At 34.1% G+C, this 288,358-nt stretch overlaps 4 protein-coding genes and 2 pseudogenes across 5 annotated transcripts in view; 2 read left to right on the top strand and 4 right to left on the bottom strand.

Moving 5' to 3' along the window:
- LOC145243957 (proton myo-inositol cotransporter-like) overlaps window positions 1–6,014 on the bottom strand; it is a 52,960-nt gene extending 46,946 nt beyond the window's left edge. Inside the window, exons 1-2 of the mRNA XM_080107084.1 lie at window positions 5,807–6,014; window positions 2,091–2,211 (exon numbers count right to left, since the gene is read on the bottom strand). Of these exons, the coding sequence (XP_079963210.1) occupies window positions 2,091–2,211; window positions 5,807–5,969 (284 nt within the window). The 5' untranslated portion in view covers window positions 5,970–6,014. The remainder of the gene's footprint in view (window positions 1–2,090; window positions 2,212–5,806) is intronic.
- A 2,633-nt stretch (window positions 6,015–8,647) lies between these two features.
- On the bottom strand, window positions 8,648–33,594 carry LOC145243695 (proton myo-inositol cotransporter-like). The gene is made up of 2 exons (XM_080106753.1): window positions 32,925–33,594; window positions 8,648–8,853 (listed from the first exon to the last, which is right to left on the bottom strand). The coding sequence occupies exons 1-2, from the start codon at window positions 33,295–33,297 to the stop codon at window positions 8,648–8,650; spliced, it is 579 nt and encodes a 192-aa protein (XP_079962879.1). The 5' UTR covers window positions 33,298–33,594.
- A 42,121-nt stretch (window positions 33,595–75,715) lies between these two features.
- Window positions 75,716–135,263, bottom strand: LOC145243694 (proton myo-inositol cotransporter-like). Its single transcript, XM_080106752.1, has 9 exons — window positions 134,894–135,263; window positions 127,608–127,767; window positions 122,752–122,963; window positions 118,567–118,687; window positions 107,031–107,194; window positions 96,607–96,718; window positions 90,111–90,355; window positions 81,813–81,965; window positions 75,716–76,979 (listed from the first exon to the last, which is right to left on the bottom strand). Exons 1-9 carry the CDS (start codon window positions 135,261–135,263, stop codon window positions 76,798–76,800), a joined length of 1,719 nt encoding a protein of 572 aa, XP_079962878.1. The 3' UTR covers window positions 75,716–76,797.
- A 9,637-nt stretch (window positions 135,264–144,900) lies between these two features.
- On the bottom strand, window positions 144,901–281,773 carry LOC145243955 (calpain-9-like). Of its 2 annotated transcripts, XM_080107082.1 has the most exons (20): window positions 281,504–281,773; window positions 251,673–251,739; window positions 236,901–237,005; window positions 232,699–232,852; window positions 229,699–229,876; window positions 220,380–220,460; window positions 216,197–216,282; window positions 215,166–215,243; window positions 211,903–211,996; window positions 207,301–207,385; window positions 198,411–198,550; window positions 188,761–188,969; window positions 184,856–184,886; window positions 181,168–181,291; window positions 178,699–178,760; window positions 175,563–175,631; window positions 168,115–168,193; window positions 159,689–159,805; window positions 148,668–148,717; window positions 144,901–145,013 (listed from the first exon to the last, which is right to left on the bottom strand). In XM_080107082.1, the coding sequence occupies exons 1-20, from the start codon at window positions 281,633–281,635 to the stop codon at window positions 144,987–144,989; spliced, it is 1,968 nt and encodes a 655-aa protein (XP_079963208.1). In that variant the 5' UTR covers window positions 281,636–281,773; the 3' UTR covers window positions 144,901–144,986. The 2 variants fall into 2 exon arrangements, with proteins under 2 accessions (XP_079963208.1, XP_079963209.1); XM_080107083.1 differs by lacking the exons at window positions 144,901–145,013; window positions 148,668–148,717; window positions 168,115–168,193 and having other exon boundaries at window positions 159,688–159,805.
- On the top strand, window positions 241,605–241,755 carry LOC145244072 (U2 spliceosomal RNA; annotated as a pseudogene).
- Window positions 257,304–257,419, top strand: LOC145244127 (U2 spliceosomal RNA; annotated as a pseudogene).
- Window positions 281,774–288,358: the final 6,585 nt, after the last annotated feature.

Raw genomic sequence — 288,358 nt, 5'->3', positions numbered from 1 at the left:
ATATATATATATATATATATATATATATATTTGTTTATTTACGTACTGCTGCCACATCTGGGCAGAAGCTGCTAGAAAGGCCATGTCCTGCCTTGATAGAATTCAAAATAGACTTCGTAGTCTCATAGGAGATATCCTTTTCTCTTCCCTGCAAACTTTATATCACAGAAGAGATTTTACGAGTTTGTCTCTGCTGTATCGTTATTTCCATGGAAAGTGTTCGACTGAGCTTCAGTCTATAGTCCTCGCCAAACTTTCACAAGAAAAATACGTCTAGCTGAAAACACTATTAATAATTCCTCTCACTCGGTATCTGTGCCCAAATCTAAACGTAGATTCCATGAACAAAGCTTCTTTCTTAGAATTGTCTTCCGTTTTCCTGCTTTCCAGCTGACTACAATATGGTTGTCTTCAAGTCTAACGTAAACAATTTCTTCATGAGCCGTACCACTTGTAAACAAATTTACCGAATTTCCATTACTAACGATTACTATATTGTCCAATTTCTACTGTACACTCTTTAACCCTTATGCTCGAGTAGCCTCTTGGCCTTGATAAGTGGTGATGCCTATGTATAAAAAAGTCCTAAAAATATAATGTTGATATTTAGGAAAACTAATTCCTTGATCCCCTGTAGGTAAGAGATGCTAATATGCGATGCGAATAAGAGATGCGAATATTTCATTATCGCTAAAAATTCAACAGCAACAAAATACACAGAAGTATAGATATTTTAATCGAACATTCTGAATACTATGTAATTAAAAATATTTTAGCTATATAACTAATAAATTACAGTAAAACGAACACATTTTGGTAAAAGACAGACATCTAAACTTCATTACAATTAGATTTTCACATCAAAATATAATGATCACGTGTGGCCAATGAGAAATTGCGGTCGGTCGACATGAAAATGAAATTATCACAAAAAATGATTAATAATAAAAAAATGTGTTTATTGTGTACTAAGGGCGGGGAGGAGGTATCGGCTTTACGTTACAGATGAGAACGGAGAAAAAAACTAAAGATATTTTAAGCTATTTAACACTGATTATTGATCTCTCTTTAACCCCACTCCACTTCTTCCTCGCTGTGACATCACCTCGTACAGGCTCAGTCATTTGCATACAGCTGCTAATCTGGTCATACGCGCATTCGTGCTCTGTTACACTTAGACCGAGAGGAAGTAGGATCTTACTTGACGTTACGGATGGAAATGGAAAAATCTAACGATATTTTAGGCTATTTAACAATGATTATTGATCGCTCTTTCCCCCCGCTCACTCCACTGATCAGTGATTCTTAAGAAAGATTAAAGCGAATTAACTGCCTCTGTCTTCAACAGTTTTGCCTTGACACTAGTTTTATCAAAGTATAAAATAGTAGCAACGGCTTTCCTTTCAGTCTGAAACGATTGCAGGAAAAGTACGTACAGAACCAAACAGTTTAGTTAGAATTAAGTTGAAGTTAGGATCTGTGCTCCCAGCCCTCTTGCAATTGATTAAGTTTGCTTTTCTTAAAACTCAGGAAAGAAAACTTGTTTCCCGTCGATCATCATTTGAATTCAGAAGTCGCAAATGAATAAATCGCAAATAGCATCCAGAAACAATGACGCTATCCACTCTACATATAAAAATACACAAGTTCCTCATGTGTACCAGTTTGAAATGGAAGTGCAGATTTTTAACTTAGACACAAATCAAGAACATTTTGTTTATGGTTATCTGTTTGATTTTACCGTTTCGTTGTGTTTTGTATACTCCTTGTACTTGTCCTTCAGCAAGGCAACACTGGCTCAAACTTCTCGACTAGACCAAGATATAATATTGATTAACCGATGAGGAAGTTTCGTTCCACGTTGTGTGGTATCAACCGTGATATCTTCCGACATCGAAATCACCAGCATCGAAACAAAAGAACATTGTTTGAACGTGAAGCAGATAATATTAGGTTACACTGTGCCACAAAATATTTACTCGACAAACGAGCTGAAAAAGATGTTTTTCTTTTAATTAGTGTGTAAGTAAAATGAAAGAAATTCTCTCAATGAAAATATATAGATTTAAAATAAATGAATGAAATCTTACATTACGGTATTTACACCGGAGAACTGGGCGAACATATGTAATCCACAACCGACCATAAGTGCTCGTCGTACGGTGCTTGTTTTAAACATTCTTATGAACAGCTTCACCCGTCCTCCTCCTCCTGGAAGATCCAAGTGAACGAAAATAAAATAAAATAAACATGCAATCGATATAAAAGAATTCAATAAAATTTGATAGCAATCGATAGCAAGCAATGCAAAGTAAAGTAATAAACAAGCGCCGATAATTCATTCATTTCTAAAGGTATTTAAGAGGCGGCGAAATGTAAATTAAAATAAATCATAGAATTTTTTTATAGTCGAAATATGTGGTTTGTTCCAAAGATTAAGTTTTGGTATTTATAATTTAAATAAACAATCGCCAATAATCCAATGCGTAATTTAGAAGTCCAATTTTCATAACTCTCCACATGAAAGCATGCTGAATTTCAGCAATAATGCGTTGATTGTTGTTTCCAAGTGTTCTATCGAATCTAGTTTATCAGTGTAGACATGGGACTTTACATATACCTAAAGAAAATAACCTAATGGGGTTAAATCGCAGGAATGAGGTGGCCAGTTGACAGCCCCATTTCGTGAAAGTATTTGTTGATCAAATGTTTCTCTTAGTAAATTGATGATATCGCGCGCTGTGTGCCGTGTACTTGTAGAAACATGATAACCTGTCAAACCATGCTGAACTCAAAATAATTGATAGTTTCCAAATCTGCAATTAAAGAAAATATAGTTGTCAATTGTAAGTTCGCCGCCTCTAAAAAGCACTCCATATGACTCAGCTTAATTTAGAAAAAAAAAAAAAGAAATACTACGAATAGTTCGGATGTTTAGTCGCGGTTCATTAATTTATACATTTGTAACTGTTGCGAACGCAACTATTTGCATTAGTTTTTAACGAATATGTTGCGAAGCATCTTATTAGTTTGGGATCAAATTAAATATATACAACTCTATGATGGTGGAAACATCTGACTGTAATAAAATTGATTTAAATAATACTAGTCTAACTTCCAAACTGCTACTGAAACTATCTTTTCTGTATTTATTAGTATTATTACAAAATGTCACATAGTGCGCGATACGATCGGTTTGCAGAGAGAGACATTTGATAAACATATAATTTCACGAAATGGACTTGTCAACTGGCTATCTCGTTCGTGAGATATAATCTCATTAGATTATTTTCTTTGAGATATGCAACGTCCCATGCCTACGCTGATAAACCAGCCACAATAGAACACTAGGAAGAAAATATTCGACGCATTATTACTGAAATATCACATAATTTAATACGTAGAGTTTGTGAAAATGTGACCTTAAGGTTACTTCATATACGCCCTAGCCGCCGAGGCCATATGCATGAAATTTTATTAAATTATAATTGCTGAAAATTAATCTTTTGAATAAACCACATATTTTTCTGTAATTTCTTTTAATCTAATGTCCACCGCCTCTAAAACGCCCTTTATATAGTTTTTATCCGTCCATCTTTAAAATATGTTTCCAAAATAGAAATTGATTTAAACGAATCCTTTCTTCCCCATTGACAAATTGTTCTCCCAGCCACTAAAATCCAAGAATAATTAAGTAAAATCTTATTTCATGAAAAGTAAAAATTAGATTAAAATATAGTAATTCGTGTATTCATTTTTTGCGGACTTTTATCCTCATCTTCATGGTTGGTGTTGTTTCACCACATTTCAACCAGGTAACCGCCTGAAGTAGGCTAGACGATGAGTTGGCCAAAACATGGTGAGAAATCAACTACTATGAAGATGAGGATAACAGTTCGCAAAAAATGAGTACTCAAATTATAAAGCCTCATCCCAGTCGATTAAAAAATTAATATAAAACAATATGTAATAGTAATATGGGTGTAAAAGAAAAGACCAAGAGTTTCTTAGTTTACTCTAATTTCAAGGCTCACGTCGAGACATAAGTCCTGCAAGTAATGACTAGCGCGGGTATCTTGTTCATTCACTTAAGAGAAAAAAGAAAAAAGGTTAAAATGGCGACGTCGCTTTTGTATTTGACGATCACGTGTGGGCAACACGAACTTAATGCAAATTAGTTTATGCAAGATGCATAAAAGAAGAGAAAAAAAAGGAACGACCTGGAAGTTGAATGAAAGCGTGTTATGCGAACAGACGTGATATCCATCATCAAAGTTGACATCTAGATGTGAAAGGAACTTTATATTTTCAGGTCGGTTGAATCGCAAGTGTGTAAAGAGACTGTTAAGTCCGTAGTGAAAGCATGTGAAACATATCGATCAATAAATCCGGTTCTTATAAATAAATCGATAAATCCGGTTCTTATAAATAAATCGATTCTTATAAATAAACGAATATTTACATAGCGTAACTAAGAGACATGTTTTCCGAACATCATCAAGTTCATTACACGCTTAAATTATTACAGTCGTATTTGTGCCTGTTTGTGTGTGTAAAGTAGGCTAAAATTATTTTAATTTTACATAAATAATTCGTAGATGTTAATAAAAATGGTATTTATGCACTCACGTTACCATGCTATTTACAAGTTATTACCGTTTTGTTTGTGTGTGTGCGATTGAGCGTGCGTGTATATGTGTAACAATTGTCTAAAATCATTTTATTTTTCATTAAATAAGTCGCTGATGCTAATAATAAAATAGTTTTTATGCACTTATGTTACCGCATTATTTTTAATATCGCATTTACAAGCTATTTCAGTCGTCTTTGTTTGTGTGTGCGCGTGTGCGCGTGTGCGTGTGTGTAAAAATAGGCTAAAATATTTATTTTTCATGTAATAATTCGTAGATATTAATAATAAAAATAGTACTATGCATTTACGTTACCGTGAGACTTTTAATATCATATTTACAAATTATTTTAGTTGTGTGTGTGTGTGCGTGTGTGTGTGTGTGTGTGTGTGTGTGTGTGTGTGCGTGTACGATACAAATCGCTAATGCTTTATTTAAAAAAATTGAACCACAGCAACGCGTGGTCGGGTACAGCTATTAATTTAATAAAAATAGAATTTATATTAAACTAGTCTGGGTGCCCGGCGTTGCCCAGATGATTGGAGGTCTGTGTTGAGCAAAAAAAAAAAAAGTGGCAGTAGGCAGGCAGGCTCGAACCCATTCTGCGAAAGAGAAAAAGAACGTGAACAAAAAAAGTGATATCTTTGCCGTAGCGTTCAACGCCAAACTCGAAGTGGCGAAGGTTTAAATTAAGGCTAGTCAATCGAAAAGAGAGGATGACTTTCGAAAATATCGGTGAAAAAAGAGACCTCTCCCTGTAGAAAAGTGCTCAGTAGAGGGTGAATAATTAATGATTTTAGCTAATTTTTCGATATTTGTCGCCCGAAGGGTCGAGCTTTAAAACGACACCAATCTCGTGAAAATCCGTTGCCTGTGTCGAAAATTTTCGGCATACATACATACATACACACATACATACATACATACATTTAAACAGACACGTTAGGTTTATATTATAGATAACGCCTAATCATATATAACGCCATCTTGATTTGTACGTTAATGTAAAAAGTGTTTCAAACTAGTTTAAGAAGCCATAACATTTTTCTAGGTTTGGTTTCTCTTATCTTATTCCGCGCTTTAAAACTAGCGGCGATAAACTATTTTACATCAATAGCCTCAGCTATTTTATTACAATATTGCATAAGTTTCAAGTATGAAAAATAGATATTCACCCGATTTTTCAATCGATTCCTGCACTTCTTTGAAATTATCTTCAATTTCTTTCAGTTCTTCTTCAATATTTTGACTATTTTGAATCCTCATCAATGATTCAGTGGCATCATTTCTCCTGGATTGTTGAATAAGCCAACGTGGAGACTCCGGAAGGAAAAGCATGGCAATGAATTGAATTAAAGCTGGCACAGCTCCTACACCCCAAGTGTACCTGACAATAAAGACATATAAACAGGATGCAACTGAATTAAACAATATAAATCTATTAATTGTATCATAAACATACCTAAGATGATAATTTAAAATTTTAGAATTTAGTCGGTTAACATTAAAAATTATAAACCATGTCTACGTTGATAAACCAGACACAATAGATAACTTGAAAGTAAACATTCGACGCTTTTCTACCGAAATACAGCTTAATTTTATGTGAAAATTTGACTGTCATATTACGTCATATGCTTGAAATTGTATTTAAATAAAAAATACCAACAATTATTCTTTAGAATAATTGTTGGTATTTTTATGATAAAATATAGTTTTTTATTTATCTAAATTCAAAGTTCGCTTCCTCTACAAACACACCGTTTACTATGATTTTATTACTTAAATGAAGGACGTAATAGAAGCGCGCAAAAATAGTTAGCACTTTTTATTATCTGTTAGCCTGCTTTTCTATCGCTATATAGATATATTTAGCGTGCAAATAAGTTAAATTATAAGTAAGTCTTTTCTCGGAAAGCTGATAAAACCATTTTACTGCAGATTATAAAACAAAGAATAGTATATATAGCTACTCACTTTTTCTTTTTCTGTGGATCGCTTATTTCAAGCGTAAAGGAAATATAATCTTACGGTAACATTACCCTGTCCAGATGTGGTTTCCAGTCGAATAAAGAATAAAGGTAATGGAATAAATATAATCTTTTTAGTATAATGTTAAACATACGTCAATGCGATTAAATGCCCAGTCTTCGCTATTGCCTACTTTCTGAGATATCTACTTACTCCCAATCTGCGTCACTAATTTCTACTTCGGCTCCTTTCCTCTAAGTTCAGCTACAATGCTTGCTTCTTATGCTTGCAGTCTGGCTTCTGCTTTTTAAGTACCTATCTACATGTTGTCCTTTCTAGTGTTTGTTGATGTCCTGCCTTCCCAGTCATAGTTGTTCTACAGTTACCTGTTTTAGCCCATCAAGTTCCTGGCCATATCTACATATCTTATTAAGACCGATCACTCATACGCCGATGTTAAACCATATCAAATAATATCGACTTCAACATAGTCTTAAAATTTTTCATTATAATTGATCAAATTTGATTGTTATTCTCGATTACTTAAATAACAGAATTGCAGAATGGTAACTTCCTGACGCACGTTTTTTGTCACATTATTAAAACAAAATTAAAGAAAATATAGGTTATTCTACTTAAAACAAAATAAGTTGGTAAGTCCATACTTGTTTTTTTCTTTATTCGGTCCAAATTTCGTAGCGTTTATAACAATTACAATTTAGCATTTTTCTATGTTGTATATTTTATAAACAAGTTATTTTACATATTTATAGTGAATTTTGATATTAATAAATTGTATTATTATGTCATAAGCCCTCGACGTAAATACCACCGACTACCCAGACAACCTTACACTGTTGAGATCTTTAGATGTCGGAAAGCCTTCTACTCGAATAGTCTGTACCCTCGAACCGCTCGATTATCGAATTTTTTCGTAGTTTCCTGTTTCTCTGACTGTACTAATCCGTTAAAGTTCAAGTGTTATGTGAACAAACATCTCGCTGCTCAACTCCTTATATAGTATTCCTGCAGGTTTGATCCCATACAGAAGCACTTTATATTTAACTAGCATTGTGCCTTCTTTGGGTAAATTGCAGTTACCAAAACTCGAGCCGTAAGTATAACCACTACTGAGACGTTTCTGCTTCATGTAGCAGTAGTTTCTTCAATGTGAGCCGGTAACGCCTTACTTACAGATAGTCAACTTGAACATAAGTAGTTTGCTCTGATTTTGTTTACCTAAATGAACCTAATTCTATTTAAAATATTAAAAACAATTTAATTGCTTTTGTAATCTACATTATTTACTTATATAAAATCTATAAAAGAAAGGCACGCTAACAGTGTTTATTTTTACTTGACCCTATCATGCTATATTATGATTTTTTCTTAATTTTAAACATCATAGACATTCCATTGTTCACCAGGGATTGGGGGTTGGTCTGGAAGACGCTGAAGCTTACAGCACGCTTATAGTTCCCAAATTCACCCTCTGGCATATGTTCTGGTAGTTGGCGGTTTTGCAACTATGCCTGTATTTGTTTCTAACAATATCAGTGATTTGATTGGCTAATGAATATATATTATTATCCAAAAGAAGTTACTGGTGAAAGAAGATACTGTTGAAGTGACTCTTACTGAAAAGATTACACAATAGAATATGTAGTCTATTAGGCCGATTTGAATTTTTTATGTAAAGAACGTCAACTTGAATGTCACGCAAATGATCTACTAGTCAGAATAGAATATCAATGTTTCAAATGCAATATATATATATATATATATATATATATATATATATATATATATATATATATATATATATATATATATCAGGGTTCAAATAGTCTTCTGGTTTAAACTATCATATCTACACGGAAGATTTTACAAGGATGAAACATATGTGTGTGGATAATAAATATATATTTATTATTAAATAATTATAATATATATATATGTGTGTGTGCGCGCGCGCGTGTGTGTGTTGTTGTTTATATAGTCCGTGGAGCGATATGTACAAATTACGTAATGCATAAATCATCTTTTTAAGAGTCCACTTTGAAAGAGTGCATACAGTTTTGTAATACTTGCCTCCATCCGTTGGTCCGATCATAACTAAAGAGAGCCGATATGACTATTCCAATTAAAATGCCAATGGTCATGAATGGCTGACTTACTCCAATCAGACGGCCACGTATATTACTAGGAGAACATTCAGCAACATACACAGCTGTATTAGCAGACGCACATCCTGTAAAGTAAAACAACAATATTTTGTATTCATAGCGGCAATCTGACATTCATATACACAAATACGAATATATATATATATATATATATATATATATATATATATATATATAGTATTACGGTCATACTCGGAAGAATTTAAAACTTTGATTTATCAAAATATAATCAAAATGTAATGTGGGTTTTGGGAGTGAGTGACGATATGTCCGATGAGTTGAGGGATGGCGGGTTGGTAGGAGAAAGAAACACACACAGCAATTCGGCGACTCACTTACTGTTACTGCTCGCCAAAACCCCAAAACAGCTCTTAACTCAATTCAGGCCACTGTCGTGTAATAGGCTGACTTTCGACATCTGAGATCTTTCTCGTATGACAATCGATTCTGAGCTCTTATCCGATCCAGCTGCACTTTTCATTGATTTATTAAAAATGGTCTTCCAAAATTTCTATTATTATTTTTGTTTGGCGTTCGATTATCGTCAGCTTCATTCGGCCTTATCTTATCCAAATGACCTTTTGAAATTTCAATTATTATTATTGTTTGACGTTGAATGATGTTCGCAGCATTTCTGGAATTTTCAGTACATACGACGTTAATTATTTGACGCACATATGTGAAAACAATAATAGAGATGACATATATTTATATAACATAAAGTAAAACATAGAATGAATACAACTAAACGGAAATACGTTCATACTACAAAGAAAATAGTACAAAATAAAAGACAAGTTGTGTATTCAGAATGAGATATTTTGTAAGACAAAATAAGTCGATGACGATCTCTGATAATCAGACTGGCTTTTCTTTATATATTAGACATATAATATCTATATAGTACACATATGTTTAATATATAGTACTAGCTATACTTAACTGGTGGAAGTCATTTAAATATTTTTGCTCTACATTATTTCGCCTGCCAATAATGGTTTTCATATGTTAAAAAAAAACAAATTTCATCACAATTCTAGAAAATAATTTACTGATCAATGATCTCTTTACAAAAGAGACGTTGATAGTTTTCTCCATTTTTAGGATTCATGTTATGTCAGATGTGAAATCCGATGAACGATGAAATACGTTATCTTTATGAAGTATGGATGAAAACACGTTTTTATGGGTATAACAGTTAGATATTGGCAAGCAATCCCGGGAAGAAAAAAACATTTGATGGGTTGCATATACGCAAATGGATTCGTTGTGAATAATGCGGATTTTCCACCAATGTGTAACGAAATGCAAAATTTGACTCACAAATATATTAGACGATATTGGTAAAAGTTGAAACAATAGACAAAGGAAATATTAAACATTCCAATAGGAAACTAATGTTTTTATAAATAAAACTGTCGCAATGAAAAAAATAAGTCAGTCGGTCAGAGAGAGAGAGAGAGAGAGAGAGAGAGGGAGGGAGAGAGAGAGAAAGAGACAGAGAGAAAGAGACAAAGGTTGAGTGACTATTTTCTTCACCGCCCAATAACCACCTAAATATGAACCTCCCTACGCGCCTTTCAGAAACGTTAAAACACCAGTAATGATTTATAATCAAAAGCTAATTTGTCGATGTGAAATAAAAGCAATATATTTTTTATAGATCAACCGTGTTGTGGTTTTATTCGCTGTCAGGGTATATATATCATGTACCAGCGACAGAAGTAGATGTTAACACTTATATAGATTGGACAAACGCATTTTGAACAATCAGCTACAGCAAATACATAGCACAACATCCTCCCCACTAAGTGAAAGAGAGATCTGCAATTTATTTGGCGCATTTTTGCACGGATTCACCACTAAAGAATTCAGATGATTTCTATCCTATTTTACAAAGTTTAATAAACTTTAAATCGGCAACTTTTCTTTAATTACAGATTCAGCAATTATAGTTTATTTGGAGTTCAGCTTAGTTTGGAAATGAATCATGAAAGGACTGACACCCGAGCAGCGGTTACAAATTGTCTAAATTTATTCAGAAAATCTCTTCCGAAAGATTTGATAACTAATCATTTCACCAAATGGACATGTTGATTAGGGCAGGTCGGTTTTGGAACCCAGGTGAGGCAATGGTGATGATAGTTGGGGTTTGACATAGAAAAGACCTACATGAAATATTTTTCTCAAAATCGTTATTTTTGCTTGAGGAAATGACTTTAAAATTTGAAAAATTGAAGTGATTAAAAGTTTTTCGGTGAATTGTTAAGAACGTCCCGTCATCAAAACAATCCGTACTGTTAAGAAAATGGAATCATTATTTAGAATATATTTTAAACTACATATTTAAATAAAATGAGTGAGGATAATGACTTAATAAAATAAATATTAAGTGTAATGGCATTTGAAGCGAACTTTGGTCGTTATTATTTTAAAAAAATAATAACGACCAAAGTTCGCTTTTTCATTTCAGGAACTTTTTTTGGGTGGAAACATTTTAGATTTCACCGTTGCAAAACACGCTCCTTATTGATATTGAAAATTAACGTTTGTTTATTATTAAATTTGAAAACATTACGATTTAGGTTTAATTATTTCGGAAGGAAAAACGAAAAAGGCTTCTTTAAAATATATATTATCAGAGAGGCGGTAGCACTCTCTATATAGGGATGGCCCGTACACGCCTATATACGCCTACAAAACAAAACTACTCAAATCTCAACTAAAATCAACTTATAAGTTTCAAAAAGCACATATTCTTACAGAAAAGCGTCTTACGAATCCAGCGAGTGTCAGAACGTCGGGTAAAATGTCAAAAGAGAGCAAAAAACAAAAAGGTACAAAAATGGGCAATTGTTCTTCTTTCTTCTTTCTTCTTTCTTCTTCTCTCTTCTTTCTTTTGGGACGATGTATCTCAGTGTACGAACGGTCTCTGACAACAGTTCAAGCATCAATCGACTGCTCTTTACACGGAGAAGTGCAGTGACCCATCGCTTTTTAGCTAACTCCATAATTAAATAAGATTACGTGTAATAACAAGTTTTAAACACTATATACCCAATGTAGACAGACCACTTCGAACACGGAACTTCTCTCAAAAGGAACAGCTCCAAATAATACACCGGATGCTCACAGACGTTCCAATTTGCCAGTGGCCTATATTTCTTGGACGCTGAATATTTGAGGTGAACGTTAAGGTTTTTTTCTTTAAACAGTAACCCACCAGCGTTAATGAAACCACGAAATCTTTATCTCAGTTGATCAAAATTGTTATAAGAGTAACCTATCAGCAAGTACGACGTCAAAAAACAATGTTATAAAAACAAATAATTCTTCAGATTTTGGACTGTAAAATATGTACAAAATGTCAATGCTGTGACCAGGATTCGAACCTAGGTTAGCACGGCCACAACGTGGGGGTCGTAACCTCTAGACGATCACGGCTAACACTGACGTCTGTCGCTCTTGGCAGAAAGACACATGACTACTGTCAAACTATTGAAAAATAAGGAGGAAACTTGAAATTCTCACGCATGCGCAAAAATACACTATAGCAACCATTGTTAAATGCATCTGAATCTCTTTGCTCGCTAAGAAAAGTAGATCAGACCAGTTCTTCTAAGAACTCACCAAACGCCAAAGGAAATAAGTTAAATTAACCGCAAAAGAAACTGCAAGAAAGTCATCTTCTAAGAACTCACTGGAAGCTGACCAAAAAGAATCAAAATCCAAGCCCTAGCCACAAAAATAACTAGATATTGTGGCTACTATACACAATCTACTAATAAAAACAAGTAAGTTTTCTAAAATAAACTACAATAAATAAACCAAGTAACCTCACACTGTCACTGATTAGGACTTCATATAAAGATAACAACTACACTATTGGTGTATATACCGTTCCACACTTTAACTATTGGTGACGGGGCAGTATCTCAATTCTACGAGAGTTGTCTTGCTATAAGATAAGTGATATTATAGTAAGATACACATAAGTGTTATATGTTTACATTTAATAAAAAATGCCAAAGTCAGCACGTAGTAAAAAAGCTCAGAGAAATATAGACTATGAAAAAAACAAAGTCAAGGTATTATCTGAGCAAAAAGAATATTATCAGAAAAATGCTGAAATAATAAAAATTAAGTATCATGCAAATCCTGAGGCAAAGAAGGCTGCCTCACGTGCTGACTCAAAAGCACGGTATAACAGGGATTCCGAGGGAAAAAGCTGCCTCACGTGCTCTTTATAACAAAGAACCAGTAAAAAAGAAGGCTGCCTCACGTGCTGACTCAAAAGCACGGTATAACAGGGATCCCAAGGGGAAAAAAGCTGCCTCATGCACAAACTATTATAAAAAGACCACAAACCCAGCAGGAAGCGACCTGCTACTAATGGAGGCGGCAATGAGCCGCCTCCTAAAAAAGACAATACTATCATGAATGTAAGTTTAAAAATAAGACTGTAAGTAAAAATACTAATTAACAAGAATAAAAAAGCATTGGAAATGCAAAAGGATATAGGGATGGTATGCCAAAAAGTATACACACAAGATAGCTATGAATGGCTAGGCACATGGAAATAGAATTGCATCCAAAGTATAGCCCTATAGCTTTTTACAACCGTAATGATGGCACGGAATGAAGATTGGAGAAAAGTTATAGGGCTATACTTTGGATGCAATTCTATTTCCATGTGCCTAGCCATTCATAGATATCTTGTTTGTATACTTTTTGGCATACCATCCCTATATCCTTTTGCATTTCCAATGCTTTTTTATTCTTGTTATATTTCAAGTGTCTGCAGTGAATTTAAACATATTTGTTTTATCTTTTTTTTAATTTGTTTTTCTATTAGGTTGGTGCAAAAATAATGGCATTTTTTACGTTCAAATGAACGTCAAAACATTATTTTTGCACCAACCAAATATTTCACATCAAATTCTATTTGAAATTTTTATTAAAATATGGTAATAATCAAGTTTTATATTAAAACAAAAGACAAAAAAATAGTCCATACAATTTTATTCTACACATTCTCTACGAAACATAACCACGTAAATTTTCAAGTTTTTCTACTTAACAAAAAACACTTTGCAGAAAATGTCAAATTAAAATTTATTGTATTTTTAGGGAGTAATTGTTTTTAAGCAGTGCTTTTCTCCTAAAATTATAGTTTTAAAATCAGATAACCCACAAAGATTAATACGAGTAAATAAGGGAACTCCTTTAAAGGTTTTTCGTTATTTGTACATCTATATTATTGTGCTAAAATAACATTGTTATTTAGAAAGCCATTCTTTATATGGGAAGGAGGTTGTATTGTAACTATTCTGTACTTTCATCTAAAAATTTAATAAACAAAAATTTCATAAAAATTAAATTTAACTTGAAAATACTATTTAAAATAGCATATTAACATAGATGCACAAGCACTGATTTTTCAAACTCTAAACACTAAACACTCGTTTAAAATGGCACATCTACAGCAAGAATAAATCCCTTTATAGGTAAATTCATGTTATCGAAGGAGGGGCTAAAATCTGCTAAAAATGTCTAAACTAAACACTACTATGCCTCTGACTTGGTTTGGTCCTCTCTCTTCAATACATCTAATTCAACTCTACAAAGTTTTTCATTATTTTTATAACTAGCACTTATTTTTTTACGTATGAACCTGGAAGATAGCCTAATATAGTTTCCTTCAGTTATGATCCATTTATTTATTTTACTTTTCAGATTAGAATGTCAGTAAAAGCACGACGTTCAGTTTTAACCCGTGGTTCACAAAATTTGCTGGGACTTGACCCATTTGGATAAAACAGCACGCCCAACTTCACGACAAGTCATCCAGTTTAATTATTTCCTCGAAAACAATTATCCCTACTTAAAAATAGTGAGATTTCTAAGTTAATTGCCAAGGAAATGATTAGTATTCAGCAAGCAGTCAGTCCACAATTGGCCTTGTTAAGGCAATGAAAGTGAAAAGAATGAAGGAACAGCTAGACAGACTATTCGATATATTTTCTTGTAGCTGTAAACTTTCTGTCTTGAGATGTGATGACTTTGCAGTAAAATGCAAGACAGAAAATTGTCAAACAAGGCACATAATCTGCACTTGTCCTCTTAACAAGGAGGTAAAATTAATTCTATAGATTTACCTGCAATTATGTTCCTTTTTTGTGGAAAATAAAATAATATATTGTATTTATTATGTAATATATCTCTATTATTAAACATGCACATTTTCCAATTTTCAGGTTCCACTAGAAGAACTGCCATTTACAGCAATTTTTAAATTAATTGATGGAACAACAAAAAGCCTAACAACATTTACTGGTCCTTTGGGAAAACTTTGTATCAATAATTATCAAGATTTGTCTTAAGTAGAATTCTAAAAAATTAGTGTCCCTCCCGATCATCATTATCTGACAGCAAAAGAAACAAATAATTTAAGTGTGAAGACCAGAAGCTACTTTTTGAGTATGCTGTTGGCATTTCTTGTGGAGAAGTTAACTTAGAAAATTGGGCCTATGAATCAAGGAATATGGCTAACATAAGCCACAAGATTAATGTCTTTATGGACACTATGATAAATTAAATATTTTGGTCAAATTTATCATCCAAGTGTATGCAGTTAGTTGGTTTGAGATCAAAACCGACAATATTTTTTATCCAACAACAGTAAATTTTAATATGATTCAGAGAACAAAACAGTTAACTGAAATCAAAATTACTATTTAAACTGTTCAAAATATAGTGCTTTTGCACTACTTCCGGATAATATAATATCGATTATAAACTGAGATGAATTGGATGTGAGAGAAAAGTGCATTCGAACGATTTTTTCCATTAGGTAAATAAATATTTATCCATTAAATTTTATTAGTTTTCTTAATTTACTTAAACAATAGTTAGTTTTATTCATATTACATTGCAAAAATATAAAAAAAGGGTTTTCAAATAATTGTTTTTTTATGCTGTTTTTTCCAGAAATAGTGAACAACTCAAAAAGAAAAATGAAAAAGATTACTGCTATCAATTTTGCAGCCACACACTGGTCAAATTTGATTGATTTTTCTCAAAAAGTTGTATATGGGCAGGAAGCAAGACATAGACACATTACTACAAAGTCATCGTGCCAGCGAATTAGACCTTCATTTTCCTCAAAAGGAAATTACACAGAACAATTTAGTTCTATTATAAGTTTGTATTATTGCCTCTAATAAAAAAATAAAATACATGGTTCTGTAACTTGTATCAAGTTGTTATATTGTGTAATACATCTCCACATATCTTTTTGAATTGTGAAATTTAAAAGACTTAGTTGTTAATTAGCTGTTTTAAAAAGGTTTTGTTTAATCAATGCAGTAAAAGTTGAGATATTTTGCTAGTTGTGATTCATAATTAAAATTATAATTCATGTATTTATTTTTCTTTCAATGTTTTTCATATAAATATATCAATTTTAATTGAATAATTTATAAAAATAGTGAAATTTCAAAGTCAGTGTTGCGTAAAATGCTATAAAAAGGAAGAATTTTTCTGCATTTTTCTACACGATTTTTAAAATTAAATGATCAATTTTCTGTTCAAGATGGGAATCTAATTTTTGGTATCTGTTCTTATCACATGAAATCCCAACTATCATCACCAGTGCCATGTTGATTTTCTGAAAAAAGTTGCAAATCGACCTGCCTTAATGTTGATTGGCCAGCTAAGTCGTGAAATTTAACCCCAGCTTAATTTAGTACTTACAGTTTGTGAAAAGTCATGTATCTTTATTTGTAAGATAAAATTTCTGGGTTTTTTTTTGCCTGATGAGTATCTGCACAAGAAGATTCTGTATTAACATAATAAGACGAGGGTTTCTCTATAACGAAACGGATTTGTAAAAAATGTACCGAAATTTTAATATGCTGAAAGAGCTGTTGGGTGAAGAAAATAAACATTTAGATCTTCGAATGTATATAACAATAGAGCATATATATATATATATATATATATATATATATATATATATATATATATATATATGGGACGGTTCCAAAATTTTTCCGATACAATTGCCGATCCGTTCTAAATTTCCAATTTAGATATGATTTCCGATTCTTTAAAAATTAATAAATATTTGATAAGAGATTTTTTGTTTTCTTGTAAATATTCAAATTTCCGCGTAATTTCCGATTTTTCTCAAATGTTTTCCTTGTAATTGATTGAAAATTATAAGAAAACAAAATATTTATTTTGATTTTAAAACATAGCCAGATTATTTCAGTTCGCAATTAGTGTAAAAGTTTTCTTAAACAATTGAAAATAGTCAACGATTGGTAACCAAAATGAGAAAATAATGTAAGAGCAAAATATTTAATAACACTCCTACCTTTGTTACGAACGAATTTCTAAATAATGTTACTATTTAGAAAACCATTTTTACATGGGAAGTGCGTGAGCTTTTTAAAAATCTTTCTATGCCTTCTCGCTGTGAATTAATTTGAAATTTTATTTGAATCATAAAAATTTCATTTGATTATTTAATAGATTTGCTTTGCTGTAAACAAATACAAAAATTATATGCAAATAATAATAATAATAATAATAATAATAATAATAATAATAATAATAATAATAATAATAATTGTTGTGTCGTAGAACAACAGCGAAAATAAGAACAATCAAGTCGAGGTTCGATTAAGGAATAAGTGTATTAACAATAATGTACAAAGATAGGAAACCGTGTATATCTGCTGGGCACTCGGCTAGCAGTTGAAGTGCAGTCGCATCTCTCCCACTGGTGTTGGAATTACTAGCGCTATTTATAGTGCTAATCGGTGTAAATTCTTCTGTTAAAGGAAGGCCGGTATAACCCCCCCCCCTTTGAAAAATTCCCGTCTGGGATTAATAACGTTTTTGTTTGAGTTCACCCTAATCAATTCTGTTAATTTCTGTTTTCTGTTTGATCTTCTCTTCTCCGGAGCTGTCTCTGGTATGGGCACCTGAAAAGTATCCACACTGTGTCCATGATGTCCTCCGCGGGCGATCTGGTCACCTTACTGTTAGAGTATCTTTTCCGAATTTGGTTAGTGTGACATTTGTGCACGAAGTCTGGTCTCTTAATCATGTAAACCATGTTGCCTATTTGTTTCTCAATAATGCCGGACTTCCAGAAAGTCTTATTATTTTTGTGAATATTGTAGAAGACTCTTTAGCCAACTTTATACCGTTTTTTTTATCGGTCTTTTGAGGTTTGGCCTATCCTGGTTTGGAAACAACTTGTGAAAAATCGATCTAACCATGCGTCTGAACATAACCTCAGCAGGTGTCTTCGACATTTCGATGTTTGCATTCGAAGTGACTCTGTAGACTTGTAAAAACTATTGGATTGACTTATCCGTCGGCGACCCACTAGCTTTTCTTCAGAGCTCTCTTGAATGTGTCAACGAATTTCTCTGCTTGTCCATTACTTCTTGGGTGATATGGCGGATTAGATGATTCTCGCAAAAATATTTAAATTCGGTACACGTAAATTGTGTTCCTTTGTCTGTAACAATGCAGTCTGCTACTCCAAACCTAGCGAATACTTCATACAGGAAGTTGATAGTTACCTCGGATGTGGGATTCTTACATTTTAATACTTCCGGCCATCTAGATAGGTTGTCTACAACAATGAGATAGTAGAACCCATCTAGCGGTCCTGCAAAATCTAAATGAATCCTAGACCAAGGTCGGTCCTGTTTTGCCCACGATCCGAATTGAGTCGGAGGAGCTTTCATAGCTAATGCACATCCTCTACACTCCCTGATTTTTCCTTCTATATCCTTATCCATGTTTGGCCAATAAACGAAAGAGCGCATAACCCTTTTCATTCTTGATGTCCTACATGGAATTCCTGTAATGTCGTAGGAATTACGACCCTGTCGCTATATAACAGGACGTTATCGCAAATTGAATAAATTTCTTCATCCAGTTCGTTATCGTTGATCCTTTCATTCGTGCGTATAATAAATTCGTCCACCTTTGCCTTACTTTTATTTAATCTCACCAAGCGTTACTGGAAGTTCTTCTATTGTGTCACATAACGTATTTTTTACTTCAACTTCCGCTTGAATGGTTGCTATTACCATATCCTCCAATGGTTCTGTCTGCTTAGGTATTAACCTCGATAACCCGTCTGCATGACCAAATATTTTAGATGGACTCCATTTGAAAATTGTAATTCAGAAGTATGGTACCTCATCTTTGGAGTCTATCCGCCGTATGTTGTGGTAGTCCCTTTTTCGTTCCTAAAATCATTAATAATGCTTTGTGGTCTGTTTGTGCAGGAAATGATGAAATTTCTTTACCGCGAATATAATGCTTAGCGCCTCAATTTGTGAGTAGTTCTTTTCGGCTGACAAAAGTGATCTGGATGAATGTGCTATGGGTTTCACTTTTCCATCATCCATTTTGTGTAAAATAAATGCTCCTATGCCATAGGAGCTGCATCGCTTGCAACTATAGTTTCACGGTTGGGATTATAATGTGCCAGAAACAAGTCTTTTTAATTTCCCGAAATGCTTCTTCGCACTCTTGCATCCAGACCCATTTTTGGTCTTTCCTTAACAGTTCATTTAAAGGCGACCTTAGTTTATGCTTATTTGGCACAAATACATTGTAGTAATTTGTCAAATCTAAGAAACTTTGTAAAGACGCAATATTTTCTGGAGCAGGCATATTCTTTATTGCACTCGATCTATCTGGATCCGGCCTTCTTCCATGTTTATCGATGATTTGCCCCAAGTATTTATTTCTACGTGAGAAATGTACATTTTTCCTGTTTTACTTTAAATCCATAATCCTGGACCCTTTTGAATACTTGGTTTACATGAGATTTGTGTTGTTCGTTGCTAGCGCTTTTCTTTAACATATCACCCAGGTATCCTACTGCGAAATCCACCCCATTTAACATAATGCCCATAATTTGCTGAAAAATAGCAGGGACGACTTTGACCTCAAAAGGAAGTCTGTTAAACTTGTACAATCTCTTATTGGTATTAATATATAGCAGCTTTGAACACTGGAACTTGTAAGTACGCGTCATTGAGGTCGATTTTAGAAAAATATTTCCCTCCACTCAGTTCCGCAAATATCTCTTCAGGGCTCGAAAGAGGATAATGGTGATCTTGTAATGCCCTGTTTAAGCCTGTCGCGAAGTCGGTGCAAACCCGAATCTCCTTACTCTTCTTTTAGATGTAAACCGTTGGTGCAGCCCACTCACTGTGATCAATTTTTCTGATGACACCCATGTTTTCGAGTCTTTCTAATTCACCATCTATCTGTTTTATAGTGGCGTATGGATCATTTCGTTTCTTTCTGAACACTGACTGTTCATTTACTTTTACGTCAAATTTGCTACGGCTTTGTACACCTTCCCAAACCGCTTGAAAATACGTCTGAGAAATTCTCTTTTAACTCCCTCTTAAGGTGGTCTGCCACCACATTCAAATCCTCAACCTTTTGGCAAAATGAGCTTAAAGGCAGATCCCATAGTTGAAACTTTTCGAACAGATCAGTTCCAAAGAGGTTGTTTAGTTTTCGCATAACTCAAATTCTTGCCTTTTCGGCCCTGTTCTGAAAAAAAATATTCGTCAATAATTCTTGTTCGAAGGTAATTTTTCGCCACTGACACTCCTCGCCGTTTTATGTGATTTAATCATAGTGGGTCTCCCAAGCCGCTTCCATGTCTGTACATTAATAATGGAAATGTTAGATCCACTATCAAGATGTAACCTTACTTGTTTTTTAAACATTTTGATCTGAATATATTTCCGGATATTTTGTTCCTCAGGTTTAATTTTCGTAAGTTTAATGGATGTCTTTCTACTATATTTTTTTCTACAATGCGATGCTTTATTCCTTTTCTGGTGGCACTTGTCACATTGTAATTTGTAGAGACACTCATTGTACCAATGTTATTTCCACACCTCCAACATGGTCCAGGTGGATCTTTTCCCTGCTTCTTTCTCTGGTTATTTTTTTAAGTCGAATTTTTCTTTTGATGGATATTTTTAATATGCGACACTCCGCTTTCCTCTATGTCACGAGTGTCTTGTTTCAACGCAATAAACCGTTCACAGTCTTCCGCTAAGTTTTGTAGTTTTAAATTCGATCCGTTTTCGAGTTTATTTAAAACACGACGCCTGATTTCAGCGTCTTTATTTAAGACCAGCCCTTGCACAAATATTAAACATTTAAAATTATCTGATGATAATTCCTCCAGTTTAAAATCGTCGCAATGCTTGTTCACTATACTTGCAAGTAGTGTAGTCGTCTTCCTCTCTTCTAGTAACATTCATACATTTATATCGCCTATGGAAGAGAGACGGTTTTGCAAAAAAACAGATCTGTAAGTAGCGTAACTGCTTCTTGGAAGTTCAACTCACTGGTCTTTTTTGGGAGAATAAAATTCACGAACTTTGTATGCTCGGCTGTTCCCAATTTCCTTAGCAAAAGCCTAACTTTTTTCGTGTTTGACCAGGTACTAAAATCCGATATAAAAATATTCTCATATCGTCTATAGGACTGGACGAAAGTGACATCGTCCTCTGGATTATAATTGAAATTTTCAATAGCGGCCCACACAGCTGTTTTAGAAAATGCTTTATGATTATCGTCCGCTTTATTAACTGTGTCGTCTCCAGAGTTTTTCTTTGTTCCTCCTGTGTTTTCATCAATATTTCCTAGAAGCGTTTCTGTTGTTGAAGCATTTTTTCTTGAAATGATTGTTTAAATCTGTCTTCTCTTTCTACCTCTTGTTGAATTTGCTGCTTTTGCAACGCGAGATTTTGCTCTGCCTTGAATTGGAACAATTCCAACAGTGAATCTTTGAATTTTGCATCCATCATACGAATTCAGTTTACAATTTACGCTTGTATTAAAGAAATATTCCTTAGTAAAAAAAAAAATCAACCAAGTTTTCTTTCCCAATTCTTTTGTTTGAAGATCAACAGTTTACCAGTCCTTTTGTAACTTAATTTGTTGAACGCTATATTTCTAGTCTTACTAGAAATAACCCAGCGAAATAACATTTGTTTAACATTTTTTTTATTTGCACACGTTTTTACGTAGCAAAAATAAAATTCGTATGGAAACTTTTTATTACCCCCTTTGGCTTTTGCAAAAAATGACCTGATTGTTTACGTGTTTGCTAAGCACAAATGACGTACGCGAATAATTATCTTTTTCTCTTGACAAAGTCAAGCGTGTTTTTTTTTCAAATCCCAGATGTTTTCGAAATAATGAAAAAGAAAAATTATTTCAAGAAAAAGAAAAAAGCAATGTAAATTAAGGATATAATTTGGAGAAAAGAAACTTATCTCAAGGACACAGGTGTATTAATTTGAAGAGAAAGTAATGTCGATTGGCAATTGCATCGATGCTGGGGCGGGGATGAACGAAACTTTATAAATAAAATTTCATTTTTAGAGCAACATCAAATTTTATTTAATTTCATTTAAAAAATGAGAAAGAAAACTTCTGCTTATGTTTGAATGATTGCTTTCGTGTCAACCTTTCATGTGTTGAAATAGTCTCGTAGCGGTGTTTTGATTGAAATAAGTGGAAGACAAAAATCTGACTATTTTGCCGGATTCGAACGTGAATACATGTTTTGTTTTTGTTTTTGTTATGAAAATCATATCTATGGAAAATTACTTATTCTACTGTAAGCGAATAATTGTCGAAGGTAACCAAGTGCATGTATTGTTATGATAAATGGAAAATATCTCGTGTTATTTAAAATATTTTTAATAACAATATAATAACAATTTAAAAATATTTAAAAAAAAAACAAAAAACAGAGGTCACTAAGATATTCATTAAAGGTTTTTCTATGACTCAATTTTTCGGGAAGATGAGAATAATAGTCCGAATAAAATATGAGAATTTTATCTGATTAGTTATTATTCTTTTTTTTTTTTTTTTAGAAATAAACCTGTATTTTGTGTTGGATTAATGTCCTGTGTGAGAAATCTCTATCAGAAAAAAACTAAAAATAGTAAAAACGCATGTATTCGGAAAAATTTGGGAGTTTCTGTTTGGTATCAATAGCTGTTCATCTAATCGATAAATGAATAATATATAGATAGATATGTTTCGTAAATGCCATGTAACATGTGAAAAAAAAGAAAAGAAAAAAAGAAGAAAAACGCAAGCATTCGAAACGTAAGAATTTTTAGTACTCTTGCATAATGGATTTATCAAAAAGTTGGTTTTAAAATCGAAAACATCAACTTCAGCGTCATTGCATGAGTTGGATTTTTTTCAGACGTAATTTATGGTAATTGGCTAGATAAATGTATAATGATTCTTGTAAAAATAAACTTTATTCATTTTTATTCATTAGAAAAAATATTTTTCCTTGAATGCCATACGGAGATTTATTAAAATAGTTAATTCTGTTTTAGAAGCAAATATATCGACTTCAGTTTCGTTGTTGGATTTTTCAAAATGATAAACCTGGTTTTTCATATGTACGTTAATGTCTATTCGCTACATAAAACTGTACAAATATTTATTTTCTCTAGAAATTTGTTTTTATGGCGGAATAAAATTTGGCACACTGGCGTACATTTTGGCAAACCAAAATGAGGAATCTCTACTTACTACTACTACTACTACTACTACTACTACTACTGCTACTATCACTTCTACTACTACTACTACTACTACTACTATTATAAATAATAATTTTGATTTCGTTTATGAACGTCTCTCTGGAAAGGGATGGGATTCATTTCCAGAGAATTTCCCTTAATCCCGGCTTCAAACCAGGAGCTTCAAAGACCAAGGGTTTTCCTAAGGATGTTGGTGGTACCTATAATTGCAAAGGTTTGAAGGCCGCCTAAAACATCGGGGATTTGTAGTTTTTTCAATTGTACTTCCAAACGACTTGATACTACTCCTAGTGTACCAACTATGATCGGGATTATTTGTGTTTTAACCCCGTATATACGCCTTGTCTCAAAGGCCAATGGAACATAATTGCTCCACTTCTCATTCTCCTTCTCTTTCACATTTCTATCCCAGGGCACTGAGAAGTCTACAATCTGCCAGTTTTTGTAGACCTTGTCAATGACGACCAATTCCGGACGATTATGTTCCAATTGCTTGGTCGTTATGACACTTTTGTCCCACCATACCTCTACCTTGCCATTCTAACTTGTTCTCACTTCATAAGGCACCTCCTCAAACCATTTTCCAGCACACTTCACCCCAACCCTCTTATACACCTCCTAATATATCCGGAGTCCCATGCGGTCGTGTCTTTTGCGGTACTCTCTCTGGGCCAGTCCACTACACCTTGCTGCAAGGTGCGCAATTGACTCTGAGGTCTTACCACAAATCCGTCATTCTGCAGCAACTTCCTCTCCTAGAACCACTTTTTTTTAATAATCGTGTTGCTAATGCCTGCTCTTGTGCTGCACAAACTAAAGCTTTAGTACTCTTAGCCAGATACCAAGCTCTAAGCCATTGCCATGATCTTTTATGAGCCACTTCTGCTATATCCTGGAAGAACATTCCATGCATTTTCTTCCTAGCCAGTTCCTCTAATAATAATAATAATAATAATAATAATAATAATAATAATAATAATAATAATACCATCAGCTAAATCACTTCCCCAAAATGCGATTTTTCATTTTTAAATGATTTTGTAGCGAAAAGAAAAAAAAACAGTTATTTTCATATTTCGCGTAGGAAACTGTTTTCATAAAATTAATTTAAAATGATACTCATTTCCGACCCATTTTTACTTAATCGTTCAAAAATCGAAAATTAAACAAAATACTCGTACACCATAACCTTTTCGATCGATTGTTAACATATATTTATGTGTTTTACCAGCGTTTGTTTAACTTTCAATTTTGTTATGCTGGGGTTATTGGGTTTACCATTTTTAAAATTCTAACTCAAAGAGTAGACACTAAGTTTGTTTTAAACTTAGTGTCACACTGTAGGATTAGTTTAAGTACAAATGAATTAATTCAGGTATGTAGAAGAGTATTTCTTTTGATTACATTTATTTCTTACATATTTATTTATCATTTCTTTTCTTTTTCTGTTAATCACAATAATAAATGTCCCAGAGTAATAAATGTTCTTCCTTTTAGGGAAGTTTAATGTAGATATAATTTTCTTTTTAATTAAGAAAATCTCAGAATCTTTTCTATTTATACACTTTACCCATGATTTTGATAGACACATCGAGAAATTTTCATCTATATTTTTCACCTGCGTCAAAAGAGAAGCGCCATAAAACTTTAATTATTTCAGAAGAAACCGATGAGAGACATTGTCAATGTAAAGCTGGCACCAACGAAATTTAAAACCCCGTCCAGAGCATTTAAAACCTTTTAATGATCAACTGAACTCCCTCGGATGGGGGATATAAACATTTAGAGCATGGATGCGAAAAGTTTAAAAATCAATAGGCAAGTTATCTCTCGATAAATGACCAATAAATAAAATGAATTAAACTCTAGGAGTCCATGTTTAATCTGTAAATCAGATTATAACCCATTATATGGGCCTTCTCAGTCTTATGTTGTAAATGAAAAACTTCTAATAAAAAATAATTTGTGCCTGTTTCATTTTCTATTGTAAAAAACAACAACAACAATTAAACGGATCGGTTTGGAATCGGAAATTAAACTTCCGATGCTGATTTCGATCCCGATTTATATATCCCAAAAGTTCCGATTTTCCGATTCCGGTTAATCGTCCTAACACTAATACACACACACACACACACACACACACACACACACACACACACACACACACACACACACACATATATATATATATATATATATATATATATATATATATAGTTAAATAGAATTGTAAGCTACATCCACCTTATATATATATATATATATATATATATATATATATATATATATATATATATATATATATTCCCTATTGTTATATTAAATTAACACTGAGTTTCTATGCAAAAATGAATGGTATACGCAATGAGTGAAATATAATTGAAAAAATATATTTTACCAAGAAAAATAGAATATATGTATGATCGCCCTAAATCCCTACAAAATAGACGGTGTTGATTTTTCTACATTTTCATGATTCATGGATAAAAATTAGTTTTGGTTACTCTAGTCCGGGGCTATACAAGGCAACAAAATAAAATGTTTATTTTAGAATAAAGCGTAGCATAATCTAATATATAAATCTCACTATATCTGTGTGTGTGTGTGTGTGTGTGTGTCTGTCTCCGTTTTTAACTTGTATATCCTCCCAGACGGATGGTCGTTTGACAGCGTGCAATAGCTCTAAAAGTGCAGAATTTTAATAGGGTTGTTTAATTGATTAAAACAATTTCTAAGGGATTCAAAAAAGAAAAGAAATGACAACTTAACAAGCATAGCGACAATGGCGTCGTTTGCGCATGCGCACGATCTGTAACAGAGATTTATTTATTTATTAAATTTATAAATGTATGAAAGCAGTTGTCTGCTTGGTGCTTTGCGTAGCATCATCGATTACTAACACCAGTGTTGCGGGTTCGTGCTCCACCCTTTCTTTCTTCGCTTTGTTTTTTTTTTGTTACATTCCGATATTCTGGACTTTTAAATGTTACGTAATAATTATAAAAGAACACTTTTATATAAACAATACGGAAAAATGTTTTTGCTGTATATAACGAAAATGTCATATTCCAAATATATAGGATATATTATATATTGGCTTATTTGTTACATTCCAATAATCACGTAAATAGATCCAGTAATGGAATTTTGCATTGAATTAATTCCTAAACTATTTAACCGATCATTATTAATTTTAATTATGTGTATATGTCTCTATATTTCTAAGTATTTGATTCGCTCCTAAATTAATTAACCGATCATTATTTATTTTAATGATGTGTATATGATTAAATATTTTTGTGCATTGGATCCACTCCTAAATTAATTAACCGATCATTATTAGTTTTATTCATGTATATATGTCTGTATACTTGTATGTATTGGATTCAGTCGTAAACTAATGAACAGATCATTATGACTTTTAAGGATGTGTATATGATTATGTATTTCTATTATTAGATTCACTCCAAAACTAATTAACCGATCACTATGGATTTTAATTATGTGTGTATGTTTATATATTTCTACGTATTAGATTCACTCCTGAACTAATTAACCGATCATTATGAATTGTAAAGATGCGTATATGTTTATATATATGTATTATTGGATTCACTCCTTAACTATTTAACCAATCATTATTAATTTTAATTATGAGTATATGATTATATCTTTTTGTGTCTTGGATCAACTCCAAAACTAATTAACTGATCATTATGAATTATATGTAATGTATATGTTTGTATAATTATATAGATGTCATATTCCAAATATCACATACAATGTTCACTTACTTTGTTAATGTATATATTTGTATAAGGAAGTCTATCCAACTAATGAGGAATTTTACAGTATATTACTCATATGAAAAACTTATGTAATATCATCGAGTAGTGTCATCTTTATATTAGAAATAAGATACTTGCACAGTATCTTACTCAAGAAATAAGTACTTGTGCAGTATAGTACCAACATGAAAAAACAAAGAATATCTTACCTGTGACGTACATAAGTTATTAAAACTGTAAATCCCCTTAAATATTCGATTAGTACAACTTACATCTAAAAAAATATGTACTTCTTCACTATAGCCCCCAGATAAAAAACAAATTCTTACCCCCTGATGTACAAAACATTTAGCACAACAGAAAATTTCATAAAGGTATTGAGTTCTTTTATTTATAAATTAGAAAAAGATACGTATACACTTCTTACACAAGAAATAAGGTACTTGTGTAGTATCCTACCCAAGAAATAAGGTATTTGTACATTAAAGTACCCATGTGAAAAACAAAGGAAATTTTACTTGTGACGTACATAAAAGTAATCAAAACCCAAAATCATGTGATATTTTCGAGTAGTATGACATTTATATAAAAAATAAGGTGCTTCGTTACTATAGCACTCTGATGTAAAAACAAACAAACTCTCACCTGTGACACACAGAAATGTTAGCACAACAGAAAAGTATGTAAAATTATCGAGTAGTTTCATCTATATCTTAGAAATTACGTACTTGTATATTATCCTACCCAAGAAATAAGGTACTTGTGCAGTATAGTACTCATATGAAAAAAACAAAGAAAATCCTACCTGTGACGTGCATAAAAGTTATTAAAACCAAAAATCATGTAATATATTCAGGTAGTATGACTTTTAAATGAGAAATAAGGTTCTTCTTCACTATAGCACTCTGATGTAAAAACAAAAACTCTTACCTGTGACATGCAGAAAAGTTTGCACAACAGAAAAGTATGTAAATTATTTTAAATATGTATTGTACATTACCCGCCCTAGGCAAGGACATTTTTCCATATATGTGCTGTAAATTTCCTGTTCAAGGGAACGTACAATTAGCTCATATAATACCCGTCCTAGGATAGATAAAATATTATTTTGTTCAAGATGGCAAATTATACATAAACATAAAAAAAATTCCTCTATCCTAAGAATAACAGGTGTGTTCAAAATTTTTCTTATACGGTCCCGAGCAACGCCGTGTGGCCTTTCTAGTATTGTATATATTATCCTAAATTTTTTAGACGCATGGCTAGAGATAGTACAGCGCATTGTATTACATACAGATATTTTATGAAGACGACAGACCATGATAGTTTTTAGATCGAATTTTCAGATTAAATTCAGTTCTTGTGGCATGATTTGTTTAATAAAATGTTAAAATGTTAGGTGAAAGTACATATAAAGGTAGTAAACTCCTTTTTATCCTATGAATATCTTGACATGTTTGTGTGTGTTTGCATACGTTACAGATTACGTAGGGAGTAGTCCATTTTTTATTTTTTTTAAATTTTACTTCAGTAAGTTTTAAGAGACCAAGGGGCTCCCCCTGGAACTAACACTTGATTCTGTTATGATTTAAATTTATATCCGAGGGCTCTTTTAAGAATAGATACTGTTCCCTCTATGGTTGCTATCTGTATTTCGTTACAGCTTGGTCTTCCAGGGAATGCTTCTAAGTATTTATGAAGATTTATTTTTTATTAAACCAGTTGTTCCTATCACAACCGGTATAATGTTTATTTCTTTCAGACACCATGCTGTTTTTAGATCATTTTTTTAAGTCCTGATATTTTGTTATCTTTTCCCGTTCAGCTCTGTATAGGATATTACGTATACTTTAAAAATAGATTAACGGCTAGCGTCTGAAAATCGTAACTTACTATAGAAATAAAAGTAGATTTTTAAAACTAAAAGATAAAACAAAATGTTAAAAACAAAGACCAGAGGGTTTACAAAAGTGACGTGATTTATATATGTAGCAATCGGTATTTCATGTATGTTTTTATGTAGTTAAGTAAACTTTTGAGAACGTGTATATGTGTGTGTTAAAGAGGGAAAAAAACATATTGAATAGACGTGTGTTTTTCAAGTTCAAAGTAACACAATTAAATTGTGTAAGAGAGAACCAAAGAAAAAACAAACAAATTACCTGATAATTAAAAAATAGAATGTAAAGGAGAAGAAAAATAAATGTTATCGCATTAGACGAAACAGAAACTTAGATGCTCAACCAAACACATGCATGCACGAATTTAAATTAAAAAACATGCGCAGTGAGAGAGTGACATAGAAAGGGAGAGTAATCCCATTACACACATTGTGGACCCCGTACACTGAAGGAACAGCAGTCCGATTGCTACAAACTCACTAATAGAGTGATCTGTATCTACGCAAGCCCGTCCGCACACACACACACACACACACACACACACACACACACACACACACACACACACGCATACACACACATACACATACACAAGCAAAACAAAGTTGTCGACAAAAAAGAAATGGAAAGGAGAGTATTTATTTGATAGTGTTTAAGGTTCCAGATGTGTTATGGCTCTGGATTAGTTATAACGGTGTAAGTCAAGACGTGTATCAATAAAAGACAAACAAAGGGTTACAGAATGAAAAGAGTAATTGCGTTCCATCGAGCATGCGACGTTAACTCCGGAACTAGAGCCTTACCTTGGATCGTTATATGAACGGTGGTTGAGTCCATTCAGAGGGTGGTTCCTCCACAAAAAACGTAAGCATACTGTTGAAATTTGCGAAAGAAAGTATGTAAACTGAAGTACTAAAACAAATAAGGTGAACGAAAAACCAGTTTGTGACAACGACGATAAAGGAAATCCTTATAGTGGATAGAGTGTGTTAAAGTTTGTAAAAGAACGCAAGTAAAATTTGTATAATAATATTCTCTCTCTTGTATATTTCGATCTTGCATGAATAAAATGATTTATGCATTAAATGAACTTGACAGCGGGCAAAATACAGTAGAACCCCGGGATAAGGTAGCCCTATAATATTTTTTTTTTCAGGTTAAGACGTGGAATACGAAGTTTTTTTCCGGCCCTGGTTACGGTATTTGTCCCGCCTTATGGTGTTATTTATAATGTAAGTTGATTATATACATGTGTATTATATAGTGTACTGTATTTTCTGACTAATTTTTAATACCGTATCTCGGAAATCTACTGTAATACGGCTCTTATTGACGCCATATCTTAATGTTATCAATGGTTCGTTTATAAAGTGAAGAATTTAATTTCGGAATATGAGAATGTTCATAGCTCACCCAATCAGAATGGACAGACTTTAGCCAGGGAGGCTTTTTTATTTATGGATCGAAAATTGAAAAGGTTATGTAAGGTCTATGTATATATGAGCCGATTATAGTCCATGTAATCACAGAATCTGTGGAGCGTGTAGTGGGACTAAGTATTAAAATAGAAAAATACGGGCTCCTCTCTCTAACGATATTGCGATTGTGATGGTGTTGCCCGTGGGATATAATGTAATATTTTATTATCGCGAACGAATATGTCCGTAATGATACTCGAAAGCTACATAATATAATGGCTATTTGTATGTGGGATCTGTGGTTGCAAACCTACAGTACTTTTGTCCAGCGGGATATTCCTGCGGCTATTTTATTAATATAGAGAATAGAGATTAATCAAATAGAACAAAATATAACTCAATAATAAACAAGTTTAACAAGTATTGTATTTATTAATTTATTATAATTTTTCTGTTTGATTATTTCAATAATTTCTGTGGCATTTTACCAGTTCTGCCAGACCTGGAAAATAAAACATTAAATATCTTCAAATTTAACTTATGATTTTATAACAGCAATGTCTTGTCCATGGTAGTGAAACTCGTCACTTAAAAATCAACCAAAAAAGAAATTAGATGCGTTAGATTCCAGTGCATAGGGATAAGATCAGATCAATCGTTGTCCGTTGGTCCTCACTGGGATTTTATATTGCAACTAGCAGGGGTGCCCGGCGTTGCTCGGGTGTTTGGAGGTGTATGCTGTGCAAAAAAAGCAAAAAAAAAAAAAAAAAAATGGTTAATTTTTTAAAACTTTGACCCCTATTATGACCCCTTAAAATTTATTGTTTCGGGCTCAAATCACTTTATTAAGTTAGATCCAGGTTCAAGGAACCTATATCTAAAATTTCAAGTGTCTAGACCCAAAATTGTCGGAGGAGTTTGGTAGAGTTCTTAAAGGTCAAATCGTTGAAATTTGACCCCTTAACAGCCAAATTTCTGGCTGACACCCGTCACATTGATTTTCCCAAATCTCAGTACCCGGTATTTCAAATTTCGAGTCTATAGACTAAAATTTAACAGAGTTATTGCGTAGGGAAATGTACACAGACAGACAGACACACAGACAGACAGACAGACACGTTCACTTTTATAGATATACTAGCATTTCAGCCCGGCTTTGCCCGGGTGTTTTGAGGTGTACGCTTAGCAAAACAAAAAAAAGTCATTTTTTTTTAAATTTGACCCCTATTATGACCCCTTAACATTTATAGTTTCGGGCTCAAATCACTTTATTAAGTTAGATCCAGGTTCAAGGAACCTATATCTAAAATTTCAAGTGTCTAGACCCAAAATTGTCGGAGGAGTTTGGTAGAGTTCTTAAAGGTCAAATCGTTGAAATTTGACCCCTTAACAGCCAAATTTCTGGCTGACACCCGTCACATCGATTTTCCCAAATCTCAGTACCTGGTATTTCAAATTTCGAGTCTATAGACTAAAATTTGACAGAGTTATTGCGTAGGGAAATGTACACAGACAGACAGACAGACAGACACGTTCACTTTTATAGATATATAGATAAGTCTCACCAAAATTCCAGTTTTCTCCGCACCTGTCAAGTGCAGTGTTTTCACTTCTCGGTCTTTCCATCCTCCTTGTACCGTGAACTAATTCAGGGTATTGACTACGATTCATTGGGGGGTATTATTATTATTATTATTATTATTATTATTATTATTATTATTATTATTATTATTATTATCATCATAGAATAAATTAAATACATAAAAAATTAATATTAATTGAAGCAGAATTAGAAAATTAATTTCATAAATACATTATAATAAAATTCATTTCAGCTGATATTTGACACGCGCTCTCTCTCTCTCTCTCTCTCTCAATTCTGTAATGGTTGTTAATATGGATTAATCATACTTTGTTTACAAGCGAATAGAGAATAAAGATCATAATTATCATAAATACAGAGTTTAATTTCTAACATTGTTCGACTGTAACATAACCCCTCATAACGTCGGTCAATCAGACGAACAGGAGACTAAAAGTCCGCAACAAATAGTGTCAGATGAAAAATTATTTTTTTTGTAAAAAAACCCTAAAGCAATCGACAAATATTTTGTAAAGTAATATGTTTTCATAATTCTAAAAACAAGTTCTAAACAGTAAAATTATAGCATTTTATTTATTATTTTATGCACAAAATAATTAAGTTTAATGCAAATATCTTTATCTTATATACTTTGCTGCGGACTTCGAGTCGCCTGTTATTCTGATTCACCACTTTCCTCATATTACTAGATTTATTTTTTAAAATGAATTAAGAATGCCCATTTTCTATGGATTAAATAAATTTTAAAAAATCAGTTTTATATCATACTTACCAATTCCACATCCGATAAGTAATCGTCCGATGAACAGCGTCTCTCTGTTGAAAGCCGAACCAATGACGATATATCCTAGCACAAAAAAACTTGCAGCTATCAGTAAACCTTTTTTACGTCCGTATTGATCACTCAAAAAGGCTCCGATTAAACTAAAGCCAGCCGCACCAACCATCGGTCCGGCCATGATAAGTTGCTTCCATATTTGCGTAAGGCGTAAATAATCTATATCTTTGGCAAGCAAAATGGCCCCTGAAGATGCTCCCATGTCATAACCTTGGTTAATTAACGAGAACTGCGAAAAAACTGTCAATGTATACATTAGCCATGGGCATTTGATACCATTTTCATTTTGTTGTACAGGATTTATCATATTTTTCTAAGTATTTCATACGCACAAGTACAGAACTGGCGAAACCAAGAAAAAAGATATAAATGACTAAATTCAAAACTTTAAATTACAAATTCATCGCATGATCGATTCCAATGAAACGAATATGTTTCGCTGGACATCTCTTTTTCTGTTTTGTTTTTCAGTTGAATAAAGAACCATTATGCCAACCAGGGTAAATAAAGCAGTATTGAATATATATGCGCCGTAATACGTGTCAAATTTCTTCCTATTTCTCACCGTTGGCAAATATGTCCCCCATCCCCTCCTGCTGCCATTGCTTACTCCTCTCTTCTAAAACATCATCAACCATGACGAAAAATGTCCTTAAAATATCTCAAACTTAAATCAGGTCATAAACACAAACGCATACAAATTATTCATATTTTCAATATTCAGATTATTTTTACATTTTAAAATGTAATTCTCTTGACACATCTCGGCAAATGTTGGTCGGAGTACAATTTCCTGCCTTGACAAGGAGATACTGTGGATAAGGTATTGGTTTATACACAAAATCCTAAGCGGAAAGCTAGGTATCAAGATATTTGTTTGTTTTACATTTAAATTTCTACAAATGTCTTTTTTTTTAGATTATATAACTAAAAGTTAAGTCTTTATTCCTTATATATCTCTATTTATACAAAGTTTGTTTATATGTTTATCTATTTTTATGTAGATAATTACATCCCAAACTAATTAACCGATCATTATGAATTTTTGAATCGCTAATAAGCGTAAATGTTGGTCATGTACGATATATTTAGTTTTATTTAGTTTCAGGAAAATGATATAATGGAACGCTGTTGTATTTTGAGAATATGAATTATGCATTAATTCATGAATATTCTGTAAATTCTGTTTATTTAGAGAGCATGTTAAAGAGTTTGTTTTTTTGTACAACTTTTTAGAAAATTCGAATGTATATAATTTTCATCAAATTTGATCCATAGTCATACGACAAAAATTAATCAAGATTTTCTGAATGTCAGTTTCTTCTGAATACCGCTTAAACATAAGTTTTAAATTTGAGAAATTTCTAGAAATATCCATAATTTACGTGAATCGAAGATGTATTTATGAGATTAAGTCGTATTTCAGTCACATGAATTACTTCGAACTGAAAGAACACACATTCGAGCTGTATTATTTTCTTCTCTTCACTCACGACAACAGCGCCTGCTCTTCGCATAAGCAGCAGCAGTCCTTCTTATTTTCACCAACAACAATACACACGCGAAAAACGTGGGCCGAAAAACAAAAGTTTCTCTAATAAAAAATCCGTCTCCTTTTCTGCAGTCATTTTGGATAATCGATCTCGCCCAGTACTCAAATAGTTCTTGGTTCGCCTATCACTGATTTATTACATGCTAACAATGACCACTTATTTCGATGTCTCTCCACACCATTACCAAATCTTCTGATCTTCTGATCACACAGGCGGTAGGTGTGTCAGAAATTTCGTGAAAATAGTGAATAATTCCACCCCATCTTTCCAAGCTTATAACTCCTCGAAAAATGCAATTCAAGCCCTAATTTTTTTTCAATTAAAGGAGCAAGGACCAAGGTTTCATTAAAAAAAAACAAAAAAACAACGTGTTTTTTTTTAAAAAGATTTTAAACTTCGGACTTTACAGGTAAATTTCTAAAAAACAGTACTTTTTTTTGTTTTAAATTTGAATATGTTATTTATTGACCTTTTCTCTTCAATTTGTGATATATAAGACTTTGGTACATAAATTAATTAGTTACTTATTAATAGACATTTCAAAATGGGAGGCGTGAATTATTCGACCCTCTGTCTTTCCATGCTTATAACTCCTCGAAAAATGTAATTCAAGCCCTATTTTTTTTTCAATTAAAGGAGCAAGGACCAAGGTTCCATTAAAAAAAGAAGAAAAAACAAATAACGTGGTTTAAAAAAAATGTTTTAAACTTCAAACTTTACAGGTAAAATTCTAAAAAAACACTACTTTTTTTTTAATTTGAATATATTATTTATTGGCCTTTTCTCTTCAATTTGTGGGTAAATTAATTATTTACTTTTCGGTGAGTAAATTAATTATTTACTTTTTAATAGACACTTGAAAATGGGGGGGGGCGAGAATTAAAAAAAAACGTTTGTCTAAAATATTATATTCGATTTATTGGAAAGAACATAAAATTTCACATTGACTCTGAAAATATCGTAAAAATAGAATCAATAGAAAAATTTTGATAGATTTTTAAAGTTTAAAAATTGAAAAATATTGAGTTCGGAAAATTCATTACTGTTTTTAAAAAAAAATATTTCTATTATTTTTAAAACAACTTTAATAGTTTATTTTGGAAGTATAATAACTAAAGAAAATGAACAACCCACTTTTAATAAAGAAATTACGAGATTCTTATATTTTATTTGCAGTTTCGTGTTAGGGGTGTCAAAAATTCCTACAACAATTCTGATACACCTACAGGCGACATCTCGGAGGCAACCTTTTTTTTTCACGAGTGATCCTTCGTAAAACATTGCTCCAGATAAGTGGACTTTGACTTCTGCCTCGGGTAAATTGTCTTTGTTTGCCTTCTAGTATTAAACTTGTTTTCTAAAGATATTGTGCTGAAAGAATATTATTTTGATGGATATTGAAGCAGTATAAAAATCCTTCACATGTCGAGGTATTCCATTCATTAGGACGGACCGTTGGCTTATATTTTTGTACCTCGATCCTTTCTCAAGTTGTGGTTCAATAGTTCTCGATCGCTTCCACCTAGGCACACTCTCTAACCTGGTAAGAACTGTGATCAATAAAACCCTTTTAACTGAACTTCATAACGGTAGACCGCACTAGCTGATGCAGTCAAATGGGAGTCCTTGTTTTTTAGGGGGGTAACGGTGTGCCAGTAGATAGTGTCTTGTATGATACAGCGCATCCATGCCTTAGTTGATTTTAACGGCACGGTGGTATTGTCCTGCTATGCCATTCCCGGCTGTGAAGGGCTGTGTCATTATCAGTAACTTAAACACGCTAGTAAGACCACGTGTAAATTACTAGTCACGCTTGTTGAGTTCCTCCGTGTTAACTGTCTCCACACAGAACATTTCAACGGGATATAATCTGTAAAAGTAAGGAAATGCTAATCACCGTAACGTGTAATATCCATCCTTAACTTTTACCAATTGCTGCTCACATCCAGTTTTCCCTTCTAGTGGATTGCAGCTGGATCTATTGATTAGCATCTACTTATGGCGGAGGCAACAGTTGCTTTCACCGTCGCTGTGCAAATTCTTCTATCAGAATAAATGGCATGTCGCACTCCAAGTTGTCGAAAGTTTTTTTTTGTGAATAATCAAGGTTTTGGTCGCGTCCAGCTCAGCTACGTGTACATTATCGATTCTCTACAGCTCCGGCTCCCTTTACTTCATTACGTCGAATCATCACTGTAGAACGTGTATCAATTGCTCAACTATGTTTCGAATTGATCCTACTTACGTCACGTCTACCGAAACTTCATACAATTTTAGCAGCTCATTGAATGTTCTCAATCGTCTCCTAATGATCGTTTCACTAGTTGTATTGGTGCGAACTCTCGCTTTTCTGGTGAGCGTGTTTAACACCCAATTGTACACATGGATTGTGTCTTTATATGCAATTTCTTGCCCTACCAATGGAGAGCCAAGTGAATGCTCTTCAACACAGCGTACAGTTCGACGATAAACGTCCTCCACTACTGTTCCTTATCTTTCCAACGTCACCCCGGTCGATCGTCCAAGCACAAGTTCCCACGAGCTGAATCACTTCGCCTTATTGCACTCAGTATCAGACAACATTTGGGAATCTTTCGCTTTTTTATTCCAGTCCTCGGCGATCGAATTCGATGTTCTCTTGATTACTCTGCATGCCAAATAGAGCCACACTGGCACTGGGAGGTGATCAATAGCCTTCAACACAATGAGAAATCGTGTGATGATACTGGGAACTTCTTGGATTACTGTTTTTCATTTCCAGGGCGAGGTACCATTTTCTCTAAAGACTACCAATCCCAGAACGTATATGCAGTCACTTAATCGTCCTGGATCCTTACATTCCAGTCCAAAGCGAGCCAAATGTTTTTAGCATGATACATGGACACGGCATCTCCATCCACAAAGATATCGTTGATGTAAGCCAATGCTGCGCGGGCCACGGTTTCTGTTTCCTCACCTAATTATATCACGCATCAAATAGTGTCTTCTAAGTAGTTTATTCTGTCTATTTAATCAGCGTAGGCATGATACTTTACATATTTCCAAAGAAGATAATGGAGTTGATGACGATGGTCTTCATGATAAGAGGAGCAATTTCCAATTCCAATCCCAGACGAGTCAGACAGTACGTCCATCGATCTTCACAGTTTAGTTAAACTTTAGCGTCTTGTAGATTCGTAAAGAAAGTTTCTCTCCTGATACACAGCATAGATTCTTTAGCGCTGTTCTGTCGCTATTCGCTCATCTTAGTAACGCAAACATCTGCGTTTGCAATGAATGGCTGTACATGATGATTAAGTTCGCGAAATCCCAGCATTAGGCGCACATTTTTCTATTTTTCTGCACCACGGTTATCGATGTAATTAATCCCTTAGAACGTCCACAACTTTCTTCATGTTATGGCCTTAACTAATCTTTTCTATTCATATCTGGAGCTCTTGATCATATACCGTTCCAATATCCGAATCACCTGATATTCGAACACCGCATTGCGCAGTCCTTACGGTACACGACTATCTACCCATTTCGACGTCCCGACACCTGCTCATCTTCGATAGTCGATGGTAGTGGTAAATCATGGTTCATTTATCAAGATGGCAGCTCACATAGAGACTTTCGCGTTGCCAATCCGATCTGCTCATGTGGGCTGAACAGTAATGTATTTCAACGTCTTTATCGCATCGATCCTCAATAACAAATCAAACCACAATGGTGTACCACGAACTACCAGAAGATTGATTCCAACAGTGTTGTTTTGTTCGTGGAAATGATAAAAACTCTCCTGTCGGGAATAAAGTGATTTCCATTTCTTTGTAATAAAATGAAAGTGTAAATTCAAGGTGTTTCCTCATAATATTTTTCAATACTCAACAGAAAAGTAAAGTACTTCCCTATGCTAGATCATAAGTAAGATTATAAGATCGAATTATATAACTTAATTATTTTCCATTATTCAACAGTAAATACAGTAAGATGTTCCAATTTGTTTCGTAATTAAATTTACGTGCAAGATCTAGAAATAAACACTTACCATATTCAATTACTTAACTGAAAATAAAGTGATATATCTTTATAAATTCTTAAATTTAAGTGCAAGGTCAAAGCATATAAACTTAATAATTTTTCATTATTCAACAGCAATAATACTGTCATTCCCTTCTCTTTATACGTTTTCATTATTCAACAGAAAAATTAAATGCCTCATCTTTGTAAATTCTTAAATTAGAATATGAGATCGACGTATTTACGCTTAATATAATAACGCGATTTCCATTTGTTATTTCTTAAATTAAATTCTAAGATCATGTTATTTTCACTTAATAGTTTCCCAATATTGAGTATAAGAAAAAGTAATTTGATTTTTATTGTAATTAAATTAAAATCATTAATAAAATAAATAATTAAATTGTTAGGTGAAAATACAGAATAGTTTTAAAAATACCTTCCTCTCCCCATATTAAGAATGGCTTTCTAAATAATAATGTGATTATTTCAGCACGGTCTGTATTCCTTATTGTCCACCCCCACCATCTTAAAAGTATATATATATATATATAAAGTAAATATCCGATCGTAAAAAAAAAGATATATAGGTGTGTCTTTGTGTTTACAAATTCAAAATCACAAGTAAAATTTACGTTTATTTTTAATACAAAGACATAAAAAATGAGTTGGTGTCATCAGCTAGAATTACATCAAAATATCTCGCATTTCAGCTTGATGTTGTTTTCTTTATTAAGTGTGCGCATAAACGCAAAAATGTCGAGTAGTGGTCAATGTACATTTTACATGCAAATTTGCAGTACTGTGCGCTGTTTCACAGCTCATCAGTGAGGCTAGACAAACAACTACCTCGGAAACAGACCGCCCAAATGACATTCGGAGCCTCTAACCGTTGCGCTATTCTGCTGCTGCTATGGGGGGTATTTTTTTTACATAGGCATCACCACATTATCAAGGCCAAGAGGCCACTCAAGGATAAGGGTTAAAGAGTGTATAGTAGAAATTGGACATTATAGTAATCATTAGTAATGAAAATTTGGTAAAGTTGATAACTTATATGGAACGGCTCATCAAGAACTTATTTATGTTAGACTTGAAGACAACCATATTGTAGTCAGCCGGAAAGCAGGAAAACGGAAGACAATTCCGCAGGCGTGCAGTTCTAAGAAAGAAAATTTGTTCATGGAATCTACGTTTAGGTTTAGGCACAGATAAAGAGTGGGGGAAATTATTGATAGTGTTTACAGCTAGACGAGTGTTTCTTGTGAAAGTTTGGCGAGGGGGGACCATAGATTGAAGCTCAGTCAACACTTTCCATGAAAATAACGATACATCAGAGACAAACTCGCAACATCTCTTCTGTGAGATAAAGGTTGCAAGGAAGAGAAAAGGACATCTCCTACGAGGCTACGAAGTCTATTTTGAACTCTATCAAGGCAGGCCAACTCCTTTCTAGCAGCTCCTGCCCAGATGTGGCAACAGTACTCCATCCTTGGACGTACCTGGCTCTTATATAGATAGAGAATAGCATCAGCAGTGAGATATCTACCGGATCGATAGAAAGATCCCACCATTTTTCCAGCGGCCTTGGCAACAGATTTGATGTACGTGTTCCATTTAAGATCAGGAGTAATGGTCAAGCCAAGAAGTTTGTCAAAACTTGAGGCCTCCTGAAGACGAGAGCCATTCATTTCAATTGATGCCAGATGTGGATCAGAATGTTGATGATGTAAAGAGAGAAGCTTGGTTTTAGATGGATTAAAAGTAACCAGCCACTCCTTACCCCATTGTACTACGTGCTCAAGATCAGAGGAGAGAGAATTGGAGAGAACTTGGTCGTTTACTGTTTTAGATGTGCTACCATAAATGGTAGTGTCGTCAGCATAGATGTTTACAAATGATGTAAGGATGTGATTTGGAAGATCATTAATGTAGATCAGGAAAAGAGTTGGGCCCGGGATGGACCCCTGAGGGACACCGGCATTAATACTGTGAGCTTCTGATTTTTGACCATCAACTACTACTCTTATGAACCTATCAGAAAGAAATGATTTAATAATTCAGAAGACATTTCCAGCAATACCATAGCTAGAGATCTTATGAAGTAAACCTTTATGCCATACCCTATCAAAGGCTTAGATATGTCAAGAGCAATTGCCCTAGAAAGGTTGCCTCCGTCGAGAGATTTGCTAATCCTATGAGATATAACTGTAAGCACATCTGCTGTAGATCTAGCAGAACGGAAACCATATTGAGTGTCTCTAAGAAGGTTATTTTTGTTGAGATGGTTGATTACTTCTGTATTTAACACAGATTCCAGCAACTTACTCATGACGCACAGGAGACTTATGTGCTTGTACTGAGAGGGGAGATGAGCGATCACCTGAATTCTTAAATACAGGGCATACTGATGAAATTTTCCAGGGAGATGGGAAACTATTCTCCTTAAAACAACGTTTTAACAGGTTTGTAAGTATGGGCGCTAGTTCAGGTTGAAGTTTTTTGAGTACTATAATTGGAATACCGTCAGGGCCAGTTGCTTTACTGGAATCAAGGTTTTTGATTAGCTTGGCAACATCACGTACAGATATACGTATATCACATAGCGTGTTTTCTGATACAGGAGGAAATATTGTGGTTCGCAGCCTTGATCGCAAAGGGTAGAATTAGCTGCAAAGTTCTTGACAAAGAGTTTGGCTTTGTCTGATGCTGACGAGATTACCTCAGGTCCATTGATAATAGTTGGGATGGAGCACACGCTTCTGTTCAGGATTCTGTTTGCTATTTGCCAAAACTGGTGGGAACCAAGCCGCTGCTCAGCTACTTTGGACAACAGATTGAGCATACTACTCTCTTGCATTCTTTATTACTTTCTTACAATGGTTGCTGGCAGTCCTGAAAGCGGCTTTAGTTTTCATACATCTATTACGTTGGAAACAGTGGAAAAAGTGATTTCTGTGCGCAATGGCAGCAGCACATTCTGGAGAGAACCATGGCTGGCTGTTAGGTTTTTGCTGAAACTTTTTTGGGGGTATGAAACGGTCAATACCTACAATAAACCATACCGTCAGGTCTAATACTATAGAGGACACATCCTTTTTAAACATGGAATGCAGAGGTAGATCAGATATAAATGTACGGAAGCTATCCCAGTCAGCCTTAGTGTATCGATATACTATACGATGGAGAGGTACGTCTAGGGACTTATTACATTTCATTTTTATCTTAATTGATACAACAGAGTGGTCGGAAGAGCCAAGAGGCGACAGAACAGAAACTGAACATAGTTCAGGGCAAGTTGTGAGAAAAAGGTCTAGTAGGCTAGCATACTGGCCATCATTGTCGGCCACACGGGTGGGTTCCTGAACAATCTTAGTGAGGTCATAGGCAATGGAGAAATCATGATAGAACCTTCCCTCATCATCGGTCTTGTTAGAGTGGGTCAACCATTCGACGTTGTGAACATTGAAGTCTCCACATACGTGAATGTTAGCTGAAGGATAAGCAGATAAGACTTGGTCAATTTTCTCAGATATGCTTTCAAAGATAGTAACTCCGCTGTCATGGGGGCGATAGGTAGTAAATATAAATGCCGTAGTGTGAGCTAAAGCAACCCGGAAGCACATATAGGGTAAGTTAGGATCTTCCCGGGAGATGTCCCTACCACATTGAAAGTTATCCCTAATATAGGCACATATTCCATGCCCATGGCGATCTTAGGGGTCAGATTTAGAAGTTAAGTTAGAGTATCTTTTAATTGCGAACTCTTCTAGGGAAATAGCCTCTCCAATGCCAGTTTCACTTAAAAATAAAAGGTCTGGTTTAGTCTCCTGTAATTGGGTTTCAACCTCTGGAAGGTTAGAACGTATACCTCTGATGTTGGAGAAGGAGACATGGTAGTAGGGGTCTACGTTGGAAGTTGGAGAACCGGTTTTAATCGTGTATTTTTTCTTGAAACTTGTCATGATGAATTTTTGGAATTTGTGGACTAGGTCGTCAGATTTACTTAGAGCAGGACAGGGAGGGGAAACTAAAAGAGAAAAAGAAATGAAGAATTTTTTTTTATTTGTAGCTAATGATAAGGTAAAGCCGTAACAATTACCCACTAGTATGGCATCGAGAGGTCCCACCAGAAGCTACTGCATGGTCCAGAATCCATTCACCAAATGGCAATACAGCAGCTCCAGTACTTTGCACCTGCTGATAGGACAGCTTCCTTGGTGGTTAATCCAAAGTTCGGGTCCCTGACTATCAGGCGGATAACGTCAGCCCAGACAAAACGTTACCTCCAGCACCCTTACTAGTGACATGGCTACAAGGATAGACATAGAAACAGAAAATTTCCGCCATCTCTGCCAACTGTTCGCGCAAAATACTGCCAACCTAAAAAACAGTTTTTTCTTCTCCCTTTGTCAGAAAAATCACTCATTAAAAAATGAGGACTGAGGGACAAATAAGAAGAAGCGAGAGTAACAGGAGCTGCCGATAACGCATCCACAATGCGTTTTCTACTCTCCATTAAAAAAAAAACTATTAAGTATTCTACTTAATAAAAGTCCAACGGACGTGTTTAAGGGAAAGTATGGTGATAGATTCCCCTCTCACGAACTAAGAATGAGTACAAATTCGTAATCTATGAATTAACACTGTGTTGACATTGTTCAAATACCTAAGTTCAATTTTTTTACACAAAGAGCATCGCTTAATACGCTAATTGTAATTTGAATATCACTTCCCAATATGCTCAACCCAAGATAGGGAGCATTAATTTCTGAGCTAATATTCTTGTACTAGGTTTTTATACATATCAACCAGTTCTTTTATTCTGTTCTAATGAGAAACAGTAAGCTTGAAAACATCATATTCTAAAGTGTTTTTCTCACTAGATGATAAAATAAAATTTATATGAACCGTATTCAAGTTTTTCTTATATTTATTTGCTGCACTCGTACGTGTAGAGTTTTTGTATTTTGAAAAGTTATTGTAAAAAATATACCTCATAGATATAACTTTAGATTTTCTATAAAACAGGAGCGCGTTCGAAATGAATGTTTCTTTTTAGAGAACAACTGAACCATGACACTTGACTTTCGAACGTTTACCTTTAATTCAAGTGATTATTTCAAAATAATTTCATAAAATCAAAAGTCGGTCCTTTGATAAGACAGAGGCGCGTTCGAAATAAATGTTTCTGATTTGAGAACTATAGAACATAATATTTAAGTTTTGTATTATAAACTTCAACTGCAGGCATAATTTACAGATAATTTTATCAAATGAACAGTAAAATCTCTACTGGGCAATGTAGACATCAATGTATTGTGAAATAAGCCACTGGAGAAAGGCATGTGAAGCTTTCCCCCCCCCGTACGCTGCGAGGGGGGAGGTCCATAACCAGAGCAAGTATTCAATCAATTTAATTTTTTTAAATGGGCGATTTCATCGATTTCGATGACAATAAAAATATGGGAGAGTGGAATATTTGTTGATTCTCATTCAATTCGAGCGAGCGCCTAGTTTCCATGCTAGTATATAGTATACATATATATATATATATATATATATGTATATATATATGTATGTATATATGTATATATATGTGTGTGTGTGTGTGTGTGTGTGTGCGTGTATATATATACACATATAGGAATTTACAAATGTATATTAATGAAAATATATCTTGTGCTTATTTTATTGAGCACCCTTAATAGTCTCATCAAATTCACCATTGATCACTCTTGAATAGATATAATCTGGTGTATATACGTATATATATACACATATATATACATATATATATATACATATATATACATATATATATAGGGAATAAGACCTGTAGTCTAAAGAGCAGAGTTTATTTTAATGTTCTAGTAACTGTATTAATACTATTAAAAGAAAATAGTGCTCATTGTATCGTAGATAAGCTCGATAGGTATAGATATCCTAGAGCTATTTTAACGTTTAGGAAAACGATTCATAATTTTGAATTAAAAATCAGTTTCAAAAAGAAAACCAACAAAATCCAACAGATTGTACGATCGTTTCAGAAACGATGTTCATTTTATTTAAATTGACAATGAATATTGACAATTATTTGACAAAAATGTTGTCCTTTAATAACAAAGTCTCTTCATCAAGCAAAGAATAGGTGGTGAACAGTTAAAGACAGTAAAATAAAACTAGCATTTTAGTCGTGTGTAAGGCAGATATTCCTTTTTTATCTCCATTCTAAAATTTGCTTCAATTTGAGTCAGTCTATCCCCTGGCATGTTTTTTGATGAGGAGACTTTGTTATTTTAGCTGATGATAATGTCAATATTTATTGTCAATTTTAATAAAATGAATATCATTTCTAAAACGATCGCACAATCTATTGGATTTTGTTTGTTTTCCTTTTGAAACTGATTTTTAATTCAAAATTATGAATAGTTTTAATCAATATATATATATATATATATATATATATATATATATATATATATATATATGTATATATGTCAGGTTGAAAATATTTAAAGGCACATATTTAAAGGTAGAGAAGTATCCAAAATAAAAAATAATTGAATTTTAACAAAGGTCGTTAGTAGTGCTCAATGAAGGAGAGCAAATTATATATTTTTATTATTCTTTATGTAAATACAGTGATATATTTCTACGATGTGCAGACGGTTTCGATCATAATAGATCTCATCAGTCAAGAAAAATTTTAAATTAAAAAATTAAAAATGGTTCAAGACCATCTTCAATTTTAGAAGAGATATACTTTGCCATGACTAGCGTGGAGCGAGTATAAAGATCTTATGGATTTAAAATTAATTAGAAAAATAAAATTTTATTTGAAGAAGAAGAAGAAGAAGAAGAAGAAGAGGCAAAAAGATGTTTTTTGGGAAGAATTAGAGAGGATGATAAGAGGGGAAGTGTAACATAAATATATAGAGGGGGTACGAATTCCCTAAGAGAAAGAAATGGAAAAGGAAGGAATGAGAATAGTTGACACGTAATAAACGAAGACGTCAGAGAACAATATTTACGATTTTATAAACAAAGAGATTAAACCTGTTTAGACTATGGAAAAGGGTGTTAACTGAATTGGGTCAAAAAGTCTATCTATTAAACATGGCGTTTTCCGTTTAATTATTTATATATTTATTATTATTTATGTCTTTTAATTTTAAATTACGACTGACTTTTTTCAATTATCAAATTGAATATTTATCTAATTTATATCTTAATAAGTTAAATTGTTAAGCTTATTGAATAGTTATTATGCTAGCTTTTATTTAGTTTCTTTTATACACACATACATGTGGACACAAAACACACACATATAGACACTTACACAAATATACATGTGTACAAACACATACAGATATACTCGCACAAACAAACACACACAGGCATATGTTCAAATATAAATTGTGTTTTAAGTTATTATTAATTTATATAAGTACTAGCAAAAGTACCCGTTGTTGACTGGGTTAAAAAACAGCCTACAGAAAATGGACTCTGATTTATGAAAGTATGATAGATTATGAAAAGGAAGGGTTGTAAAGAGATAGCTTCGAATTTGGGTGTATCAAAACCAAAGCAAAATATGATAAAATTAAAAATAAAATAGATAAACCCCATAATTTATTATATCATACCTGTTCACACTGAAACACTTATCACAATATTCTGTGGATCTATATTAAAAAAAACTTGTTAAACTTTGTTACATATTTCCATTCTATGGAGGTCAAGCGCGAACGAACACCCCATAATTTTATTATACCGTATTTCTTCAAACTGAAACATAATTATCAAAGTATACTTACGCAGATAGATATGAAAAGTCTTTATTAATATTTGTGCATATTTTCATTCTATGGAGGTCAGGCGCGAACGCAGATCCCACAATTTTATCATACCATCCCTATTTAAGTTAAAACATCTATATCAAAAACACTTGTAAACGTTATTTTTTTAATTTTTACATTTTATATTTCCATACTTTGTGGACCAGGCGCGAACGCAGACCCCACAATTTTAATGAACTACCGTTCTGCCAGATCAAACATACCCGTTCCTGTGTCTCGATACATCTTCTATCATTATATGTGATCAGTTATATAGGAGCCTATTCGTGACCACACACACACACACACACACACACACACACACACACACACACACACACATACACATTCAGCTTTATATTATAGATTAATGTATTTGTTTTTTATTATTTTTTATAATATTTGTAAATATTAATTTATTATTAAACAAAAAACTAATAATAATGATAAAAAGTAACCTGAACGTGTTCAGAAGTAGACAGTAGATGACATTATTCGGTTCCCTATTATTTCGTCACTTTGTCTGCAAATTCCACGAGCGATATTTCTTATAAAGGAGGAAGAATTACTGTTTTCTGACACGTCAAGTAACGCTATGCGCTGTCTGAAACGACTTATATTGAAAAGGTTAATAAAAAATACAATTTTAAATGATGAAACTATCATTTCTTAAGAACATTAAACTGATTTAGCTTCAAGGTATAAATGTGAACTTTAAAAATTGTCGTATTCGTTTAAAAGTATAACCAACAAAATAAGCAAGTGTTTAAAGCCTTCTTATGGTGCCAACATTTTAGATTTATAGGCGTTAAAATTCCCTTAAATAGCATGACAGTTGTTAGTGGCTCAGAGGTAATGTCTAAACAAATAGAGACAAAATAGATTTTGTAGCTGAATTCAAATCTCCCAACAAGTAGGAATGATCCCTTTCTGTACAGACTATTTCAGAAGATTAAAACACAAGAGTCTGCAGGTATAAAATATATCTTTATATATATATATATATATATATATATATATATATATATATATACAGGTACTGTTTCACTGTTTCACAGTTCATCACTGCGGCTAGACACGCAACAACCTCAAGTCAGGATCGAAAACTGTTATTGTTCTTTATTATAATTCATAATTTTTATTATTTACTTATTTACTACAACTTGGATGTCTTCAAGTCTAATGTTAACAAATTCCTAATGAACCGCCCCCTTAAGTAAACACTTCATCAAATCTCCACACTAACGTAATGTACTTGCAATAACCCTTATCCCTGAGTGGCTTCCGGGCCTTGATAAGTGGTGATCACTGTGTAAAAAAAAAAATTCGTTTCTTTTATTTTCTCTTGTTGAACTCATTAATTTATTTATTATTTAAGTTTGGATATATAAAGAGTGTATATAAATCTAAAATATCTTCAACGGGTTTCTCGAAAAATATTAAAATATTTTTATCTCTACATGTTAATCTCTACATTTTGATGGTTTTCTCTAAAAGATTATAGTGTATTTTTTAATTTTTTATTTGTGAACTTTAATAGTTAATATGAAAACTTCATTTCACATTAATGTATTATATATCTTTGAAAGTATGTACTTTAAACTATATCATTAGGATTCACTATTTAGGTAATTTTCAATATATGTTAGGGAATAAATATAGTTAACTCATTAAACCGATATTTTAAGTATTAATGTAGTACTCCATAAAGTGCATTGAAGAGATAAGGATTAAAATTTGGGTATTTATTTTATTGAGAGTGTTTTAGTAAGTAATGCTCGCCTAGTGTAAATATGGAAATTTAGTATTTTAGGCTTTACTATTTGTTAATGACAGATTAAAACAAGTGGGATACTTAATTATACGGGTGCATTAGGTATATTTTTACTAATATATGTATACACACGCAGCAAACACATACACATATACAATACAAATGCAGTACATATATAAACATATACATGCATATATACATATACTTTTCGAATAAAAAATTATAAAAGTCAGATGCCTTTTTGTTTTTCTTTTTAACACATTATAAAAGTTGTGTTCAACCAATTTATAAAAGTTACTCCTTTTTTCAACAGAATTATCACAATCTCAATAGTCTAATGCCCCTATTCTTTATTGGACTAGTCTACTTCCTTCTCACCTTGTCACGGTCGGAATTCTCCTTGCGGTTGACGCGCCAATTTTCTGCAAGGAAACAAAGAAAACAGAGAAGGACAAAAAAAAATCAAGGTCGCTCTCATTGAATCTTCATCTCGGTCCCCGAAAAGTTTCCGACACGCGTAGTGTTTTACTCCGATTGCTCGTCAGGAACTGGGTTTACCTCCGGTGGGGTCATCTTGATTGCAGGTGGGGTTAGGCCGGAGTTAACTCCGTCATCAGCGCAAAAAGCCTCGAGATGTTTCTCGCTGTCTTTCATCCTCACTCGCCCTCTTACACACCACACCACTGCCGCCAGCGTCATACTCATCATTACTAGCGTGCTTGTTCCCGCTCCAAAGATCGCTAATTTATGGGTTCTATTCCTCGACTATTTGTCCTCTAGACCTTCCAGCCGGGTCTGTAATTCTCTCAAATCGATGTGCCCCTACGAGCGTCAACATAGTGACCAAGAACCGGGGACGCTACCTCCGCATCTCAAGTGAATCACGACTGGGCCCTTTACCGAAAAACATTCAATGCATTGTGCTGCGGCGCGATCTGCCTCCCAGTTCACTCTGATGATTAACTTGCAGGTGACAAGAGAAAAAATAATTCTTAGATATAAGCCTCTCATATCGTCATTCCAAGCGCTTTCACATTCCGTTTTGATTTAATGCTCAATCTTGACGTAGAAATTAATAGATAGACTCTTTGGAATGAGTGAATTATTTTTTTCTTTTGCTTATTTTCTGTTTAAACCGTTCAGTACATAATTGAATTCTTATGGACAATTCTCATTCAAAATAAGGAGTTTCAATTCATTCTTGATAGAACTTAATAAATGGTACAGTAGAACACTGAGGTTGCACGCTCTGTAGGCGGTCATCTTGGTGGAAGTGGTAAGGTGCCTGTTTTCCCAGACTCTTTTAGTTAGTTTAGAGATAGTTGTGGATGCCTTTCCAATCCTTTTGTTTAGCTCCACGTCCAATGAGAGGGTGTCTGAAGCAGTGGAGCCTAGATATTGAAACTGACGTACGACCTCTAGTGGTGTGCCTTGGATTGTGATGCTGGGTGGGGAGGCGGTTGCTTGTCCCATGACTTGGGTTTTCTTCTGGCTGATGGTGAGACCGAACAGGCTGCAAGCATTAGCAAACCTGTCCATCAGTTTTTGAAGACCATCTTCCTGATGCGATGCTATAGCTGCATCATCGGCAAACAGCATGTCTCTTATCCGAACTGTCTTGGTCTTTGTCCTGGAGCGGAGTCTGGCGATGTTGAAGAGACCACCATCTGACCTGGAGTGCAAGCAGATACCATCCGTTGTGTTCTTGAAAGCATGCTTCAGGAGTAGGGAGAAGAAGATGCCGAAGAGTGTTGGGGCCAACACACAACCCTGTTTGACACCACTCCTCACCCCGAACTCAGCAGACATGCCACCGTTAAATTGCACAGTGCTCCTCATGCCATCATGAAAGGATCTTATGATGCTGAGGAGTTTAGGTGGGCACCCGATCAGTGGGAGAATTTTGGATAGTCCATTTCTGCTCACGAGATCGAATGCCTTGGTCAGGTCTATAAAGGCAACATACAGAGGCTGGTTTTGCTCTCTGCACTTCTCTTGCCGTAGGGAGAAGACCATATCGATTAGTGATCTCTCTGTACGAAAGCCGCATTGAGATTCTGGGTAGATTCGGTCGGCAAGAACGTGTAGTCACAGTAATACTATACGTGCGAATAGCTTGCCAACGAAACTCAACAGTGAGATACCGCGGTAGTTGTTGCAGTTACCGCGGTCCCCTTTGTGTTTGTAGAGAGTGATGATATTTGCATCTCTCATGCCCTGAGGCACTGAGCCTTCTCTCCAACACTATATCAGAAGACTATAGAGGGGCTCAAGTAGGCTAGCCTTTCCACTTTTTAAGACCTCAGCTGGAATATAGTCCTTTCCTGAGGCTTTTCCTGATGGCAGTCTGTCTATTGCCCAGGACAGTTCTTCTATGGAAGGCTCCTCATCGAGCTCATGCATCAGCGGTAGATGATCAATGGCATCCAGGGCGGACTGATGTACCATGTTTTTCCTGGAGTAAAGCTCGGAGTAGTGTTCAACCCATCTGTCTAGCTGTTTAACTTTGTCTAGTATGGGTTCACCCGATTTAGACTTCAGTGAAGCAGTTTTGTAAATTATGGGTCCTGTAGCTCTCCTAATTCCGTTATACATATTTTTTATATTTCCTGTATCAGCTGCATGCTGGATAGACTTGGAGAGCTCCATCCAGTAGTTGTTTGAAGCTTCTCTTACAGCCTTTTGAACTGCCCTTTTGGAAAGCCTCAGTGCAGCCAGCGATGTAGGAGATGGGTTGGCCTTGTATGAGAGCAAGGATAAACGCTTTGCCTCAATCAGAGGGTTGAGGGTATCAGAGTTGGCATCATACCAGTCATTGCGTTTGCTACCCGTCCTCCTTCCAAAGACTTTGAGAGCTGTAGAGTGGATGGCATTTTTCAGTGTTTCCCACTGTTCAGATGCAGTCCGGGTGTTATCTCCTTTGAAGGTGGAGGTTAACATCTCGTTGAATTTCGTATTGCGATCTGAATGTGTGGTCTTACTAACATTAATATGGGCAACACCCTCCTGTTAAGTGTGGTAGAAATCCTTTGGTTGAAGTTTGACTCTACTGCATATTAGAGAATGATGTGTATCACAATCAGCACTATGGTAGGCTCTAGACATCAGAAAATGTTTGAGGTACCTTCGTCTAGTAATGATTAGATCGAGCTGGTGCCAACGCCCTGATCTGGGATGTCTCCAGGACACTCTGTGATGCGGTCTGGCAGCAAAGAATGTGTTGGTAATGCAGAGGTCATGGTAGGCACAGAGTTCTAGAAGGCGCTGGCCTTTACCATTGCATTTGCCCACTCCAAAGTTACCAAGGCAGTTCAGCCATGCATCGTTGTCGCCACCCACACGTGCATTATAGTCCCCAAGTATAATCAGGTCTTCATTTTGTGGAAATGCCTTGATGGTGCTATCCAACTGTGTGTAGAAGTGCTCCTTGATGTCGTCAGGCGCTGCGAGTCTTGGCTTCCAGTACTTCCAATATTAAGTCATTACATTCTCATATGGGAATCTTAATCCATTCTAAGTAGCTTATTATTCAACTTACTTCAAAACCAATTCACTTTGCTCCTCCGCGGCCATTGGGTTCTCCCCATGTTGTCCTAAACCCCGACAAGGGATTCATTTTTTTTCAAGAATTAATTTAATCCTCAAAAAAAAATAATACTCTTAGTTACTCTCGGGTAAATTCAACTAGATCAAGTTGCAAAATCTTTTCTCGGTCAATGAATGAGAGATCTTTCAAGACTGAGGAAAATTTATTTTTGCTTCTCAAGAATTAATTTAATCTTCCAAAATACTACTCTTACTTACTCTCGGGTAAATTCCACTAGATCAAGGTGCAAAATCTGTTCTCGTTCAATGAAGGAGAGATCCTTCAAGACTGAGGAAAATTTATTTTTGCTTCTCAAAAATACTACTCTTACTCTCTTTCTACCTTTTTCAGTCTCTTTTTCCCTGTTTCTTTTTTTCAGTCTCTCTTTTTTCTTCTTTTCAAGTCTTTCCTCTCACACCCAAGGGTCAATATTCCTTTCAACGGCCACAACGTGTGACCGCTACTTATGGTGGTTGTTTAGTGATTAGACCCGATAACGTGTTTCCTGATAACTCAGGGTCTTTATACTAGTTAAAGGGCAACCAAAGTGAAGCGGTCCCATCACAAGGGACCCCTTTGCCGCGTAAGAGTCAATCCTCGATCACGGAACCAAAGTTTAGCCCCTCATTTTAGGTCAGTAAGGCGTCTTAGTTTGGCAGAACCCGTCAATCGATTTGGTTGGTCTTAATTTCGCCATTTACAAGCGTTCTCAAGCCCCAAAAGGTAATTCCCCGCGACCCATTACTCAAACTATAAACATCCTTAGTCTTGAACACTGAGTCATTCTATTTTCGGAGTACAATCTACAAAAAAAATGATATTGCCAACGATTTTCATAACAATGAAAATCACAATCCAATCTTTCTCTCAGCAAAAACTTTTGCCGTCATCCGGGCACAACAACGATAATTAAAGAAATAGAAAGAAATCATATCTGTCTGGTTGCTCCAGCATTTCGGGAGTCTTGACCTTCCCCACCCCCTTGGGGAGCCTAATCGTCCCCTGAAACGGTCACGCCACAGATGTGTTAGAATTGATTTTTCCATATTTACTTATTACGATCCAAGTTGACAGTGCTCAACTGCAAGACGAGCGCGTATTTATCCTTCAATTACTAAGGTACATATCAGGGAGGTCTTAGAATTTGCAACTCTTTAACCCGAATCCAAACAATCCAAAATCTATAATTTAACACATTCAAAATTCTATCAGTAAAAGAATAAGCAATGAATCCTTTAATGTAGATATATTTAATACTATGTCAAAACAAACTTGGGAAAAAAGTTCCTTAGCCTAATAAAACAACACTTCCCACCTAACAATATTCTCAATAAAATATTTAATAAAAATACGATAAAATTATTGCTGTAGTGAAAATTTACCCAAATAATAAAAAATCTTTTTTATTGCATTTTCACTCCGAACAAGGCACATTGCAACTTTGATGTAGGGGAGTACGATCAGGGACATAAGCTACAGGGGTATTCTGTAGGGAGTTGAGCAAGAAGATGTCAGTTCACGTTACATTTGAACTGCATGTCAGTAAAGTTGGGGAAGCAGCGACCCAAAAGGGAATTTCCAAGTCTAGCGGTTTTAGGGAAGAAACTACTGGAGTAAAAAGCTCTCTTTCATCTAAGGATATCTACTGTGTCGGAGGTATTTACGTCGAGGGGGTACAAGTGCTTGAAGTTCGTCAGAGTAATCATCGTTAAAGTATTTGTAGAACAGGCAGAGGGATGCAACATTTCGTCGATGGGACAGAGGCTGAAGCTTAGATGACAGTTCAGGACCTATCAGGTTAACGACTCTCTTTTAAACGTTGTCGAGGAGCGAGAGGCTAGTAACAGATGCACCAACCCAAATATGACAACAATACTCCATACATGGGCGAATGTTAGCCTTATAGAGATACAGGATACTTTCGGGCGTTAGTAGCTTTCTAGCACGGTAGAGAGAGAGCCTACCTTCTTTGCAGCGGTCCTGGCAATGCTCTCAATGTAATTGTTCCAACTCATGTTTCCTGCGAACGTTAGGCCGAGGAGTTTAAAATATGTACTTTCAGATGAAGAGTCTTTGGCCATTGCTATTCGTGGTAGAGAAGGTTTCTTGTAATTATTGAAGGAAACAAGTTTAGTCTTGGCAACATTGAATGTGGCCGTCCATTTTTGTCCCCATTCCACTACAGATCGGAAGCCATCCTCTAGTGTTTCTGCCATTTCTTTAGATATGTGTTCATTTGTTTTCCTGTCGTGTCTGTTATAGAGCGTGGTGTCATCAGCATATATACACATCTCACAGACATTTTTATCAGGGAGGTCATTTATGAATATTAGGAATAATAGAGGTCCAAGGATAGACCCCTGAGGCACTCCCGCATTGGACTTTTCTTTTATCTAAGAAGGATTTAATTATGTTAAGTATTTTTCCAGTGATACCGTATGATCTGATTTTCCCGAGAAGACCTATATGCCATACCCTGTCAACAGCCTTGATATATCTAGAACTACCGCTCTATCCACCCCTGCTCTGTCCAGTGAATGGTATATACGTTCAGAGATTATAGTTAGGATGTCTGCTGTGGAACGGGCTTGCCTAAATCCATAATGTTAGTCGGTCAGAACTTTAGCATCTGTAAGGTGTTGGACTAGAGCTTGGTTAATTATGGACTCAAATATTTTGGCAAAAAGTGGGAGGAGGCTAATGGGGCGATAATTTAATGGGTCAGTTCTTTCGCCAGAATTCTTGAATACTGATACCACTGGTACCACAGACCGAGAAGCAAGATTCATTACGGCATTTGTTTTTTTTGGGGTTTTTTTTACACAGTGATCACCACTTATCAAGGCCTGGAAGCCACTCAGGGATAAGGGGTATTGCAAGTACATTACGTTAGTGTGGAGATTTGATGAAGTGTTCACTTAAAGGGGCGGTTCATTAGGAATTTGTTAACGTTGGACTTGAAGCCATCCATGTTTTAGTCCGGTGGGAAGCAGGCAGACGGAACAGAGTTCCACAGGCGCGCAGTTCTAAGAAAGAAGCTTTGTTCATGGAATCCACGTTTTGATTTAGGCACAGATAAAGAGTGGGGGACATTTTTCACAGTGGATTCAGCTAGACGGGGGTTTTTCGTGAAAGATTGGCGAGGGGAGACCAGAGATTGGAGTTCAGACGAGCACCTGCCATGGAAATAACGATAAAACAAGGATAGGCTCGCAACGTCTCTTCTGTGGGAGAGAGGTTGCAGGGTAGAGAAAAGGGCATGCCCCACTAAGCCACGAAGTCTATTTTGTACTCTATCAAGGCAGGATAGGCTGTTTTTAGCAGCTCCTGCCCAGATATGGCAACAGTATTCCATCCTTGGACGTACTTGGCTTTTATATAGATAGAGAATTGCATCAGTAGTGAGATGTCTTCCGGAGCGGTAGAAGGATTCCACCATCTGTCCAGCGACCTTGGCAACAGACTTGATGTACGTGTTCCATTTCAGATCAGGAGTAAAGGTCAAACCCAGAAGCGTGTCAAAATACGGGGCCTCACCCAGACGGGAGCCATCCATCACAATTTATGCCAGATGGGGATCAGAGCGTTAATGATGTAAGAATAGGAGTTTGGTTTTGGATGCATTAAAGGAAACCAGCCACATCTTCCCCCACTGAACCACGGTCTCGAGATCAGAGGGGAGAGAATCAGAGAGAACTTTGTCATTTACAGCCTTTGATGTGTTGTCGTAGATGGTCGTGTCATCAGCATAGATGTCAACGAATGATTTAAGTATGTGTTTAGGGAGATCATTGATGTAGATCAGGAAGAGAGTTGGGCCCAGGATTGACCCCTGAGGGACTCCAGCATTTATATTGCAGGCCTCCGATTTTTGTCCATCTACCACTACTCTTATGAGCCTATCGGAGAGAAATGATTTTATGATTGAGAAAACATTTCCAGTTATACCGTAGCTGGAAATCTTGTGACGTAGAATCTTATGCCATACCTTGTCGAAGGCCTTTGATATGTCAAGAGCAATTTCCCTAGAAAGGAAGCCTTTGTCAAGAGATTCACTAATCCTGTGGGATATAACCGTCAGCACATCTGCGGTAGATCTTGCAGAGCGGAAACCATATTGTGTGTCACTAAGAAGGTTATTCCTGCTGAGGTTGTTGACTATTTCTCTATTTAATATGGATTCCAGCAACTTACTCATAACACACAGGAGACTTATTGGTCTGTACTGAGAGGGAGATGACTTATCACCTGAATTCTTAAATACAGGGCAAACTGATGAAGTCTTCAAGGGAGTCGGAAAGCACTTCTCCTTAAGGCAGCGCTTAAATAGTTTCGTAAGTATGGGAGCGAGTTCTGGTTGAAGCTTTTTTAACACTATAATTGGGATGCCATCAGGGCCAGTTGCTTTACTGGAATCTAGGTTCTTGATTAGCTTGGCGACCTCATGCACGGATATTTGTATGTTACCTAGCTTGTTCTGTGTTATAGGAGAAAATATGGGAGTTGATGACCTTCGTCGCATAGGGTAGAATAAGCTGCAAAGTTCTTTGCAAATAGTTTGGCCTTATCTGTACTGACGCTGACGAGATGACTTATGGTCCATTGATAATGGTTGGGATAGAACGCACATTTCTGTTAAGGATCCTATTTGTTATTTTCCAAAACTGGTGGGAACCAAGCCGCTGATCAGCTACTTTGGATTTAACAGACGACATATAGCTCTCTTGCATTTTTTATTACTCTTTTACAGTGGTTGTTGGCAGTTCTGAAAGCAGATTTAGTCTCAGTGCCTCTATTGCGTTGGTAGCTATGGAAAAACTGATTTCTGTTCGCGATGGCAGCAGCACATTCTGGGGAGAACCATGGCTGGCTGTTAGGTTTTTGTTGGAAATTTTTAGATAGTATGAATTTGTCTATGCCTACAAGTAACCATTCGGTCAGATCTGATACTATAGAGGACACTTACTTTTTAAACATGGAGTGCAGAGGTAAATCAGATATGAATGTACGGAAGCTATCCCAGTCAGCCATAGAGTATCGGTATACAGTACGGTGGAGGGGTACGTCTGGGGACTTATTACATTTCGTTTTTATCTTAACTGATACGACGGAGTGGTCGGAGGATCCTAAAGGAGAATGAACGGAACATGAACATAGCTCAGGGGAAGTTGGGAGAAAAAGGTCTAGGAGGCTTGCATATTGACCGGGTGTATCGGGCACACGGGTGGGTTCGCGAACAATCTGAATGAGGTCATAAGCAATGGGAAAATCATGACAAAACCTCCCCTCATCGTCTGTCTTATTTGAATGGGTCAGCCATTCCACGTTATGGACGTTGAAGTCACCACAGATGTGGATGTTAGCCGAGAGATGTGCAGACAGTATGTGGTCTATTTTCTCAGATATGCTCTTAAAGATAGTAACTCCACTGTTGTGGAGCCGATAGAGGGTAAATATAAGTGCAGTGGTGTTTAGCAAGTGCAACCCTGAAGCACATATAGGGTAAATTAGGATCTTCTGTAGAGATATCCCTGCCACACGGGAAGTCATCTTTAATGTAGGCACATATTCCATGCCCATGGCGATCTTGGGGGTCATATTTAGCTGTTAAATTTGAGTATCCGTTAATTATGAACTCATCTAGGGAAGTGGTCGGCCCTATTCCAGTTTCACTTAGAAATAATATGTTCGGTTTCGTCTCCTGTAATTGGGTTTCAACCTCTCGAAGGTTGGAACGTAGACCCCTGATGTTGGAGAAGGAGACCTGGTAGTAGGGGTCTACGTTGGAAGATGGGGTTCTAGGTTTAATCGAGTTTTTATTCTGGAGATATTTTATGTTGAGGTTTTGGGATTTGTGTAATAGGTCGGCATACTTGGTTAGAGCAGTACACAGAGGGAAAGTAAGAGAGAAAAAGACAGGAAAAATGTTTTTGTAGCACACGAAAAGGTAAAGCCGTTACAATTACCCACTAGTATGGCATCAAGAGGCCCCACCAGAGACTACTGCATGGTCTAGATCCACTCACCAAATGGCAATACAGCAGTCCCAGTACTTTGCGCCTGCTGATAGGACAGCCTCCTTAGTGGTTAATCCAAGGTTCGGGTCCCTGACTATCAGGCGGATAACGTCAGCCCAGACAAAACGTTTACCTCCAGCACCCTTACTAGTGACATGGCCACAAGGACAGACAGAGACAGAAAAATTTCCGACATCTCAGACTACTGGTCCCCACGTACTACTGACCTTTAAGCAGCTTTTTCTTCACCCTTTGTCACCCTTTGTCACCCTTTGTCAGAAAAATCACTCATTGACTGAGGGATAAAAAAGGAGAAGCGAGATTTACTGGAGCTGCCGATAACACACCCACTGTATTATCTACTCTCCATTTAAAAAAAAGGGGGAGGAGGGGAATGGGTACAAGTGACTTATTTATATCTAAGTAGTAAGCCCGGTGCTAAGTTAAAAATTCAGGACACTTTTGATGATAATCTCCCCTCCCATATTAATAGGGTGGAAGTTTGTCGTTATCTATCGAGTTTGAATCATTGGAGTTTCACCTTATAATTAATTAAAATCCAATAATTAACTTTTATCAATTTGTAAAGTCGGCGTAATATTAATTTACATTCGTGTTTAAATAATTATTCAAGGTTTTACTTTAGGGGGTTCGTTTTCATAGGTAGCATTTTCTTTGCTAATGGCACTGTATTATATTTCGAATGTAATTGAAAGTAAGTCTAACTATATAAGATGGTTCGATTGGCTAGCCAGAAAGCAAGCATTTTCAATATAGGACAAGCTTGCAATAATAGTATATATTAAGTATACTACTTAAATAAAGTCCTAAGTTTTTCTACTCTGATAGAGAATAATTTCCGGTATTTTTTTATCGTTAGTTCCGGCATTTTGTTTGTTTTTATCGTTTACTTTGTAGCATGGGGTGACGAATAAGACAGAAGAATAGAGACAAATACATAAATAAAACAAGAAAAACAATTTTAAAAACAAGGTAACATAAAAAAAACATGTAGGATGAGTTTTAAAAAAATGCTTCACGTGTTTGCCATAACGTTCCATCCGCCGTCTTTTTGGCAACTGGTAGCTGGCATGTCGTCGTGTCTTTCTAGAGCGTAAGAAGATTTCTATTTCCGGATAACTTGGACGAGTGCCTATCTATTTATAGAATAAAAGTCGTTACGTTCAGATGTGTAAAATATTTAACTTACATTTTTTTTATTGTTAAAAAAGTTCTAACTTTTTTTTGTAATGTTTGGAGAGAACTGGAGCTACTTCGGCTGAGCACATTTTTGATAGCACGCCCGGGATGAGACTAGGTCCTCATGCTTTTTAAGTGTCAAGATTTTTCATGATAGCGTGCACCTGATCAGGGGTGATTTTTAGATCGTCAAGTGTGGCGTCTGTCCACAAAGGAAAGTCGGAGAGGGGATGGTTAGCAAGGCCCAGTGTGAAGTTGAAGGCAAACCGACTGGCAAGCATCTTAGCCTTCTCGGTTGCTGAGCAAACAACCTCATGATCGTTGTATAGTGGGGGAATTGTTGATTGCCCATTATTTACTACACTGTTATAGATTTTCCAGAAGTCACGGGATCCTAATTTTTGTGCTTCGATGCGTTTTTTGGTGGTTTCAGTAAATTCTCTCTTAGCTGCTACTATTTCTTTCTTACAGTTACTTCTGGCTTCTATGTACTTCTGTCTGTTGTAACGGGACTTATGTCGGTTAAATCTGCGGTACGCATGTTGTCTTTGCGCAATGGCAGCTGCACAATTAGAAAGAAAACAATTGGGGAAAGTGGAGCTTGCTATAAAATTTCTGCGTGGGAACATGTGCCTCAATTGCTGTTTTGAACTATTCAGTGGTCTCATTTATGCACTGTTCAACAGGAAGTGAAAATATATTTCGCCATGGGGCATTTATAATTAGATCCCTGGTGGCTTCCCAGTCAGCCTTTTTATAATTCCTCGTTGTTTTGAGCAATGGCTCTTCAGTTTTGGCTATAGAGTTTAGAGCAATTTCAGTCATTACCATTGCATGATCTGCGTTCCCACGTGTGCTATGGACATTTGTTATAAAATCATTGGGAACTGTGGTCAGAAACAGATCTCGAAATGATGCGTGTTTTTCTTGCTGGTCTGGAAAACGGGTTGGAAACGTAACCATCTGTGATAGGGAATGAGATAAAGTGAAGTTATGTGTTGTGCTACAAGCTGCGTCTGTGTAAGTAGAAAATCTAAGCACGTTGCAGTGGTGGACATTGAAGTCACCAAATACATGTACTTGTGCGCTAGTGTCGAGGGAAAGTGATGTATTTATGCTGCCAGAGACTTTGTTTATTAGGGTACAGTTCTGGATCGAGGGAGCGTGGTAGAGAAAATAAAAGTAACTAATGTTATGCTGCATATTAAGTCTAAAGCACATAAAGGCTTGATCGTCCGATTCTAATTTTGTTTCTCTAGTCAAGGGGAGGGTGTTTCGAATATAGACTCCAAGCCCGTGCATATGTCTGTCTGAGTCCTTACGGCAGAGTGGGAGATATCCGGGCATGTTAAAGTAGTTAGACGGGATAGAGGAGTGTAGGTTAGTCTCACTTAGTGCTAAGATATCCAGGGTGTTTGTTAGGAGAAATGCTTCATCATCATTTAAATTAGTTCTAAGCCCACGGATATTTGTAAATTCAAGCTTCAAGAGGGGAGTCAATTTGGTTTCGTTTGAGTTTTGTCCTGGTTTAAGCATAATTTTAGATTGTACTGCCATTTTGTATTGTTAAGAGTTTTAGTTTAGGTAATGGGTGATGAACAAGTGGTTATGCAGAATACCAGACATGCAACACAAGTATACCATCAGTTGACTTTCTCTCTACTAGGATTGAGGCTTCCGGAAAGCCCACCGGGGATTGGTGCCAGGTTATTTTCCATGCGCGATATAGCACTACAAACATCCCGATATTGTTCAATTGTTGATGAAGAAACCGCTCTAAGCGCTACAAAAGAGTTAGGGCAACTGTACTACCAGTCGGGAACAGCAGCCAGGAACTGTCAATTCGGTACCATCAATCCATCAGACGATGGCCAACCCAATCTACTTGCATAGGAATTATGGCATTCAAGCACTCCTAAGTGCCCAGTTTAGAAAGATTGGGATGTGTCGAGAGGGAGGAAAACGGCGTTCATTGCCCTCGTCAGGAAACAAGATCGACCACTGAGTGTTTCTGTCGAATTCCTGTGATTCGACCTCTACGCCTGGCTAATAGACAAAGAAGGAGTATGGAAGCCGGGCGATAAACAGAGCCTATCTACACCTAAAGCTGTTTAGGTTTGCAGACCGGTAATTTGTTTGAGTTGCCAGCTCTAGGAAGGTTGTCATCCAAGACTGAAGAGGCCTCCCTCTCCTTAGGTTTATCTTCAAAGTTTTCCTTCTACTAGACGGATGACCTGGGAAGATCTACGGGTTCATTAGAACTAATAGGGGTTTCCCCGCGCCTGTGTCCTAATCCAGGTATTTCTGCGACCTCGCGTGGGTATTTAATGTTACTGGGTTAGTTTGTAAATGTTATATATCTACTAAAAAATTACACTCCTCAAAGTGATTAAGGGACATTACCATTTCATTGTTACTGGAGGAGGGCGTAAGTAAAAGTTCATGTAGTGGAAGCAGCTATATTTGCAACAGGTTTGTTAGAAGGAGTTAGTAGGTGGTTTAATATTTTTCCTTTAAAGTTTTTTTTAATTTTTATGTTGGCTTAGGAATAGGATAACGCGTTACATAATGGTTTGATATTAAGAATTAACTAAAATGTGTTGCCATGCTCTGGATATTTTAGATGGCAGGAGGATTAAGATGTATATTCAATGTTGATACAAGTAACATCATTTTTTATATGAAGTACAATACATATATAATTAGAAGTAAATTATAAGCTATGGCGTGTTCAATATGTATAATAAAGTAAATAGATATATGGGCAGATTTCCAGTAGATGCGAATATATGGAAGTTGTAGGTATTAAATATGTTTCCACTTCTAATGCAGAATTTGTAGGTATTAAGTATTACATTCTAATGAAGATATCTCCAACTTTCGTTTAAAAATAATGAAGATGTATTTTGCATTACAGAGTATCGGTTCAGTTTTTGTATTTAACATTGCAAAGCTAAGGAAGAGACAGTTATTGCTATGTAATGTAGATAGCTGTAAAACTAAATACAGACTATAGCTAGTAAGTATCTACCTGGTAAGAATAAACTAATGCATGCCTTGAGATAGAAATGTATATATGTTTAGTGATAATGACTTCCAATCAGTCAGCATGCGAAGGTTAAGGGCTGAAAGCTAAGAACCCCCCCTCCAAGCCGTGTATAATGTATGAATGTAAGTGGCAGCTTGGAGAGTAGAGCATACTGTTAGTTTTAGGAGAGGATTGAACTTACAGAATGCAGTATAATTATTTATTAGAATTTAGAGTGTCAAGTAAAGTTTAGTTAGAAATTTTTTTTTTTAATTTAGCATGCAAAACAGACAAAGGTCTTGGAGGTAAAGAATATATTGGATATACGTAGCAAGCCAGCAGGGATGTTTTTGTACCGTAATGAGAGAAACTATTAGTACATGGCGCGTCGGAATTCATAGTTAAAGACAGTCAGTTTGGTCCGGGACAAAGCATTGTGTATCTATTCAAAAATAGTCTTAGTGGCGCATCTAAGATCACTGTATATTTCAGGTACAAATATAATTGAAAGTAAGACAAACTATATTCAGATGTTTGACATAAATAGCAAGGAATCCACATTTCCAATAAAGGCGAGCTTTCGTCTATGAAATACATTACCTCAAAATGTCTTCTCTGCAAACTAACCCATGGAAATTTTCAAGTCGAATGTCCACAAATATTTGTCATAAAACATGTTTCCATCAGATACTGTTCAATTCATTCATTATTTTCAATCCTCTCACAATATTCTTAATCATTCAACTCGCATCTGGTTAACGTTTATCCTGGAGTGGTTGTTAGAGTAAAGACATGGATAAACAAGAGAAAAAAAGCTTTGCAAGGTACTCACCACTTATCCAGGCCTAAAGGCTACTTGAGGATATCTGTTAATGCTGTCATGTGGTCGGTGAACAACGTAAAAATGATCATTTATTGAGGAAATTGAGTAGAATTTGATCACTTAAAAGGACGGATCAACAAGAACGTGTTTTTTACATTGGACGTAAAAATATTTATTTATTGTAATTCTTTTCAATTGTTTACAGTATAGATTTTTAAATTGGCAACTATAGAAAATCTTCCATTTTCCCCCATCCTTAAACGTAGGAGCTATCATGAAGTTCATTAAAGTATTCAATCTGTTTGATATTTCGTGTTAAACTAGCCTGGGTACCCGGCGTTTCCCAGCTGTTCGGAAATGTGTGTTGAGCAAAAAAGAATAAATAAGTGGTAGTAGGCAGGTAGGCTCGAACCCGTACCGCGAAGGAGGAACAGAACATAAAAAAATGTGACGTTTTTGCTGCTGCACCCATCGTCTAACCGGAAGTGACGAATGCTTAAATTAAGGCTAGTCAATCCAAAAAAAAAAAGAGAGGAGTTTCGAAAACATTGGCGTAAAAAGCGTACTCTCGCTTTAGAAAGTGCTCAGATGAGGGTGAAGGAATTAATATTTTTGGCCAATTTTTCGATATTTGCGGTTCAAAGGGGATAGCTTCAAAACGATAGCGGTCTTTTGTTATTAATTTTCACGTTCGAGGGACGTTCCAAAGGTAATGCCTCCTATGTTTTTATTACACTCAAATTTATCAGATGGGATTGCCAATTGCATTGCTATGATGCTGAATTTATGCATTTATGATCTGTAAGTTTCATCGTTCTGTTGCAGATGTTAAAGATGTAAGACTCTTAGAAACGAACCCGTGCGTCAGAAGCAGAGATGCGTTATTGAATTCTTCCATACAGAAAACATTGAACTGATTAGCATTCACGGTGCCTGTTTAACTTTTACGAAATGGATGTATTTGATGTCAACACAGTTAAAAGATGGGTTCGTCGATTTCAGATTGGCCACAACAAAGATGTGAGTGGCAGAGCGCGCTTCGTACTTTTACGACCGAGGAATCAAAAGATGATGTCAAAAAGTGCAATGAGAATGGTGCTGACTATGTAAAATATTTCTGGAGCACAACAGGTCGCTTTTTTAGGGTACCTCTTCCGTCTTCGTAGCTCTTTAACTTTTATAGTTTTTTAATTAAAAATGGAATGCCTTACTTTTAGAATGACCACCGTACTTATTATTTTATGCTAAACAAAATGATGATTCACAGAAACAGAATTGTATTGAAAAAGAAATTTTTAGATATAGGTTCGGTATAGGAAGAAAACGAGAACTTCATCAATAAAACAGAATATGACTTTTAGTTACATTATTAACGATTACTATATTGTCCAATTGACTACTGTACACTTTTCAACCCTTCTCCTCGAGTGACCTCTGAGCCTTGATAAGTAGTAATGCCTATGTAACAATATATATATATATATATATATATATATGTATAAACCAATTTACCGAATTTCAATTACTAACGATTACTATATTGTCCAATTGACTACTGTGCACTTTTAACCCCTTATCCTCGAGTGACCTCTTGGTCTTGATAAGTGGTAATGCCTATGCAACAATATATATATATATATATATATAAACCAAATTTACCGAATTTCCATTTCTCCAATTGACTACTGTGAACTTTTCAACCCTTATCTTTGAGTGACCTATGGGTCTTGATAAGTGGTAATGCCTATGTAAAAAAAAATATATATATATGCATAACAAATTTACCGAATTTCCATTACTAACGATTACTATACTGTCCAATTGACTACTGTGTACTTTTCACCCCTTTATCCTCGAGTGACCTCTGGGCCTTGATAAGTGGTAATGCCTATGTGACAAAATATATATATATAACAAATTTACCGAATTTCCATTATTACTATATTGTCCAATTTACTACTGTACACTTTTAAACCCTTATCCTCGAGTGACCTCTGGGCCTTGATAAGTTGTAATGCCTATGTAACAAAATATATTCATATATATAACAAATTTACCAACTTTCTATTACTAACGATTACTATATTGTCCAATTGACTACTGTCCACTTTTCAACCCTTGTCCTCAAGTGACCTCTGGGCCTTGATTAGTGGTAATGCTTATGTAACAAAATATAAATATATATATATATATAGATATATATATATATATAACAAATTTACCGAATTTCCATTACTAACTATTAATATATTGTCCAATTAACTACAGTGCATTTTTCAGCACTTATCCTCGAGTGACCTCTTGGCCTTGAAAAGTGGTAATGCCTATGTAACTATATATATATATATATAAAATTTACCGAATTTCCATTATTAACGATTACTATATTGTCCAATTGACTACTGTGCCCTTTTCAACCCTCATCCTCGAGTGACATCTGGGCTTTGATAAGCGGTAATGCCTATGTAACAATATATATATATATGTATAAATAAATTTACCGAATTTCCATTACTAACGATTACTATATTGTCCAATTGACTACTGTGCACTTTTAACCCCTTATCCTCGAGTGACCTCTTGGTCTTGATAAGTGATAATGCCTATGCAACAATATATATATATATATATATATATAACAAATTTACTGAATTTCCATTTCTAACGACTACTATAGTGTCCAATTGACTACTGTGCACTTTTCAACCCTTATCGTCGAGTGACCTCTTGGCCTTGATAAGTGGTAATGCCTATGTAACAATATATATATATATTCCACAACTTTACCGAATTTCCATTACTAACGATTACTATATTGTCGAATTGATTACTGTGCAATTTCAACCCTCATCCTCGAGTGACCTCTGGGCCTTGATTAGTGGAAATGCTTATGTAACCAATTATATATATATATATATATATATATATAACAAATTTTCCGAATTTCCATTACTAACGATTACTATATTGTCCAATTGACTACTGTGCACTTTTCAAGCCTTATCCTCGAGTGACCTCTGGCCCTTGATAAGTGGTAATGCCTATGTAACTATACATATATATGATAAATTTACCGAATTTCCATTACAAACGATTACTGTATTGTCCAATTGACTACTGTGTACGTTTTACCCCTTATCCTCGAGTGATAAGTGGTAATGCCTATGTTACAAAATATATATATATATAACAAATTTACCGAATTTCCATTATTACTATATTGTCCAATTTACTACGGTACACTTTTAAACCCTTAACCTCGAGTGACCTCTGGGCCTTGATAAGTTGTTATGCCTATGTAACAAAATATATTTATATATATAACAAATTTAGCAAGTTTCAATTACTAACGATTACTATATTGTCCAATTGACTACTGTGAACTTTTCAACCCTTATCCTCGAGTCGCCTCTGGTCCTTGATTAGTGGTAATGCCTATGTAACAAAAAATATATATACAAAAACTTAATCGAATTTCCATTACTAACGATTACTATGTTGTTTAATTGACTACTGTGAACTTTTTAACCCTTATCCTCGAGTTACCTCTGGGCCTTGATAAGTGGTAATGCCTATGTAACAATATATATACATGTATATAGAAAAATATTTACCGAATATCCATTAGTAACTATTAATATATTGTCCAATTGACTACTGTGCATTTTTCAACACTCATCCTCGAGTGACGTCTTGGCCTTATAACGTGGTAATGCCTATGTAACTCTATATATATATATATATATATATAAAATTTACCGAATTTCCATTACTAACGATTACTATATTGTCCAATTGACTACTGTGCACTTTTCAACCCCCATCCTCGAGTGACATCTGGGCCTTGATAAGTGGTAAAACCCATGTACCAATATATATATATATATGTATAAACAAATTTACCGAATTTCCATTATTAACGATTACTATATTGTCCAATTGACTTCTGTGCAGTTTTAACCCCTTATCCTCGAGTGACCCCTTGGTCTTGATAAGTAGTAATGCCCATGTAACAAAATATATATGTATATATATAACAAATTTACCGAATTTCCATTACTAACGATTACTATATTGTCCAATTGATTAATGTACACTTTTAAACCCTTATCTTCGAGTGACATCTGTCCTTGATAAGTGGTAATGACTATGTAACAAAATATATATATAACAAATTTACCGAATATCCATTACTAACTATTAATATATTGTCCCATTGAGTACTGTGCACTTTTCAACTCTTATCCTCGAGTGACCTCCTGGCCTTGATAAGTGGTAAATCGTATGTAAATATATATATACAAACAAAATTACCGAATATCCATTACTAACGATTACTATATTGTCCAGTTGACTACTGTGCACTTTTCAATCCTTATCCTTGAGTGATATCTGGGCCTTGATAAGTGGTAATGCCTATGTAACAAAAAAATATATATATATTACAAATTTACAATATATTTATATATATATATATAACAAATTTACCGAATTTCCATTACTAACGATTACTATATTGTCAAATTGACTACTGTGCACTTTTCAACACATATCCTCGATTGACCTCTGGGCCTTTATAAGTGGTAATGCCCATGTAACTATAAATATATATGACAAATTTACCGAATTTCCATTACTAACGATAACTGTATTGTCCAATTGACTACTGTGACCTTTTCAACCCTTATCCTCGAGATACCTCTGGGCCTTGATAAGTGGTAATGCCTATGTAACAAAACATGTATATATATACAACAAATTTACCGAATTTCCATTACTAACGATTACTATATTGTCCAATGTACTACTGTACACATTTCAACTCTTATCCTCGAGTGACCTCTGGGTCTTGATAGGTGGTAATGCCTGTGTCAGAAACAATATATTTATATAATAAATTTACCGAATTTCCATTACTAACGATTACTATATTGTCCAATTGATACTGTGCACTTTTCAACCCGCATCCTCAAGTGACCTCTAGGCCTTGTTAAGTGGTAATGCCTATGCAACAAAATATATATATATATATATCTATAACAAATTTTCCGAATTTTCATTACTAACGATTACTATATTGTCCAACTGACTGCTGCTCACTTTTCAACCCTTATCCTCAAGTGACCTCTGGGCCTTGATTAGTGGTGATGCCCATGTAAGAATATATATATATATATATATATATATATATATATATATATATATATATATATATATATATATAACAAATTTACCGAATTCCCATTACTAACGATGACTATATTGTTCAATTGACAACTGTGCACTTTTCAACCCTCATTCTCGAGTGACCTCGGGGCCTTGATTAGTGGTAATGCTAATGTAAATATGTATATATATATATATATAACAAATTTACCGAATTTCCATTACTAACGATTACTATATTTCCAAAGGACTACTGTACACTTTTCAACCCTTATCCTCGAGTGACCTCTGGGCCTTTAAAAGTGGTAATGCCTACGTAACAAAAAATGTATATATATATAACAAACTTACCGAATTTCAATTACTTACGATTACTATATTCTCCAATTAACTACTGTGCACTTTCAACCCTCATCCTCGAGTCGCCTCTGTTCCTTGATAAGTGGTAATACCTATGTAACAAAATATATATATATAACAAATTTACCGAATTTCCATTACTAACGATTACTATATTGTCCAATTGGCTACTGTGCACTTTTCAACCCTTATCCTCGAGTGACTTTCGGGCCTGGATTAATGGTAATGCCCATGTAACAAAAAATACATATATGGAAAATTCACCGAATTTCTATTACTAACGATTACTATATTGTCCAATTTACTACTGTGCACTTTTCAACCATTATCCTGGAGTTACCATCTGGGCTTTGATAAGTGGCAATGCCTATGTAACAAAACATATATATATATATATAAAATTTACTCAATTTCCATTATTAACGTTTACTATATTGTCCAATTGACTACTGTGCACTTTTCAACCCTCATCCTCGAGTGACCTTTGGGCCTTGATTAGTCGTAATGCCTATGTAACAAAACATATATATATATATATATAACAAATTTACCGAATTTCCATTACTAACGATTACTATATTGTCCAATTGACTATTGTGCACTTTTAAATCCTTATCCTCGAGTGACCTCTGGGCCTTGATAAGTGCTAATGCCTATGCAACAAAAAAAAAAATATATATATATATATATATATAACAAATTTATCGAATTTCCATTACTAAGGATTACTATATTGTCCAACAGACTACTGCTCACTGTTCAACCCTAATCCTCGAGTGACCTCTGGGCCTTGATTAGTGGTAATGCCCATGTAACAATATATATATATATATAACAAATTTACCGAATTTCCATTACTAACGATTTCTATGTTGCCAATTGACTACTGTGCACTTTTCAACCCTTATCCCCGAGTGACCTCTGGGCCTTGATAAGTGGTAATATCTATACAACAATATATATATATATATATATATATAACAAATTTACCGAATTTCCATTACTAACGATTACTATATTGTCCAATTGACTACTGCGCACTTTTTAACTCTCATCCTCGAGTGATCTATGGGCCTTGATTAGTGGTAATGCCTATGTAACAAAACATATATATATAACAAATTTACCGAATTTCCATTACTAACTATTGTCTAATGGACTACTGTGCATGTTTTAACCCATATCCTCCAGTGACCTCTGGCCTTGATAAGTTGTAATGCCTATGTAACAAAACATATATATAGAACAAATTTACCGAATTTCCATTACTAACTATTACTATATTGTCCAATTGACTTCTGTGCACTTTTCAACCCTCATCCTGGAGTGACCTCTGGGCCTTGATAAGTGGTAATGCCTATATAACAAAACATATATATATTTGAGAATTATGAAAAATGATAAAATATGAGTTATTTGATTGGTGTGTTTATATAATGAAATAAACAGCTCAGATATTGTCTGAAATTTTTATTATTTTAGTAAAAGGGGGTCGATTATGCGGGTTAAATCTTAAACAAGGATTAACGAAATTTGTAACATATCATAGAATAATGAAAAATGATTAAATGTGAGTTATTTGATTGTTGTGTTCGTAATGAAATAGATAGGCTAGAAGTTGTATCAAGGTTGTTATTTTTGTAAGAGGAACGGGATCATGTCGGTTTATGAGGGGGCGATTGTTTGGGATACTTTATTAGCAATAATTCTCGAAATTAGTAACATATACAAGAATAATGAAAACTGGTAAAATTTGAGTAAATTGCTAGGTGTGTTTGTAATGAAATAAACAGCTTAGAAGTGTCTCATAGGTATTATTTTAGTAAGAGGAGATAAAAATGACGGTTGAAATTAGCAACATATCCAAAAATTATGAAAAATGATGAAATGTGAGTTATTTGATTGGTATATTCATAATGAAGTAGACATACCAGACAATTTATGAAAGTTATTATTTTAGCAAGAGGTGGCGATTATTTGGGTTACTTCATTAAAAACAATCGTCGAAATTAGTAACATTTCCAAGAATTATGAAAAATGATATAATGTGAGTTACTTTGTTGGTGGGTTTGTAATGAAATAACCAGCCATACAATGTCTAAAAGTTATTATTATAGTGATAGAAGGGGGCGATAACGTGGATTTACTCATGGAAAATGATAGCAGAAATTAGTAACATACTATAGCCTATGTATCAATATTTTTATTTTAGTAAGAGTGGAGGCGATAATGTAAGTTAAATCATGTGACATGGTTGTGTAAATTAGTAACACATCAAAAAATATGAAAAATGATTAAATGTGAGTTATTTTGATGATGTATTTGTAATGAAAAACCAGCCAAGACAATGTCTTAAAGTTATTATTTTAGACAGGTGCGCGATAATGTGGGTTAAATTGTGGAAATGTGTAACAATCCAAGAATAATTGGATTCAACGAGATACGTCAACATATATACTTACAGATTACCAGGAGTCACCCTGGATTCAATGAGATACATGCAAATGTATGCAAGCAGAATACATGGTCACCTGGGATGTAATGAGATAGATGCAAATATATACTAGCAGAATACTTGGCGCTGCCTTGGATTGAATTAGGTTGATTGAAATATATACTAACAGAATACCTTGCGTCGCCCAGTATTTCATGAGATTGATTGAGATATATACTAACAAAACACCCAGCGTTGCCCGGGATTGAATGAATTAGGTGAAAATATATATTAGCAAAATACCTGGCATCGCTTGGGATTTGATAAGATAAATTTGTTGCATATTACTTGTCCTTGCATATACATGCTGTAAATAACCTACCCTAGGTAAGATACAATTATTTCATATGTGTAATACCCGTCTTATGTAGGTAAAATATCATTTTGCTCGAAATAGCAAATGATACATAAACATACAAAATTCCTCTCTCATAAGAATAATCAATTTTTCATTATGTGTACGGTCCCGAGCAACGCCGCGTAGCTCCGCTAGTAAATATATAAAACATAAATCATTTAATATCTTATATCTAACTAGTCAAATAGAGTATTGCAAATGTAGCGGTTTTTACATTAAATATGGTTATGTTATTTGCAATCCCGCTGTTAAAATTTGAATCTAGTGGCTACGTTTTTCGTTTACCATTTACACAGTGTCAATTTCAGATTTTAACTTTCCGATTCTTTTCCTCTCTAGTTTGAATTTTTCGAAAATCGAGTCATGTATTATTATAACTATTTAGTTCATGGGAAAACATTTGTAATTTGTTTTTAAGACATTCGGTAGCATCCATCTTAATCCATAGAAGGAAACTTTGTACGTTTTTCTCTAATAAAAAAGCATACCAGGTGCCTAAAATAAGTTTCCAGATTTTTTTTTTTTTTATGTATAGTCAGTTTTCTTGATAGTAAACATATGAAACTCTTCTCCCCTTCGAAGAAATCTCTTCCGGTTTCAATGCATTGCTCTATAGTTACAACAATTTCTGGAAGGCCTCATGGAGGTCCTCTTGTGTGAGCATATCAATCTACCTCATCACAGCTTTTTATATTTTCATTTATCTCAATGACAGCCTCTAAGGTTTTCCTTGAGCCTTAGGAATACGCAAAAGTCACACGGAGCAAGGTCTTGACTATAGGGAGGATGAGTAACTGTCTTGATGCCCACTTGGTCAAATAGTATCTGACAAGGATGGAGTTGTAGACTTGTGCATTCGCGCAAATTTTCCGCATCTTCAGTTTCTCACAAATATATATGTGTACAGTTCTCACACTGACATCAAACTGTTTACTTATTTTTCTATAGAAACACGACGGTCATTATCAATGAAATTCTTTATTTGGCCAATCAACTCTGGTGTTCTGATTTTTTTACTACCCCACACTACTCATTATCACTCACAGACTCCCTGCCCCCCTTGAATCTCTTATACTACACAAAAACTGATGCTTGATTCATGCAAGATTGTCCAAAATCAGTCTGAACCAATCGATACGTTTTTGTGGATTTTCCCAAGTTTAAAACATAATTTTATTGCATGACGTTCTTCTTATCTTTCTTCACGTCCAGAGTGTATTTTTTTTATTCGCCGGCCGTGATAATCAGACTTTAGTAGGATTGCATTCCCATTCTTACTATAGTTATTTATTTGAACCTGAAATCATAAAAATTGGTCACTCATCTTATAAGACATAGATCAATAACTTACTGAATTTTCAGAATTCTACGACAATTTTAAATACCTGTACAAAATAAAGATTCGAAACTAATTGAATGCACTTCGCAATTCCAAAGTCGTATTTTATGATTCGGGTAATGCCATAAAAATTCGTAGTAAAACAATTAGGAAATTATGTTTTTATTAAATACAAAATATATACAGAATATTACTCGATGTTTCTCATTTTTTCTCAATGTTAACTTTCTGTAATAATGCTTTCAAAAGATGAGGACAAACTCCTATCATATAAAACTATTTTAAGCAAACTTCTATACGTGATATTTATAAATTACAAGTAATTTGATATTTACATGAAAATGACAACAATGATCGAATATTTTTCCGTTGAATAATCATTACAATGGCGTCTGTCATTCTTATCATTTTAAAGTTTTTTGTTTTTTTTACACGGTGGTCACAACTTATCAAGGCCCGGAAGCCACTCAGGGATAGGGGTTATTGCAAGTACAGTACGTTAGTTTGGAGATTTGATGCAGTGTTTACTTAAGGGGGCGGTTCATTAGGAATTTGTTAACGTTGGACTTGAAGACATCCAAGTTGCAGTCAGGTGGGAAGCAGGCAGACGGAACAGAGTTCCACAGGCGTGCAGTTCTAAGAAAGAAACTTTGTTCATGGAATCCACGTTTTGATTTAGGCACAGATAAAGAGTGGGGGACATTTTTCACAGTGGATTCAGCTAGACGGGTGTTTTTCGTGAAAGATTGGCGAGGGGGTCCAGAGATTGGAGTTCAGACGAGCACCTGCCATGGAAATAACGATAAAACAAGGATAGGCTCGCAACGTCTCTTCTGTGGGAGAGAAGTTGCAGGGTAGAGAAAAAGGCATCCCTCACTAAGCCACGAAGTCTATTTTGTACTCTGTCAAGGCAGGATAGGCTGTTTTCAGCAGCTCCTGCCCAGATATGGCAGCAGTATTCCATCCTTGGACGTACTTGGCTTTTATATAGATAGAGAATTGCATCAGTAGTGAGATATCTTCTGGAGCGGTAGAAGGATCCCATCATCTTTCCAGCGACCTTGGCAACAGACTTGATGTACATGTTCCATTTCAGATCAGGAGTAAAGGACAAACCCAGAAGCTTGTCAAAACATGGGGCTTCTCCCAGACGGGAGCCATCCATTTCAATTGATGCCAGATGGGGATCAGAGCGTTGATGATGTAAAGATAGGAGTTTGGTTTTAGATGCATTAAAAGTAACCAGCCACGACTTCCCCCATTGAACCACGCGTTCGAGATCAGAGGAGAGAGAATCAGAGAGACCTTTGTCATTTACAGCCTTTGATGTGTTGCCGTAGATGGTCGTGCCATCAGCATAGATGTCAACGAATTATTTAAGTATGTGTTTAGGGAGGTCATTGATGTAGATCAGGAAGAGAGTTGGGCCCAGGATTGACCCTTGAGAGAATCCAGCATTAATACTGCAGACCTCTGATTTTTGTCCATCGACAGAGAGAAATGATTTAATGATTGTGAAAACATTTCCAGTTATACCGTAGCTGGAAATCCTGTGAGGTAGGCCCTTATGCCATACCTTGTCGAAGGCCTTTGATATGTTTAAATAAAAACTAATAAACCCCATGTTTTCAAATAAAGCTATTGTTTTAAGAGTTTTTGCTTCGTAAGATTGTTTGATATATCTGTTTTATCTAACAATGGTTTATACAAGAAACTTTTGTTGAGAAACAATATACTATTAAAAGTCACTCAAATTGACAATCTAAATCACATATTTTACAGAAGGGAAACTGCTACTTAGTTTTGGAAATTGAAAGTAAAAAAACACGAAAACTCACAACGCATCGTTTTTTTACCTAAAAACGTTAGCATTCCCTCCTTCAAAATCTCTGTTGCCTATAATATCGCGACCTATAAAACCTGTATATTTTAAATACGACTCCACTAATTCTCCGCTTGACTTTGGTTCATGTTTGCGACTTCAACAAATACAAACTTTCCTTTCACCCCCATGCATTTAACGTGAGGCCGAATTTCTGTAAGACAGAGTTTTATTTAAAGTACTTCACGCCTGCGGAACACATTACCAATGGGACTGCTTCCCTCTGAATTACAAGTTTGTTTTATTCAACTCCAATAGAAACAAAGGGTCGTAATCTTGAAACAGGCCGTGCACTTTAAGCATAGCCCTTCTACATCAATAGGCACGACCATTCATATCAATAAGCACGACCATTCATATCATAAGCAGGACATCAAGCTTTTAGTAGGATACATTTTACAGTTTATTTATTTATTAAAAAAGCGATCTAATCCGGGAATCTTAAGTAGGAAGCCCACCCCCGGTATGCTTGCGGTTGTATGGTGAATGAGAACTCTAACTAAAGTTAGCATAGACCAACAAAAGGTGCAGTGATGAGGATGACCTTAGACCCTTCTCCCCAATTTTTGAGTAGCCTTTGTCTAATTTTTTGTTTTTCTATTTTGTTTTTGTACATTTCCGGAAAATACAAATATATATGATTCAAGCTTTAAGCAAGGCTAATCATCTCAATTAGAATTAAACATAGGAACTCATATGAAGAGCAGGGTCATAAAGGTTTAAGCAAGGCAACTTCCATCTATAAGAAGTACTGCAAGCTTCAAGTAGGGTCATTTACGTTAATAATTAGTGGCGTGAATTTGAAGCAGGGTCACTCGCATCAATAAGCAGGGGTGTGAGGTGTAAGCAGGGCTACATTTATCAAAACAATACTATGGGTTTCAAACAAGGCGACTTACACCAATAATCAAGTCTGTGAGGAGGCTTACACAGTGAAACCTCGCATTAATACACAGGACCCCGAGTTTTAAGCAATGTCACTCCCATCCATAAGTAGTGCCGCAAGCTACAAACAGGACTACTCACATCAATAAGCAAGGCTGTGATCTTCAAACCGAGTCAAACAAACATCAATATGCAGGGAGGCGAATTTCAAGCATACCCATTTACATCAATGCAGGGCTGTAAGCTTCAAGCACGGTTATTTATACCACGACAACTAGCATCAAGAAGTATGGCCGTAAGATTTAAGCTAAACCACTTATATCAATAAGCACGACAACTAATATCAATAAGCAGGGCCGTAAGCTTTAAGCAGGGCCAGTCATATCAGAGCTATGTGTTTTAAGCACGGTTCCCCTATATGAATAATCAAGGCTGGAAGATTCAAGCATGGCCACACATCAATAAACAGGGCTTAAGCCTTAAGCAGAGACATTCATATAGATAAGCAGGACCCCAACTTCAGGCAGGGCAGTTCACATCAATAAGCTAGGCTGTAAGTTTCAAGTAGGGGCACTCATATCAATAAGTAGAGATGTAAGCTTCAGATAAGGACAGTCACATCAATAATCAAGGCCACAGGCTTTAATCAGAGACACTCGCGTCAATAAGCAGGATTGTGAGCTTCAAGTAGCGTCACAAACATCAATAAGCATCAACCATAGCTCCAAACAAATTCTAGTGAAAATCAGAGGTTTGTGGTTCACGCAGGTTTATAGGCTTTAAATGAATTACATCAACAGTGTGATTTAAACGATCCAGTGCATGAATAACGTAAATTTAAATTGACGCTTTCATGCCATTTAAATATTGAACCATTGTCAAACTATTAACAACAAAATTTCAAATAAAATTTACAAAAAATAAATTCGAAACAAATAATTCTTATTAAAATAAATATAACATACTAGCAAATGTACCCGACGTTGTCCAGTATTGAGCATATTATTAAATTCCTGTAAAAATGATATAAAAGAAACGAAAAGAGATACTTGCATGCGAGTATTGTGTATTTTCTAAACAGTTCAATTCTTGTAAGTAAAAAAATATTCGATCTAAACACTAAACCAAAACCTAAAAATAGTGAGCCAAATATGATAACCATGAGGCCAGCTTGCCACAACATTAAATAGTGTATTCAGGCCTACTTATCCTTAATTAATGTATTTGTCATATGAACAACACGCGCATTCACAGTCATGAAACAGTTGACAACAGATAAAAATCCGATTACCCTGAAGTAACAATTTTTCAATTTTGAACGCTTAGCAGCCCTTTTTCGGGCGAAAGCAAATTAAAAAGTTTTCCACGTGTCTGAATACCTTATATACTAATTTCAAGTCTGTAGATAAAAATTCGTTGGGTATATAGGTTGAGAATTGTCATCACACAGATTATCACTTTGATAGATATATAGATATTTAATTGATTTCATTTTTAATTTATGTATAAAAATACTGAAAGAAAGATGAACCCTTGTTTAGAGATTGTTCGGATAGTGTTGTTTTCTTCGATAAAAATAATTCTTCGATTTCTTCTAAAGATTTGTTTTTTGTTTCGGGTAGAAAGAAGACACAAAACATCGAGCCAACCAGAGCCACGGATGCCATCACGTAAAAGACACCTGCAAAACAGGAAAAAGGCAGAAACAATTTTAGGAGAGAAATGCTATAAGATATACGAAGGTTGTTCGAAATGTAAAGCCTCCTATTTTTTAACTTAAAAAATTGAACAGCTACCAATCGGGAGTGATATTATTAAAACGAGCAAAAATAAAAAAAGTGCCCCAACATTTATTTTTATACATAGTCACAACTATTCTCAATACACTTTTGCCAACTATGAACGATGGCTGTGGGTAGACGTACAGAACCCGCTTTGTCATACGAAAGTCCTTCCAAAAGTAAAGTCTTTCATTTTTTTACTCACAAATTTAGAAAAACTTTTGTACTTCAAAATTTATTTTTTGTTGCAAAATCAAAACCTTTCTCAATGCACTTTTGTCAGAAATTCAATTACGCATCTCTGCTTCTGACGCACGTATATAACAGGGGTTGTTTTCTTAGTATCTCACACCATTAATATTTGTAACAACAAGATGAAACTTTCAGGTCAGGATTGCATAAGTGCAGTCACCTTAACAATGACATTGGCCCTCTTCTTCCTGCAAGATCTACTGCTGACGTACTGACTGTAGTAGCACGTAAGATCAGTGAATATTGAATCCTCCTTTGTGATACATTCACAGCAATAACTCGTCTTGTCACCTAAACTAAAATAAGTTTTCCTTTCTTTCAAAAGCAATAAAAAAAAAATTATTTTCATTTTTGTACAGGTAGAACATATGATTACGTGATTGCTTCCTGAATAATACAACATTGTCGTTTACAAGAAAAATGTCAACATGCTCGTCACAAACAGGCCTCATAAGTAATAAAATTTCGTTCATTTTATCATCATTTTCAATCACTTTACCATACGCATGTCGTTCCAAAAGTAAGGCATCCAATGTTTTACTTCAAAAACTAAAATGTTGAAGAGCTACTAAGACGGGAGTGGTACCATTAGCGTATAAAAATAAATTCTGGAGTACAAAACGTCGCCCGTTTTGAGTGAAATTTTGTGCCCCAGTAATTATAATTATACATAGTCAACACCATTCTCAATGCAATGTTGCCAACCCCTTTTGATGCCTTCGTTATAAAAGACTATGGCGCAGTTTGTCACTAATATCTCTGTCGTCACTCTGAAATCAACGAAACAATCGTTTAATCGTGCTGGCATCATCTTCATCGGATTCATAAAAGATCTTATATGTGGGGCTGGTATTTATTTGCTCCCCCACCAAGTTAATAAGGCACAAGGCCGATTTTTAATCTGATGAGTGAAGGGGAAATGGGGACCAGCTCCATGGGGAGTAGAGGAGCTGAATAGTTACAATTGGTAGGAAGGGTTCCCTACATTGACCAAGGTCTCCTATGTGGGGCTGGTATTTATTTGCTCCCCCACCAAGCAAATTAGGCACAACGCCGATTTTTAATGTGAGAAGTGAAGGGGAGATGGGGACCAACTGCCCCGGGAGAAGGGGAGATGGATAGTGACAATCGGTATGAACGGTTGCCCCTACATTGACCAAGGTCTTATACGTGGGCTTGGTATTTATTTTCTCTAGCACCAAGCAAATTAGGCACAAGGCGGATTTTAATGTGAGTAGTGAAGGGGAAATAGGGGTCTAACTCCCCGGGGAGTACGGGACCTGGATACTGAAATTGGTATGAAGTGTTGCTCCCACATTGACCAAGATCTTATATGTTGAGTTGGTATTTATTTGCTCCCCCACCGAGCAACTTAGACACAACACCGATTTTTAATGTGAGGAGTGAAGGGGAAATGGGGACCAGCTCCATGGGGAGTGGTGGTGCTGAATAATGACAATTGGTACTAAGGGTTGCTCCTACATTGACCAAGGTCTCCTATGTGGGGCTGGTATTTATTTGCTCCCCCCATCGAGCAAATTAGGCACAAGGCCGATTTTTAATGTGACGAGTGAAGAGGAAATGGGGACCAACTTCACCGGGAAAAGGGGAGATGGATAGTGACAATTGGTATGAAGGGTTGTCCTTTCATTGGCCAACGTCTTATATGTGAGGTTTGTATTTATTTGCTCCCCAACCGAACAAGTTACTCACAAAGTCGAGTTTTAATGTGAGGAGTGAAGGGGAAACAGGGACCAACTCCCCGAGGAGTAGGGGAGCTGGATAGTGACAACTGGTATGAAGTGCTGCCCCTACATTGACCAAGGTCTTATGCGTGGGGTTGGCATTTATTTTCCCAAGCACCAAGCAAATTAGACACTAGGCAGATTTTTAATGTAGGGAGTAAAGGGGAAATAGGAGCCTTACTCCCCGGGGAGTAGGGGAGTTGTATAGTGACAATTTGTATGAAGGGTTACCCCTACATTGACCAAGGTCTTATATGTTGAGTTTCTATGTATTTGCTCCCCCAACGAGCAACTTAGGCACTAGGCCGATTTTTAATGTGAGGAGTAAGGGGGAAATAGGGGACAAGCTATGGGGAGTGGGGGAACTTAATAGTGACAATTGGTACGAAGGGTTTCCCCTACATTGACCAAGGTCTCATATGTGGGGCTGGTATTTATTTGTTCCCCCACCGAGCAAATTAATCACAAAGCCGATTTTTAATGTGAGAAGTGAAGGGAAAATAGGAACCAGCTCACCGAGGAGTAGGGGAGCTGGATAGTGACAATTGATATGAAGGGTTGCCCCTACATTGATCAAGGTCTTATATGTGGGATTGGTATTTATTTTCTCTCGCACCAAGCAAATTAGGCACACGACCGATTTTTAATGTGAGGAGTAAAGGGGAAATAGAAGACCAACTCGCCAGGGAGTAGGGGTGCTGGATAGTAACAATTGGTATGAAGGGTTGCCCCTATATTGGCCAAGGTCTTATATGTGGGGTTGGTATTTATTTGCTCCCCCAACGAGCAAATAAGGAACAAGGATGATTTTAAATGCGAGGAGTGAAGGGGAAATTTGGACCAACTCCCCGGGGAGTAGGGGAACTGGATAGTGACAATTAGTATGAAGGGTTGCCCCTACATTGACCAAGGTCTTATATGTGGGGTCGCGCCCACATAGGGTCTTTGCTTGCAGTATCTGCTGGAAGAGATGCTTCACTGTGATCTTGATTAAAAGGCCAAGAAAAGGGTATTTATTTGCTCCCCCACCTAGCAAATTAGGCACAAGGTCGATGTTTAATGGTAGGAGTGAAGGGGAAAGGGGATACTCCCTGGGGAGTAGGGTAGCTGGATAGTGACAATTGCTATGAAGGGGTTACTCAACATTGATCAACGTCTTATATGTGGGGCTGCCCCGACATATGGTATTTGCTTGCAGTATCTGCCGGAACAGATACTACACTTCATCTTGGCCAAGACGCCAAGAAAAGCTGTATTTATTTACTCCCCCACCGAGCAAATTAGGCACAAGGCCGATTTTTAATGTGAGGAGTTAAGGGGAAATGGGCACCAACTCCCCGGGGAGTATGTATTTATTCGCTCCCCCACCGAGCAAATTAGGCACAAGGCCGATTTTTAATGTGAGGAGTGAAGGGGAAATGGGCACCAACTCCCCGAGGAGTAGGGGGAGCTGGATAGTGACAATTGGTATGAAGGGGTTCCCCTAGATTGACCAAAGTTTTATATGTGGGGACGACCCCACATATGGTCTTTGCTTGCAGTATCTGCCGGAACAGATACTAAACTTTGATCTTGTTTATATATTTTATTGCTTTTAAAAAGTTGGAAAATACAATTAAGTAAAAAACAAAAGATTTTTAAACAACAAAATTAGGCACAAGGCCCTACAAGGGTCTTTTTGACTAAAGTGATTAAAAGTAATAAATGTAGACTTTGGAGTCTTACTCTTGACTGGCAACATTTACCAAAATACCTCATTCACTCTATGGATCTTAATCTAAATAATAAGTCCCCTGCCCGGGATTTTATTAATGTCCCACCCTTCCATACTTTATTTACATCGAAATCGTTGCCCATTTTTCTGATGAAATCGATTGATTGCCTGCTCACGTTAGGAACCATACTTTGATGTTTACCGGGATAAAGCTTTAGATGCTTCCTTGCAGTGACTGAGTTCATATTTCAATGTAATGTACATTGCACTGGAGAGAATTTACTGTTGATTTTATAAAATTATCTGTAAATAATAACTTCACTTAAAATTTTTAATGTAAAAGTTAAGTATCATGGTTTGTGCTCCAATCAGGAACATTAATTTCGAACACGTCTCTGTACTATCAAAAACCCCAACGCTGATTTTATGAAATTATATTTGAATAATCAAATAAATTAAGGTTAAACCTTCAAAAGGCAAGTACGATGGCTTAATTGGTCTCTTAAAGAAAAATTCAATTTCAACCCGCCCCTGTTTTATAAAAGAATCTACAGTTGATTTAATAGTCTGGGCCTTTCTGCTTGTGCGTTGATAAAACTTCTCAAATGCACTTGTGATGTTAGGTTTTTTAAGATAAGTATCGAAAACGCGGATCATGGATTTTCGATACTTATCGGAGGCATTACGTAAGAACACTCCCAGGCACATCAGGTATCTTCCTGTAAAATTTAACAAAAATCGGCCCAGCCGTTTCCGTGTCCCTAGAGAACGAACACATACCCACAAAGTTTTTTTTTATTTATCTGTATACATATTTACTATTATCTATTATACAGATTATATATATATATATATATATATATATATATATATATATATATATATATTCTAAAATATATTTTTTGTTTTCTCTTTGTTTTATGCTCATTTTAACAAGAGCTAATTTATCAAAATCTAAACTGTCATAACATGCATAAATTTAATTTGGAACAGTAACTAAAAATGACGCAACACGATCTTACCTGAAGTTCGAATAAGTTCAATAAATGATAGAAACGATGATGTAGTAATGAGGGTACAAGTCCAACATGTCATGCATGCCATCCCATTACCTATGCTGCGTGCCCAGAGGGGGTAAATCTCAGCGTTGATTGTCCAAGGAAGAGTTCCTATACCTTGAATAAAAAAAGAAAATGTCGTCATATATTAACAAATAAGATCATTTGAAATTCCACAATAAATTAATTTAAATGTATAAGAATGATCTCATTAAAATATATTGAGCAGATTTATGTATATTTTAATAAATGACATCGAACACACGCAATCGCACACTTTTACACACGCACACACACACGTGTATATACACATATACATTGGCACGCATACGTATTTGATACATGTTATTTTCTTTTATGACTCTAGTTAATGTTTGTTTTTTTTGTCTGATATTTGGAAATTAGTATTTTGTAAAGTTGTTTTAATTGGAAAGAAAAATAAATAAAAAAAATTATTACATCCATTTTTTAATCACAGTCCAAAATTTCCCGGTGCAAAATATCGCATACATCAATTTATTATTTTCCTGTGTAAGCCACTATCTTGTTTCACTACTTCCAGTTGCTGTCTGCAGTTGGCCACACGTTTTTCGCACTGATCGAATGTTACATTACTCCATTCTTCTTTACATAATTCCTTTAATTGCTTGATATTTTGTAGATTCCGCTTAAGAACTTTAACCTTTAAAGTATTACGCAAATTCTCAATTGGATTCAAGTCAGGAATTGCAAATTGAGAATAGGAATAACATTTTTCCAAACCATTCATTTGTAAGCTTTGCAGTATGTTTGGATCATTGTCGTGTAGAAGTACGAAATGTCGACTATATCCTAAAAAGTTGCAGATTTCGGAGGGTCCTTCTCTAGAATCTCACTGTACATGCAACCATGCATTTTACCATGAATAACTTGTAATTCGCCAGTGTCTTAGAATTAAAAGCATCCCCACATCATAATAGGGACCAAACTCAAACATAACTATGGGAATGGTATTGTGCTTCTTGAAGACAGTTTTATTTTCGTTAAACACTTATCGCTATGTACCGAACAGTTCAACTTTCGTTTCATCCGACAAGATTGCCATATATATATATATATATATATATATATATATATATTGCTTAGTCGATGCGTCTCACTGAATTCAGTCATCTTGAGGCCAGCATGTGTGCGATGCATGTAGATGCTTTTATTTGCTGCTAACCAATTGCGTTCACATTACCACCGCATTTTGATCAACTTGCTCTGCCCTCATCTTACCCGACATAGCACCAATTGCTAGACACTCATATAATTGGTCAACTATATGATAATATGACCTGGCCAATGTTATGCTGACTATAAAATAATACTTGAAGATTACGGAGTTTAAGATGTCTAAATTTCTGATTAACTACCTCTCGCTTGATCTATTGCTGCGTATTCTTGATTTTCCGGTAGTATTTCATGTAACATTGTCTCCAATCCGACGAAATTACACCATGTATATATATATATAATTATTTTCTACTAGAATAATTAAATACCTACAGACACTAGTGTTTCATCCTTTCGGGAATCTTCAGTGCAGGGTGTCACGATTACTACCAGTCGAACGATTCGAACCCCGTATCACGAGACATCTCTGGCTCGATTAGCGGAGACCTAATCCATTCGGCTACCATTAACCGCTTGAAATAACGTTGAATTTTAAACATCTTAATTTTAAGTGTTCATTTACGTCAGTCAGACAGTGATCTAATCGTTATACGATGATCTACGCATAAGAGCTAAATTGACCGACTTTTAATTCAACTGAAAGTGCTCAACGATAAGAAACGAATTTCTTCAAGGGGTTGTCATAATTATTTTCTACTATAATAATTAAATACCTACAGACACTAGTGTTTCATTCTTTTCGGGAATCTTCAGTGCAGGGTGTCACGATTACTACCAGTCGAACGATTCGAACCCCATATCACGAGACATCTCTGGCTCGATTAGCGGAGACCTAATCCATTCGGCTACCATTAACCGCTTGAAATAACGTTGAATTTTAAACATCTTAATTTTAAGTGTTCATTTACGTCAGTCAGACAGTGATCTAATCGTTATACGATGATCTACGCATAAGAGCTAAATTGACCGACTTTTAATTCAACTGAAAGTGCTCTACGATTAGAAACGAATTTCTTAAAGGGCCTCATATATATATATATATATATATATATATATATATATATATATATATATATATGTGTGTGTGTGTGTGTGTGTGTGTGTGTTGTTTTGAAAAAAGAAAAACCGAATGGAAGTATGAAATAATCAAGGTTTCGTCAGTATTTCAGAGGACATCTTCAGGATATTAAAACGCAAAATGCAAGAAAAGAAAAAGATCATAGACCATACGAAAATGAGAAGAAAACAGTGATTGAATCCTACCCATATCGGGAAGGACAAACATATGTGTGTATATGGGAAGGAAATAGGATGGGTAGTAGCAGTTTTTTTTTCGTAATGTATTGAAATTGATCATTAAGATATTTGGGCATATTCTAAAGGCACGCAAGAAAAAAAACCAATAATCATGCCAGTCTTTATTTTATCATTGTGGTGTGAGTAGTTATGAATATAATCGTTTTTGTATGTGGTCTTTCTATGTACTTTGAAACTCAGATCGGTTTCTGATCTGATGAGGAGTATGTCTAGAAAAGCTAGGGAGTAGTCTTGTTCGGATTCATGTGTAAATTTTATAGATGGTTCTACTGAATTTACTTTATTTCTAATTTGTTCTATTTGTGTGTTTCTAGGGAGAAAAATAAGAATATCATCTATATATCTAAAATGCGTGGTGTTAGGAAGTCTGTATTTAAAAGAGTTGGTCTTTAAGAATTTAGAATATGTAACCCCCACTATCTTAATGGTGAATTTCAATACATTACGAAAGTTTTAAAAAAGACTACAGTACCCATCCTATTTCATTTCTTACGCAAAGAACAAAGCTACGAAAATACACTATAATATAAACAGACAGAAAAATAAAAGAAATACCTAACTATTAAACATACATTTTTCATCCCCACCCACACCAAAAATAAAAAATCTACGACACTCTTAATAGACTTGGTTTTCACTTGATACAAACAACTTCCACAACAATAAAACAGACATTAAAAACTACCAAGCACTCTCCCAAAACCCTCACATCCGACACCGGTATATATTCCATCCCATGTAACAACTATCAACAAGCGTACATAGGTGAAACACAGCGTAAATTAAAACTAAGACTTTACGAACACAGAAGAGATATAAGGAATGGTAACGCCCTAAATGCACTCTTTTGCCATTGTGCAAAACACGATCATTCATTTAATTTTGATCATGCGAAAATTATAAAATACGTGATAGATAGAGCTAAAAGAAGACTTTTAGAATCAGCACTAATATTAAACACTAATACTATTACGCAAAGAAAGGGCTTTTACCATTTAGCCCCTAGCATAGGGAAAATAATATTCAAAGAAAAAAATATCAAAACAGATCCTGGTTAACTGTTTGTCCTTAATCCTTAAATATTTCAACAAAATAAATAAGTTTAGAAAGAGAGAGAAAAAAAGTGTACATATTTATTTAACGCATTTTTACAAGTGTATATATAGACATTGAACAACCCAACCTTCCCATACACACACATAGGTTTGTCCATCCCGATATGGGTAGGATTCAAACGCTGTTTTCTTTTCATTCCGTATGGTCTATGATCTTTTTCTTTTCTTGAATTTTACCTTTTAATATCCTGAAGATGTCCTCTGAAATCGGGACGAAACCTTGATTATTTCATAATTTCATTCGGTTTTTCTTTTTTCAAAACAACAACGTCAACCATCGCTGGTATTTTTATTTTATTTTTATACACACACGCACACGCACACACACACACACACACACACACACACATATATATATATATATATATATATATATTGCTTACAATTTATTGTATAAATAATGTCGACGTTCCTTTAAGCACACTTTGATTATGGTAACTATTAACTTCTCAAACGCAAACTGGGGAAGTCACTTTTTTCACTTCGGTTGGTTGGTTTTGTTTGACGGCATATCAACCTCTTTTCAGGTTATTTAATGCCGAATCCAGTGAATTTGAATAAACATTTTTAATAAAATATATTTTTTCAAGTCGGTTTCCATTTAACCCATTGTTGGGACTCTAACAGGTACTACCACTCCGGGTCAGAGTGGACCTGGGAGCAATGGAAATTAAGCTGGGGCCTTACTATCGGATATAGTGTAAGGTCATATCCAGGACTTTTTCACTTCAAATTTATAATGGTAGGAACCTTGTTGTAATCTTGAAGTTCCAAACCTTTTTTTCTATCCGTCTGCTTAAATAACAACTTCGCTTTTTATTGCAGTACAGATGTATCTATTACACAATGTGTTCAGTCTAAATAATGCTAACCATGAAATGTGATGTAAAACAATAGAGCATATATTTACAAAACCACAATTCACTGTTACCGCATTTGGGCTGGTGCATATAACACTTCTCACTCTTAGGGCCCAAACAAGAGTCTGAAATCTAATAAGTCTCGCACTGTCGACCAAACTCCAACCTTAGTCTCATCCTTGCAACGTTACATCCATGTGTCTGTTTCACAAGTCTTTTAGTGAATGTACTCCGATGAATTCATAGCACTTGTCCTCCTCAACATACATACTCTCAGCTAACCGTACTAACAGCAAATTTCCACAGTGTACATTTTGTTGCACTTTTTAAAATGTTAGTTGAAAATTATATATCTGCAACATTAATTGCTAAGTAATAAATAAGTTTTTTTAAAGTGCAACAAAAATGTACATAACATAAAATAAATTTAAGGTACTTTAAATTTAAATTTTAATTATTATATTTTACTTTGTAGAGTTCATAAAAGTGAACTTTTAAAATTCATAAATTTTAAATTAAACATTGTACTTTTTAAAAATATGTTTGTAAAAAACAATTTATTTAAATATATTCATACCTTGAAAGAAATCTATTTTCTAACGCGTACTATTTCAGTCTAATGCATCATTTTTCAATGCTCAATTCACGAGGCTGAGTTGCGTTTTCATAAGACTATCCGTTCGGTCATTAACTGTTTCGTCCGTTGTATGCACTTGCTAGTAATATGTGAAAAAGAGAGAACCCGAGATATTTTGTCAATCAGCCAGAAACCCAACAGAGTCTACAAATATCTTTGTTGGCTGCGATATATTGCTGATTCTATGCAATTTTAGAAGCTCCAATCTCCGAAGCTTTGCTCTCTCTCTCTCTCTCTCTCTCTCTCTCTCTCTTTCTTTCTCTCTCTCTCTCTCCTTTTGAGAAAGGTGCCTTCGATGGAACGCCGAATCATTTTTTGCAGGCTAGAATGCTTCTCCTGGGGTGCTAGTACATCAATCCTATTTTTCGACCCTGGCGTCATATCTTCTCGTCGCGCGAGGGAAATAAATACCAAGCGTATGTTTGAACTAGTAAGTATAAATGTTATAGAGTCAGATAACAGTTGTATAGTGTTTTCCTAATGTTTCTATAATTTCTGGTCGCACGTTTGTCAAACGCGTACGAAATCATATACAGTTTTCAGTCTTTTTCTTTGGTTTTTAAATTCACAACAACGAATCATTTAGATAAAAACAATACAATTTACTTACCCTTATCGCCTCGTGGAAGACACAAGACAGACAGCGAGAGAGAGAGAGAGAAAGAGAGAGAGAAATAGAGAAAGCAAACGATATGTGAAATGGAATGGGGGTGGATGGATGCTCTCTCTGTGTTCTTTGTCTCTGTGTGTATTCATCTTGTGTTGCTCTTATACTGATATTCTTCAAATAGGAATGTCTATTGTTCTATTGTTATGCTTTTAGCCGATCCAACCCAGGTTAAAATGTAGGACGTTCGATGGTTTCCGTTTTTAGATAATTTTTCAATGACCCCAACACTTAGTCGCAACGTAGGTTGACGTCATCGATCAGCAGTCAGCTATCTCTGGCATTGCGTGTGTGTGCAATTACATTCGATATTTTACGCCGTTGCCCGACACCTATCGAACATAAATATATCTTAAAGTTTATGTATCAACTGGATATTCGAGTTAAAAAATAAATAACTTTCCGCCGAAAATATCAATAGTTTATGCTATTTATCCTTTTCTTTTTTTTTAGCATAAAATAATAACGAAAAATAATCCAATCATAAATTATTTTGGATGTAAAAATTAAAACGAATTACACTTTTGTAATAACGTGTTATTAAAATGCGAAATATATGCATCAAGATAAATATTAACCATTTTAGTACCTGCATACCCTAGTGTTTCATGCTTATGCAATCATCAATGTAGAAAATGATAATTAATGCTAGTCTACAAGGCCAACATTGACCATGCGGGTTAGAACTTTTCCTCCAAGCCACCGGCAATTAAGATTTCAATGAGAGGAAATTATCTTTTGTGAGTATTGCAAAACCAGATTATTTAATTCTCACTTATAATATTTTATTCATACTTTTGATAAAGTAGATTTTACACGTGTTTCGTTGAATAGCAGAATCTTACTAAACACCTTATCAAAGACAAAAATATCTTCATATGTATATATATATATATATATATATATATATAAAATAAAATAAAAATTACAATTAAATTTACCAAAATGATCCAAGATGGTAAAACTAAAGTATATTATAAATATTAAAGAATTAATATTTATAAAGTAATATCAGCCAGATGTAAAAGCTCGATAAAACCAAATAGGAGATAAAGCTTATAATAAGAACAAACAGTTAATAAAACATGTTAAAAAACACTTTGAAAAAAGAGTTAAAAACATATTTAATCTGAAAAGGAAACACTTGATAAGTGGATAGTCCTTAATCCGCGGAGTTACGAAGAATACTTTCCTTTTCATCAGAGGGTAGGAATTAGCAAAATGCGGGATCGGATTTTGCATACAAAAGTATTTGATGAAACTACAAGTAAGTCAAAGATCTTACTTGATAACAGAAAGTGAAGCAGAGGGAATATGATGAGGAAGAAGGTAATTACACGTGAATGGATAGTCTGGTGAAAGGTAAATAATCCAATGACGGTAACATCCAAAAATATAATTCCAAGAAAGTTTATTGAGTTTCCATTTGCACAAGTAAAATCCAAGGAAATCACGTAATTGAAAAATGGTCCAAAATAATCCAAAAGGCCGAAATCTATAATCTATGGAATAATTCACAAATATGTACAAAGAAAAGAAAAGGGGGAAATTCCAATAATAATTATAAAAGAAAAATAAGATATGCTTTTCACACGACTATATATATATATATATATATATATATATATATATATATATATTTAGTCATCCACTGTTTTACAGCTCATCAGTGCGGCTAAACAGGAAACTGCCTCAAGCTAGGATTGAAACCCGACCGCCTGTACGATAGTTAAGGCTCCTAACCATTACGCTATTGGCGGCTGCTGTGCGAGGCGAGTCGTGAGTTTAACGATGTGTTAACATCGTCCGAAATACCTAAGCTCGATTTGTTTACAGAAAGAGCATCGTTTTATACGTTAATGGTAATTCGTGTATCACTTCGCAATATTTACAACTTATATATATATATATATATATATATATATATATATATATATATATATATATATATATATATATATATATGAGATAACCATGAAATAATTTAAGTATATATATTTATAGCCGGGTTTGTTTCGTCTTTTGAATATCCATCAGTATGTATTAAACGCTTGTGTACCTTAAACTTACAACCCAGCGTCTTGAAACCCAACATTGTTAACCCAAAATCCAGGCGATTTGATGTGCGATCGAGGTGTAAATACGTTTTTCATACAAAATCACACTGGTCTAAACCAAGTGTAACGTAAATATATGGGCGATGTATTTTTTTACGTTTATAATAATACAAATTAAATATTTAAATATTAATTAATTGTAGCTATAGACACGCCCGATTCGTTTTTGAAGATTCATCAGTGTAGATTTAAACAACTTATCTACATATCTGATACAACTTTATTTGTAGAAGGTATTGAATAATCATTGTCGTATTTTTTAATTATATACTAAGTAGAGCCGTATATGTGTTTTGTCATACAAGGTTTTTCGTAACATAAATGCAATCATTGCTCAATCCAAATCAAAACGGACATTTTTCAGAAGAAAACCCAGAAAATATTCACTTACCTGTAGCAAAAAACATAAGGAAAAGTGCCAGTCCGATAATAGCAAACCACGTAAATGATACAGGACAATAATCGTAAGCCCATATCATGGAATCTTTAGAAAGAGTTAATGAAGAGTTACATGCCCCTTGTTCTGATACTAGATTAGAGGTGGCGCTGACTTTGAGACAATCGCCGCCAATGACGTCAGGCGTGTCTTCATAACAAAAACCGCAGTCTGCGTTTCGAATACATTCGTCACATTGTCTGAAAGAAGAATAAGGAAATAGCTGTGGTAAAATCTTGTTTATTCGGGGGAAAATTTTAATTTCAGTTCAGATTTCTTCTTGTGATCCACTGGGTCATAAATATCATTCGAAAATTATTAACGTATGCCATGTAGCATTTTTTCTTGCTTGACTAAAAATAATAAGTTTTGTTACTGTTATCATTATTCATTTTGTAGGAGTCTTACCATCAACAGCGATCACTCACTGGCAATAACCTGTGATGTTCCCTGGAGTCTGAGTGACAATAACTCTTCCCAAATTTTCGATGCTCTTCATCTCTTTCGATAGCCAACGGAGATGGTTCTTGTTATCGTGACATCTTCATACCCTTGATCTCTTATCGATAAAGGCCAGTGATATTCCTTGGAGTCTAGATGGCAAAAGGTCTCCCGAAGCCCTTGCGTTACCCCCACTTTTCCAATGAATATCTGTTAATGCTCTCCCTCCTCGGGCCTTCTGGGCATTTCATGACTCTTTGGTGCAGTGCCATTCGATGCAGATAACACCGTCTTTCAGGACCGCTTATTTTAGTTAACGTTTTGTATTATTATTCGTTCACAAGGAGCTTTCACACAGGTCTTCAGAGATCTTTCCCTGAACACAGCCTGTGGTGTTCCTTGGAAGCTGAGTGACACAAGTCCCCCCAGCGTTCCAGTACTCTTTACCTCTTTCGATAACATTTGCAAATAAATTTGCATTATCGCAACAGCTGCTTGCCATTGATTTCTCGTTGGCAGCATCTATTTGGCTTTGCTGGGAGTTGAGTGACAATAAGCCTTCCCCAAGGTCCCAGTTCTCTTCGTACATATTCGGCTGAGGTTTGGTCAGTTCATCAGTCTTTCCTGCCTCCTTGACTACTTGGTTATCTTGTCTCGCTCTTTTTTTTTTTGGAGGGGGAGCAGTGATGTGCAATGGGGGTAGGGTTGGGTTAGAGAACTTATAGATATGCGGTTTCAGTGTCCTTGGTTCCATGTAGTGTTTCATGTTTTGCCTTTGCAGCCTTTTGTCTGGCCCGCACTTGTTGCTCCTGTGTGTTAGTTTCCACAGTCAAGGGTTTTTCTTAATATTTCAGCTGTTTTCATGATTGTTGTTCGTTGTATTTTTCTATTCCAATTTCTCCCATTCTGTTTTCAAAGTTTTTCGGAATTGTTCCTAGTACTCCTACTATTATAGGTATTATTTTGATTTTCTTCATCTTCCATATCCTTTTCAGCTCTTTGCTCCGTTTTTCCTTTTCTTTTATATTCAGCCTGTGGTCATCTGGAACAGCAAAGTCTACAATTTGACAGGACTTTTCTTTCTTTATAATTATTACGACATCTGGTCTTCTTGCTCGGATGGGTTTATCAGCTTGTATGTCCATGTCCCTTATTATTATTATTATTATTATTATTATTATTATTATTATTATTATTATTATTATTAACGATACTTTTGCTACACTTGCTCGCATTTATTTTGTTTTTGTTTGTGTGTACATTTTCCTTGCCATCATCATCATCAGCAGCATCGACGGAGTCAAACTAGCAGCCGCAATGAGTAAGTGTTTTTAACTGAATTTTTCATTGCACTTTCAATTCTCGGTTGAAACGAGGACTTTTGCTACACTTCGGGTTTATTTTGTTTTTATTTGTGCTTGATAACCGGAAAAAGTAAGCGTTTCTGATTAGATTTTACAATTGAACTTTTCATACTCAGATAAAACGAACATTTTTTTGCTACATAGTCCCATATACTTACTCGTATTTTTGTGCATGTACATTATTATTATTATAATTATTATTATTATTATTATTATTATTATTATTATTATTATTATTGATATTATTATTATTGATATTATTATTATTATAATTATTATTATTATTATTATTATTATTATTATTATTGATATTATTATTATTATAATTATAATTATTATAATTATTATTATTATTATTATTGTTATTATTGATATTACTGTTATTATACTTAGTTAAGTGATAAAAAATGATGTAAGTGATTGCGCTTATTAACATTATCATTATTGTTGCTTTTATTAATGTTGTCATCGTTGTTACTAGTAATAGCATTGTTTTCGTGATTATCGCTATTTTTATTATCATCTATTATTAGTTTTTTGTCATCATTATTGTTATTATTGTTATCATTGCTATTTTTATTATTATTATTAATAATTTTATTTTCAGCAGTAGTAGTAGTAGTAGTAGTAGTAGTAGTAGTAGTAGTAGTAGTTTTATTATTATAATTATTATCCCCGTTGTTGAGGATTAGAATAGATATAACCACTGTCCCGGTGCACCGTAAAAGTCGACTAAAGGGAAAGTTGGTAGGGCTCTTTAACCTTGGTTTGTAATCCTCCTAGAGATGATGTCTCGATAAAACTATCGGTGGTGGTGTGACCATGAATTTACCAAGCCTATTAATGGGAGAATGTTTAATCAACGTATTGAAGATAACGGCGTGAATGAGGCTGCAACATATTGTTAAAGTTTCATGTCCGGCAGGTGTCCCACTGTTCAGCAGGGTTAGTCCATCGTCATCATGTATGATGTCACGCATGGATCAATTACAGGAAGGCATACGACATGGTTCCTCACCCATGGATCCGTGAAACACTATCTATATAAAGGTTACTGGAAATATTATAGGCCTTTTGATGACAAGTATGGCTCAATGGAAAACGGTTCTGAAAGCGAACAGAGAGGTGTTTGGGGAGGTGTAAATTAGACGCGGAATATGACAACGCGATTCGTTATTTCAACTTTTTTGTAATAGTGATGATGCCATTGAGCATCCTCTTGAAAAAATAGAAGCTGTTGTGTAGATTTGGGTCTGGTGGCAGACACCTCAACCATTTACTGTTTATGGATGATTTGAAGATATTAGGTAGATATTAGAAATTAAAACCATGATGTGAAATCAGAAAACTTCCGGTCACGCCGCATAAAATTAAACACAGAGCACAAAAAGACGAATTTATTAGTGCTACAATACAGACAGTTACAAATAGAAACCAGCAAATACTGTCTCGTTTCCTATGTGTGATATGAGCCTACGATATAGCGGGAGGATCGTCATACCAATAGCATTATAAAAAGGATAATGAAAGATTTTCAAATGTGTTACCTAGGAATAAACGGAATGAAGAACATCGTATGTAATTACGTATACTGGCCTATGATGGTCAAAGACATCAAAAACATGGTCGACTCATACAAGGGTTGGGATTTGACGGCAAAGGAAGCCCAACTACTTTTAAGCTATGACTTAAAACAGATCAACTCTGATCTAGAAGTCATAAAGACTTCGTAGGGCGACTGGAGGATTAGTATTACATTATTGTGGTGGACAGCTATCAAAACGGACAAAAGTGTTAAGATGTAAAAGATCCACTACAGGGTTAATTATTAATTTGCCCCATGAATTATTTGCTCGGTTTGGAGTTGTCGAGTATTTAGTAAGTGACTATGGAACACAATTTACGTCCTCAGACTTCAAGGAGTTCTGTGAGACGTTCCACATTTATCATTCAACGACTCCCTAGTGCCATTTGCGATCTAATGGGATAGCGGAACGCGTCGACACGTTGAAAGGATCACTTAAAAAAGCATGCGGAACACCCACAGAAATTGCACTGCAGCAGTTTTTATAGGTCTATAGGATCATACTTTATCTAAACACACCATCTTGATTATCCTTAGCGGAGACTATGTTCTAGCAAAAGATAAGACTCGTATTAGGAAAATTGTTACCAAAGCAACCAAAATTAAGGACCCTATTATGCATAGGAAACGCTATGACCAAGGAGAAAAAGTTTTCTACAAAACGTACAGAAAAAAAACACGTCTTTTGAATAACAGGGAACAATATAAAAAAGAAACAGAAATATGGTGTACATAATTCAAGGTCCAAAATTCACGCATAAAAGATACCTTAATCAGATAAGAAAGTGTTTGTTCGATGACCCAAACTATGCGTCCCACAAAAAAGAGGTGATTCAGACGATATATTACATTTTCGACATCGAATCATTCTAAGTAGTTCCAAAATTCCACCGACCAGGAAGGAAAAGGAAATTCACGGACCCTTTGACTATCGATCCAAAAAGTAAACAGTACTAGTACTCCAAGCTTGGGAGAGGAGTTCAATGGTGATTTACTCATTCACTCATAATAAACTCTGTTATACATTATCTAAACCAAATGGCTAATACTCCCGTGGGAAAATATTGTAACTATACGCAGGACTACAGACTGTTTTACTTAACAGTTAGAAATACTAGAAACTTTTCTTTTTATTCACTTTCTTGTACAATATATTCTTTTTACCTAAACCTGTTATTCGCGTCTTTCTTTCTGGCCATGTCCTAGGGTCACAACCTTTTTTAATTTCATAAATATAAAATATACTTATGTTTCAGATTTTCTAAGATGTAGATTGATTATTCGAACTAATATTGTCATCTTAAATATTATTCTCTTATAGTCTCGGTCGATGTAAGATTGCTGAGTTGCTCAAAACGCATCTACAGAATGTCGAGTATACTTTTGCAACAACGAAAGGATTAGAATTGTAGTACAAATAATCAAAACCAAAACAGACTGTTTAACTTTCAGTATAAATAACGCTATACAATAATTTTCTTATTCTTAGTTTATATTATAAAAACCATGTAATATTCTGTCTTATTCTTTACTCGTGCTATATTATTACAACTGTCGAACAATTTTTCTCATTTTTATTTTATCCAGAAGTTAATAAAATGACTAACATGGGAAAAGAAGAGACGCAGCCGGAATTATCAATTAGCACATTAGCAGCTATCTAACCATTTCTATCCCTATAAATCTATAAAGCTATAACCATAATTTGTCTCATTTTCCGATATGCGATAACATTTTTCACTGTTTGGTTATGCCATACAGGGTGCCAGGATGAATTTGTCGTCCTAAAGAAAACAACACTACAGCTTTATTTTAAAACTTGTATCGAAAAAAATCAATTCAGGTAACTTAATTATGTAATAGAGCTGACATCTATTCAATGTAGCCGCCCTCAGCTTCAATCACTGCCTCAATACAGCTCCGGAACAAGGAGTAGCCTTTTCCACAAGCGCCAGTGGGAGCTCGGCGAATACTAGGCGGATGCTGGCAATCAGTGTTGTTGGAGGTTATGTTGGTGATGTCCTCGGCGTATAACCAAACGAAATGGTCCAGCGGGTTCAGGTCAGGGGATAGAAGAGGGCCAGTGAGAGAAGAGTATCATTCCTTTTGAAGCCAAGCTTGGATATCTTTAGCTTGTGGGCCGGCGCAGAGTCCTTCTGCCACATTCCGGGTCTGCCAGCTGGTACCTGATTGCACCAGGGGATCACCACACTCTTCAGTAAATCCAGGTACACTTTGGTCTTGACTTTCAAGCCGACTCCGACGATGTGAGGTGGCATGATATATACCTCACTTGAAATCACACCAAAAACCATAACCGTGGCAGGAAACTTCGTTGAACTGTGTCCTCAAGCGTTGAACCGCTCGTATGTACATTTTGAGGGTGCTGATAGTGGTCCTGTATTCACAACTTTGATCAGCAGAGAGAATGAATTGTACAACGTCGCTTCTCCGATCTCACTGGTTGAGCATTTTGTCATTTTCAGACACATGATAGAAGGCTCCTATCGCTCTTCGAATTTGTACACAACTGGCCAACTAGGAAGTAGTCTGCAACAAAGAAAAGAAAATCGGCTTTCATCAAACGGAAATGGAATCCTGTCATTTTTAGAGCGACAATGTTATCGTTCCTTCTTGTAACAACTGTCTAACCATTTTTCTCATTGTTAGAGAGAAGAAATAATAGTCTTATATGATCATTTCAACTTGGCTGATAGTATAACTTCAAACATTTTTAACGGAGAGATAGAAAGAGAAGTAGAAAGAGAGAGAGGATGAAACGATAATATCATTTGCTATTTATGAAAAACGCACGTCTCACCCCAACAAGAATTCGCTTTCTTTTTTTCTTCATTTCACTTGTCTTTCGTTTTTCTAAACACAGTATAATTCCTATTTACACCGCATTCGAGACTACCCCAATATACAGGATCCCATTGCTGACATTGAAGATTAAGAATGCATGCTAACTATATCAATCTAATCTTTACCAAATCCCCATTGAACATTTGTCTTTCTGGAGATTAGTGTTAGCGTCGGTTAATAAAAGCAAAACTTTTACCTATATGTTGAACAGGAGTTATTAAAGACACCCTCTGTTGCGTTTGTCGAAGGGGAATATCTGTCCGCCATTAGAAACGTTGTCGCTAAATATAAACTGCTTATGAAAAGACCTGTAACAAAAATACAAAAATGTAAGTTTAGAACTGAAGTCAAATAAAAAAAGCTAAAATAATTCTTGTTCAAAGGTCGAAAGAGTCCTTTCTTTAAAGTAGAAATATTAGCTGGTTTCAGGCATCTCTACTGGAGGTTAGATGAAATCGCTGCTCGAATGTAGAAAGAATCGCTACTCGTAAAAAGAAATCGCTGCTGGAATATAGAAGTTGAGACCCAAAATCGATTTAGTAGCAAAGAAAAAGACTCTAGTTACAAAATATAAAAAAAACGAAAATAAATTATTATTCGTTTTAAAGATTTGATTTTTCTAAGCTTTGCTTACTTGTTTTTTTTTTGTATCATTCCTTTTGGAGCCAAGCTTGGATATCTTTTTAGTTAATGACCAATTCTGGATCAATCCTGCTCCGATTTTTTAGTTCAGTTAATACACGTGACAAGTGCGACCCACTCAACGGAGACGATTCGACACTAGCAGTTTTCTGGTGTCTCAAAAATGCAGCCAAAAGTATGCGACACCATATCAACCTTTAACCAGATGTTTTACCTCGGACCCGACTGGAAGAGTACGGAAATAAGGGCGATATTATTAGTTATTTGATTTTTTTTTTGCCGTATACCAGAATTGGCCCTTAGTTTTTGTCAGAGATAAGTTAGAATCTCAAGGACAAGCTATACTTTTTTTTTTATTTCCGGAGCAGGCTGTTAGCGGGACAGGAAAGAAGAAACAATAAACGAAGAAATATTATTGTCAAGTTGAAAAAAATATTATTGTCAAGTTGAAAAAATATTATTGTCAAGTTGAAAAAATATTATTGTCAAGTTGAAAAAATATTATTGTCAAGTTGAAAAAAATATTATTGTCAAGTTGAAAAAATATTATTGTCAAGTTGAAAAAAATATTATTGTCAAGTTGAAAAAATATTATTGTCAAGTTGAAAAAAATATTATTGCCAAGTTGAAAAAGTATTATTGTCAAGTTAGCTACGTTGAAAAAGATGGAATAGAGAAGCTAGTCAGTATAACGGGCTTTTGTCCATTGCCTCTTGGTCTAAAAATATCAGGAAATGAAAAGAACATCAGATCGAAGAGGAACAGAACTCACATTGTAGAAAAACTTAGACAACTAATATATATGCAGTAAAAGGTTTTAGTATTTCCTATTTATCGATTGTTTTGTGATTGTTTTTATTGATTTTACTAGTATTGTTGCTTTTTCTATTGTATTTATTTTTACATATGCAGCAAATATTAAGACTAGCGAAATGAGCGACAACGAGTCGGTGATAAGTTAGAATGGGAGACTATGAAAGAGTTCCAGAAACTTTTTAAATAACTATCAACCTGACCATCACCCATTCAAAAGAAAAATAATTTTAGGTTAGACAATAGTAAAGAAGTCTAATCAGGTTATGAAAAATGCGGTAGGGTCAGTCTCCGAATTTATAGAGATCCTTTGTATGGAAAAAACCGTGGCTAACTAGGACGAACTACGAGTAGAGCTTGTTAGGCGGCTTGCCAGGCCAGATTGCCGACAGCAATAAATAGTGAAAATTAACAAGACAAGAATTCAAGGAGGAGGAGGAGGAGTCCTAAAGAACTCGGAGACAGAAAACATGAGTTAACAATGTTTGTTCATGATAAAGAAACTCGCATGAATGGGTTGGTGAAGATCATCTTTACTCAGGTTTTCATCGATGGGAAACACGGAACTAGAAACGTAAAAAGAAGCATTAAAGATCGGAGAACCGACAGTTGTTATAAGACTTGCTCTCTGTCAACGGCCCCATCTCTAAAGAGTTCCTGCAAAATCTACGCAGTTACAACAACTGTTTTGCAATGACTTCATATGGTCATGAAATGCGGCGGTACATGGGCGGAATCCTTCTTTTGAAATCTAGGACTGGTTTGCAACAAAATTGGGAATCTGTTGCTACCTGAAGATGGAGCGGCAAAGTTTATTCAAATATACTTCTTGGATAGTTTTGAAGTTGGAGACTGATGTGTGTGTGATTATTTGGTAAAACCGATACTTGAAAGGGTCTGAATTATAATCGACACTGAATACATTTGTAATACATTATTTATTTAACTATAACATAAACTTAAATGTTCGTAATGAACGATTGAGGAACGATAGTCTATAGCGGCCATCTTAAAATGTCCCAGTCTGTTCTCCTGGTCTCGCCTAGCTGCCAGGCACAACTAATCTTTTGATGGAAGGGAGATAATTCTGCATTTATCCATTTATGGATTATCTCTCTTTGACCATCTAACACCTCCCCTTTGAAGATGATGTCTGTAAGATGTTTGCTGTGGGTCCACTTGTAGGACTGAGGTTGGTTTGCGCCTTGTTGTGATTTTCGTGTTGGACCGTCCTTCTTAGCCTTGTTTTGTTTCCTGCATGCTGCGGGAACACTCTGAGGTAATTCAAATGTGTCCAGTAAAATATTCAATGGAATGTCATTTGATTGTCTCTTTGGAAGGTATGAATGACGCAGTTGATTTGCGTGTCTGCCCCAAATAGATGATTGTACATCCACATCATATATGACTTTCCCAGAGCGACGTACTATCTGACCCTGTGTCCATTTTTCTTTACCATTTCGGTAATCTTTTGCCCATACGGCTTGTCCTCGTAGGAATGTACGTGATCTTGCACCATGATGACGATTGAATTGATTTTCCATCGTCCTGTTTCTCTTGGGGTGATTCTTTGGTGATGGACGAATTGCATCCATTGGTAAGCGCATCTTCCTGTTCATCAATGCTTCGGCGGGAGACTTACCCTCCGGGCAATTTGGGTTTGGTGTAGCTCTGTAGCTACTTAGAAATGTTTCTATGGTCTCTCGAGTAGTTCCTTCCCCCTTCAACTTCAAGAGTGCTCTCTTTAAAGAGTCTACGAAGCGTTCGGCTTGGCCGTTAGATTGTGGGTTGAAAGGTGGAGATCGTAGGTGCTGGATACCGTTTTGTTTACAGAAATTTGTAAATTCTGTTGATGTAAATGCAGTACCGTTGTCAGAAACTAAAATTTCAGGAACACCCAATCTGCTGAAAATTTCTTGAAGTCTCTTCACCGTTTCATTGAAAGTAGTATGATTCATTTGGGAGATTTCTGGCCACTTGCTGTATGCGTCAACCAATATTAAATAGTTTCGTCCATTAATTGGTCCTGCGAAGTCTATGTGTAGTCGTGACCACGGAATTTCTGGAGTAGGCCATGCCTGCAGTGTTGTTTTCCGAGGAGATTTTGCAACCATTTGGCATTTTTCACAAGTTCTTACTAGTTCTTCTAGTTGCTTGTCCATGTTTGGCCAGTACACATAGCCACGTGCCAGAGCTTTCATCCGATTTATTCCCTGGTGTCCATAGTGGAATTGTCTGAGAACTTTGTTCTGGAGTTTATATGGGACAATCACACGTTCTCCAAAAAGAAGTGTTCCATTAATTTCGGATAAAGATGATCTTCTCTGAAAAAACGGTTGAAGTTGCTGGTTGGTGCATGTTTTTGGGCAGCTTGAAAGATGAAATTTTCTGACTTTCTGTAGTAATGGGTCTGCAGCTGTAGCCTCCTGAATCATCTCTGAAGTGACCGGTAAAGATCTTATCGTGGAAACAAGTCCAGACATGACTTCCGGTTCCACCGATATTGCAGCGATGACTGTGTCTTCTACTACTTTCTGATGGGAAGAGATGAGTCTTGATAGCGCATCTGCCTGGCTGATTTTGCTCCCTGGTTGGTGCTTTATAGAAAAGTCATAGTCCAGCAGCATAGTTGCCCACCTTTGTAATCGGTTTGCTGTATATACCGGAATTCCTTTCCTGCTACCAAAAATGCTTATTAAGGGCTTGTGGTCTGTGATCAGAGTAAAATGTCGGCCATATAACATTTTATGGAATTTCTTGACTGCATATATTATTGCAAGTGCTTCCTTCTCAATTTGGCTGTATTTTCGTTCCGTAGGCGTCAAAGACTTTGATGCATGTGCAATTGCTTTTTCGCTTCCGTCAGGGAAAATGTGTGATATTACTGCTCCGACTCCGTAGTCTGAAGCATCCGTCACAACAGTAATGTCCAAAGATGAGTCGTAGTGTGTCAGTAATAAATTTGAACTGAGAAGTGCTTTAATTTTCTCAAACGACTCTTTGCAGGCGTTGGACCAGTTCCATTTGGTATCTTTTTGTAAAAGATCATTTAGTGGTCCCCGTAACCTATGTAGTTCGGGTAAAAATGAACCATAATGGTTACAAGTCCAAGAAAAGAGCGTAATGTTGCAACGTCCTTTGGAGCTGGCATATGCTTTATTGCCTGGATATTGTCCGGATCTGGTTTTCGACCATTTTTTTTTCAAATATAAATCCAAGGTATTTCACAGAAGTTTGGAAAAATTTGCATTTATTTGGTCTTAAGTGAAATCCATATTGTTGGATTCGCTCCAGCACGGAAGTGAGGCGATATAAGAGTTCTTCTTGAGATGTACCTGTCACAATAATGTCATCAATATAGGCAGAAACTCCTGGCAATCCTATGAGCATGGTGTCCATGCTTTGTTGAAATATTGCTGGAGCTGACTTGACCCAAAATGGAAGGCGGTTAAATTGAAACAGTCCCTTGTGGGTGTTAATAGTGAGAAGATTTTTGGAATCTTCGTCAACTTCCATTTGCAAATATGCGTCAGCAAGGTCCAGTTTTGCAAAACAAGTCCCACCATTAAGTTTTGAAAACAGATCTTCTGGTACTGGTAGTGGGTACTGGTGTGTCTCAAGTTGGTCATTTAGCCCTGTGCTGAAGTCCGCGCATAAACGTACTTTGCCATTTGCCTTCTTTACAATGACAATAGGTGCTGCCCAGGATGAATAATTTGTGGGTTGGATAACCCCTTCTTGTTGAAGACGATCCAATTCTTTCTCCACGGTAGCTAAAGCTGCGTATGGCACTGGCCTTTTTGGTCTGAAGACTGGTTTTGCGTCTGCCTTCAGTTTTAGAGTTGCTTTAGCTTTCGAGCAGAGCCCAAGACCCTCCTGAAAAACTTTGCTGAATTTTGCTTTGAGCAAGTTTTTAAAATGTGTTTCAGCATCTGTGGCAGCATTAATGTAGAAGGAACTGAAAACTGTGTTAAGGGGAACATTAAAAAGGTCCAATTATTCAATGAAATCTAGTCCAAGAAGATTCAGTGTTGACACTTCCGAAACATAGCACACACCTGAAAATTGCTTTTCTTGAAAAGCGACATTACATGTTAACTCACCAGTTAATTGTATTTTTTTCCTGATGCCCCACAAGCAACATGATTTGTCTTTTTAAGTGTTGGTTTTCCCAACAACTCTCACGTTTGGCGTGAAATTAGAGTGATGTCCGAAGCAGTATCAAACTGAAAATTCACCGGTTTGTTGTTTATTTCAACAATTAGGTACTTTCTCCGAGCTTCAAAATTCACATTGAAAGTAGCAAAAATTGAATTTGATGAGGCTTTCTGGAACCGTCCTGGAGTTTTTCTGTGATTTTTGCCTCTTGACTGTGCCGTAATGTGTTTAGAAGGGTTGTGGTTATTACCACAAAATCCATCCTTGTGCCCACGACGCGAGCATTGTTGGCATATGTGTCTTTTGAATGGGCAAAAGCGAGCATAGTGCATTTCCCCACATGACCAACAGAGCGTTGGGTGTTTTTTGGTTTTTCCAGTAGAGTTTTTCTCAACTGATTTTATATTTGAAACAGATGGGGTTTGTTGTTGCACCATTGCTGTGTCCCGTTTTAAATTTGTTAGCCGCTGGCATTCTGTGGTCAGAAGTCTTATCGTTATGTCCTTGTCTTTTTCAATCATGGACAATAAACGAGTGCGTATGTCCGCATCCTGGGGTGATTGTAATCCCGCGATGAAGATGAGGCACTTGAATTGATCCTCAGTCAACGATTTCAGCTGAAAACTTTCGCAAGTTTGGTTTACAATTCCCGCATATTTTATCAAATCGTCCGTATCGTCTTTCTTTAATTTCAAGCAATTGGATCTAATATTAAATAAAGATACTGACTCACCAAAAATTTCTGATAGCTGTGCTATGGTTTCATCAAATGTAAAATCTCCAGTGTTTTTAGGTAGGATAAAATTTGAATACCGTTGATGCTCGACTGTGCCAAGTTTCCGTAACAGTAAACGCGTTCCCCAGGAGTCGTCCATGGATGCGAATTCATTTTCAAACGTATCTTTCCAACGGCCATACCAAGCGTTGAATGTTTGTTTTGAGTCCGGATTGAACAAAAATTCCGTTATCGTGCTTGCTATGGAGTCCAGAGAATTTGATTTTGGTAAGTTTATAATTTGCTTGTTAAACTGGGTTGTCAGATTTTCAATAAGACTGTTCTGAGCTTTTAAAAATTCCGTTTGTTGGGATTGAAGGATTCTTTCGAGAATATTTAGATCCATGGCAGGTGGAGTGTTTTTTTTTTCTTTCTTCAACAAGAAAAAAAAATATTGTCAAAGAAAAATTCCTGTTTTTTTTTTTTCAGCAAGAAAAATATTTTAAGGAAAAATTCCTTTTTTTTTTTCAAAAAAAATTATTGAAATTTCTTCTTTTTTTTGTGTTCAAAAAAAAAGAATTATTGAAATTTCTTTTTTTTTTTTTTTTTTTTTGTGTTCCAAAAAATTGTGGAAATTTGCTCAGGAAAATCGCGGCATGAGGCGTAAATCTCTTCTTATAACCTGACACCATGTGCGTTTATGTTTTTCTGTGAGTTAAAATCCAAATCCATCGTCGCCATTGATGCGTTTGTGATTATTTGGTAAAACCGATACTTGAAAGGGTATGAATTATAATCGACACTGAATGCATTTGTAATACATTATTTATTTAACTATAACATAAACTTAAATGTTCGTAATGAACGATTGAGGAACGATAGTCTATAGCGGCCATCTTAAAATGTCCCAGTCTGTTCTCCTGGTCTTGCCTAGCTTCCAGGCACAACTAATCTTTTGATGGAAGGGAGATAATTCTGCATTTATCCATTTATGGATTATCTCTCTTTGACCATCTAACAGAGACGTAACAGTAAACTTAATCAAAATATTCTCCGAAGACTGACTGAATTTTTACATGCGAACAACAGCCTAATTTGTCAACTGAAAATAACAAAGGAGATGATTGAAGAAGAAAACATCAAAGAACACAAAAGGTCGCAATGAAAGCACCCACAGCGATTCGATTCCAACAACAACATATGAGATTGGAATATTAATGATGAACGAACCGACAGCAAACCGAGATATTGACTAGCGTTTTAAAATAATACATTGAAAAGGATCTCCGAACTATATTCTCTCTACAATACATTACTGTACCCATTAATGTACCACTATAGTGCTCTACCTTACGACATCTACATGAAGGCATCCAATGGGCGAAAGGTTACCCAACAGCAGTTTCATTCCTAATATTCGATTACTCAACATAAAAACTATTTTACTCCGGTACCGAAGGTTGTTTCAACAATGGCTGATGAATGTGTACTGCGAGATTGAAACTAATGTTCACAGTTCCTGATGCAGTAGTAACCGACCTTGAGAACTGAAAATTATAGCAACTTGAGGGATTCAATTTTTAGGGAGGATGGGAATCCAAAACAGACTAGTAAACTCGTGGTCCTTCCAGAAATTTACACAGAGGGCCGTCGATACATGGTTGAGCGCCAAATTGATGCCCTGGCATATGTTCGGCAAATGGGACATGTCGACCTCATCATCACTTTCACAACAAATCCAAAGTGAACGGAAATTACAAAAAAAAAAATTACAAGCACAAGAACCTTACAATGGTCCAGATATTGTTGTTAGGGTCTTTAAACAGAAGCTAGAAAGATAATTGGATTTGTTAAAAAAAAGAAGGATTTGGAGGTTGAGGGCTTTCCTGTACAGCATTAAATACGAAAAGTGAGGAACGCTGTATGCACACATCATCACCTGGCATGCCCCTAAAGATAAATTTCAAGCAGAACAAATCGATCTCTGAAGATTTGAAGAGATTAACGACAAAAGGAGTAATACCTCAATGCAAAAATTATGGCGCATATGGTGCACTGTTAATTCTAGATGCCATGTATTATCGACAATAAATACTAAAAAGAGCTTAAAGAATTTCTCCAGTGTATCGAACAAGGTCAGGACTCTTAACCCAAGTACAGGCGAAGGAAACCAAAAGATGGAGAGCAGATTGGTGCAATAAGGATGACGAAAAAAGGTCAGTATGATTATCAAGAAATCACAAACCCATGGATTGTTCACTACAATAGAGCCTTCCTTCAGCAGTTCAACGCTCACATTGATGAAAAAATTTACCGAAGCGTACAGCAAAGTTTCGCGCGAAGAGTGGGTATCTTTGCTAGTATATATATATATATATATATATATATATATATATATATATATATATATATATATAATTAGGCTAGATAGAAGAGAGTATATTCAATTCTATAAGAGGAGACTTATCGGGATAATATGAAGCTCAACAATCCCCTTATATGTAATGTTGCGATATTAGATACTTTGATTAATCTTGCTCTGTATATACACCATTGTTTTAATTCTTCATCTTAATATTACGCCTGAAAACATGCACCGTCTCTAAGTGCTGTTGCTGTCTCGGTTACCGCTGTCGATAAAAATATTTCGCATAAATCCCCTACATAGACAATATACACTTTATATACGGATAAAATAGAACCACAGCCCAACTACCCCTATGCCTCCCCCTGAATCAATAAAACATAAACTACTTATATTATTTAGAACTATAATAGAAACCCTATATTCGTTTTTACACTACACGTTATATAGTACGTCCTCCCTTATCTTAGAATTCAATATAGTTCCCCCTAACAACATCAACACTTTTATTTATTTATGTCGTTCCTGATGATTCCTTCGCTAGACGTCACATGTTCATTATGTTATCTACCACCTTCTCTACTCGAAATACCTTGCTATAAAGGGTCACTTTTATCCCCCAAATAAACGTTTGTATATCCTTATTAAATAAATGACTCCTTCTATATTTTCCAAAATATACTGTTTGAAAATTCAGTTTCCACTCCTATACATATATATATACATACATATATATATATAGATATATATATATATATATATATATATATATATATATATATAAAGCTATATTCCAAATTCCATTCCAAGATATTATACATCTTACAATTTATTAATTTCAACATCTCAAAACGTCCACTTTGACAGCAATACACCGTAATTCTGATGAGCTCAACGTAGTGTAAAATGTAAGTCTTCGGAGGCTGGTCTGTGGCTTTCATAGTTTGTATGAATTGTAGTGTTTCGTATAAATCATTATATCGTCTCTCATATTAGAAGTAAATATAGCTAAGTAGTTTGGGAAAAATCCATCTACTTCATAGTTAATTTTATACTGTCTTTGAACCCTTCAAAAATATTAATTATTGAAATCAGTATATTCCGTAGTAATTCCAAATGTTAAATACTATGAATTATCTGATATTGTGTAAAAAACTATGAATTACAATTTTAATCTATTGCACGCATACACACACGTATATATATATATATATATATATATATATATATATATATATATATAGTAATTTATAAAATATGTGGTTGTTTATCGTTTTTATATGCTCCTCTTCTATTGAGATTTTAGTTAGCCAATCAGCTTTCTCGAAAAACAATAAATAAATAAACAAATAAATAAATTAAATAAACATGAATATACATAAACGATCACACATATATGTATGTATATATATATGTATATATATGTGCATATATGTATGTAAATATATATATATATTTATATCTAAACTAACAAAAAAAAACCCCAAAAACACTAACCTAGTTTTAAAACAGATCCTTTGTCCGATAAATTCATGCCCATTGACTGATAGGAAGGGCGCGGTGGATACTAGAAAGCTGATTGGCTAACTAAAATCTCAATAGAAGAGGAGCATATAAAAACGATAAACAACCACAGAATTCGCGCATAAGCCTGAAGAGTCCTAGAGTGGATGAAACGCGGAATATTCAGTGTAGCTTAATAGCCATATATATTTTATAAATTACTAACTAGCTCTACCTACGTATTGAGCACTTGTGAAGTAAATATTTAAAGTTTACGCATAAATCTATACTTTCGTATATTAATTTTATGTGAGTAAATTAAGTAGTTATATATATATATATATAAATTTCAAGAAAACTGTGGTTAGAGTTAGACCTCGAGCTTCATTACAGTTAGATCTCAAGATCAATATATAAAAATTACCAAAAAGTCCAATGATAGAGAGTTTCCTTCTCCCAACTGTGTCTACCAACCAAACTCCAAGGATAGCGAATACAAGCCTGACACAATTGATAATGACGGAATTCCACAGGGCATTTGTCACGTTTCCGATTCCAGACATTTGGATTATTATTCCACTGTAATAACTGCGGAAAAAGAAAGAAGAATGCATAAGTAAATATAAGCATAAATATTTGGAAATCGTCAAAATAAGATGGAATAATTGGAATCCACAAAGCAAAACATTCTTGCGTGTCGAGACAAAAAAAGAAAAACATGCGAAATTTCTACAGTTTCCAATGGTTCGTTGTTCTACACAAGTCCTGCGAGGTGAGTGGTTGGCAGTAGACAGAACTGGAGTTGGAATCCACAGGGCAAAAGATTCTTCCCGTGTTAAGACGGAGAAAACATATGCGAAATTGCTACAGAAAAGTTTTATTATTTATGGAGTAATTCTGGTTTCTGATTGGTTGGTAGCAGAACATTAATTAATTCGATTCGTCAGTTCCTAGCAGCATCGTTTATAAATAGAATCTCCCGACTGTGCGGAATCATACCCCATTAATAGGTCACTATGATGGGATGTGTCTCCTAGCGGCCTCGGCTGCAGGGAGACAGGGTAGTACAAGTCAAGGATTCGTCACTTGACACTCAGCCAAACAGGTGAGGGGCCGGGAACCGGCCCAGCACCTGTTGGACTGAGGTACACCGCCTGGGTAATACCTAGGAGGTCCACCCTCCCAGGCCTTGCCACCGGGCTTTCCGGTGGGGCAAGTTTATTGCTTGCTGCCTGAGGCGCCCCGACCGGGGAATGCCGACGGGGTTACTCAGGCAATTTTTAAAATTGCAGGAGTGCCCCTTCTTTAGGGGAGCCTGCGGTGTTCCCACTTTTCGGCCTTGTGCCACATTTTGCCGATGTAGGCGGCAATTAAATAACTGCCCCATTATACTCCAGTATAATGGGATGTGTCTCCTAGCGGCTTCGGCTGCAGGGAGACAGAGTAGAGTACTTGTCAAGCACGTTCTTGACACTCAGCCCGACAGGTAAAGGGACGGGAACAGGCCAGCGCCTTTACCGGGGAATGCCGACGGGGGTTCCCAGACAATTTTTGTTGAGACAAGAGTGCCCCTTCTTTAGGGGAGCTCGCCTGTTCTGCACCTTCCGGCCTTGTGCCGGATTTTGCTGCGGTGCACAGCAAATAAATATCTACCCCATTATACAACTATTGTAGCATCCCCCCTATTATTTATAACGGGGGAAGTCCCTTATGTTTATTCTGTTTAAAAATATATATTTTTTTATATTCAATTATGCATAACAAAATTAGAAATCATTTGGATCTTTTAATTTTAGCATGTAAAAAGACGCCATCTTTAATTGTGTTCACATGACAAACAGATATATATGTTGTCAGAGAAGAGAAAAAAGAAAATTGGAACATATTTTTACCTTAAAAGAGATGGGTTTTTGAAAAAGAAGCCATTTTTTAAATTTGATCATGCAGTTTTATAAAAAGGAAAAAACGTATAGATATATACATATAAATATATATATATATATATAAATAAACATAAAACTAATGTGCACAAAAATAAAAGTCAATTGTAATTTATGCGCGCCTTAAAATAAGCATGCAAAAAGTATTTGTCGAAAAAAAAAAGTCGCACAGAAAAGTTAAAAAAAATGATGCAAAAACTATTTGTCAAAAAGGAAATTTACAAACAAAAGGTTTTAAAAGAGTGAGTTATTTTTACATTTTCTTTTTTAATTTCAGTATAAGTATTAGTTACGCTTAGTAAGGTAAAGTGTTACTACAAACAAAATGGATGCAGTTTAACGTCTTGCTAAGGACTATTTTTTAATATATAGAAATTTATATACATACAGGCCCGTGAAAAAATTATTCAGTCGAATCCCCCAACAAGTTTGGAAGAAAAACGCTTTAACGTTATCCTTGTTGCGGGTTTCGTGAATACATCAGTGATATTCTGTTCTGATGATGTGTAATTTGAAATAATTGATTCCTCTTTCACTTCGTTGTTTATGAAATGGTATTTTATATCTATATGCTTAGATCTTTGGTTGATTATCGTGTTCTCTGCTAAGACTATACTGGCTTGATTATCACAATTAATTACTACGGGGATTTTAGTTAATTCTGGCTGTAAAATAGTCTTTAGGATATGCTTCCTGGGTCGTGTGTGTGATCGCGATAAATTCAGCTTCACACGTAGAGAGAGATACAATATGTTGCTTTTTAGATTTCCATGAAATAATAGGCCCATGTTCTGAGAGTCTGAAACAATATCCAGATATACTTTTTCGATCTTCGTCGTCTCCCCAATCTGAATCCGAAAATCCTTCTAATCTTAGGGGATTTTTTGATTTTCTAAATACTAACTTCTGTTCTTTAGTTCCTTTTAAATACCGAAGGACTTGTTTAGCTCTTTTTAAATCCTTCATTGTCGGTCTTGATAATTTTTGTGACAGTTTTGTAATTGTATAGCATATGTCGGGTCTTGTCGCAGTCATTAAATATACAAGACTACCTCTAATCTCTCAGTATAATTTATCATTTATTATTTCAGATTCTGTGTGTATATTTTTATTAATATCATTTTCGAACGGTGTAGATCGTTTCTTGCATTCTTCATTCCATATTTTAATAGTATTTTCTCAATGTATCTCGATTGATTCACCGTAATAAGTCTTTTGCTTTGAGTAAATTCTATCCTAAACAAACAGGACACTTTACGAATATATTAACAAATTCTCCCCCCCATATTTTATTGGTTTATTTTTATTTGTTCATTTATTTGTTTGCTTTATTTCTATATTTATTTATTTATTTTTCTTTCCTTTTCTCAAGTCAAACCAAAATTGAATCAGAAAGGATTTTTCCATTATATCAAAAAAAGGGGGTGTTTAAAGTGTTTTTGACTTGTGATGAGGGTATGAGACGAATAAATTCGTCAATCATTTTATAACCACCGGCTGTGCTAAACAACCAATGAAAACCTTCCAAAGTTAGTATAAAAATTGTCGAATTTTGGATTCAATCAGTTCGCCGCTAAATACGTCACGGACCGCATTTGATTCTTGGCCGCCATCTTGGTTACTGCCAATTACAGTAAAGATCTGATCTGAACTACGCCGCCATCTTTGTTCAACATAATGTCGCAACACTTAAGAGGGTTGACATGAGAGGCTTTCAAGAAATCCCCGCGCAGCTAACATGTGAAGCCTGATAGATGTCAGTACTAGTTGAAGCAGAAGACCATACTGCTGGCCTGCCAGAAACTAGAACACATGGCCAGATTCTGCCCGCTAAAAAAGATCCCGGAGAAAAAGACGGAGAAAGGGCCAGGAAAAACAGTGGCAGAGGAGGTAAAGAAGACGGAGGAGGAAATGAAGCCACCGCCTGGAACGAAGTCGTCTCCAAAAAGGCGAAAAAACAGGAGACGTCCCCTCAAACATCACCACGAGGAACGGCGGTGACAACAAAAATAAAATTGAGGGGAAGTTTCTCAGAGTTGGAGAGAAGACCAAACATAAGGAAAAACGAGAAAAGAAGAAAGAGAAAGAAGATACCAAGGACCAGTGCGCTGAACCTCCAATAACGCAAGAAAACCTCCCCCAGGAAGATGTTCAGCCAACCCCTCCCCTATTAACACCCCGATAACTAAGGAGTAGGAAGAAGCTCCAGTCGTAGAAATGAATGAAGAGAGGTAGAAGAGGAAAAAGAGGAGAAAGAAGAGGAGAAAAAAGAAGAAGAAGAAGAAGAAGAAAAACCAAGCCAAGCAAAGACGACCCCCAGAGAAGGTAAAACACGAAAGTTTCCCTTCTGGCCGGGTGAGAAGTTATATGTGGCGGATAGCGAACACATTATCAGCAATCAAAACGGCAGGCAGAAGAGGTTCCTCAAAAGGCTCGAGGGCCTCTATAAGGTCGACGGAAAAGACGTTACAACCCCCAAGAACTTCTTGGATGCTCCTGAGATAATAACATTTAATCGGGCAAATTGGGGAGGGCGTTATGGACGATGGTGGAAACCGGACGATGGTGGAAACCGGTAGTTTTAGTAAACTATAGAGCTCTAAAACTGACGTTTCCCCTAGACGTGGGAGGCCTATCACGGGACGGACGGTTTACGTTCGATCTGCTCACGGGCAGTCTCGGCCAGGCCTTCGACGTCCTGACCCACGATGACTTCAGATCCATTGTTGACGAATACTACTAGTTAGGGAAACATGGCTATGAGCTTGAACCTAGCTAGTTTGAACACGAGGGGCATGAGATCTCGAAGCAAGGCTGATCGCGTGCTGAGGGATCTCGTAGCCCTTGAGGTAGATGTAGCTACTTTGCAGGAGACCCACTTTGTTGGGGCCGGGGATTCCGATGTGCTGGTCGACGATTTTGACGTTTACTCAGCATATGGCAATTTCCGTAGTTGTGGGGTTTCTGTCTTCGACGGTTACCGTTGTTCACGTGGACGCTCATGGAAGGTTGGTCGTGGTCGATTTTGCCGTTAAAAGCGGCGATTTCCGGATCGTCGCAGTTTATGCGCCTAATGTCCGCAGCAAGAGGGTTTCCTTGTTTCGGCGGGTGGAGGTGTTTCTCTTTTCGGGTCCGGAGCGGGTAGTACTAATGATGGACTGGAATGTCGTCTTGGACCCCAATATAGATATGGTCGGAGGGGTTAGAGGATCGGAGAGGTGTGAAAGCAGCCTGTCTGACCTGATGGCCTCGTGCGATCTGGTCGACAGATTAGATCTAGATCACTCGGGGAGGGAGATGTGGACGTGGCAGACTAATTCGGCCGTCTGTCCAAGCACATACTTGGACAGAATGTTAATTAGAAGAGGCGACATAGATTTCTTATCATGTTCCACGTTCCACTGGCTAGGTCATTCCGACCACACACTCGTGCTGGCCCGTTTGAAGTTAGGTAATAGGCCTAGGTTTGCTGGCTACTGGAAGATGAACGTCTCCTCGTTGAAGTCGGACGACTTCCGGCATCAGCAGACAACACTAATTCAGCGGGAGTTAGTGGGGGCGGTTACCGGGAGTAGCTGGTGGGTTAGACTTAAAGCTACCATTAGGCACTTTTGCGCCCAGTACAGCCAAAGCCTCGCGCTTACTAGGGCTCGGACCAAAAGGCACCTAGATGAAAGGCTGACCCGGGCGATGGCAGAGGGTATCCTCTAGAGCTAGCGTTACTTAAAAATGACCTGAATCGCTTGGCTAACGAGCAATATGAGGGTCAAGTAGTTAGAGCTAGGTTAAATAGAGTCTCTAACGAAGCCGTGAACGTGGACGCTGTTGAGCGTACGGCCGCCTTAAGACGCGGCTCGGATGGGTACATTCGGGAAGTAAAAATCTGGAAGGACACACTCTCGTTTCGGCTCCATCGATTTGCAACGGGTTTCGGCAACATTTGGAGGAGCGCTTCACCCAACTTTCCAAACTTCGCGGCCAGGAGTTTGGCAGTTATTTACCTTACTGTGGCCCGAGCGACTGGCTGCGAAGAGATGGTTACGGAGCGTGAGATCATTACTGTGTTGAAGCAGATTGGCTATAACAAGCCCTCAAACGACAATGAGCAAAGAAAAAAAACTGCCCCCTTTTATACAGGCAAATCTGTCTGTTCCATTACACAAGAAAGGGAATTAATAATAAAGACCCACAAAAACAAACTATATAAAAACCTTGTTTTTAAAACCCTAAACGATAAAGACATTAGTAAGCCGAACCATTTCCTAAAAGCTAAGCGAGTTGTAACGGTCGGTAGACCAAGGGGGAGGCAAATGGTTTATGGACCATGATGGAGAAGGCAAACCCTGCTTTTGATTTGTTTCGGCTAGTCGCTTTTTTCAACGGCAAGGGGATCGCTGAGTTTGAAAAGTTATGTGTTGGGCGAGTCCCTATAAAGATGCATCCATCATTATATAGGGCCATAAAATAAACTTTGCCGTGGGGCAACCTTAAAAAAGCTATTAGGTCCTTCGCTGTTGATTTTAGTCGCCGGCTCAACCTTAGTTCTAGAGCAACGAAAGCAGCATTAGAAGATAGATTAGGAAAGGCGGTGGAGGAAGGGAATAGTAATAGTTATACCATAGTTAAGGCTGAACTGGACTCCTTGGATAACAGGGAGGACCAGGGATTACTAGTTAGGGCTAGGTTAAAAGGAGCGCCGAACGAGGCCGCGTCACTGCGTGCGGAGAAGTTTCAACGTTCTGCTGATCGACACATCGGCAGTGTGACATTGCCGGACGGACGAACCGTAACATCTAATGACGGAATATTGGAGGGTTTTTGGACTCATTTTCAGGACTTTTTCACCAAGGAGCCCGGTCTTACTATTGAACAGTTTGACACCTAATTAGCCGACTTTTCTCGCCTTGAGGCAACCGAAGCGGCTAGGTATGAAGGTAGCATAAAAGAGGAAGAAGTCCTTAAGGCCTTGAAACAGGTCAGGCTAGACAGGACCCCAGGGATTGATGGTCTGCCCTACGAGGTGTATTTGAAGCTGTCGCCCATTTTTATTCCTTTGCTTGCAGTACTCTTCAACTCCTGGTTTAGGAACGGGTGCGTATCTTACCAGGGGATCATTAAATTTCTACGCAAAGATAAAAATGGAGGGGATGGGATAGGTAATTTTCGGTCCTTAACGATGTTAAACACAGAGTTACAGATTTTGGCCAATATCTTAGCAAATCGTCTCCAGGTTTTCTTGCGCCGTCTAATAAGTTTTGAACAGACTTGTTCTGTTAAGGGTCGGACGATTCAAGATAATTTTCATACGTTACGCTTGGTCGCAGAAAAAGTCGACACAGAAGCCGCGCTGGTTAATTTGGATCAGTCCAATGCATTCGACAGAGTAGACCATCGATACCTAGAGGCTGTTCTTCGCTCCGCTGGGTTTGGTCCCCAATTTCGTTCTTGGATTCGCCTCTTGTATGCTAACCCCGGTGCTATGGTGAAAGTGAATGGGGTGAGGTCGAAGCCCTTGATGCTAAAAAGAGTCATCCGTCAAGGTTGTCCGTTATCACCCATGTTATATGTGCTTGCGCTTGAGCCATATTTGCGCCAGCTTCGGGTGAATCCGGTCCTTCGCAGGATTACTTTGCCAATATACCGCCTATGCCGACGTGACCGTGCTTGTAACGAGCAGTGCCGAGATTAGAGTCGTCGACATAGAAAAAAGTCGGTATTCAAAGGTCACAGGGGCCATAATCAACTACGTTAAGTCTGTTGACACGTATTTGTGTCTGGAGGGGTATGCCCCTTCAGGGACCTTTCGGCTAGACTAATGGGCCTTTCAAGCTACTCGGCGTCTTGATGGAAGACACTAAGAAAGCCTTTCAGGGTTTGGAGAGTGTGCATTCAGCTGAGGGGGAGGAACACGTTGCCCCGAAACAAGTGCCCTTTCTATCGCGAGTGTCATCAGGCCTTGAGGTTCCTTCTACGGGTGAAAGAATGCCTCTCTGACACCCAGCTGTTGTCTCGCAAGGCACTATATCGGGCTTTAGTGAGGGGAACCGTTCGAGACGAAAAGATTGAGGAGTTTGGTTTTACGAAGGAGGAGTGCCACTTGATATGGCCTTGGGAGTCTGGGTCGAGCTGCTTCGATAATTACGAGGCATCACACCTGGCTGGTAATTAAGAATGCCCTCTGGGTCGGCAAAAGACTCTACGCAGCGGGTTTTACTGAGTCACCTAATTGTGTCCTATGCGGAGATTGGGAGGAAGACCTTGATCATGCTTTCTTCCACTGCGCTATCGTTCGACCGTTGTGTGAGTTAGTTGAAGGCTTCACGGTTCACATGCTGAACGAGCAATTTTTTGTACTGGATGGGAGTCACCACTTATCAAGGCCAGGAAGCCACTCGGGGATAAGGGTTATTGCGTGTACAGTAATCAATGGGATAATATCGTAGTAATCGTTAGTAATGGAGTATTTGATAAATGGGATTACTTAAGGGGGTGGTTTATCAGGAATTTGTTTGTTGGACTTGAAGATATCCAAGTTTTAGTCAGGTGGGAAACAGGCAAACGGAGGAGAGTTCCACGGGCGTGCATATCTAAGACAGAAGCTTTGTTCATAGAATCTACGTTTGATTTAGGCACAGATAAAGAGTGGGGAAAATTATTGACAGTGGTTTAAGCTAGACGGGTGTTTTTCGTGAAAGATTGGCGAGGGGCCAAAGATTGGAGCTCAGACGAGCACTTGCCATGGAAATAATGATAAAGCAAAAACAGGCTCGCGACATCTCTTCTGGGAAGAGAAAGGGGCATCCCCCACTAAGCTACGATGTCTATTTTGTACTCCATCAAGGCAGGATAAACTATTTTAACAGCTGATGTGGCAGCAGTACCCGATCCTTGGACGTACTTGGCTTTTATATAGATAGAGAATTGCATCAGCAGTAAGATATCTTCTGGAGCGTAGAAGGATCCCACCATTTTTCCAGAGATCTTGGCAACAGACTTGATGTAACTGTTCCATTTCAGATCAGGAGGAAAAGTCAATCCCAGAAGCTTGTCAAAACATGGAGTCTCCCCAAGACTAGAGCAATCCATTTCAATTGATGTCAGATGGGGATCAGAGCGTTGATGATGTAAAGATAGAAGCTTGGTATTAAATGCATTAAAAGTAACCAGCCACTTATTTCCCCATTGTACTACACGCTCAAGATCTGAGGAGAGAGAATCAGAGAGAACTTTGTCGGCCGTTGATGGGTTGCCATAGATGGTAGTGTCGTCAGTATAAATGTCAACAAGTATGTGTTTTGGGAGATCATTGACGTAGATCTGGAAGTGTTGGGCCCAATATGGACCCTTGAGGGACTCCATCATCAACCACTACTTTATTGGTAAATATTGACTGATTCATTTATTTAATAAGTGTATACATACATTTAGTAGGGGGATGTGGAGACTCTTTATACCAAGGTATTCTGAAGCGTTTCTATATTTACCAATATATAGTTTTTGTGACTTCATTTTCCACTCGTATTGTTTCCTATATAAGCTCCATTGAAATTTTTTGAGCTTTATATTATACCGATAAGTCTCCTCTTATAGATTTGAATTTACTCTCTTCTTCTAACTCTCCAAGTTATAAGCGTTACTGTTAAAAAAGAAAACGGGGAAGAAAATGTAAGAGAGGGAAAAGAAAAACTAATGACGAGGGCAGAAGTAGGAGAGATGAAAAAGACAGCGGCGAAGACAAAGTTGACAACCAGATGCACATGTAGAAGTAAACTAAAAAAGAACATGTAAGCACAAATGAAAACATGTAAGTACAGACTTAACACCTATAAAAATACAGAAAAGAAAGAACATGACTATTATAAGCATGAAAACATAAAAAAAATTAGTTACGTACATACACACGCATTCAAAAGAAAGTAAGATACAATTAGAACAGAGTGAAGGTACTCGTTGGTGCTTGTTTTATTTTTTATTTATTTTTTTGCTTTTGTTTTGATAGCAAAGTACGTCTGTTAAAATGTTAAGTGTCAGAATGCAATAGAGTATCATAATATTCAATTCGAATCAAACGTTAGTTGACTTAATTGGTGAAATAAGGTAATGGTTTATCAAGAGTGGTTAATTTAATTTCGTTTTACTTATATTTTTGTCTTCGATTGAACCATTCCGTGTGTTTCTGTTTTATTCTCTTTCTCTGTGTTTATGCTGGACGAGTCGTTGTGTATACGGACCGGGAAAATTGAATTTCGAGTAGATGAGCGTCACGTTGGACAATTTGTGTGGTGAAACCAAGTTGAAATAAATGAGGTCTCATGTTTATAGTGTTAAATTACACACTATATTACGCAGAATTATATATTATTTATTCACTTTACTTTTAAAAACAGTATCCTACGTACGCGTGTTTCGCTGCTATACAGCTCATCGGCGTAACTTGACTGTCTTAAGAATAGGTTATAGAGTAGTATAACTAAGTAGAAAACCCTGTGTATGTAGAATACAGTTTTAAAAAGTAAAATAAAAATAAATAAAATACATTTATTTGTTTAAGTCCTAAAACAATAGGGATAGTATTTTTCAGGGAAAACTAATTCTTTGATCTCATCGGTAGGAGATACTAATACCGAATATTTTATTACTGCTAAAAAACAAAAACAACAACAAAATACACGGAAGTATAGATATTTTAATCGAACTATAATTCCGAATACCATGTAATTAAAAATATTTTAGCGATATAAACTAATAAATTTCAGTAAAGTGAACACATTTATTTTAGAGACAGACATCTAAGCTTCATTAAAATTAGATTTCCACATCAAAATATAATGATTACGTGTGACTAATGAGAAATCCCGGTCGATGTGGACATAAAAATGAAATTATTATCACAAAAAATGAGTAATAATAAAAACGTATTTATTGCGTCCTCGAGCCGTGGAAGGGGGTATTTGCTTTACGTTACGGATGGGAATGGAAAAAGAACTGAAGATATTTTGAGCTATTTAACTGATTATTAATCTCTCTCTCACCCCACTCCACTGGTAAGGGATTCTCCTTCCTCGCGGTGACATCACCTCGTACGCATTGCCATTTGCATACAGCTGCTGATCTGGTCATACGCGTGTCCGTGCTCTGTTACACTTAGATCGAGGGGAAGTGGGATCTTACTTGAGGTTACGGATGAAAACAGAAAAACCTAACGATATTTTAGGCTATTTAACAGTGATTATTGATCGCTCTCTCCCCCCGCTCACTCCCCTGATCAGTGATTCTGAAGGAAGATTAAACGAAATTAACTTCCTCTGTATTAAACAGTTTTGCCTTGACACTAGTTCTTGTCAAATTATAAAATAACAGCAAACGGATTTCCGTTCGGTCTGAAACTATTGCAGGAAGAGTGCATACAGGAGCAAAAAGTTTAGTCAGAATTAAGTTGAAGTTGGGATTTGTGCTCACCGCCATCTTTTAATTGACCAAATCGATTTTCTTAAAACCCAGAACTAAAACTCGTTTCGCATCGATCATCCATTGAATTCAGTAGTCGCAAGTGAATAAATTGCAAATAGCACACAGAAACAAGGACGCTATCCAATCTACATATAAAAATACACATGTTCCCCATGTATACCAGTTTAAAATGGGAGCACTTACTTTTAACTTAGACATAAGTCAAGAAATTCATTTTGTTGTTTGATTATATCTTTAATTTCACCGTTTCGTTGTGGTTTTGTATACTCCATGTACTTGTCCTCCACCAAGGCAACACCGGCTCATACTTCCCGACTAGACTAAGATATAATGTTGATTGGGTTATGAGGAAGTTTCGCTCTATGTTGCGTGGCATCAACCGACACCGAAATTACCAGCGTCGAAACAAAAGAAAATTGTTTGAACGCGAACAAGATAATATCAAGTTGCACTGTGCCACAAAGCATTTAATCGAAAAACGAGCTGAAACAAGAAGTTTTTCTTTTAATTAATGCGTAAGTAAAATAAAAGAAATTAATGAAATCTTACATGACGATATTCACACCGGAAAACTGGGTGAACATATGTAATCCACAACCGACCATAAGTGCCCGTCTTATGGCGCTTGTTTTAAACATTCTTACGAACAACTTGATCCCTCCTCCTCCTCCTCCTAAAAGATGCAAGTGAACGAAAAGAAAATTTAAATAAATCGGTATAAAATAATTAAATAAAAATCAACAGCAATCAATAGCAAATAATAAACAATCGCCAATAATTCATTCATTTTTAAAAGTATTTTAGAGACAGCAAACTGAAAATTAAAATAAATCACACAAAAATATGTGGTTTGTTCCAAATATCAATTTTTGGTATTTATCATTTAAATAAACAATCGGCAATAATTCATTCATTTTTAAAAGTATTTTAGAGAAAGCAAACTGAAAATTAAAATAAATCACACAAAAATATGTGGTTTGTTCCAAATATCAATTTTTGGTATTTATCATTTAAATAAACAATCGGCAATAATTCATTCATTTTTAAAAGTATTTTAGAGAAAGCAAACTGAAAATTAAAATAAATCACACAAAAATATGTGGTTTGTTCCAAAGATTAAGTTTTGGTATTTATCATTTAAATAAACAATCGCCAATAATTCATTCATTTTTAAAAGTATTTTAGAGAAAGCAAAATGAAAATTAAAATAAATCACACAAAAATATGTGGTTTGTTCCAAAGATTAAGTTTTGGTATTTATCATTTAAATAAACAATCGCCAATAATTCATTCATTTTTAAAAGTATTTTAGAGACAGCAAACTGAAAATTAAAATAAATCACACAAAAATATGTGGTTTGTTCCAAATATCAATTTTTGGTATTTATCGTTTAAATAAACAATCGCCAATAATTCATTCATTTTTAAAAGTATTTTAGAGACAGCAAACTGAAAATTAAAATAAATCACACAAAAATATGTGGTTTGTTCCAAAGATTAAGTTTTGGTATTTATCATTTAAATAAACAATCGCCAATAATTCATTCATTTTTAAAAGTATTTTAGAGACAGCAAACTGAAAATTAAAATAAATCACACAAAAATATGTGGTTTGTTCCAAAGATCAATTTTTGGTATTTATCATTTAAGTAAACAATTGCCAATAATTCATTCATGTTTAAAAGTATTTTAGAGACAGCAAACTGAAAATTAAAATAAATCACACAAAAATATGTGGTTTGTTCCAAAGATCAATTTTTGGTATTTATCATTTAAATAAACAATCGCCAATAATTCATTCATTTTTACAAGTATTTTAGAGACAGCAAACTTAAAATTAATATAAATCACAGAAAAATGTGTGGTTTGTTTCAAAGCTTTATTTGCGGTATTTATAATTTAAATAAAAACCGCCAATTATTCATTCATTTTTAAAAGTATTTTAAAGGCAGGAAACTTAAAATTAAAATAAATTACAGAAAAATGTGTGGTCTGTTCAGTTTATAGAGAGAAACATTTGATAAGCAAATAATTTAATGAAATGGACCAGTCAACTAATTATCTGGTTCGTGAGATATAATCTCATTAGGTTATTGTCTTGGTATATACAAAGTCCATGATGAACCAGTTACAACAGACCATTTTGAAGAAAACATTCGTCGCGTTATTACTGAAATACCGCCTAATTTAATGCGTAGAATTTGTGAAAATTTGACCTCAAGATTATTCTATATACGCTATAGCCGCCAAGACGATATGCATAATATTGTACTAAATTATAAATGCTGAAAATTTATCTTTGAATAAACCACATATCTGTATAATGAAAATTAGTTTTCTGGTATTTATTTTAATTTAATGTTCATCGCCTTTCGAAGACATTTTATATAGTTTTTATCCGTTAATCTTTAAAATATGTTTCGAAAATAGAAATTGATTTGAACGAATCCTTTCTTTCCAATGAACATTTTTTCTCCCATTCATACACTAAAATCCAAGTATAATTAAGTAGAAATTTATTTTAATAAAAAGTAAAAAAAAAATCATTTAAAGTATAGTAATTAATGTATTCAGTCTTTTGCGGACTTTTACCTTCATCTTCATAGTTTTTGAGGTTTCTGAATTTTTTAGATGAGGATTTGTTATTCGTATTATTTGGATTCATCGTCATTGTGATTTTCACAACGTTTCGGTCGATGTAACCTCCGACCTTGTTCGGGAAGTTTTCTGTCGAACTCGGGAATTTGGACGGAATTTCGAACGGAACACTTTATTTACGGCACGGAGGTTGTATGCTCTTATTCCGTTAGCCATGACTGGATAGAGATCCTTATTAATTCGCAATTATATTTTTCGGTCGCCCACACTGAGGATTGAAGCTTCAACCTTCAGGAGAATATCAATTTTTACAATTGATTTTTCCAAATACTCTAACCAACTTGCAGACTAATTTTAGTAGACTTAAACCTATTTTATTTCTAGTTGTAAATATAACTATTTATTACTAATTCTTACTATATATTAACGTATCTCTCTCTTTCTCTCGCTTTCTCTCTCTCTCTTTCTCTCTCTCTCTCTCTCTCTCTATATATATATATATAAACGGGCCTTATTATCGGGCTTGAAACCGACGGTACCAATGACCTGTCTCAACTAACAACTTTCTGTACACAAAATATATATATATATATATATATATATATATATATATATATTGCTAAAAATTGAGACGTATATCTGCAGTTTCGATGTGCCTTCTCACCGAGTTGAAACGAGATTGTAGAACGAAGTCATAGGACCGTTAAGATCAACGCAGCAAGAAAGAATTCTTCAATATTGCAGGCGGTGTACTAGCATAACGTAACCCCAAAGGACGACGGTTCACTTTCCACCGCACCAACTGACGTGCTACATAAACATCATGTTCGAATCAAAGGAGTTGAAGCTAACCCACTGCCTAAACCAGAAGTGACTGGAAGGAAGTATAAAAGAAGTGACGTCATTTGGATTATAAATGCGCGTGGCAGGTGCACAACAAAATATAACACGGGTCGTGTTAGTGAAGTGATCATCCCGCAGTCTGTGAAAGTTAATGGGGTGCCTCGGCATGTTAAAGACCTTTGACCAGTAATACAGACGTACTTATCAAGTGACTGAAGTGATTCTGAGAATAGTGAGCGACTAATCAATCTGAATTCAAATCCACTTGACAGTGATTCAAAGACTACACACTAGTGAGAAGACGCATGGAGTAGGGCCCGCATTATTTCTATACGAAAACGTACCCGAAAAAGACGCCCTGATCATGAGATCAGTGGAGAGTGTAAGGAAAATCTAACTGACTAGTATGAGTGTCCTGTTCATTTGCTTAAGGAAAAAAGAGCTAAAATGGCTACGTCGCTTTTGTATTTAACAATCACGTACGAGTAGCACGAACTTTATGCAAATTATTTTATGCAAGATGCATAAAAGAAAGAAAAAAAAGGACGACCGGGGAGTTGATAGTGTGTAGTTAGGGTCTCAGACCGTAAATATCTGTAACAGAAAGATGAAACTCGCGAATGGATGAGTTCAATCATCATAGTAATGCAATTAGCAACTCCATCTAATCAAGTCGGGCGGAGTAACAAATAGGAGGCATTATTTTTTGGAATTCCCTTCGTATTAATGTTAAGAGAAAGATTTTGTCAAGTTTTTCAGAGAATCTCTCATTCACAGTAAATTCATCGTTGGTTGCTAAAGAGTAAAAGTGAAATAAGTGCTGTTTACAGGGACAACTCAGAAACACATAAAGGGTCAGTCAGTTAATTTGAGATTCCTTTCTACATGTAGAAAATTGCCCAGTTGAGAGTGAAGGAATTAGTATTTTTAGCCAATATTTCGATAAGGGTCGGCTTCAAAATGGTACTGATCTCTTGAAAATCCGTTTAAAAGGTTTAGACATACATGCATACACACATACATACATACATACATACATACATACATACATACATTTAAACAGACAGATGAGATTTATATTTAGATAAGCCCCAAACATATATAACGCCATCTTAAATTGTATGTTAATGTAAAAAAATGTTTCAAACTAGAAGCTATAACATTTTTCTAGATTTGATTTCTCTTATCTTTACGCGCTTTAAAACTAGCGACGATAAACTATTTTACATCAATAGACTCCGCTATTTCATTACAATATTGCATAAGTTTCAAGTATGAAAAATAGATATTCACCCGATTTTTCAATCGATTGCTGAACTTCTTTGAAATTATCTTCAATTTCTTTCAGTTCTTCTTCAACATATTTACTATTTCGAATTCTCATCAATGATCCTTTGGCATCATTTCTCCGAGATTGTTGGATAAACCAACGTGGAGACTCCGGAAGGAAAAGCATGGCAATGAATTGAATTAAAGCTAAAACAGCTCCTAAAGCCCACGTGTACCTGGAAATAAAAACACATAAATAGGATGCTACTGAATCAAGCAATACAAAGTTATTAATTTTATTATAAACATACCAAAGATAATAATTTAATATTTTTATAATTGAGTCTGTTTACATTTAAAAATGATAAACTTCACATGCCTACGCTGATATATCAGACACAAAAGATCACTTGGAATACGACATTCAGCGCTTTATTACTGAAATACAGCTTAATTTATGAGTAGAGTTCTGAAAATACGACCGTCATATTACGCCGTGTATGCGCGAGTCGCGGGGCCCATATGTCCGAAATTGTACTTAAATTATAATTATTCTTTAGAATTATTATTAGTCTTTAGAATAATTGTTGGTATTTATATGATAAAATATAGTCTGTTATTTATTTAAATTCAAATTTCGACACCCCTAAAAAACCGTTTACTATGATTTTATTAATTTAATGAAGGACGTAATAGAAGCGCGCAGAAATAGTTCGCACTTTTATTTCTAGCCTGCCTTTTCATCGTAATATAGATATATTTAGCGTGCAAATAAGTTAAATTATAAGTACGTCTCTTCTCAGAAAGCTGATATAACCATTGTACTGCAGATTATAAAACAAAGAATAGTATATTTGGCTACTCGCTTTTAAGTTTTCTTTTTTCAGTGGATCGCTTATCTGAAGTGCGAAAAAAATATAATCTTACGGTAGCACTTACCCTGTACTGATGTGGTTTCCAGTCGAATAAACAATAAAGGCAATTGAATAAATGCTATCTTTTTAGTATAATGTTAAAAATACTTCAATGTGATTAAATGCCCAGTCTTCGCTATTGCCTACTTTCTGATATCTACCTAATTCACACCTGCGTCACCAGTTTCTACTTTGGCTTCTTTCCTCTAAGTTAAGCTTCTACAATGCTTGTTTCTTATGCTTGCAGTATGGCTTCTGCTTTTTCTTTTTTCTTTTTTTTTTGTCTACATGTTGTCCTTTCTAGTGTTTGTCGATGTCCTGCCTTCCCAGCCACAGTTTTTCTACCGTCACCTGTTTTAGTCGATCAAGTCATGGCCATATCTACATATCTTATTAAGGCCGATCACTCATACGCCGTGATTAAACCATATCAAATAATATCGAATTCAACAGTCTTAACATTTTTCATTAAAATTGATCAAATCTAGTTGTTATTCGCGATTACTTGAATAACAGAATTGCAAAATGGTAACTTACTGACGCACGTTTTTTGTCACATTATTAAAACAGAATTAAAGAAGATATAGATTATTTTACTAAAAACAAAATAAGTTGGCAAGTCCATACTTAGTTTTTCTTTCGGTCAAAATTTCGTGGCATTTATAAACAATTACAATTAAGCATTTTTCTATTTTTTTTCTATTTTACAAGCAAGTATTTTATATATTTATAGTAAATTTTGAAAGTAATAAATTGTAATATTATGTCAAAACCCCTCGACGTTAATACCACCGACTAACCGAAAAAGCGGCAAAATTCCACTCTTACACTATTGAGATCTTTAGTTGGTTCCCCCGAACTTGCTAGATTATCGAATGCAATCACAGTTTTCTATTTCTCTCACTGTACTAATCCATTAAAGTTCAAATGTATGTGAACAAACATCTCGCTGCTCAACTCCTAATATAGTGTCCCTGTAGGTTTGGTTCCATACAGTAGCTCCGTATATTTAACTAGCATTGTGCCTTGTTTAGAGTAAATTTCAGTTGCCAAAACTCGAGCCGTAAGTATAACCACTACTGAGACGTTTCTGCTTCATGTAGCCGTAGTTTCTTCAATGTGAGCCGGTAACGTCTTACTTACAGATAGTCAACTTGAACATAAGTATTTTGCTCTGATTTTGTTTACCTAAATGAACCTAATTCTATTTAAAATATTAAAAACAATTTAATTGCCTTCTGTAATCTACATTATTTACTTATATAAAATCTATAAAAGAAAGGCACGCTAACAGTGTTTATTCTTACTTAACCTTATCATGCTATATTATGATTGTTTTCTTAATTTTAAACATCAAAGACATTCCACTGTTAACCAGGGAACGGGGGTTTGTCTGGTAAACACTGAAGCTTACATCATGCTTATGGTTCCCAAATTCACCCTCTGGCATATGCTCTGGTATATGTTAACAAGGTTAATATCTTGAAGGAAGCAGGAAAGGACAAATGTACACATTCGAGACGATTCAACAGGATTCTAGAAAATGCCTTTCCTGTCCAATTTGTTGGAGAGCTGCCGCAATAGTTACATAATTCACCCATCTTTCTTTTTGAATCGGAAAAGTCTGAGCCCCACGACGATGTTCACTCTACACAGGTCTGAACGCTTTTTTCTTAGAACTGCTATCCTACGGAACACTGTTCTGCTGGCTTGCTTCTTGACCGACTACAATATCGTTGACTTCAAGTCCAATGTAAACAAGTTCGGAAACGTATGCAGATGGTCACTCTACACAGGTCTAAACGCTTCTACCCACTCCCATCAGCGCACCTCAAAATCACATAGCTAGTCGAGTTTTTTTTTCTTGTGACAGTTTAGCAAGGAGAAACATAGATTGGAGTTCAATCGAGCATTTTCTATGAAAATAAAGATAGAGCACAGAGAGAGGCTCGCAAAGTCTTTTTCTGTGCGAAAGAGGTTGCAAGGAAAGAGGAAAGGGCATCAGGTTCTGAAGCCGCTTTTAAACTCTATCGAAGTTGGCTAGGGAGCGCTGAGTAGTTCCTGTCCAGATTTGGCAGCAGTACTTTATTTTAGGATGTATCTTGCTCTTATAGAGATAGAGGCTTGCATTGGCAGTGAGATACCTACTAGAGTGGTAGAGGGATCGAACTGTTTTTCTAGTAATCTTGGCAACCGATTTGATGTATGTGTTCCAGTTCAAATAAGGAGTGAAGGTCAGCCCCAGAAGCTCGTCAAGACATGAAGCTTCCTTAAGACGAGAGCCATTAAATTCAGTTAGGGCGTGATGGGGGTCAGTGCGATTATAATGAAAGGAGAGAAGCATGTTTTTTCGAGGCATTAAAATTAATCAGTCACCTTTTTTTCCTATTGCATCACGTTTACTTTTTTGTTTTTAGACGCAATTTTCTATTTGCAATCTTATTAAAAAAATGATTGACTGCATTTCACGACATTTTACATTCATCTTGTTTTATTTGCCGCCAACCACTCTCCCATCATCTCGCTTACTGTCTTTTCATAACGTCTTTTAGTGCAGTCTATTCATTGATCTGCAAATCAATCTATATCAAACTATGCGCTCTGATAATCCTGAAAGATCATCTCACACTTAGTCTTTCAAATACAGCTACACACAACTAGCTTACACGACACGACGACACCAATTCTTAAAAAAAAAATGTCCCATCTGAATTGTAACTTACTCTTCTCCGTAACAACGCACGTTTCAAAAGTCCAATTAGAATCGTGTTTTAATTTCAGGACGAACTTCTCTATTTAACGATGACGATTTTCTAAAGTTCCACTTGCAACTTTACATTTCTGAAGTTCCACTTGCAACTTTACATTTCTGCTTAAATTAGCTTGTAACCTTATTAAAAATAATTAATAGCATGTTTACATTTAACATTCCCCTTGTTCTGTTCGTTGCAACCATTCACCCGTCCTCCCGCCTACGGTATTTTATAACGTCTTTTCAGAGCAGCAAATTAATTGATATAAAAATCAATGAATATCGACTACACTATATACTGTTGAGTTGGCAGATATTAATTGTCTTAATATAAACCCGAAATATCTATAACCTTTATCAGAAAGTATTTATCCGTATTTTTGTGGGTAGACGGTAACACAAGATCAGTCCTGTTAAATTTGAGTAGAGCTAGATTATTTCAAAAGACGGTTCATTATGAAATTATTCACATTGAGTTTTATAACGACAATCTTATAGTCAGCCAGAAATCAGACATACTGTATTTCATTCCACACACGGAACAAAACTCCTAATAAAATTTCCGTTTGTTTGAGTTACAGATAGAGAGTGCGGGAAGTTGGCGGTTTTGCAACTATCCCTTTATTTGTTTCTAACAATCTCAGTGATTTGATTGGCAAATGAATATATATTATTATCCAAAAGAAGTTACTGGTGAAGGAAAGTACTGGTGAAGTGACTCTTACTGAAAAAATTACACAATAGAATATGTAGTCTATTAGGTCGATTTGAATTTTTCATGTAAAGAACGTCAACTGGAATGTCACGTAAATGATCTACTAGTCATAATAGAATATCAATTTTTCAAATATAATGCATATATATATATATATATATATATATATATATATATATATATATATATATATATATATATATAGTGTTCTGGTTTAAACAGTTACATTTACACTGAAGATTTTACAAAGATGAAACATATATGTCTGTGTGGATAATAAATAAATATTTATTATCGAATAATTGTATATATATAATTATTTTTTTACTATAATAATGAAATAATTAAATATATATATATATATATGTGTGTGTGTGTGTGTGTGTGTGTGTGTGTGTTTATATGTAGTCCGTGGAGTGATATGTACAGATTACGTAATGCATAATACATCTTTTCAACATCTACTTTGAAAGAATGCATACAGTTTTGTAATACTTGCCTCCACCCGTTGTTCCGATCATAACTGAAGAGAGCCGATATGACTATCCCAATTAAAATGCCGATGGTCAAGAATGGCTGACTTACTCCAATCAGACGGCCACGTAAATTGCTAGGAGAACATTCAGCCACGTACACAGCTGTATTAGCAGAAGCACTTCCTGTAAAGTAAAACAAAAATCTTTTGTATTCATAGCAGGAGTATGACATATATATATACACAAACACGAATATATATGTAGTATTACGGCCTTACTTGAAAGAATTATGACACCTTTATTCATCAAAATATAATCATATCTTTATTGTGGGTTTTGGGGTGAGTGATGATATGTCCGATGAGTGAAGAGGGATAGCGGGTTGGTAGAATAAAGAAACAAACACAGCAATTCGGCGACTCCCTCACGGTTACTGCTCGCCAAAACCCAAAAAACAACTCAAAAATCAATTCAGGCCGTTGTCGTGTAATCTGCTGTGACTTTCGACATCTGACATTTCTCTCGTATGACAATAGAGTCTGAGCTCTTATCCGATACAGCTGAACTTTTCATCGATTTGTTAAAAATTTCTATTATTATTTTTGTTTGATATCCGATTGTCGTCAGTTTCATTCGTCTCTATCTTATCCAAAGGACCTTTTGAAATTTCAAGTATTATTGTTGTGTGACGTTGAACGATGTTCGCTGCATTTTCGGAATTTTCGGTACACACAACGTTAATTATTTGACGCACACATATACACATATATGCAAACAATAATATAGATCACATGCATTTATATAACATAAAGTAAAACATAGAATTTATACAACTGAACGGAAATATGCTCATACTACAAAGAAAAAAGTCAAAAATAAAAGACAAGTTCTGTATTCAGAATGAGACAGATTTTGTAAAACAAAATATGTCGATAAAGAACGCTGATAACCATACTGACTTTCCTTTATATATAAGACATATAATATCTATATAGTACACATATATTTAATATACAGTAGTAGCTATACTTAACTGGTGGAAGTGTTTTAAATATTTTTGTTCCACGTTATTTCGCCTGCCAAAACAAAAATGGTTTTCTTGTGATGCTAAACCAAATGTCATCACAATTCTAAAAAATAATCTACTGACCAATGATCTCTTTAAAAAAGAGTCGTTGATAGTTTTTCTCTGTTTTCATGATTCATGTTATGTCGGATGAAAACGTGATGAACGATCAAATACGTTATCTTTATGAAGTATGGATGAAAACACGTTTTTATGGGTATAACAGTTAGATATTGAAAAGCAATCCGGGGGAAAAATATTCGATGGGTTGCACATACGCAAATAGATTTTCCACCACTGTCTAACAAAATGTAAAATTTGATTCAGAAATATATTACAGGACATGGGTCAAAGTAAGCTACAATAGACAAATGAAGTATTAAAAATTCTAATATGAAAATAATGTTTTTATAAATAAAATCGTCACAATGAAAAAATCACTCAGTCGACTATTTTCTTCACCGCCCGAACACCGCCTAAACATGGATAATCCTACCCGCCTTTTAAAAACGTTAAAACACCAGTAACAATTTATATTCAAAAGCTAATTTGTCGATGTGAAATAAAAGGAATATATATTTTTATAGATCAACTATGTTGTTGTTTTACTCGCTGTCAGTTTATATACAGCGACAAAAGTAGATGTTAACACATATAGATTGGATAAACATATTTTGAACAATCAGCAAATACATAGCAACACATCCTCCACATTAATTGAAAGAGAGATCTGCATTTGAAATTATTTTTTGCGCATTTTTGCACGAATCCACCACTAAAGAATTAAGATGATTTTTATCCTATTTTATAAAGTTTAATATAATTTTAATCGACAACTTTTCTTTAGTTACAGATTCGGCCATTATAGGTTATTTTGAGTTTAGCTTAGTTTGGAAATGAATCATGAAAGGACTGACATCCGAGCAACGGTTGCAAATTGTCTACATTTATTGTGAAAATCTCTTTCGAAAGATTTGATAATTAATCATTTCACGAAATGGACCTATTAATTGGCTATCTCATTTGTGAAATTTAACCTCAGCTTAATTTAATACTTACAGTTTGTGAAAAGTCATGTATTTTTTCTTTCTAAGGTAAAATTTCAGGGGGGGTCTGATGAATAAATGCACAAGTAATTGGACGATTCCAAATTTTTCCCCGATTCCGATACAATTGCCGATTCCGTATTAAATTTCCGATTTCGATATAACTCCTGATTCCGATTCTTTTAAAATTAATAAATGTTTAATTAGATATTTTATTTCTTTTTTTGTAAATATTAAAATTTCCAGGTAATTTTAGCGTATATTTTTTCTCAAATGCTTTCCTTGTAATTTATTGAAAATTGTTAGACAAAAAAAAATTACTTTGATGTTAAAATAAAGTCAGATTGTATCAGTTCGTTGTTAGTGTATAACATGCTACTTGAAATTTTTCATAATCAGTGAAATAGTCAATGATTGTTATTATTAAAAAAACTATTTTTAACATGGAAGGGTGTGGGCTTCATTAACTATCCTATGCCTTCTCTCTATGAATGAAGTAAACATTTTATTTTAATTATAAAAATTTGGTGGTTTATAAAATTGATTTACTTTGCTGTAAACAAAACAAAAACGAGATGCAAATAATAATAATAATAATAATAATAATAATAATAATAATAATAATAATGACAAATTTTAGAATAACACTGTCAGCTAAATCCCCATTCCACAAAGAAATATTACCTTTATAGGTGATTACGTGTGAAATCCTTAAAAAACTTGATGGAAATAAAAGCAATCATTTTAATATTTAGAGTGGGAGATAAATTTTATATATACATTTAAAATATAATAACCGATAATTCGCTTTTTGGACACCAGATTTTAATCCACCATTTTTGTTTGCCAAAACGTACGTTAGGCGCCAAATTAAATTTCGGCATAAAAACAAATTTCCACGAAAAAGAATTATTTGTTCATTTTTATTTAGCGAATAAGCATAACATTACATATGAAAACCCACGTTTATCATTTTTAAATCCAACAATCGAGTTGAAGTTGATGTTTTGCTCCTAAAACAAAAATTAACTCTTTTGATAAATCTCTGTATGACATACCGAGAAAATATTTAAAATAAAAATAAAAAAATAAAGTTTATTATTACAAGAATCTGTATACGTGTATCTAGCCAATAAACATAAAATTACGGAGCAACATCCACGTTTATTATATTAAAAAATCCAAGTATATTTCACTCCACCAAAAAAAACGATTCTCCATTTTTAGGCGATTACATGCAAACACCCCAAATCATTTAGTGGTAAAAATAATGCAATAAGACACACACAAAAAGTTTTGTATATAACTTCAACGCAAAATGATCACACCTTATTTATCTGACAATGTTCTAATGATATGTAACAAACTTTATTCGTTTAAAATTTTCGGAATGTTAATGTTTCAAATCAAAATTCAGTATAAAATATGTGATTGTTAAAAGTCATAAAAGTCACGTGACTTTTCATACTATTTCACCTAATTATGGGTGGTAATATGAAAAATAAAGCAGTTACATATGATTTTATGATTTTTTTTGCTGATCGAACGTAGAATTAGTTTTAAAATTACTTAACTCCTTAAAAAGTTAGAATGTGCCGAAAATGGGATCAGTTTACATTATATTTATATGTGCACTTGAACCCCTATTCTAAATTCTAAAATAACTTTTCAGTGTATTCACACATGAAAAAACAGAATCTCACATGTTTGGGGGGTATTTTAAATGTAAATTAAAATATTAAAAAAATATTTGGTCTTTATATATTCTATCCAAAGTTTTGATAAAATTGTAATATTTTCATTTATATTTCTCACACATGCCAAAATCAAACAAAATATAAGGAAACCTGAAGTATTTCACAGGATGTGGTAATAAAACAACACCAATGACAAAGTTACGAAAGAAATAAATGTCTAAACATTTTAAATGTTTTGATATTAAAGTGTAAAGTCTCTAATAAGCACCACATGGCCGTTTATCAAATTGGCGAGAAAAGCATTAAAAAATCTGTGATATTGAATAGCAAGTGAACCGTAAACATTTATTTTGCTTACCATAAGAATTAATAAAAACAAATTAAATAAGGCTTGCAGAGTCATGCTACGTCTGGGAATGGGATACATTTTCTGTGACGTTTTCTTCGTCAAATATGCTTGGAATAACAATTGCCACCGTCGTAAAGGATTTCTAGCCATTACTTTTGTAGTCATCTTGTCTATCCTGTTTTCAACTTGACACATTTCGACTCATTTCTTTTTAATTCTTTCCCAATTTGTCATTTCCATTTCAGAAATCACAACAATGCCACAATTGTACTATTAACTACCCTGCTTAAAATATTCAAAATGTTTTTAATTGAAATTAATTTCATGACAACAGGAGATCATAAGTGATTAAAAAAACATAATCAGTATTCCACGTCTATCTATCTATCTATCTATCTCTCTCTATATATATACTAGCAAAAGTACCCGTCGTTGACTGGGTTCAAAAACAGTCTACAGAAAATGGTCTCTGATTTATGAAAGTATGATAGGTTATGAAAAGGAAGAGCTGTCAAGAGATAGCTTCGAATTTGCGGGTATCAAAACTAAAGCAAAATATGATGAAAGTAAAAATAAAATTGATAAACCCCATAATTTATTATACCATACCTGTTCACGCTGAAACACTTATCACAATATTCTGTGGATCTATATTAAAAAAAAAACCTTGTTAAACTTTGTGACATATTTCCATTCTATGGAGGTCAGGCGCGAACCAACACCCCATAATTTTATTATACCATATTTCTTCAAACTGAAACATAATTATCAAAGTATACTTACGCAGATAGATATGAAAAGTCTTTATTCAAGTTTGTGCCTATTTCCATTCTATGGCGGCCAGGCGCGAACACAGACCCCCACAATTTTATTATTTAAGTTAAAACATACTTATCAAAGTATTCTTATGTACATCTATATTAAAAAACACTTGTAAACGCGTGTTTTTTTTAATTTTTAATTTTTTTATTTCCATACTTTGTTGACCAGACGCGAACGCAGACCCCCATAATTTTAATGAACCACTGTCCTGCCAGATCAAACAGACTCATTCCTGTGTCTCGATACATCTTCTATAATTATATCTAATCAGTTTTTTTTTTAAAATAGCCAACCATATAGGAGCCTATTCGTGACCACACACACACACACACACACACACACACACACACACACACAGACGTTCAGCTTTATATTATAGATTACATAAAAATACGCTTGTCTCGGCATCTGCTTTCAGTCACCCTGTACATACACTTAACTTGCGACTGGTCTTTTACCTTGTCGACTCAGAAGTATGGTTAGAGATTGCGCACCTCCTGCCACAAAACTTTCACGCGAAGGCACCCCTTTGAGGGTGTCCATTGTCTGTCAAAGACTGAAGGAACCTGTTATATCACATAAACTACTTTGAGTAAATAAAAAATATTATTTTAATATGCAAACATTGTGCCCAACTTGATTGCTATTTGCTTTTGTCGTATTTTCTTTATTTTTATTATAGGAAGAGGGGTTCTCCGTATAATCTCGTCACTTGCCTCTCCTATTAATTCGCGAACCCGTACTAAATCATGGATTTATCAAAAAGGTTAGTTTATTTTAGAATCAAAAACATCAACTTCAGCTTTGCTGCATAAGTTGGATTTTTTTAAATAATTAACATGTTTTTCATATAAAGTTTATGTTTATTGGCTAGAAAAATGTATAAAGATTATTATGAAAATAAATTTTATTCATTTTTATTCATTAGAAAAAATTATTTTCCGGTACGCAATACAGAGATTTGTTCCAAAAGTTAATTTTGTTTTAGAAGCAAAATATCGACTTTAGCTCCCTTATTGGATTTAAAAAAATAATAAACGTGTTTTTCATACGTAATTTTATGGTAATTGGCTAGATAAATGTATAATGATTCTTTTGAAAATAAACTTTATTCATTTATATTCATTAGAAAAATATTTTCCCGGTATGCCACCCAGAGATTTATTAAAATGTTATTTATTGGGGGTATTATTATTATTATTATTATTATTATTATTATTATTATTATTATTATTATTTACTTACTAGGAGTAGGCACACTAGCCATCAAAGATTACTCCTTAAAAAAACTTGTGTTCTCTGGGATCTGAGTGACATTAAGTCTCCCCAGATTTCCAGTACTCTCCACCTCTTTTGATAATCTTGCAAAAGAATTTGCGTTATCGTAATATTCGCTTACCATTGATTCTTTGTTGGTTGCAACCATTGGTCTTCACTGGGATTTGAGTGGCAATAAGCTTCCCCAAGGTTCCAGTTCTCTTTGCATTCATCCAGAGGAGGTCTGCCTAGTGCGTTCTCTTCTCGATCTTTCCATCCTCCTTGACTCTCATAATGTTGTATGATGTCCATTTATGGTTATTAAAAAAAAACTATGGGGCGGAAATTTTCAATTATTATTATTATTATTATTATTATTATTATTATTATTATTATTATTATTATTATTAATAATTTTATTATTATTATTATTATTGAATAAATTTAATACATAGACAATTAATATCTATTTAAAGCATAATTAGACAATTAATTTCATAAATACATTATAATAAAATTTATTTCATCTGATATTTAATACGCTCTCTCTATAAATGTTGTATTGGTAGCCATAGGGATTAACTATGCTTCGTTTATAAACGAATAGACAGTAAAGTTCACAATTATCATAAATACATTTTTTTAAATAATTTATTGTACTTTTTAAAGGGGGGTTTAATTTCCAACATAAATCGACTGTAAAATACTCCCGGATGTCGGTTAATCAGACGAACAGGAGACTAAAATCCGCAGCAAATAGTGTCAGACGAAAAATTATTTTATTTTTGTAAAAAAACAATGGAATTGACAAATATTTCATCAAGTAATATATTTTCATAATTCTAAAAACACATTCAAAACAGTAAAATAATAGCATTTTATTTATTATTTTATACACAAACGAATTCAGTTTAATGCGAATATCTTTATCTTACATAGTTTGCAGCGGACTTCGAGTCGCCTGTTTTTCTGATTCACCACCTTCCTCGTCACTGGTCTTCTTTTTAAAATTAATTATAATGTGCATTTTAATGTATTAAATAAAAAAAAATCAGTTTTATATCATACTTACCAATTCCACATCCGATAAGTAATCGTCCGATGAACAGCGTCTCTCTGTTGAAAGCCGAGCCAGTGACGATATACCCTAGCATATAAAAACTTGAAGCCATCAGTAAACCTTTTTTACGTCCGTATTGATCACTGAAAAGGGCTCCGATTAAACTAAAGACAGACGCACCAACCATCGGTCCGGCCATGATAAGTTGCTTCCATACTTGAGTAAGGTGCAAATAATCTATATCTTTGGCAAGCAAAATGGCCCCTGATGATGCACCCATGTCATAACCTTGGTTAATTAACGAGAACTGCGCAAAAACTGTCAATGTATACATTAGCCATGGGCGTTTGATACCATTTTCATTTTGTTGTACAGGATTCATTCTTGTTTTGTTAAATATTTCATACGCAGAAGTATAGAACTGGCGAAACAAAGAAAACAGATATAAATGACTAAATTCAAAACTTTACATAACAAATTCATCGCATGATCGATTCCAATGAAACCAATATGTGTCGCTGAACATCTTTTTTTTCTGTTTCTTTTTTTTCAGTTGAATAAAGAACCATTATGCCAATCAGGGTAAATAAAGCAGTATTGAATATATATGCGTCTTATCCCGTCTCAAATTTCTCCCTCTTTCTCACCGCTGCCAAATATGTTCCCATCCCCTCCTGTTACAATTGCTTACTACTCTTTTCTAAAAATCCATCAACCACAACGAAAAGTGTACTTTTAAAATTTCAAACTTTAGTTAGGTCATTAACACGAAACGCATATAAATGATTCATATTTTCAATATTTAGATTTTTCTTTACACTTTAAAATGTAGTACCTTTGCCACATCTCGGCAGATGCTGGTCGGAGTACAATTGCCTGCCTTAACAAGAGTATACTGTGTATAAGGTCTTGATTTATACACAAAATCCTAAACAGGAAGATAAGTGTCAAGATATTTGTTTACATTACATTTAAATTTCTATAAATGTGTTATTTATTAGATTATATAACTATAGGTTAAGTTTTTATTCTTTATGTAACTCTATTTATACCAAGTTTTTAAAAAATATTTTTATATATCATTCTGGAAATTATTACATCTCAAACTAATTAACGGATCATTATGAATTCTTGAATCGCTAATAAGCGTCAATGTTGGTCATGTACAGTATATTTAGTTTAATTTAGTTTCAGGAAACTGATATAATGGAACGCTGTTGTATTTTGAAAATATGAATTAGACATTAATAAATGAATATTCTGTGAATTTTTGTTTATTTGGAGTATGTTAAAGAGTTTGTTTTTTGTATAGAACATTCAAATGTATATAATTTTCATCAAATTTGATCCAGAGTTATAAGGGAAAAAATAATCAAGATTTTCTGAATTTCCGTTTCTTCTGAAGACCGTTTAAACATAAGTTTTAAATTTGAGACAATACAATGATATATATTTATTTCACGGTGGCGATAACGAAGTAGGAACGCGCGCGCAGGAATTCGACTACGGTTACACTTTCAATCACTAAATGCCTATAGGCGGAATTCGCTGTGTAAATATCAACGTGCTTGTTGATTTGGTAACATGGTATGCTAACGTTTACAAATGGCTTCAATCAACAATTATTCTATTTGTGATAATCCATCCTGTTTATTTATTTCAACCAACTGGCTTGACTTCAGTCAACGATTATTTTATTTTCGACAATAACACTCATGTTATGTTGTTTTACTATTAAGGTTTATATAGTGAACATTCCTCATTATTTTAATTCTAAAAATATCTACCCCTGAACATTTTCACTATATCTTTCTCATTCCTAGTCCACGACTAAAAAAACAACAACACAAAACAAAAGAAAATTAAGCCATTGTGTGTTTTGTGACAATAATTAAGTAAATAAATAATAAAACTAAAATAAAAAAAATTTCGAAGTTTATCAGATTCATCTTTGTTATGTTCTCTGCATCTACAATTCTCTCTCCTTTTTCGTTTCATATGCTAACAAATAAACAACAATAGAAAAAAACGAGAAGTAATCCGTAGTATTTATTCCAGAAAGTTCGTTATTAAGGCTCTATCATATACAGGTAGACATCCTGATGCATGACCGTTCGATTAATGACGGTAATCATGTATCGATTTTTGCACTGGCATTGGATAAATGATATTCTTTTCAATACCACGCTTGTTTCTGTTCTAATTTTTTATGTCACTCCCGATTTGAAACATTTCATTCATATCCTAATGAAAGTGCGAAGAAAACAACGAGGCCTAATTTCTTTTAAAGACGATGGATATGCAATTTGACAGGGGGACTAGTTGTATCAATATTAATTCCCATTCCTGAATTGCAGTTAAAGTCTATCTGTGAGTCGCAATTCTCTAATTTGCCGTAAAGTTTTCATCCCTGCGTCCACTGAATTGTTACCCGTCTCCATATCTTGATGCTACTCTCGGACGCATCTCTTTCTTTTGATTTCGCCATCATTTGTTCTTCAGTCGATATCTGCTTGTTCTCCATCAAACAATCTATCGACTCGTCACCAGTCCTGGCATATTTTATCTCTACTATTTGAACGCTACTTCTATAATAAGTGTCACTAAGGCTCTCTCAGATCTCTATTCCTATATCTTTCTAACATTTTTGTGAAATATTTACCAAATTACAGATAGGACTCATTTTTCACATCGCGTAACTTTATTGCAATAGTATCAACCGAGAGAATGGGGAATTTATTTGTAACTAGACTAGCCGTGACCCTTTGGATTAGTATGTTATATTAGAATTAATGTATGAGCGTGATACTTGTAACGTAAAGAAAATAGTTTTTTTTGTGACATAACAGAAACATTTCTATGAAAGTATATTAAAATAAAAAAAGAATATAGATAGATTTATATGAGTCGTTCTGTTTATAATTGTTTATTTTTGAAAACAAAACACTTACACAGCCATTTAATTGTAGGTGGTTTTCCATATTTATATGCACATGTGCACGGAACAGATACCATCACTTGATGACAAGTGTGAACCCTGCGCAAACATTGGTCTATTTAACCATAGGAAACTTTTTCAGGCCAGAAAAAAATGTTTAAAAAGACTAAGAAAAGGCCAAATTTATAAATGGTAGTCATATTTAATTCGCATATATCCAGGGCGACGACACCAGTGATCTGTCTAGACCAAACATACACAATATTTATAAATTCTTGTAATGTTAACTTAGAGTTTTCTAAATAAAGATCCTTTTTTAATGGATGTCGTCTGACTCTTATGAATTTTGCACCGAAAAATCTTCGTGCCACGATACTTTATGAGAGGCATCTCCTGATGACAAATACTGTTTTAGTTTTATATTTATATAGATAAATTGTGGGAAACAGCACCGAACTGAAAACGGTTATAAGTATTCCAGATGCCGAATGCCCTTAAATCATTATTTATATTTAACCTGCACAGACATCGCTATAATCTATCTTGGCTTACCTCCGCCAACGAAATGTGTACAATAAAGTAACTGAATGTTATCTCTGTAGAGTATTAGGAAATAAAAATCGCTATTTGTCGCCATTATCAATGAACCTTTATCCACAATCCGTACGATTGAGAGTTAAGTACTCGTCTAAACTGTGACCAACAGTTGATTTTTTTATGGAAATCGCTCCAGACAAGACATGGATCCACTTGATGTAAGGAGCTTAAAAATAAGAAAATAAAATAACTACTACTTCAACGTCAAAAGCTATTCAACAATAACAGTTAAATAGATGGATTTTAAAGTCAAAAGAGCAATTTCCCCTCCTATAACAGAAACATCCCTCATGGAACTAAAGGGCAAGAAGAGAAGGAATGTTACGAGCTTGTCAAAAGTACGCCCAAATTTTACTTTCTACTTTTTGCAGGGTTACATCGAAAAGCCTACATGTTACGGGACTTTCAAATTTTTAATGCAGACAAGACCAGAGCCTCGCATAGTTTACTAATACTTGCGGAACAGCGCACCCGCTTGGCAGGATTCAATGGAATGCATCGAGTTCCAACCCTACTTCCAGTATTCACTTTTGACTCTTGTACGAATTTATCTGATAATTTGGAGCTATCCGTAGAGGCTGGACATTTCGAGAGCAAAATTGGGTAGTTTAAAATGCTATAAACCACGGGGCGTACACGATAACCATGATAGATCTTGAGTAAGAATCTGATTTAAAAGCCACCAGAAAACACCTGGGGCATCTCTGCTATGTATTTTCATGACTTTTCAGTCAGACTTTTTGAAGCATCTTGTCACTTTTAGCAATAGATCCTCAGCTTAGAGTCGTGAACTTAGTTATGTCAATCAATATTACAAGGTGATTGGCGTCCCGAGTAGACTATCGGCATTTGCCACACAAACCGATGCATAGCGTAGTAAGCAATAGATCTAAAAGTGAGATTTCTAATCTTTACGATTTGGGATGTGGCTCTGAAACGTGACTGTCTGTGTTAGGGAATACTCTATAGAGAAGGTATGTGTTTTGCTGCCAGCTGCATCTTTGTAACTCGAGAAACCAAGCCACTTGCTGTGATGGACATTAAAATCCACAAATATATATACTTTAAAGTATAAAGTGCTCTGAAGCGCGTGGTGATCCCCTGATGCCATCAGGTGTTCGCTGGTAGACCCTGGGTGTGGCAACAGGAATGGGCAGCGGACCACGTGCAAAGAGACCCAGGCTTGGCTTCAGAAGGAATGCTACAACTCTGTACCCTTCTCTCATTTGCCCCCTCTTCCCCCAACCTGAATACGCTGAACAACTTCGTTTAATTATACGTTGAGAACATCACCAACATAATCTCCTTTAACACCAAAGTCAACCTGATCACCACTATCTCCCGACGCTTGTGGAAAAGTCATGTTTCCAGTTCCAAATTCGTATCAAGATTGTGATTTAAGCTGAAGGCGGCTACATTGAATAAATGTCAACTCCACTGCATAATCAAGTTACTTGACTTGATTTTTTAAATAAAAGTTTTAAAATAAAGCTGTAGTGTTGCTTTCTTTACTTGATGTATGCGTGTTTATTTTCTGTCTGTTTATAATTTCATGTCTTGTAATATTCATAATTGAAAATGTTATTTCCTACCCAATGTAACATCTGGCTATGTGTATTCACTAATCTTTCTTATGTTTTTTTTATTGCTCAGACGTCATCCTCCGACGTCTTTGTTTGCTCTTAAATTAAAGCGTAAGGTGTAGGCCTTTATCCTATAAATATTTGCATCATTCAAGATTAACAGAAATGATTCCCAGTTATTTGTTCTTAGATTAGAGTGTAAGGTCGACTTATTTGTTAAAATTTATTCCCTCATAGAAGAGGACTTATGCAAGTTCGAACGCAACCGATAAACAAACTTATAGAAAGCCTGCTCTTCGCATAAGCAACAGCAGTCTTTCTTATTTTCACCAAGAGCAACACACATGCGAACGACGTGGCGCCCAAAACAAAAGTTTCTCGAGCAAAAATCCGTCTCTTTTTCTTCAGTCATAAATTTGGATAATCGATCTCGCCCAGTACTCAAATAGTTCTAGGTTCGCCTATCACTGATTTCTTAAATGTTTACCATGGCCACTTATTTCGATCTCTCTCCACACCATTACCAAATGCTCTGATCTTCTGATCACACAGACGACATCCCGGAGGCGATCAATTTTTTTACAAATGATTCTTCGCAAAACGTGGCTCCAGATAAGTGGGTTTCGACTTCTGCTTTGGGTAAATTGTCACACTTTGTCTTTGTTTTGTCTTCAAGTATAAAACTTTTTTTCTAAAGATATTGTGCTGCCAGACTCTTCTTTCGGTGGACAACTCCTTTACATGTCTAGGTATTCCATCCATTAGAACGCACTGTGGGTTAATTTTTTTTGTCACCGATCAATTTTGTGGTACAACATTTCTCGATCGCTTTCACCGAGACACATTTGTTTCTAGAGCCGTACCATATCACTTAATGTTAAATAAAAGGAAATGTGTTCAAGTAACGAAAGTATCGTTGGATCGGTGGTAGTATGTTAATACTCGCATGAGGGCACAGCTTGTATTCGTGTACTTAGAGATTAGTTCATTTTATCATTGCATAATTTATGGCGCTGATAGCTAGTATACTAAGAATTAAACTGCGACAAATGTATGTTAATATTCGGGTTGAGAACGGGCTTGCCTGAATCCATATTTTTTGTCGGTCAGGAGTTTAGCAGTTGTTAGGTTGTTGGACTAGGGTTTGATTAACTAAGGACTCAAATATTTTGGCGAAAAGTAGGAGGATGCTAATGGAGCGATAATTTAGTGGGTCAGTTCTTTCACCAGAATTCTTGAAGACTGGGACCACAGAAGCGGTTTTCCAGCAGTCGGGAAAGCAAGATTCAAACAGTTTTGTAAGTATGGGCGCTAGTTCTGGTTGAAGTTTTTTGGGCACTATAATTGGAATACCGTCAGGGCTAGTTGCTTTACTGGAATCAAGGTTTTTGATTAGCTTGGCAGTATCACGAACAGATATTTGTATATCACATAGCGTGTTTTCTGATACAGGAGGAAATATTGGGGGTTGGCGGCCTTGATCGCAAAGGCTAGAATTAGGTTCAAAGTTCTTGGCAACGAGTTTGGCTTTTTCTGGTGCTGAGGAGATTACCTCAGGTCCATTGATGATAGTTGGGATGGAGCACACGCTTCTGTTCAGGATTCTGTTTGCTATTTGCCAAAACTGGCTACTTTAGACTTGACGGAGTGAGCATACAACTCTCTTGCATTCTTTATTACTTTCTTACAATGGTTGCTGGCAGTCCTGAAAGCGGCTTTAGTTTCAATACATCTATAATGTTGGAAGCAATTAAAAAAGTAATTTCTGTGCGCAATGGCAGCAGCACATTCTGGAGAGAACTATGGCTGGGTGTTAGGTTTTTGCTGGAACTTTTTCGAGGGTATGAAACGGTCTATACTTACAATTAACCATTCCGACAGGCCTGATACTATAGAGCACACATCCTTTTTAAACATGAAACACAGAGGTAGATCTGATATAAATGTACGGAAGCTATCCCAGTCAGCCATAGTGTATCGATATACTGTACGGTGGAGAGGTACGTCTGAGGACTTATTACATTTCATTTTTATCTTAATTGATACAACCCCAATTCGCAAGATCCAAGAAGAGACTGAACGGAAACTGAACATAGTTCAGGCAAGTTGTGAGGAAAAAGGGCTAGGAGACTCGCATACTGGCTGTCAGTGTCGGGCACACGGGTGGACTCGTGAACCACCTTAGTGAGGTAATAAGAAATGGAGAAATTATTACAGAACCTCTCATCATCATCGGTTTTGTTTGAGTGGGTTAACCATTCCACATTGTGAACATTAAAATCTCCACATACGTGAATGTTTGCTGAAGGATAAGCAGATAGGACTTGGTCAATTTTATAAACATTAAACAAAATGATGATTCACAGAAACAGAAATTGTATTGAAAAGAAATTTTCAGATATAGGTTCGGTATAGAAAGAAAACGAGAACTTCATAAATAAAACAGAATATGTAGTTTAGTTCCATTTAAAAAAAGTGTTTTATTATTTTATGATATTGTTTACATCGCTTACAATGATTGCATGATGTAGGGTTTGGTTTCGTCAACACTGCTCCACTTACATACATATCCAATAGATTTTACATTTGAAATTTAATTTTCTCATAGAATGTTTTCAGAAATTAGGATCGCGAAAGAAAAATCATTACAAAATTTATCGAAACATTTTTGTTGAAGACATTAAGCAACAAACAACATAAACATATGAGAAAAAGGTTTATTTCCAAAATCGAATCGGTGGGCTCAAGACATGAGACATGTAAAAAAATTGGCTTAATTAAAGCGATAAAGTTCGAGATTTGAGATGCTACCCATAACGTGAGAAAATTGGTAAGATTTGCAGTTTTAAACGGGTTTATCACTATAAACGCAGGATATATAGGTTAAAGTAACATCAAATATTTTTCTCTTGTTGACTGATAATGAAGACTTCTGGCGTTGTTGGATGCCTTTTAACTGTGTTATTTAGCATTGTTGTTCTTTCCTGGACAATGAGTATTGTGGAACGGGATGGCTTCTATCATTACGACTGGGAAAAATCAACACACAAGTAAGCAGGTTGCTAATGTGTTCTTATGACATTAGCGACCTGTTTACTTGTGTTCCCATTTTAGATATTTGTGCAGATTTGTTATATCGTATCCAGATATCGCCTCCTCCCATTTCTGAAACCATGTTTGTTGAGTTAATGAAATTTTTCACGTCATCTGCTGAATTCAGTTTCATTGATGTAATGTATCAGCAAATAGAAAGTGCGTCCATTGACTCAGTCCTAGGGCCGATAATGGCGAATATTTTCGTAAGTTTCCATGAAGAGCAATTTCTCTCTGGACCTAGTCTATTTTCGCGATGTGGTCTACACATTTTGCTTTTTCAATAGTCAAACAGAGGCAAATAATTTTTCTCCCTACTTAATAAGATGAATCCCACGTTACAGTATACAAGAGAGTGTAACTCATCCATGGCTTTCCTTGATGTATTGGTAACAAAAACACCATCTAGTTAACTCACATTAACATACCGCAAACGTCCATTTACGGAACTGTATACACGCTGGTTCATTCCCCTCCCCAAACGTAAGATCAATTAAATTTGGACTCTAAGACATCGTGCCCTTATGATTTGTTAAAAATCAAAATGGGATGAGGCATTGAAAATAATTATTTATATTCTATCCAAGAATGGGTACCCTCTGGATGTTATTAGGTCGTTTATGCAAAGGAAAATAGCAAAACTCTCTGTAACTAAAATTCAGACAGTTAATAAATGTCCAATATATCTACGTTTACATTGGTTGGAGACAGTAAGTGAAAAATTCGCAAAGCAAATCAGCTCAACAGTGTAAAATTGTTATTTTGCTTCAAATGTGCATGTTGTGTTCTCCACGAGAATGTAAATGCCGTCCTCTCAAAAAGATGTTCTACCCACCAATCATAATAATAATAATAATGTAATTGACAATTTTGAATGTAGTTTCAGTGCCAATATATATATATATATATATATATATATATATATATATGAATATATAAGTATAAAATATTAGATATATGTATGTATATAGATGTTTTATGGTTTAAGCTTAATAAATATTAATAGTTTATTCAAAAGCATGTATCAAACATTTTTATGGATATCTGACTTAATTTACAGATAGATAATCAACTTCATCTTAGTGATATATATATATATATATATATATATATATATATATATATATATAAATGGGTTGAATGCATTCGACTATAATGAAAAGATGGAAACAAGTAAATTAAGCTTGTTAGCCGGATCACTAGCAACAATAACAATTTGGGGGATATTATAATGGATATTACGTTTAATATGTTGTAGTTGAGCCTAGAATTATATATATATATATATGTATATATGTATATGTATATTATATATATATATACATTATATTCATATATATTATATATATATATGTTTAATACTCACTTGTTCACGTTTTAAACTGAATATATATTAATATTTAATTGTAAATCATATATAGATTTTAAAAAATGCAGATTGTAACGACAATGTGTTTACTTATCAGTTAAGATATTCGTTTTTGCGATGTTTTTCTTCATCCATTCAAATAAACAAGATACATAAACATATCCTGACTTTTCTACAACAAATGATCAAGAGAGAAAAGATCAGAAGAGCATAAAAAGTCGACGAAAAAACAAACAACATATCTTTGTAATCATTTCTGTTGGTACATAATTGTCAAAGCAAGTCACGCGGTTTTAGTTAGATTAAACGCCATCTCTTATCAGAGTAAATCGGAGTAAAACATCTTTTGAAAACTTGCGATATGTTTGCATACTTTGTGTGAATAGATTCAAACACGACCGCACAGTACGAAACTCTTCACTGATAAATAAACATAGAGTCGCTTGAAAAGTTTTATTGTATTCTTTATAATAAAATATATGTATTATTGAATTTCTTCTTCCATAGCACCAAGAAATTGTCATCTTAGGCTTTCATAGCTTCACTGATGTACTGCAAAGGAAAAAAAACACGGATTAAATGAAATGACGAGAAATGAAATTAAAAGAATCAATATCTAAATGACTAATATATATATATATATATATATATATATATATATATATATATATATATATATATATATATAACCAATAATGTTTGTATAATAAAAGACTATATACCAGCTCTGTCCTACATTAAGCACTATTTAATAATCACATGTTTCATTGGATTTACATTTCCGAAACTAATCGATACAACCGTTATAAATATACATATATATATATATATATATATTTCTGTAGAAATATTTTTCTTATTAATATATCAATCCTTACATGCGAAGCTCAATGTAATTACAGAGTATTAAATAATTAAGTGATTGATTTTGCCGTACGAAACAGATACTGTCAAGAATTGAATAAGTCAATTGAATTAAAGGAATAAATTATAAGATGGTGAACATCATGAAATTTGGAATATAACTTTTTTGTCATTTATTCTCTCTCTCTTTCTCTGTCTTTCTCTCTCTCTCTCTCTCTCTCTATATATATATATATATATATATATATATATATACATAAATGTTTAGAGGTACAGAATTTATATACAGTTTTAAATATAATGGGTGGAAGTCTCTCGAGAGCTCTTTCAGCTATCATCTCATCAGGAGAAAATCGATAGCGTAAAATAATAATACTATGTCGAAAGTAAAGAGTTCTGATGGGGAACTATTGAATGTGCCAATAATACGGGGACACGAAAATAAAGTTTATTAACGTTTAAAAACCATTAAAATATTGGCACAACGAGGGGGAAAAATGGGAGAAAATATTCAAAGTTCGCCAAAGAGAAACAATGCGTTATTTGTTGTTTTTTTTTCTGTCGGCACAAAGAAGGTTTCCGCACCGCAATAGAGACAGACTCCAAAATCTTTAAATGGTTTCTGGAGTCCGCTCTATGTAGCACCTCCAACCATTCTATTTTATATCTTCGGCACAGCACGGGTAGTCATCCAAATGCTACTTGGTTGTAAGAAGATGCTCTCTAACATGTCAATACAGTCAAGAAAGCAGGAAACAGGGTGAAAATTCCATAGTCTGGCACTCCGAATGAAGAATTTATTACAGTAGAAGTTTTTTCCGGCATTTAGGGAACTCGGCAGTAAAAGTTGAATATGAGTACACCCAGATTCTTCCTCCTTATATGTTAAGCCATAAATACTGACTGGTTGAGCCGCAAATAATAGACGACGAAAGATACGATGCAAGAATACGAAGGCCGACCAGCAATCGACTTACCAGATTATTACTCGAAACTAGCAAAAACCACTTTATTTTTTCGTCTTTTTTCATTAGTCGCAAATATATTATTTCCTGACCGATTTTTTTTTTTCATTTCAATTTTAATGTTCTTCAGTCGGGGTTTGTTTGTATATCTTTATATTTGTATGAAAATTAGAAGCATTTTACTTCGAAATGCCATTACTTAAAGACGTTTTCGTTCTACATTTTCTCATTTTTATCCTTATAACGTCCTTATATATGTAAATTAAATATATGTAAATTATATATATGTGTGTGTGTGTGTGTGCAACCATTTGTATGTATTTGTGCAAGAAAAATAAATATCTCGAGCGTTGCTGACTAGACAAGGAAAGTAATATGGAATGCATCAATAAGACAAGATTAATGGGCAAATACTTTTCCCTCGAGGTGTATTCCTAATTTTTATTACAAAAATAAAGAATTACGTTTCAAATTAATAAATTGATACTTATTTAATCGTGGCATTTTGATCGTTCGTTATTATAAAATATGTACAAAATTAAATTCCACCCTAGATATTTTAGCTCGAAACAAATTCCATCACTCTAGCATCATCACATTAAAATAATTGAAATAAAGAATGAACAACATCAGAACAACAAAACAATAAAAAATATGATGTTAGTAAAGTTTTTTTTTTGGGGGGGGAGGGGTTATACCAATTAACCGAAAAAGACACACAACTACACGTAATAGACTATTGTGAATGAGGGGCCAAATTCATAAGGAGATACTGTAGAGAGTTGTGCAATGAGATGTTTGTTCACATTACATTTAAATTTCTGGATATTAGTACAGTCAGGAGAAACAGAGAGCAGGCGCGGATTTTAAAGGCAAATGGTTAGAAGGAAAGGAGCTGTTGGTGTAAAAACATCCTTCCGGTATATGAAGACATGATATTGAAGCGATTTTGTTGCGTATCTGATTCTTCAGGAGTATTTATGTTGAGAGGGGCTGAAACTTGGTAGACCGTGTAGAGATCATGTTTAGGACTCTGCCTAAGAGAAAGAGAGAGGAATGGTTTGTTCACTAGCCTAGATGTAGCAATAATACTCCATGCATATAAAAATGGTGTAGAGATATGGAATACTTTGGTGTAAAAAGTTTTCTAGTTCGGTAGAGGGAGCCCAAATTATTTGAACTAGAATTGCCTGTATATTCTATGTTTTTTCATTCCAATTATGTTACCTGTAAATGTTAAGATGAAGTGTTTAAATGTTGAACTCGAAAAGGATGTTGTTAGTCTTGTCGCTCAGTAGCGGATAACGTTTGTAATAATTGCTAAAGGAAAGGCGGTTTTTCTTAGTTGCATTAAATGCAACCATCCTTTCTTGAGCCCCATTCCATTATAGACTGGTTCCCATTTTCTGATGATTCCATTAAAAATGCGTGTCTTCGATTCGTTCACATATTAGGAATAAAGCGACAAATATACCCATCTCAGACGCGATTGTATTAGGGAGGTAGTTTATTAAAAAAAGGACCAATACATGCCAAGCACCGACACTTGAGGCACACTCACATTGATGTTATATTGTTTAAATGACGAAAGATATGGCTATTACTTTCGCTTAAAAATCTGATTATATTAAACATTTTCCCAATAATATCGCACGGATTGATTTTCCTGGGTAAACCTTCATGTCAGACTTTGTGAAGTTTTATATTCTCAGAGATGACCGTTAAAAATATGATGACCTAAATCTATAGCATTTGTTAGAGAGAAATTTAGCGACAGACTTTTGTTAGATTTATTAATGATTCAAAAAGTTTACTGAAGAGAAGGGAAAGACTTATGAGGCGATAACTTTGCGGATCAGTCCTTTCACTAGTGTTCTTAAAGACTGGTACCGCAGAAGTAATTTTTCAGCAACAGATAAGTAAGATTCTACAAGGAATCCTCTTTAGAGTGTGTGAGAACAGGGGTTAGTTCAGCGGTGTATATCTTCATTATTATAGCTAAGTCCACATATTTTGAGATGCCTAAGTTTTTCTCATATCTATTATAAGAGGAGGGGACATTACCAAATAATTACCTGATAGTTTCTGTCCATAAAGGAGAATTTGGGAGGGAGTAGTTTGTACAGTCTTATATGGAGTTAAGAGGAACTGCTGGAAAAAGCGACATAATGATGCTTGAATAATAAAAAAAATTATTGATTGTCCATTTTCCAACATACTACTATGGATTTTCCAGAAATAATGAGTCTTCATTTCTGCGACTCAATTAATCTTTCACTTACCTCGGTATACCTTCATCTAGTTTTGGCTAATACAATCTTAAAATTGTTGTTAATTTAGGAATTATTTGCGAGTATTTAAGTTAATATTTACTTACCTCGCCAAGTGAAATATTGGTTTTGGAGAGACCAAGAATTTCGTAACCCTCTATGGAGAAAGAAAAACAGAACTTAATTGCATAAAGAAAATGCGAACTTACAAAATGGCATTAATCACAAAATTTACTCCAGAAAAAGTAAAAAGAGAATACTTAATTAATACATGTAAACCATTGGTGAAAAACTAATAAATCATGTTCTAATTTAGTAATACTGTATAATTATCACTTTTATATCACGGAATACATCTTATATAATAGTATATCTAATATATAAAGTATAGTCAGTCGGGTTATTAAAATAATAATTGCACTGTTATTTCCATACATTAATATAAGTGACAGGACAGACGTTAAATTCGATGTCACTCACTACATCTGCTTATATTAATGGTAAACCTACTTTCATTTATTTCCAGAAGAATTCATAGTTTTACTTTAATTAAATTATAAACAAACATTTATCCATGACACATTGATTTACCAAAGATTATCTTAACAAAAGTAGAGAGTTCAATACACTAGAATACTCTATAAGTGTCAGCTGCTTCTTAAGATTAAATAGTGTTACCGGTGAATCAGAAAAACAAAGTTAGCAGCAGACGATATCCGATAAAAGTTCTTACATTTTTCTTAAAAATGTTTTAAAAATAAATAAACATTTTATTAGGTAATATATTTTTAGAATGCTAACACAAATTCCAAACACTGAAACAATAACATTGTATTTATTATTTTCTGCAAAAATAATTAAGTGTAATTCGAATTATTTTCTGATACTTTTATCTGCGGTCCTGTTCTTCTGGTTATCTGTGTTACAACATTTGGAGAAGACGTTCACTGAACTCTGTCTTGCTTTGATAGAGCGCAACACCGACTTAGTGATATATAGGAACTTAACTGTTTTCTATGTCCATTTTATACAGATGAGACGTAACTAGTCTTTTTTTACACTAAAAGATGCTGATTGAATTCCAATCACTAATTCTTTCTTGTAAGGAATTCACAGCAAGAACATTCGTCCCTCCATAATGACTAAAAATAACTTTACTTTCTTTCTCCATGTTCCTTCCTTCAAGCAAAATTTCCATGAATAGAGTTTCTTTCCAAGAACTTCTCGTCCGTGGAATATATTATGACAGAAATGCTTTCCTGCAAACTTTAAACATAATGCCAACAAATACTTGTGATAATCTCTCTCCATAAACATTCAATGATCTGAACTCTTCACAAAATAAAACCAGCACGAAATGAATACAAACCAATTTCGAATATTTGTAAAACAAATATTAAAACGTTATAAAATTATTGAGATGTCGGCGTTCGTGATTATATTTTCAATCTCGGTGTAACTAAAATGCTTACATTATTTCTATTTTCAAAATATTCGATTAAAAAAATACTATACAGTTTGGAACAGAACCCCCCCCCCAAAAAAAATAACATATGTTTTAAAAACATTTATAAAATATAAAATTTTATTAAAAATGAGGAACATTTTTAGTCAATTTATTCAAATTTTTTATTCAAACCCCAGATGAGATGAATCATAATGCAAATTCGATGAACAAAGCTTCTTTTCTAGAATAGCTCGCTTGTTGAACTCTGTTTTGCTGAACTGCTTCTCAGTTGATTACAACATGTTTGTAAGTCCAATGTTAACAAGTTCTTGCTAGTCCTTTCCCTTTAATAGTCAAATTCTGCTCAATTCCCTACCAAAATCTATCACTGAGCTATTGTCGCACCGACCACCTTACACTCATTTATCCTTATACTCGAGCGGCCTCTAAGCCTCGATAAGTGATGACTTCTCTGTAAAAATAAGCAATGTTTCGTTATTAAAATCTCGAAAAAAAAGTCACTGACGCTAGAATGTCAGATTTTAACAAAAACATGTCTTTCACAAGAATTATTGCAATAAATCGTATGACAATGAAAAAACGAAGTCAGTCGATGTTTCTTCATCTTTTTTTTTTGTAATAAGACACAAGACTCTTAGACAAGATTATTGTTTCTTTCTTTGTGAAAGAAATGAACGGAAAAACATCCAGTCGATTCCCTTTTATTTGGCAGAAACAGAAAAATTAAAAAAACGCTTTGTTAACTTTATTAACTAATAATTCAACTAAAACAGAAATGCAGTTGAAATAACTTGTAAAATGATACAAAAATTGAAATCAGATTTAAAAGTGGAAGAGAAAACAAAATCTACATAAATCAAGCAAGATAACAACATTTTAACGATTTTTTTAGCAAAAAATAACATCAGCATTTATATGATTTTTCAAAACATCCCTGATGACAATATTACTTTTGCGTCGTACTGCATAGAATATGAGAATTTTTATAACATGGATTGTACGAAATGGGTTAATTCTTTTTCGAACGGTTTATTTTTTATTTAATCTGTTCTTAACATTGATGCGATTAAAATGTCATCGAACTATAAAAATAAATCAGTAATTTACTCTCTTTGTTTTTGGATATACAAACAGGGGTGTACCGGGTATTGTTTGAATTGTTGTTTAATCATATAATCATGAAATACTTGATTTCAAAATTTTCCGTTTTGTCTCAAACCGTACAGTGACTCCACACGCAATTTTTATTTGTTCGTTGTGAATCCCTTTGGAGAGGTAATATAAATTTCACACTCTATCAGGGCTTTTAAAAAAACATTTGTGGATGTTAACGTTATATTGCAATGCAATTTGCTATAAAATTCTGATTGTGGTTAGATTTACAGTCAGTGAAAACGTAAAAAAATTCTATGCCGTAAATCTGAGAAAATCCCTTAGTAACAAATCTCGCCTTGTACTTTTGAACGCCTGATGTTGTAATTTTTTTTTGTAAAAATCCATCGAGAAGAAATGACATGTTTATCTTTCGGAGGAGACACTACCGAATATACATTAATTTCTCTTAATGTGTCTATCTCATTTTCCATTGCCATTCTCCATTGTTGACAATCTTCTGAATAAACTGCTTCGTTAAAGCTTTTTGGCGTATCACCCAATAGCTTTAGTGGACTTGATATTATCCAAAACTTTCGACATAAAAAAATCGGGTCGTCTTCTACTTCTTTTTTGGGTAATGTTCTGACGAGTTTTCGACTTTAACATCAGCATCATCGCTGTCATCATTATTAATATTTTTGTCTGCGTCAGCGTCGACCACATTGTCGTCACTTGATTTATGAATTTGGAGAAATATCAAGTGTTATCTTTATATAATTGGGTTTCTTCTTTAAAATGAAACATGAATTTTGTTCATTAGATTCTTTTTTTTTGTCTGGAAAAATACTAAGTAGGCTGGGCTGCCTGTTATATAGTTATACATTTCAATGTGTTCTTATTAGTAAGGATAATGTATGTTCTTTTTTTTACATGTTATAAAGGACATGAGTCTTAAGTGAGATGAGAGTCTTGTTGTATCTTAGAGAGAGTCTTATTACAAGTGATGTCGTGTAGAGAGTTTTATTAAGAGAGATGTTGACACGGCACAAAATTTGTATATGTAATATACTTATTCATGTTATGACTAAAGTAAGAGTCTTATTAAAAGAGTGAGATGCTTATCTTGGAGAGAGATGTTCTTGTAAGAGAGATTTATTAAGAGGGATGTTGAAAGAGAGATTGTTCGTTTATAACGATTCCTATATTTTAAATGTTCATTCCTTAGGCGTGTAGAAGAAGAAAGCTCTTTGAGTGAGGAGATAGTGTTCACTATTCAGACATTGTATAGACATGATGATGTTTATGTCACGACATTTTATAACACAGACATATAATAACAAATCAATTTACCTTTTGGTAGGAATCACAAACACAAGACGACGTTCTACAAAAATACAGATGAGTTTATTCTTCACACGACCGGCCGTGATTTCCATCATCAAGAATTCAAAGCTTCACATTTTAGTTTAAAAGTGATCGTCTCGCTTCTAGACGTTCGGACTCTCTCTGAGTTTCTCACTGACTGTCTCTATAACTAACTAACTCACTTCTTATATTGAGAAATCCATGCATCCCGGCCACGTGAGCAAAATTCACGTGTTTCAATATGCGCGACTTTGCACGTTTTTCCGACATTATGATTTCCCAATAACCTATTTTTTTCTTTGATGTTTTTACAAAGGAATTCAACCTACATATCTAATTTATTTACCCCATATTTTATTATCCACATTCTTTCTAACAATTGAATAGTTTATTATTCATTTCATCAGAATTAACAATTTACTGGACATTCCATTTTTGCATATTGTTCTTTAAAACTTATGTCCAGGGTTCGATTTCTGCTTTCTCTCACTTTATTTTCATTTTAACTAATCTCTCTATTTTTATACTTACATGAAAAGGGGACAGCCCTTATCATGTAACATGCCTTTGTCGTATCCAAAGAAATATGCCTCGACGGTTTTGATATTTAATTTGCTTTTCTTATCTATAAATGTGAAGTAAGTTGAATCAAATACATGCGTTCTGCTTTGTTTTGTTTTTTTACCGCAGATTGCTTCATATGGGTTTCGGATAGAATTTTGTTAAAAGACCAGTTGCGTATATATGCATCAGTCATTAGTGCATGCATACAAGGGATTTTGAGGAGTTTTGATTCAATAAGTAGCCATCTTCCCATTTCAAAAAGTGTCTTTCAGCAGTTCCGTTTTGGTGAGGTGAATTAGTGGCCGATTTCTCATGTTTGATACGACGGTTAATTAATAAAAGTTCAAAGTATCTATGAGTAAGTTCTGTACCATTTTTAAAGCGGATACACTTTACTGCACCTAAGGGGGTATATTAGCTAAGGATTTCTTAGTTGCTAGCAAGGTATCAGACCTGAAATAGACCATTATTAACCGGAATAATAGGCTACAAACTCCAATGCATACCTGATATTTTCTCTGCCTATCGGTTCCACAGTACCGTTCAAGTAACAATGTACCAGTGATAGGGTTTTCGTGACTTTCTTGTCTGGCATCTTGTTTTGGTATTTTGCCTTGCAGTGGCCAAGAATTATGGGTCATGTTTGTAAATCATGGTAGGTGATTTTTTGATATAGCTACACTGTTTAATTAACATAGTCTTCCATTTTCTTTAATATCGAATTCAGGGTATATCAGTTTTGATTTATTGAGGTTAGTTTATATTTGTGTCTTGTGTAGTAGCGGCTTATACAGAAAATATGTGTTGTTTAAATTTTGGGAGCGTTTTCCAGAATACAGAAACAAAGTTCACCTTTATTATTCGTTAGCGAGATTTTAGCATCGCTTCTCTTCAAAACGATATCGTTTTCTCGGCTACCGTTGCAACTGTTTGTTGAAGTGTAAAGCGTACAGGAAAATTAAAAAGAAATGTATGTTCACTAACAGAGCTTTCCACATTTTGATGGCGTCCCCTTTGAAATTTTAGTATCTACATTGGAAACTCTTGTGATTAGGTCCCCCAAAATCATAATAAATAATGTTCGTCATTTTCTTCGAAGAAGAATTGTTTTCTGAAACGTTGCGGTTTATATTTGAGGTAAAGGTTATAATTTTATTTGGGTGTTTTTCGGTTGGTATTTTTAAATTTCATATTTGTCGATTCGTTTTTTTCTGTGATCCCTCAGTTTCCTTCTAATTCCTGTAACCTTGAATTGACTAAAAGTCATGGGATTTTCTTTCTGAGTCATCAAGATGGTAAACGGCTTAAAATCACTTAACCTTTTAACGGACCATAGAAGTTAACAGCTCGTTACTTCATCAGACATTTTAATGAATTTGTGTCGTTTTGTTTATTATAATATAACCTGTAATCGTCTCGGCTTCAATATGTTTCAAATAAATCAGTTCAGTGAATAAACAGATATTTTTGGGTTTCTCTCTCGATAAATGATCTTCTCTTAATACGTTCAAAGCTTTGCAACCATCGTCCAAGGCTTCTCACATTACCACAGATAGACTTCTGTCATCCAAGCACTGTATTAATTCCGCAAAAATAGTTGCGTTCTTTTCAATAAACTCATTGTCATTTCTATTTTCATGTTACGCATGAATTACTTCGTGTACCTTTTGAGTTCATGAATATCCCCCAAATTTCACTTGCTACAATTTTAATTTGGATGCCGATCCATTGAAGTCCATAACATCTTGAATTGAAAGCCATGTTTAATTTTAGAAGGGTTTCCGATGGGTAACTATTCTGTACAAATTCTGGAGACACAGAATTTTCTAGTGGGTAGCTGTTCTATACAGGTCATGGACTTTATAATTTTGCAGGCAAAGAGTAAATATCTTTCTTGCGCTAACACGAAAAATTATGTGCTGCAATGCTAACAGATTCGATATTTTTATGAGCCATTTTAGATTCTGATTGGTTGCTAGCATAACGTGGCTCAATCTGGTTGGTCAGTTCCTATCGATAATGTCTGTAAGTAGAACCTTCAACTTTCGGTAATCATATCATTTTATTATATAAAAATATTGCAACAGACCGCTTTGTACAACTCGAAAAGCAAGATATCCTTGACATAAAGGAACGGAAAGAAAGAGAAAAAGGAAAAGTCATTGAAATTGTTGAACGTTAATGGTACACACATTCTCGAGGGAAGGAAAAGAGAGAGAAAAAGAAAATTTCATTGAAGTTTGTTGAATGATGATTGTACATATATTTACATCTATTTTTTTCTCTCTCTCTCTCTTTCTCTCATTTTTTACTATCGTTTGGATTTAACATTAGACAACATTAACAACATTGTTTTCAAATATATTCGTTTCAAGTGCAAACCTCAGCTAGTATTTGGCTTTCTATTGATGTTGACCGCGGACAGATCTCAGCGAACGATTCTACGATGGGATTGTGCTTTTATTTTATTTTGACTTTCGAAAGGATTGACGACATATCGGCACGTTGAGTGAACCCTTTGCATTTTCACGGCGAGGAGGTTTGGAGCCCTGAAATTTTTATTCCTGTTTTTACTTGTAACCATGCGCGGCATGCTGTCCGTTTCAGATCACAGCCCTGTAACTTATAGGAGTAGTAAACCAGGACTTATTACGCCAAATGCCGCATTATAATAGGTTTCATAATATTACATTAGAATACTATACTTCGGAAGTAACGTGTTTATATATATATATATATATATATATATATATATATATATATATATATATATATATATATATTTAAATGAGTGGGTAGTCACCAACAATGTGTATTTTTTAACATTATTTTATTATTCCGTGTCTTGGTTTTTCATTGGGAATTATGTTTAGATCATTTTAATGATGTTTTTAAATCATTAAAATCGTTTTTAACGCGTTTCAGACGTTCTGTGAAGCGTCCTCTTCAGAAATTATTTTCAAAATGTGTTGTAGATGTAAAAATAGCATTTTCGTAGTTCATTTGAAGTGTTTTCAAGAGGTGGAAACGTGTAAGTGTCTACTATTCATTGGAATGTTCAATTTTTATTACTATTTTATTCGGCTGTGGTCACTCCTGTGTTGTGTTTCTCTCTCTCAATCTCTCTTTCTGCTTGTGTTTTTCTTTTCCTTTAGGATGTGTGTGTGTGTTTTCTTTTGTTGGTTTGAAGAATGTGTGTACTGTTTTATAGTATTATGAAGTTATTTGCTTACGTAGAAAGGTGACTGTGATCCAAGATCGTTACTAATGTGTATGTGTGAGGAGGGGGGCAGCTCTTCTGAAATAAGGGTAGGGGCGCTTTAATTCTATTTTGATATTTATTTTTTGGATTCTTAGATTTTAGTATTGTGATTTTTCGTTTCAGTCTTGGACTGTTCGGGTATGTTTGTTTAGATAGAGAGATGTATTTAAAAATATGTATAGGGGATTTTTTAATGTTTCTATTTATTTGTCTCCCCATGTGGGTATGGCCAGACCCAGGATCGGTTCCTAGTGTGGGGAAGATCTCGTTCCCCAGAAGGGAGGGGCCAATTGGAGGGGTATATGTATGGGAGGGGGATGATAGAACGGATGATAGTTATCTCAGTCATGAGAGATTTCTCTTCCACTGACTGAAGGGGGAGCGAGGCGTTGGAACAGATATTATACTATGGTTCTAGGTGTTTCCTAGTGTCGTTGGTTTCGAGGTTAAGTAGGGTTGGTATTGTTCAGTGTGTTGTATTAGAGATAGGGGTGCTATGTCTGTGCGTGGTTGTATGCCAGCGCGTGTGTGTGTTTTAATGTGTCGGTTCTGATTTATGTGTGGGTGTGTATATGTATATGGATGTGCATACGAGTGTGTCTTGCATTTCATGTTTTTGTGTGTTGATATTAGGCTCTGTTCTGTTCAGGAGTGAATCTTGGGATGAATTTTTTTTCCTGTGTAAGTAAATGAAATAATTGTCTGTTTGGAAGATTGGCATTATTTTTGAAGCTGTTTTCACTGCATGTGTGTACGTGTTTTGAAACATAGAGGTGTCTGTTATCTGCAATTTTGATGTTGCTCTTATGTAAGGCCACTCTATTGCTGAAATTTTTGGTGGCGCCTATGTAAGATTTGTTGCATGTTGTGCATCTTAGTGCATATACTACATTCTAGAGGAGCAACTTAGATCCTTTTTTATTTTGAATGTTTGTGTTGGGTTTTTGGATGTGTATGTGTTTCCTTCTATCATTATGTCACACATTCCACATCACGGTTTGTTGCATTTTGTAACCCCTTTTGTAGTGTGTGGAACGAGTTTTGAGGAAGTTAGGATGTGTTTTAAGTTTTTGGGTTGGCGTTTGCTTTTTATTATTTTTGTTGTTTTAAGTATGTTGTTTAGTTTATCGTTCTGATTGTGGAGGATAAGGTTTTTTGTTATCTGTGTAAATAGTTCTGAGTTGTTTGTGTTGTGTGTGGAGACATATGCTAAAATTGTTCTTTGTTGTGTTATTTTGGGATTCTTAGTTGGTCTTTTGGAATTTTTTCAGCCAGTTCAATACCTTTCCGTATTAATGGTAGTGGATATCCTCTTTTCCGCAGTGTTATTTGTAGTTCATTCAGTCTAGTCGAACGGAGGTGTCTGTCTGTTACTATGGTGCAGACTCTACGTGCTAGGGAGTAGGGTATTGATTTTAGACAGTTTTTAGGATGGTGGCTTTTGAAGTGGAGGTATTGTTGAGTGTCTGTTGGTTTGTGGTAGATGTCTGTGATTATGTTGTTGTTTTTTATTGTTACTTGGATGTCTAGGAAAGGTAGTTCTGTGGGGCTTTATTTTTGGGTGTAGATTTTGTATCAAAGTGTGGAGTTCTCTGATATCCCCCATGTGGTTCTCCAGAAGATAAAGCAGTTATCTCGGTATCTTTTCCAAGATTTTATATTGTTTTATATTGTGCGCGTACTTTTGCTCTATGCTTTCATAAATGGTCTCTTCTAGGAAGGCGAGTGTAAGGGTGGCATATTTCGGTGCCATTTTAGTACCCATCGCTGTGCCTAGTATTCGGATGTATTTGTCATTATTGAATTGAAAGGAGTTGTTATTGAGGAGTATGTCAATGCTATCAAACACGAATTGTTTATTGAATCTGGGGTGTAAAGTCTGTGTATGTTTGTCAATCCAATATAAGAAAGCTTCTTTTCCGAGGTTGTGTGGGATATTGCTATATAGGCTGCTAACATCTAATGTGGCTAGTATTGTCCCATCGTCTAATGTTTGTGGTAGGGAGCTAAGGAAGTGAGTGTCATCTCTTACAAAACTTCTGATTAAATTGATGAAGGTCTGTAATAGTATATCTATTAGGTTGCTAAGTCTGCTTGTTGGGCATGATGGTCCTGCTACTATGGGTCTGAATGTGAGGTCGTTGGGGTTTGGGGTGCTTATGTACTCCGACTTTTGTATGTTGATGGCATGTCTTACTTGGTTAGATTTGTGTATTTTGGGTAGCCCATAGAAGATGTTTGTTTTTGTTGTGAAGTTTGTAAGGAAGTATTTCTCTTTTTTAGTTAATGTACTATTGTATGTAATCAGAGTTTTGTTATTTTAGATATGGTTGCGTCGTCTATGTTAGAGCTAATTGGTTTGTAATAATTTTCGTTCCCTAGTGATTCTAAAATTTTGTTTATAGAAGTTCTTATTCATGATACATTGTTGGTGACTACCCTCTTATTTAAATATACATCTCTCTTTCGTTGGAATTTCTTAACCCATTTTATATAAATATATACATATATATATATATATATATATATATATATATATATATATGCTTAATGAATGACAAAAGTCTATATCGCAGAGTTCATCTTACAATTTATTCCTTTAATTTAGTTGACATTTACAATTATTGACAGTATCTGTTTCGTAGCACAAAATCAATCAATTAATTATTGTATCAATTAGTGAATATATTTCCCCTCAACTCATCAGAGGAAATAGCAACAATCAATCTATCAAAAGGAAATAAGTTGCTATTTCTTTTGATGAATTAAGGGCAAAATATATTCACTAATTCTTATAATAATTAAGTGATTGATTTTGTGCTACGAAACAGATACTGTCAAGAATTATAAATGTCAACTAAATTAAAAGAATAAATTGCAAGATGGTCAATATTATGAACTTTGGAATATAGACTTTTGTCATTCGTTCATTATATAGCATAGTAATTATATTAGAATTATTAAATAAGGATTGGTATATATTATGAGGAAATAAAGTATATTTCCACAGAATATATATATATATATATATATATATATATATATATATATATATAGCAATTACATATAGCAAAATAGGTGAATAAATAATCACAACAATTGAAACATGAAAATGCATTGTTCTGTTCTATAGTTTATTTAGACCATTTCGTGCCTCCCTAACATAAAATAGATCAGAGAATTTATATATATAGTAAGATTAAACAAAATATATTTAAAATAAATATGTTGATATTCATCAAAACTTAAATCCTGGATAATGATGAGGAGAAACTGCCGATGTTAAAGGGCTATAAATGTTCTACGCGTTCCATTGTTATTTTTTGTATTAAGTGCTTTGGTATATGAAAGTTGTAAGATTTTATAATACTTACTGGAAAGGGTAAAAAGCCGACAAACGCACTGAATGAAGTCATCTAACTTGATTCGACCATTTCTTCCACCATATCGGATCGCAGAACTCTCTGCTACTTTGCGACTAATATTCAGTCCTGAAATAATGAATATGTGAAAAATATAGCGAAACATCTTGAATATTTGTTTGCCTAGACCATGAAATTTGCAATTCAATTTCTAATTTGAAGAATTATTATGTGTGTTCTAGCTACATTCAACCAGCATGTGTTGATGGTAAACAGCTCTCTTAGAAAAAATAATGTTCACGTTTACAATTTTTGCCCTGAAAGAAAATTTAAAACAACATTTCCAATATGGGTTCAAGTAATAACAGGACTGTCAGCGCTGTAGGGTCCTTAAAATTTCGTAACAATTTGTACAACAGCAAATCGTTTTAACGAATAAAGTCAAATTTTTGCAATGTCAATCAGAGACCATTTCGCAACAATCAATTCATGAAACTACCTTTGGTAATATTCTGAAGTAAAACTATTACCTACAATAGAAGCAAGTATTAAGCTCAATATTGATAACGAAGGTTGTTTCAGATATGTTCCTTAAAATCATGCAGAGGGTGCATTCAACGGAAACTGAATGCCATACAAACCACGAAATTTCTCCATCTAAAAATCAACGTTTTGTTATTATAAAAAGTCGATATGAAAATACCTTTTCAATTGCATAACGAATTTTCTACCAAATATACTCCTTATATATATATATATATACATATATATATATATATATATATATATATATATATATATATATATATATATATATATATATACTAACAGTTCAGCCCGGCTTCGGTCGGGCCTTATATACTGTTCATGACTTTATGTGCATAATATATATATATATATATATATATATATATATATATATATATATATATATATATATATATATAAAGTAGCGTCCAAAACGTAAGGAACGATCGATAATTTTGTTTTTAATAGCTTCTAACTTTATCTATGAAAAAGAAAAAAAAATTTGGTGAATTTTCCAATGTTTAATAATGGTAGTTAAAGAAAAAAAAATTTTAATTTTTGATTTGATTACATATTAGTTTTTTTCTTTTACATATAAATAAATTTAATTAAACTACAGGCGTCCAAAAGTTTAGGAACGCAGAAAATTAATGCAAACGTTAACAATTTTATTAACAACAACAAAATGTCGACTCCGAATATTCGAAAAATGCCAAACAAGAAAAACAGCTTATTTGTGACCATTATGATGAAAAAAAGTCCATAGGGGAGATTGCTAAAATATTGAAAAGGTCTAAAAGCGTTGTTTTTCAGATTATTGAAAATAGAAAAAAAGGTTTACCATTGACTGAAAAGAAAAAATCGGGCCCGAATAACAACTAAGAGGGAGTATAGAAAAATCAATAGATCATCTCGTTCTGATTGGTTTAAAACTGCGGCTTTGATATCCCGGGAGTTTACATCCGAAACTGGACACAAGATTTCCCAACAAACGTCTCCCGAAGATTAAACGAAGTTGGATTATTTTCAAGAAGTCCATGCTCAAAGCCTTTAATTTCTATTAAGAATAAAAAGGCCAGCCTGTTATTCGCCGAAAAACATTTGTTTTGGGAAGAAAAAAATGGGAAAAGGTTCATTTTACTGATGAATCTAAATAAAATCTTTTCGGATCAGACAAAAGACCACATGTCAGAAGAAAAAATGGAGAAAGACTGTCCCCTAAGTGCGTTAAAAGTACAGTAAAATTTGGAGGCGGCAGTATAATGGTATGGGGCATGATATCTTCAAAAGGAACTGGCCCCTTTGTAAGAATTCATGGAAAAGTTAATGCCCGAATGTACAGAGAATTGATTAGAGAACATGTGCTACCTAATTTTTCTAATTCTGATATCTTTATGCAAGACAACAAACCGTGCCATAAAGCAAAAATAGTTTTAGAAGAGCTAAATAGATCCAATATTTGCGTTATGGATTGGCCAGCTCAGAGCCCAGACCTGAATCCAATTGAAAATGTTTGGAAAATTATTGGTGATAAGATCACAGAACCCCCCCCCCCCAATAATCTTGATGATTAATGGGAATGTATAAAAATATCCTGAATAATATTTCACCTATAACATGTGAACGATTGGTTCTGTCTTGCATAGTGTGATTGAAAACAAGGGGCTTTTCACTAAATACTTAAAGGATTCTTTATTTTTTCATAATGAATTTCCCTCGTTCCTTAACTTTTGGACGCCTGTAATTTAATTAAATTTATTTATATGTAAAAAGAACTAATACGTATTAAAATCAAAGATTAAAAATGTGTTTACCATTATTAAACACCATTATTAAACATTAACTACTATTATTAAACATTGGAAAATTCACCAAATTTTTTTTTTCTTTTTCATAGATAAAGTTAGAAGCCATTAAAAAAATGATCGATCGTTCCTTAACTTTTGGACGCTACTGTATATATGAAATTTATTTATACAAACATTAATGGCTACATATGTGCATACATGTTTCTGTAATAACCCGCGTTGGGGGATTATGTCTTCAGGCCAAGAATTATCGTCGAGAACTGATATTTCAAACAAAAACATTTTCTTATTTCGTTTACAAAGTTAGAATGTAACATGAGTGGGGGTCTCCCCGCTCATAACCCCCACCCATGTTACATTCTAACTTTGTAAATGAAATAAGAAAATGTTTTTGTTTGAAATATCATTTCTCGACGATAATTCTTGGCCTGAAGACGTAATCCCCCAACGCGGGTGATTACAGAAACATGTATGCACATATGTAGCCATCAATGTTTGTATAAATAAATTTCATATACCTGCTCTGTTTACTCATTGAGCACTCTTTGGTAGACACGTGTTGTTTCATGGGATGTACTTCTAGGAAACTAAACTCTACTGGCTAAATATATATATATATATATATATATATATATATATATATATATATATATATATATATATATATATATTAAAACGTTTGACTCATGTCCAGGTAACCTACATCTAATTTTTCAAGTGTTTAGACCCAAAATTGGCGGAGGAGTTTGGTAGAATCTGCAAAGCTCAACTCTTTCAATTTTGACCTTTTGGCAGCCAAAATTTCGCCCCAAAACTGATTAAAATGCTCGGCGCATGTCTGACTACCCGCTATGTATAAATTTAAAATGTTTAGACGGAAAATTGGCTAAGTAGTTTTCAAAATACCGCAACGGTTAATTCTTTTGAACTCTGACCCCTTTGACTACTCCGATTTTCAACCCAAACCGATTAAAAAGATTGCTATATCTCTGAATCCACTTTATGTAAAAATCCAGATGTTTAGACCAGAAACTGACTAATTAATTTGGTAAGGACCGCAGAGGTCGATTTTTTTTACTTCTTGACATTTATTTGTGGGTCTCAAATCAAATTGAAAAGTTAGATTCATGTCCAAGTAACCGACATTTAAAACTTTAAGGGGTTAGACCCAAAAATTGGCAGAGGAGTTTGGTAGAGTTTTTAAAGGTCAAATCGTTGAACTTTAATCCCTTGATAGCAATATTTCTGGCCGAAAACCGATTAAAACGATTTCCTAAAATCTCAATAACCCTTATATAAAATCTTCAGTCTCTAGACTGAGAATTGTCAGAGTTATTTGGTATAGAAATGTACACACACAGACACACACACAGACAGATATTTCACTTTTTAAGATATATATACTAGTAGGCCAACCGGCGTTGCTCGGTCGTAAAATACGCAAAATATCTTTTAATTCATATAGAAACTGGAACATGCATGCGAGTATTAAGTCTTTTCTAAACACTTCACTCTTTGTAAGCAAAAATAAAAAGAAAAAAATATTCGAGCAAAGATAGAAACCAAAACCTAAAGACAATAAGTAAAGTACGATACCAATTAGATCTTAATGACACGATCTGCAAAAGGTGTTTTCAAACTACTTATTTTTAACATAGGTAATCTGTAATGTGAACCTTTTACGCATGTGCATTCGTGAAACAGTTAGCAAACTGGTAAAACATACGATGACTGCCCCGTACATATTTTTTAATTTTTATCCCTTTGTAGCCCTGTTTTCTGGATGAAAAAAAGTTTTCCATGTGTCTGAATAGTCTATATACTAAATTCCAAGTCTGTAGATAAAAATTCATTGAGTATATAGGTTGAGAAATGACCCACACACATTTTTCATGTATCAGTTTATTCTATAAGCTTCGTGCTATTACCTGAGGTAACATCACTTAAAGAAGATGCACCATTCCTCATAAAAGCGTATGTGGGTTAGCCATAGAAAGGAGATCTTTTGGGGGCGGCGAATACTCTGTGATTTTGAATATTTAGTCAGCGCTTAATTCCAGGGAAAAGTATCCTCATGCCAGATTGTTCTGTCAAACCCCTGTACAGAGAGGCCTTAGATACTCGAGGATGGTATGTGTGTGTGTATCCAGACAGTTTATATCCGTTTAAAAAGTGCATGGAATATTATTTTGTCTCAGTTTTCATCTGATGTACTTTCGACAAATCGTCTATCGAATTGCAAGTTTAAATATCGACATTATGAGTAAGAGACGCTTGCATTTTTAATGACTACGATTCAATGGATTTTTCTAAGAAAGAGACTAAGGAAAATGGCATGATGTGGATGATATTACTCTCCTAGTCATATCCAACCTAAATTGCCATAATTGTTCCAACATTTTTATGTGATTGATAATGAAAGTTTAATCAGTAAAAAGCAATATTATTATGATTTATGCTTTCTGCCACATTGGATATTATTTAACCCCAACATATAAATGAATATCAATAAATAATTTCGGAGAAACTTATAAGCTTCCTGTTGTAGTGTGTCCACCTTACGGACAAAACTTTTTCATCTATTATATATACCATAGGAATTATTCGAACAAATTTTAAAGTACTGGAGATGTGGTATACGTAGTTCGTGGCTCAAACGGAGGTCTCCAGACTATAGGTCTAAATGATATTAACATACCCTTCGGAATTATTAGGTCATAGCACGTTCAATAACTGATCGTTACACAGAAAAATATTTATTCCATTAATTACAGAGTTTTTTTTTTCTTGGCAATTTTAAGGATTAGTGTTACCTATATCGTGTATTTCCTGGTCTCTTATTGCAACTATCTTGAATAATACGAATAACGGAAACCCGCAGCGCCATATTCTTGTAAGGTAAAGGATTTCTATCTCGAAAAGGTTTACTCTCAAATATTTTAAAAGCATTCCGTTTATAAGTTAAGCTTCATATTAAGCAAGTCCCAAGTTGTCTGACATAAAGACCTTACAAGAAACGAGATTCGACCCAGATAAAAAAAATGATTATTAATACATCGATCGCAGATATGAGAATCTTCGAATTTTATTGATGTAATAAAATAAAACATTCGCAGATTAGGCATCGATTACTTCCAACCGGACAGAATTCCTGTAGATACTTGAAAATGAAGACAACAACCCTCACACCCGTTTTTTTTTCTAGTCGAAATACAAACTCTCTTGTATTTAATTTGTAAACAAAATACAATATTAATCAGGCATCTTGTGAGAGATGTTAATAGACAATGTTCATGGTTATATCAAGTAGACATCGTTCATGTGCGTTCACGCGGGAAGCTGGACAATGTTTTATGTTAGAAAGTTTATTTGAAATAAAAGATTTGAATGGAGTTTCTTCCACTGTGTATGTAGATGGACTCAGACGTTTACGGTGTGCTAAATTAATTGTTGTGCTGTCTGTGTGCTCTCGAACGTGGAGATTAATAACTAGTACGACGTTAAATTATTCCGGTTGAGCGTAAACGTTGTCGCTATTAATTTTAATTAACAGTATTTAGTGACATGAAGGATTTATGATTAATTTTCGCACGAAAAAAATGGTGTATCAAGTAAACCAGGAAAAAATTATAACACGAGACTGATAAAGGTATTACGTGGCAATCATATCAACTTTCATCTTTGTGCATCTTTTAAAATTCAATCAATGCTTTTACATCTTGAAATGCAAAGAAATGTGTCCTAATTGTGTTAACTGTCTTCCGCGAGCAAAAAGACATTAGAAGTCAACAAACAAAACGATACGTAATGTGAAACTGTGTTAGCAATCGAGGTAGATGGTGTATTTTGGAGGGAGGTAGTGTCGACTATTTCCGATTATCTAAAAATAAAGGATGCTTAGCTGGACCACAAGCAAAATAATACGCCCCAAATGTTTAAAATCAGATCTGGTCGAAAGCTAGGAATCAATAGAAACGTGAGAGAATGCATTCGTTTGTGTAAAATTCAACGTTTAGTTTATAATACAACCTAGCAGGACCCGTTTACGGCGTTGCCTAGTAGTAGAAAAATTAAAGTACGGTTGTTGTTGTTCAACCCTCAATCTTTTCATATTAAGAACGGCCTTCGGAATGGACACCCCTAACTTCCCTATGTTAAGAACGTCTTTCGGAATAGACGCCCCATTTTGTGAGTGGGTGTGAGGTTGTCCAAAAATTTTCCCGAAATGTTACTTTCGTAATCGCTTTCAGGATTCCCACGCGCAAATACTATGGCCGAAAAAAATGGTGGTTGTAGTGTTGGTTGGGCCATGTGTATTACTCTGGCGGGAATGGTATTTCAGGCTATGGTATTTTTGTGGTCAAGACTGAAGTTTAGATGTGAAAATACTATTGCCTAAAAGGAACTTAATTTTTGTAGTCATCTGTACGTTACGATGTAAACATGTAAACCATATTGAAAAAAAAAAGAAATAATATAAACAGAAAGTTTTCGTTAAATAATAAACAATTGTTGTTTATTTTAAGTAATATATACAAAATTTTGTTTATATTTTAAACAATAGAAATAGGACACTTTATAATTTGAAACAATGTAAAGCTTTTAAAATTTTAATTTTAGACAAGAGAAACAAAAAGTTTATATAATTTTGAAATAAATTTTGTTCAGACATTTTTAAATATACAGTAGCGTCTAAACGTTAAGAAACGGTCGAACGGTTTTATTGAGTGGCTTCTAACTTTATCTATGAAAAGGGGGAAAAATTTTGGTGAGTTTTCCAATGTTTAATAATGGTAGTTAAATAAAAAAATAATTTTTTAGTTTTGATTTCTAATACATATTATTATTTTTTTTTACATAAAAATAAGATTAATTAAATTACAGGCGTCCAAAAGTTAAGGAACAGGGAAAATTAATACAAACTTTAGAAATTTTAATAAAAACTTAACAAAATGTTGACTCCGAATATTCGAAAAAATCTATCTATACAAGAAAAACAGCTTATTTGTGACCATTATGATGAAAAAGGGCATAGGAGAGATTGCTAAAATATTGAACAGGTCTAAACGCGTTGTATTTCAGATTATTGAAAATAGAAAAAAAAAGGTTTACAATTAACTGAAAAGATAAAAAAAAATCCGGCCGACCCCGAATAACAACTTAGAGGGAGGATAGAAAAATCACTCGATCATCTCGTTCTGATCGCTTTAAAACTGCGGCTTCGATATCCCGGGATTTTACACCCGAAACTGGACAAAACATTTCCAGACAAACGCTGCGTTTAAAAATAAAAACAAAATATTTAATATTAGTTGTAAGTGTTTAAAGTACACACAAAATTAAAACGAAACAGATAATATTAGTTATTACTTGTGCGAAGAAATTTTGTGGACTGTACGAGAGTATACACATAGGCTATGATTTTAACCTTTGACCTTAGCCTTGAAAAATAGCGTGCACTATCCCTAGGTTCAGAATTATCATCCTGCCAGGTTTGGTCATGATAGGTCCACTGGTGTGAGCTCTAGGAGAGTTGAAAACACAGACACACACGAATGCTACTACTTTATATATAGAAAAACCTGCTCTTTCAGCAGACTGTATTGTCCGGTAAAAAAAGAAAATAAAAAATAGTTGTTGCTTATATTTATATTCTACTGATTTTGTCACATAATATGCAAATGACATGCTTCCGGTTTAAGTAAATCCGCCTGAGTTTTCAAATTCATTGAGTTGAATTTGGGTGATGGAGTTGCAAGTTTTGACAAGAGTGTTCCGAGTTGTGAATTTGTATATTTGCTATTTATATCAAGGATCATTGATACTGGAATCTTTACAAAATGTTGTTATTATGGTTATTACTATTTCTAGATATACTATTTCTGTTCTTCTTAGTGTGTTTTTTATTATTGTTATAATAATCATTTTTTACGCATTTCGTTATCTTCCTTCATTAATCATTTTGTTATGATGTGCTTTAAAAACTGCCCGATTCCATGATTAGGAACATTGTATGCCCCCTGTGTATAAATGTACTTTGGATATTATATTGAATAGTTTATTAATATTCAACAATTATCAAAACTATGAAGCATTACTTACCAAGTACTTTCAACATGTTCATGAATTCACTAGTCTCGATTGACATTGAGTGATCTCTGTCGAAGACTTTAAATATTTTCTGGAAAATAAAACTAGTTGATATCAAATCAAATCAGTTAAGTACTTAATTCCACCGTTTTTAACTTAAAGTACATGAAATAAAAATACAACGCATTATATATATACACACACACACACACACACATATATATATATATATATATATATATATATATATACACTTGTGCCCGATATTATTCATACCCCTCGGATCTTTGAGATTTCTATAAGAATATTGCTCAAACCAGAAGGTAGACAATATTAAAGGAATTTCAAACAATAAATAAAGTATAAGCATTTAATTTAAACTCAACAAATAAATAAATTATGCAAGTTTGAAACATTATACAAAGAAAAACAATAATGGCACTAGTTCAAAATTATTCATACCTCTCTCACTAATAGTCAATAGCATGCCCTTTATTCTTAATAACTGCCTGTAACCGTTTTGGATATTTTTCAACAAGGTTCTTATAAGCATCAACACTGATTTTTGACCATTCTTCAATGCAGTAGTTCTCCAAATCCCTCAAATTTCTAGGTTTCCGCTTTTTAACCTCAGTTTTCAATATGTGCCAGAGGTTTTCGATAGGGTTCAGGTCGGGACTCTGGCTAGGCCATTCCAAAACATTAATTTGATTATCCTCAAACCATTTCTTGACTATTTTGGCAGTATGTTTTGGATCATTATCCTATTGAAGGACCCAGTTTGGTCCTAAATGGAGCTTCTCCGCATCCTGTCTAATGTTTTTTGGAGTATCTCCAAATATTACTCCTTCTTCATGGTTCCATCTATCTTGACCAAACTACCTGGACCACTAGCCAAAAAGGAGCCCCAAAACATTAGGCTACCACCACCATGTTTCACCGTGGGTATGGTGTTGTTTGGGTTGTAAGCTTCTCCTTTCTTCCTCCAAATGTAAGAAGCATCCATATGGCCAAACAATTCAATTTTTGTTTCGTCAGTCCACAAAATACTTGATAAAACGGACTCTGGAGAATTCACATGGGTCCTAGCAAACTTTAGACGTGCTGCAAGGTGTTTTCCGGTGTGCAATGGAGTCCTTCTTGGTCTTCTTCCTTTCAGACCATTTTCATGCAGAGTCCTTTGCAATGTTTGCCTTGATATTTTTATGCCAGAAGACTCCAGATTTTCTAAAATGGCCTTAATAGTGGTGGTTGGATTTGCATTAACACTTCTTACAATATTCCTGGTGGCTCTAGCAGACAGTTTCCTTTTCCTTCCTCTACCAATCAAGTTGTTTGTTGTGTGGTGGCTCTGGAATTTTTTGATGATGCTCTGTACTGTTGCTGTAGGGACCTCAAATTTCTTGGAAATTGACTTGTAACCTAAACCATCCTTATATGAATTCACAATTTTAGTCCTAAAATCATTACTAAGCTCTTTTTTCTTCCCCATTCTAATAATTTTTATTCTTTTATTGGTTTTCAGTTAATATCATTTTAATTTCTGAAAAATGCAAAAAACGAAATGAAATTAATCAAAGGTTGTATAAAAGCATTCAAAATAAGAATCAAACAGGAAACAAACAGTCAGAAACTCGATTAATACTGAAAAAATAAGGGGGTATGATTATTTTTGAACATTGCAGATTTTATAAATAGCTGTATATTTCTTTTATTACAAGTATCCCGAGATTTTAAAATGAGAAAAATGATCAGAAGAGGTGTATTAAGAATATGTATCAATATGGACGTAAACAATAAATTCTTACAAAGTTACACCTAATAAACTCAATTTTCAAGGGGGGGTATGAATAATATCGGGCACAAGTGTATATATATTGTGTACAGAAAGTTGTTAGTTGAGACAGATCATTGGTACCGTCGGTTTCAAGCCCAATAATAAGGCCCGTTTAAGGTATCCTTATCAAGCTCACTTCAGCCAATATTCGTCTCTCTCTCTCTTTTTAAGGAACTAGGCTTTAAAATAATAATACAGGCAAATTTAGATAGAGTAGATTTTTTAGATGCCACTCTAGATCTCGAGAAGAAAATACACAAACCCTTCCACAAACTAAATGAAAATCTCATGTATATAAATAAGTGTTCATGCCACCCACCCACAGTGTTTAAAAATATGGTAGCGAACATTAGCCAAAGGATTTCACGGCTTTCTTCGAACGCGGAAGTGTTCGAGAAAGCAGCACCATATTATAATGACGCACTGCATCAAAGTGGGTTCAAAGAAAACATAAAATTTCAACAAACCCAGAATAGAGAAAATAAAAAAACGAAAGAGGAAACGGAAAATAATCTGGTTCTTACCTCCGTTTTCATTGAACACTAAAACTAGAGTAGGGCATTTTTTTCTTAGCCTTCTAGACAAGCATTTTCCAAGAACACATAGACTACATAAACTTTTTAATAGAAACACGGTGAAAGTTAGTTACTCGACAGCTCCATCAATAAAGTCGATAATATCCAAAGAACCAAAAAAGATAGATAACGCAGGCTGCTCTTGCAGGACCAAAAATAGCTGTCCATTGGAGGGTAATTGTAAAGCTGAATCCCTTGTCTATGAGGCCACAATAACGGAACAATCCACAAATATACCGGAAATATATATAGGTATGACAAAAGGCCAATTTAAACAAAGATATTATGCGCATATGAGCTGCTTTAGAGCTAAAACAAAATTAGAGAATTCTTTTTCCAAAAAAAAACTAATCATATATATATATATATATATATATATATATATATATATATATATATATATATATATATATATATACTACGTCGCCAGGGTTTTTTGGGGGCGTGCGTTGAGCAAAAAAAAAAAAAAAAAAGTGGTAGTTGGAAGGCAGGCTCGAACGGGAAAAAAAAAACGTGACTTCTTTGCTGGTACGACCATCGCCAAACCGGAAGTGACGTAGGTTTAAATCAACGGAAGACAATTGACCAGAGGGGATGACTTTTGAAAATATCGGTGAAAAAAGCAACCCTTCCCTGTAGAAAAGTGACCAGTTGAGGGTGAAGGTATTAATTTTTTTTTAGCCAATTTTTCGGTATTTGTCGTCTGAAAGGTCGAGCTTCAAAACGATACTAATCTTGTGAAAATCTGTTGCCTGTGTCGAAAGTTTTAGGCACACATGCAAACATACATACGTTTATATATTGGAAGCTCAAATTTTCGACCCAAACTACGTAAAAAGCTTGCCCTATCTCTGAATACCCTTTATGTAAAATTACAAATGTTTAGACCAAAAATTGTCTGAGTAATTTGGTAGAGACCGCAGGGGTCATTTTTTTTTACTTTGACCCCTATAATATGACCCCTTAACATTTATTGTTTCGGGCTCAAATCAAAGGATTAAGTTAGATCCATGTCCAAGGAACCTATATCTAAAATTTCAATTGTTTATACCGAAAATTGGCGGAGGAGTTTGGTAGAGTTATCAAATGTTAAATCGTTGCACTTTGACCTCTTAACAGCCAAATTTCTGGCCGAAAACGGATTACAAAGATTTTCCCAAATCTCATTTTAGCACAACCTGATGGAGAGAAACTAATGCTATTTTCTGAATAAGCAGTACAAGAATATTCTAAAGCAATTGTAGAAATCTGGAAAAACTTCAAAAAGTAAACAATTGTTTCCCAGTGTAATATAAATTTCACCTTTCCGTTTAAATATCTGTACGTATGTATGTATGTATGTATGTATGTATGTATGTATGTCTACTTTATTTATTTTCTTTTTTTAAGTGCAAGCGTCTTTAAATAACTTTCAGTTGGACTGTCTTGTCAATTTGTACGTTGTTTTGTTTGGAAAATTATATGCGAATCTGTTAATTTTATCGTCATGTGTTGCAAAAAAATGAGTTTGAAACAAACTTTATTTAAAATTTTTTTTTTTTTTAATCCAAGCAGGGAGGAAAAGGGACAAAAATGGTCCAATCGCTGATCACTTACTTACTGTTTATGGCTTTTGGACTATTTATTCATATGTATTTTGCATGTGTGTGTGTGTGTGTGTGTGTGTGTGTGTGCGTATGTGTGTGTATGTGTGTGTATATGCGTATATGTATGCCTCTACGTGATTACGTTTGTATGTCTGTGCGCATGCACACTTATGTTGGCGTACGTCTATGTACGCATGTGTTTATTTCCATGTGTATGCGGGGTGGAGGGGGCTCCCATAAGCCGTGGTGAAGGCAACCCCTCTAGGAGAAACAAATCTCTGAGTTAAAAAACATAAAGCGGGAGACCAGTACCCGCATTAAGCTGGTCTGTAGTTTGACTTGTTGCTGGCTATCTTGCTCTTGCTTGTTGTTGGATGTCAACTTTTTGAACCGAAAGAGAGATTTAACTGTCGTACAAAGCTAAAACTCTGTAACACCATCAGGTACAGATACTCCCTTAGGCTCTAAGAAAAAAAAACCGGTCCTATTGCGATGGAAAAGTTGTGACGCGTGTAGGTCTGAAATGCTGGAAGCATGTAGTAATTGATCTGCCATTATCATATGTATCTATGTATATATATATATATATATATATATATATGTGTGTGTGTATTATAGGTGTATGTATGTTTATGTACATGTGTATGTGTGTATATCTATGTTTATATGTATGTATATGTGTGTTTGTGTGTATGTGTATTTATGTGTGCATGTATGTATATGGGTGTGTACGTGTATTTATGCATGTGTGTATGTATGCATATATATGTGTGTATGTGTGGGCATGTATGTATATGTGTATGAGTGCATATTTACGTAAATGTATGTATATGTAGGTAAGTGTGTGTATATTTATGTGCGTATGTGTACGTATGGATGTATGTATGTATGTATGTATATGTGTGTATGTATTTGTAGGTGTGTATGTATGTATATCTGTATTATGAGTGCATATTTACGTACGTGTATCTATATATAGGTAAGTGTGTGTGTATATATGTATGTGCGTATGTGTACGTATGGATGTATGTATGTATATGTGTATGTATTTGTAGGTGTGTATGTATGTATATCTGTATGTATGCATGTGTGTTTGTAAACGTATGTATGTGTATTCATGGTGTATGTAAATATATGTATATGTTTACAGATATGAGTGTATCTGTATATATGTATATTTGCGTTTAAATATATATATATGTGTGTGTATGCATGCAAATGACCGTCTTGTGTATGTTTATGGCCAAAAACATTAATTCCTTTACCCTTAACTGGGCAGTTTTCTACGGGGAGGAGTCGATTTTTGCGCGCCATTTTTGCAAGTTATCGTATCGGCTGGATTGACTTTGCCTAATTTTAACGTTCCGAACATTCAGTCGCGTCATAGAGTAGCGGTAAGACGTCAGATTTTCTTTCACTTTCTTTTCTGCCTTCGCGTCATGGGTTCGAGCCTGCTTGTCTACCACCGCTTTCCCTTTGCTCAACACCCGGGCAACGTCGGGCACCCAGGCTAGTCATATATATATATATATATATATATATATATATATATATATATATGACTCCAATTTTCAAGTTCTCTCCAATTTTCTCTCCTCTGATCTTGAGCACGTAGTACAATGGGGTAAGGAGTGGCTGGTTACTTTTAATGCATCTAAAACCAATCTTCTATCTTTACATCATCAACATTCTGATCCACATCTGGCATCAATTGAAATGAATGGCTCTCGTCTTCAGGAGGCCTCAAGTTTTGACAAGCTTCTTGGCTTGACCATTACTTTTGATCTTAAATGAAACACGTACATCAAATCTGTTGCCAAGGCCGCTGGAAAAATGGTGGGATCTTTCTATCGATCCAGTAGATATCTCACTGCTGATGCTATTCTCTATCTATATAAGAGCCAGGTACGTCCAAGGATGGAATACTGTTGCCCCATCTGGGCAGGAGCTGCTAGAAAGGACTTGTCCTGCCTTGATAGAGTTCAAAATAGACTTCGTAGCCTCGTAGGAGATATCCTTTTCTCTTCCTTGCAACCTCTATCTCACAGAAGAGATGTTGTGAGTTTGTCTCTGATGTATCGTTATTTTCATGGAAAGTGTTCAACTGAGCTTCAATCTATGGTCCCCCCTCGCCAAACTTTTACAAGAATCACTCATCTAGCTGTAAACACTATCAATAATTCCCCCCACTCTTTATCTGTGCCTAAACCTAAACGTAGATTCCATGAACAAAGCTTCTTTCTTAGAACTGCTCGCCTGTGGAATTGTCTTCCGTTGTCCTGTTTTCCGACTGACTACAATATGGTTGTCTTCAAGTCTAACGTAAATAAGTTCTTGATGAGCCGTTCCATATAAGTTATCAAATTTACCATATTTTCATTACTAATGATTACTGTATTGTCCAATTTCTACTGTACACTCTGTAACCCTTATCCTTGAGTGGCCTCTTGGCCTTGATAATGTGGTGATGCCTATGTAAATATATATATATATATATATATATATATATATATATATATATGAATAAAAAGGAAAAACCCAAAAGAGTAAAAGCAAAAATAAAATCAACGTTTCGTCCCTATTTCAGGGGACATCATCAGGATTTCTAGGCGAGGATGTACAGGAAGACGGTCATATATCACATGCGAAAGAGGAGAAGTTCAGTTCTCTGTCTGTTCTGGAGAGAAAAAATTTCATGATGAAAAGAAGAATTTATATCTAGTGTGTGTGGAGGGAGGTCGGGTTATGTACATATATGCATTTTTTTTATCAACCAGGTTCTAAATTAATGTTTTGTTCATTTATTATTATATTACCTATGATTGGGGCTACATTATAAAATCCTTTTCTCTGTTTGATGGTATTAATGTTTGAAATTAAAGCAGATTCAATAAGTCTCCGTTTTGCTCAATCTGGGATGGATTTTAGGATTTCCGCTGAAATCTCCAACTCCAAAGCCGGTATTTACGCCATCCCATGTAATGATTGCAAAAAATCATACATAGGTGAGACACAGCGAAATTTGGAAATCAGACTAAGCGAACATAAAAGGGACATAAGAAATGCCAACCCCTTAAATGCACTTTTTTTCCCACTGTGTCGAACATGGCCATTCTTTTGGCTGTGGACGTGCAAAAGTCCTTTAAAAAATCCCAAAGTAACAAAAAATTGAACAAGGTAAAAAAAAATATTGTGGAAGTTGAAGAATGTAGAAATTTTACTTGTGCTGAGGGACTTGGTGAATGTGAGACAAATATTTGACAAGTTTGTTGAGAAAAGCTTGCAGAAAGAGATAGAAGACTGAGAAAAGAAAATGCTGATAGCCTACGGTTATTTGTTACGATCCGCCTATCAACATTAATCGGCCCTACCAACAGTCAGGCAAAAAACTGTGTAACAGAAATAATAATAATAATAATAATAATAATAATAATAATAATAATAATAAAAATGTTCACTTACAATCCAAGTTGCGATGATTTTAACGACTTGTCTGACTCCTTTGATATCGATCACTCCGTGGTGGTAATACTTTGTGAGTTAAGAAAATTCAGACTTTGATATATTTTCTTGCATTACCTTCATTACAAAGGGAATTATAATGCCTCTTATACCTCGATCATATAAAATAGGTTTATCGAATTCCAATCAATAAATCGTAGCCAGTGCCTTCGAAGTTCAACTACAACAGTTCTCTGAGAATGAGAACACTTCATTCAATATTGTCTCTTCGTTTCATGGTGGCTATTTCTCCACGGTCGTTCATTCTCCAAAATTGGCATAACATAAAGTAAAGAACTTCTCTGTTTTGTCAGTCATGACTGGATAAAGGTCCTAAGTAATTGCCAATTGTTCGCAAGGACTCGTGGCGCAGTGGTTAGAGTACTTGGAAAAATCTATTGTAAAAATGATATTCTCCTGAAGGTAGAAGGTTCAATCCTCAGTGGGGACGGCCGAAAAATGCAATTGCGAATTACTTGGAGCCGCTATGCAGTCATGGCTGACGAAACCTCGTGAAGTAAATAAACGGTTCTGTTCGAAATTTCATCCACATTCCCGAGTACAACTCAAACATTCCTAAGTTCGACAAGATACAACTGAATAATGTCGAAGGTTATATCGACCGAAACGTTGTGAAAATCACATTAAAAATGAGAACAGTAATCTGATGAACCCAAATAATACGAATGACCAATTCTCATTTAAAAATTCAAAGTAAAGAACTAGATCCAGGATTGTAAGAAGGACGGGTTTTTTTTCGTTTACTTTGGGTTCTAATCTGCTATCAACAGAGAAAAGACTATTCCTTTCGTTGATAAGTGATTCTTAAGTAATTACTTTTCTAAAAGTAAATATAAATATAAGAACACCGAAAAGCCATAATATTTGTAGATACTGAAAAGTTGGCTGATCACATATTGAAGGAAAAGGGGAACCCCATACTTTCATGGGACGAAGTAAACATTATAGACAGAGAGGAACGGTGGGGAGTAAGACCAATCATAGAAGCAGTGCATATACTGGGCGACAATCAACTACTAAACAAACATAGCAATAGAGTTTAATACAATATATGAACCATTTATTAGAAATAATAGATAAGAGTCACAATTAATATACATGTGGGTGTATGCGTGCGTGTGTATGTGTGTATCTTATTTTTGTAAAACATGTTTTCTTCCATTATTTCACTCTTTATGTACACTAATCCTTTTTTGTTTAGAAGCTCCATGTATGCTAAACATACTAACAGGGCATATATAAAAGAATAAAAGTATAGTTACATTTCAGGATCCAAATATTTATTTCTCATGCAAAACAGATCCTCCAACGTGTCAAAATGTTGGTACGTTTTTGCAGATCCCTTTTGTGAAGCATATATATATAAATATATATATATATATATATATATATATATATATATATGAAATTTATTACTGTGAGTCCAGAATGAGTTTACATATTTTTTCAGCTAGAGGAAGATCCTCAAAGAGAGGAAATATCCAACTAGCATCGTCAGAATCCATAGTCCATCTATGAATTCTGACGATGCTAGTTGGATATTTTCTCTTCTTTTTGAGGATTTTCCTCTAGCTGAAACAATATGTAAACTCATTCTGGACTCACAGTAATAAATTTCCTATATACTGCTCTGACTACACATCGAGCACTCTAGTCCGTTTTTTTTCACCACTGGTAAATATATATATATATATATATATATATATATATATATATAGATAGAGAGAGAGAGAGAGAGAGAGAGAGAGGGAAAGAGAGAGAGATACAGGAAATAGGCTATCTTTGTGTTCACTTTACGCATTATGTGTTGACATAAGCGTCCGTTTTCACGTTTTCACTTTGCTGCACAAAGAATGTGCCACGGTGACGAAATAAAAGAAATATATTGTTAGCCAATATCAAATGGAACACTGTGAAAGTGCAGTTTGCAACTCAACTAGAAGATAGAAATAAACGTGATTTTATTAAGTTTGTTATGATTATCGAGAAAAATTGTTTTAACAAAATAGAAAAAACATATTTTGTTCAAAAATCTCCTCCACAATTTGTATAACATGAGAAAATAGCCAGTGAAAGCTATTTGAACACGTTTTGGGAAGTACGTCTATCTAACTAATTTCCAGCAAGTCAGCTAGAATCGAAATTTAATTTGAACTTTGAACTAAAATATTCAATAACATTTTTCTAATCTATAATATTCATAGAATAAACTCATTATTTTACTCTCATTAAGAATGCTGCCAAGATTAAACTAGTTTCCTTTAATAATTACAAGAAACCTTCTCTGCCACGAATAGCAATGGCCAGTGACTCCCTGTCTGAGAGTACATCTTTCAAACTGCTTGGCCTAACGTTCACAGGAAACATGAGTTGGAACAATTATATTGCAAACATTGCCAGGGCCGCTGCGAAGAAGGTAGGCTCTCTCTACCGTGCTAGAAAACTACTGACACCTGAAAGTATCCTGTACCTCTATAAGGCCACCATTCGCCCATATATGGAGTATTGTTGTCACATTTGAGCTGGTGCGTCTGCTGCTAGTCTCTCGCTCCTAAACAATGTTCAAAAGAGAGTCGCCAATCTGATAGGCCCTGAACTGGCATCTAAGCTTCAGCCTCTGTCCCATCGACGAAACGTTGCATCCCTCTGCCTGTTCTACAAGTATTTTAATAGTGAATGCTGTGACAAACTGCAGACACTTGTGCCCCTACGACGTAGACACCCTCGACAAACCCGACAGGCAGCTCAATCCCACCCCACACAGTAGAGATCCCTAGAAGATCTTTCTACTGCAGTAGTTTCTTACTCAGAACCGCTAGACTCTGGAATTCCATTCCAGGTCCCCCAACTGTACTGACATGCAGAAGTTCAAGTGTAACGTGAACCGACATCTTGCTGCCCAACTCCCAACATAGTGCCCCAGTAGCTGCTGCCCCTGATAGTAGCCCCCTACACCACAGTGACAATGTGCCTTGTTTGGGGTGAAAATGTAATTAAAAAAAAGAAAAAAAAAAAGTTTGCAGTAACACTAGTTACAAATGAACAATAATGCACTTTCTGCGTTGAAAAAGGATACATCAGCGAAGCACATTAAACAGCGACATGACTCCAGGGTAAACTCCACGTTTACTTGAAATTCTGTAAAGATAGCAAAATATATTAGTCATACGTAGTACATTATACCTCCTTATGTTTTATTATTGTTTTGCTGTTGTTATTATTATTATCATCATCATCATTATTATTATCATCATTATTATTATTATCATCATCATCATCATTATTATTATCATCATTATTATTATCATCATCATCATCATTATTATTATTATCATTATTATTATTATCATCATCATCATTATTATTATCATCATTATCATTATTATTATTATCATCATTATTATTATCATCATCATCATTATTATTATTATCATCATTATTATCATCATCATCATCATTATTATTATTATCATTATTATTATTATTATTATTATTATTTAATCGCTAAAAGTTTTCACACGTAAGAATATAACTAATTGCTCACTGCAATTATAAGTGATGTTACGGGAGTCTGGATAACAACAATCTCCTCAAATTTCAAGCTCTCACCCGTATCTTTCGCTCACAGCATCCGTTTCTTATTGGCTTCTCTCTAATAAGTTTGCTTTCGCTTGAATGTGAGTGACAATAAGATCCCAGTACTTTCTCTTTCCTCTAAGTATAGACCTGTATGGAGTTCTCCTTCTCCGGTGTTTCCATCGCCCTTGACTCTTCAGTATCATTTGGCACCAACAATTTGTTTGGTCATTTTTATAACTTCTTGTTCAATCCGAATTCTAAAAGCACTGTGAAGTACATTTGCACTAATGATTCAATATTCGATTCTGTTAAATATCGCATTTTATAACTCACAAATGCTTTCTTAATTTCGAGTTTTTATCATTAAACCAACATCTTTAAAAATACGTTATGCTATTGCCATTCTTAATCTGATTCGCCATCACTTATTAGGAAAGTAACAATGAAATATATCGTTACTCTTTCAAGTACAACATTAATTTTTTTCTTTAATTGTAGTTGTTTTCCCAATTTTATTAATTTTGTTAGCTTTCTTTCTCAATATTAATTGAATTCTTGCAAAAGATTCAAATGGTCGAGGCCCTGACGGTGGGGCATTAGAATACGCCGACTGACCCCCCCCCCGCAGAGGGTAAAAGTCCCTCAATGGGGGTCCTGGATATGACCTTAAACTATATCCAGTAATGAGGCCCCAGCTTGTGGGATTTGGGGAGTGTGGAGCCACTCTTTAATTACCATTGCTCCCAGGTCCACTCTGACCCGGAGTGGTAGTACCTGTTAGGGTCCCAACTATGGGTTAAATAGAAACTGACGTGAAAACAACAAATATATTCTATTAAAAAAAATTTCTTCAAAATCTTTGGATTCGGTATTAAATAACCCGAAAAGGGTTGATATGCCAACAAACAAAAACAATTAAAAAACCAACCAAATCAAATGTTCGATGTAAAAACTGAAATTAATCTCACAGTGGGGTTATTGTTAAAATCTACTTTATGATTTTTAATATTAAATTTGGATAATTTCGGAGTGTATACGTTAATATTAATATCAAGGGTGAGTGACTCGTTATGGGTATATATATATATATATATATATATATATATGCGTGGGTGTGTGGGTGGGTGTTTGTAGGTGTTAAACCGGGTTACTATGCTGATAGTCGATTTAGAAAAACAACTATTATTAGTAAAAGTTAAATGTTAGATCAAAGAACATTATTGCTTGTCGGTATAAACAAAGACAAATATATTATAGGTTTCGGAGTTTGGAATAAGGAGTAGAACAATAGAGCAAAAAACCAGGAATGCGACGTTGACGAATTGATTCTTAAAATACTCGTACAAATAGGATTAAAAATAACAGATCGAAAACGTGATTCAAAGTCACATGTTAAAAGATATGAGTTGAATTACGTCATAGCAAGCGAATAGTTACATATATCTAGAGTTAGTCACTGGTCAGTTATACAGCGACAGAGAGACAGGAGACGGACGGAGAGAGATGGGGCGTTAGAGATAAAGCATTGTATACTCAAAATACATTATATACTCACGTTCATTATATACACGCCATTATATATAGAGAGACCTCGCTATCTAACATTTGCTAACACTGACGCCACGTCCATATCGTTAATCTTGTGCCGCTATCACACACACACACACGCGCACACACACAAACAAACATATATATATATATATATATATATATATATATATATCAGCTTCATGAAAAAATCAATGTCTATAAAGTTATAAAATTTTCTACAGCTGATATATTACTGCATACTCATTATTATATTCCGATGACTTGGCAAGGCAAGATAAGCAGCAATAAGAAACCACTACATATTTTGGTAAATTTTACTTCCCATTATTATATTCAGTCTACATAATTCGCTGTGAGAAGCTATATTTAAAGGAGGAAAAGAAACAGTGAACTTAATAGAAAGGTTCTCACCTACCTGTACTCCAAACCTGTGACATGATAAATTTTAAAGCTGATGCATCAACATTTCTTTCTGTCTTGTCGCAGTATTTCTCAAATGCAACATCCAGAGGATCAGTTACGGACAATTTTTCATCTTCCTACGAATGATAGCGACAAAGAAAAATGAAATTTCATTATTTGGGTCAAGTATTACTGTTGTATTGTTCTTTTTCAATCTAACTTATAGCACGCCTAAACAGTATACATCTGATTATTCAGTTGTAATGTTAAATACGTCCGCATCTGATGTTTTCAATAATACGCATGCTTTGGCATATTATGAATAACTTTTTTTATATCTTTACTTTAGTGGAGCATTCGTTATTCCACTGGAAGGTTCTAAAAAATATTTATATAAAACTTTTGATACTTCCTTTTTACAAACAGAAAGAAAATTTATTAGGATTTAATGTGGTTTTTATTTCATTCTTTAGACAGTTTTCTTTTTTCTCTCGCCGCACTCTCTATATTTAATATTAATTTTTAAATCATAATTCCAAACCTCGATCAAGCTCTGTTGAGAAATGGGCAGACCCGGCTAGCTAGCTTTTTTATTATTTTTAAAAATTTTATCATGTTAAAAATAAATTTGATCTTTATACTTCTATTATCATATAAAAAGAAATTTATGTGTGTGAGTTTGTTCCCTATAGACTCCTAAACGGATGAGTCCATTTTTTTTGTAATTTTAAATATATGTACTTTATTTGCCTGATAGTGTATTAGATAGGCTTTGTATGGGAATGACTTCGATAAGTATCGTTAATCAAAAACCTCCGATGAAGTAAGGAACAGGCGATTTTGACTAAAGAAAACGCCGTATACAGATTTACATCACAAGTAGATTTAAGAAGTTTTATTACCGCGCAAGCAGAAACGCTCGGAATATGAAATCAATAGTAGGTTGTTTTATATGGCAGGGGCGCGTTCGAAATGAATTTTTCTGTTTATTGTACAATTGGACCATGATTCTTGACATTTGCATTTTAGACTTCAATTTTATAAAATGTACAATACAGTGCAATATAAACGACAATGCATTGTGGACTACGTCACTGCGGAGAAGCGGGTGAAACTTCATTACAGTGCAACGCGGTGAATCCTCAAATAGAGCAGGTAATTTATCGATTTGATTGGAAAATGGGCGATTTTACCGATTTCAGTGATGATAGAATATGGGAAAGTGAAATATTCGGTGATCCTCATTAAATCCCTGGCAATGTCGTGTCTCCCTGTGTTAAATAATAGCAAGTTAAAAGTTAAATTAGCTATTATCTATCTATCTATCTATCTATCTATCTATTTATCTATCCATTGATCTTGTTGAAATAGTTTATATTAAGAATTATCTTTTCTTTTGGTCTGTAATGTAAAAATAAGTTCTAGCAAAAAATGTTTAAAGAAATTAACTTAGTAAAATATAAACAAAAATAATAAGATCGACCTGCGTATGGACAGAGGTCACACGTTAGTGAGACGTATGTTTTTGATAATGACGTTACGGAAGCTAACAGGTAAAGAAGATTAGAGTTTTGAGTTTGAGTGCTTCAAGTCTGGGAAGCGAGGCTAGAAAAAACACATCAGGTAGCCACGTAAGCAGACTCCTTGAAGAACCCTGAGACAGCCTGTAATAAATTTATATTATTAAAATATAAAGTCGTTGTTCTGTAGTTTCAAAAAAGAAGAAAACGCAGGTGTCTTAATGGTGTTGATTGTTGCATGTTTATCACAGCAGTGAAGACAGAAGAACTCCGAAGAAGGAAAACGTATGAAGAATCTTCTTCTTTTTTAATATATCTACCTTTATGTAAATATGAACATATGTACATTTGTATAGCATAAACACTTGCAATATCCCGCTATACAACATGTCTATACGTCGATCTTATACGTGGCTATACAACACCTGCTGATATATATATATATATATATATATATATATATGTGTGTGTGTGTGTGTTTGTGTGTGTATGTGTGTGTGCGTGTGCGTATGTGTGTGTATGTGTGACATTTTATCAGTGCGTGTGTCTTTGCCTGGGTAAGGTCGTTCCTTACGAACTCCAAAACGTACGGGTCGATTTTTATGAAATTTCACACAAATGTACTTGATATATCTGGGAGTATTCTTAGATAGGTTTTGCATCGGAATATCTCCTATAAGTATCGAGAATCAAGAATCCCAAAAATTCCTATTAAAGAAGAAATAATCCGATTTTGACTGGAGTTAACACTTTTATACAGCCTAACATCACGCGCACATTTGAGAAATTTCATCATTGCACAAGGAGAAGGGTCCGGCGTATAAAATTAATATAGGTTTTTGGATATGACATGGACCGCGTCTGAAATTAATGTTTCTTTTAAAAGCACAATCGGACCGTGATGCTTGACTTTTGCATTTTAATTTTTAATTCAAGTTATTATAAAAATAATTACAAAAAAAAAAACAAGAGTAGGTTGTCTACAGTGCAATGTAGACTATAAAGTATAGTGGATTAAGTTACCGCGGAGAGATATGTGCGCTCCTCCCGGTGCACAATGGTGAGTTCTCGATTAGCGAAATAAATCATTCTATTTGATTGACGAATGGGCGCTTTCGCCAATTCCGATGACAAGAAATGCATGGAAAGTGTGGAACATTCTGACCTTATTTAATCCCGGACAACGTCAGTTTTCCAGGCTCGTATATATATATATATATATATATATATATATATATATATCTACTAACAGTTCAGCCCGGCTTCGGTCGGGCCTTATATACTGTTCATGACTTCATGTGCATAATATATATATATATATATATATATATATATATATATATATATATATATATATATATACAGTAGCGTCCAAAACTTAAGGAACGATCGATAATTTTTTTTTACTAGCTTCTAACTTTATCTATGAAAAAGGAAAAAAAATTGGTGAATTTTCCAATGTTTAATAATTGTAGTTAAAGAAAAAAAATCTTTTTAATTTCTGATTTGATTGCATATTAGTTTTTTTTTTTTTTTTTACATATAAATAAATTTAATTAAACTACAGGCGTCCAAAAGTTTAGGAACGCAGAAAATGCATGGAAAGTGTGGAACATTCTGACCTTATTTAATCCCGGACAACGTCAGTTTTCCAGGCTCGTATATATATATATATATATATATATATATATATATATATATATATATATATATAATAGGACAACAAGAGTATGAAATGAAGACACAAAACTATATATCGGTAGATATAGAATGGATCATTTATTTAATAATAGAATACAGGCAAAATTTGGGGGATAGAAGGGACTCTTTATGCCAGGGAATTTCGAAGCCTAATGCTTCTCATCAGAAGAGTAGAGAAGGTGCTAGGTAGCATGGGGAAGATGCGGTGTCTAGCGTAAGGCTCATGAGGGACGAAAAAGATTAAGAGGAATTATAGAATATTGGGGAAAGCTTTATTGAATTGTAAATATTATCCGGATAAGTCTCCTTTGTGGAATTGAACTTTCTCTTTTTCTTTTAAATTAAGCTATATATATATATATATATATATATATATATATATATATATATATATATATTGATTGATTGATTGATTGATTGAGACATCTATATAGATGGATTAATAAAAATATGTATATAAATAGAAATCGTAATTCTTACGGTAAATGGCTTCGTTACATCATCAGCCGGTCTGAAATGAAAAAGAAGGCAAAATCAGTGATTAATCTAATCGAGTATTCTAAAAGATGCAAGACATTGCATCACATACCCAATTGCATCTATCTGCACAATTTTCTAATTCTAAATATTCAACTTTTTATAAGGAGAGTTTAAAGGAAAACAAAATGTTTGAATACTACGCCGATCAAACTAAATAATACCGCCCACCTCGGTAACATACACTCTATTTAAACGCAGTTTCGTAATAATTGAATCTATATAATTCATTATAAAACGTACTTTAAGATACAAAAGTAAATATATGCGATACCATATTGTGAGGGAAAGAAAATCTATCCTCGTGAGAATTAACATCCTCTAAAGAATAGAATGTATAAATGTTATCAGATTATCAAGTTAAGAGGCACGCTGATTGCGCGTATAATTTTCAATATGTTGGTACGAACAAAACCAAAACCATAAAACATATAAACGACCCAAAACTTCCTACGACTAATCAAGTGTTGTCTGATTTCATGATAAAAATATATTTAAAACATCATTTTACACCATGACGAAAAAGATCCTCATTGAAATAATATTTAAAATATTTTTAAGTATGATGATGGACGATAACAAATATCGTTTGGTGCCCATATACTTATTCAGAACTGTATTTTTCTTTTACCACTTGTTTTAACCATAATTTTTACCACATGTTTTAATCAGATTTTTACCATGTGTTTTAACCATATTTTTACCACGTGTTTTAACCATATTTTTACCACGTGTTTTAACCATCCCCCTTATTTGCTTACATATGTACCCACTCCTTCTTTGGCATCTGGCTTATCTTACTCTTTCATATATTTTAACTTGTTCCTCTCCTCACGTACTTAGCCCGCTACATAAACTTCTACAGTCCTCTTATATCCTTGGATTCGTCGCATAAAATTTCGAATGTTGATAATAATTTTTTTACAAATGAATATGGTCGAACAAATCAATTAAAATATCTTTAATTGGAACGTTCTGTGCCATTATTTCGAAAGTTTTCGTGCGCATCTATTATTCCAATAAGAAAATTTTCCATTTTGTCTGAAGGACAGCTAGACTTTGAAATTCCCTGCCGGGTCCCTGCTTCCCAACTGTACTGACATGCAGAAGTTCAAGTGCAACGTGAACCGACATCTTGCTGCCCAACTCCCTACACAGGTCACCTTTATGCCTATGTCCCTTATAGTAGCCCCCTTCAACAAAGTGGTAATATGCCTTGTTTGGGGTTAAAATGTAATAAAAACAATTTTATCTATTTATTTATCTATCTATTTTCCTATCGATTTATCCCTTTCTGCTTATGTTTTTATGCATAAATAATGAAAACATGTCATAAACAGGGGTTTTATTTCGAAATTATAGACAATTTAAAAGCTATTATTAGCGTTCTTAAGTGTAAACATCTATCATATACAATGTGCTGCTGTCTACACATGATATATATATATATATATTTATATATATATATATATGTATATATATATGTATATATATATATATAAGAAAAATAAAATTGCCTTGATGCTTACCGCAAAGCCACCGAAAGTGTAAAACAAATGTACATACATAGTAGAATAAACACGATAAACAATATTTCGATTTTAAAGCATTCTCATTTAGATTTGAGAATAATATGTATTTTCAATTGATGTAATCAAGGGAAGCACGGAAAATACATACATATATGGATTTATATAAATCGGCGTACAGAAGTAGACATATACACACACATAAATACTAAAACATAAATACACACACAGCCACACATATACCCAGGAATACAAAAACATAAAAACTAAATAGTACAACGTATACTTATGTCCATAAAGGCGTAAATAATACGCAAATCGCCAAGATCAGTTCGATTCGCATCAGCAAATCATTGAATTTAACACATGTAAAAACGTACGGAAATAAAAATTTACTTATCAAGACATGTACTCGCGCAAACTCATAGGTGAATACAAATATGTACATATGTTCGTACAAATATATAAATCATACACATATAAACAGCAAAATAACATACATATATGCACACACATGTATGCACATATAGAGAGAACTTGAATGCTATCTAGACACTATCCTTGTGTGTCTAATGTCTCTTTGTAGAGGAGTTTTCAGGACAACTTGCCATGAGGATATTTTTCCTTGCAAGTAAACCCTGACTAAATATTCAAAATCAAATAGTATTCGCTGTCAAAATAAAATCTACATGAAATGGTTAATCTATACTGGCATTTTGCGAGGAATAGTGAACCTTCTCCAAGTGATATTACCTTAAGTAACAGTACGAAGCTGGATAATTCACCAGATTGGATGAATTCTTCTCTTGCAATCCAGTAAAATCAAGAGATCACAAGAAAGATACACTATAACATAGGGCAAAATTGGGTTTCCAACTTTTTTCCTAACTCAGTGTTTGAGGTGTAAAGGAGAAATTTAACAGAATATTTGAATATTTATATATCATATAGAGATTAAGTGTCAGGGGTCCCCTGATTTCTGAGAACATCGACTGAAGTAAAATGGAGTATATATATATATATATATATATATATATATATATATATATATATATATATATATATACGCCTACGCAAAATCACTTACGAATAAAAACGACTTGTTCTAATTTGCTCAAATTCCCAGATACACAGACGTAAGTATACCAAAATTATATATATATATATATATATATATATATATATGTGTGTGTGTGTGTGTGTGTGTGTGTGTGTTAGTGTGTGTGTGTGTATGTTAATTTCTTTTCTACTCTAAACAAGGTATATTACCACCTGAACATGGAATGATCCTATTTGGGATCTTCTGCAGATTAGTACATCCAAGCAAGTAGGAATAAGGGAGGGAAATCCGAAGTCTAGCAGCCCGGGGGAAATCACTATTAGAGCAAAAGGCCTTTCGTTCTGTGTCTAGATACTTTACAGTTAAGGGTTGTGATATTTACTGTTAGATGACTATCTTCTGTCAGCATATTTTTTTAAGAAATCGCTGTTCTTCAAGTGTTTATGAACTTTGTTCGTATAAGATCTTTTCATAAGTATTTAATGGATGTGTATTTTGTTTGCATTTCAATTTTAGATTTGTATGAAAATGGATCAGTAATATAAGAACAACTATTGTAAATAATGTTGCATTTGCAAAAATGTGATCGTCGAGATAAAATTCAGATGACATCAAGCTTGAGAGGTTGTAGTAGTTTGCTTAAAGCATTGTGCGTAGTGTAAAAGGAATTATGTTAAAAGATTATGCAGTTTTGTAGAAGAAACACAGTTGGGTAAGAGACAAGATGAACAGGGTAATGACATTATTGAAGGATTTTTATCATTTTGAGTTATGAGAAATTCATTTCCCAACATAATGTGATGAACCAGAATGGCATCGTGGTGTTAAGTTCTCAAATTTTTTGTGTACGAAGAAGAAGAGAAAATACGCGCAATCACTGGAGGTGTGTTTATGCCGGAAGACTGAGACCGGAAATATTAGCTTCGCAGTAGTTGTTGTTTTATAATTGGAAAGTATTTTCATTTTTTTTTTCATTTTTTTTTCATTTTTCAATCCTGTAATTATTCTTTTTACCTTGTCTCGTACGCTACTGTGTTTTCCTACCCGACCGAACTACCATAGCTTTCAAACACAACTACTTTCACGATATCAAACGTATTTCTACAGTCAATATCATTTATTCACAATAAATAGTCTTTATACTCTGCTATAATGCTCCGTTCATCCACAAAGTGTGGATTTCTGATATGCATTTATAATCTTAAAATCTTGACCATACAAACGACGATAAGCTTAAATTCTAAGTTGGCCACACTTACCTTACGGTGATTGCACATTCGGAGTAGATTCTCATCAAAAAGTCACTCGTGATCATTTCCTTGTTGTATACGATGACCACAAATATACCCGGTGGAAACTCATAACATTTACTTCTTTCTCTACGAACAGACAGTGAACAGAACGAAAACATTTTCAGCGAGTCTTCATCGAAACGGTAAGACTTAGGAACCGTGAAGCCTGATTTCATCTGTCCAAGATATCCAATAATAATAATAATAATAATAATAATAATAATAATAATAATAATAATAATAATAACATTAATAATAATAACATTAATAATAATCATAATAATAATAATAATAATAATAATAATAATAACAATAATAACAATAATAACAATAATAACAATAATAATAATAATAATAATAACAATAATAACAATAATAACAATAATAATAATAATAATAATAATAATAATAAATACGTGGAAGAAGAACAGAAACAACATAGAAGTTAAAGTAGTCATAACCCAGCAAATTTGAATAAATGGACGAAACAATAAACACATAATAAAAAGGCACCACAAAATATACAAAAATTGGCATGAAATGTATAGAAAACTGTATAAAGTCAAACGTCAGAAGAAGAAATACATAAGATTTTATATTTCTGTTCGAGAGAAATATCTTAAGTTTTATTTTAAACAAGCATAGGACAATAATCTTACGCTATTCTGCCACCTTAAAAACCGCCGAATGTCCCTACTAGTGTATATATATACACACACACACAAATGTTTTCTCCGTGATAAAAGCGTTGTTTAGGTGAAAATTAAAACTGTAAGATTAGTAAGCCAATTGAACGCATATTAAAGAAAATAATAAACAAGCATTGTTTGTTTTTAAATCAAAGTAATTTTCGTAGTAATAACGTCATATTCAGAATAGACACAGTTTTTTCTTATTTTATTTATCCCTCGTGACATGATGCCAGGAAGAAAAATAAGACTTTTTCGGTGTTATCGACAGTCATTTTTAAATGTTCAGGTTATTGTTGTGGGGGCATACACACCCTTATAATCGTTAAGATGGACGTATCCACTAGCCATATAAGCAGCAAGTATAGACCGCTCAATGAGAGCTATCCGGATGTCGTACAGAGACGACTCCCCACGGACTTACTAATCTTCGTGTATCACTAACCCTGTTCTGGATATAAATGTTTTTCGTATTCTCACCAATCGTCGTGTTTTCTTTCTTTCTCCTTTCCCGACTCTACTACAACTATCTATTTTGTTTTAATTTTTTCTGTCTTGTTTCTACTTAAATTTTATTTTTCCATTTATAACTCACTTTTATTATATATTTCTCTATGTTATTTTCTCTTTCATCTTTTCTTCTATCCCCTCCCTCGTTTTTCAACATAAAAAGAAACGTGTACACTTAAATTTATCTGCTCAAAGAAATTGTAAGTAGAATTTTTTTCATGCTTCCTAAAAAAAATGAAGAAAAAAGCAATCTTGATTTAATTTGCCGTAGAACGAATCGATGGAATTGTTTATGCAGATTACATATGGACTTCACGTTGAAGATTTTTTTTCTGTTACGAAAATTTCGGGAAATGAATTCTTGTTTTATGATAAAGTGGTTATTGTGGCTGACTAGTTGTTTGAACTATACCGAAAAAGAAAAAAAGACAGTGAAAAAGGCAAATATATTTTACGGGCTGGGAAGCCATTTTTTTGTTTTGATAACTTAAAAAAAAAAAATTTTTTTGCAACGGCATGCACACACACTGAAAGGAAATAATACCTTCTATTTTTTTCACCTGTCAATTTTTAAAAACCTTTAAAATAAAGACTCTTTTCGGGTGGTTAAACTTTTGCTCGCCAGCGGAGTAAGTAAAATACTGCTCGCATAACGATATCTATTGAAAACAATTTTTTTAAACCGTAACTTTGCTGAATGCAAGTCCACTTGTATATTTTACATTGCATGTGTTATATCGTATATTTTACATTGTATGTGTTGTATTGTATATTTTATATTCTATATTTCATGGTGTATGTAGTATATTATACTACTTTTTTCTCTATGGTAAAACAAAAATCTGTCCCCATTTCTGAACTATTGGCATATCAGAGACAAAAGGAACGCGTGTCAACGAGAAAATAACTGTATGCAAAATCAATCTATAATTTTTGCACTTCGGCTACAGCTACGGAAGAGTATACTATTCCATAAATAATAAAAAGTTTTCCCTTGCTGTAACTTCGGTTTAAGTTACAAATACCCTTAAAAATAAAAATTTCTCTTCGAGAAAATAAAATAAAGAGACCCAATGGAAGGTGTGAAAGACGATAACCCGTCTAATTGAATTTCAAATGAACCAGCAAAGAAGAGCTGACAATAGACTACAGCAGGCAGAAGAAAGAATGATCCAAATGCAAAAGAGTTGATGACAGACTTTTTACATTGCAAACAGAACAGAAAGAGAGAACTGAAGCACTACTCCAGGTTTTAATGAAAAAGAATCAAGCTACAGAGAGTGATACAGCGTTTTCTCAAAGTGCGGTGCTAAGTACAATAAATAAGAAAATCCAACATTTGAAACGTATTTCAGACGGTATGAAGATCTGTACAATATCGACTGTGGAAATTGGGCAGACCAAAAAAAAGTGTGCTTGTTACTCAGCAAATTAGGGACTACGGAACACGACAAATTCGTCGACTATATCTTGTCACAAAAGACTAGCGATCTGACGTTTACGGAAACCGTTAAACGACTAACTGAACTATTTAGTTCGAAATCGTCGCTGTTCCATAGACTGTGGGCATGCTTGAACCTTACAAAAGACAATGTGGACTACTTGACGTTCGCCTCGATTGTTAACAAATGCTGTGACGATTTTAAATTGTCAGAATTGAGTGCCGATGATTTCAAGTGTCTCTGTTATATTCCTAAATACTTAGGAAATAAAGACAAACGTGAGTTACACCGAGTGGTATGTGTAATGGGGTTTATTTATAATACAGAAACGTAAGGCTGCTCGCCTAAGGTAAATAGAAGTACATAGTAACAAGTATGGGGAAGAAAGTCTGATAATCAACACGTAAGACTATCCGTCTTACTGCGACTGCTTGTCTGCCGCTGTCTGCCAAACAGTCCAATATATATATACAGTTTGTAACCGGTGTATAGCCAGTTATGTTCCTTCACAACACCTCCCCCTGAAGCTGAAATCTTCCTGATTTTAGCTTAAATACCTCTTCCTTTTAGGGTCAGGGCTTAATCTCCTGGTAACTTTTCTCTTTCTTGCGCTTTTCCTTCTGGTCAGCGTTACCCGGGGTAAAGGTTTCTGTCCAGCCCGTATGGTCGGTTCAGGCGAAATATTCATTGTTTGCGGTACACACGCTGGTTTTGGTATATCAAAAATATCGCACAATGTTTCCATTGGTGTCTCTTCCACATTTGGAGACAGTCTGGGACGTATTTGATTTCTGTGTCTTTTGCAGACAAAACTTAATCCTTGGATGGTATAGACCATGCTCCCAATCCTTTTTTTGATAATACCTTCAACCCACTGATTTCGTCCATTTTGAAAATTTTTGAAATATACATTTTCACCTGGGGAGAAGCACTTGGTATTAAGGTTTTCTTTTTTGAAAACTTTCTTTTTCTCTGGTAGCAGCCTATCGAAGACAGATCTTATCTTTCTTGCAAACATTAGCTCAGCCGGGGAAGAATTGACATTATTATTAGGATTTGGTGTCACCCTGTAAATTGCTAAAAATGTTTGAATACATTGTTCGTCTGTGTCCGTAGTAAGATTTTTCTTAAGTGCCCTTTTAAACGTATCTACAAATTTTTCGGCCAACCCATTCGATCGTGGATGGTACACAGGTGTTGTCATATGTAGAATATTTAGTGAGTCACAGAATTCTTTGAATTCATGAGCAGTAAATGCTGTTCCATTATCGCTCACTAAGGTTTTTGGCACTCCAAAACGGCTAAAAATTTCATTAAGCGCACTCACAGTGTTTTTTGCTGTTGGATGTCTAAACTTAAATATTTCTGGCCATTTTGAAAAAGAATCTACAATAATCAAGTAAAAATAACCATTTATAGGTCCCGCATAATCAATATGCAGACGTGACCAGGGTAGGTCCGTCTTTGGCCATGGCGTCGTTTTTACTGGAGGATCTCGAGCTGCTAATTGACATCCTCTGCATGTCTTGACACATTTTTCAACTTCCTTGTCCATACCAGGCCAGTACACATATCCTCTCATAAGGGATTTCATTCTCGAAATGCCCGGATGACCTGTATGAAATTCCTTCAGAATTTTCCTCTGTAACGTTAGTGGAATTACGATCCTCTCACCATACATGAGCACATCTTCACAGATGGAAAAAGGCGGTGTTTGATTTACCTTTTTATTTTTTTTTATCCATCCCAATTGATTTTTCATTTTCTTAATGAAAATGTCATTTACTGCCTCTTTTTTTATTTTTTCGAAAGTTACCGGAAGTTCACGTATCATATTACACATTGAACTTGTACATTCACTTTCGTCTTTAAGCGCAGCAATTACCGTTTCTTCGAAACTTTCGCTTCTTTTAGGGATCAACCGTGATAATGCATCTGCGTGTCCTAACTTTTTTGAGGATACATGTTCCATCTTAAACTGATAGTTTAAGAGGGTTACAGCCCATCGCTGTAATCGATTCGCAGTATGTGTGGGAATGCCTTTCTTTGATCCAAATATGGTAAGTAGGGGTTTATGGTCGGTTTGCAAAATAAAAGATCGTCCATGGAGAAATCGATTGTACTTTGTAATTCCAAATATTATCGACAGCGCCTCTTTTTCAATTTGGCTGTAATTTTTCTCCGCTGCAACCAACGTTCTTGAAGCATGGGCGATAGCTTTTGTCCTACCATCCTCATACTTGTGAAGTAATACAGCGCCAACACCGTAATCACTGGCGTCCGTTGCTAGTATTAGTTCCTTTTCTGGATTGAAATGTGCCAATGCTAAGTCTGACAGTAGACATCTTTTGATATTTTGGAAAGCAGATTCACATTCCTTATTCCAGTTCCATTTAACACCCTTTTTCAGTAACTCGTTAAGAGGAGCTCTTAAATTATGTATGTTAGGGATGTAAATTGCATAGTATTGAACTAATCCCAAAAACGATTTTAATTTTGTCACTGAATCTGGAGCAGGCATCTTTTCAATTGCTTCAGTCCTTTGTGGATCCGGTCTTCGACCCTCTTTGTCGATTATTTGACCTAGATATTTAATTTTTTTCATAAAAAAATCGCATTTTTCTGGGCTCAATTTAAAACCAAATTCCTGTATTCTTTTGAATACTTCTTTTACATGCTTCTTATGATCTTGCAAATTTTCACTTTTAATTAGGATATCGTCAAGGTAGGCCATTGAAAATTCCAACCCTGCCAGCATCGTGTCCATAATTTGCTGGAAAATAGCAGGAGCAACCTTTAATCCAAAAGGAAGCCTCTTTAGCTTAAAAATGCCCTTATGAGTATTTATGCCTAAGTATTTGGAGCATTCATCGCTGATCTTAATTTGCAAGTAAGCATCTGAGAGGTCTATCTGTTAAAAAATTTTTCCTCCGTTAAGCTTAGAGAACAGATCTTCTGCGGACGGAAGGGGATAATTATGGTCCAATAGACAGTCATTTAAACCCGTTGAAAAATCTCCACAGACCCTTATTCTGTTATTTTTTTTCTTTACATACACGGTTGGACTTGCCCAATCTGTGTGGTTAACTTTTTCAATGACTTCCAGTTGTTGAAGTCTATCCAACTCTTTTTCGATTGCGTCCATCGCTGAAAAAGGCACATTCCTTTTAGGTTTGAATACTGGAGTGGCATTTTTCTTTAATTCAAATTTTGCCTCTGTCTTAATACAGAGTCCTAGTCCTTCGGCAAAAACATTGGGAAATTCAGTTTTCAAATCCTTCAGGAAGTCTTCCCTTTGGTTTGCTTTTTCTGCAGTTAAAACGTTACAAAACGAATTTATGGGTTTCTCCCATAAATTAAACAGGACAATCCAATCTACCCCAAACAGGCATGTATTCTTTCCTGGTACGACGTACACTTTGGATTTATGAGTCTGGTTAGCGAATGTCACTTTGCATTTTAATTCTCCCTTGAACTCTAATCTTTTGCCGCACACACTTCTCGCCGTCTTTCTGGTTTTCGTTAATTCAGGTCGACCTATCCTTTTCCATATATCTTCATTTATAATACTAATATCTGCACCGCTATCCAGAAGCAATGTAACCAGATGTCCATTTATCCGAAAATCAACATATTTCCGTCTTTCGCAGCTTTTTTCTTTATTCATGCGAAGCGTATTTACATTATCGGTCCCTTGTCTTTTCTTCTGGGCACAGTATGTTCCCTTGTGACCTCTGAGACCACATTCATAACATATTTTGTTCCTAAACCAGCAGGTCTTATTGTTGTGTCTTAAACTACCACAACATTTACACTTTAGCTTTGGGTCTTTGTATCCTTTAAGGATCCTGTGTTCTTGGGACCTGGATTTTCTTGTGGTCCCTTGCCTTTTTACTTGCTGCACCTTAAAAATATTTTTCTCTTCAATGCGAGTGTTGTCTTTCTTTATGTTAATCAGACGTTGACACTCTTCAGTGACTTTTTGCAATGTTATGTTAGGATCCGCCTCCATAATTGCTAGGATCCGTGAACGTATATCTTTGTCCCTTGGTGCTGTGAGACCTTGTACAAAGATTAAACATTTAAATTGGTCTGCGGAAATTTCATTCAATTTAAATGATTCGCATAAACAGTTCACAGTGCAAGCATATTCTAGATAGTCTTCAGCTTCTGCCTTCTGAATGTTCAAACATTTGTATCTAGAGTGAAATAGGCTATCCCTTTTATCAAATATTTTCGACAAGGTACTAATTGTTTCCTCGAACGAAACCTCCTCCGGTTTTTTTGGTAGAATTAGATTTGCATACTTGGTGTTTTCATCAGTACCCAGTTTTTGTAGTAGCAGGGTAACTTTTTCCTCATCGGTCCAGTCTAAACATCTTTTCGTAAAAATTGTTTCGTATCTTCTGTAGTATGCAGGGAAAGTAACACCAGTATCCGGGGAGTAACGAAATTCCGTTAGTGAATTTGAAATACCCTCGGCAGAAAAATTAGTCTTCTTCCCGGTCGACGTTAGAATTAGCTTTTCTAAATTCTTTTGCTGTGTCGACATTTGTCGTTGTAGTATGTTTGTTTGTTCTTGTTGTGCCTCTAAAGTTTTTTGTGTTCTTTCTTGTTGTTGTTGCAGCTGTTGCTGTAGCTGTTGTTGTTGAATTTGTTGTTGTTGTTGTTGTTGCGCTAAAAATTGTTGAGTCATTTTTGTCTGTTCCTGGATGCTAAGGGCTAGAGCCTTAGTTAACTCTGCTAATTGTTCCATGTTAGCTTCTAGTACAAAAATGTCTTTTCGAATTCTACACAATAATTCCAAAGAAAAATCGTAAATTTACGTATATCGTAAATTAGTAGCAATATGCAGACACAACACGTTTCAACAAAGTTCATCCATAGTAATTCAACAGGCTTTGTAAAATAATTCTTTTTTTTTCTTTTTTTTTTTTCAACAACGTAAGTTCATACACAAAATATTTCTTACTTCCCACGACAAATAGTTCCAATTATTTATATAAAGGCAATAACAAACAATTAATTTTCCAAAAAAAAAAAAAATATATGGCTGCCGTTCCCACGTGGCATAAAATGGTACAATAGTCGTTGTATTTATATTTTTTCTTTCGAAACTCGTAATCCTTTAGTGTAGTTTCGAATTCAACTTGCGACCATTTTTTTTTTTTTTTTTTTTTTTACTTGTCAAAATAAATATAAATTCCACTTTACCTTGAACATGTTTCTATAATTTCTTGTGAGTTCTTTACGAAGAAAAATCCGTACTTTTCGCTACTTTAGGTAGGAAAAAATTTTTAAATTCATTGACGCACGTGGTCAAAAATCCTTGTGTAGTTTGTTTTTTTCGTAAAACAAAAAATCCTTGCATTGTACACAGTCCTTGGTACGGTAATTTATCTCTGTTAAGAGAAAGAACATCCTTTCGTCGCCATTGTTATATTCCTAAATACTTAGGAAATAAAGACAAACGTGAGTTACACCGAGTGGTATGTGTAATGGGGTTTATTTATAATACAGAAACGTAAGGCTGCTCGCCTAAGGTAAATAGAAGTACATAGTAACAAGTATGGGGAAGAAAGTCTGATAATCAACACGTAAGACTATCCGTCTTACTGCGACTGCTTGTCTGCCGCTGTCTGCCGCTGTCTGCCAAACAGTCCAATATATATATACAGTTTGTAACCGGTGTATAGCCAGTTATGTTCCTTCACAACAGTCTCATATTCGTCCAGGGGTTAACTTCGACAAGAGACTGATATCCATCGAAGAGTTGTAAAACTGGAAAGTGAACCAGGCTTAACTGTACAAAAGCTGGCTGAAGATTGCCAAAGAATCATATCAAGGACTCAAAGAACACCAAGAAGCTGGTATTGCACACATAAAGAACATACACAGAACTAAGGGGTACTCTCCAAAAAACAAAACGGAAACTAGACGCTATCTTCCACTTAAGCACGAAATACAAGGTACCTAGAAGCCTCCAACCTCTTGTTTTCACTGCGGAAACTTGCATTGATCAAAGGATTGCCTTTTTCGTTCCAAAGAATGTTTTAATTGCGAAAATCTAGGACACACGCTCACACTGCAAATGGCAGAAGAAAAGTAAAATTCGGGTTCAACAGACGAGAATGAATAAGAAATACGAAAATAACAGTCGAAAATATGTCTTAGTTAAAATTTTAAACAAGGTCATTAAATTACAGTTAGACTCAGGGTCGGACTTCTCGATAATAAATTTACAGACGTGAAGAAAGTTAAATAGGCCGACTATGCATAAAACTAGCAAGTCATAAAAAACGGTAACTGGAGAAAAAATAAATTCTGATGGAGAACTAACTACAAATGTCACTTTTAGTGGAACAACAAAAAAACTTACATTATTTGTGCTCAAGAACACAGAAAATTTGTTTGGGACCGATTGGTTTCAGGAATTTAATCTATGGAATGTACCGAGCAACACTTTTTGCCAAAAAGTAGAATCGTTTTCTATAGAAAAAAACAAGAACTTAAATTGGATCTAAAAAAGCTTTTTACTGAAAATTTTTCAGCGGGCTTGGGTAAATGTAGGAAAGCAACAGCCCAATTTGAACTGAAACCGAAAAAAAAACTTTGGAAGGATGAGATGCAAGCACATAATCACCTGCAATCACTGCATCAACTTGCTCTCTCGAATTCACAATAGTACTAGTAATAATTTATTTTTTTAAGGGATCATCAGTTGTTTACCATAAAACACTGTTTCAGAGATTTAATTTGACGTTCAAGATCTAGCCTTGTGAAGTTTAGGAAATTCAGTAATAGAATTCATATCCTAAATAAATATGCATGACTATTTTGGATAAATTTGTGTTCAAAGCTATCCCGGTGACTAAACTTATCCAATAACTTGTTAAACTATATTTAATATCCAATTTATTTATAATAAATGTCCTCCATTAATATTTCACGATAAAAGAAAAATAATTTATCTTACCTTAAGAATGTCGAATCCAATACGAAGGTCTTCTAATTGTCGGTCGAGTGGCATTACTTCCATCAAAGAAATAACCACCCAGGTGTAATCAGTTCGGTGAGACAGATCAATAATATATTGCGGATTTCTCCAGTAGATATCTAAAAAGATAACATAATATTTCGCGTGTAACCATAAATTGGCACCACAACAAATGAGTGAGAAGGAGAATGGAAAGACCGAGAAGAGAAGTACTAGGCAGATCTCTGGTGGATGAGTGCTAAGGAGATGCTTTTTTCCACCCGAATTCTAGTGAAGAGGAATGGTCGCCTCTAACGAGAAATCAATGGTAAGCGGCTGTTAAATAATGCAAAATCATCTGCAATAGTTATCGAAAGAGGTAGAGTATCGAAAATTGACAATGGCCTATGTGGCTACTCCTGATGACTTAAAAAATAAGATAAAAAAATACAAAAATAATACAATATTTAGTTGTTTTTCCTCGTTTTTGTACCGTCTGTTCATGTTCTTTTATGTACGTGTGATCGTGCATAATAACTCTCACGTAAGATAAACACTATCCCTGTGGCAAAACCACAGGTAAAAAAAATTCATGGCTTGATGTTGCCACAAACACCACGCCGTGAAATATGCAACACAAATAATACGCAACGTAGAACTCAGTGATTACGGGTGCTTCCTCGGTGGCCTCTCTAATTGCAGGTACCAAAGCAATGCAGATAAAACACAGAAGAACCAAAGTAACCAACATCGACCAAAAAACGGAAGGAAAAAAGGGACATAAAAGAGAATAAACAGGTATTGGAATGCTATTACAGAAGTCATCCCAAAAATTGAGGATATCGCAAACGGATGAAAGAGTTATGGGGCATATTCAGTGACTACCATTCATAAGAACAAAGAATTGCAGACTAAGCGAAACTTATTCCCAAGAGAGGTTGGCATTCAACACTAGAACTGAGTAAAATACATCAAAAGAGAAACAAATAGAGCCCCAAACATAAGAACTCCAGAGGTAGGAGACCTGCAAAACATGGAGACTGAGATCTATGTAATAACAGTAGAAAAGATCAGGCAACTTATGAACGAAGAAAATAAAAGCTCCCATCCTTAAAGAACGAGGAGTTAAAGAAACTAAAAACTGAAACAGAGAAGGTGAATTAACCCCTCCCATATATCCCAGCAGAATCCATTAAAGACTTAAACAATTTAATTTATGTAGGTGTCTATACAGTAAGTATGAAGTTTAAAGTAGAGAAAAAAGCGGAGAAAGAAAAAGGACCAATAAAATCTGGATGAGAAGTGAGACTGGAACCCAGATCGACAAACATAAAAAAGAAGTCAAAAGGATAAACAAAATGAAAACAACTAAAAGAGTATAGAAAAGTAGAAATGTGACCAGTGGGGGGGAGAGGCTCAACAAGAAACAGGAAGAATTGAAGCAAAATTAGCAGCAAAAGAAAGGAAATTAAGACGATACTAATACAAATCTGAACAATGCAAGTAAAACAGGACATTTGAAAAGAATGAAAGCCAATTCTATCAATGTAACGGAGGAAAAACACGAAGAGAACAACCGTACCCAACAGAAACAAAACGCTACTGGAGTAAGATATGGGAAAGGCGACAAGATCATAATAGAGATGCCGGATGACTGAAAGACACGAAGTAAGAGTCACAGAAAGTCGAAGGAACAGAAGAAAAGCAACAAGGAACCACACCGAAAAATGGCTAACTGGAAAGCACCAGGCCAAGACGGAATATACGCATATTGGTTTTTAAAAATCACAGCACTATATGAAAGATTAATTCAAAACCTGAAAAAATTATTTATCAAGTAGACGTGCCAGAGTATCAGAATGGATGACAAAAGGTGGAACCTCACTGGTGAAGAAAAAAACTCAGAAAAAGATAACTATCGGCCAAAAAATGTTTATCTACAATGTGGAAAATGATTATAGCACAACTGAGGGAACAAACTTATCATTTCTTTTATAATCGCGGACTACTCCCAGATGAACAGAAAAGAATGCTAGAAAGGAAAAAAAGGAACACATGACATATTATGCGAAGACCAAAGAATTCTGAAGGAGGTTAAGAGTAGAAAAAGAATTGAATAGACTATAAGAAAACGTTTGACAAGCATGAATAATAGAATGCCTGAGAATGTACAAAATACAAGGTAGGATAATCAATTTGATTGAAAATGCAACGAGAAGATGGAGACTTGAACTAACAGCTGGTGGACAATACATAAGTGAAATAAAAATGCAAAGAGGGTTTTTTTAAGTTGATTCCTTATTAACATCACTGTTTATCTTAGGCATGATGCCCCTGAACAATATACTAAGAGAATGTCAAGCCGGATACAAGGTCACTAACACAGATGACAGAGTAAACAACCCAATGTAAAGTGATGACCTTAAACTCTTTGCAAAAACTAAGACAGAACTAGAGACTCTAGTAAACACAACCACAATTCCTAGCCAGGATATCCGAATGGAATTCGGTATGGAAAAGTGTACACTGCTGACAATGAGGAGGGGAAAACTGAAAGCAACAGAAGTTATGATAGGAGGTATGGACCTACCCAATCAAACAGAGATGAGGGCACTATGGGGAACATAATAGCTAACAATTCTTGGGAGCTCTGGAATCGGACCCATCAAAGCAACAGAAATAAATAAGAAAATTGGAAACTCAGAAGAAGAAAACTCCTCGAAAGTAAATTATATATTCGAAACCTAATTAAAGGAATAAATACATGCGCAGCGTCATCAGTAGTATTACTCTGAACGGGTTATAAGCTGGAACAAAGGAGAATTGAGGCATAGCGACCAAATGACTATGTTAAAAGGAAAAACATAGGAAGAGGGCGAGTTTTTATTGAAGACTGTATAAATAACACAAAAATAGAATTAGAAAAATACATAATGTAGAACACTGAAAGAATAATTACTGCAGCAAGAGACAAGGAAGAAACAAGCAAGATAGAGAAAGAGGAGAGGAGAAATAAGACGAGGAAAATGAGAAGATAAAAAGCTACATGGGCGATTCATGGGAATTACAAAAGATGAGGGTAACGAAAACACTTGGAAATGGCTACAAAAAGAAAACCTAAATAGGTAAACCGAATCTCTAAAAACAGCCGCATAAGTTAACGTGATTACAACAAACCACATCAAAGCAAGGATCAACAAGACACAATAAAACAGCAAATACAGTCTCTGCAGACAAAGAGACGAAACAGTAAACCACATAATCAATGAATGCACCAAATATTCCCCTCCAAATATAAAAATTGTACAAGTACAAACCAGTAGCAATACTGCAAAATAAAAGTCACAAGATCCTATGGGGCATGGATATAAAAAAGGATTAACACCCAAGAAAGAAAACTGGATATCATAATAGTTAACAAGAAGGAACTCCTGACACATTGTAGATTTTGCAATTCAAACAGATCAAATACACAGAACTGGCCAGAGAGCTCAAAAGGACCTGGAAAATGAAGGAAGTTAAGATAACGCCTCTGAGCACTAGGGACAACACCGAAAAAAAATTGAAAAACGAATGGGAGAGATTGGAATCATAGAGATGGCTGAGAAGATACAACGGATAACAAGAATGAAAACTGCAGAGATGTTAAAGAAAACATTTGGATGTTGAGACTAATACCACACATTAACTACACAAACTGAGCACACAGAAACGGTTACAAATGTAAAAAAAAAAAACTACGGAACATCACATGGAATCATGAAAACTGAAACTGTATAATTGTAAGATACCACCCCTCTATCTTGTGTTGTGTGAGTGTCACTATAAACTGGTACCACATCAAATAATGCAGAAAGTCAAAGAGAATGGAAAGACCGAGAAGAGAGACACTAGCCAGATCTCTGCTGGCTGAGTGCAAAGAAGACTTGTAACTTGGGGAGGCTTATTGCCACCCAAATCCCAGTGAAGACCAATGGTTGCCGTCAACGAAAAAAATCAACGGCTGTTGCGAAAACGTAAATTATTTTGTAAAGATTATCGAAAAATGTAGAGAGTACTAGCAATTTAGGGATACTTGTCACGCAAACTCCAGAGAACACCACAAGTTGTTTTCAAAGAGCAACTTTTGATTATTGCTTGTGTGACTACTCTTAGTCAATAAAATATTAATAATAATATTGATATTATTATTATTAATAATAATATTGATATTATTATTATTAATAATAATATTGATATTATTATTATTAATAATAATAATATTGATATTATTATTATTAATAATAATATTGATATTATTATTATTAATAATAATAATATTGATATTATTATTATTAATAATAATATTGATATTATTATTAATAATAATGATATTATTATTAATAATAATATTGATATTATTATTAATAATAATATTGATATTATAATTATTAATAATAATATTGATATTATTATTATTAATAATAATATTGATATTATTTTTATTAATAATAATATTGATATTATTATTATTAATAATAATATTGATATTATTATTATTAATAATAATAATATTGATATTATTATTATTAATAATAATAATATTGATATTATTATTATTAATAATAATAATATTGATATTATTATTATTAATAATAATATTGATATTATTATTATTAATAATAATATTGATATTATTATTATTAATAATAATATTGATATTATTATTATTAATAATAATATTGATATTATTTTTATTAATAATAATAATAATTTTTTATTATTCATTTTCACCCAAAAAAGGCACAGTGCCACTTTCATGTAGGGGCTACTATCGGTTACATAGGTTGCAGGGATATTATGAAGAGGAATGAGTAGCAAGATGTTTGTTCACATTACGCTTGAACTTCTGCATGTCAGTACAGTTGAGAAAGCAGAATCTCGGACGGGAGTTCCAAAGTCTTGCAGTTTTGAGGAAGAAACTAAGGCTTTCTTATAACTAGGGATCTCTACCGTGAATAAGTGGGACATCTGCTTGTCGGATTTGTCGGGGGTATTCACGTTGAGGGGGTACAAGTGCTTGTAGTTCGTCAGAGCATTCACCATTAAAGTACGTGTAAAACAGGCAGAGGGATGCAATATTGAAGCCTATATGACAGTTCAGGACCTATGAGGTTGACGACTCTCTGTTTAACCCTGGTCAGGAGTGAGAGACAAGTAGCAGATGCGCCAGCCCAAATGTGACAACAGTACGCCATACCTGGGCGAATGGTTGCCTTATAGAGGTACAGGATACTCTAATAATAATAATAATAATAATAATAATAATAATAATAATAATGAAATTCGAATCAAAAGAAAGGTTGAAAAAATAAGTGTTGAAACAATCTCTGACCATTTGGCAGGAATTGTATAGATGGAAAGGCTTGTCAAATTATTATCGTATGATGTCGATCCATAAATGTGTTTCTGAAATCATGTGCTATTTTTCAGTCAACCTAATAATATGGTGAAAATTTAAAAGCGCATAAAACCAATATAAACAAAAACTAGCTGGAACAAAATGTAAAAGTTTCTCGCAATCACATTAGTTATCTTTAAAAATGCAATTTTGAAATATCATAGTTCTATTAGCTTATCAACTGGTTATTGTAAGTCTCTTTGCTATACTTTGATTCTACTGTGAGCCTCTGCAGTTGTCTACAGTTCAGTTTACGCCATAATCTTTTGCTTCAGATACTTTCTCTGTGTAGAAAAATAGATAAAAAGTATTTACACTATATTCTTGAAATAATGTATATATCTATAAAAGTGAAAATGTCTGTGTGTGTGTGTGTGTGTGTCTGTCCGTGTGTGTACATTTTCCTACTTAATAACTCTATCAATTTTCGGTCTACAGACTCGAGATTTGATATAAAGCGTATTGAGATTTGGGAAAATCTTTTTGATCGGTTTTTGGCCAGAAATTTGGCTGTTAAGGGGTCATGGTTCAGTGATTTGTCCTTTGAGAACACTACCAAACTCCTTCGCCAATTTTGGATCTAAACACTTGAGATTTAAGATATAGGTTCTTTGGACATGGATCAAACTTTATAATTTATTGGAATCTAAAACAATAAATGCTAAGAGGTCAAAATTGGGGGTAAAGTTTTAAAAATTGACCTCTATGGTCTCTACCAAATTACTCAGCCAATTTTTAGTCTAAATATTTGAAAATTTACATAACTGTATTCACACATAGGGTAAGGTTTTTAATCGGCTTTTGGCCGGAAATTTGGCTGCCAGGAGGTCAAAGTTCAAAAGATTTTACATTTGCGGTCTCTAGCAAACTATTAAACATTGGAACTTTTACATAAAGGGTACTCAGACATGTAGCAAGCCTTTTAATCAGTTTTTGGGCGAAAGTTTCGCTGCCAAAACGTCAAGATTGAAATAGTTGACCTTTGCAAATTCTACCAAACTCCTCCGCCAATTTGGGGTCTAAACACTTGAAATTTTAGATGTAGATTACATGCACATGGGTCAGACATTTTAATTTAATTTGAGCCCAAAACAATAAATGTTAAGGAGTAAAAATCGGGGTCAAATTTTTTTAAAAATTTACCTCTGCAGTCTTTACTAACTTTTCTCTATAGTAGTTAAGGAAGTCTATTATATAGAAAAGTATTACTGTACATATGCATACTTTTTATATATACATATGCACATACAGTTATGAACAGTACATAGAGCCCGAGCAAAGTCAAGCTGAACTGCTAGTTTTAAATATTTGAAAACGCCTTTCGTTACTTTTAAAGATAGGTATACATTTAGTCTTCTTGATTCCATAGACGTCATGAAGATGTAATGCTATCCATCCATCGAGCGCGGCCGCAGCCAAGATTGAACTCACTACACGAGTTTTGTAGTGTAATTCAAATCTTGTCAGTAGCTGAATACTTGATGCTTCGCCAGGACTATCAAGGGTATTTTTTATCGTGACGCCATCTACTACTGAGTCCGCGCCAGTTTCTCAACCTGGTATTTTACCTGCTATACTGAACTGGAAATGCAAAAGACGAAAACAAATTGTGAAAAAGAACATCAATAAAATAATTTAGGTGACTGATAAGAAACGAGTGTACATCAATCAAATGCCGAATATCATAATCTTATAAACTGAGCATAGTAGGTATCTTCGCTATATTGCTCTCTATATCATCGTTCTACAATAGTTTCTGATTTTGTCAGCAGATAAGTTTACTGTGTAATGCTTTGCTCTTTAAAGAGTATTTTATACTATGTGTAGTGTACAAAATAGAAGGCTAATCTAGACTAATAATCTTAAGCATTATAAAACGGTTTTTACTTATGGGATTACATTTTAAAATGCGGTGGATCAAATATACACGTTTAGTCTTCTTGATTCTAGACAAAATGTAATTTTTTATTGGACTCAGAATAAAAGATACAAACAAAATAGTGGAAAAAATCTAACCAACATCAATGTTTTATAACAAATGAACGTACTTCCAGCAAATACCGAATATGTTCAAATTGGTCAAGAGTTTTAAGATAAAGATAGAAAATAATATTTTCATATTAAAACTCAAACTTCGACTCAGTTTTTAGAAAACTATATATATATTGAAATGATACATTTATGATCTGCTATATTTATGGTCTGTAGTTATATACACCAGCGACCATGTTAGTAATAATTTTCATTATGTATATTAGAACGACTAGCGATTTTTAGGTACATTTAGTTTCAGTATATTTGAACCCTTAGCGACTTTAGCTACTAAAACTCTCCCATTTTAATGTTTTCACGAGTAAATTTGATGTTTTGTCACGGTTCTGTCAAAAAGTGAGGCAAATAATATTTACGAATTGCAAAGTTTATTTATTGCTACTGCTGATTGGTGGGTAAAAGCCATGCCAATTATATATATTAAACTGGTAAACTATATCAACACTTAAAACATCTTGTTGACAGTATTTCAAACTATTATATATAAACATTATAATGTGCATTCATCATCTAAATAATCACGTTGACACACAGTTTAAGCAACGTTAAGCTTGACCAATACCAGATGGGTCACAATTTCGTAATATCAGATGCTGTATGTAGGATTGTATCGACACTTTCGGCAACTTCTGCATCCCAACTTGTGTCTTGTTGTCTCGACCCTGTTCTGCTGCTTGATCAGGCTGGCTGCGGAAATTGCAACAGATCGCGGACGCGCATATGACAGCCGCAGCAGCTGTATGCAAATGACCATGAGGGATGAAGGAAAGAAATGTAAAAAAAAAGTAGCCGGTGTGGACAAAGAAATAGACGTGTCACACACGTGGGTCGAGGCCGACAGAAACAGACGCATCCTAAACATGGTCGGACAAAGACAGAGTAAGCCTGTTTGATACGGCATATTCTTTTTAATCATATGTGAGTGCGAAAAGACTTTTGAACAAGAGACAACGCGTTTACCTGGAAAGTACTTTTAAATAAATGTTTGTTGTTTCACTGAAACAAAGTAGTCAAATTCTTTCTTTGCCTTTGTTTCCTTGCGATTATCTGCATACAACGGTTGGTTCCCGAGTGTGTGCACGTACCGATAACGTTACAAAACCAGCTTCACTTTAAACTAACGCGAATTATTCATTAGCCTTAGTATTATCAGATGGACTTTGTTGTTTCGACGGACGAACTGTTAAATTGGTTCTCACTTTAACTTAGGACTAATTTAATTTACCAAATTTCCATTACTACGATATTGCGCCATTGACTACTGTACACTCCTTAATCCTTATCCTCAAGTGGTTGCTGGGCCTTGAAAAGTGGTGACTCCTATGTAAAAAAAGCACTAAGAGAGAAGCAATTATTAGTTAAAACACGTAGAGAAAGAAAGAAGCTATTATTACGTACCTTTTTCTACATCTGATCCACCCGATGATATATTTTTCACCCATCGGTCTTTAAAGATGTGGGAAGACCACTTAGATTTTTGAGCCTGTAATTAAAATACACAGAATAATTCTGTCAAAATTTGATAAATAATTTCACAAAACATTATATATATTATAAATAGTATCATGCAATGTAGTCAATCTAGTCACACACGTTCCTATTATTATTATCATTATTACATAGACACCTGTTGTAGACAATGTTTAATCATTTATCCAATTATCTAGATAATCTTTCATTACAAAAACTCTCTTTATACTTATAGTATGAACATATATTGATATCAAATAAGCTACAAAGAAACGCTCATTGTCAGAATTAGCTTACCGACAAGTAGGGGGGAGGAAAAAAGTTGGAAGTCTTGCAACGAAATGTCGACGTTGCTTACAAGCAGTCTTTCCTTGTAAAAGTAACAGCTGAGTAACGATGGCCGAAGTGTAGTCTGAAAGACAACAACAACAACAACAACAACAACAACCGTAGAACGGCCACTCCTTTTATATACTCAAACTCTCTTCAACGAGATTCACGCGTGACTGGAATGTCTATTTAACTTGTAAGGAATAAGCACCCAGCTTCTTTGCTTAACGGACCACCTGCCGTGTTGGTCACAGTTACCAGCATTCCTTTCTTCCCCACCGACCTACCCTCGGTAAATCAAACAATTTAAAATTCTCACACCATGTATTGTTTCCATTCTTTACACAATATAGTATACTAGAAGATGTACCCGGCGATGCCCGGTTTTATTCGTAACATAAAATTCCTTAAAATAAATGAAGTAAAAAAAAAAACGAACGAAACTGAGACGTGTGCATGCGAGTATTATATTTTTTCTAAACAGTTCACTTCTTACACGTGAAAAAATATACTCGAGCTGAAATAGAAACCAATACCTAAAGTCAAGTGCGATTACCATTAGGCCAGTTTGTCACTAAAATTAAAAATGTTTTACAAACCTACTTATTCTTAACATAATGTGAACGATTTCTGCCTGCGTAATCGTGAAGCAGTTAACAAACAGATAAAAATCAGATTACTCTCAAATGTCAATTTTTCAGTTTTGCCCACTTAGCAGTCATTTTTTCCGGATGTAAGTCAATCAAAAAATGTCCTCATGTCTGAATACCTATATACTAAATTACAACTGTGTAGATGAAAAATCGTTGAGTATGTAGGTTTAGATGCGTCTTCACACACACATTCTCACTTTTATAGATATATAAATTAAGTGTTAATATTATACATGTGTAGATGTGCAATAATAATATCTGTATATGTGAATTGCATATAATATCACAAAAATCACGTACAAACACACACAAAAAGAAAAGTTCCCGCATGCGCACACAAAAGATGCAGGCTTCTCTTGTTGTTTCATTTTTTTATTTACATCAGTCGAATTTCTAAGAAATCAAGAGATCCCTTCCTGGAACTAACACTTGATCTCTATCCCATTACAGTTCTCCTTGACCTTTCAAACACTAAGTTAGTAAATAAGTTGAGAATACAAATTTCTTTTTTTCAATTGACCATTTTAAGTCATAGTATACTTTTCTTGTGGTCTTTTGGTCCTATTCGATTTCTAGGACAAGAATTTTCTTTTAAATTATCGCCCCATTAGCCTCCTCCCGCTTTTCGCCAAAATATTTGAGTCCTTAGTTAATCAAGCCCTAGTCCAGCACCTAACAGCTGCTAAACTCCTGACTGACAAACAATATGGATTCAGGCAAGCCCGTTCAGCAGCAGATATATTAACTGTAGTTTCTGAACGTATATACCGTTCATTGGATAAAACAGGGGAGGGTAGAGCGGTGGCCCTTGATATATCTAAGGCTTTTGACAGGGTATTGCACGATGGTCTTCTAAGGAAAATTAGATCATATGGAATCACTGGAAGAATTCATAATGTAATTAAATCCTTCTTAAGTAATAGAAAAATCAAAGTTGTCCTCGACGGTCGTACATCCAAACAATATGACATAAATGCGGGAGTACCTCAGGGGTCTATCCTTGGACCTCTATTATTCCTGATATTCATAAATGACCTCCCTGATAAAATTGTTTCGGAGATGGGTATATTTGCCGATGACACCACTCTCTATAACAGATATTAGGGGAAAACAAATAAACACATATCCAAGGAAATGGCAGAAACACTAGAGGATGACCTCCAATCCGTAGTGGAATGGAGACAAAAATGGTTGGTCACATTCAATGCTGCTAAGACTAAGCTTCCTTCAATAACTACAAGAAACCTTCTCTACCACTAATAGCAATGGCCAAGAACACATTGCCTGAAAGTACTTCTTTTAAACTCCTCGGCCTAACGTTTACAGGGAATATGAACTGGAATAGATACATTGAGAGCAGTGCCAAGTCTGCTGCAAGGAAGGTTGGCTCCCTCTACCGTGCTAGAAAACTACTTACGCCTGACAGTATCCTATACCTCTATAAGGCAACCATTCGCCCATGTATGGAGTACTGTTGTCACATCTGGGCTGGAGCATCTGCTGCTTGTCTCTCGCTCCTGGACAGGGTTCAAAAGAGAGTCGCCAACCTGATAGGTCCTGAACTGTCATCTAGGCTTCAGCCTCTGTCCCATCGACGAGATGTTGCATCCCTCTGCCTGTTCTACAAATACTTCAATGGTGAATGCTCTGACGAACTGCAAACACTTGTACCTCCCCGAAGTAACTACCTCCGACAAACCCGACAAGCTACTAAGTCTCATCCCTTTACAGTAGAGATCCCTAGGTGCAAGAAAGCCTTTTACTCCAATAGTTTCTTCCCCAGAACTGAGGGTCTTTGGAACTCCCTTCCGGGATTCTGCTTTCCCAACTGCAATGATATGCAGAAGTTCAAGTGTTATGTTAACAAACATCTTTCTACTCATCTCCCTTCATAATGACCCCGCTAATTAAGTCCCTGATAGTAGCCCCCTGCTTCAAAGTGGCACTGTGCCTTGTTTGGGGTGAAAATTGAATAAAAAAAATAAAAAAAAGTATCCAGCTTCGTGCTGTTACTTAATGTTACATCACTTAGAGAAGCTGCACCATTCCTCAGAAAAAAAAACTAGCATGGGCTAGCCACACCGAGGAGATCTTATTTGTGATTTTAAATATTTAGTCAGGGTTAACTTGTAGGGAAAAAAGATCCTTATGACAAATTTTCCTGAAAAAACCCTTTACAACGAGAGATCTTAAACACTTAAGGATAGTGTTTAGAAGTAATCAACTTTGCACATATGTGTGTTGAATTGTCATTTGAATTCTTCTATTTCTTCCGTTCCAGCGACTATCTGTTTTGCTCGTTTTGTTTTGTTCTTTTTTCACTATATATATTTCCGTCTATATTCATGAATATATTTATATTTTTATTCATTTAGATTGTGACACCGTAATCTAATTTATCTATTAAATTAAATTAATTAATTTTATTTTATTCCTCCGTCCGTCTCCTCTCCTCTCTACTGCAAATGTTTATCTTAGTTTTATCATATATATATATATATATATATATATATATAAATACATATATATATACATATATATATATACATATATATATACATATATATACATACATATATATATACATACACACACACACACACACACACACACATATATATATATATATATATATATATAGCAAAACTGGTAATTAGTAAAAACCTGAAGAAGGTGATCAATATTATTGCAGAGCAAATGTATATATATTTTTAATACCGTTTTGTCTGTTTTACTTACACATGTTTCTTCTACCGGATCCTATTTGGGATCCAGAATCTTCGTCAAACTTTTTATTTTCATTGTCTTCTTCTAATATTGTCTTTCCAAACTATAATAACAACTTCTGTCCAAGTCTGACGAAGTTGCTGGATCGCAAATACGATCCGGTAGCAGAAACATGTGTAACTAAAACAGATAAAACCGTAATAATATATATATATGTATATATATATATATATATATATATATATATATATATATATATATATACATGGACAGCAAACCATTATCATCTGAAAGGCGATATATATATATATATATATATATATATATATATATATCATTATTAATAGTAGTAGTATACATATAATCATTGATAGTAGAAGTAGAGTATTGATCTCTTTAGACCTCTATGTTCAGAGAATGTTGTGCTTTTCGTTTTTCAGTACTGATTATGGTTTATGTGTGAACTATTTTCTATAGGTTTAAAAATATACTCCTTCTCTTGAAGATGTTCTTATATTATTTTTAGAACAGTTTGCTAGATTCTCTTATTATATGGTTTATTGTTTCGTCTCTTTGTCCATTGAGTGTACATTTGAGGTTTCTTGCTTTTAGTCTTTGATTTCATGTACCTAATTCTAATCGCATTATTATTATTATTATTATTATTATTGATTTTATTATTATTTTTATTATTAACTAAGTAACTGAAAAATGTGGTATCTTAAATAAGCATGTCAAAATTAAATTATTATATAAGGAAAATCATTTTTGAATAATCAATTAATTGGAAACGTAAAACAAAACCGTGTGTTTTACTTACATCGGGATCTGTTACAATTTCAGAAAATGCCGATTCTTCTTTGTGGCAGAAAACGATCGAATCAAACTCAGACATGAGATCTTCAATATTCATCCTAACAAAAATAAGAATATATATATATGTATATCTATATATATATATATATATACGCACATACAATTGACGAATTTAGAAAAATGTAATACGCTTTAGTTTCTGCTATAACATACTTATATAGACATAAACTAGCAAATGTATTCGAATATAGGAATTTTCCCAAGCAGTACAGTGACTACGATATTGCTAAAAAGATTTTATAATTATTTTTTATTTGTGTTCTATTTCCGTTAAACAAATATGCATTTAAATAAATATTAACCTATTCATATTTGAACATTTACTTTAATAAGATACATTTCTCTACTTGAATTATTGCTTTCTTCAAGAGCAACACATTATATCTAACTATCTGGTCGAGCTAATTGCGCGGACCAATGTGACTCTCTTTCTCTCCAGATTTCCCTGGCTTCCACTGTCTGCCTCAAATCTTCAGGATGACTGTTGGCGTCATCTGAAATTTGCTGGATGTACGTGGATCTAGGTCTCCTTATGCTCGTACGCCCGTGCCGTAGAGTCCACAGCAATACTTTTTCACCATCTCTTGCTCGCTCCTCTGGCAGTGACCATCAAATCGTAGACGTCGCTCTTTAATGGTAGTAGATATGGATCGCAGGTAGGTTGCCATAAAGTTGCTGTTTCGTGCGATCATCTTGCCAAAATATATTTAATACTGTTTATAATATACGGGTGTACTTGACGTCTAGCTTTCTTTTTAATCTTTTGGTGAGTGTGCAACACACGGTCGTTTTTAATTATTAATAGATCTCGTATTATATGAGCGACAGTTTCATAATAATTAAGATTATTTTATTTCTGGGAGGTTCAGTATTATTAATTTTTCCGTTTATTTATATGCTTTCCCTACAACATATGCTATAAAAGATATTAACAACAAATAAACTTTACTCTTTTACTTCCTGAATTCAAGTCAAATTAATTTCGTGAACTATATAAGCATCATAATTTACAAATGACAAAATAATTTGCAAAACTGTTAGAGGAAATACGGCGTTTTCTGTTCGCTTAACGTTCCTTGTTTCAGTTTGGTTCCATTTTTTTTCACGTAGGTACATTCCATGTATGCTTGCGTGTTTATTTTTGTATGCTCCAACACATATTTTGCCGTCCCAGCAGACACAGGTTAAAGACTAAAGATACAGAAAAATAAAGCAAATACACTGACCTTCAGTTCAGAGAACTGAAAGCGATATGAAGGAACATGAAGGAAGTCAGTATAATACCAGTACTTGTAGGAACACTAGGAAAAATTCCCAAGACCTGGAAAAAAGACTAAGATGAATTGGAATGAAAGGGAAGACCAGGACCGTGTAAGGAACAGTAATGATAAAGCAGTAGAGATCTTAAAGAAAATCTGCAAATGGTGCAACCCGCACACATAAACTATGTACACTAACCAGTTAAGTGTATAAAACAATCTAAATGAACTTAAACTTTTAGATATTACATCGTGTATAAATAAAAAAAAAAAATAATAAAATAAATAATAGATAAATAAAAATAAATAGATAAAATTTAAAAAAAAGTATAAATCTTGGCTGATACCACAAAAATAGTGATGAAAGGTCAAGGGGTTTGAAAAGATATAACAAAGAAAACACAACTCAGACCTCCATGGAAAGAGTGCAAACAGAACTGGGACCTTGGAGAGAATCCCAGTGAAGACTAATAGTCGCTTCCAGTGAGAAATCAATAGCAAGCGAATGTTGCGATAACGCAAAGTCATTTTCAAAGATTATCGAAAGAGGTGAAGGGACTGGAAACTTGTGGAGACTTGTAGTGAACCAGATCCAAGAAAACAACACCGGTTATTATCAATGAGTTATCTCTGATGATGACTCGTTTAGAAACTTTTAGGGAGTACATATAATAATGAAAATAAATTCAATAATGATGCTGAAGCGATACTATGTAGAAAGGAAAAAAATTAAAGGACAATAGATATTGAAGTCTGCGAGGAGGATACAATAAAAGAAATAGCAAAATTATAACATACCATAAGAAACAACTACCGGCAAAACGCCAATATAAAGAATGCGGCTAGTAGCGAAGCGTGAACGAAGGATTGAAAAACAAAGTAGGAGAACAACAAGCAAATGAGTGCATTATAAGACTAGCCAAGGAAATACGATACCAAAAAAGGCCATTATAACAGAGATCCGGAAACAATAACCAGATTACAATGACCTGTACTGCAGCCAAAATAGAAAATAAAACAGCAAATGCAGAGAGCTATTTAGACAACACAGTAAACCACACCATATAAATAAATGCAGTTAACTACTTCAAAACGAATATAAAAACGGATAAAATTTGGCTGGCATTGTGCAAACGACGTTATTATTAATTTGTAAATAAATGGTATAGACACAAGCTGAATCATGTCTTATAAAATATATAAAGTCTTTTCTTGACATACAACCTAATAACCTCAAGTAAATATGTGTATTATAACCAATGTTTTCCTTTAGGACACAATTTCGCTATTAGGATATAATTTTTTTTCAGATAAGATGCTTGACCATTAATTTTGCATTAAAACCATTAGGTCGATAGGTTGACAACATATAAGGTTCCAGATCATCAGGGATGTTTCCACGTGTTAAATAGTTTGAGGAAGGTTTAATGCTTCTTTTAGCTATCTTCATACGTATTTCCAGATATAAGAAAAAGCTCGACTCATCCTATAAAATAGTATTATTTGACTGGTCCTGTGAAAAAGAAAACTGGTGTAAAAATTCATCCTCCCCCTAAAATGTGATGGCTTGAGCATCGGATGTTATCACACAAAATAGTCGTGAAGGATTAAGGGAAACGAAAATACCGAATAAGTAGATTACTAACGAGATCTCCACTGGAAGAATGCAGAGAATGGTTGGAACTTAGAGAAGTTTATTGCTACCCAGACCCTAGAGAAGAACACTGGTTGTTGCTATTTATCGAAAGAAGTGAAGAATCTAGTAAAACTTGCTGTCACTCAGATTTCAGGGAGCATCTTCGAATAATGTAAGTGACCAATCATTCATGACCTATTGAAATATCTGAGGAAATAATAATAATAATAATATTAATAATAATAATAATAATAATAATAATAATAATAATAATAATAATAATAATAATAATAATAATAATAATAATAATACCAAAATTCTCCTTCGTCTCTGACAGTTATTCCAATTTTCTTTCGATCTTCTTCGGAGAACTTGGCCCATTCTCCTGACCTGCAAAGAACAAATAGTAGTCTTAAATTTTGTAAATAACTCGCAAACAAAATGCACGAAGCATGCATAATCTCGTATTCTATATGAATAGGAGCGTGCGTTTACACATACTGCTATGCCTGGTCACTATCTGGAATCATACTTTTAAGAGCTGTATAAAGCTACAGGTTACACTAGGCTAAGTGTATTTAGTCAGTTAAAGTAATTTAAACTTATTTTTATCATTAAATATTATTTCGACATGAAAACAATGGCGACGAAAGTTGGTAAAGTTGTTATTGAAATAAATGTTTGAATGGACAATGTAATTATGATTGTACATTTCCTTGATAAAAAAAAACCCAACGAAGCAACATTAAAAATGTGAACAATAAAAAAATACTAGCAATTGCATTTCCTGTTATCAGATAAAATATTTGTCACCGAGGATAGAAATAACATAATCTTGTTTCCATACTTGCCCATTGAATGTTTTAGATGTTTTCAAGAAGAACGATTGAGGCGAAGGAGTTTTTAGACGTGGGGAATAAAGAAACAAAAAAAGATGTGTCGCAGACGACGACACGTGTCAGTCGATATATATATATATATATATATATATATATATATATATATATATACCAGTGGTGAATAAAAACGGACTAGAGTGCTCAATGTGTAGCCAGAGCAGTATATAGGAAATTTATTACTGTGAGTCCAGAATGAGTTTATATATTGTTTTAACTAGGGGAAAATCCTCAAAAAGAAGTCCATCTATGAATTCTGACGATGCTAGTTGGATATTTCCTCGTCTTTTTGAGGATTTCCCCCTAGCTGAAACAATATGTAAACTCATTCTGGACTCACAGTAATAAATTTCATATATATATATATATATATATATATATATATATATATATATATATATATATATATATTACATCAGAGTATTGATATAATGTGTTCAATCTTACTTGTCACTCCAAGCTCCTTTCCATTCGTGTTGACCCCATGGGTTTCGTATCCTGATTAATCTTTCAGTCTTACCGGCAACGGACACCTGCCAATAAACAAACAAGAAAAGATACGTAAGATACATCCATTTTGAAGTTTGAAATATAATGCTATTACAAATTTAAACATGTCAGACTAATATAAATGAGATTTAAAACTATTTCAATATTATAACAAAAAAGCAAACTGAAAATGTTAATCTACACAGAATTATCGAAAAGACATTGTAATAATAAGCCCTGCTATGCTATTAAAAAATGTTCCTTTTAGGTTGCTCCAGTTTTCCTCAAACTCTTCAACAAATGCTTAATGATTTTTTCCTATCTGCTGAAAAACTATTTCTATGGCACCAGTTTTCAAGAATTATGGCGAAAGAATTGACCCAATCAATCATCGCTACATTAGTCTCCTCCCTCTTTAGCCAAAATTTTGGAGTCTATCAAAATTAGTTCACCACATCATAGATAGTTAATTCCGACCGACAGTATAAATTTAGGCAAGCCGATTGTACTATAGATATTTTGATTGTCATCTCTGAACGTATACACCACGTACCAGATAAGGCCAGGGAAGCTAGGGCGGTAAACCTATATATATCTAAGGCTTTTGACAGAGTCTGGCCGAGGCTACCGAAAGACAAGACCTATTAACTGAAAAATGACGTCACGTCTCGTGGCAACATCTAGGCTATATGGGACAGCGTTTTTATTTGCACATAGTTTCTTTTACTTAAAGAAAAACAATTCTACATTTTGATATGTGCATTTAGGAGAGTTTGTTTTAATCCAACAGAATATGGCAGAGTAAGTGTTTTCATTAATTAAAATCGTTTTTAATTAAAACTTTATTTAAGTAATTGCATGACCTTTGCCAATAAAAATTAAAGAAATAATCCTTTTATGGATAATGCAGCAAACATTATCTTGAATTTAATTTTTACATAAGAAGTTTTTACAGTCGATTGTCTTGATAGCAAACACTTTTCACTGAGTATTTCCAAATATTTTAAAGTTACGTGTATTTTTCGAAAGGTATTTCATGTGTTCTTGAAACCGAAAACTTAACTTTTCCCACTGCAAAAAGCAACATTTTTGCCTCAATCATAAAGGTTATAACTTCACTAAACTACACGTGACCCGTTGGGTCAGTATATGTTATAGCTAGCTATGGAATTGTGCGTATACAGAATTAATGAATAAAAGTGCAAGTGACTATACAGAATTAATGTATAAATGCGCAAAAATTGAATGCACGCTCGAACGAAAACAAACATGGCGACCAGTAAAAATGATACAGAATGTATTGGATAATACAGCTGTGCTATTAAAAAAGTGCTCAGCCGAAGTAGCTTCAGTTCTCTCCAAACTCTACAACAAATGCCTTAATGAAGCTTGCTTTCCGGTCTGTTGGAAAACTGCTTCTGTTGTACCAGTATTCAAGAATTCTGGCGAAAGGACAGACCCATCAAATTATCGCCCCATTAGCCTCCTCCCACTTTTTGCCAAAATATTTGAGACCATAATTAACCATGCTCTAGTCCATCATCTTACATATGCTAAACTACTGACTGACAAACAATATGGATTTAGACAAGCCCGTTCCACAGCAGACATCCTAACTGTGATCTCTGAACGTATATACCATTCACTGGACAACGCGGGGGAGGGCAGAGCGGTAGCTCTAGATATATCTAAGGCTTTTGACAGGGTATGGCATGAGGGTCTCCTCAGTAAAATCAGATCATACGGTATCACTGGTAGAATACTTAACATAATTAAATCCTTCTTAGATAAGAGAAAAATCCAGGTTGCCCTCGACGGACGTACATCTAAACAATATGATATAAATGCGGGGGTGCCCCAGGGTTCTATCCTTGGACCTCTATTGTTCCTGATATTCATAAATGACCTCTCCGACAACATTGCCTCTGAGATGGGTATATATGCTGATGACACTACACTCTATGGCAGGCACGACAGGAAGACGAATGAACACATTTCTAAAGAAATGGCAGAAACACTAGAGGAAGACCTCCAATCTGTAGTGGAATGGGGACAAAAGTGGTTGATCACGTTCAATGCTGCCAAGACTAAACTAGTTTCATTCAATAATTACAAGAAACCCTCTCTACCACCCATAGCAATGGCCAACGACTCTTTATCTGAGAGTCCATCTTTCAAACTCCTTGGCCTAACGTTCACAGGAAACATGAGTTGGAACAATTACATTGAAGGCATTGCCAGGGCCGCTGCAAGAAAGGTGGGCTTTCTCTACCGTGCTAGAAAACTACTAACACCCGAAAGTATCCTGTACATCTATAAGGCCACCATTCGCCCATGTATGGAGTATTGCTGCCACATTTGGGCTGGTGCATCTGCTACTAGTCTCTCGCTCCTTGACAAGTTTCAAAAGAGAGTCGCAAACCTGATAGGCCCTGAACTGGCATCTAAGCTTCAGCCTCTGTCCCATCGACGAAATGTTGCATCCCTCTGCCTTTTCTACAAGTATTTTAGTGGTGAATGCTCTGACGAACTGCAATCACTTGTGCCCCACGATGTGTGCACCCTCGACAAACCCGACAGGCTGCTAAATCCCACCCCTACACTGTAGAGATCCCTAGATGTAAAAGATATTTTTACTCCAATAGTTTCTTCCCCAGAATCGCTAGACTCTGGAATTCCATTCCAGGTCCCTGCTTCCCCAACAGTACTGACGTGCAGAAGTTCAAGTGTAACGTGAACCGACACCTTGCTGCCCAAATCCCTACATAGTACCCCAGTAGTTGTTGCCCCTGATAGTAGCCCCCTACACCAAAGTTGCAATTTGCCTTGTTTGGGGTGAAAATGTAATAAAAAAAAAAGGTCCTTGTCATTGCCCTTATATTAAATAAAAAATCCTTTATATAAAAGGAGTGTAAACTGTTGAAAGAAAGACGAAAAGAAAATAAACACAAGTAAAGAATGTGCATTGTATATAGCCATCCTAGATTTGTGTGTGTGTGTATGTGTGTGTGTGTGTGTGTGTGTTAACAGCCTTAAAAATATCGGAAAATAATGATTAATTAAGTGATATTGAACGCTGAAAACTTTCAAAGCAATATAATATTTCTATGTATTTTTAAAATGTTTGGAACTTATGCCCCCATCCCACTTCGTTCCTTATTTTTGCTCTTAACCCCGCCACCAAGCTTGAATATTTACTTGGCTCGTTTATTGCTACGTGGCCATGAAGTGCGTGCTCATTTACGTTAAATTTATATCGGAAAATGATCCCCTCACTCTTAAATGCTAAATTTTAATTATTATTTTTTTTAATTTCTGTGTTTTTATATTATCTTTTAAGGACGTTAAAACGTATTAGTATAAAAGTAGATGTTGCTTTCTTTTTAGGGGTAAACTACGATGGGTTAGGTCGTAAAAAAACAAATATTTGTAAATTGACAAAGTAGTTTTTTGGGTGCTAGTGCCTTTCTTTATCCGTGCTATTTTTTTAAAAATAGTATTGTAAGTTTAATTAAAGTTTTATACTATCTGTTTTTATTAAATTGTAAGGATAAAGTATAGAATGGGAACAAAACACCCTTTCCTCTTCATGTTAAGATTAGCTTTCTAAATAATTACATTATTATTTCGGCACGGATTAATGAGTTCACTGGTACCGTTTTTTGTTTTCCTTTACTTTTTTTATATTAGAAAAACATGTTTTGTTTTACATGAGAAAAACATGTTTTCTTTTGCATTTTTTGTTTGAAAACGACTCTGACGTGCAATAAAAAATACAAATGAAAGTAAAAAAAATGACGATGAAAAAAAAAAGCAGAAGGGATTTAGTTTTGTTTTTATTTGCATTTCTTAAACGCGAAAAAATTAACACATATGTCATCGCGCAATCCGAACTTTGCCCTGGTGGGTATGCAAGTAAATATGATTTTTTTAATCTGTTGTAGTTCATGTAATACATGAATATAAAATTTATTAGTATTTTAGTTTCAACATTCATTGGCAGATTATGAAAACGCTATTTACTAATTGCTTATTTCGATGTCTAATTGGTGTGGGCCTCAGTTGTCCATAAGAACGACATGGGAAAACACGTAGTAGGTGGTTTACAAATGTATTAAGCAAATTTATATTTATATATTACCGTAGCTAATCTTGTTACGGAATAAGCATGTCCTTCCACCAATCCATTGGGTCTTTGCCATTCGAGTCCGCCGTCTGATTGCTGCATATGAAAAAAAATAAAAGTAAAGAAGTTAATGTAAGTTTATACTGTGATTAATATTCTGCCTGTACTTGTAACTTAGCACACATTACATTTCTATGAAATATTCTTTACCACATTCAACTTTTTTAAATGTAGAAATACAAAGATACAAGGTGTTTCAAAGAATGAATATTAAGTTTACATCATTTTTCAAGTGGTTTGATAAAATACGTGAATGGAAAACATACATTATGAAGCCCCCCCACCACCACCAGTCAAACGTTCTCAACAAACGTCTACCTACACCAACTGTCAACAGTTTCCTTCACTCTCTATCTCTGCCTAAAACTAAACGAAAAATTACATGAACAGAGTTTGTTTCCCAGAACCGTACCTCTGTGGAACAAAATATCGTGGTTCTGCTTTCCGGCTGAATATAAGCACAGCCACCGAGATATAGAAGGCCTGTTAACTGAAAAATGCCTGCGAGCAATGTAGATAAGATTTGTCGAACGGTTACTGCCGATACTATATGGCAGCATTTTTACAAAGAGCATTAAAACATGTTAAAAAAGAAAAGAAAAGAAAGCCAATTCGATTAATAATAAAACTGAACTTTATTCAATATAAAATAAATATATTATTTATGTAAAATTACGTAATTTTAAAGCAATATACAATCTAGGGGCTCCTTCAGTCTTTAACAGACTATGGATACCCACGAAGGGATGTCTGCGCGTGAAATTTTTGTGGCAGGAGGTGAGCAATCTCTAACCACATCACCTTAAGTCGAAGTGAAGTGTACAAGTCGACTGGGAACAAATACCGAGCTATGCGCAGAGTACACACAGTACCTAGAATTCCCAAATGGTTACCCATATGGTATTAACCAGGCTTGGCGTTGCATAACTTCGGTAATCTGACCAGAACCGGTGTTTCAACGCGATTATACCGTATGTGATATATCTACAATCTAATACTGATAAAACTGAATTATGAATTTAGAGAACAAAAAATTAAAGAAACATAAAACAATTCGGGACAAGATCACAGTGTAGTGGTATATGTTCTGGTGTTACAATTCACTTTTTCTGTCTTCAGCCAGTGGAGGAGAAATCTTTCATGACTGAGACAATTTTATTTTTTGTTCCTATCCAGAGTGTCCCTTATTGGGGAGCTGGATTTTCCTCACAAGATTATATGTTTAAATATTTAAATAACTATTACTTTTAATACAGAAATTATATTGTTTTGATTTTCTGTTTTTCTATATTCAATTTTTCCCATGTTTTTCATCAAAATATGTAGCGTATTTTCATCAGTTACATGGTTAGCAATCCTATACTCCGCTATAGTTTTCATTTTCATATCAGTGCAGTATACATGAATACGGAAATGAAGTTCACATAACTACTAAAAGACAATCATACCATAATGTGAACATTGGTGGGATCCTTCTACCGCTCCAGAAGATATCTCATTACTGATGCAATTCTCTATCTATATAAAAGCCAAGTACGTCGAAGGATGGAATACTGCTGCCATATCTGGGTAGGAACTGCTAAAAACAGCCTATCCTGCCTTGACAGAGTACAAAATAGACTTCGTGACTTAGTAGGGGATGCCCTTTTCTCTACCCTACAACCTCTCTCCCACAGAAGAGACGTTGCGAGCCCATCCTTGTTTTATCGTTATTTCCATGGCAGGTGCTCGTCTGAACTCCAATCTCTGGTCCCCCCCTCGCCAATCTTTCACGAAAAACACCCATCTACCGAATCCACTGTGAAAAATTTCCCCCACTCTTTATCTGTGCCTAAATCAAAACGTGGATTCCATGAACAAAGCTTCTTTTTTAGAACTGCACGCCTGTGGAACTCTGTTCCGCCTGCCTGCTTCCCACCTGACTACAACTTGGATGTGTTCAAGTCCAACGTTAACAAATTCCTAATGAACCGCCCCCTTAAGTAAACACTTCATCAAATCTCCACACTAACGTATTGTACATACTTGCAATAACCCTTATCCCTGAGTGGCTTCCGGACCTTGATAAGTGGTGACCACTGTGTAAAAAAAAAAAAAAAACTAAGAAAATATAGTAAATGTGTACGATATTAAATCAGGTTGCTGGTGAATTTGGGAGGGGACATTATTATTATTATTATTATTATTATTATTATTATTATTATTATTATTATTATTATTATTATTATTATTTCACTCACTAGGAGTTGTCTCACAGGCCATCATCAGTGATCGCTGGCAGTAACCTGTGATATTCGCTGGAGACCGCGTGACAACAAGTCTCCCCAGATTTCCAATGTTTTCCACGTCTTGCCCACCCGTGCAGATGATTGCACGTTATCGCAACAGCCGTTTGCCATTGATTTCTCGTTGGCATCGGCCACTGGTGTTTCCTGGGGTTTGTGTGACAAAATGCCCCCCAAGGTACCAGATTTGAACTGCACACTTCCAGTGGAGATCCGGTTAGCACGCTCCCAGCTCGGACTTTCCATCCTCCTTGACCCTTCACAACTAGTTGGTGTGGCGCCAGTTCTTTTCATATAGACTTTTTTTGCACTTCACGGGGAATGTGGACCTTGCGTAAGTGGGTTTTAATTTAATCGCTTCTCCCTGAGGTTGCCTTTCACTTTCTTCGCATATATCTCATAGACTTTTTTGTAATCGAGCGTGTGTTTTATTTTTTGAATTTTAAAAATTTCTTTAATTAAATTTGGTTCACACTTTTATTTTGTGATTGTTATTATTTTATTTTCATTTTATTTTAATTTATTTTATTATTATATTGTATTTTCAACACTAAATATTTTTATTTTTTTGTTACATCTATTTTTTTTCATACATATTCAAACAATGCTTTTGGCCTTTTTTTGCCTCAAATAATACCTTCAAAAAAGTTTTCGTGATTAAATAAACCACTGAAAACCTTTTGCATATGCGCTTTTTAGGGGGCAACCATTAAATTAAAACTTGTTTACGCAGCGTCCACTTTCCTCATGAAGTACCTTTTTTATTATTTTTCTTGTTATAATAATAATAATAATAATAATAATAATAATAATAATAATAATAATAATAATAATAATGGTGCTCGTGCAGTGTGCGTACCGTGCTATATTTTAGATAGGATTTTCTAAGTTAAATTTTATGGTATCTTTTTTTTTCATTAAATTGTTAGGTGAAAGTGCAGAATAGTTAGAAAGCCCCCCCATTAAGAATGGCTTTCTAAATAACGTTATTATTTCAGCACGGTAAATACGCGGCACAAATACCAAACAATATTTATTTATAAGATAAACACAAGAAAATATGTTAATTAAACTTTTGTGTACTCTTTATTTTTAGTTCATATAAAAACTTTAATTAAAACTGATTAGTTAATGGATTTTTAGGATTTATTTGTGTTCGTATGTCTAGGGAGAGAATATAGAATTTCCTATTTCATTTCCCATTTCAGTCATGTAAATTATTTACAGATAAAAAGTTATAAAACAAACAATCAAAAACTGTTAAGTTTTAAATATATTTCAAAGAAATAAATTACGCTCAGTGCTAAATTATTGAATTCATCGATCGTTTTACTTAAAAGAAACAAAAAACAAAAAACAAAAACAAAAAAACTGTCGTGAAAAATGGCTCTAACATTAAAATATTTGTAAATACTCAATAAAAAGTTTTATTTATTATTAAAAGAACGGACTGAAAAATATTCTCATATAAAAATTGTTTCTTTTGCAGTTTAAAAAATAAATAAAATGAAATATTCGACTTCTTCCGGTAGAAATAAAATTCAACTGTTATATTTTGTTAGATTAAAATTATCACAATGTGCAATAATGTGTATAATAAATAACTAAATAGAGAATTGTTTTTTCTCTTTAGCAGAATAAAAAACATGCACGTTTGGACTAATTTCACCACAGCGATAATCTAAGGCAACGAAAAATATTTTTTATGGCTATGTGGTTGAACACCGGAAACTTTAGGCAACTTTACCTAAATGTGGATCTCGTACTGACGTCACGTTGTCATGTTCATTGGTCTACTCTCTCGGTAGCCGTGCTATAACATGGTTGTTTTAAAGTTCAATGTAAATAAGTTCTTTTTGAGCCGCCGACTTAAATAATTAAACGATACCACAATTCCGCTGTAACTGATCATCATGGCGTTGTCTCGCCATCTATCTAACATCTGTAAATACTTATCCTATAGTGGCCTTCTAGCCTTGATAAGTGCTGATTCCCAAATAATATACATATATATATGCATATATATATATATATATGTATATATATATATATATATAGAATAAATGACAAAATCTTTATATTCCAAAGTACATGATGGTGACAACTTTGTATTTTATCCGCTTTACATCAATTGATCCTTACAGTTCTTGACAGTATCTGTTGCAAAATCAATCACTTAATTATTATATCAAATAGTGAATGCCCTTAACTCATCAGAATAAATCGCAACAATCAATCCACTAAAAAGAATTAAAATGTGATACGACATGGTGAGAATACGAAATTTGGAAGAGTAGCTGCAGTTACCTTATATTTTTCAATTACGCCATCTTGGATTTTAATCAAAGAAAGTCATTGAATCCACCTCTACGTACTAACCATTTAATTAATTTATGAATCTTCTGACAAAACATACTATTTAATAATTACTGAATTTATTAATTTTATTAATTCTCATTTATGTCTACCCACTTATTTCACCAAAATATACGCCATAATTACAGATCAATATACATGTCCTAATATACGAAACTAAACTAATTTACAAAAAAAGGGGGGAATCCAACTATACATACTAACAATCTCAATATATGAATCTACTACCTAAATTTTCAATTAATAATTACTACATTTATACTTCCTAAGTTATGCATACATACTTATGGAAATAATATCAACAAAACTATGTAAACTAAATTATAAACTACTAAATATATGTACAAAATCTAAACTTAGCTACAAAAAAGGAAAAAGGAAAGCCAACTTTTCGTATTACTAAATTTATTTGTGGTCTTATCATTACAAAAGGTTATATTTAATAATTAGTAAATTCAATAATTCTGTGCATACATAATTTTGAAAATAATATCAACCACATTATAAACTATTCTATCTTTTAATATATACAAAACTAATTTAAACTGCGAAAAAAAAAGCTTTATTAAAAACAGCCAAATCTCATGACTAACCAATTATCCTGTATCCGGAATAACACTAAAACTACTTCAGAACTAATTCAATCACACCCGTCAACACAAATACTAATAATATTTAATATCCTAGTTTTGAAAATTATCCTTACGTTATGCTAAGTTAAGAATATTTTGAAAATTCTTTAAAATCGTGACTTTTGACTGCAGCTGCTCTTGCCAAACCTGTTTGTCCGGCATCGGGCTCGTCAGTTACAAGCGTGCCTGCAGTCGACGTGGAAAACCCCCTTCATAGAATCTTCGTTTGCGAAGTACTGCCAAGAATATATATATATATATATATATATATATATATATATATATATATGTGTATATATATATATATATATATATATATATATATAGTAAGTTATAAAATATATATGGCGATTAATCTACACTGAATATTCCGCGTTTCATCCACTCTAGGACTCTTCAGGCTTACGCATAAGCCTGAAGAGCACTAGAGTGGATAAAACGCGGAATATTCAGTGTAGATTAATCGCCATATATATTTTATAACTTACTAACTAGCTCTACCTACGTATTGAGCACTTTTGAAGTAAATACTTAAAGTTTATGCATAAATTTATACTTTCGTATATTAATTTTATGTGATTAAATGAAGTATATATATATATATATATATATATATATATATAATTAAATATATACATCAACCTACTCATTTTTATTCTATGTATTTGTTTACTTATATTTCACTATATGCATTTACATACACATTTATTTGCCTTATTCCGGAGTTTGTAGATACCGGCCTTTCCCTCCCCTTATTTTGTATGTAAGTATGCATGTTTTTGTTTAACTTGTATATGTTTTTGGATATGTGTATATATTTAAGCATGCGTGTGTGTTTGTATATATATGTATATTTATGTGTGTGTGTTATTGTATATGTATACAAATATGTATATATATATTTATATGCGTGTGTGCATGCATATACATGTATGTGTGCATTTGTGTGTCTGTATGTGTGTATATGTATGTGTATATATATATATATGTATGTGTGTATATATATAATTTTCTATTTTTTATTTTTTATTTATTTTTTATTTATTTATTTACTTTCACTTTTTTTATATATATATATATATATATATATATATATATATATATATATATATATAACAGACGCCCCATTTCTTGAACTTGGCCATTTATTTGTTCTTCTGATCAGTTTTCTTAATTTAATTCTAGGACTTTCACGTGCATATCTAAGCTGACCTAATTATTAACGCTAACTTTCGCGCTTTTTGTCTGGGTCAGTTTTACTTTGCTTTTCAAATTTAAACTTTCACCGCTTTTCGGTTTTTTTTTTTTTAAATAAACCTTAATTTTTTTGATTCATCCAGCCTTGACAGACGTGTTTTAAATTTTATCTCCAGTGCTTTTCTTTTAATGATTTGGAATTCATTCCATTTGCGCTTTTTTCCAAGGAACTCTGCCTTTTGAATTATTTTGGACCATTTGGAGTTTACTCATTGGATTGAAATTTTAAATTCGACCGTTTTGGATTTACCATTTTTGGATTTTTACCCTTCACTGGACTATCCATTCATGTGAAATCTTTTTATCATTTTTCTTTTGCCTTCTGTTCCCCTTACCTCACCCTTTTTTTTACCAAGTAAGATCTGTGACTTACTTGTAGTTTCATTAAATACTTTTATATGCAAAATCCGATCCTGCATTTTGCTAATTCATGCCCTTTGATGAGAAGGAGAGTATTTCTTCGTAACTCCGCGGATTAAGGACTATCCACTTATCTTGTGCTTCCTTATGTTTTTAACTCTTTTTTAAGATGTCTTTTAACATGTTTTATTAATCATTTGTTCATATTATAAGCTCTATTTCCTTTTCAGTTTTATTGAGCTGTTACATCTGGCTGAGTTTATTTTACTTATAAATATTAACTCTTTAATATTTATAATATATTTTAAGTTTACCATTTTGATTACCTTGGTAAACTTATTGTAATTTTTATTTTATATATATATATATACATATATATATATATATATATATATATATATATATATATATATATTGCAATGTACTTAAATATTATGGTCTATCAATTATTTATTTTTTATCTTTCTATGTGTATATCTGACCATTTCACTTTTCTCAGAAATTATGGTGCCGATGTGGCTAAAACGTTTTATTAATCTTAATTATGATAAAGTGAAGTGAACTGGATATTATGGTGTCTGTTCGATGCATTGATATGTATTAGTAAGGATTCGTATAAAGTTCTATCTTTCAGGAAACTACTGGCCGATCTGGCTGAATTTTGTATGAATTTCTGTTATGATAAGGTGAAGTGAATTGGATATTATAGTATCCGTTCGACTCACAGTTAGAGATTATTAGGAAGTAATATGGATTAATATTTAATGCAAATATAAGCACAACTTTTTACTATATTCAATCGTTAATTTAGCATATAATACTCATTCTAAGTCAATGATCTATAATGTTTGTCGTTATTAAACAAGCTAATATATTTTTAGTAATTAAGATTGTTTTTGCATTCCATTTTTGATCCTTTACAACTTCTGATGTAATCGTCGTTATTGGTCGTAAAGCCGAGTATTTCCAATCTTTTTGGATTGTAAACTTTACTAATAGTAGTAACATCCTGAAATATTTGCAAAGTTATTATAATAATAAACCAACGAAATAAATCTCCACGCTATTAATATATATATATATATATATATATATATATATATAGTCGTCCACATACAGTTTTGAGTTGTTGTATCACAGCTCATCAGTGCAGCTAGACCAGCACCTTTCACCAACCAGGAATTGAATCTATAACCATTGTGTTGGTAGTTATAACCTCCGCCCCATGAGATCAGCACTCGCAAACGACCTCTTCAAATGTCCATTTAACTTTTACAATTCTTTTACAGTGCTCGAGCTGTTTGTATAGGAAATACACAGAGAACGACAAAGAAAAACATAATATTTATAAGAACATAATATTTACGTACATTGCTACATATATATGTATACATAAATTGTTCAAAACCAGTTAGATTTATCTATCCCTTATGATGAATCGAGAAGGATTGGAAAGTACTGAGGTTTACGATAAACAAAGCGATTACATCAGTCAAGTAGTGCCGGAAGTGAAGGTGAAAGGATCAAAAACAGAATTAATAGATAAATACGAATAAAAATAATTATCTCTCTCTTTATATATATATATATATATATATATATTATAGCCATGAGATCACTCTAGCCGTCTAAACATTTATGTAATTTTTAATTTTAACTGTATCTCTCGCCGTTAACGTTGGCCGTATGGATATTAACCTTGCTAATTGATTCATAAATGGCTACGTGGTCGAGTTCGAATCTTCCGACTTGGCTGTAATCGTTACTTCCTGCACTGGTGCATCCTTAAAGGATGAAACACTAGTGTCTGAAAGTATTAACACTAGTGTCTGTAGGTATTTAAAATAATTTTAGTAATAATTATGTCAACCCCTTTAAAAACTTATTATTGAGAACTTTAAGTTTAAATTAAAGTCAGTCCATTCAGCTCGCATGCGAGGATCGTGATGTTGTAATCATAAGATCACTCTAGTCGTCTATACATTCATATTAGGTGCTAATTCTAACTGTATATATATATATATATATATATATATATATATATATATTTCTGTAGGATTATATTTCTTATTATATATCAATCCTTATATAAGAAGCTCAATGTGATTACAGAGCAATATATAGAATAAATGACCAAAAATTTATATTCCCCAAATTCATGATGTTGACCATCTTATAATTTATTCCTGTAAATCAGTCGATTTATACAATTCTTGTCAAGAATTGTATAAATCGACTGATTTAAAGGAATAAATTATAAGATGGTCAACATCATGAATTTGAGAATATAAATTTTTGTCATTCATTATATATATATATATATATATATATATATATATATATATATATATATATATTACTTACGTATATTCCCAGACTTATCAACGTATCCATTTTCCACATTTTGAAGATAATGTTGAATAATTTCTCAGCATTGTATTCGGTGTCTTTTAACATAATGTATTCGGAAATACCACCAGTCAAATCAACGAGGACATCTGTTAGAACTCCACCATTTATGTTTACGTATGAACCATGGAGCCTGTCAACAACAACAACAATAACAGCAACAACAATAATAATAATAATAATAATAATAGTAATAATAATAATAATAATAATAATAATAATAATAATAATAATAATAATAATAATGTGGAGACCATTGTCCATAAAATATCAATAATATGAGTAGCATTATAAATAGTTGCGATAAATGAGATCAGAAAGAGTCGGAGAGAAATCCAAATTAAAGTGATGATTGGCACTATACAAAAAAGAAACGGCAATCATAAAAACATGTAAAATATGAAAGAAAACCCTTGAGTACAGAAGTCAACTCACATATTCAAAGAACATCAAACACCAATAGGAATAACACGAATCAGAGGAAATTGAAGCATACAGAGTGGAAATGTAAAGAATTAAAAAAAAATCTTAGAATGCATAAATTGAAATCCTTAAAAGTAAAGCTAAAATTATCATGAAAATGGAACGGAACAATCGACACTTGACTTGGCAGTTGAAGGACAACACCTAGTTTTAGTAAACATGTAGACAAAAACCAATGATAGAATAAACCATTTTACAGAAACTAATGATAAAATATAAAAATTATTTTATATGGATGACCTAAAATTGCTAGTAAAATATCGTCAACATAAAGTGCAGAGATTGCTCATCAAGAAATAATAAGAACATTTGATGGACGTGTAATTATAACTATATGAGCACCTTACAAATATATATGGGAATACTGGCAGCAAAAACATGATATAATAAAATAAAATACCTTAAAAGATTTAAAAAAAAACTCTAAGTAGTAGTAGTAGTAGTAGTAGTAGTAGTAGTAGTAGTTGAAGAAGAAGAAGAAGAAGAAGAATGAAAGGAAGAAGCACATAGTATTTTAAATATTCAAATTAAACAAAATCGAAACTTGGAAACTAATGTTAATACAGAAAACACTCTACTCGAAAGATGATGCTTATTGACTCTATTTAAATATGTAATAATTTAAGAACATCCATAGACGACAAAATTATAACACTTTAGAAATACATATATAACAAAATACAAAGAAACTGATAAAATCCGCCAAAAAAAAGCAGCACCAATCTGAAGAAAAACAATAAAAGATAAATAGAAAGGGAAGCAACTGCATTGTTTAATTTATAACATTTACTAAATAACCCTTGAATCACAGAAACATAGATATGATTGCAAAATGGATATTTGGAATGGAAAGCGGGATGGATAAACAGGGGAAACTTTAAAACCAATCACAAATGAATCCACCACAGGTGTATCGTTTTAACCTGACTGAACTAGTTGAAAGACATTCTATTAAAAACTTCAAACGACATTGCATTCAACATACAAACATACGAGACAAAAAGAAGCAACAAGCATTATTTTTGAATGCATAATAAAACAGAAGTAGATTAGAAAATGTAATGCATAACACATTTGAAGATTTTTAATTACATACAAAAATAAATACTAGAAAACCATAAGGACAGTATAGGCAAAAATAATTAAAATAGAATGACTTCAAAAATATAGATGAGTCCAGTTGATAACAAAGATTCAGTTGAAGGAGAAATAATTAAAACATTGAACTTGCGAGTATCTGAAATGGTCATTAAGAATGAGAACTGTTGCAATAACGATAATACTCATGAATAGCAAGAAATTGAATCAAAGTCAGGATTGCGACAAAAAAATGGCGAATAATGTTCGCATACTAAAATATTAACTATCATAAACAGGCAAACCATAAAGTAATCTGAAATAAAATGAGATCAAATATAAGAAGATCTGCGATAGGAAATAAAGAAAAAGTAGATATTGCAAAATCCAGATTTTAATTAGAAGGGAGCTGAGAGTATTTTAATATTTAGAAGGCTCATTAAGCAGATGTTTTTGGAAACTCACTGACTAATAAATCGCTTATAAACTTGCAAGAGCACAAAATGAACTACCATAATAATAGAATAAAACGAGAAGTACTAGACATTTTGAGAGGTTGCTGCCACGAAGACTTGGCAAATCAATGAATTTTGAAAATGTTCTTGAAATCTGAGTTAAAACAAGCCGCTTAAACAGTCTAGTACTCTGCGTCCATTTCGCTAATGATAGATTCATATGTGTTTCCATACATACATACATACATATATACAGATCGCCATAACGGAGTTTGCAAATACCTTCACTGGAAGATATGTAAGAAACTCAACATTCAGTGTAGTAAAAACTCCTGGGAACATATACCCGAACGAACAGTTGTGAATGACAACTACACTATCCACTATGACTACATAATCCCTACTGCTACATATCTTGAAAATGCAGCTGTTAAACCAGATATAGTGATTTGGGACAGAGCAAACAAAAAAGCGACCGTAATAGAGGTCAGTGTACCCAATGATACAGGGCTTAACAGAGTTGAGAGGGAAAAGATTACTAAGTATCAAGGACTTATGTATGATATGAAACGAAATTGGAAATTAAAAGACGTTTCAATTATACCAGTCATCAGAGGAGCAGCTGGGCTTATGAAAAAGAACTTTAAAAAGAACTTTAAAAAGTACATAGCAAGCATACCCGGTGAACCAAGTGCAAGTGAAATACAAACGATTGCACTTAAAGGGACGGCTAGAATCCTGAAAAGATCTCTTGGTTGGACTCACTAAAATAGGGGTAAATGTCAGACATCTGGTTGGATATCCCATCCCCTAGAAGAAAAAGTTTAAGAAAAATGAAAAAAAAAGAGAGAAACATATATACATACATGCCCCTAATATTTATTTTGTTTGATTTTATAAATATTTGTGTAAAAGAGAATGACGTAATGCTATTGCTTACTTGGCGAAGGCCTTCTCCAATAGACAGATCCAAAATTCGTCAGGTTCTTTCCTATTCTTGCTGTAAGCAAGTTTATCTTCTTTCATTGGAAGACGATCATCGACATAAACTTCCTTCCACTCACCATATTGCCAAAAATTAAATCGGAAAATTCCTGATCGAGTAAAACAAAAAAAAACAAAACCATTATTTAATACAGTAAAAGTATATATATATATATATATATATATATATATATATATATATATATATATATATATATAATCTTTTTACTTATATTTTACACTTTGTATAATTCTGGTCCTTCTCCTTTTCTGATGAGAAGCATTTATCTTCTAAATGCCATGGCCTAAAGAATTTTTCTTCTTTTACCCGTTCCTTATTGATCTGATGATATAATGAAGTTATATGTAACTTTTATTTCTCGTTTTCATTTAAAATATATAATTGTTCCTATTACCAATTTTGAGTTTTCCCTATTTTGTCAAGTTTGTTTTATTAAAGACATACTCTTTCATAGCATCATTGTGTGTATATACAAGGCAAATATAGCGAAATGAACACTGAAGACTTTAATATAGCTACTTGCCTTGATAAAAATGATTGCTATTGGTTAAATAAAAATATATATTGTACAGTCTAATATAAATTAATTCCCTTTTTTTCAAATACCTTGGTTTAAATATCCTAGATATTCGATGTAACGAAGGGTACATAGTGCATATGTCTGTAGCATGTGAAGTGTATTCATACTGAACCCTAACCCTGACCCTTACTCTTACGCCCTTAAAGATAGCATCCCTAACTTGGTTCAAAGAAAATACATAAAATTGGTGAACTCGTTTAAGAAACATTGAGCAACATTCTTGCCGCAAAAGGTTTTATTAGTCTTATCCGTCCTAAACAAGACATATTTTCACTTCGACTTAATGGGTTAAGATCAAGGACCATATCTACAGGGGGATTATGTAGGGAGTGCTACAACGAGATGGTTGTTCACATTATATTTACATTTTTATTACTACAGTCAGAGAAGCAGGAAATTGGGAGGGACTTCCAAAATCTAGCAATTCAAGAAAAGAAACTATTACAGTAGAAGGATTTCCACCACAGAAAAGTTGCGGAACTTTGCTGCTTGTCGAGTTAGTCGAGAGTATTTACACCGAGGAGACCATTGCTACGAACTCGTCTGAGCCAACCATTAAAATACTTTAAAACAGGCACAGGATGCAACATCGCAAAGTTATCATTTGCCTCTGCATGGAATATTGTCGTCATATCTAGGTTAGTGTATCACAAGTCTCTCTCTTTTAGGCAGGGCCCCAAAAGTGCTTCCAACCTAATAGGCTCTACACTATACCGTTTCTCAGACAGATAAACCGTATATATATATATATATATATATATATATATATATATATATATATATACTTCAGAATATTTTTTATTTAAAAATCAGTTGGTATGGAAACCTGTGGTTATAAGATTTACAAAATATTACTGGCGGTAATATTGTATAAGTTATCCCATCTAAATAAAAATTGCTCGATATGCAAGATAGAGGAAATAAATTAAATTGTGATTCAATGACAAATATAACAAATACTTATAAAGGTGTGTACCCTATTTGCTAAAGTCAGTGAGACATGGAAAGTCAAAGTCAAAATAATTAATTAATCAGAGATCATGTAGCAAGAGGATTTGACTTTAGCAAATAGGGTACATACGTTTACAAATATTTGCTCATATTTTCTCTCTTCTGATGAGATGGTAGACATCGAAACCCTATAGGTTAAGGAGATTAATTTTCTAAAGTATTCTTTGCCTTGCTTAGAATAATAACAATTTTTTGATATGAAACTTAACCACTTGATTTCAATAAGGGTTTTTTTTTAATTCATTGAATCACAATTTTAATATATATATATATATATATATATATATATATATATATAGTGTTCGATATTTGATTTCTTTTAATTGCCTCCTGACACCTAACACAATATATATATATATATATATATATATATATATACATATGTATAGTAATTTATAAAATATATATGGCGATTAAGCTACACTGAACATTTCGCGTTTCATACACTCTAGGATTCTTCAGGCTTATGCGCGAATTTTGTGGTTGCCTGTCGTTTTTATACACGCACCTTCTATTGAGATTTTAGTTAGCCAATCAGCTTTCTTGTATCCACAGCGCCCTTCCTATCAACCAATGGACATCCACTTATAGGACAAAGATCCATTTGACCTCTGGTTGACCTGTTCTTTGTTTGTGTTCTATTTAGCCTGAATATCTAGTGTCTTGACCTGTTTTAAATCTAGGTTAGGTTTTTTATGTTAGTTTTATATATATATATATATATATATGTATATATATATATGTATATATATATATATATATATATACTGCATATTCAGGCTAAATAGAACACACACAAAGAATCAGATCAGTCAGAGGTCAAGTGGGCCTTTGTCCTATAAGTGCATGTCCATTGGCTGATAGGAAGGGCGGTGGATATAAGAAAGCTGACTGGCTAACTAAAATCTCAATAGAAGGTGCGTATATAAAAACGACAGATAACTACAAAATTCACGCATAAGCCTGAAGAATCCTAGAGAGGATGAAACGCGGAATATTCAGTATAGCTTAATCGCCATATATATTTTATAAATTACTAACTAGCTCTACCTACGTATTGAGCACTTTTGAAGTTAATACTTAAAGTTTACGCATAAATTTATACTTTTGTATTTTAATTTTATGTAAGTAACTGAAGTAGTATATATATATATATATATATATATATATATATATATGTGTGTGTGTATGTGGTTTTGTTAGTTGGTTATTTTTTTACGTCATATCAACCCTTTTTAGATTATTTAATGCTGAATGCAAAGATTTTGAAAAAAAGATTTTGATATAATTTATTTGTTTTTTTTTTCAAGTCAGTTTCTATTCAACCCATAGTTGGGACCCTAACAGGTACTACCACTCCGGGTCATAGTGGACCTGGGAGTAATGGTAATTAAAGGGTGGCTCCACACTCTTCAAAGCCCGCGAGCTGGAGCCTCACCACTGGATATAGTTTAAGGTCATATCCAGAACCTATATATATATATATATATATATATATATATATATATATATATATATATATATATATATATGTATATATATATATATATATATATATATATATATATATATATATACTTGGAGAAGGAGGGAGGAAAGCATGATCGTTTTTCTTGATTTTTAATAAGATGTTGTTCATATATGCTATCACAAACTGTATACTGGATTTTAAGAGACTTTAAACTGAAATAAAATATTTAGTTTACAGACACTTTAGGACTGTTTATAGTTAATATTATTTAACGGAATATATACGTATGACAAATCTATTTCTTTAATTACAACGACTTAGTCGTATAAAAATGTACTTCGACGAAGGTCAGCGATATGAGTGATATACAAGACTCAGTGGAATGTTCTTGTTTTTTTAATCCGCATACTCATTAATGAAGCCCAATCTTATTATTTCACTTTAAAAATTACACTCATATTTTCTAGACATTGTAGTTCCTAGTGAATTCGTTTTAAAATCGATAAATGAACATTTATCTTTGTTTTAAACCTACTTTTTTATTGTGCTTTAATTCTAAATACTTTGGTTTAAAATCATTCTCCAAGTCACTAAGACAATACTTATGGAAAGTGTTTCCTAAATTAGTAAAATTATTTTCGTGCTATGTATTTTTTTTAATTTCCAGGTGTATTTGGTTTATTGCAAGAGCAATTCACGGATAGGTCTTACAAATCGAATCAGATATATCAGTGAAACCATGGTTGCAAAAAGGAACTGTGAATGTGAACATGCGGAACATTTGTTGATCCTCATTGAATCCCAGGAAACGTCGGGTCTCCCTGCTAGTAAAAAAATGGCATCGATAAGCGATTTGCTGACAGTACTACTTTGATTACAACATCGATAGAATAAAAAATAATGGAAAAACTAGAATTAACCAACGAAATTGAACTTAATAATAATATAAGTGCTACTAAATTAGATCAATAGTATTTGCGTGTTGAAATATACATGATATTAATAATGTGTAAGGTTTATTTAATTCTAACATGATATTATATTAAATAGATTTGGAAGTAAATAAAACTTTACCTGCATATTTCTCATGGAAGCTCTGATCTCTGGGCAAAACTTTGTTAAACAAAGCTCTGTCATTGGCTATGAGGCTGTTGACACCACTGAGAAAAAAACAATCACCTGAGGAAAAATGAGGAAAAAGTAAAAAGTGAATAAATAATAATTAACTTACGAAATTAAAAATTACTAGATTACATAGTATGCATCTGTTTTTATTCGTAAACAAAAACTCTGAAAGCAATTTGAAAGCGTTAAACTGGCGGATAGAAAACGCATTTAGAACTTAAAAATTCATCTTGTATTATACAAATAGCAGAAACTATTTACATGCAAATATATCTAAGACATACAGGTGCCTCCGTTAGCTTTTAAGGGGCAATGGATACTCCCTGTAAGGATAGTTTTACGTGTATTTGTGAGGCAAAGAATTGGGCAATCCCCGACCACACTTGTCCTGAATGGGCAATGCTTATGTCCAGTGGCAAGAGGACGTGATGGACGACTGAAAACAACGCCGAGATAAGCGGAAAAACATACAGCATTTGGAATTTCCAAATGGTCACTCGTTTTAGGACTGACTAGGCTCAACGTTGCTTAACTTCGGTGATCTAACGGGAACCGGTGTGTCAACATGAATTATGCCGTATAAATATATCTCACAAGTTTATATAAAGACATTAGCATTTGTTATAACTGATATAACCTAGTATCTATGAGGTGCCTTAAATAAGTTTCCAGACTTTTTCTTACACGCATTTAAAATTGTCGTAAACTCTTCAAAATCCCGTATGTTATTGCTATATATTGTATGAAATAACTGACCAACTTTTATAGAAACAAATGAACAGCTACAGCAGGAATTGGAATACATTCTACGAAAGCCTGATATTTACAGCTGGGGAATTTCAAAAATGTAATCTGGACGTGAGTACACTTTAGAAAAATGATATGCAATAGAATTGTTTTAAATTATGAATAAATTCTACGGACTGCTTTTAGAGCATCTTGTATGAATCAAGTATCAGTTTTTGAGGGGCATAAGAGATTCAAGGAAGGAAATAGAGTGTAAGGGATGATGAAAGAGCGGAGGAGTAAGGAAGTCAGAACAGTAAAGTTGATAAGCCAAATAAAGAGTTTCATGAATAAGCACCGTTGTGTGTCTATGGAGACAGTAAGTGCACAGTTTGATGTCAGTGTGGGAACTGTACACACAATTAACTGAAGATGCGGACAATTTGCGCGAAGTTTATCCCAAAGGGGGTCCGAAAAGACAAGAGAGACAGGCGTTGTCATGACAGCAGGGAAATAGTCGAGCTGATCAATTAAGATGCACAGTTGTTGATGCTCTGGTGACCTGCGATAAAAGCGAAATCCACTGCTATGACCCAGAGACCAAGAGAAAGAGTTACCAGTGGAAACATGTTTGCTCTCCCAGATCTAAGAAAGCCAGACAATACTATGATGTTACATAATGGAAATCTACTCATACCATCCCTTTATTCTAATCTCCTAACACCATATTGATCAGCTAATTGTGGCATTTGTCCTCACTAACCTCCTCATACCATTTCGGTTACTTTAACCTCCTACAATCATCTAATATAAGAAGACTTTCTTATCATTAAAAATTACCCCTGTGTTTACTTTTGTAAGGCCCGATACTTGTTGTTCTTTTCTTCTTTTGACGACTTATATGTGGAGTACTAACAGGGGTTTACAGTCAGCATATGGTTTTCCCACACTCGCTTGGTGAGGTGGGCCATTGCTGTTGCTGCTTTGTCAATCCTTGTATTCAGCTCGAAATCGAGGGAGAGATGGTCGAACCAAGGTATGTGAACCTGTCCACCGCCGCAAGAGTATGTTTATCAATTGAGATGGTTGGCGCATTGTGTGCTTCTTAGCACATGATCCCAGTTTTCTTTAGGCTTATGGTTAGGCCAAATTCCTTGCATGCCGCTGCAAAACGGTCCATGAGTCGCTGTAGCAGCGCTTCCTCTGAATGTGTAGCAAGGGCAGCATCGTCAGCAAAGAGCAATTCTCTGATGAAAACTTTCAGCGCCTTTCTCTTTGCACGAAAGCGTGCTAGGTTGAAAAGTCCGCCACTACTACTTGTGTGTATATATACGTCATCATCAGATTCTTTAAAGGCATATGAAAGAAGTAGGGAGAAGATTCCAAAGGGTGTACGAGATAGGACGCATCCCTGTTTCACTGACAACAAAATCTATCAGAGGTAGTAGTATTAGTTGTAGTAGTTGCGGTAGTAATACTAGTAGTTGTAACACTGAACTGGTGGGTTATATTAACGACTAATTTAACAGTATTGACATTATTATTATTATTATTATTATTATTATTATTATTATTATTATTATTATTATTGTCGTTGTTGTTGTTATTTTGACTATTAGTAGTAGCATTAGTAGTATTATAACTATAATTTATTCTTTGCTATTATTGTTATTACAATAGTTGTTAGTTTTTATTATTGTTTTTATTACTTCATTTACTGCTGTTACTATTACTATTATTATGTTTATTATTTTTATTCTTATTATTGTATTATATTCAAACGATTACATTCAAAATCGTTACTAATGTTTGTCATTTGTTTTGTCTAAATTTGTAAACGTTTACAAGTCAAACTAATATATCGTATTACTTTTGCATAAATGTGCAAATTTTCAGTCAAATAAAAGGCAATACTACATAAACCTGCTTTTTTGTAGTATATGTCAGTTGAATGGTTGAAATTATTAACTACAAAACAAAAAGACAATTTCTTAGCATTACTTTAACCATAAGTCTCAGTGTCCAAGCCACAAAATTAAGACAGTTTACGTTTACATTTCTGGATTTTTTTAGATGAGGATTGGTAATTTGTATTATTTGGAATCTTCAGACTGCTATTCTCATCTTCGGTGTGATTTCCAAAACGTTTCGGTCGATCTAACCTCCGATTTTTTTCGGGTATATCTTGTCTAACTCGGGAATGCTTCAGTCGAACACGGGAATTTGTACGGGTTTTCGAACAGAACCCTTTATTTACTTTACTGGGGTATCCATTCATGGCTGACGGAACGAGAGCATGCTACACTTGCGAAGTAAATAAAAGCTTTCGTTCGAAAGTCCGTCCAAACTCCCGAGTTCGACAGAAACATTCCCGGGGACGACAAGATATAGCTGGAGATGGTCGGAGTTTAAGGCGACTAAAACGTTCTGAAAATAACACTCAAGATGAGAACAGAAATCCGAAGATTCGAAATAACGCGAACGATTTCATAAGGTATTTTACCCGTAATTATTTATGTTAGTTTTATTTCTTTAATATTATTTATCATTATTATTAGTATTAATATTCAATATTTTAAGTTACGGCATTGGAATTTCTTGAGTCAATCTAATTTACCGGCATACGCTAGAACATGGGTCGGCCAGTTAATAATGTCTACTATTATATAGAAGAACTTTGTCTGTGTGTGAGTTCGTTCCCTATAGACTCGAAAACGGCTGGGTCGATTTTTATGAAATTTCACACTAGGTATTTCATGTGCCTGGCAGTGTTCTTAGATAGGTTTTGTATCGGAATGTCTTTGGTAATTATAAACATCCGATAATAGAAACAATCCGACGAAAGAAGGAACAGACGATCAGCCTAACATCACAAGTGCATTTGAGAAATTTTATGCTGAAAGACTCGACATATAAAATCAACAATAGGTTCTTTGATATGACAGGGACGCGTTAGAAATAAATGTTTCTGTTTAAAGCGCAATTGAAAACTAATAATTGATTTTTTTTTCTCATTTTAAACTTAAATTCAAGTCATTATCACCACACAACCTGTAAGGTAAGGCATATAAAAACAGTAGGTTCTTTGATATGACAGGGGCGCGTTCTAAATGATTGTTTCTGTTTCGATCACAAATGAAATATGAGACTTGACTTTTGCATCTTAAACCTTAATTCAATGCATTATATATAAAGATAATTTTATAAAAATCAACAGTGGTTTCTCTACGGCGCAATGTAGACTACAATGTACTGTGAACTAAGTCACTGCGAGAGGCATGTGAAGTTTCTCCCGGTGCACCGCGATGGGTCCCGAACTAGAGCAGGCAATCAGTCGATTTGATTTCGATGACTATAAAAATATGTAAGTATGAAACATTCGTTGGTCGTCATTAAATGCCGGGTAACGCCGAATCACCCTGCTAATATAATGATAATATGATATATTAATTAAATGTAACATAAAAAAAAATCTTGTTTAAAATAATGACGTTTCCATTTCTTTTATTATTATTGTTATTGGCTCACAGGGAGCTTTCACACAGGTCATCACAGATCTCTCCTTGAAAACCGCTGATGGAGTTCCCTGGAAGCTGAGTGACAACAAGGCTCCCTAGATTTCCAGTGCTCTCCACCTCTTTCGATAGCATTTCCAAATAAATTGGCATCATCGCAACAGCTGCTTGCCATTGATTAATCGTTGGCAGCGGCTATTGGTCTTCATTGGTTCCAGTTCCCTTCTTACTTTTCTAGCATATGTCTGGTCAGTTATTATTATCATTATATTATTACGTTTATAGCTCCGTCCGTTATCATGCTGTGCATCCCTAAAAAAGGAAAGTGAAATATTCCAAATAAACCTTGTCTGTCACCCTTGTTATTAAAAAAAAATGGTGTCGCTATTTAGGCAAAGCTAATAAAAATGATTTATCTTTCTTGGCCTTTTGGCTAAGATCAAAGTGTAGTATCTGTTCTTCAGGTGCTACATTTCAATTTCTCCTCTCTCAATGGAAGAAAAATCCTTTACGACTAAGACAATTTTAAGACATTTTTTCTCCCCATTAAAAAACGACCCTTGTGTCTAAATCTGTCCCGTGGGGAGGCATTGTGAATAGGTACTATGTTTAATGTAACAAAGTTTTAATATTAAAAAAGTAACTGGAAAAAGTTATTTCTGATTTAATTACAAAACGCCCTGGAAATATCACTTCTGATTAATTATAAAATGCCATGGAAAATGTCGGTTCTGATAATTTTTTTTTGTTGTTTACTTGGCTCCCCACAAGGACGAAATTGGACATGGGGTCGGCTAAAAATATAGGGGGAAACCCGCTCCCCAAAAGAGGCACTGTGGTCAATAACAAAATTAAAAATTGTATCAGTAATGAAGGATTTCTCCTCCATTAACCAAGACCAAAAAAGGGGGGATTTAAGTCACTGGAATGCTGAAACTGATACTACACTCAGAAATTCGTGTTGAAGCAATGGTTGCCTAATCTCTAACCGTTTTAATGTGTTTATGTATTACTTTCGAAAAGCTGCTGAAACAGTTATTGATTTAAACATTACTTTATTTCAAGTATGTGTTAAGCAGTGGGTTACGGGATATGAAGTCAGTCCCGGAAATACTCAAACCATTTACGATTTAAACATTACCTTATTTCATGTATATTTTTAACAATGGGGTGGGGGATATTAAATCAGTCCTGAAAATGGGTGAAACCGTTTACGCATTACATAGTACTTTATTTAAGTATATATTTTTAACATTGGGGTGGGAAATATGAAATCGTTTCCGGAAATGGCTGCAACCATTTACGTTTTGGACATTACTTTATTTAATGTATATTTTTAACAGTAGGATGGGAGATAAGAAGACGGTCCCGGAAATGGCTGAAAAGTTTACGATTTACACATTACTTTATTTCATGTATATGTTCAACAGTGGGTTGGGGATTATAAGTCAGTTCCAGAAATGGCTAAAACAGTTTACTACTTAGACATTACATTATTTCATATATATTTTTAGCAGTGGCTTTGGGATATAAAATCGGTCCCGGAAATGGCTGCAACAGTTTACTATTTAGACATTACATTATTTCATGTATATTTTTAGCAGTGGGTTGGGGATATAAAGTCAGTCCCGGAAATGGCTGAAACAGTTTACGATTAAAACATTACTTTATTTAATGTATATTTTCAACAGTGGGGTGGCGGACATGAAGTAAGCCCCAAGATTGAATGACATGTGCAAATATATACTATTAGAAAGCGTCGCCCAGTATTGAATGAGATAGGTGGAAAACATATAGTAGCAAAATACCCAGCGTCGTCCGGGATCGAATGAGATAGGTGAACTATAAATATTAGAATATGCGGCGTCACCCGGGATTGGATAAGATAGGTGAAACATATATACTATGAGAATACCCAGAATTTATTGATTTGTTTGTAATGAAATACTCAGTCCAGACAATATATCAAAGTTATTATTTACGTAAGGGGAAGCAGCTTAGTGGGTTAAAGTTATGAAAATTATTGTCGAAATTAGTAACATATCCAAGAATTATGAAAAAATTATGAAATGTGAGTTACTTGATTGGTGTGTTTGTAATGATATAATCATCCCACATAATATATCAAATATATTATATAAGTAGGAGGGAGAGGCATAATGTGGGTTTTTAATTATAAAAATCATTGTCGAAATTAGTAACATATCCAGGATTATGAACGAAGATTTAATGTGAGTTAATCGAGTGTGTGTTTATAATAAAATAATCAGCCCAGGAAATATATCAAAGTAATTATGTTAGTAAGAGAGGGCGATAAGGATGGTTTAAATTATGAAAAATAATTGTCGAAATTAGTAACATATCCAAGAACTATGAAAAATGATAATGTTATTTAATGTATTAGTGTGTTTGCCATGAAATAATAAGACCATACATATATCGATGGGGTCATGATGTGAGTTTAAATGATTAAAAATGATTGTTGATATTAGTAACATATCCAAGAATTATGAAAAATGACGAAATGTGAGTTAAATGATTGGTGTATTTGAAATGAAATAATCATCCCAGATAATATATCAAAGTTATTATTTTAGTAGTGGGGGGTTGATAATATGGATTTAAAATATTAAAAATAATAGTTGAAATGAGTAACATATCAAAGAATTAAGATAAATGATGTAGTGTGAGTTTATTGATAGTTGTGATTTTATGAAATAATCAGCCCAGACAATATATCAAAGCAATTTTTTATTAAGAGAGGGCGACGAGGATTGTTTAAATTATAAAAAATTATTGTCGAAATTAGTAACATATCCAAGAATTACGAAAAATGACGAAATGTGATGTAATTGATTGGTGTGTTTATAATAAAATAATCAGCCTCCAAGACAATATATCAAAGTTATTATATAAGTAAAGGGGAAAGAGATTATGGGAGCTTTAATTATGAAAAAAGATTATCGAAATTAGTAACATATCCAAGAATTACAAAAAAATAATGAAAGTCAATTGATTGGTGTGTTTGTAAGGAAATAATCAGCCTAGAAAATATATCAAAGTTATTATTTAGTAAAGAGGGAAGGGCGAAAATGTGGTTTAAAATTATGAAAAATGATTGTCGAAATAAGTAACATATCCAAGAATTATGAAAACTGATTAAATGTGATTTCATGCATTCGTGTGCCCAGACAACATTTCAAAATTATTATTTCATTAAGGAGGGGGCGATAATGTATCAAAGTTGTTATTTTAGTAAGGTTGGGCGACAACGTTGGTTTAAATTATTAAAAAAATATTTTCGAAATGAGTAACATATCCAAGAATTACGAAAAATGATCAAGCCTTAGTTGATTTGGGTGTGTTTTTGTAATGAAATAATCAGCCCAGACAATATATCAAAGTTATTATTTTAGTAAGGTGTCTCATATGGTGAGTTTAAATGATGAAAAATTATTGTCGAAATTAGTACCATATCCAAGAATTATTAAAAATGACTAAAATGCGAGTGAATTGATAGTTGTGTTTTTTTATAAAATAATCAGCCGATAAATTATATCAAATTTAAGTAAAGGGATGGGCGATAATGTGGGTTGAAATTATGAAAAATCATTGTCGAACATAGTAACATATTCAATAATTATGAAAAATGATAAAATGTGAGTTAATTGACCGGTGTATTTGTAATGAAATAATCAGCCCAGGAAAGATAGCAAAGTTATTATTTTAGTAAGGTGGCAGTACAGTTTTAATAAAAACTTGAATAATATGATTGTGCCTTAATTAATGCTTAACAGAACGCTCACAGCATTCCCAGCTACGATATATTACATATGAAAAATGCTGCTGTGGAATTTCCACAGGTCCCGCTAGTTATTATTATTATTATTATTATTATTATTATTATTATTAACTCACTCACTAGAAGCTCACACAGATCATCATTGTGGTGTTCCATGAAGTCTAAGTGACAACATGTATCCCCTAGATTTCCAGTACTATCCACCTCTTTCGATACAATTTGAAAAATTGATTTGCCTTATTGCAACAACCGTTTACATTGATTTCTCGATGGTTGCTGCTATTGGTTCTCACTGAAATGTGAGTCGCAATAAACCTCCCCAAAGTCCCAGATCTCTTCGCATTCATTCAGTGAAGGCCTGGTTAATGCTTTCTCTTCTTGGTCTTTCGATCCTCTTTAGCCCCATTATTGTTTGCTCACCAGGATCTCATAAAAGATCTCTCATTGAAAACAACCTGTGATATTCCATGAAAGCTGAGTGAAAACAAGTCCCCCCATATTTTCAGTAGTCTCCATCTCTGTTGATAACATTTGCATCGCAACAGTCGGCCACTATTGGTTTCTCGCTGGCAGCTACCATTGGACTCTACTGGAACTTGAGTGCCAATAAGCCTCCCCAAGATCCCTGTTCTCTTAGACCTTGTCCAGCTGAGTTCTGATCACTGCTCTCTCAACAGTCTTTCAATCCTCCGCGACCTTTCTGGGCAATTTGGTATCGCTCTTTTGTGTGTGGGGGGGGGGGTTTAAGGATGGGGCAATGGGAAGGGTTGGAGAGAGGATAGAAGACTTATAGATATGCAAATATGTTCCTGGTTCTATGTAACGCTTCTTCATGTTTTGTTTCCCGCAGCATGTTGTCTGGTCCGCTTATCTGGCTCACGTTTATCAGTCTCCGCATTCAAGGATTTTTTTAACATTTCAGCTGTTCTCATTATTGTTATTCGTTGTATCTTTCCGGCCATTCCTCTGATTCCAATTTCTAGCATTCTTTTTTCAAAGCCTTTCGACATTGTTCCTAGTGCTCCTACTATTATAGGTATTTTCCTGATTTTCTTCATCATCCATATCCCTTTCGGCTCTCTGGCTATCTCTGCGTATTTGTTCAGTTTTTCCTTTTCTTTGATATTCGCCCTGTGTTCAACTGGAACAGCAAAGTCTACAGGGCTTTTCTTTCTTAAATATTACGACATCCTGTTTTCTTGCTTGGATGGGTTTATCTGTTTGTATGTCCATGTTCCATAGGATTTTGTGATTCACGTTTTCAAGTACTATTGCCGGCTTATATTTGTACGATTTTCTGTGCGTTCGAGATGCAGTTGTTTGTTTAATTCCCAGTGTACTACCCTCCCACTTAGTCGTGCATGTTCTTATATTCCTTCTGGGCCAGTTTGCTGCATTTACTTATTATATAGTCTATCGTCTCGTCTCTTTGTACACACAGTCTGCATTTGCTGTTTTCTTGTGTTTTGTCGATCTTTGCTTTAATGTGGTTGGTTCTTATCGAGTTGTCTTGTGCTGCAGTTATTAAAGTTTCAGTTTCTCAGTTAACGTGTCCTTTTTACATCCATGTCCAAGTTTTTTCGTTATTCTCATCTTTTGTCATTCTTATGAATCTTTCGTGTAGATTTTCTCTTTCCTTTTTTCTTTTCTCGTCTTATCCTTATAAAATGTATGAATGGTTTTAAGAAAAGTGTATTAAAAAATGGAGATTAAATTAAAAAAAAAGAAAGGCGCCGTTGTAAAATGCTTTTATGGTTGTCAACGGGTGAAAGTAGATTTATTTGTAAGAAATTGCGTTAAAATAACTTAAACGTAATACGGAAATGAACAACGTAAAAAAAATGCAGAAAGTATTAACAATTGTTTATTTTGGATAATCTAAACGCGAAAACATAAATTGGGACGGTAAAAACGTACATAGTAAAACAATACCTTTTATTGTCGTGTTAATTATTTATTTGAAACGCAATTTAAAAAAAACATATTTTCCGGGTAATTTATTTATGTTGGTAGTGTAGAAGAAAATGTATGAATAGTTTTAAGAAAAGTGTATTAAAAAATGGAGAATAAATTAAAAAAAATGGAAGGCGGTGGGTAAATCGCAGTTGTAAATCGTTCTTATGGTTTTCAACGGGTCAAAGTTTATTTATTTGTAAGAAAATTGCGACAGTATAGTTGTAATACAGAATAGTTTCAAAATATCCCCACCCTTCCGATGTTTAATAATAATTTCTAAATAATAACGTTAATATTTCAGGTCAAATTCTAATAGTAACGTTAATATTTCAGGTCAAATTCTGCGAAAGTAGCGATTTATTTTTATTTGTTCACGCTGTTATGGGTGTATGTTAATGTACGCATGCGCAATCAGGAGTCGTAAAACGGGTGATGGGTTACAAAACCCGTTACAAGGTCATTTGAGTTTTATCATTGTATAGATTATTATAATTATTATTATTATTATTATTATTATTATTATTATTATTATTATTATTATTATTGTTGTTGTTGTTGTTGTTGTTGTTGTTATTATTATTATTATAATAATAATAATAATAATAATAATAATAATAATAATAATAATAATATACATAGGAGTCATCACTTATCAAGGCCTTTAAAGATAAGGGTTAACGAATGTATTTTTAGAAAACTTGTTATTTATATTTTATTTCAATCTTATTTAACAATACAAGTTGTGTTATAGACATTCTTTCGATTTTGAACTACTCCTTTGTTAAAATAATTATTACAAAGTCTACGTTTAATAGTATTTTCTGGGTGTTTCATTTTTTTACATGATATAATTAATAGTATTTTTTTCTTTCGGCTTTTCTGTTGTATTATCATTAAGAACTTGAAAGATTTGTTGATGCTAAGAATAGCTGTCTGCGTACTTTCATGTCATTCATTATTGTTCAGCTGGGAATATGATTGTTATACTCATTAACATCAAATGTACGTTCAAAGATTGTTACTGATGAAACGGAGTAATTGATAACACACACAAGCAACTAAACGATAACAGCTGCAGCACAAATCATCACATGATGGACGTCACCCCATGAAACCTTTTTTTATTCGGATTGTACAATTGGCAATCCGGATTGAAATTACATTCATTGATTGCTGTAGAGAATGGACGATGGATAGTCGTCAAGTGGACTGTGACTTCCACATATAAGAAGACTTATTTATAGTGTGCTGGCCTCTTTTATTTACAAATAAGTCACCACTTATTAAGGCACGGAGCTCCCTCGAGGATAAGGGCTACTAAGGGTACGGTAGTCAATAGAAAAATATCGTAGTAATCGTTAGTAGTGGAAATTTGGTAAATTAGATTACTTAAGGGAATGGTTTATCAAAAACTTGTTTACGTTGAACTTGAAGACGACCATATTGTAGTCAACTGGAAAGTAGGAAAATGGAATGGAGTTCCACAAGCGTGCAGTTCATTAGAAAGAAGCTTTGTTCAAGGAGTCTACATTTAGGTTTAGACACAGATAAAGAGTAGGGGAAATTATTTATAGTGGTTTCAGCTAGACGAGTGTTTTGTGAAAGTCAGGCAAAGAGGGGATAGATTGCAGCTCAGACTTGTCATAAAAATCGCGATAAAGCAGAGACGGGCTCGCAATGTCTCTTTTGTTGGAAAGAAATTTCGGGGAAAGAGAAAAAGCATCTTCCACCAGGCTAGGATGTCTATTTTGAACTCTGTCAAGGCAGGATAAGCTGCGTCTGGCAGCTCCTGTCCAAATTTTGTAACAGTACTCCATCCTTGGACGAACTTTGCTCTTATAGAGGTGGAGAATTGCATCAGCAATGAGATCTCTACTGGAGCGGTAGAACGATCCCACAATTTTTCCAGCAGCTTGTGAAACGGTTTTGATGTACGTGTTCCATCTCAAACTAAGAGTAAAGGTCAGACCCAGAAGATTGTCAAAACATGAAGCCTTCCCATTTCAATTGATTCTGGACGTGAATCAGAACGTTTATGATCTAAAAACAGAAGTTTGGTTTTAAATGCATTCAAATTAATCAGCCACCTCTTTCCACATTGCATCACGTGATCAAGATCAGAGGAGAGGGAATCAGAGAGAACTGGGTCATTTATGGCATTTGAAGAGTTGCCACAGATGGCAGTGTCCTCAGCATAATTGTCTACAAATGATCTTAGGATGTGATTTTGGAGATCATTGATGCAGATCAGGAAGAAAGTTAGTCCCGGGATGGGCCTCTGAGGGCTCCAGCATTATTACTGTAAGTTTCCGGTTTCTGTATATAAGTCACTACTCTTATGAACATGGTAGAAACGATTTAATAATTGAAAAGACATTTCCAACTACATCGTAGCTCGAGATTTTGTGAAGTAGACATTTATACCATACCCTACCAAAAACCTTGATATGTCAAGAGCAATTGCCCTAGAAAGGAAGGCTGCGTCTAGAGATTCGCTAATCTTATGAGATATAACTTAGCACATCTGCTGTTGATCTAACAGAACGTAAACCATACTGCATATCACTAAAAAGGTTATTTTTGCTGAGGTGGTTGACTACTTCTCTATTTAACACAGATTCCAGCAATTTACTCATGACGCACAGGAGGTTGAGTGGTCTGTGCTTAGAGGGAAATGACCGATCACATGAATTTTTAAATACAGACATACTGATGAAGTTTTCAAGGGCGTTGGGAAGCAATTCTCATATAGATAACGCTTAAACAGTTTTGTAAGTATAGAAGCTTGTTCAGGATGAAGCTATCTAAGCACTATAATAGGAATGCTGTCAGGGCACGTGGCTATACTAGATTCGAGGTTTTTGATCAGCTTGGTAACATCACGCACAAATATTTGTATGTTGAATAGCGTGTTTTCAGACACAAGAGAAAACACGTTGGTTGGGGGACGGCCCCGATAGAATTAGCTGCAAAGTTCTCTTTTTGAATTCCCTTAAATCTTTAACATACTATTCCTCGTTGGCTGTTTATCCAATGGATAATGCTGTGCATGTAGATCCTGCCGATGCTGTCAAAATAGGAACCATCATAAGTTTCTGGGTAGATTTGCTTTGTCTAGCCTCTTAGGTCTGGGAGAGCCAGCATGTTTCCACTGGGAACTTTGTCGCTTGATGTCTGGGTCATAGCAGTAGAGTCAGCTTTATTGCAGGTCATCAGACCATCAACAACAGCAGGCTCTGAATTGATCAGCTCGACGATCTCCCTGCTGCCATGACAACGTCTTTCTTTCTGATCTTCTCTGACACCCCTTGAGGCAAACTTCGCACAAATATCCAGCATCTTCAGTTGCTCGCGAATAATTGTGTATGGTTCCCACACTGATATCAAACTGTGCACTTATTGTTTCTATAGACACACGATGGTGCTTAGTCATGAATTTTTTTTATTTGACTAATCAACTCTGGTGTTCTGACTTCCTTACTACTCTCATCGTCCTTCACAAACCCTCTGCCTTCCATAGACATCTCTAGACTGATACTCGATTCATGCAAAATCGGTCAAAAGCATTCAGTATGTTTATGTGTCATTTGTTTAAGTTTAAAACAGAATTTTTGTGCATATCGTTCTTTTAAATTGTCTTCACGTCCCGATAGCATTTTTGAAATTCTACCAGCTGTTATACTCAGGCTTTAGTCTTGGTGTATTCCAATTTCTGTTGTAACTATGCATTTGAACCTGAAAGCAAAACATTGGCCAGTCATCTCATAAGCTATATAGACATAACATACTGAAATTTTAAGAGTCTACGACAGTTTTAAATGCTTGTACAAAAAGTCTGGAATGTTATTGAAAGCATATCGTAAATCGTGTTTTTACGCAGCTAAGTCGCGGCTTATCGAGCATGAATTCTGATTGTAAGGACAAGGAAAATATTCACCGTTTTTATACAGTTTTTTCGGCACCTGACCGATTAGTGGTACCAGATTTTGTGCATAAAGAGACGAAAGTGTGTTTATTTATGCTATATTACCAAAACTGTTTAAATATTACACGTTAGAAGGATACTAAACCATAAACAGGTGCCTGGGAGATGAAAAGGTTTTGTGACAAAGGTCTTTGACACACTCACACAATATGAATTCTATGGGACCTTCCAGAAGCTGTTGGAACTGTATAACAAGTGCATTGCAGCCAAAGGAGATTACTTCGAAGGAGACTAGAGTTTCATGTGTGTACTCTCAATAAAAAATTCTGGAAACTTATTAAAGGCATCTCGTAATTAGTTGTTTGGAGTGATGGTAGCTAGATGGTGTTTGCTGGAAATGTGAAGAATCAGAGAGTGGAACTCATTCGAGCAATTACCATGGAAATGACGAATAAGTAACGAAACCCTCTTCTAATTTTCTGTCAAAGAAAATATCATTCCCTTATTCGACTGCGAAGCTGAATATTCCATTCGTAAAAAATAACCTTGTGCCGCAATTCATTATCGTAGGAGGGCAAATTAATATAAAAACGATACTGAAAGAGTTACCGGACCGGATATGAAATCAGTCCAAATTTATTTTTATGTACATAACACTAAGTAATTCCGTAATTTATTGGCTAGACAGAAGCAAATATCGATCTGTTAGATGCAACAATATTAGGGTTAAACTCCGAGAATTTGAAGAACATTTTTGTATATTAGACATAGGATAATTGAACAATTTATATACTTACCCACGCCCCCTTGGTTGAGATCATAGTAAGTTGCTTCTCGAATGAACACGGGTTTTTCAACGATCTCCTAAATAATTAAAAGAATAGCAATTTATTCATAATATAATAAATAGATACAATTAATTTTCTTAATACACGTTATGCAAAATATTAGAGATTAACTATTTCTCTACATATAAAAGTGACCTTGTCTGTCCGTGTGAAGAAAGGCCTCTACCAAACTCCTCTGTGAATTTTGGATTTACGTACTTGAAACTTGATATATAGGACTTTTGAGTGTGTGAAACAAATACGATTATGGTTTTAGCCGATAAAAATAACTGCTAAAGGGTAACATTTGACAAAAAAAAATGGAACTTGCAAGCTTACGTTTATCAAACATGTTCTTTCTACGCATGCGTAAATATACATTTATATCCTTAAACACGTTATTGTTTTAAGTTTTTGTATGCGTATGGATTTTAGACGGAAAAAATAAGGATGGAGCGCTAAATGCTTTGGTTTTGATTCTAGCCAATAGCATACAAGTCATATTTTTTAAAACTTAAAACATTTTTTACTGTATATTAGGTACAATATAATAATCAATGGAGTATTGGCCTTATAATAAAATAAATAAAATACACGAAACCTGCATGAATTAAAATATCATATTAAGCGTATTTTACGACCTGGCGTGGTAACTACTATATATTGGGTACAATATAATACTTAATAGAAAATTGGCTTTGTAATAAGTATAAATCTTCATAAATTAAAATATCATATTGAAGCATATTTTATGACCGGACGACGTTGTCGGCTTTCTAGTATATATATATATATATATATATATATATATATATATATATATATATATATATAAACAAATGCTATATATATATATATATATATATATATATATATATATAAACAAAATATATTAAACAATTGCGATATATATATGTATGTGTGTGTGTGTGTGTTATTGGGAAAATACGCTTTTTTATTTATATTTAACCCTTTCTGTATACAAGAGCATATATAAAAAATATAGCCATATCGTTACATTCCCAGTTCCAATGTTTTATTTAATCTTACTATTCAATTCTTTCAGCATATCAAAGTTTCCTTACAACATTTTATAGACCTGTTTCTTTACGCAGAAACAATCAGTATGTTATATATTCGCCGCAGCCGGTCGTCTGATGCACTTTTCAGTTTACAATGTCTTAAAATCAATTTTTGTCACTCTCTTGATATACACACTTGACAGCGAAACAAAACACACCCAACTGGGTTATAAAATATTTATTTAAATGACGACCTTTTCGATTTCAGTATGACAATTGTAACATAAGTGAAGGCGCGTGGCGTGGGTGTATCTGCATGGAAGTGAAAAATAATTTGTCGTTTGTCTTGCCGTGGTTGCTACTCTCTGCTCCCCGTTGTCTGCTGCTTCTATTTAATTGACACAGAAAAAAAAATTCCATCACACATTGTCCTGAAATGTCGGTCAATCCCGCTGATCTAATCTCCGAGGGTTCTACCTCTCTCTATTTTAACCGTTAACGTCCTTCTCAAGGCATCCGTATCAAGGAGTTGGCCGACTTTCCTGCCAAATATTACACTTTTCCTCCTCTTCTTATTTAAAAAAGTATTTTATATATTTATTTTCATTATTTCACACACCTTTCTTTTCATGAAATACAAAAAATAATATAATTCAATTGAATTAACAAAAAATGTCTCGGCTACACAATAGTTACCAAAAGTATGTTTTTTAGTCCATTGTACTGTCTCGTATGGATTTAAGGATAAATTAACGGGCGATACTGCTGTCATATCTGGGCAGGAGCTGCTAAAAACAGCCTATCCTGCCTTGACAGAGTACAAAGTAGACTTCGTGGCTTAGAGAGGGATGCTTTTCTCTTCCCTGCAACCTCTCTCCCACAGAAGAGACGTTGCGAGCCTATCTTTCTTTTATCGTTATTACCATGGTAGGTGCTCTTCTGAACTCCAATCTCTGGTCGCCCCCTCTCCAATCTTTCACGATGAACACCCCTCTAGCTGAAACCATTGTCAAAAATTTTCCCCACTCTTTATCTGTGCCTAAATCAAAACGTAGATTCCATGAACAAAGCTTCTTTCTTAGAACTGCACGCCTGTGGAACTCTCTACCGCTTGCCTGTTTTCCTCCTTACTTCAAGATGGATTTCCTCAAGTTCAACATAAACAAATTCCTGATGAACCGCCCCCTTAAGTAATGACATTTTATCAAATCTCCAATACTAATGAATACTGCGACACTATCCCGTTGAATACTGTACACAAAATAACCCTTATCCCCGAGTGGCTTCTGGGCCTTGATAAGTGGTGACCTTTATGTAAAAAAAAAAATCTGTCCATGTTCATGAATCATTTTTTTTTTCTTTTATTTATTTTTTTTTTTCAGTTCTCTGAATATTTTTCTCTAAAGTTTTACGCATTATTTCACTTTTTTTTTCATGTACATTAAGTTTTATAATTGACAAAATCCAATTTCGCACACAGAATAATTCCTTTTTTTTTTCCTGGAGATAAATGTTCACTATTATTAAATTGGCATCGGGAAAATGGCATCCAATAGCACCATGCGTTCTTCCTCTTAGTTAATTTCGTTAAATTGTAACTGCTTACCATTTCACATACTATGTGTCATTCGTACATGGACAACGGAATAAGATTGTTTCTTTTTATTTTAGATCGGAGCTTCATAGCTTGACTAAAAACAGAATATAGTCCTTACCCATTCTAAACAACTACCTTTCTCCGAATCCTTTTTCATTTTCTTTCTCTCTCTCTCTCTCTCTCTCTCTCTCTCTCTCTCTCTCTCTCTCTCTCCCTCTCTCTTTCCGTGCTAATCCTATTTATTTTTAGCTGGGCCCTTCTTTCTAACGTATCCGCAAATAACACAAACGAAGGATGATTTGCCCTTAAGTCAATAGCTTGTTGCAACGTTATGCTACGTGTCCCTGATTTTCTCTCCATCAAAGCTACGTCATCTTCCTCATCTGACCTTTACCGTTGATGTCGACGCTTCTGCATTGGAAAATCAGCCCATGCCTCGCTGACTGATTCGTTACCTGATTCGCTTGATTCCCTTGGAGCAGCTAATGGACTTTTTCCTAACAGTCTCTCTGTGCGGGGAATGTCCCATTCCCTAAAAAGACGCTGTCCGGAGATATTCAGCATGCACTTTTGTCACAGAATCCGTTAATTGATCCCTAATTCCATACGAGATAGTTCCTGTTTTTTATATAATTTTTCTATAAGTACATTTATATGTTAATATTGCATTTTTCTTGCGTATACTCATAAAAAACTAAGATGGCTGCATAAATAAATGTACGGTTATAATTCTTCTATAGATTGCTTTTCAGAGTATGGTCATGTCCATTGCATTCTAAGTATAATTTTTGGTTTTTCTGATGAGTGGAAAATCCAGTAAAAAAAAAAAAACTTTTAAAATGCTGCAAAGAAACATACATTTGAAAATATTTATTAATTTTTGCCCAAAACACATTAAAATTTCATTAAAATCAAAGTCGTCTTAATTTTCACGGCGGGTTTCCCCACACCTTTTGATCCTTTACCCCAAACAAAATATAACCTATATTACTCACTCTTATACCGAATAGCTTTGCTTCCGGATTAATAATGACCGTTTAATTAGCTCACAAATAAATAATGTACATACATATAACCTATATAGCAATATAAACTAAGATGTGTGTATGCGTGTTTATAGAACGCACTGATATGTGGCGTGAAGAGAAATCTGTAATAACCTGTAATAACAGTGTTGATAAATACTTACTGGCATTTGGTTTTGAATAGTATGAGTTTTCCCCTGACAAAAATAGCTAGAACATAAATGGAACAAGAGAACCAGCAGCAGCAGCAACAGGTTCAGCTATCGTCTTAATCGACTTTACAGACACGGTACTTTTTTCTTACATGCAATGTAATAACGTTATAGCTCACTGGTAAATTATCTTATTACCCTGCCTCCCCACCGGGAATAGATGCGACGAATATGTTTATCACCATCATTTTACCGATACAAGAGTTGCTCATGCCTTTGAAGTGTTCATTAATTGTAATTAATCGAACTGTTGTGCTCTCATTGAAAATCCATCACTCTCTCTCTCTCTTTCTTTCTTTTTCTCTATTCTCTTTCCCTTCAGCCGAGAATGCGATTGAAACCAAAGACCTATGTCAAGATTAAATACATTTTTTTTCGCCTACAATGGGGAATCCGTTGGACTGTATTAGTAAGCATTACTTTATTATTACAAACTTATTGTGATGCCGTCATATTTTAACTTAGACATTATAGAGATGAAAAGATAAGAATAAAAACAATGCGATTCAATGCTGAGAGCAGATAACATTCGAGTTGCCTGCTAGCGTCCCACCACCCTCAAAAAGCCAGGCAAAGTGTAAGATGAAAATCTAGATCTACTTTTGTATCTAAAAACCGGCCAGATAGGTAAATTATGACACGCGGTTATTGTTTCATCGCAAACTGCTGCCTCAAGCAAATGACCAAACTACTACATGCGTCTACAGCAAATTGTAACTATTATCTGTTCGTTATGTTTTTCTTTATTTTTTCACGGGAGTCATCACTTATCAAGGTCCGGAGGCCACTCGAGGATAAAGTTTAATAAGTGTATTGTATAAGTGTACGTTAGTGTAACGGGGCAATTTCTTATTAATCGTTAGTAGTTGAAATTTAGTAAATTGGATCACCTAAGGGGGACAGTTCATCAAGAATTTGCTTACGTTGGACTTGAAGACGACCATATTGTAGTCAGCAAGAAAGAGGGGAAACAGAAGAAGGTTCCACGGGCGCGCATTTCTAAGAGAGAAGCTTTGTTCATGGAATCTACGTTTACGTTTAGGCATAGATAAAGCTATTTTACAGATAGACGAGGGTTTTTCGTGAAAGTTTTGTAAGAGGGGCCTGGTTAGGATTAGGGTTAGGAGCTCTTTGTTTAATAATCGTCTCAAATAATTATTTAAAAAATACAATTGCACAGAATATATATGAATAGATATTAGTAATAGAATACTCGCTGAATCCGTGAAACTAGCACTTCTTCTTCTTCTTCTTCTTCTTCTTCTTCTTCTTCTTATTATTATTATTATTATTATTATTATTATTATTATTATTATCATTATTATTATTGTTATTATTATTATCATTATTACTATTAATGTAATTATTATTATTAATGTTATTATTATTAATGTTATTATTAATGCTAATATTATTAATCTTAATATTATTATTGTTATTATTATTATTAATGTTATTATTATAATTATTATTATTATTGTTATCATTATTATTACTATTAATGTTATTATTATCAATGTTATTATTATTATTATTATTAATGTTATTATTATTATTATTAATATTGTTATTATTATTATTATTAATGTCATCATCATCATCATCATCATCATCATCATCATCATCATCGCTCTGTCCGTTTTCATGCTGTGCATCCCTAAAAGTGGAATATTCCAAATAAACCTTTTGAATTAAAATATAAAAAAAAATTGGTGTTGCTGTGAGGCAAAGCTAATAAAAATGATTTGTCTTTCTTTGCCTTTTGGCTAAGATCAAAGCGTAGTATCTGTTCTTCAGGTGCTACATTTCAATTTCTTCTCTCTCAGTGGAAGAGAAATCCTTTACGATTAAGACACTTTTTTTTCTCCACGTAAAAAAACGGCCCCGGTGTCTAAATCTGTCCCATGGGGAGGCATTGTGAATAGGTACTATGTTTAATGTAACAAAGTTGTAATATTAAAAAAGTAGCTGGAAAAAGTTATTTCTGATTTAATTACAAAATGCCCTGGAAATGTCACGTCTGATTAATTATAAAATGCCATGGAAAATGTCCATTCTGATTTTTTTTGTTTACAAGGGCGGAATTGGACATAAGGTCGGTTATAAATTTAGGGGAAAGCCAGCTCCCCAAAAGGGACACTCTGGTCAATAACAAAATTAAAAATTGTATCAGTAATGAAGGATTTCTCCTCCATTAGCCAAGACCAAAAAAGGGGGGATTTAAGTCACTGGAATGCTGAAACTGATACTGCACTCAGAAATTCATGTTGAAGCAATGGTTGCCTAATCCGTCACCGTTTTAATGTGTTTATGTATTACTTTCGAAAAACTGCTGAAACAGTTTATGATTTAAACATTACTTTACTTCAAGTATATTTTAAGCAGTGGGTTACGGGATATAAAGTCAGTCCCGGAAATTACTCAAACCGTTTACGATTTCAACATTGCTTTATTTCATGAACATTTTTAAATCAGTCCAGTAATTGGGTGAAACAATTTAAGCATTACACATTACTTTATTTAATGTATATTTTTAACATTTGGGGTGGGAAATATGAAGCCGGTTCCGGAAATGGCTGCAACCATTTACGTTTTGGACATTACTTTATTTAACGTATATTTTTAACAGTAGGATGGGAGATAAGAATCGGTACCGGAAATGGCTGAAAAGTTTACGATTTATACATTACTTTATTTCATGTATATTTTCAACAGTGGGTTGGGGATTATAAGTCAGTTCCAGAAATGGCTGAAACAGTTTACTATTTAGACATTATATTATTTCATATATATTTTTTAGCAGTGGCTTCGGGATATAAAGTCGGTCCTGGAAATGGCTGCAACAGCTTACTATTTAGACATTACATTATTTCATGTATATTTTTAGCAGTGGGTTGGGGATATAAAGTCAGTCCCGGAAATGGCTGAAACAGTTTACGATTAAAGCATTACTTTATTTCATGTATATTTTCTAACAATGGGGTTGCGGATATGAAGTCAGTCCCGGGATTGAATGAGATGTGCAAATATATACTATCAGAAAGCGTTGCCCAGTATTGAATGAGATAGGTGGAAAACATATAGTAGCAAAATACCCAGCATCGCCCGGGATAGAATCAGATAGGTCAATAATATATATTAGCAGAATATGCCGCGTCACCCGGGATTGGATAAGATAGGTGAAACATATATACTATGAGAATACCCAGAATTGATTGATTTGTTTGTAATGAAATAATCAGCCCAGGCAATAAATCAAAGTTATTATTTAAGTAAGGGGAAGCGGCATAGTGGGTTAAAGTTATGAAAATTATTGTCAAAATTAGTAACATATCCAAGAATTATGAAAAAATGATGAAATGTGAGTTACTTGATTAGTGTGTTTGAAATGATATAATAAACCCAGACAATATATCAAATATATTATATAAGTAGGAGGGAGAGGCATAATGTGGGTTTTTAATTATAAAAATTATTGTCGAAATTAATAACACATTCAGGCTTATGAACAACGATATGTGAGTTAATCGATTGTGTGTTTATAATAAAATAATCAGCCCAGAAAATATATCAAAGTAATTACGTTAGTAAGAGAGGGCGATAAGGATGGTTTAAATTATGAAAAATAATTGTCAAAATTAGTAATATATCCAAGAATTACGAAAAATGACGAAATGTGATTTAATTTATTGGTGTGTTTATAATAAAATAATCAGCCTCCTAGACAATATATCAAAGTTATTATATACGTAAAGGGGAAGGAGATAAGTAGGGCTTAAATTAAGAAATATTATTGCCGAAATTAGTAACATATCCAAGAATTACGAAAAAATGATGAAATATTAGATAATTTATTGGTGTGTTTGTAAGGAAATAATCAGCCTAGACAATATATCAAAGTTATTATTTAGTAAAGAGGGAAGGGCGAAAATGTGGGTTAAAATAATGAAATATGATTGTCGAAATAAACAACATATCCAAGAATTATAAAAAATGATTAAATGTGATTTCATGCATTATTTCAAAGTTATTATTTTATTAAGGACGGGGCGAGAATGTGGATATAAATTATGAAAGCTGATTGTCGAAATTAGTAACATATCCACGAATTATGAAAAATGATGAAATGGAGGTTGATTGATTAGTGTTTGTAATGAAATAATCAGCCCAGCAAATGTATCAAAGCTATTATTTTAGTAAGGTTGTGCGACAACGTTGGTTTAAATTATAAAAAATATTGTCGAAATTAGTAACATATCCAAGAATTACGAAAAATGATGAAATGTGAGTTGATTGATGTGTGTGTTTGTAATGAAATAATCAGCCTAGACAATATATCAAACTTTTTATTTTAGTAAGGTGTCCGATATGGTGAGTTTAAATGATGAAACATTGTCAAAATTAGTACCATATCCAAGAATTATTAAAAATGATGAAATGTGAGTTAATTGATAGCTGTGTTTTTTAATAAAATAATCAGCCAATACAATATATTAAATTTAATATTTTAGTAAAGGGAGGGGCGATAATGTGGGGTAAAATTATGAAAAATTATTGATATAGTAACATATTCAATTATTGACATAGTAACATATTCAATAATTATGAAAAATGATAAAATGTGAGTTAATTGACCGGTGTATTTGTAATGAAATAATCAGCCCAGAAAATATATCAAAGTTATTATTTTAGTAAGGGTGCGATACAGTTTTAATAAAAAAGTAGAATAATATGATTGTGCCTTCATTCATGCTGAACAGAACGCTCACAGCAATCCCAGCAACAATATATTACATATGAAAAATGCTGCTGTGGAATTTCCATAGGTCCCGCTAGTTATTATTATTGGCTCACCTGAAGCTTTCACACGAGTCAGCAAACGATCTGATTGGAGATCTGTGGTGTTCTATGGAAGCTGAGTGACAACAAGTCTCCCCAGACGTCCAGCTCTCTCCTCCTTCGATAGCATTTGCAAATAAATTTGCATCCTAGCAACAGCCTCTTACCATTGGATTTTCGCTGGCAGTGGCCATTGGTTTATACTGGAATTTGAGTGGCACTAATCCTCCCCCAAGATCCCAGTTCTCTTCGCACTTGTCCAGCGGAGGTCTGGTCAGTGCTCCCTCCTCGGTCTTTCTATCCTCCTTGACCTTTCTCTGCTCTTTGTTATCACTTTTTTTTTTGGGGGGGGGGGCGGTGGTGAAACAATTGAGAGGTGCATCGTGGGGGGTGTAGAACATGTAGATCTGCAGCTTCAGTGTTCTTCATTCCCTGTAATGCTTCTTCGTTATATTGTCTTGTGTTATTCTCCGCATTCAAGGGTTTTCCTTAATATTTCAGCCGTTAAAAATGTTTTCCTTAATATTTCATTCTAAATTGTATCTTCTAATTCATCTTCTTGACTCCACTCTTTCTTATTGTTTGTTTCAAAGGTTTTCAAGATTGTTCTTAGTACTTCTATTATTATTGATGTTACATCAGTGGAACTCTCTTCCGTCTGCCTGTTTCCCACCTGTCTACAACTTGGATATCTTCAAGTCCAACAAAAACAAATTCCTAATGAACCGCCCCCTTAAGTAAGGTACTTTATCAAATCTCCAATACTAACGATTACTACGATACTATCCCATTGATTGCTGTACACGCAATAACCCGTATCCCCGAGTGGTTTCCGGGCCTTGATATATGGTGACATCCATGTAAAAAGAAGTTCTCTTGCCAGTTTCGCGTATTTGATTCGCTTCTCCGTCTCCTTGATGTTCAACCTGTGGTCTGTTGAAACGACGAAATCTTCGATGTGGTAGGACGTTCCCCTCTTGTCAATTATTATAAAACTAGGTCTTTTTGATCGGATGGCGTTATCTGCTTTTACCTCCACACCCGATAGGATTTTGTGATTTTCGTTTACAAATACTGCTGCTGGTTAGTGTTTGTACCATTTATTGAGTGTTTAAGATGTAGTTGTTTGCATACTTCCCTCTGAATTGCCTTCTCCACTTGATCGTATATAATCATATATTCTTTTGGATTTTTTTTTTTTGCTTCATTCACTTATTATGTGGTTTATCATTTCGTCTTTCTGCTAATAGAGTCTGTATTTGCGGTTTTCTCGTCTTTGCTTTGATATAGTTAGTTGCAATCACATTATGTTGAGCAGATGTTAATAGGAATTCAGTTTCTCTAGCTATCCTTTCATAACCATGTCCAAGTGTTTTCGTGAGTCTCATCTTTTGTTATCCTCATGGATCATCCGCATAGCTTTTTCTGTTCCAATTTTTCTTTTCCCGTATCATCCGCCGCCTCTATATTCTTTATCTTGTTTATTTTCACAGTGTATCTTGCTTCAGTGATTGTTCTATATTTTGTATTTTCCTAGTTCTTTTTTTGTGGTATTGACACAGTCTCATATAAAAACCACGCCCTTTCCCCCGTCTTTCCTTTTCACGTAGAGGCTGTCATTATCATCCCTGGGGTGGAATGCATTATTCGTGGTCATAGGTTTTCTGGTCGCGATGCCTTAGTTCTTTTGTCCAGTCGGACGGTTTGCAGTATCTTTGAAGTGATACTATTCATATGTTTATAGCTTTTATTAGTTTTTTTCATAAAGTTTAATTTATAGGAATTTTCTTGTTTTCCTTAGATATTATTTTCGATTTTTTTATTTTATTTCTGTTGATGGTGCCGACTTTCAAAACTCCCAAATATAAATGCTATGTTTGTCTAGTGTGCTGATCTCTGCTTGGTTGGATGGTTCCATACTTTCCACTGATTCTAGTTTTCCTCTTTATTTAACTACTAATGCGCACTTTTCAATGCCAAATTCTATTCGGATATTCTGGCTTAAGTTTCTGATTATGTTTATTGGCGTCTCTAGTTCTCTTTTGTTTCTTGCAAAACGTTTCAGATCGTCCATGTATATTAGTTAGTTCATTCTTTAATCTGTATTTGTAAAATTGTATTTAGTTGTGCATTTCCTTAGTATATTGTTGAAGAGCATCATGACTATGATAAACAGTAGTGGTGATAGAAAATCTCTTGGAAGTTACTTCTTTGTATTTTTATCTCAGTGATAAGCTGTCAGTTCAAGTCTACATGTTCCAATTGCATTTCCCATAAAGTTGCAGCGTATTTTATATTATTATTATTATTATTATTATTATTATTATTATTATAATTGTTATAATTATTATTGTTGTTATTATTATTATCGTTATTATTATTATTGTTATTATTATTGTTATCATTATTGTTATTATTATTATTATGATTATTATTATTATTGTTAGTATGATCATTGTCACTATTATTATTATTACTGTTATATATTATCAAGACTTCTATTATTATTGTTATGATTATTATTGTTATTATTAATGCTATCATTATTGTTATTATTTTTGTTATTATTTTTATTGTGATTATTAATATTATTATTGTTAGTATTACTATTTGTATTATTATTGTTATTATTATTGTTATTATTATATATTATCAAGCCTTCTATTATTATCATTTTTATTATTAGTAGTAATAGTATTAGTAATAGTAGTATTGTTATTATTATTACTATTGTTATATTATCGTTATTATTATTGTTATTATTGTTATTATTATTATCACTATTATTACTCTTATTATTGTGTTTATCATTGTTATTATTATTACTATTATTAATTTTATTGTTATTATTAATTTTATTGTTATTATTAATATTACTATTATTATTACTATTTTTATTTTTATCATTGTTATTATTATTGTTATTATTATTTTTATTATTTTTATTATTATTGTTATTATTATTATTTTTATTACTATTACTATTATTATTACTATTATTATAATTATTATTAATATTATAATAATTATTATTTTTTTATTATTATAATTATTATAATTATAATTATCATTATTATTTTTATTATTATTATTTTTGTTATTATAATAATTATTATTATTTTAATTATTATTATTATTGTTATTATAATTATTATTATTATAATTATTATTATAATTATCATTATAATAATAATGATTATTATTATTATAATTATTTTTATTAGTATTATTACTATGATTATTATTATTATTATCATCATAATTATTATTATAATAATTATTATTATTATGATTATTATCATAATTTTTATTAACCTTCGACCGACTTCAGGTGTTCCTTGTCAAACTTGAGAATATTTCTTTTGTACGCGGAAATCTGCACAGAATTTTGAACGGAGCCCTTTATTTAATTCACGGTGGTAGCATGTTCTCTTTCCGCCAGCCATTACTGAGTATAAATCATATGTAATACAAAAAACAAAACCAAAAATGTTTTAGGCTTAAAAATTCATACTGGAATCGCTGTAAAGCATTGGTGAAATCAAACTTCCCTGATGAATAGCAAATTGAAAGGCCTCGATCTCATCTCCATTACATAATAAAACTCTTCGAACAAGATCCCGTTCTGACAGTTAATTTTTAAACAATTTTTTAGAACGCTGAACATATTTAAAGGGATGAGTCTTTAATAGTTGTACTGAATACGGAATACTTTGGCAGTTACGTCTGTTGTATTATTTTATGTTATTTTATTATTTACTGCAAATTTTAGTATTAACTATTTATTTCAGTTTTTAATTTATATTTGATTTGTTTAATTGAATAATAGATTTTCTCGTCCACGGATGTAATGATGTTTAGCATATTGATTTTAATTAAAGCAGAAATAGATTCGACAATTCTATTCTTTTGGAATCCGTGGCGTAGTAGATAAAGTACTTGTTAAAAGTTACATTGTTCGGTAAAATCTCAAAATACAATTGCGAATTATTTAGAAATTCGTATCCAGTCATGGCTAACGGAAGGAGAGCATGCTACGTTTTTCAAGATGAAGACAGTAGTTCAAATAATCCAAATAGTACTAATCACTATGCGTTTTCACACAGAATATCATTAGTAATTACTTACTTATAAAAACCGGTCGTGTTCCCTAGAATCGGGGTAATAATATACCGCTCTCCATTTCTTTTTATAGCCATTGCAAGTTGCTTTGCGTTTACGCAGCAGCCGATTATCATTGATTCGTCTTCCCTAGGATTTCATTTTATAAGTAAAGAAGAATGTTGAAACGATTACAGTATTTTATATCTAACAACACGCATTCTTGAATGAGCGTAGTTTTTTATGGTAGCTGCTCTACCTCCTCGTGCGACATGATGGTTATGCTAAGTTTATATGGTAACTCACTATCAACTACTCGTATTTGTTTGTGAAAAGCCGTACGACAATAGTGTTCGCGAATAAAGCGAATAATTGGTATTTTAGTTCATATACACCTTTCCTTTTTTCTCAATAATAGAGTGAAAACCTAAACATTCACGCGTATAAGACCCTAAAGAATATATCACGTAATATTTATTAACACAGAATTGTAGGAGTTGCTTTGTTTATGTTTATTCTAAGCATATCATGTACCTGAAACTTTTTGATTTGTATGCATTAATTGTAATCTATACGCTTTGATTAATTAAGAGGCGGCATCTGTACTCATCTGTTTTGGTGATTAATCGTGAGCTGAGATACGGGTTTTTTGGTTAATTCTGTTTAGACTCAACTCTTGTTTTTCAGTATTAAGTGTTCCCTTTTTTCTTTAGACTCTGTTATTGAAGAAAAATAGACTATAAATTTTTCTTATCGAATCTTTCTTGAAGTTCGTACTTTATATCTCTCGTAAAGTCTGTTTTCTCAATCATTTCAAACACCTTCTCACACCTGAGGCTATTCTCTATATCTACAAATCTACTGTCAGACCAAGTATGGGGTGTATCTTTGCTATATTTAGGTTCCTGAATCACTGTCCTACTTAGAAGTATTTTAATAAAGTTTAGAAACGTATCGGTAATTTTGTTGGCCAAAACCTCTCTTTTTTTCTTCATCTTCTCTCTTATAGACATCCAAATAAGACGAATTATCATTCTTCATCTCAAAAGTTCAAAAGTTCTTCACTCGTAGTGAAAGAGACGAAACGATAAACTATATAGTAAGTGAATGCAGCAAACTGGCCCAAAAGGAATACAAGAACAGACACGACCAGTTGGGAAGGAAGTACACATTCTTTTCTATAAATACTTTTTTGGCACGTTCATAACTGTCTGATCTATTCCCTGCCTCATTTGTCTTAGCTCGTTTGACTCTTTGATCTAATAATCTTCAGTAATTCGTTTTTATACCATCGTGATAAAACAGTTTCCCACTCTAGCTGACTTTCCAGTAACAGTCAGTTTTGCAACTGACTGTTTTCTTTCTGTATATTTGATTTTTTCAAGGCCTAAAGCCATTTGGTATATCTTGTTTTTTTTAGTGTCATATTTCGTTTTGTTTCTCCTTATATTAAGTGGCTTCCTGCATTATCTGAGGTTATTTCCATAAAATATATAATCTGAAATCGTATCTTAAGGAATTTATTTTTGTTTGCTGCGTAATTACTGATATGTATATTTATTAATATGAAAACATCGGTCAAATTGTTTATAGTGAAAGCACGAAGACATTAATGCGTGTTAGAAGGTTACACTTATGCTGCCGCAGAAATTTGGAATCAAAGAGTAAAACAGCTGAACAGATAAAAATTATAAACATAATTAATCCGAACGAACGTAACACGTACTCATAATCAAACTAAAACGCATGAAACGGAATTATATATGCAACTTCTCTTTAAGTAATCATTTACGAATTAAGATACAAGAGTTAATTTGAAATTTATCAATTTTCAAAGTGCACTTTTATAAACTTTACAAAGTAGTGTATAAAAATTTAATTTTAATTGAATCTTAAAATTATCTTGTATTTATTATAAGCTATTTATATTTTGTTGGACAGTTTAAAATATTTAGCTGAAAAAAGTAGAACAAAGTTTAAGTACAAGAAAATGCACATAACATAAAATAAATTCAAGCTTTTTTAAGATTAAATTTAAATAAAAAAATTATATGTTACTTTGTAAACTAGAAGTGCAGTTTGAAAATTGATTTAGTTACAAATCAAATCTTGTACCTTTTTCTTAAAGTTTATAAAAAAAACATTTTGTTTAACTATTTTTATGCTTCGCAAGAAACGCTTTTCGAAGTTGTAACATTTATGTCTTAAATTGCTAAACTTTTAATTCTTAAAATATACATTTTCGGAATTTCTTTTAACGAGGATTGATAGTTTTTTTTAATATTTTGGTTATATAAATTTTCATTATTATTTTCAGTGTCATATTTGCAAGATTCAAAAGAGAACCGAAACTGCTAAAACTATTATAGCAATGTTATTGCCTACTCTTAAGACATTAACCTTAGCTGTTATGACTTAAAATATAATGAAGGATGAAGGATAATAAATAGACTGATGAGGATGAGCGTTAATCATATTTCATCATAACGAGAGCACAGCACACTGGAATCTTGGGGAGGACTTATTTCCACTATAGAACATATGAGAAATATGTGGAATGAAGTCGCCATTTGCTGTTATTTCAGACCCTTTGAAACCATAGCAGCAAGTTTTAGTCTCCCATCTATCAAGCCCAGACGTTTGGGGGAAAATACACACCGTCCAGTCATTCATCCATCCATCCAGTCCGGTCATAGCCGAGATTGAACTCACTACACGAGTTTGAAGTGTAATTCATATCTTGTTGGTAGCTAAATATTTGATGCGTCGCCAGGGCTATAAAGAGTATTTTTTTATCGTGACGCCATCACTAGATAGGGGTGCCTACCACGGCTTGTTTTACCTCGCGGTACATACAGTGCCCCGCCTTCACAAATGGTCACCCATCTGGTACTGGCCAGTTCGTCGTTGCTTAACTTCGGTGATCTGGCGAGAACCGGCGTGTCAACGTGCTTGTGCCATATAAAACACACACACACACACATATATATATATATATACCTATATATGTGAAACACACACATATACATAGATATGTGAACTGATGTATTATCCAGATCACGGCGGTAAACCCATCCTAATTCAGACTTTAAGCCAGTAAATCTTATTCCTTGGGGAAGTGAAAGTAAGATTATTTTGCACTCTATGACGCTACTTAAAGCCTCGCCAATGCAAATTCATATTAACTTCAAGCAGAAAAATTCATTTTTCATAACTGGAGGCAAATGCGGATCAAGATAAGAACAGTTAAATGCGAACGTACATGAGTTCGTTACTGTACACAAATCCACACATAATAAACACGCTTAGATGTATCTGTAAAAGGAGTTTATACTGAAGTGTTTTTCGATGGAAGTTAGTACTCCGTAAAGCTTTTATATATATATATATATATATATATATATATATATATATATATATATATATATATATATATATATAAGTGAACGTGTCTGTGTGTCTGTGTACATTTCCCTACGCAATAACTCTGTCAATTTTTAGTCTAAATACTCGAAATTTGATATACAGGGTACTGAGATTTGGAAAAATCGACGTAATTGATTTTCGGCCAGAAATTTTGCGATTAAGGGGTCAAAGTTCAACGATTTGACCTTTGAGAACTCTACCTACCTCCTCCGGCAATTTTTGCTCAACATACACCTCCATTGCTAGTATATATATATATAAAAGTGAACGTGTCTGTGTATATGTGTGTACATTTCCCTACGCAATAACTTTGTCAATTTAAAGTCTACAGACTCGAAATTTGATATACAGAGTACTGAGATTTGGGAAAATCGATGTGATCGGTGTTCGACTAGAAATTTGGCTGTTAACGGCTTAAAGTTCAACGATTTGAGTTTTGAGAACTCTACCAAACTCCTCCGACAATTTTGGGTCTAAAATCTTGAAATGTTAGATATAGGTTCCTTGGACATGGATCTAACTTAATAACTTGATTTGAGCCCAAAACAATAAATGTTAAGGCGTCATAATAGAAGTCAAAGATAAAAAAAAATTACCTCTGTGGTCTCTACCAAATTACTCAGACAATTTCTGATCTAAACATTTGAAATTTTACATAAAGGGTATTTAGAAATAGGGCAAGCTTTTTCATCGGTTTGGGTCGAAAATTTTTAGTTACCAATATATAAATGTATGCATGTATGTTTGCATGTCTGCCAAAAGCTTTTGACGGAGGCGACGGATTTTTCTAAGATCAATATCATTTTAAAGTTCGACCTTTCATACGACAAATATCGAAAAATTGGCTGAAAACATTAATATCTTCAACTTCAACAAGATACTTTTCTTCAGGGCGGTCGCTTTTTTCGCCGATATTTTTGAAGGTTATCATCTCCTTTAGATTGTCTAGCCTTACTTTTAAAAAATGTCGCTTCCGGTTTGGTGGTGGTTGTAACAGCATAGACGTCTGTTTCCCCCCCTTTCTTTCCCTCCTTTGCGGTGCGGGTTCAAGCCTGCCTTCCTACTACCACTATATATATTTTTTTTTTGCTCAACATATACATCCAAACACCCGGGCAACGCCTGGCTGAAATACTAGTATATATATATATATATATATATATATATATATATATATATATATATATATATATATATATATATATATATATATATATATATATATAGCCAGTAGAGTTTAGTTTCCTAGAAGTACATCCAGTGAAACAACATGTGTCTACCAAAATAGTGCTCAATGAGTGAACAAAGCAGGTATATTAATTTTATTTATACAAACATTAATGGCTACATATGTGCATACATGTTTCTGTAATCACCCACGTTGGGGGATTACGTCTTCAGGCCAAGAATTACCGTCGAAAGTGATATTTCCACCAAATACATTTTCCTATTTCGTTTATCAAGTTAGCATGAAACCTGGCTGGGAGTCATAAAAAACGGTAAAAGGATGAGTGAGGTCTTTGAAGATAATAAACATCTTTTTCATTTCCCTTTCCCCTTCCAAGCTAACTTTTGGTTTTTATGGCATAAGGTAATTGAGAATTTAGTTTTCTTGTATTGGAGTCTGTAAGTTAAGAACCTTAACGATGGTCAGCTAAGTACTGACCGGTGCCTTTTAATCTACATCCACCCACACACACATGCAACACACATACAACACACACATACAACACACACATACACAGACACCGCCACATCCACACACACATTAATACGTATATCCAAAAGCGAATCCATGCTGTACGCTTTTTTTTATTCACAACACACATACTGAAACTAAACAATAACTCTGAAACTACGCAGGAATAGAGTTAAAAAATACATTAAGGTAAATAAAACAAAACAAAAATAAATAAAATTAAATAAAAATAAATAAAAATAAAATAAAATTAAAACAAATAAACAAACAAACTATGAATAAATATAAAACACGAAAGTTATCTAAACCCCACATGTACCTATATACATATATCAATATACTTATAAATGCCTATGCTTTGCTACACCCGCGCATATATACACACACACATTACAGACATACAGAGACGAATAATGGCGTTTTTCTTTACTTCTGTATCGTGGTAACCCCTTCGTACATTCAATAGTATGCTACCACACTCCAGACGGGTGTATATATACATATATATATATATATATATATATATATATATATATATATAAACACACACACATACACACATACATACATATATATACATATATATATACATATATACATACACACATATACATACACATATAACATATATATACAACATTCGGACATTCATACATTCTTGTAGTCTATATTGTTACAAACAATCATATACGAGGCATCCTATTCTAATACACACAGAAATACATCCATATACAAACATACACACAGATATATAGATACACATATATATAAATATGCAAACATACATGCATACATTAAATACACTTATACATACATACTCACACAAATATAGACATAACTTAGGAAAATGTAACAAGCGGGTGGGGATATGAAATATAACTATGCGTGTAGAGTTTGATAGAAAAAGGGAATTTATATGGTAAATGTATTCATGTCTGTGTCTACTTTAGATGTATCATTTGGTGGCAAGGTACAGGTATATATGTATATGTCTATATTTGTGTGAGTATGTATGTATAAGTGTATTTAATGTATGCATGTATGTTTGTATATTTATATATATGTGTATCTATATATCTGTGTGTATGTTTGTATATGGATGTATTTCTGTGTGTACTGTATGTAGATGTATGTATATGCATATATATTTCTGAACTATTAGAATAGGATGCCTCGTATATGATTGTTTGTAACAATATAGACTACAAGAATGTATGAATGTCCGAATGTTGTATATATATGTTATATGTGTATGTATACGTGTGTATGTATATATGTATATATACATATATATGTATATATATGTATGTATGTATGTGTGCATGTGTGTGTGTGTTTATATATATATATATATATATATATATATATATATATATATATATGCACCCGTCTGGAGTGTGGTAGCATACTATTGAATGTACGAAGGGGTTACCACGATACAGAAGTAAAGAAAAACGCTATTATTCGTCTCTGTATGTCTGTAATGTGTGTGTGTATATATGCGCGGGTGTGGCAAAGCATAGGCATTTATAAGTATATTGATATATGTATATAGGTACATGTGGGGTTTAGATAACTTTCGTGTTTTATATTTATTCATAGTTTGTTTGTTTATTTGTTTTAATTTTATTTTATTTTTATTTATTTTTATTTAATTTTATTTATTTTTGTTTTGTTTTATTTACCTTAATGTATTTTTTAACTCTATTCCTGCGTAGTTTCAGAGTTATTGTCTAGTTTCAGTATGTGTGTTGTGAATAAAAAAAGCGTACAGCATGGATTAGCTTTTGGATATACGTATTAATGTGTGTGTGTGGATGTGGCGGTGTATGTGTGTGTTGTATGTGTGTTGCATGTGTGTGTGGGTGGATGTAGATTAAAAGGCACCGGTCAGTACTTAGCTGACCATCGTTAAGGTTCTTAACTTACAGACTCCAATACAAGAAAACTAAATTCTCAATTACCTTATGCCATAAAACCAAAAGTTAGCTTGGAAGGGGAAAGGGAAATGAAAAAGATGTTTATTATCTTCAAAGACCTCACTCATCCTTTTACCATTTTTTATGACTCCCAGCCAGGTTTCATGCTAACTTGATAAACGAAATAGGAAAATGTATTTGGTGGAAATATCACTTTCGACGGTAATTCTTGGCCTGAAGACGTAATCCCCCAACGTGGGTGATTACAGAAACATGTATGCACATATGTAGCCATTAATGTTTGTATAAATAAAATTAATATATATATATACAATAAAAATTATACACAAAAAAAATTATATATAAAAAATCGGAAGAAAAGAATAACTGTCGTGTTTAATCAAATGTTCTATTCTTTTTTTTCCGATGTTTTTTTGGGGGGTGGGGGTTCTTTCCAATTTGCCGAGCGGTCTTTTTTTTTCAGCTGGCACACCAAGCCTCAAAGAAAAGGAAAAGGAAAATGATACAACAACAACAATCGCTCTTGATGATGATCGGTTGAACCGACAGAAAGCGCTTGAGACGAATATGGCCGAACAACAACTTTAGGGCGCCATAATACATAATATGCCAGCTGAAATAAAAAGACCGCTCGACGAATTGAAAAGATATCAAAAATTGGAAAAAAGAATAACTCTGCAGTGTTCACTCAGACATGCTTTAATATATATATATATATATATATATATATATATATATATATATATATATAGAGAGAGAGAGAGAGAGAGAGAGAGAGAGAGAGAGAGAGAAAGATATATATATATATATATATATATATATATATATATATATATATATATATATTAGTGGTCTGGAAAGGACACAATGTATTCAACCTAGACAGTAAAACTGAAGCTGACTTGCCAGGACACTAGATATACAAATGTGGGCAAATTTGGCCATACTTTATTTGTTTGAAAATATATTTTTTTATCACGTGTCAAAATTTAACCACAGAATAGTAATATAATAATTAAAATCATGTAGTTTCGTCCCATAAAACCAAAGATATGAGCATTTCAATATTCAATTCGGTTACAAGTATATATATATATATATATATATATATATATATATATATATATATATATATAAATGTAAAATTTAATATATGCTATATACATACAGCAATAGCATAATGCAAACTACACAGAAACCACTCGTAACTCCACTAAACAGCATTAATAATCTATTTCGTTCCTAATGATACTATCGCTAGACGTCGCATTTCTATCAAGTTTCCAAGCACTTTCTCCACTCTTCTGATGAGAAGTATTAGGCTTCGAAATGGCATGGCAAAAAGAGTCCCTACTTATCAAATGTGCATCTTGTTGAATAAATGAATAAGTATCTATATATAAATATATAGTTTTTATACCTTCATTTTAATTTCTTGTTTACTTATATATATACATACATGTACACAAACACACACACACACACATATATATATATATTCTTTACCTTTTTATATAAACGAAAAAAGACTTATTATTTTCTCATTATATTTCCATCTAATTTATACAGAAAATAATTTTTAAAGGATGTTCTATTATCATTATCATTATAGAGTTCGCACAGATACTGAAATGGAAAGGCGCACCAGATTAATCGGAAAGCTTAGTCTTAAATAATAATTTAAACAAATAAGTCATCGAAGTCTCCCAGATAAGAAAATACTGCACTGTTGAATTCTATAAAAGTATATATATATATATATATATATATATATATATATATATACATATATATAATACTGCACTGTTGAATTGTTGAAAAGTATATATATATATAGTCTTTGAAGTTTTTAACATTTGAAATCATACAAAAAGTTACTATTTATCATTCGTTAAAAAAAAAAAATCTAGTCAGTAAGTCATTTAATCACCTGCAATCACTGCATCAACTCTCTCGAATTTACTATAATACCAATTTTATTTTTTTATTTTTCAAGGGATCATCAGTTGTTTACCATGAAACACTGTTTCGGGGATTTAAAAACAAAACAGTATATTACATCATGGCTCCCCAGCAGTGTTGATCAAACACCACCACCCTTAATCTTAGGAAGAAGACATGTTACAAAAAAAAATTTTATCCAATTTCCTATTCTTAATTGCAATTACTAACCTTTTCATAGTATAAAAATGAATTTCTTACCTGTGCGATTCATCAATTTCCACATTTAAAATAGATACATTTAATTTTTCAGTCTTGTATTTATAAGCTTTGGATTAATCCATTTAACTACTTATCACCGCCACTATAATTAGTAGTTTGTATATTTACATTCTTATTTATTTAAAATTAGATATATAAAGGTTAAAAATATTTTATTTTTACATATATACATTTTTTTTTATATCTATAAATTTATTATATGTACTTATAAATACATTTTATACATTGCTAATATAGTTTTGGATTTCCTTTATTAATATAGTCTGGTTTATCTTAAACGATTCAAAAGCATCAGGATCACAAACAAATGCTTTATTTAACTGTTTAAATATTTTATTTTTATCTCCACCTTGTTTTATCATCCTTATTACTAAGCTAGAAACTGGTGGTATAAAATCTGTTAATTTTAGAGTAACGCGAGCTATTCTCAAAAACTGACATAATGGTTCCATAAAACACAAAAATAGGGCAGGTGCTATCCTTATGGGGCATACGTACTATTTTAAAGGGAAATGCGTTTCTTTTATCAAATATTTTATAAAGAAAAATCCCATCCTCAATTTTTATATCTAAATCCAGAAATGTAGCCTGTTGTCCTCTATGTTCACAATTCAATTTTAGTTCGTTTGGATATATAAGATGTTTATTTTTTTCGAATTCATCATTATCGTTTATGCATATAAGGTCATCTATAAATCTCCTACACCCATGAAAGTTATATGTTTTAGATATATATGTTTTTAATAATGATGACATATATATATATATACTCGAGTCTATGTAAATACAAATTTGCCCAAAATGGTGCAGGATCCAATCCCATTGGGATACCTATCGTTTGGAGTAATATTTTATTTCCTATTTGAAAATAGCATTCTTTAATAAGATGACTTATAAGTATTTTTAAAATACCTTTAGAAACACTAGTTTTGCTATTTTTATTTTTACACCAGAAAGCTTTAGAGTTTGAAAAGTCTATATATTTACCTTTTCCACCTTGAAAAGCCAACTCTACAGTATCATTTAATTCTTTTATAAGTTTTTCGTGCAGAATTTTAGTATATAGCGTACTAAAATCATAAGTAGCTATAGATTTTGCTTTTATTCTGGAATTTATTTTATCTAATTTTTCTTTCACTAGTTTGGAATTATTTACTACCCAAAATAGATTTATATTACTATAAAATTTACTTTTCAGATGAAAATTATTTATTTGATTTATAATTAATTTAAATATTTTAGATATAGCTTTACTTAGAGGTTTAGTGATTCACGTCTTTGAACCTACAATAAATCTAGCACCAACTGGATTTTTATGCATTTTAGGTATCCAATACATACATGGAAGATTTTTGTGTTTATCTTCTAACTTTAATCCTACTTTTTCATTAATAATACTATTATTCAAAATAATGCTATCTAAATTACTATTACTTACTTTATAGGTATCCGAAACGTTTCCTATAAGTCCTACTTCTATCAATAAACGTTGTATATAATATTTTTTACATATAAAAGCTATATTGTTTGCCGCTTTATCAATCGGAACTATTACAAACTTTTCTTGAAGTATTTTAAGTTCCTCCCGTATTTCTGATTTTTTTAAAAGAGGATTGGTTTTTCTAGGGTGTTTAAATTGTTTTATATGTTTAACCTTTTTATTTACGCATTCAAGTATACTATTTTTCCATGCATCAAACGTAGACTGTGCCAATTTATATTTATTTACCATAGACATAATAAAACCTTCTAGTGCTTTAGTTACTTCTTTAACGCATTTAGTGTAATTTAGGGATTTAGGTTCTCTATAATTTGGACCCTTACTAAGTAGTTTTCTTAATTTAGGATTATTTACTATATTTAAATCTCCTGTAATTACATGTTTTATCTCATTATTACAGAACGGAGAGGAATTACATTCACATTCTGGAATATTTATATTATTATCTTTTATATTTATATGTTCTACCGTTTTCTTATAATTAAAAATCTTATTGCGTATTGTTGGCCCTAGTTTATATGTAACTATTGGTTTTTGATCTTTTTTCTGGAACTCATTTGGTAGTAATTGTATATTTTTTTGTTTATTAAATATTTTAGGTAAATTTACATCATCAAAACCTTTATTTTCATACAAAACTACACAAACATTTTTAAGTTTCTTTTTTATATCGTTCACTGGTGGCTTATATAATTTAGTGTCAATTATATCTAGAATATATTCATACCATTGAATGAAATAGTCCTTCTTATATATCATATCCGGTTGTAATAATATTTTAGATGCTATTTCCTTCCAAACTTTCTTTTTTGTTTGATTAAGCAATTTTCTTATATAATTGAACGACTCATAAATTTTATTAATAATGATATCTTTATTATTGTCAATTTTGTAAGTTTTAAATCTCAGCGACTATTGATCAGAATTTAATTAATGAAAGCTTATTAGAAAAGTAAAATCTGAATTGTGTAATAGTCTATGTTACATCTGCCTTTAAGGTCGCACATTAAGAGAATAACCCGTCGTCCAGAGTCTATATTTGGCACTTTTTGCGGCCATAAAATGTTTCTATCATAGTCATTTTTTCCCTAGTTTTTCATATAGATGACAAAATATATATTTTCCTAAACCTCTGGCCCTGATGAATTGGGAAACTAAAATTTTCTGCTGGGGTTTAAGATGATTTGAAACTGTTGTCCCATTTGGGCTGGTGCATCTGATACTTGTCTCTCACTCCTAGACAGGGTTCAAAAGAGAGTCACCGACCTCATTTAGGCTTCAACCTCTGTCCTATGTTGCGTCCCTCTGCCTGTTCTACAAGTACTTTAATGGTGAACTCTCTGACGAACTACAAGCACTTGTACCCTCTCGACGTAAATATCCCCGACAAACTTGTAAAGCAGCTAAATCTCACCTCTACACAGTAGAGATCCCTAGATGTAAGAAAGCCTTCTACTCCAATAGTTTATTCCCCACAACTGCTAGACTTTGGAACTCTCTTTGGGATTCTGCTTCCCCAACTGTACTGACATACAGAAGTTTAAGTGTAATGTGAACAGACATCTTGCTACTCTTCTCCCTTCATAATCCCCTGCAACTTATAGCCCCGATAGTAGCCCCTTCAATGTGGCACTGTGCCTTGTTTGGAGTGAAGATTAAATATAAAAAACAAGTTAACAGCAAGGGAAGACTTGATTCCAAATTTTTTTTAATATATTATATTTCCCCAGTTTTTTTATGAATAAATTTAATTTCATAGTGTATATTCATAATCATACCCTTTTTCCAAAGCAGGGAAATATAACATTCGAGAAATATTTGAAATTAATCTCCTCCTACTGTTATTCCAGATTATTTGAAACGATATCAGCAAGTTTTAGTCTCCTTCGTTGTATCACAGCTCATCAGTGCAGCTAGACATACACCTTTTCCCAGCCGTGGATCGAACCTACAACCATCGTGTTGACAGTCGGCAGAGCTCTAACCACTAGACCAAGAATCAGTGCCCGTAAATATTTCTCCTCAAATGCCTATTAAATTAGCATTTGCCCGTCGCACGGGGTTACAAACTGCCAGTTTGTTTACAAACAAACAGTGGGGCTTATTAGTCATCCACATACAGTACTGTTTCGTTAATGAAAATAATGGAAATAGTATTCCGACAAAATAGAGAAATAAAAAGGAACAAATCGTATTATGTGTTCATCAACGTTTCGAAATAAAGACGAAACATTCATGAACACATAACACGGTTTGTCCCTTTATATATATATACATATATATATATATATATAAAGGGACAAACCGTGTTATGTGTTCATGAATGTTTCGTCTTTATTTCGAAACGTTGATGAACACACACACACACACACACATATATATATATATATATATATATATATATGAGGAAATAGTTAATAAAACATGTTAAAAAAACACTTTGAAAAAGAGTTAAAAGCATATTAATTTGAAAAGAGAACACTTAATAAGTGGATAGTCCTATAGTTTTAATGTATTATATATATATATATATATATATATATATATATATATGATATATTTATTATATATAATATATATATATATATATATATATATATATATATATATATATATATATATATATAATGGCCGTCCATTGATTACGATGAATACAAAAAAACATTAATGATAATGCTGTGACTCGTCTGTGGCAAGATATACGGCATAATCACGTTGACACACCGGTTCTCGCCAGATCATTGAAGTTAAGCAACGATGAGCCTTGCAAGTAATAGATTGGTGATTATATTAGAATAGCAGATACTGTATGTACTTTTCGTTTATTTCAGCAGTGTTTCCAGTCGTCCTCAAATTTCTACTGATAACTGGTATTTAACAATACCTTCTCAGGAAAGATGTTGTTGAGGATTGCGCAACTCTTGCTACATATATATATATATATATATATATATATATATATATATATATATATATGTTGGGTATCTCCTCAATTCAAACAATACTGATAATAAAATGATATTCTGTCAGGAATAACCCTACTCACATTGTGTACAAGCCTATTAGTGTGTTCGATACTGATGCGTGTTTAAAAAGTGCTCCTTGTGTTTTTCTTACAATTCAACAGTGCAGTATTTTCTTATCTAGGAGACTTCGATGACTTATTTGTTTAAATTATTATTTAAGACTAAGCTTTCCGATTAATCTGGTGCGCCTTTCCATTTCAGTATCTGTGCGAACTCTATAATGATAATGATAATAGAACATCCTTCAAAAATTATTTTCTGTATAAATTAGATGGAAATATAATGAGAAAATAATAAGTCTGTTTTGCTTTATATAAAAAGGTAAAGAATAATAATTCTGTGTAATAATAATAATAATAATAATAATAATAATAATAATAATAAGAAGAAGAAGAAGAAGAAGAAGAAGAAGAAAAGGAAGAAGTAGAAGAAAAATGAAGAAGAAAATAGCTTCATAGACAAGTGGTATCATCAACTTCGGCTATTATTACATGAAATGGTCGATGGAGAGACATAGGAAGGAAACCACTTACAATATTATAAAGCGTATTCAACCTTGGGAAGACTCATTGCAACTGAAATTCTAAGGAAGATAACGGTCATTACTAGCGTGAAAATTAGTGTTGTAAAAATTACTGATGACAAAGACTTGTATGAAAACTTTTAATGAGTAAATAATAATAATAACAATAATAATAATAATAATAATAATAATAATAATAATAATAATCTAACGTGAAATAAATGGTAAGCGGCTGTTGCAAAAACGCAAATCCATCTGTTAAAGGTTATCGAAAGTGGTGGAGAGTACTGGAAATCTGTGGAGACTTGTCACTCAGATTCCAGATAATACCACCAAGAAAGAGAAATCTTTGATGATGACTTGTGTGAATACTCCTAGTAAGTAAATCATAAAAATAAAAAATGTAATGTCGGCATAGACCTGTTCCACGCGAAAATGTGCAGTATGAAATAGCTGTGAAGTGTCAAAAATCGAAGCGATAAAGCAGTAATTAGATCTCCACTGGATAAGTGCGAAGCAGACTGGGACTTTGGGAAGGCTAATTGCCACCCAAATTTCAGTGGAACTAATGATCGTTGCCGCGAGAAACCAATGGTAAACAGCTGTTGTGAAAACGTAAACTAATTTGAAAAGGTTATCGAAAGAGGTGGAGAGTATTTGAAAATCTGAGTAGACTTGCTGTCACCCAGATTCCATGGAATGCTACCGGTTATTGGCAGAGAAAAATCTTTGATGATAGCCTGTGTGGAAACTCCTAATGGATGCAAATAATTATATTATTATTAGTAATAATAATAATTCTGAGTTCGTTTATCAACGTCTCCCTGAAAAAAGATTGGATTCATTTTCAGAGGATTTCCCTCAAACCCGGCTCCAAACTAGGAGCTTCAAATAATAATAATAATAATAATAATAATAATAATAATAATAATAATAATAATAATAATATAGAAGTGAATGTACTAATTGTTTTAGTTATATTATGAAATGTTTTGACAAATATGTCACAGTGTATGAATTTTCAAATGTAATCAAAATAGAAATTAAAACGAAAGCATTTCGGACCAAACGAGTAGCGAGTACGTCTAATATGAAGATGTACTCAATAAAAATATGTATAACAAGAAATTAACAAACACAACACTATAATTATTGCGGTTCTAAACATATAAATTCTGTAAACAGCAAGTAAAACCAATGAAGGCCGGAGAATACAACAACCAAAAACATCATGTCGCCATGGAGATTAGCTGTCTGAAACATTAAAATAATTGAAATGACAACAATTCATCTATTAAAACAGAATGTGCAACGGCTGAAGCGCTGTAGTTGTCACACTTAAAATAAAAATGAAAATTTGAAATATAAATATTATGAACAAAAAAAAGAACGGCTCATCATAGACGGCTTAAAAGTAGATAAACGAGGCACCTGAAAAGCCAACAACCACTGCGAATATAACTCTCAAATGTATAATGCCGGAATTGTAAATAACGCCCAGCTTAGCTTAGACACCTACAGAGCACATCTGTCGGAAAAAAAAGCAATATAAAAATCTAATGTACAAACGATATGCAAATAACACTTTACTTGAGAACTCTTTCTTCAAACTCATTCAGTTAACATTCACGGACAATATGAACTGGAAAAAATTCATTGGGGACATTGCAAAGGCTGCTGCAAAGAATGTGGGTTCCCTCTATCGTGCTAGAAGACTACTAACACCTGAAAGTATCCTGTATCTCTACAAGACCACCATTTGCCCATGCATGGAGTAGTGTTGCCACATTTACCACTAGCCCCTCCCTCTTGTATAGGGTAAAACAGGTTTTAATCTAATAGATACAACTTTGTCAACTAAGCTCCAACTCCTGCCTCATCGCCGCAATGTTGCATCTCTGTACCTGTTTTGCAGATATTTTAGTGGAATGTGCTCTGATGAACTCGTTGCACTTGTGCCCCATTCGACATATATACCTGACTAACCCGCTTAGCAACAAAATCACACTCCTTCACTGTTGATGTCCCTAAATGCCAGAAAGCTTTTTATTCTAATAGTTTCTTTCCTCGAACAGATAAACTCAGGAATCCTCTTTCCGGCACCTCCTTCTTTGATTGCATGCAGAAGTTTAAACGTAACGTAAACAAACGTCTTGTTAATTTTTTCTAGACATGGTCTCAAATATCGTCTAACTGACGATATGCTATCCAAGGGTTGAACGTGAGTAATAAAATAGAGTAAATATCTTTGTTTGTCAAAGATTACAACAACTAAATATGGCAACCTATGTAAAATATCGCGAAAGAAGAACAATGAGACCCTATGCACTTCCTTTCTACTCAAGAGCAATGTAAGATGCAATGTTGGGTTTTAATAGGAAGAAAATCCACTTTCCTCAAAAGCAGTATTATAGTCTGGCTTGTTGTGTCCCGACGAGATTCTATCGAGAATGGAGTTCCTAACGCGACTGAAAATAGACACGTCCGTAACCATTAAAGAAAAAACGAAAGGAAATTAACCATTCATCAATTCAACAAAAAAAGAAAAATAATTGGAAGGATGAACTCTTGACACAGAACAAATACTACATTTTGATCCAAGCCCGAACATCAGAAAGTGAATGACGTCTTATGTAGAGAAAAAGAAAGGAGAAAACATTCACTTACCCCTGGTCTTCTCCAAGTTATTGGCTTATCACCACTAAAATAGAGGATGCTGTCATTAGCTTGAAAATCAGGATCTTCAAAAAGAGTTCCATTTTTCAAACACTTGTCTCGTATTTCTTCAAAAGTAGGCATATTTGTCGTCGTTTGCTACTAGAGATATCGTGGTGAAAAGAACGTGGAAATCTCCGGATTCGGAACGATGGACGTCTACCAATTCGAAATTAAGACCAAGATAACACGCAGCCTTCACAGCGAACCCACCGCAGTTGAAATGCGAATGTTGATTTATATTTAGAAATATACTCGCGCCCTGCTGACGTTTTCACTTCCACCTTTACTCTTAGCCACCGTCATCAGCCTGCGTAACTCGAGGCAACTTTTAGATGCAGCTTGTCATGTCTGTGAGCGGCTTGAGCTGTCGGTGTGTCACGTTTCAGTTGCAAATAAGATTTTCATCGCTGATTAAATGGTTTCATACGACATAACCATGCTGATACACTGCTTATTGTTAGATCACCGAAGTTAAGCAACGTTGAGCCTGGTCAGTACTAAAATGGGTAACCATTTAAGAATTCCAAGTATTATATGTGCTCTCCGCTTATATTGGCATTGTTTCTAGTCGTCTAGCACTTATCTTGGCCACTGGACTCAAGCAATGCCGATTCAGGAGAGGTATATTGCGCCACTCCTGCCTCACAATCATCCGCGCGACAACCTGTACAGAGTATATCCATTGTCTCTCGAGGTTGAACGGAGGCATCGACCATCGAGTGGCTGCAGCTTAAATGCAAAAAAAAAAGAGTCGAGGAGATACATACGTAAACGAAATTGTCATGTTTAAGGTTAAGATACCATTTTCGTTGGTCTGTCACTGATTTATTGGTCTGTCACTAGTCTATTGGACAATGTTTTGTATTCAATGATATTTGAATTTTTGGTCTGTCATGCTAAAGTCTTACATAAAATATTATAGATCTTTTATTTTTACTCAGTCAATCACTTATCAAGCCCAGAAGGCCACTCAAGGATAAGGACTGATAAGTATTAGGTAGTTGGTGAGACAACTCAATGATGATCAATAATGGTGGAACATTAAGTAGAAAGTTATTTAAGAGGACGGGCCAACAAAATATTATTTACATAGGACTTTTAAAAAATGATTTATAATCAGCCGGAAGCAGCTCCACGATATTTTGTTCCACAAACGGACAATTTAAGGAAATAAACTCTTCATGGATTTTTTGTTTAATTCTAGGCACAGATAGAGAGTAAGGGAAATTGTTGACAGCTGTTGTAGTTAAACGAGTTTTTTTACAAGCGTTTTACAGGGTGAACTATGGATTGGCACTCAGTCGAGCACTTGCCATGAAATTAATAATAGAGCAGAGACAGACTTGCAACGTCTTCACTGTGGGAAAGAGTCGGTAGTAAGGCGAGAAGTTCCTCGCCCACTAAATTCCGAAGACGGTTTTAGGCCTTATCAAGATACGAGTCGGTACGTTTAGGAGCTCCGCTTCAGACGGCAGCAGTACTCCATCCTGGGTCGTATTTGAATCTTCTAGAGGTAGAGGATAGTGTAGCGTGTTAAATATTTTCTGTGGCGGTGGAATGATCCCATCATTTTACCAGTGATTCTGGCAAGAGATCTGATGTAGGCCGACGATTTGGGGTCAAGAGTGAAGTTCCATTTCTATTGAGGCCAAGTGTGGATTTGGACGTTGGTTGTGAAAAGATAGAAGTTTTGTTTTGGATGCATTAAAAGGTAACTATTTTTACCCCATTGTACAACACGATTCGGGTCAGAGGTGTGAGAATCAGAAAGATCCTAGTTATTGTCGGCCTTTGATGTGTTGCCAGAGATGGTAGTAGCGTCTACATAGATGTTGACGAAAGATCTCAGGATGTGATTTACAAGATCATTGATGAAGATTAGGAAGACAATTAGGCTCGGAATGGACCCCTGAAATACGCTAAAGTTAATACTGCTTCGGAATTTAGTTTATCAACAACTATTTCAATAAACCTACTAGAGAGAAAGGTTTGATGATTAAGGGGATATTTCCAGCAATACCATAGCTTAAAATCTTGTGAAGTAAACCTTTATATCAAGCCATGTTAAATGCCCTGGTTATGTCAAGATCTATCGCTCTAGAAACAAAGCAACCATTAATAAATCTACTGATTTTGTGTGATATTACCGTCAGAGCATCAGCTGGGAAGGGGAATTGCATTGCATGCCGCTGAATAGGTTATTTTTGTTGAGGTGGTTAACAACTTCTGTATTTATTACAGACTCAAGTAACTTACCCATGGTCCACAGAAGACTGATTGGTTTGTAATGATAATCAGAGAATGGATCTCCCGCAGTTTTTCATATTTGGAAGACTGTCGAGGTTTACTAGGGTGTTGGGAAACATCTATCCTTAAGCCAGCATTGAAATAACTTTGTTAGTATAAGAGCTAGTTACAGTTGCAGTTTTATCACTACTGGAATGTTGTCAGGATCAGGTGCTTTGCTAGAATTAAGGTTCTTGATACCTCTAGCAAGGTTTGAGACAAATATATGAATGTTGTTGAGATTATTTTCAGTTGTAGGGAGGAATTTCTGGGTTTTGCCGCCCTGGTCACTCAGAGTAGAGTTTAATGCGAAGTTCTTGGCGGAGAGTTTGGTTTTGTCGGATGCTGACGTTATCAATGTCGGATGCTGACTTTATCAATGTCGGATGCTGACTTTATCAATGTCGGATGCTGACTTTATCAATGTCGGATGCTGACTTTATCAATGTCGGATGCTGACCGCTGATTATGTTTGGGGTGGAAGATACGCATCTGTTCATATGGGGCAAAACTCATGGAAAATAAGCTTCTGTTCATCTACTTTATTTTTTACATTATGATCATAAGACTATCTCGCGTTTTCTATACGCCTTTTACAGTGATTATGAACATTCTTAAAGGTAGCTTTAGTTTCTGAACATCTATTTTGCTTCAAGCAGTTAAATGAGTGATTTCTATGTGGATTGGCAACGGCACACAGTTGGTTATTTGGCTTCAGTTGATGTATTTACTATCAAAATATCAACTGTTATCCAATTTTAATTCGAGTGCTATAGAGGACACGTCCTTATTAAATATGTAGCACAGAGTAATTCAGATTTGAATGAACGAAAACTATCACAGTCGACTATAGAGTAGGGATATACAGTGCGATCTGATGTTTTTTTTTTACATTTTGTTTAAATCTTAATTGAGACAACCGGGTGGTTAGAGGATCCCAGCGGAAACAGAACAAAGATAGTTCAGGGCAAGCTGGCAGAAAAAAGAATAACAGATTTGCAATATGACCATTAGAATCGTAAATTCATGTTCGCCAACAATCTGGATCAGATCATTAACAAGGTAGAAATGACGACAGAACCTTCCTTCTTTGTCCGTCTTCTTTGAGTGGACCAGCCATTCAACGATGTGAACGTTTAAATCTCCATAGATGTGAATGTTGGCAATGGGATGGGCAGACAGGATATTATCAATTTTATTTGCGATAATCTCAAAGATAGTTACTCTATAATTGTGGGGACGATATACGATAAATATGAAATCGATTTGTCATATTTCCGTTTGTCTGCCACGGATATCTTCGAAATAGCACTTCTTGTGATCTGTTATCATTAAATACATTTTGGCATTTTTCGCGCGTAAATTTGAAATGATAAATTTCGATTCGTTACATTCAAATTTTAAATTACATTTGTTAGTTTGTTACACTGAGCTCTGAACTAGCATTTTCGTAGATGTGTCACGGATATGTTTAAATAATAATTGCATTGGTCTGCCGCACTTTAGTTTTAAATAATATGGATGTTGGTTTGTGATGCTTAACAATGAAATAGTATTTTCGTACGCCTGTGACGCTTAGATTTGTAGTATCAATTTTTTTGGTCTCTCGCAGGTAAGTTTGAAATAGCATTTTTGTTAGTTAGTTAATCTTATATTAAAAAAGCTTCGTCGGTCTGTTAAGCTTAAATTTTTGATAGCATTGCTTTTTTTTTTTTTTTTTTTTTTGTTCTGTGTTTTTTTTTTTTGTTTTTTTTTTTCAAATCAATTTCTACAGTTTTTCACTTTTGGTTGTTTAAATAAAATTTGTGTTTATTTGCCGCGCTTCATATTAAGATATAAATTTGTCGATCTTTGTGTGGTTTTTACTCGCGGTTACCCCTAAAAAGGCATATCGCTACTTGGACATAAGGGGTTACTAGTTGGAACCACGCAGAGGAAAAATAAACAAGATGTTGCTTTATGTTACGTTTAAACTTCTGCATATCATTAGAGTCAGAGAAGCGGGTAGTAGAAAGGGAATTCTATTGTTTAGCTCTTCCGGGAAAGAAACTATAACGTAGAAAGCTGTCTTGCATTAAAAGACCTCAACAGTGAAATGATGAGATTTTGTTACTAAGGGAGTTAGTCGGGTATATGTACGTCGAAGGGGCAGAATTACAACGAGTTCATCAGAATGCATTCATTAAAATATTTGTAAAAAAAAAAGGCACAGAGATGCAAGATTGTAGCGATGGGGCAATAGTTGTGAGCTTAGTTGACAAAGTTGTACCTATTAGATTAAAAACTCATTTTTTGATCCTATCGAAGAGGGTATATGCACCAGCACAGATGTGGCAACAATACGCCATGCATGGGCGAATGGTGCCATTATAAAGGTACAGGGTACACTTCAGTGTGAGTAGCCTCCCAGCTCGATAGAGGAAACCCACCTTCTTTGCGGCAAACTTTGCAATGTCCTCAACGTATTTGTTCCGATTCACATTGTTTGTGAATTTTAAGCCCAGGAATTTGAAAGAAGGATTCTCGGGTAGGGTGTTATTTGTCATGGATACCGAATGTTGGGGAGGTGTCTTGTAATTGATCTGTTTGAAATAGCATTCCAGTTTCTGAATTTTTTTCAGATGAGGATTGATTATTCGTATTATTTGAATTCTTCGAACTACTATTCTAATTCTGAGTGCAATTTTCACAAAGTGTCGATTGATGTAAGTTCATGTTTATCTGTCCCAACTCGAGAATCTTTCTTAGGTACTTGAATCTGCAGAGAATTTCGAACGGAAACCATTATTTAAATACACGGCGCAAGAAACCGAAAAATCTAATATATAAACAGCTATATGTCTTTATGTCGATCTGTCTGTCTATCTGTCTGTCTGTCTGTCTGTTAGTCTGTCGATCTGTCTGTAGATCTATCTGTCGATCTATCTGTCTCCATATTTACAAACTCCATCTCCTCCGACACTAAAAATCGCAGAGCGTCGCTAGGGGCCTCAAATTAGTAGATTTTTCACGGGTCGTTTTCTATGAGTCTTTAGCCGATTAAAATTGTTTTAAGGCTCAGAAATGAGTAAAAATTGAAAAAGTTGGTAAGCATTTTGTACATTCATCTTAGTTTAATTTTAACTTTTAATTTTAGTCGGTTTATATGCGTTTCACGTTGGTAGAGTGATAACATCACCAGCTTTGAATATTACAGTTTCGATTCTAGCTGATGGCACCAAAATCCTTTTTTTTTTACTTTTGAAATCACGACTCTATAATAATATATACGAAATCTAGACAAATTAAAATATCATATTTAAGCGTATTTAACGCCTGGGCAAAGCTGGGCGAACCCCACCCACCGCTAGTTGTGGATAAAGTATTTGATATAATCGTGTTGTTAAGTTATACTCTTCTGGAGGTTTACGTCTAATCGTCAGTGCGGGCAACATTTAAAATACAATGGCGAATTACTTAGGACTTCTACCTGTCATGGTTGACACGTTTCTTAAGCTTTTAATAACAGACTACATTTACGTCTCTTAAGCTGTTTTTATTTTACTGTACACATTTGTTTTTGTTGTGGGCGGTCAGTCGATAAAAATATGTCTTTATTGCGTTTGAGCGACAACGGCAAGAAAGTAGCAGAAGATTCTTCAAATTGTGCAAGGTAGGGTGAAGCCATAACAGTCTATCAATCCGAATAACTCACCTTCCTTTCCCATCAAACAGCATTCAAATGAAAATAATTAGCAGAGTTACTTAGTATTACGTAGGAGTTACGTGCAGGTGGGAAGGAGGTCGAGGCCCGAGGTATCCACTGTTGCATTCCAAATATACAAGCAAATAAGGTAATTTTAAAAATTCAGCGCTGCTGAATTAGATTTGAATAACTAATTGCACTATCAAGAAACAACTGTTCTGCAATCATTCTCTCTATATGTGTATAAATAATGTGAATTTTTCCGATGCCGAAAAACTATATATATATATATATATATATATATATATATATATATATATATATATATATATATATACATGCGTGTGTGTGTGTCTTTGTACTAGCAGGCCCTCCGGCGTTGCACGGTCGTAAAATACTGTGATATATGACAGAATAATTCATATAGATTACGTATTTATTATCACAGATGCAATTTTGTATAGATTATTATATTGAACCCAATATATGGTAGTGAGATCCAAAGTAAAAATTTATGTATAGGACTTTTATGCATTAAGTACAATCGATACCAAAACATACAACTCTTCGCCCTTATTCCCTAGCCTCTGAGCCACTGCCTCATATATACATATATATATGTATATATATACATATATATATGTGTGTGTGTGTGTGTCTGCACGCGCGCGTGTGTGTGTGTAATCAGTAAAGTTTTGATTTAGAAGCCGAAAGATTCTGTAAACTTGGATTATATATAAATAATAAAGTTTATATAGTAATCCCAACGAAATACAAAGCTCAATACAACAAAGATATGAAATAGAATATATATATATATATATATATATATA

The sequence above is a fragment of the Euprymna scolopes genome, chromosome 22 (genome assembly GCF_053919585.1).
Source record: "Euprymna scolopes isolate OS-2025 chromosome 22, ASM5391958v1, whole genome shotgun sequence".
In the NCBI taxonomy this organism is placed as follows: Eukaryota; Metazoa; Mollusca; class Cephalopoda; order Sepiida; family Sepiolidae; genus Euprymna; species Euprymna scolopes.
The sequence above is the reverse complement of the archived record's forward strand: the minus strand, read 5'-3'. Positions and strand labels throughout refer to the sequence as shown.

Excerpts from the sequence above, each read along its gene's own strand:
- LOC145243695 (XM_080106753.1), bottom strand. The coding sequence starts at position 33,297 with ATGATAAATCCTGTACAACAAAATGAAAATGGTATCAAATGCCCATGG. Across the intron at positions 8,854-32,924 it reads ACTTATCGGATGTGGAATTG|GATGTGCGTCTGCTAATACA; the intron begins GTAAGTATGATA and ends TTTACTTTACAG.
- LOC145243694 (XM_080106752.1), bottom strand. The coding sequence starts at position 135,263 with ATGAATCCTGTACAACAAAATGAAAATGGTATCAAACGCCCATGGCTA. Across the intron at positions 122,964-127,607 it reads GATCGGAACAACGGGTGGAG|GTACACGTGGGCTTTAGGAG; the intron begins GCAAGTATTACA and ends TTTTATTTCCAG. Across the intron at positions 96,719-107,030 it reads CTCTATCATTGGACTTTTTG|GTCTTTTCATAAGCAGTTTA; the intron begins GTAATTTTTATA and ends TTTTTGTTACAG.
- LOC145243955 (XM_080107082.1), bottom strand. The coding sequence starts at position 281,635 with ATGCCTACTTTTGAAGAAATACGAGACAAGTGTTTGAAAAATGGAACT. Across the intron at positions 229,877-232,698 it reads TTGGAGAAGGCCTTCGCCAA|GCTCCATGGTTCATACGTAA; the intron begins GTAAGCAATAGC and ends TGTTGTTGACAG. Across the intron at positions 159,806-168,114 it reads GAACATGTTGAAAGTACTTG|GACTGAATATTAGTCGCAAA; the intron begins GTAAGTAATGCT and ends TCATTATTTCAG.